Source organism: Heterocephalus glaber, unplaced genomic scaffold, assembly GCF_053883595.1.
Source record: "Heterocephalus glaber isolate CG9 unplaced genomic scaffold, H.glaber_assembly_v1.0 deba00001452, whole genome shotgun sequence".
Classification (NCBI taxonomy): Eukaryota; Metazoa; Chordata; class Mammalia; order Rodentia; family Bathyergidae; genus Heterocephalus; species Heterocephalus glaber.
Window position 1 is genome coordinate 19,821,109 of NW_028258302.1, and position 241,382 is coordinate 20,062,490.

General features: G+C 49.3%; 2 protein-coding genes, 1 long non-coding RNA gene and 2 pseudogenes across 7 annotated transcripts; 1 reads left to right on the forward strand and 4 right to left on the reverse strand.

The window, feature by feature from the left end:
- Nucleotides 1-12,189: 12,189 nt before the first annotated feature.
- Alpl (alkaline phosphatase, biomineralization associated) lies at nt 12,190-66,161 on the reverse strand. 2 transcript variants are annotated; one of them, XM_087215653.1, is made up of 13 exons: nt 66,033-66,161; nt 29,314-29,491; nt 25,275-25,394; nt 24,684-24,799; nt 24,331-24,456; nt 23,553-23,727; nt 22,597-22,772; nt 19,444-19,587; nt 17,751-17,820; nt 16,475-16,609; nt 14,326-14,517; nt 13,782-13,901; nt 12,190-13,183 (listed from the first exon to the last, which is right to left on the reverse strand). In XM_087215653.1, the coding sequence occupies exons 2-13, from the start codon at nt 29,372-29,374 to the stop codon at nt 12,918-12,920; spliced, it is 1,701 nt and encodes a 566-aa protein (XP_087071779.1). In that variant the 5' UTR covers nt 29,375-29,491; nt 66,033-66,161; the 3' UTR covers nt 12,190-12,917. The 2 variants fall into 2 exon arrangements, with proteins under 2 accessions (XP_087071779.1, XP_004850563.1); XM_004850506.4 differs by lacking the exon at nt 24,331-24,456.
- LOC147827262 (U2 spliceosomal RNA) lies at nt 50,275-50,448 on the reverse strand (annotated as a pseudogene).
- Nucleotides 66,162-116,492: 50,331 nt separating the features above from the next.
- LOC101696745 (protein FAM161A pseudogene) lies at nt 116,493-118,290 on the reverse strand (annotated as a pseudogene).
- An 8-nt stretch (nt 118,291-118,298) lies between these two features.
- Nucleotides 118,299-141,666, reverse strand: LOC147827263 (uncharacterized). Its single transcript, XR_015452812.1, has 3 exons — nt 141,559-141,666; nt 138,628-138,909; nt 118,299-131,131 (listed from the first exon to the last, which is right to left on the reverse strand). It is a non-coding gene; the product is annotated as an uncharacterized LOC147827263 (long non-coding RNA).
- A 106-nt stretch (nt 141,667-141,772) lies between these two features.
- Ece1 (endothelin converting enzyme 1) lies at nt 141,773-237,657 on the forward strand. Of its 4 annotated transcripts, none has more exons than XM_004850505.4 (19): nt 141,773-141,933; nt 188,476-188,562; nt 197,052-197,193; nt 201,745-201,957; nt 210,088-210,209; nt 211,337-211,483; nt 212,793-212,858; nt 213,952-214,143; nt 219,513-219,655; nt 221,096-221,210; nt 223,731-223,841; nt 225,067-225,165; nt 225,769-225,846; nt 227,686-227,789; nt 231,212-231,322; nt 231,928-231,995; nt 232,172-232,362; nt 234,538-234,633; nt 235,303-237,657. In XM_004850505.4, the coding sequence occupies exons 1-19, from the start codon at nt 141,931-141,933 to the stop codon at nt 235,477-235,479; spliced, it is 2,265 nt and encodes a 754-aa protein (XP_004850562.1). In that variant the 5' UTR covers nt 141,773-141,930; the 3' UTR covers nt 235,480-237,657. The 4 variants fall into 4 exon arrangements, with proteins under 4 accessions (XP_004850562.1, XP_087071781.1, XP_004850560.1 ...); XM_087215655.1 differs by lacking the exon at nt 141,773-141,933 and adding an exon at nt 186,856-186,879; XM_004850503.3 differs by lacking the exon at nt 141,773-141,933 and adding an exon at nt 188,166-188,296.
- The last annotated feature ends 3,725 nt before the right edge of the window (nt 237,658-241,382 follow it).

The following is a 241,382-nucleotide window of genomic DNA, read 5'->3' on the forward strand; positions in this document are numbered from 1 at the left end:
TCCTGGTACCATCTCCTTAGCTGGGTGGTGGTGAGAAATTTAGCTTCTCTGATCCTGTTTCCACTTCTGTAAAATAGAAGAAATAGGGCCCTTTTTGGGGTTTATGCGGGTCCCATAAACTGGTGCATACAAACTCCTAGCACATGGCCTCTGGTGCATAGTAGGTGGTCGATTAATGATGCCTCCCTTTCCTTTCTCTTGGGCAGTGTATCCCAAGAACTTCCCTTGTGTGGCCACCAGGTGGCAGCAAGGGATCGGTAACCGAATGGCAAGGGCAGTGGGGGTTGAGTGGAGCAGAGTCCCCGCCCCAGAAGCCCAAGGTAGGTAGACTGTAGGGTAAGGAGCGGCTGTCACTGTGCAGGGCAGGCCTGAGGGGCAGTGTGGGGAAGAGTGTCCTTGGGGGAGGGAGCTGCATGTGGGAATTGGGAATCGTAGAGGGCAGAGTATCCAGGTGTCAGGAACAGCAGGAAGATGAGGCCAGAGGGCCAGGTCTTTATGCCAAGGGCAGTGGGCACCATAGAGAGAAAAGTGGTTACTGCTGGAGACCAACATGTGGGGTCAATGGAGGAGCCGAGGACGAAGGAAGCTGTTGCTGGGGACAGAGGGGGACCAGGCGACAGAGGTGTTGGGAGGCGGGAATGACTGGATGGGTCAGGCCTGATGGGCTGTAGAGCTGGGTAGGGGTCATGGAAGGTGGGTGTGGGGTGGGACCACAGGGAGAGTGGGTTTTAGAGGTGAGTTGGGGGATACTGCCCTTAGCCCCAGTGGGGTCAGCCGTGTTCCCGTGTTCCCACCCCTACCCAGGGTGAGGCTGGGGCACCCTGGCGGCTCTGGGAGTGCCACTTTCCTCACAGGGCCTTCTGAGACCCTCTCTTGGATGCCTCAGGCCACCCGGGGCCATGACTCACTCTATCCCAACCCCACCCAGCTGGGTTTGGCTCCTGGCTGCCTGGGCTCAGGGTCCCTCGACCACCCACTCCCCACCAGGTCTGGCCCTCAGCACCCCGAAGGCCCTGGCTCTACAGAATCCTTGGCTCCCCAAGACTTTTGCCCTGTTCACCCCTAAAAGGGCCAGGAGCCACAGCACCCTGCTTGGAGCTCCTGGGAGTCAGCTCTGAGTTCCTTGCCCTGATCTTGCTGCTCTGGGCCTCATTTCCCATGTGTGCAGCAGGTGCTAACTCTCTGGCCCTCGAAGCTACCTGGTGTGAAGATTGAAGGTCATGGTGCAGCTGTGGTGGAGGTGGGGCGGGGTGGTAGAGATTGACCCTTAGCAAGGATCAGATCAGCAACCTTTCAGGGAAGGAGGGATCAGCACAGTGCGTGGAGACACCAAAACCAGCCAGCCCAGCACAGACATTCGGACAGAAGGCTTCAGGTGCCCCCTGGGCCTCGGCAGTGCAGGTGGGGGTGACAGTCTTCTCATGCACCTTCCCTGCTCCATCCCGGAGCCCACACTGATCAGCGGGCCCTGCTGTGGCAGAGGCAGGTGGAAGCCTGGTGAGCAGGACCTGCCCAGCCGTGCCGGGCCTGTCTGCTGAAGGGAGGGACTCTGGTCCAGTCCAGGTCCCTGCCCCTGTCCCCAAAGTGGGTCCAGGGGAGCCCAAGGATGGATCTGGCCTTGGGGATCAAAGTGTCCAGTGCTGTTTCTCTTGTACCCACGCCAGCTCTTTGCCTGCCCGGGGTTCTGAGGTGGGGAGAGCAAGCAGGGACATTGACCTAAGGCTGGAATTAGGGCCGGCGGCGGCGGGGGCGGGGCGGGGGGCATTGGCTCCGGGAAGTGCTGGGCTCTGTTAGAAATAACCCTGGTTGTGGAGAGCAGCCAGAAGTTGCTCCAGAAGGAAGGATGGACACAGCAGGGAAGAGGTCTCTTCCACGGGTGCTGGGCACCCAGCATCCCCATTCCCTCAGCCCCTGTGGGGATCTCCCCATCCCTTCAGCACCTGTGAGACAGGACAGGGCCCCTCCTGGGGCCAGGAACAGGTTGTTAGGCCTCTGAGGTGGCTTGAACAGTGCCTGGCACAGAGCCCAAGCCTCAGTGAGGGTCTTCCCCACCCCTGCAGCCGGGGTGTCCCTGGATGTTCTCGTCCAACACCACGACAACTTTGCCAATGAGGAGGCCGAAGGCCCAGGCTGTCCCAGGGCCAGAGGCTGGGACCTGGACCTTCTCCGCTGCTTAGGCCACAGGGTGGCTCAGCCACTGGCCCTGGAATGTGGAGGTCCCTCCCTCCTCCCTGCGCCTGCCCCACTGAGGGGACAGGCTGGGACAGAGCCTTCTGAAGTAACCAGATCTGGTTAGCAAAGCTAATTTTAAAAGCCACTCTGGCTGCCCCATGGGCCCTTCTGGGAAGCCATGAATGTCCGGGTGTGTGCCCCTGGGAGGGGCTCTGAATTGACTCCCACTTTGGTCCACAGTGCTGGAGACCCCGAGCTGCCGCCCCAGGGCTGCCAGCCTGGGACCCTATGGGTGGTCCCTTCTGCCCCAGTCCACACAGGCAAACCCTGGGGGGCTTTCAGGACCCTCCCTTGCTGCCCTGCTCTCCATGAGAGGTTGTGGGCAGGGTGCCTCAAGCTCTCTGTCCTGTCTTGGCTTTTGTCTCCCTGTCTTCATCTCAGTCTCTGTGTCCCTTTACCTCTGAGCCTCTGTTCCACTCTGATGCCCTGACCCCGAGTCTCAGTGGCTCTGCCCCCCGGTGTGGGCCCATCCCCTATGGAGCCAGACAATGCATGCCAGGTGTGTGGGGTCCATCTGGGAGTGAAGGCTGCAGGTAGAGGCCAGGGAGCGGGCAGCTGACAGGAGCTATACCTAGGTGAGTAGGGGCCAGGTTCAGGCACGACCCAGGCCATCTGGCCAGGCCAGGTGCCAGCAGAGGAATGAGCTCCAGGTGCAGCGTTGCCAGACTTAGCAAATAGAAACACCCGGTACCCAGTTAAATATGAATGTCAGACAAACAAGGAATAATTTTTAGTTTAAGTATACCTCATGCAATATTTGAGGCATACTTATAGTAAAAAGTTATTCCTTGTTTGCCTGACATTCAAATTGAACCGGGCATCCTGTGTTTTATCTGGCACCCTGTCCAGGGAGGCTGCAGGAACAAGGTGAGGTTTCTCAGGGACAAGAGGTCTATAGACCAGTCTGATGGGGGAGGCGCACCCGGGCCCCAGGAAACCTGGCTCCTGCCCACAGGGAGCCCTCGGTCTTCCAGGGGTGGGGACAGTCCTTGGGACCCTGGTGGGGGGCACATAACACCAAGCATAGTTACCTTCTCAGGGGAGCCACACAGCCAAAGGGAGGGACTGTGCATGCTCTGCGGAGCCAAAGTACTGCACATGTTAGGGGCTCCATATGTGTTTGTTGAATGAATAAGAATCCTTCCAACCCATCCCAGGGGGCTGGGGGCACATGTCCAGCAGGGGGCTCCAGCACCCTATCTCTCCTAAGCTCCTGGGAGCCAACTGGAGGGTACACTGTCCTTATCCTCCTGCTCACCAATGTGTGCTGTGGGGGAAGATGGAGAGGGGTGGAGGGGGTGAAGAAAGGGGGCCCCTCCTTCCCTACCTCCCCATTCTCATGTTGGAGTTCAGCTCTGGGCAAGGGTATAGGTGAGGGGCAGGACTAGGTCAGATGGCCTCCAGCTTTTGGGAGGATAGTTGGGGCTAAGGTGGAGGGCCAGGCTGAGGAGGCCCTGCTCAGTGCTCCTTGGGGGCTGTCTGGAGGAGCCAGGGGATTCCTGAAGCCCAGGAATTGGGGGTCCTTGTTTCTGGGAGGTAGGATTTGGACTTTTATACTGTGGTCCATTAATCTCACACTTCTGGTCCTCGTACCTCCCTGAGGCCAGAGTGCCTTAAACAGCCTTTTCATTCATTCATTCATTCATTCATTCATTCGTTCACTGGGTGACTTCATTCAGTCACCACTACTGAGATAAATGCTCCCTGGACTCACTGCCTGGGCCTCCTGCTAAAGGGTCTCACCAGCTCGTCCAGCTCCACTGGTCCCTGTGACCTTGGACAGCCCACACATGGTTCAGAGCCTTGGTCCCCCCATTAGTAAAGCGGTGCTGACACTGGTGTCTCCCTCCCAGGGTTCTGTGGGGACTAGTGAGACAATGTTCCCCAGAGGGGGCTGTCACCACTGCTGGTTGTTATGTCAGCTCCAGGCACCTGAGTGGCAGGCAGGGGCAGCTGCTGGCTCCATGGCCAGTGTTCCCTGAACCTCTCCGGGACAGCTGCTTCCTCTTGGGGCTGCACTGCCTCCTTTTCAGGGCAGCTTGGTTCCTTCTAGGTGCTTCTGGCTCTGGATGCAGCAATGATGCCCTTGGAGAAGGAAATTAGGCCCAGCCCTCCTTGCCTGCACTGTGACCTGGAACGTGGCCCCTCTGGCTCAAGCCTCAGTTTCCCTAGCGTGCAGTAAGGGGGCTGGGCTGGACACCCCACTGTGCCCTGGCCAGGCCTCTGTGTCATCCTGTTAGTAACGCTTTAGCTCTGAGCCTATAATCACATCTGTCCGGGGAAGGACTAACCCAGCATTTCTTTAAATTGGGCTCTAATTGTGGCTTTTAGTGGAGTCAAAGGCATCCCCATCCCCCCAGCTGGTGTGGATCAGTGAGGTCGTCCTGGCCTGCCCTGCCAAGCCCAGGAGCCCCCCCGGGCCTGTTCTGGCTCCCATGGAGCAAGTGATGGGACCGTGGCTGATGTCGGGCTGGGCACCTTCTGTCCAGGTGTCTGTGGTATCTCATCACAGCTCTGGAGGGGAGAGATATGGGAAACTTTTCTTTTCTTTTTTTCTTTTGGTACCGGAGATCAAACTTGGGACATTGTGCTTGCAAGGCAGGCGTGGCACCACTGAGCTACATCCCCAGCCCCCCGCCGGGGGGCGGGCACCTTTTTTTAAATGGAGAAACTGAAACCCAGAGAGGTGAAGTCACTTGCTCAAGCCTGCTAAGCTTGGTGTGGCAGAATCTGGATTTGAATCTAGCTTTATCTGATTCCAGGGCTTTGTTCTCAACTTGAGGTTGAGAAGTAACCCACTCAGGCACAAAGGCTCCCTCCTGGGAGTCCCTTCTCTGCCTTTTCTGCTCTGCAGCCTTCCTGCCTCCAGCTCAGGCTGTGGGCCTGCTTGCCCCTGCCCTCTCCCATCCCCCCAGAACTGGGGAGCCAAGCACCTAGAATGGGGTGTGGGCCAGAGGCAGCTGCCCTGCTCCGGTGGGCAGGGAGCCTGTGGTTCCCTGTTTGTTCTGGAGATCCCAGCCGCTTCCCAAGGAGCCAGCCAGTGGTTCCCAGGCCACAGCCCTCAGGTGGAGCCAGACCGCGGCTGGCCAGCCAGGGATCCCTGCCCGCCAGCCCTGCCGGGCTCCACCAGGCCCTGGCGCTGGGTGGTCTGGGCAGCTGCCAGAGAGGCCTCAGTCCTGCCACAGGGCAGGAGCTGTGACCAGAGCTAGGCTGGGGATGAACAGGGGTCCCAGAAGCCAGGGACATGGGGCAGAGGCATAGGGCAGAGTGTCTTGGGGTTACCTAGGAGTGGGGAACTCCAGGCCCCCATCTGAGGGCCCCAAAGAAGACAATACCTCTTCCAGGAATGTCACAGCTGGATGGTTTGACCCAGCCTCTGAATTGACTCAGACAGGGGCCAATCTTAGAGGCCATGGGAAAGTCAGGTTGACTGCCACAAGACCTAGACCCCAGCCCTGCCCCTCTGGGCCTCAGTTTCTCCATCTGTACAATGGACAGGGGATAGGACTCCATGCTTGGCCAGGGCTTCCCCAGTGGCACCCCCTGTGGATGGGGGGTGGGCAGTTGAGTTGGGAGGCTCCTCAAGTCATCCTCAGGGGCTTCTTTGCCCTACTATCTAGTGAGTTACCAAAGCCCTCTCTGTTCCCCGCTCCCATGGGCGGGATTTGGGTCTCACAGCTTGGCCACTGGCTCATGTGACTTTGGGCAGGTCACTTCCCCTTCCTACCTCTAAATACCCCGTGACCCTGTCTGTAGCCTGGACTCCGCCACTGACCCTAGACCCTTTCTTCCTGAACACTTACCCAACTACTTCACCCCCAAATCCAGTGATCCAAACCCAACTCTTGTTTTCTCCCCAAATCCTGTCCTTCATGTGTATAAATGTCACCTCCCTTCATGCTGCCACACAGGCCAAAGACTTACGGGCATCCATGACTTCGCTGTGTCCTCCAAAGCCCACATGCTGTCCACCAGCAACCCCTGCTGGCTTCAGCTCCTGAATGCATCTGGGATCTAGCTCCTTCCCACTACTACCACTTGCAGCTGGGTCCAAGCCACCACCACCTCCAACTAAGACAACAGAAGGGCCTCCAGACTGCACTGTGCTCCAGGCGTCACTCCTGGCTCTCCCGGGCTCCTGAGCACCACAGCCAGAGTGACCTTTCCAAAGCAGAAGTGGCCACATCTCTCCATGCTCCTAACCTCCAGTGGCTTCCTTGTGCAACCAAGAGGAAATCCTATTGTGCCCCCATACTGCCCACTGTCCTCAGACACAGCAAGGGTGAAGGCTCACATTCGAAACCTGCCCCAGCAACTTCCTTTCTCCCTGACCCAGCTGGCTGCCCTTGGGGCACAGCCTCCACACTGGCCATTTCTAGCAGCCAAGGGACCTGACAGGGCAGGAGGGTAATGACAGCCCTTGGCCAAGTGTCCTGGGGCCTAGTGAGTAAGTAGTACAGTACCCACCAGCCACCGTCGCCAGGACAGGGCCTTCGTCATGTTTCCAGGCCAAAGGGACAGGATCTCCAGGCACTGACTCCTACCCTGCCCCACTCCTGCCACCTGGAGCTCATGCAGTTGCATTCCTGCTGCCTCCTTTCTATCCACCCCTCCACAGGAGGCTGTGGCTTCAAGGCCAAGGAGGCCACAGAGAGCAGTGGACTCCAGCGAGTCGGTGGGCATCACCAGCCAGATCCTGGCCCTATCCACAGACACCAGGGCTCTTTTCTCCCAAGAGTCCCCATGAGGAATCCTGACTAAGGGTCAGCCCTGCCCGACATCAAAAGACACACAGTGTGACTAAACTGCTGCCCTCAGAGGCACACAGCTGGCTTCGAGTCCTGGCTCTGGCCTTGGTTAGCGGTGTGACTTCCAATAAGTTACCAGATTTTTGCTAATGAGCATGGTGGGCACTTAGGAACCATGCCCCAGGCCCAGGGGACACCATGGAAGTGTCCTTTGTTGTCATGTCCATGGCTGTCACTGCACTCAAATTCCTACCTCCATGAGGGTTCCAACAGGCAGGAGGGAGGTGGCATTGGCTGGCCCCTCTTGGCTAGCAGGAGGCCCACATGCCACCCTACCCTGAGGGTCGAACAGACTGTGAGGAGCCAGGAAAGGGGCTGGGACCACAATTGAGCAGCATCAGAGGGAGACCAGGAGGAACAACCTAGGAACTCAGAGCCCAGATCCTCTTCTGAGAACTTAATCTCCCTGCCAGCCCAGCCGGGTTCGGGGATCGTGGTGGGAGGTCTTCAGTTTAGCCACTGAGCTAACTATAAACTCAATTCTGTTCTCTTGGGGTTCCTAGGGGAACCAGGGAGCCCACGGGTCTGTGGCTGATAGGGCTGGGGTTGTTTTCTGTGAACAGGTTAGCACCTCAGAGACAAGAGGAGAGCGGGGATTGGGAGGGAGGCTGAACTGGGTCCCTTTCCATTGGTCACCTACAGGGCATGAGGCCTGGAGCAGGTTACCATGCCCTCCCTGCCAAGCATCAGTTTTTCCATCTGTCCACCTCACAGGATGCCAGGGGAGAGGTGTAAAGCATGTTATCAAGGTGATACTTTGTGGCCATGTCAGGGGAACTTAGTAGGGTATGTGGCACCCAGTAGGTATCTAACTGCTCCTGCTCTGGATCTCAGGGTATTTGGTTTGCTGATGATCTGTCCATTCACATGCCAGCCCAGCTTTCTTCTTTGTAAATAGGGACCGGGACACTCCGGGCCGTGTGTGTGTGTGTGTGTGTGTGTGTGTGTGTGTGTGTGTGTGTATGTATATATATATATATATATATTTTTTTTTTTTTTTTTTTTTTTTTTTTGGTGCTAGGTTCCAACCCAGGGCCTCTACCACTGAGCCCTTTTTGAACAGTTTGTATTTTGAGCCAGGGTCTGGCTAAGTTGCCCAGGCTGGCCTCAAACTCACCATCCTCCTGCCTCAGCCTCACCTGTCCTCATTTGTCATCTTCCTCCTGAATTCCCCTCTGTACCTGGTTCCCCAAATCCCCATCCCTATTAAGCCCAGCTCATTCATTGTCTTCTCTGCCCCTCCCCCAGTACCCACTGATCTTGGGCCCCCAGCTGATTAGGAAACCCCTTGCAACCCTCACAGCCCTGTGCCTCCTCATGCCATGAGGAAGGTCTCTGCCATGAGACAGAAGCTGGAGGACTGAGTTTGGAGCTGGTTCTCTGTTCTGTCCCCCCGGCCAGCTCAGGAGTCCCGAGCTCAGCCTCCACCATAACCAGGCAGGTCACTTACATCTGAAGGACGTAGTGTCAGGACACGGGATGTGGCGAGCAGGGGAGCTGTGCCCCTGATGGGCAGCCACCTCTCAGCTCCAACTGGCAACAGCCTGCAGGAAGGTGGGACCCGCTACCAGCCAGATCTCCCAGTTCTCCAAAACTGCAGAAATTCAGATGATATCCCATAAAATCTCTGATGTTTTAAAACATGGGAGGTGCCAGAATGTCTGGGGAGTGTGGAAGTTGGAGGGTGACCTGAGCACCATGAAGCTGTCACCCAAGCTGTCTACACTTCCCTTACTGGATAGTGAAGGTTCTCAGTAGGTGAATGGGGCAATTTTGTCCTCCAGAAATCTAGTGAGTAGAGGGTAGGGATGGCCCCAACTTCCTGTAATCCACAGGGTGACCCCACTGCAGAGAGTCACCTGGCTCCAATGTCACTAGTGCCAGGGCTGAGAACCTTGTGTTGGTGTGAAAGCAGCTATCCAACCTCAAACTACATTTCTCAGCCTCCTTTGCAAGACCTCTTCTCTTTTTCTCTTTTTTGGCAAACAGTTTCACTATGTAGTCCAGGCAGGCCTTGAATATGCTATGTAGCCCAGCTGGCCTTGAACTTGCAATTCTTTTTTTTTTTTGATACTGGGATTGAACTCAGGACCTTGGGCTTTTGAGACAGGTGCAGTGCCACTGAGCTAAATCCCCACCTTGAACTTGCAATTTTTCTCCCTCAGCCTCCTGATGACAGGTGTGTGCCACCATGCCCAGCTCACATGACTAGTTCTTACCAATGGACTCTGAGCAGAAGCTGTGTTTGTCCAGGAAGAAGTGGTTAAAAAGCAGGTCTGCTGCTCATCCCCAAAGAGGCACTGGCCAGGCAGAAAGGACATCCAGCATTTAGAGGAGGTGGCAGAGCCATAAGGCCGAAAAAGCTTGGGTCCCAGCCTCCTGTCCATGGCCAGCCACCACCTGATGTTTGAGATAGAAACAAATTCTTACTGTGTCAAGTTCCTGAGGTCCTGGATTTATCTTTAACAGAAGCCAAGACGATCTCAGTGAATAGAGGAAAATTTGCTGGCTCATTTTTGTTCTTCTCCCCTGACTTAAGCATCTGAGAGCAGGGAACCCCTGTGTCACGGGTGCTGGATGCCATCCATAGCGTCAAGTGCCATGGCCATGAGTGCTGTGAGGTAGAACTTGGACCTCTGGCTCTGATTAGGACTCAGAGCCCACAATGGTTGATCAACAGGGTGACGAATGGCTGGAGGGTTGTATTAGTCACCTTTCCATTGCTATGACAAAATACTGACACCTGCAATTTAAAGGAGGAGATGTTTATTTTGGCTCATGGTTTCGGAGGTTGCAGTCCATGGTTAGCTGGATCCAAGATAAAAACAGCATGGTGGAAGGGTGTGATGGAGTAAAGCTGCTCAGTTCATTGTGATCAGGAAGCAGAAAGACTGAGGAAGAGCCCAAGAAAAGTTATATCCTGGGCCGGGGATTTAGCTCAGTGGTTTCACCACCTGCTACGCAAGCGCAAGGACCTGAGTTTGATCTCCAGTACCAAAAAAAAAAAAAGTTATATCCTACCTCCTAGTAGCCCATGCATCTCTGAACTCATCAGTGGGGTAATCCATTGACATGGTCAGTACCCTCCCAATCAATCCTGTTGACATTCAAGATCAACCAACACATGGGGTGTGTGAGCCAGGACCCAGCTTGAGTGATAAAGGAGTTGGGAGGCTCTGGAGCTGTGGGCACCTGAGTGTCATCAGCATCTGGTTCTTGAAGGAGCCATCACATCCCACAGTATGAAGAGCTCCTCATTCCCAGTGGGGCCCTCAGTGCTCAATACGTGCCAGACACTACGCTGGGCAGGGGACATCTGAGAAGTTGAAGACCTTGCCCAGGTCCACAGGGCAAAAGAGTGATGAAGCCCAAGTGTGGACCCCAGCTCTCAGACTCAGTCTATGTTTTCCAGCCCCACCAGTGGTTCCAAAGTTTAACTGATGCTGCTGGTTTGTGTCTTCCAGCATTTGAGGAATAGTTCGAGGAAGATTAAGGATTGATTCTTCCCGGAGCAGCCCTTCACCAGTGAGGCAGGAGATTCAGAGAATAAGTACCTGCCCTGGCCCACTGTGGAGCATAACTCTGCAGTGAGGTCTCCTATCCTGTCCCCCAGGGCGTGCAGCGGGATTGAACTCTGTTGCCCATGACAGCCACCTGCCGAATAACTCGCCCGTCCTCAGCTTCCTTCCCTTTCCAGACTCCACTTCCTCACTCCCTGACTGGTGCTTTCTGGGTTCCTCTCACAAACTACCTGCGTCCAACCCTCATCTAGTGTCTGCCTTTGGGGAAGCCCAGCCCAAGAGACAAAGTCTGGTTTACACATCCCTGAGACATGTAGATTGATTCCAGGTAGACCTGGTGAGCTTTTAAAAACCACCTGCTTACGTGGGAGTTTAAAGAGCTGTTTAGGAAATAATAGGACAGAGATATGGCAAAAATTGTACAGTTCGAGATGAGATGTTTCTGTCTTGATGAGGATGTATTCATGTGGTTTTGTTTTGTTTTATTTTGTTTTGTGGTGCTGCTGGCCTTGCACATGCTAGGCAAGTGCTGTACCATTGAGCTACACCCCAGGTCCTGTGGTTTCATTTTTTTCATCTCAGCATCTGCTTGACTGTACTTCCCTTTTTGCCTGGATTACTAGGCAGCTCAGCCAGATATCTGCTCAATTTGCATTTTCAGTCCAGAAAGATGTCCACTTCAGTCATATAGCTTCTTTTTTTTTTTTTTAGTCATATAGCTTCTTGCCTTTCTTAGTCCATATTTAACTGGTATGTACTGTGAGTCATTAGTATTGGCTTGGTCTTGGTGGGCAGGAATTTAGAAATGTATTATAAATAAATAAAGGATGTATTAAGTACAGGAGCTTTGGAATGGGACAAATCTGGATGCACATCCATGCTCCACAAGTTGGGGGACCTTGACAATCATATCACCTCCCACATTCTCTATGACTCATTTATGTGTGGATGAAGGGGACCCACTTCTTACTGAGGCCAAAATGAAATGAATGTTGTAAATGACTGCTGTTCATTATTAAGATCAACAGCTGTAGAGGGCTGGTCACTCAAATGAGCTGAGAGGAGCAAAGTTGGGGATCTCTGTGTACCCCTAATGTCAGGTGCGATCTTGAGTCCAGTACCCTTGTGTGAAGAATGGAGTTAGAAAGATCACAGCCTCTATGTGAGGCAGAAGCTGCATGGGGCATGCCTGTCTCATCTGCCATTCAGTTCTTTGGACCTAGCACGTGCCTGGCACACACGTGGTGTGTGTGGAATGAAGGAACTGAATGGGTGCCTCCAACGGTCTGGGCATATGGTGCACTCTTGGGTGCTAGGCAGGAGGGACAGCAGTGGACTTGGAAGCACTTCCTACTGTGGGGCTTGGGGCATGGGCCACTGTTCTTTCATCCTCAGTGACCCAGGAGTGGGCTGCCCCCACTTCACACATGAGGACCCTGAGACTCAGGGCCATCTCCCCAGAATCATCCAGTTAGTGAGTGGCAAAGCCCCCAGGCCAGCAGGAGGCCTCCGAGTTCCTGTCCACCCGCCTTGCATCCCTGGGCCCCAAGTCCACCTCTTCCCAGAGAAATGAGCTTATTTCAGTCTCTTCCTCACTGACCACAAAAACTCAGCTCTGTCCTCAGAAATATTTGGAAAGTTTTATTTAAATGTTTTGTGTTCCCTTTTAACCAACACCAAAAAGAGAAAAAAAAAATTTTTTTTTTTTCAGTTCCAAACAGGAGAGTCGCTTCAGAGAGGAGCTGGCATGTGTGTTTGGAGCTGGGGAGTGTGTAACCTGCCAGGTCACTCTGCCCAGCCTAGCCATCCTAGTGGGCAGCCAGGTCCAGGAGGCAGCTTCCTGGGAGCCCCGGCACCCTTGAAGTGAGCAAGGGACCCCCAGGCTGAGGAGAGGCGGTCTCCCTGGCAGGCAGGGTACAGCTTGGGGACTGAGCACGGGTCCTAGTGAGTTCCAAGGGGAAAGAGAGGGGAATGGGAAGGTCAGGTCTGGAATGTTCCATGGAGGCTTCAGGGTTTTTGGGTCTGGAGAAATATATCTGCTAGAAAAATAAGATGCTTTGGGAATTTCTGCAGTCTGTGCTCTGTGTGCCCAGGATAAACCTACCCTGTTGGCCAAAGGGCAGCGGGGAGGGAGCAAGGCCTAAAGGCCAGGCACTGGGCTGGCCCGTGGAGGATTCCAGAGGGGAGTGAGACAGGCAGCAGACTTTGGTTCCTGGGTCCCCTCCTGGCAGCTGCAGAGGCTGTGGAGGCCTCAGCCTCCCTACCTTTGAGGTGGAATCTGCCTGGCGGCGGGCAGTGGTGGGAGAGAGAGCCTGGCCATCTGTCATGGGCTCCTGGGTGCCTGGACCCCAGGCCCTCAGAACAGGATGTGCAGGGGAATCAGTGCCAGCAGGAGCAGCAGGGGTGCCAGAGTGGGGCTGTCCGTCGAGCTGGCCTGGGCACAGTGGTCGAGGTTGGCTCCAATGCAGGCAGCATAGGCCATCACGTGGGGGATGTAGTTCTGCTCGTGGACGCCATGCAGCAGGTGCGCCATGGGGCCCTTGGCGAAGACGGCCACATCCTCTCCGCCATGTGTCTCGTGGCGCAGGGGCACAGCGGACTGGGCCTGGTAGTTGTTGTGAGCTGTGAGGCAGGAGAAACAGTTGCTGAGAGCCTGCCAGGGCCCTGTGTGCACAAAGGTGTCTCCCTTCCCCATCCGGGATGGCTCAAATGTCCCCACTTTACAGAAGAGGAAGCTGAGGGAGGCATTTTACCCAAGGCCACAGGATTTGACCCTGAGTCTGTTCTGACACAGAAGTCCATTCCCTTATCTCCCATAGAAAAAATTAACCCCATATAGGCTGTTTGGATAAGCAGGGAAGAGTTAGCTGGAGCCTCTTACTGCTGGACGCCCTGGGGCCACTGGAATGTCAAATGCAAATGAATATTCAGCAATATAGAACTAGATGAACTGGAAAGCTTACAGATTAGAATTTATATAACTAGTTAAAATGACAGTGGGACACACAAAGTACTCACGCCAAGCACTGTGCTAAGCTCACGGACCCATTTAATCCTTTGGGTACCTAAGGTCACAGAGCTGCTCAATTATAGGGATAAGTTCAAAAGGAGGTTGTTCTGACTCCTGGACAATTCCAAGAGTCCAGGACCCCTGACCTTGACTGCAAGCCTACACTCAGTTTCCAAGCCCACCCTGCCAGCCCTGGCCTGGCCATCTCACCGTAGTCCACCATGGAGACGTTCTCTCGCTCACCACCCACCACTTTGTAGCCAGGCCCATTGCCATACAGGATGGCAGTGAAAGGCTTCTTGTCTGTGTCGCTCACCATGGGGGCCAGACCTGCAGAGGAGCGGGTGTCAGGGTCATGTTGGAGCATGGTCAGCCCCAGACTCCATTCCTTGGTGTTAATGACTTAGTAACCCTGGGGTTCTCTTTGAGGAGCCCCAAACCACCTCCATGAAGCTACCTTCCAAGCTCTATTTACTTCCAACCAATTAGCCCCTGATTTTCACTGTTTGCACCTTTCCCAAACGTCTGTCCATCCATCCATTCATCCTCTTCTCTCCTCTTTCCTCCTCTCCCCATCCATCCATCCATCCATCCATCCTCTCTCCCACTCTTCTATCTGCCATCCATCCACCGGCCCACCCTCACTGCCCTCCCACCATCCCTCCTCCCCTTTCTTCCTACCCACCCCCAATAATTTTCCCTCTCTCACCATTCTCCCTGTGAAGCAGGCTTGCTGCTTCTTCAGTCCACCTACCAAAGATAGAGTTGCCCCGGGGCGTGTATCCACCGAAGGTAAAGACATGGGAATGGTCAGCTGTGACCACGGTCAGTGTGTCATTCAAAGAGGTCATGGCACTGGCCTGTCCGATTGCTCGGTCCATCTCTACTGCCTCGTGCAGTGCTTGCTTGGCTTTGCCCTCATGGTGTCCATGGTCGATCCTGCCTCCTTGGGACACCAAGACAAAAGTTTTGAGTGAGAGGGAAAGGGAAGCGATGCACCCGCATGCCATATGACACCGTCACCAGATTATCATTTCCTTGTCAGGGAAGAACAGCAATTTCAGCAGGGCCTACCATGTGCCAAGCACACCTTGGGCATCTCATGTTGCCATTGGACCTCTACAGAGGCCAGAAAGGGGGTCACAAGACCACAGTCCCTGTGTGGGGGATGCAAAGCCAAGGACTGAAGGCAGAACCACCGGAATGAAGAGCTGTGAGCTTCCAATTGCCCCCTCTTCCCCCAGCACTGTCTTCTGAGGCTTGACGTCATCAAGGAGGCAGAGGGGAGCACACCTGAGTCCCTACCATGTGCCAGGCATAACAAACTGATGACTAGTTTTCTCTTCACAGCAATCCTGGGCAGCCCCATTCACAGATGGAGCAACTGAGACCTAGAGCTAGGAAGCGATGTGCTAATAGTGGGATCTGCAGAGTTGAATTAAAGCCTCTTTTCCAGCCAGGCATGATGGCTCACACGTATAATCCCAGCACTCTGGGAGGCTGAGATAGACCCGGGCAATTGCCCCAACCTGGGCAATTTAACAAGACTGTGTTTCAAGATAAGAAATAAAAAGGGCTTGGAATATAGCTCAGTGGGAAGGCCTTGGGTTCAATTCTCAGTATAGCAAAAAAAAAAAAAAAAAAAAAACGGGCCTAGAAGCCCATTTTTTCATTTCTAATTTGAATACATGTCCTCTAAGCTGAAAGCATGGAGCTCCCAGCTCCCTAAGGGCAGTGGAAATCCCCAGGGGCTGGCAGTGCTATGGCGGTCTTTCCTGAGCCTGAATCCTGTGCCACCTCCTTCAGGTGCACGCAGGGGCCTGGCTACATGCTTGGCCTAGTGGCCAAGGGCTGTGCCGCCTGAGGGATGACTCTCCCCTCCCCCATCTACCCATGGGGCTCTGCCTGGGTGGACACTCCAGATTCTGAGGGTCCTGGGTCCGGGTGCCAGGCCATCCTCCCAGCTTCCAGCCTCAGCTTCACAGCGGTAGGGCAGGCTTGCAGGGTGGGCCCTCCCTTTGTTGTGGCTTTGGGAGCAGCTGGGCTAGCGGGGTGGCCTGGCCCTGCTCACAGAGAAGACCACTCCTGGGGGAGCCCATGCTGCCACCGCTGGTTCCTGACGGGTTCCTTGGCCTCAGAGGCCTGTCCAGGGCCAGGCCGAGACCGCTGGACTTGTGGGAACCCTGGGGTTTGGCAAGAGTGCAGCAGAGCTGGGCTGGTAGCCACCGGCCTTGGGAAGGTGGGGGGCCTGAGTGCGCGTGTACATGTGGTGAGTATTTGTGCACACATGTCTGCTTGTCTGCGTGGGTGTGTGTGTCCACTCAGGCCTCAGCAGGACAACCCGAGGGACCACAGAGGGCCAGGAACTCTGGAAGATTCTGGAGGCTTTATCACTTCTTTGAACTTCCCACTGTTGTTGTTTTTGCCACTGTATAGTTCAAATAATGGTAATAATAGAAATACCAGGGATTCTTCCTTGCTGGGTCCTGTTGGAAGTACTTGATGTCTCTGAGCGCTGTGGAGGACAGTCAGTCCATTAGTGGAGGGGACTATCTTGGGTCTCTATTTTCAGAAATGTACAGGCCAAGGTCCCACAGCCAGTGGGTGGCAGCACCAGGACAAGAACTTAGGTCTCACTCCACGGCCACTGACAGGAACAGCACAGGGAAAGCCATGTGGAAAGGCAGTGTGGGAAGCCAGGCCCGGCAGGATTGTCCTCTGGAGGACCGAAATGAGGGGCTAAGGGCCTTCCCGGAATGGTCTGACTCACCCTCTTCATGCCCACAGGAGAATAGCGAATGGACCGAAAGTTTCCATAGCATCCTCTCAGCCGAGCCATCCCACCCCCTGACCTCAAGTCTGAGTTTCCAGAAGCTTCTTCTCAGCAGGTCTGGCTCCCCTACCTTCCACCAGCAAGAAGAAGCCTTTAGGATTCTTCTGCAGGATCTTGATGGCCACCTCCACCATCTCGGAGAGCGATGGGTCAGTCTCATTGTTCCTGTTCAGCTCATACTGCATGTCCCCGGGCTCAAACAGACCTGGGGTGACACAAAGAGGACAGGGTGCTGAGCCCTGAGCCTGCCAAGAGGACCCAAAGGGACCTGGGGTATCTCAAAAAACACAGGCTTCCCTCACCCGCCTTGAGGGTAGTGTGGTGGAGGAGGAACCATATCCAGGTGGCTCTTGTGGGCCTGAATTATGACCACAATCCTGTCATCTTTACAGCTACCACTAGGGTAAGGGGGTGACCATGCCCATTTTAGAGGTGGAGACTGAGCCCAGAAGGCGACAACATCTTGCCCTTTCTAGACGAGCAGTGGCAGATCTGAGTCAAATCCACCAATCTACCTCAGTGCAAGGGGCCCAGGACACAGCACTGAGGCCCTGAGGCAGAGGACTCTGGCCTGGACTCCAGGGGCAACCTGAGCGTCTGCACAGTTGCAAGTGAGGCTTGAAGGGCACTGTGGCCTGTGTGGTGAAGGAGCAGAAAGTTTGGGGTCATTGTCCCTACTCTTCACCGAGCTCGTAGCATGAGGAGAGTGATTTACTCCTTGTCCATGTCACCAGGTTCCGTGCGGGCACTACACTGTTTCTGGGTCCAGATGCCCTTCTGGGACACCATGCCCCTCTGTGAGTGTGTACAGCTGAACAACAGCTCCCATCAGCAGAGTGCTCTGAGAGCCCAGGCACAAGTCAGGCTTGGGATGGCACCTGAGACTCCTGCCTCCTGGGACCCAGCCTTCGTGCAGGCCCCTCCCACACTGACCAGTGCTGGCCTTGGTGCCCACCAGAGCCTGGAGCTGCTCTGGACCCCTCGCCTGCTCCCCAGTCCCTGGGAGAAGGACAAGAGCTCAGGCCTGGCAGTGGCAACACCACTGGCACTCACCCTGGCACGAAGCAAGGCTGACTCCAGGTCTGAGTCTCCTGCCTGGTCCCCCAGCCCACAAGCTCCCAGTGGGAGTTTAGCCCTGTCCAGCCCCTATTGCCTTCAGCTGTCCAATGCCTTGCAGCACTGCATGCCAGGGGCCACGTCCTTCTCAGCGGCTGTCTCTCCTTGTGCCCACGGGGTTATACCCTGCACAACCAGCAGGTTTCAGGCCTAATTCTGAGAACTGGATCCCTTCCCACAGTTCCAGGTATGGATACTGAGGGCAGAGGCCCCTAAGTGCCCCCCCTTACCCAAGAGGTAGTCCACGGTGTGAAGGTTGAGTGCCAGGAGTTCCGTGCGGTTCCAGACAAAGTGGGAGTGCTAGGAGGAAGGGCCCAGGTCAGCAATGGTGGGGATGCACAGCCCCAGCTGGCCTCAGGGTCCAGGTCATTGTTCCCTTTCATCATTTGACATCCCTATGCCTCCCTGGGGACCTACCATCCCTGGCCTCAAGAATGACAAACAGGTAATTATAATGCATAACACAGGCGGAGGAGAATTCTGAGAAACCAGGGAACTGTGAACTAAGAAGCCAGATCAGGGAGGATTTCTTGGTGGAGGTGACTTCCTACTGGGGCCCTGGGGGACAAGCAGGAATTGATCAGCCAGAAGTCAGGGAAGAGCATTCCACCCAGAGGACTCACAGGGCAGAGACAGGTGCAGTTCAGAGGGGCCCTGAGTGTCCCCTGAAGGGAATGAGCTATGCGCCTGAGGAAGTGAAGCCCCAGCCCTGCCCTGGGGACCCCACCCAGTAGGGGTGATACAGGAGATGCCACCTTGGCCTCGGGTGCCAGCACTGTTCCCCAAGACAGCCCCTTGTTTTCAAACCTTGGGCTGCTGTGGGAGGAGGAGGGCATGGAGGTTAAGAAGTGGGGCTCTGGCACCCCATTCTCTGCTTCATTGTGGTGGCTCCCTGTGTTCTCTCTTTAAATCCCATGAGGACACTGAGGCCCAGAGATGATCCCACTACTGGGTGATCAAAGCAGAAATGACTAGAGCCCAGTCTTAAGGTCTTGTCCGGCAGTGTGTGGACACATCGGCCTTCCTGGGGCTCTAGGTCCAGAGCAAGAAGGATGAAGCCCCGGGCCCCATGCTCCATGGAGAGAAACTGAGGCCGTGAGGGGCAGGGTCTCTAGCTTGGCCAAGCCCAAACCAGCTGAGGGGAAGGGAAGGGCTTGAAGATGCCCAGTCCTATGCCTCCCAACCCCGTGGGGCCACTCTGGCCCTGCTCCCACCCGCCCTTGGCCCAGCCTCATCCCACGAAGCCTCCCTAGGGGCTATCCTGGAACCCTGAGAAACCCAACCCCAGAGTGACATCAAAGTGGCTGCCAGGCTGCTCCCCACTGTCTTCACCCCTGACCACAGTCATTTCCAGACCCCAGCTGCCCCAGGCTGGGCCACAGGACAGATTTAAAGGGCCAGAGTCTTCTCCAAGGAGCAGAGCTTGGGTCCTCCCCGAGGCCCCGTCCCTCCATTCCTCTGTTGGCTGAGGGGCAGCACCACTGAGGGCATCTCATCTCACTCCTTGGCCCACACACTCCCGGGCTACTTGTGCCGCCTGCCTCTGTCCAGCCCTCTCTCCTCCGCCCCTCCTCCCACTTGCTCTGGACCCCTCCCTGGTGGCCTGTCCCCTCTGGGTGCCTGCAGGCCCCAGGCTTCCCACCATCAGAGCACGACATTCCCTGTGTCCTTGACCATCCAATTCACTCTTTGTGCTGCCTGAATTTCCTGCTGGGACCCCTTCCTCCTCCCTGTCTGCCCTCTTCTCACTCTGTAGGCAAGCATTGGCTGGTCACCTACTATGTGCTAATCACAAGGAGCTTGTTATGCCCATGGAGGGAGGAATCATGATTCCCATTTTACAGAGGAGAACGTCGAGATGCAGAGGGTCCACCCTGACCATCACAGGCCACCTCTGTAGTCACCTCCCCTCTCTCCCGGCACCTTGTGTCTTGGTTTGAAGCTCTTCCAGATGTCGATGAGGTTCAGGCCATCCAGCCTCGTGCCCCTGGACTTCTCATCCATCTCGTACTCCACATCAGTTCTGTTCTTAGGGTACATGTACTTCCGGCCACCCCCCATGATCACCTGAAGGGGACAGGAGCCATGAGCAGTCCAGAGTCCCAAGAAAGCCCGGTGGCAGCCCCTGGGACAGAGGACTCCTGGAGTCCCTCGGAATGGGTGGCAGATTTAAAGGGCCAGAGGCTTCTCCAAGGAGCAGAGCCTGGGTCCTCCCAGAGCCCCAGCCTCCCCTCCCCTATTTCTTCCCTCTGCTGGCCAAGGAGGCAGCAATGCTGAGGGAAGGAGACTTTCCCAGCTGTGTGAGCCCTGGGTTCAGTCTCTGCTGAGACCAGGGGTCTGTCGGACAGAATGTGATTTCTTTCCCCCAAGGCCACACAACTAGTAGGTGGCAGAGCCAGGACTTGAACCCAGGGACTGTCCAACCCCAGCACCAGGGCCCTGCTGTGGCATTTGTGGCACCTGGGACAAGGCCTCCTGCCCCCAGTGTGAGGTAGCATGAGTGCAGCAAGGCCCCAGCCAGGAAGATCTTTGGGGCAGCCCAGCTGGGACTGGCCACCGCCGCCTGGGCAAACAGTGGGGCGGGCCTCATGACTGTGTAGTCACTGCCAGGATAATTTTACCCACCGCCACTGGTGTGCGCCGGCAGACGGACGAGGGACTGTTTGTTTTCCTTGGGAGTCCATGTTTGAAGTCCTGACTATTTTTAAAATGGGGGCCAAGAGCATAACAGCCGCCGCCTGTGGTGACCACCACACCGGTGTCCTCCTATCACCGTGGGTGCCAGCTCGGGCCACTGCCCCAGGCTGACAGCTTGGATCCACCATCCCCAGGCCTGGCACCTCAATGGCCGCTTCTCTACTTTCCACTGTTTCCCACCTCAGAACTCAGGTTCCTCAAGGCAGCGGGACAGCCAGGAGACCTGGACAGTGGAAGACCAGGGAAAGATGACCCAGGCCACCTGGGACCATGGGATCTGGAAAGGCTATGTATGGGCTGTGAAGTTAAACTTGGGTTTGATCCTGACTACTGTATATTGACCAAGGCCCTGCCACTATAACCCTGCTGAGCCTAAGTGTTTTTATCTATCAGATGGGCACAACACCCACCCATAGAACCCTTGTGGAAGGAGACACAGAAACACAATGTAGCTCTCAGAACTTACAGGGCAGTTTCTGAGGGGAGGCGTCTTTACTGACTGAAATAGTGATGATGGAAGTACTTCCAGAGCAGCAAGGCCTTCTTTACTCTGGGTGGCAGCAAGATGCTCAAGGGTGGGGCAGGACGGAGGGGAACAAGGAGGAGGGGACCCCAGGTCACACCCCCCACACACTGTTCCCACAGAACCTGACCCCTTGGCATTTTCAGAGTGGAAAATGAAGCCCCCAATCTTCTTGCCTGGAGCCTCATGGTTTCCATCCCCGGCAGAGACTTCACACAGGCTCATTAAACTCCTAAATAACAGACTTGCTGTTTGGCTTTGGGGTTTGGGTTTGTCTTTCTTTCTTTCTTTCTTTCTTTCTTTCTTTCTTTCCTTCTTCTAAGCAAAAGATATGTATTTTCAGGGTGGACACCAAGATTTTTGTTTCATGTACCACCTGGGGGCTGGGGGGCTTTTGGGGTGGAGGGATGGAGGGGCAGACAGGGCTGGGAGGGAACAGGAGGGGAGGGTGGGAGCACGAAGGGGGTCTCCTTTGCTTCCCTTCCACACTCACTCCCTGGCTCATCCTCCCTGGGGACCCCTGGAGACCCACCCCCCCCCATGGCCACCTCATGCCTGAAACATCTTCCCTGAGTCAGTTTTCCCTTCAGCTCCTGTCCCCTATGGCAGGCAGTTGCCGTCAAACCTCTCAGGAGAGCAGCCAGTAATTACCCCTGTGCTGTGCAATGTTGTTTCTCATGTCCATGACCTCATTTTGGCTGCCACGGGGAGGGAGGGAGCTGGAAGCTGGCAGATGGGGCTCTGTTCTCATGGACAGGTGGGGAAACTGAGGCACATGGGGGGCACCTGTCAGGAGGAGGCAAAGCCAGATGGGTGCCTCTGTCTCAGACACCTGTCTATGAATGGGTCAGGAGGGCTGTTTATCCTGGAAGGGGTGCATCATCTGCCCCCCCAGAAAAGGGAAGACATGGTTTGGGAGAAGGCTAGGGGGCACCCAAAATCAAGGGAGAGTCTTCGTGGAGGACAGAGGGCAGGTGAGTTTGGTGGTAAGGAGAAGCCAGTGTGGGGAGCCGGGGAGTTGGAGCCCGGGGCTTCCTCTGAGCCTCACTTAATCCCCACTCTAGGCTCAGGTGGGTCAAGTCCCCCCTGATTCCTGCACTAGCCCTTCATGGTAGGTAAGAAGCCTGCCAAGGATCAAGTCGGAAATTCTCATTTAAGAGCAGAGAAGGGATCTTTCCAGGCATCTGGACAGAGCTCAGGACAGGACAAGGATGATGGACAAGGACACATAAATGCCACCGTTTTCTAAACACTCAGAGGAGCCAGGCCCCATGCTATACCTGACAGCAATGACCTTATTTAGTTCTTGTGATAGGCTTAGTGGGTAGGTCCGGTTCAGAGGGGAGTTGTGAAAGAGAAGGCTCAGAGAGGTTAAGTAAGGGACCCAAGGTCATATAGCTACCAAAAGGCAGGGGAAGGATGGGAACCTAGGAAGTGGAAACACATGAGCTTGCACTAACCACTGTACACACGGGTTCTTCTCTGGGCCTGTTGGCTTTGTGTATGTATCTGTCTATGCACGTGCGAATGTGTAGGGCAGGTTCTTGCCTCAGGTGGTCACTGTGCCATCCCCACCTTCCCGTGTTGGGGGAGGGCCTGCAGTGCCAGGTTCTAATTTATGGAATAATCCTTGGGTGCTTGGTTCTTGGGGTGTGGTGCCCGCCACATGAGGGTTTGCCCCACAGCCCCACCGCAGACAAATCCTACAGTGCCTGCCTGCCCCAGCCACAAATCCCCTGATGGGCTGGGCCCTCCCAGGTGGGTGGGGAGCCGGGCCAGGCCACTCTTCCCAGCCAGCCTGGGCCCAAGCCTCTGGCCCCCCTGAGGTCCCACCTCCAGGCTTGCAACCCACTCACATCGATGTTCTTGATGTTGTGCATGAGCTGGAAGGCGATGTCCTTGCAGCCCTGGCTCAGGGCCTCTGGGGGCATCTCGTTGTCCGAGTACCAGTCCCGGTCAGCCGAGTGGGCGTAGGCAGCACTAGGGGTGGCGTGGTTCACCCGTGTGGTTGTCACGATGCCCACGGATTTCCCTGAGGTGTGGGAGAGCAGAGGTTGGCTTGGCCTGCAGATGGGGCACCCAGCTGCCTCCTCCTGCCTGTCCCCACTGAAGCTTGGCCTCCCGTCAGTTCCTCAGTCCCCATCTGTACAAAGTGGGGTGCAGCTGGGATACTCTGCCTCCAGCAGGTTCCCCATGCAGCCCAAGTGGGCTGTGAGCAGTGGGGCTGGAGTCTCCCCTCGCTCTCCAGGACCCATGGACCCTCCTCTTGTAGGAAGCCCTCAGCTGCTCCAAATGGCCCTCAGTGGGGCAGGGTTCCTTCACCTGTGTCCTTTAGCTTTGTCTCTTAACTCTAAGTCCCTGGGCCAGGGCCAGACCTCCCAGCCCCCCAGCAGGAAGAAGAAGAAGGAGGAGGAGGAGGAGGAGGAGGAGAAGAAGAAGGAGGAGGGGAGGAGGAGGAGGAAGAGGAGGAGAAAGAAGAGGAAGAAGTAGACACTTACTGACCACCACAGGGCTAGCCCTGGGCTGCGTGCTTTACCTGCCTCCTACCAAACCTTTGTGGGGAGCTCCATTCCATTCTCATGTCCAGTTTAGAGAAATGAACAGACCCAGGGAACTGGGCTGGGACCACCTCTTAGTAGCCCTGGAACCCCCAGCCTTCCCTGCTGTGGAAGGGGCTTGGGACTATGTCACAGACCCAGCACATCAGTGCTAGAGTCCAGACCGCCCCTCTTTCTACCCTCCTCCTATGTCACAGTCGGTCACACAGTGACCACCAGTTCCCAAAACCTGCCGCCCCAGGCTCATGGCTCACCAGCATCCTTGGCCCAGCGCAGGATGGAGGTGACCTCGTTGCCCTGAGTGGTGTTGCACTGGGTGCGCTCGGTGGCTGCACTCACCCCCACGGTGCCCTCATTGGCCTTCACTCCGCATAGGTAGGCAGTGGCGGTGCCCGCGCTATCAGGGACCTGTGCGTTGGTGTTGTACGTCTGCAAGTAGGAAGGAGGGTCAGGAGGAGGCCAGCCTTGGTCCCCACTGCTGCCACCCACCTCTATGCAAATGGGGCACGGAGGACTTGAGAGGTCCCCGCTGCCCACACCACCAGCAGGAGAGGCAGGAAGCCAGCCTTCCAGCATTGAGAGGGTGTAGCAGAGCTACAGGGCCAGGCAGGGTCAGCAGGGGCCTCTCCCGGTCTGGAGCTGCAGGAGCCAGCGAGGGCCAGGTGCAGGTAAGTCCTGGGAAAGGGAGAGGAAGGGGGAGTCCCTCAAGAAGGGGGGACCTGGGAAGGGTGAGTCTGAGAGGCCAGTGCTGACTCCTCTGCCTGCCCCCCTGCCAGCTGACCCCTGCCCAGAGCTGCAGGAAAAACCCTGAAGCTCTCTGCCTACCTCCCTTCCCCACCAGCCTGAGAACTTCCAGAGCCCCAGGTATCACAGTCTCTGCTCTTCCTCCAACCCAGTGTCTGGAGGGCGCTTATTACACAACACCTCTCCATGACCACAGCTGTCACTCGTGCTCTGGCACTAAACATGTTCATGTCAGTAATCTGGTTAACTCCATGACTGCCTCGGGAGAGAGGAAGGAACTAGTCAGACCCTGTGTCTATGGAGCACAGCGCAGGCAGGCTTGGTGGGGAGAGGCGAGGGGCTGGAGGCATCAAGGGGTCCTTGGCAGCAGCCACCGTCACTTGCTTGACCCGGGTGCTGGTTATACAGGTGCACCTGGTGAAAAGTCAAGCTGTACCGTGTGCCCTTTTCCCCATGTGTGTTACACTTCAATGAAAAGATTGTTTAGATCAATGAGTTCAAAGCCTCATGATCAATCTTGGGAAGTAGCTGCTTCCCTCCTTGCTTCCCAGGGGACCACAGGGCCTTGAGGCCTGATGGCCTTGAGCCCTGGTAGATGCCCTCCCCCATTCTTTCCTCCTGATGGGCCGGGGTGGGCTCACCTTGGACAGGGCCACAAAGGGGAACTTGTCCATCTCCAGCATTGTCTCCTCCCCAGGGTTGTGGTGGAGCTGACCCTTGAGGATGCGGGCGGCTGTCACCGTGGAAACGCCCATCCCTGTGGCAGGGAAGGGTGGGGAGTTCGGGATCTCTGGCTTCCAGCCTCTCCCATCAGCTTCCTTGGGCACCAGAGCTCTCTAGCTAGCTAGGCTGATGCCAAGGCAGGTTGGGCAGTCCTCTCGCTTCTCTCCTAGATGTGAAGGAGGCAGACTGGCAAGCAGCCTTTGGAGTCCACAGCCTGGTCTGTCTCCCTCCTTCTCTCTCTCTCTCTCTCTCTCTCTCTCTCTCTCTCTCTCTCTCTCTCTCGGAACTGAACCCAAGGTCTTCACACTGACCTATATCTCCAGCCCTTTTAATTTCTTAATTTTGAGACAAGGTCTCACTAATCTGCCCAGGCTAGGCTCCAACTTGCAATCTTCCTGCCTCAGCCTCCCAGAGTGCTGGATTACACTCTTCTTGTCCTAAACCACTCCCCCAGAACCCAGCCTCTTCCACATCGCCTCTGTCTCCTGCCCTGGCCCTCCAGGCCTCACCATCTCCCAGGAACATGATGACTTTCTTGGCCACGTTGGTATTGAGCTTCTGAAGCTCCAGGGCATTTTTCAGGGTCTCTTGGGCTTGTTTTCTCCAGTAATCGGGGTCTTTCTCTTTCTCTGTACAGAGAGAGGCAGAATGATTGGTGCGGGTGAGGGCAGCTTTCCTCGCCCACACTCACAGGTACCCGAGAGCCCCCCACTGGGGGTTGGAATGTCCAAGCTGGAGAAGGGAGCGGTAGCTGTCCGTGGGACAGCACATCTATGCCATCCAATCCTCCAAGTAAGCCTGTGGACCCTGATGTCTTCTCCCCACATCTCAGAAGGAATAAACCAAGGCTCAGAGACACCAAGTAACTGCCCAAGGCCACACAGCTCGGGCAGACAGACACTAGAGAGCTGGGCTTCACTCCAGAGCCTCCACTTTCCTTTCACCCAGTAGAAAGATGTGCAAAGGCAGCAATTGCTAGACAATTAGGAGGATAATGTTTAACCAATTCAACAGACAAACTATTTCCAACTGCTGGAGTTCCAGATGCACCCAGACCAATTTTCAACTCGGCTCAGCTTATTCATGACAGGAGGTCCAGCAAGAAGCTGGTGATGCCGTCAAAGCAGGACTGGGAAGCAAGACTTAGGACCTGCACAGTTGCACTCCTGTGCAGAGCGGAGGTGAGCAAGGACGACGTCTGTGGCTCCAGTCCCCTCCCTCCCTCAGCAACAGTAACTCCCAAGGAGACAGCACTTAGGGTTTTGAGATAAAATGTTTTAGGGTTTTGAGGAATGTCTGTCTGTCGTCTGTCTGTCTCTTGACCAGCAATCAGTTCTCAGTCTTAGCACCTGTCAGATCTCAGTCTGAATCCTTGCTCTGCCCCACACTAGCCATGTGACTCTGAGCAAGTCACCTCCCTGAGCCTCTGTTTCCCCCACGAAGTCAGGTTGTCTGGCCTCTTCTCTGGGGGTCTCTGGGCAGCCTGGACTAGATAAGGCAGGTGACTTGCCTGACCCTCAATAGAAGGTCCATAGCTGGCCCCCACCTCTTCCTAACCCATCTCCAGGGCTGGAAACATTTCTCCCATGCCAGCCCCCAGACCTTGGCTCTGGGAGGCCACACACTCCACCATGTTGGGGGTTTCCTGTCCTTGGGACCTAGCAGGCCTGCATGTGGACAGCCAGGTGCCTGGAGGTCCAAGGCCCCGGAGAGTCTGTCCATGGCCCCCTGCTGCAGAGAAGGGAAGGCTGAGGTCAGAGGAGGGGGGAGCACCTGTCCAAGGCCACACTGCATGTCTGTGCAGTGGGCCACTCAGGCCCAGCTTGCCTCTCCAGAGAGCTGTAGGCAAAAGGAAACCCACTCATGTCTCCCACACAAGCTCAGCTTCCCACTCAGCAGAACCTGCTTTCATCTTCCTGACAGCCTTGGGCAGGGGGTGCTGTTATTTCCTCCACATCAGGAAATGAAGGAGCTGGGTTGAAGGCTGCAGAGGAAGTGCTGGGAACCCATGTGCCCGGGGGTGAGGCCCTGCCTTGGGTGGGGAGCAGGAGGGAGCTGCGTCCCACCTCGAGCCTTGGCCTTGTACTCTTCATATTCCCCATGAAGCCTCCCCTTCTGGGCCCCTCGCCTCGATTCCTCCACTCACCGCCTTCACCCTAGAGCCCCAGCCTTATCTCTCTCCTAGAAGTGTCTGTGAGGTCCCCAATCTCCACTGAGTATCTGGGGGTCAGTCTTGCTGTCCAGCCATGGACCTTCTGGCAAGTTCTTTTCACTAGATGTTCTGCCCCAGGGAAATGCAGAGCACTAGCTACAGGCACTTGCAAGATTATGGGAGATAAAGTGACCGGGCCAAGTGACCCGGGCCACTGGTTTTGATCAGAGGTCTCGCCGGCTTGGGTTGGTTCCAATCTCCCTCCTTCCTTTCTCCATGCAGCCACCATGCCTTGGGTCCAGGAGCCTTGTTGGCCACTTGGGGGTGAGGAACTTCTACCTATCCTGCCCACCTGCCCACTGGCCCCTCAGGGTGGGGCCATCAGCCTGCCCTGCACCACAGCCCTTTCTCAACACAGGCTCTGCCAACAGTCTTCCTGGTCCTGCTGTGCTTGCTCCCTGCTAAATTCAAGTCCTGTTTTTGTCACCAGAGCCCCCTCCGGTGTGTCCTCAGGAAGCCTTTAGTTGATGTCAAACTGACTTCCTCATCAAAGATCTGGTTTAAGCAATGATCGTTTTGCACATCTGAATACCAGAAGGCCATTATTTTTGGAGAGTATGGAATGCCACATGCAAACACTCAGTACATAATGCTACATCAGCTACATCATAAGGGCACTTATCGGTACATGCTGCATGATTCCATTTATATGAATTCAACCAGGCAAAACACGGACGCCTGGTCATTTCCTCTGGCTTTGGGAAGGGGCCCACAGAAGCCTCCTGCTGTGCCCTGCCAAATATTCTAACTGGGTGGTGGTCTCATGGGTATAAATATTTGGGAAAAAATCCATCATGCTCCACATTTAAGATTTTCACCATTTACTGCAAGTTATACCTAATTTTAAAAGAAAGAGGGGTTAGGAATTTGGTTCAGTGGCAGAGCACTTGCCTAGGAAGCACAAAGTCCTGGATCCAGTCTCCATGAATACAACTTAAAAATTAAAAAAGAGAAACACAATAACATGTTTAACTTTTTTTTTTTTTCCCTATGTGGTGCTGGGGATGGAACTCAAGGCCTTGCACATGCTAGGCAATTGCTCTACCTATGAACTAACTCCCCAGCCCAAGAAAATTCAACTTAACACTGCTACACACCCACCAGAAGGGCTAGAATGAAAGAGTAGGAAAAAATTGAATTGCTGAACGTTAGAAGATTTTTTCCTCATTTTTTCCTTTTTCATTCACTAGCTCATCTTTCACCCAGGTGGATGCTGAGTGACCTTGGGTCTCCCAGTGTGCACCCTAAAAGGCCCCATAGAATCCCAGAGAGCACTGGCCGGGAACTCCCCTGCTCAGGGTCCAACCTCAGCCCTGCTACTGAAGGCTGGGTCGGTTCTCTCTCTGCAACTCCATCTCTGCATCTGTTGAAATATCATCTTCCTGAGAGGAGACCAACATTCACTGAATGACAGACTCTGTGATGGTCCCATGTAACTCACTACCAGCCCCAAGGAGGAGGAAGCCCCTCTGACGGATGGGAAACTGAGGCTCTGGTGGAACAAGTGGGGATTTCCAGTCACAGGACAGACTGAGCCCAAGAAGGCTCCCCTCTCTGATTCCAGTTATAGGAATGCCAAAAAATATAAATAACCCCAAATAGCACATAGCTTTAAAAAGGAAGAAAGAGGGGAGGGAAATCCCCAGGAGGCAGAATTTGAGAGGAAATTCAAAACCAGAAGGATAAACAGGGGCTGTTGTGGGGGAACCCTGGGGACCAATAGAGCAGATGTCGCATATGTGTTTTGCTTGGGAGTTAGGGAAGGGACAGGAAAAAGAGGGCTCCCCACAAATGTGACCTGGTGCAAGCAGGGATTTGACTTTATAGCACAACTCCAAATGGGGAAATTAACATAAGAACTTGTCTACATTATTAGAACCCTAAGACTCAGAAAGAATCAGATTCATCAGCACACACTGCAAACACTTCCATGTGAGTCTCCAACAGAAAAACAGAAGGAACTAGAAAACTCCCACTGAAGATGAGTTCACAAGCAAGAACTACAAATGCAAGGCAATGTGCTACCATGAAGGAGAGTGAGTAGACAGGGCCAAGAGGAGACTCTGCACATTAGTTCTTGAAGGAGTCTACAGAATTCATTATGTTTCAGAGATAAAAGGAGACCAGCAACCCTGGCCAAAGTACAAGAGAATGCAAAGGGGAAAAGAGCGACCTGCCCAATACTAGCACATGTAGTAGCAGAGGTGAGACTTCCTGCTCTGGACATTGGCTCCAGTTCTTAAACACTCAGGATATTCCATGACCTTGAACACAGCCCTCGTCCTACCCGACCTACACGAGGTCTTGCCACCCCTCCACCTGTGTCCCAGTCCTACCTGGCACTAAAGAGTTGGTAAGGCAGGTACCAATGGCCAGCACTAAGAATGGCAAAATCATGGTGCACCCCAAGACCTGCTTCTTCACTGAGCCCAGAGATGTGACACACGTGGGTGGAAGGAAGTGAGCGGGAGGAAGTAGGCTGGTCGTGATCAGCTGTTAATTGATGTTCCAATCCTAGAAATTAGAGAGGGAAAAAAAAAGAAAGAGAGAGACATGGAGCACATCTCTGGAGTTCATTTCTTCATTCAGGTTCTCATCCTTGATTCATTCAACAAGTATTTGTTGAACATCTATTAGAGGCCAGGCATGGGGATAGACACTGAGGTGCCAAACTAGCTGGGCCTTCTCTCTGGAAACAAAATCACACATACAGCTGTTGTAAGTATAAATGAGTTCCAGTCTATTTCCCAAGGGAGACCCACTTTCGTTCCATCGCCCCAAAGGTCAGGCTGTCTGCACAGTGCTTCTCAACTTTGGGCTGCCTGGGGATCTCCTGGGGTCAGCCTGTGCCTCTGCCTTTGCCTAAGGTTCTGGTATGCTCAAGCCAGGCTGATGAAGCCGGCTCCCAGGCCATGCCCTCAGGGGCACTGTCCTAGAGCACCAGTGTCCCACACAGCTGGGACAAAGCAAAGAGATCATTGTTTCCTGTAGGGATGCTTACCCCTCAGGACATCTATATTTGCTAAATTTTTGGTAAGAGATATAAAAACATCAAGAAGACATATAGGAAAAAAGATTGGTCTGTCAGGGTGGCTATTTCTGGGTAGTGATGTTGCAGATAACTCTGATTATTTTTGTCTTCATTTCCCAAATTTTCTTCTGTGTTGAGATATTACCTTTACTTTTTTTCCCCCAGCACTGGGGATTGAACCCAGGGCCTCACACATGCTGGGCAAGTGCTCTATCATTGAGTTATGACCCCAGCTCTACAGTTCTTTGTACCAGGGATTGAACTCAGGACCTTGTACTTGCGAGGCAGGAGGAGGAACCAGTGAGCTAAATCCCTGGCCCCAACAGCCCTACAGTTTTAACTTGCATTTCTCCAATAAATAATGATGTTGAGCATCTTTTCATATGCTTATTTGCCCTCTGCATACCTTCTTTGATGATGTCTGTTAAAATATTCTGCCTTTTTTTTCTGGTGCTGAGAATTGAATCCAGGGCCTTCTGCATACAAGGCAAATATTCTACCTTTGAACTACACCCTTAGCTCACTTTAATAACTTTCAAAAAATGTTATTTAAAAAAAATAGACCGAAAGAAACACTCCAAACATTAACTGTGGTTCTGGGTTGGTAAGATTGTGTATGATATTTCCTCTTTTAAAAGGTTTTTTTTTTCCAATTTACTTTCTAAAATGAGCAGTATTAATGGCTTAAAAATGTTTTTAAATTGTGGTCATCCTGTTGAGATCACAGGGAACAGCCTTACTGGCAGCTAGAAATGTACTAACCCTGTTGTGAATGAATGTTACCAGAAGATGTGAGATTTTAAATGGGAAGAGTCTCACTGGTAAATCAAGGTATTACTTCAACCAAAACCAAGATATAGATGATGATTCCATTTGTTACAGGAAATGATATATATTTTCCCATTAGCAAGGTGCTGTGCTATATAAGAAACCACCAGGAAAAGTGGTGATTCGACCTTAAACACAGAGCTCTGGGCTAGAGGGGTGGGTAGTGGGTTGAGAATTGTTAGAAAACACTTTATAACTAACATCTAACTGTGCTGAACCCCAAGTAGTGGGATTTTAGATGATTTTTACAGTTTTCATTCTACTATAGTTACCAAATCCTAAAATCACAAAAAAGTTATTACATTCCTATAAAATATTAATACACTAAAATGTTATCCATAATAGTTTAAATCCGAAGTCACCACTTTCAGGAAGCCTCAGCATGGTCACTCAGTAGATTAACTCTGATCTTTAGGCCATTTGAATCATTTCAGATATTTCCCCATTTTCAAAACAATTCCTTCCTGCTGCCATCAAACAGGAAGGATGGAGGGCAGGGCCTCTGCCGTGATGATCTCTATACTCCTAATGCCTGGCACACTAAACATTTTCATCAGTTGAAACCCAGTGCTCCAAGGAGGGAAGTAGGCAGAAGGGAAAAATCACCCCTGAATCTCTCCTCTGGGTATGCAGAAAAGTCCAAGTGCTGACAGGCTGTGGTGTGACAGGAGCATCCACTCAGTGGGCAGTGTTGACAGGCACAGTGCTGGGAACTGGCAGCCCCCGACAAAGCTGAGCACCGTACGGATGCCCTGTGGCCCATCTCACTGCAGAGAATGGGCCTATCAGCTCCCTTCATCTTGGCATCATAATCGTGACCATTGACAGCAGCTGGACAGATGCACTGTGCTCAGGGCAAGGACAGTGAGTGGACAGCTCTAGGCAGTACCCCAGTGGACTCTCTCAAAGGCGAGGCTGAGCTGGGGAGTGGGCACACATAGTACAACTCTTACCTTGGGTGGTAGAGGACAGGTGGATGGCTCTGGGGCAGAGTTTGAAGATAAAGGGAGACTCCAGGGATCTTCTGAGGTGTGGTGTCATTTTGTTTATTGATCAGGGAGGTTCAGTTTAAAATAGGAGGTTCAGTTTGAAAATCCAAGAAGCTGTCAATCTGTGACACGGACACTTCTCTGCACATATTTCAATAAAATAAGAACTAGTCTTTGTGAGCTTATATAAGCAATCTGTAAAGGACACAGCCAACAGGCGAACAGGGCTGTGTACCACACTTCACAGGATGGAGACTTTCACTAAGACATCTCACAAGGAGCCTCTGAGGTGCATGGAAAGAGCACTTCCCCCCTCTTACTGATGAGAAGAGCAAGGCTCAGGAAGAAGTGACCTGCCTAAGGTTACAAATAGGGCTTCTAGGGCTGGGGATTTAGCTCAGGGGCGCCACGCCTGCCTTGAAAACGCAAGATCCTAAGTTCGATCCCTGGTACCAAAAAACAAAACAAAACCAAAAAACAAATAGGGCTTCTGATGCCAGGATTAGCACCGAGATTACTGCTGGTGACCCCCACTGCACCCCGCAGTGGGGCTTCCATTTTCTCAAGTGGAAAATGAAGGTTCTGAAGTTTGATACATGAATAGAGCCATCCAAGCACCACTGTGATCAGAATCCAGAAGAATTCTATAGCGTCTTGTACTGTCTGTTCAGAATCAAGCAGTCCCCAAGCCTAAGCCTGGTTGTCCTTGATCTGTCTTATATCACCGTTTACTGAAATTGTATTAAATCTGTAAATAAGGGGTGAATTTTACATCTCTGCAGCATGAAGTCTGCCAGTCATGAACACCGCACCTCCCTCCATTCATATTCTTTAATTTGATCAGCACACTGTAATCTTCAGCATATAGATCCTGGATATGTTTTGTTAAATCCATGCCTATGTATTTCACTTTTGGGGTGTGTTATTGTAAATGGCATTGTTTCCCAACTGTTCATTGTCATATATGGAGAAGCACTGGTTTTTATGTTTTCACCTTGTATCTTGTGACCTTGCTAAATTCGGTTTCTAGTTCTAGGGATTTTATGTTTATGTGTAGGGACTCCTTGGGATTTTCTATGGAGACAATCATGTCACATATGAAGAATATGAGTTCTCCTGTTTCTTTTTCTTGCCTTATTGCACTAGTGAGAACTTCCAGTGCCATGATGAATAACAGAGGCAAGAGTGGACAACTTTGCCTTGTTCCTGAGATTAAGGGAAGAACATTTAGCCTTTTGGCAACTGGGGAGGCATTCTGAGGTGTGAGGGGGAGTCGATTTTATTATGGAAAATCAGGAACTTATTGAATTTGAGATGTCTTTTAGAAGTGGAGACATCAAGTAGGTAGCTGGATATATGAGTGGCATTTGGAACAGGAGTCTTGGATAGAGGCATCAGTTTGGGAATTATGGGCATATAGGTGGAAGTTACAGCTTTGTTGAAACTTGGCAAGATCACCAGGAGAAGGAACGGCCAGGAGTAGTGGCACATGCCTGTAATCCCAGCACTTGGGAGGCCAAGGCAGGAGTATCACAGGGAGTTCCAGGCCAGCCTGGGCTACATAGTGAGTGCAGGGCCAGCCTGAACTACCAAGGGAGACCCTGCCTCAAAAAACGGAAACAAAAAACAAACTAGGAGATGGAATGGTGACACAGACAATTGTAGATGACAACAATCCTCAGAAAACCAGGTACTAAAAACAAATTTCCTTCCTTCCTTCCTTCCTTCCTTCCTTCCTTCCTTCCTTCCTTCTTTCTTTCCTTTTTTTTGTTGGGCTGTGGGTGGAACCCAGGACCTCACACATGCTAGGCAAACTCTCTACCACTGAGTTGCATCCTCAACCTTGAAAAGAACTTATTTAATCTGATAAAGGCTTTATGCCAAAACCTACAGAAACCATCATGCTTACTAGAGAGACGTTTGGCAAATTCTCTTTAATTATAAATTATAATTATGAGGAATTGGGGATGGGGTTTCTGTCCATAATTAGGAAAATACATTAGGAAAAAGTGGTAGATGCAATGTCTATGCAGCAGTGGTATTAACACTGCATTTCAACCGCAGCATGGCTGGAGCTTAAAGGCACAGGACTGAGGGAAGGAGGTCAAGAATAAAACCCAGGGGCCTGCATGTAAGGGTAAACCTCATCCGCTGACAGAACAATCAGAGAACATATTAAATACATTAGAATGAAGATCCTGGGAGAGCTGTGGCAACGGCAGTGTGTGGGAGGATGGGCGCAGGGATGACGCAGAAAAGGGATAAATAAAGCAAGACCTGAGAGTTTGAGACAGTGCGTCGTCCGCACTCTGAAACATACTTGATTCCACTCTCTGCCCCTAGGGTCTGAGGCAAAGGAGAGAATAAGGGAGGATCAAAGTGAAGGTGGCCCCAAGAGAGCTACAGGGCCCATTCAGCCCAGCACAATGGCTCTCTCCTGGTCGTTTGTCCCTCTTCTCTGCTAGTCTGAAGCTGAGAGGAAGGACCACCTCACCCGTCTTTGTGACCGCAGCCTGGGGCAGAGGAGCCACTCTGTAAACACTGACTTAATGGAAGGCCCCACATCCCCACCTGCTCGGAAGTTTGGCCCCAGGGCCCTGCATTGAAATGGGCTTGGCCCGGAGACAGGTGCCTTCTCAGGTGGCCTCTGCCCAGGACAGAGGGGTCGGAGATCTGGGACACTTCCCGCTGATTCCCCTCCCAGAGGCAGCTGTGGGTGAGGGGCTCCGAGGGGCCCAGTCTGGGGATGTGGGGACCCTGGCTGCTTCACTACCCCTGCCAGCGCCCCACCAGCTTGGAATGAGGTGTCTGGGTGGGTGCCAGCCCCTCGCCACCCCTCCCCCTCACAGCCAGACATACTCTGCCAGGCTCCCAGCTATGTGCCCTGATTACTTATGACAAGCAGGCAGAAGCCCCAGCAGGGTGCCAGCTTGGAGAAGGAGTAGCTACAGGACTCAGCAGGTCAGGGGGGCCGAGGGACCAGGCCTGCACCAAGCACTCACTCTGCTTCCCCAGCAGAGCAGCCTTGGCCTGGGTCTGAAAAGATCCAGAGCAAACTGAGTAACAGGGCTCACTGTACACTAATGAGCACCCAGCTGTTTACATCTGTGACCCAAGTCATCCTCACAGCGACAAGCATTACTGGCCCTGTTTTACAGTGCAGGGAACTGAGTAGAGGGCTCAGCTAGTCTACCACCAAGTATGATTCAAACCTGGGATGACCCTGGGGCGCAGCTCCTCCTGAGTCCCCTACCTGAGCGGCAGGGCCAGGCGGCAGGTGAAGAAGCACAGGAGGCCAGGACCAGCAGGAAGAGGAAGAGGCTGAGGACTATGGTGAGGACCATGTACATCATGGGTGACAGAAGAGCCATCTTGGGGTGAAGAGGGCCTCAGGAGTGGCTCTCACACACTACACACACCCAGTCCCACTAGCCGTGGACGCTGGCTCCGCAGCCCTGGGTCAGTGGCTGTGACCTGGCTTGTCCTCAGGTTAATCTCCAGGATTAGCCCCAAGGGATGAAATGGGGGGGCAAGGCTTCCCTCCCCCACTCCAGCATTGTACACAGGAAGGGACACCTGATGCTTGCTCATTCACCTTTGTCCATTCATTCCTGGTTCCTCATCTTTACTTAGCACCTGCTGGATATCTGGCTGTTCTACGCTCTAAGGAAATAATGGGAACAGGACAGACACAGTCTCTACCTATGTGAGCAGATTACAGACCAGCTGGTATAGACAAAGCACCTACTGTGTGCCAGGCACCTAGTGGGATAAAAGCTCAGATGGAAAGGCAGCCCTGGCCAGGGTCACAGTGGGTTTTCCCTAACAGCAGCAGCTGCTTGAGCCCATTTACAAGCCAGTGGTATCCACTGTGTCCAAAATAAAAGCACCTGCTCCAGTTGAGCACCTACTGTGTGCCCAGCCCCATCTGAGCTACGGATTGGCATCCCCATCGGCAGATGAGGAAACAGAGGCTCAGAGGTGCAGTGGTAGGGTCAGAATTTGAACTCAAACCTGCTGGCCTCAGAATGTGACAGCACCATCCCTGCCAGACATTGCCCCAGAACTAGCTGTCACTGAAGAGTCCAAATGCAGGCTTGGGTGGTGAGCTGCTGCTGCTTCAGGGGCCCTCTCTGCTCCCCAAACTGCCTATCTAGTCTCTCTTGGGTCCCAGAAACATCCTGTGTAGCCGGACTGATTGTGGCTCCTGTCTCACAGACAGAAACTGAGGTCAGAGCAGGAGGCTATTGGAGAGCTACACATCTGCCTATTGGCTCAGGCCTCTTCTGAGCAAGTTTCTGCCTGCTGGAACAGCTCAGTCCCAGACACAAGCACCAAGGTCAGGAGGAGATGCTTTGGTCCTCCTGGTGCCACAAAGGTGCCCCCTTCCTGATGCATAAGAACCACTGTGAGCTCACCACGACAGTAGCAAAACCAGGTCCTGACTCCACTAAGCCCCAATTTCTCCACATCTAATGCAAGCTGCCTCAGATGCTCACAACAGCCTAGGGATACAGGAGGGTGGGGGACAGATAGGGAAACTGAGGCTGAGCAGTGAAGTGACTGAGTCAACTCTCATGTAGCCAGCAAGTCTGGTCCAAGCCTAGGCTCCTTCCCTTTCCAGGCATATAACATTGGGTCAGTCCCCACCCCTCTGAATCTGTTTCCTGTCTAACACCTGTCTCCCACTCACGAGAATGTCAGCAGTGTACCGGGTGCTGAGTTTGTACACTTGACCTGGTTTAATCCACATTAACAACACTGAGAGTAAGAGAGAGCTGCACCCACACAGATAAGCAAGAAGAGGCCCAGATAGCCATGGGAAGGATGGCCCAGGTCACGTGGATGGCATGAGCTAAGCCCAGCCTTCCATGAGGGACCCACCAAGGGCCACTCCTGCTTCCCCTCAGCTCCTGGACACCCTGAAGGCTCCACTGGTAAGCCGATGTGGGAACCTGTTACTGTGCTCCCAGCTTGTACTGGCGGGATTCACAGGGGCAGTGTTTCCCCTTGGGGAGCCTTCACTGCAGAGCACACAGTCCAGAAGGCTGGGCTGGGAGAGACTTCTGAGCCCCTAAAAATCACTTGGGGTGCTGCGGGAAAAGTCCTGGTCCCCAGCAGATCCCACAGGAGGGGTATCAAAGGAGAAGCCTGAGAGGGAACTTTCTGGGGTGATGACCTGGGAGGTGGTAAAAAGTATGCACATGCGCAGTCATGGTGGGGACAATCCCCATCCCGCCTGGACCTCTGAGTTGCTGTGAGCATCACTGAAGTGGGAATAAAGGGAGTGTGACAGAGACAAGGGTTTAGTGGAATTGGTATGATGTGTCCACATTTTAAAAGAGGAAAAAAGACACATAGCAACCCAAAATAAAACCCCAGTCTTCCCACTCCTCAACAGCTCAGACTCCCAGAGGAGGACCTGGGAAGCTGTGTTTGCAACAAGCCATCCTGTGAACAGATTAATTTGGGGAAATTGTCTTAGAGATCACCCATTGTTCAGATGGGAAAACTGAGCCCCACAGAAAAGGCAAGACCTGCCCCATGAGAGGCAGCCCTGGGAACAGACTCCATGTTTAGACTCTTCCTTCCCACAGACACAGAGTGGGCCATGGCAGTTAGCCTGAAGCCGGTCCCCTGGGCTGTCAGTGGAGCCAAGGCTGGACAGAAGCAGCCCCTGGTGGGCAGGGGATGAGATGGAGCTGGGGTCTTCTGCCTCACAGAGGGGCTGTGGCAGCTACCTGGGGAGGCCAGCCCATTGGCTTTTCAGCTGCAGGGCCACAGCGAAGGGACATGGACTCTGTCCCTCAACCAAGCCAGCGTCTCTGGCAAGCCTTGTTGGCCTGGATTTTATTCATTCACTGGCAGAAGTTATTTATGGCAACTGAGCAGCAGCCTCTGGGTGAAGGGCTCTGAGAGGAATGTGTGCAGTTCAGGGTGGGCTGCAGGTCACATATAAGGAGGGCCTTTCCTGGGGTGGGAGGGAGGGGCCAGACTCAGACCTCCAGCTGCTGACAGCACCCCGTTCCGGCAGGAAGCAGGCGTGGGAGGCCCGGGAGGCTTGGTGCCAAGCCAACTGCTTCTCAGGGCTCTGACGAAACACCAGCTGCCCCGGGAGCACCTCCAGCTGGGCACCTCCTCACCCTGCGCTCCTTGGTCTAGAAGCTTCCTTGCCGTCTGCCAGGGCTGCACCCCCAGCCCAGCCCTGAGCTCCCAGGACCAAGCCCTGAAGACCTTGTGGCCGTTTATTGGCACCTCAGAGAACGGCTGGTTGTCGTTGCCTCCCCACAACATGTGAGCACGCAGGGAGCAGGACGGCGCTGGTGCTGGGCAGCCCGAACAGGGCTGGCAGAGTCCAGCACGTGGACTAGCAGGGAATGCGGGTGGGTGGGGGGAAAGCTGGGTCAGTGGTGGCTGAGGAGGAGGAGTGGTGGCAGAGTAGCCAGGAGTGGGTGCTGGGTGCGGGTCCTACCTCACCCATGCCCAGCTGGGTATCCCAGAGAAAGACCCCTCCTCACTCCTCAGGTCCTCACCTGCCCAGTGGGGGCTGAGAGGCCAGGGCTGGAGAAGAGTCAGTGAGCCACAGGTGTGAGCTAATGGGGCAGTACTGTGACAGTGTGGAGGAGTACCCAGGACAACAAAGAGGAACAAGAGATAGGAAAGTGGCAGGAGAGCACAGCAGTTGGGAATGAGCGGGTCCTTTCCTGCCACTGGGCCGAGCCCACTTACCTGGGCTGCCCCACCCCCACCTGCTCACCTTGGGGCTGCTTAGCTAGGATTCCAGAAGCCAGAGCACCAGGGGCAGGGGAGAGGTGGTCAGTGGGGTGGCAGAAGCTATAGTCCTTGTTTTTTTTCTTTTTGTAGTATTGGAGATTGCACCCAGGGCCTTTGCACTGACCTACATCCCCAGTGCTTTCTTTACTTTTTATTTTGAGATAGGGCCTCACTAAGTTGCTTGGGCTGCACTCGAACTCATGATCCTTCTGCCTCAGCCTCTCAGAGTGCTAGGATTATAGGTGTGCACTCTATATCCAGCTATAGGCTCCACTTCTTATAGTCAAGAGCTCAAGTCTCTCGAGAGAACCAGATCCCCCCTACCTCACAGGCACACAAACATGGGAGAAGCCACAAACCAGGCAGTGCGAGGCCTTCTCTCCCTCCTGCAGAGTGAGGACAGCAGGATGGCTGAGGAGGAGCGGGGCTGGCGGGCGGATGACAGTGCTGGAAGCACAGCAGGGCTGAGACGCAGAAGCTGCTCTTGCAGGGGCCTGGGTGCACAGGCTGGGGTGAAGCGCCAAACAGGCAGCAGGTAGGGAGGCGGGGACAGCCCAAGGCCCCAGGCAGCTTCCTCCTGGAGCTCCCACAGAACAGGCTGAGACTCTGCCTGGCTGGCTCACCCGTGGGCCGTGTGCCACCTACCCAGGCCACACAGCAGCTGGGGTCAGAAGCTCAGGGTTGGGTCCTGGTCTTGAGCTTGCCTGATGCCACAGAGCAGCCTTGTGGGCAGAGGATGGGGCCAGTAGTCCATGTGCAGCTGTGGGGGGAGAGGGCACCAGGATGTGGTGCATATGTGTGTGTGTGTGTGTGTGCGTGCATTTGAGTGTGTGTGTGCATGTGTGTGTGTGGTACAGGGCACTGTGCCTGAGGCCTGGGGTGGCTGCTTCGAGGGCACATGGGCTTCTGCCATCCCACAGAGAGGGCACGTTCTGCCCCAGGCCACCTGGCTTTGGGCCCAGCCTGGAAACCAAGCAGGAAAGGGGTGGGGGCACATATGCCAGGTGTCCCTGAGGTGGTGGCCAACCCCCTGCTCAGGCCCTTTTCTCAGCACCTTGCAGCCAATCCCCTCTGTTACTAGGAGACCTGGCTGCCCCATCCTTCCATAGCCAATATCAAGAAAAGGCACAGAGAGGGTTCACAGCCTCCCAAAGTCACACAACATATCAGGTCCAGGTAAGGATGTGGGGGCCATTGTGGGAAGTACAGGGCAATCTTCAAGGATGCCAGTATTTTGCCCTTCTATACGTTAATGATTTGTGAAAACTAAAGAGACTGTTTCAATACTAGAAACACTAGGAAAACCCTTATTTACACACTCTGTCATTGTATTGCAAACCTCTTCATAGCCCTTACTATGTTCCAGGCATTGTTCAAAACATTTTACCTATATTAACCCATTTAACATACAACTTCCAAAGGAAGCACTATTATTATCACCATTTTACAGATGATAAAACAAAAACCCACAGAGGTCAAGTAATTTGCCCAAGGTCACACAGCGAGTAAGTGAGCCAGAATTCAGCCTTACTTGTGGATGGTTTCTGTCTTCCAGGGCCAAGTGTAAACTCCTAAAGCAGCAGGTAAGACCAGGAGGGAACCACAGTTTGCTCTATGCCTTATGTACATAAGAGGCGTGCATTATAGCATGTGTTATATATTTGTAGGTGACTAGGTTACAGCCCACTGCTGTGTGACTTACACTACACCCCCTTCTCTGGCTCTGCATTGCAGCCACAGAGAGGGAGGTTCTCCTCATCCCCATTTTGCAGAAGAGGGCTAGGGGCACTTGGCCAAAGTCACGGGAGAGTGGCTGAGTCACACCTAGGAGAGCACCTTCTGGCTGGCTCGACAGTGGATGCAGCCTGGACCGGTGAGGGGGCGGTCCCCAGCCCACGCGTCCCCCACATCTCCCCACTCCTGCTCATCCTCCAGGCAGACTGCCCCCCCTTGTAGCATCCTGGCTGTGTCCTCAGAGGCTGTAATGGCTCCCAGAAGGGCCTGGAAGGAGAGGCTGAGGAGATGCCGGGCTGTGGGGAGATGGGCCGGGCCGTGCACTTGTAACCCACCGCCACCTCCGAGTGTGTGGATTTTCTCAGAGCCTCATGGGAGCAGCTGGTGCCTTTGACATTCTTGTGACCTTGGGGTGGGGGGACAGACAGGGCCTGAGGAGGTGAGGGTCGCAGTGGCTTATGGCTGTGTGACCTCGGGCATTCCCTTCACCTTTTTGGGCCTCAGCCTGCTTGTGTGTCGATGGGGCTAATCAAAGTGAGTGGCTGGTAAGGGGACAGTAAACAGTGAGGGCAGGCCAGTGCCAGCAGGGGGTGTAACTCATCTAGTCTTGCTCCCAGTGCACACAGAAGTCAAGTGACCTGGCCAGAGTCACACAGCAAAGAACAGGATGGGGAGGAGCTCCTAACCTGCTACCTACCAAGGATGGGAGCTTTCTGCTCAGTCTTCTCCCAGGAATCCAGCAAGGTAGAAATTCCCAGCTCGGGAAGAGCACCAAGGCCCAGGAAGGGAGGGAGTTTGAGCTCACACAGAGAGCACGTGGGGAGTGGGATCCTCCAGGCCCTCGGGCTCCATGCCGTGTGTTTGCTGCCCCCACCCAGTGTCTGGCAGGGCAACCTCCCACCCACGGCAGCCCCAAGACCTGGGCGGTCCGAGAGACCTCACTGTGCCTGTGCATACTGGGCAGTGTCCTGGCAGTGACAGCTGCAGGTCACCACGCTGGCTGCTCCCTCGGCCCCAGCCCAGCCCCTCCTACCCTCCTCTATCTGCGGGACTCCTCTATCTGGACAAGCGCTGGCCCAGGAAGGGAGGACCCAGCATTCTGGGCCACAGCCTGGCCCTGGCAGCTCGTCTGGGTTTGGAACTCTGCACCAGAAGACTGGGCTGGGTGGGGGCTGCCCGGGGCCTCCAGCCAGAGTCCTGGCTGGAGTCCTGGCCAAGCCTTCTATGCCTTAGAAGGAGGAACTTCGCAGACCGTAAAGTGCAGTGCCCTCCACAGCCCCACTGGACCGGAGTTTCCTTGGGGAGAGAGCATCCCCTTTTCAGCCAGCTTGGGGTGGCACTGGCTGGAAGACACTCTCAGCCCGGGCAGCATGCAATGAGCCTGAGAATGAGCTCAGAGGGTGGAATAGAGAAACACAGGGAATCTGAGTCTCAGGTCCCTGGATGGAGCCATGCCTGACACTCACTATGGAACACCCCAGTTATAGGCGCCAACCGATTCCCTGTGTCATTTGCCTCTCCTGTTTGGTCACTTGGAATGCAGGCTCTGACCTCAGACCCCAGTTCAGCTGGGGTTTTTTTTTCAGCCCCTTTCTTTGTAAACAGTGACACCAACAATATCATTCACACTTGGCCACCAGTTTCTACAGAGAGAAAAATCGGGCAAACAACCGAAAGGAGGGTTGGCAAGTGGCAAGTATGTCATACAAGAAGGGTCCAACTCAATACAAGTCTCTTTCTGCTTGGAATCATAAGCTTGGAGAATTACAGGGGATTCTTGGGTGGGATCTGCCACCCACAGGACTCAGACCTGCACTTTCTGACTGGTCATCATCTCTCAGTGCAACGACCGAGGGACTAACAGGTCCAGGTTTCCTCTGCGTCCCTTGCTAGGGGCTGCAGGTACAAGCTCTGCCCTCCAGTCTTCCCCCAAGTAACAGTTGGTCTTAATTCACATTTCTCCTGGGCTTCACACAAAAGCCCTGAGGTGGGACCCCACCGGACACACCCTCTCCACTCAGGAGGAAGTGGAGAGTCTCAGGGTGAGGTGACTTGCCAAGGCCCCTGTGCTAAAGAGGGGCAGGGCTAGGCCTGTCCCCAGTCTGCCTGGCTCTGATCTCAGGGCTTTTCTTCTAGCTACTGTGGTGGCAGGGCTGGGACAAGGCCATCACTCTTCTGGGACAGTTTGTTCCACTTAGGAGCCATCAGGTGGCTTAAAAGGCCAAGTGTCCCAGCTGCTTGCCCAAGGGTTGAGAAACCCCAAGCCCAGCCCCATCTTGTGTCCCTGTCCTGTAGAATGTACTGCTTGCAGGCCATGCCCAGAGAGGAGCCCAAGGCCCCTGAAATCCAGATGTGTTCAACGAAGAGTCTTCGGACCATTGTTTACTGAGCAGCTACTACAGGCCAGGGCCTGTTCTAGGCAACAGCCCAGACCCCTGCCAGTGGGTGAGCAGACAAGGAATCAGCCAGTCGGTGAGACGCCAGGTGGCAGAAGAGTAGAGATTCCCAGAGGAGTGGGAGGAGGAGAAAAAGGAGGTGGTGGCTGTGGCTCTCTAGAGGTCGAAGGAAGTCTCACCCAGAACGCCTCCCTGCTGCCCTGCCATTGCCCCCGCACAGAGAATGTGATGATCCCCAGGCCATGGGTAAGGGAATGAAGCCTTTTGTCCACCTGCAGCCTATCAGGCAACCTAAGTAGCTGCCTGCCTTCCCACGCCCTCCCCCAACTCTACCAAATGGCCCCCATGGGGAAACTGAGGCTCTGAGCGGTGAGGCACAAGTCCAGCCTGCAGGGACTGGGTGGCAGGGGCTGGGGTGCAGTGCCCTGGAACTGCTTCCCCAGGACCCACCTGCAAGCCCCACCTCCACTGTCCCATGCAGCCCCAGGCTTCCTGGAGCTCCGTGCTCCCTCCTGCTGACTCCGAGCCCTGGAATCCTCCTGTCCCCTCCACCCCAGCCACAGGGATCCAGATCCCTCAGCCTCATGCGGCTTCCTCCATGACTCCCAGACGTCACTGATGCACATGAGAGCGAATCTGACTAAAGCTCAGAGAAGGGGTCCCCGCCATCCCATCTGGATATGCTCAGTGACCCCCAGCCCCACACTGATCCTCCTAAACGCGGCCACAAATGGGAGAGAAGACTGTGGACCCAGGGTTAAGTCCTGGCCCTGTAGCTTTGAAAGTGACTTTGTCTGGAGCTTCAGATTCTTTATCTATGAGATGGGGTTAATCACCCCCACCCTTCAGATCAAGCAGGGAAAGGATCTGCTGAAAGAGACGGTGTGACAGACTACCTTTGGAAAGCACTGGGCAGACAAGCCAGCAGACAAGCATCAAGGATATGTCACACTGAACAGAGAAGTCTGTGCACTGGCAGGACACAAGGACAGTCGCTGAGGTAGATACGCTCAGTATCATCCTCATTCTAGAGAAGGAAAAACCCCAGCGAGGTTAAGTAACTTGTTTAAAGTCACATAGCAGGCAAGCAGTAGAGCTGGGATTATGACTCCAAACTGTACAACTACAAAGTTTAAGCTTCTAATCATCACACTAGGGCAGTGGTGGCAAACCTATGGCACATGTGCCGCAGCTGGCTGTTTGTTATCATTGAGAGCTCTAAACAGTTCCCCACCACTGCACTAGGGTAAGGCAACTGAGACTTTGGGATCTGAAATAACTGCTTAGAGACACAATTAAGAGTAGGACCAGGAAGGGATGGTGAGCCTGTGATCTCAACCAGCACACCAAGCTGGTGGGACTCTAGAAATAATTCAGACCAACACTGTCATTTTTGCCCTGGGTGAAGCCTGAGGCCCAGAGAGGTCACATGACCTGCCCAAAGTCACACAGCCAGTTGGTTGAAAAATCAGGACAAGCACCTGGGTTTCCTGACCCTGGAGCCCTGCATCATTGCTGAGTGTCACCTTGACCACAAGACACCCAGGGAAGGAGGCTTAGGGATGTGTTGGAAGTTTCTGAGCAGAAGTGGAGAGAAGACCGGGTTAGTACGGAAAACAGCCCATGCAGAGGCCCAGGGACATGAAAGGGTTTCTGAGGTGTGTGTCAAGGTTGAAAGGGCAGGCTTTTATACTAAAGATTTCCGCTTGGTCCTTTTATTTTTAACACTTCCTCATTCTGTCTTATGTTGCTTATATACCTTTCCTTATTTCTCTGGCAAGTATCTAATGTTTATTTAAAATTCTAGGTGTGGGCAAGGGTGCAGCTCAGTGGTACAGAGCTTGCCTACCATGTGTGAGGCCCTGGGTTCCATCCCCAGTGCCACAAAAAGAAATAATAATATGAAATGAAGTGAAAGTCTAGGTCCATGGGCTCTAGGAAGAGCAAGGCGAGGAGAGCTGGCCCTCACTAGGGGGTGGATGGGCTTTCAGGGCATGCTCTTTCAGCAGCTTTGAGTTCTCCTCTCCCCTCTGTGTAACACCCCCACCCTGGGACAACCGAGACCACACCCTCACTGACACATCGGCACCCCAGGCAGGTGGCACAAGCATCTTCATGGGTCGAATCAGGGGAGCACAAAAGGGAATGAGGGGACCCATGGTCATTCCACACAGATTCCCTTCTGAACCCCAAGATGGGAGATCACAACCTGGACAGACACCCATTCCCCTCCCTGACTCTCCCTGGGGCAGGACAATAGTCCTCGTGCTATAAATTGGGGAGGGCATGAGCAAGGTCAAGCCGGGAAGAACCATGCATTCCTGATGCATGGGGTCCCTACCCTGGCCCTGTCCTCTCCATGGGTTCTCTGGGGCTGGGAGACTGGGATCAGGCTCCCACTCAAGACACCATGTGAAACAGAGGAGCTGAGCCCTGAGGAACATGCTCCCAAGTTCAAGAGCAGTCACAATGACTTCCGAAGAAAAATAAGCCCATCAGAGAAACTACTGCAATCAGCTGTGTGAGAATGGAGGCAAAAGGAATGAGGAAAGGCCAGGTGTGGTGGCTCATGTCTGTAATCCCAGCACTCAGTAGGCTGAGGCAGGAGAATTGCCGCGAGTTCGAGGCCAGCTGAGCTACATGGGGAGAACTTGTCTCAAAAAAAAACAACAAACAAAGGTGGGGATATCAGTGATGCAAAACAGTATGCAAAAATGTTAAAAGACTACTGTGGAAATATTCAATATGAAAAACTGGTTGAAATAACCAATAGGTAGAATAAATAATAGAGAGGATCCAGGTGTTGAAGAATGAAATAGGGAACCAGAATATCAGTTGGAAGGACTTCTCCAGGAGAAGTAGAGAAGGAATAAGAAACAAAAAGAGAGAAAAGCTAGAACATCAAGCCAATCTTACTCCATTAATTTGAGAGGGACCAATTATAAAAGAATCATAAACTTCTCCAAAGAAAGAAAGAAACAAACCACGCATAAAAGGTTATCATCATGATAGGCAAAGAATACTAACTCCATAAAAGAAAAAAATGCTAAGTTGGGCTTTATGAAAATTGACATCACTAAGGATTGGGGGTATGACTCAGTGGTGGAGCACTTGCCAAGCAGGTGTAATCCCCAGGGCTCAAGGGGGAAAAAAGAAAAGAAAAAAAGAAACTATATCCACCTGAAGATTCAGCCATAAATATTCAAGGATACTTTATTTATGACACCCTCAAACTGGACAGTTTAAATGTCCAGCAACAGATGAATGAACCAGCAATGGTGGTGTATTGATGTATGGAATACAACCTAGCAACACAAAGGAATGAGTGACAGTTGCAACAAATAGATGAATCACAAAATCATGATTAAGTGTTGGGACTGGGAGTGCAGCTCCGTGGTGGAGTGTGTGCTTAGCATGTACAAGGCTGGGTTTAAACCCCAGCACTGATAACATGAGAAGTAAAAATCTGGGCACAAAAGAGTACAAACCATATGACTCTATTGATATGAAAGTATAGAAAAGACTAATCTAATGTATGACAGGGAAAAGCCCAACAGAATTATGGCTGCCTTTGGGAGGCAAAACTGACTGGAAAGCTGGGTGTGGTGGCACATGCCTGTAATCCTAGCAATCGGGAGGCAGGAGGATTGCTGTGAGTTTGAGGCCACCCTGGATAGTGAATTCAGTTGAATAATGAGTTCAAGGCCCGGCTGAACTACATATTAAGACCCTGTCTCAAAAAAAACCCCCAAAACCCCAACAACAGCAACAACAAACAACTGACTGGAAAGAGGTATAAGGGAACTTGCTGGGTTGTAAAAATGATCTTTTGAGGGGCCAGGGATTTAGATCAGTGGTTCCACAGCCTGCCCAGCAAGCCCAAAGATCTGGGTTCGAGCCCTGGTACCAAAAAAACCCCCCAAAAAACAAAAATGATCTTTTGAAATCCTGCATTAAGGTCATGGTAAGGTCATGGTTACAAGGTCATGTGCATTTGCCAAAACTCACTCAATTAACACTTAAGATCTGTGTATTTTAGTGTGAAAAATTGCACTTCAACCAAAAAGAGATAAAAATGTAAATTTGAATATTGAGAAAATAGGAGATGCAGGAGAGAAAAACAAATCAATGGAGGAGATATTTGAAAAAAGAAAAGGAAGATAACCTTGGAACTAAAGAATGATGAAAGATCTCAGTTTGAAAGGACACAAAATATACCAGACAAGACATACAGGGAGGGAGGGCAGGGGAAGGGGAAAAAAATAAGAACAAGATACTCATGTAATGGTACAAGATCCCAATGATGTATGTAAATGTATTTTATATCTAAAATGTACCAATAAACTTAATGGGGGGAAAAAATTTAAATAATTATTTTTAAAAAAAACATACAGGGAAAAACCCACACTTAGACATATTTCAGTGATTATCGAAAGACAACAAGACGTTCTCAATGCCTAGAACAAAACAGATAACTTACAAAAGGAATAAATATCAAATTGAGTTAGCCAGAGTACCAAAAGGGGAAAATGAAATAAGAATTTTATATCCAGCTAAAGTGTCACTCAAATGTAAGGATAATATAAGTCATAGCATTCGAGGGCCTGGGTTTGTTCAAAAACCCTAGGGGCTGGGGATTTAGCTCAGTGGTTTTGCCGCCTGCTGTGCAAGCACAAGGACCTGAGTTCGATTCCCAGTACCAAAAAAAAGACAACCCTCTGCCTGCTCAAAAAATCCTTTTGGCAGAAACTACCCAAGTAGTAGAAATAAAGTCCACAGTAGGTACAAAAGATCTCTGCAGACTGAGCAAATAACTTAGTGAAGTTTAATTTTTAAAACACATAAGATAAAAGGAAAGAACAAGAAGAACACATAGTGTATCTTTAACAACTCAGAACAAAAACATCTGGACAAATTGAATGAGATGTCGAGGGCCTCTTGGTGAAGTGTGTGGGGTTAGAAGGAAGAAAGAGACTCAGACGATGAGAAAGTGCATTTTGTTCTGGGAGGGAAAAACCATGGAAAGTTTTAAAGTAATAAAGCATTAGAATGAAGCAGAAAAATCAGGAAAAATTGAAATGAAACTATCCATAAGGACATTCTTTTCAGGAACATGCACACATTTTAAACACTGATCACATATAAGGCCATAAAGCAAATCTCACATTCCAAAAGACAGATTTTCACATAACCCACATTCTGTAACCACAGAGCAATTAAGTTAGGAGTTAAGTTTTTAAAAGGACAAATAATTACTTTTATAAATAATGAGGAAACAGATCTTTTGCAACAGGGAAGGGGACGAAAAAAGAACAAAGATGTGTGACATGCATGCACTAACTCCCCACACGGAACACAATCTGTGTGTGCTGCAAACACGTGCTAATAAAAAATTAAAAATACACAAAAAATCCTAAATAACTCATAGATCAAAGAACAGTCATGGTAGAAATTCAAAATTATTTAGACCTGAATGATACAAGAAGCCTTACATATAAAAAATTGTGTAACACTGCAAAGAAAGGTTAAAGATTAATGAGCTAAGTATCCAGTTTAGAAAGTTAGAACAAACAGAAACAAAAGTAAGGAGATTATGAAGAGCAGGAATCAACAAAAGAGAAAAAGAAAACACTTTACAGAAAAGATCAAAGCCACAAGTTGGACCTTTAGAACTGTGGCGATGTTGAGAGAGAGAGACAGAGAGAGAAAGGAGAAAACATGATTATTATGGAAATGAGTCTAACAAGAAAATGTTATAAACAATCTTATGTCAATAAATTTTAAAATATAGATTAAATGTACATTCTTAAAAATATAATTACCACAACTGACTAAAGAAGACATAAAGAACCTAAATAAAGAAATTAAAGTAGAAGTTAAAATCTTTCCACAAAGAAAACAGGCTAAAGTATTTTTTTTTGGTATCAGGGATGGAACTCAGGTCCTTGCACTTGCAGGGCAAGCAGCAGAACCACTGAGCTAAATCCCCAACCCCTGCCTAATTTTTTTTTTTTTTTTTTTTGGTACCAGGGATCGAACTTGGGTCCTTGCACTTGCAAGGCAAGCGACGGAACCACTGAGCTAAATCCCCGGCCCTGGCTAACGTATTTTTATAGGTAAATTGTACCTTCAAGAAACAAGTTATCCCAATTTTATCCAAACTTTTGCAGATAACAGCAAAAGGAAAACTACCTCTAATTCTATGAGGCCATTGTTACAAAGCCAGGAGAGCACAAGCTGATGTAATAATTCTAAACACACTATCAGAGAATTGCCAAATATATGCATAATAAGCACATTAAATTTCTCTTAGTCATGCAAGGTACATAAAAGGTTTAATATTAGAAAATCTATTATGTAATCAGCCACATTAACAGACTTTAGGAGAAAAACCATACAATCATCTCAAGATGCTGTACATTTTAAGGCATTTAATATATTCAAACAAATTAAGAATTTTTAAAAAGCACTTAATAAATTTGAATAAAAGAGTTTCCCTAACTTAAAAAAATTTATTTAAAAACTTTAAAATTTTTGGCATATTGGGAAACATTAGAACATTCGCTCTAAAATAAAAAATGAGGTAAAGATATCTAGTACTATCATTTTCATTTAACATTGTAGTAGCAGTCCCAGACAGTGTAAAAAGAAAACAAGGTTAAAAGAATATAGGTTTAGGGGCCGGGGATTTAGCTCAGTGGTTTCACTGCCTGCTGCGCAAGCGCAAGGACCCGAGTTCAATCCCCGGTACCAAAAAAAAAAAGAATATAGGTTTAAAAAAAAACCAAAATCCCAAGGGCCAGGTATTTAGCTCAGTGGTTCTGCTGCCTGCCTTGCAAGCGCAAGGTCCCAAGTTCAATCCTCGGTACCAACAAAACAAAACAAAAACCCAAAACTACACTGTGCATGGGAGGCTGAGGCAGGATGTTCACAAATTTGAGCTCAGCTCAGGCAATTAAATGACTTAGTTGGACCCTGTCTCAGGAAGGAAGAAAAAGAGAGAGAAAGAAAGAAAGAGAAAGGGGTTGGGATGTAGCTCAGTGAAAGCCCCTTGGCCCAATCCCCCCCCCCCAAAAAAAAAGGAAAAAGGAAAAAGAAAAAAAAATTATTATTTGTAACTGATTACCCACATAGATTCTATAAAGAATCGCAAGTCCTTCAGAAAATTATCTTGAGAAGATCAAAATGTAGCCAGGCATATAGCCACACACCTGTAATCCAAGCACTCTGGGAGGCTGAGGCAAGAGTACTGCAAGTTGGAGACCAGCCTAGGCAATTTAGCAAGACCTTGTCTCAGAATAATAAGTAAATAAAGAAGACTTGGGATGTAGCTGAGCATTCTCTTGATTCAACCTCCAATACTGAAAAAAAAATTTTTTAAATCAATTGCATTTCTCATTTCTTTACTTTGTGGGACTGGGGATTGAACTCAGGACCTTGAGCTTTCGAGGTAGGTGTGGCACCACTGAACTAAATCCCCAGCCCCTCATTTCTTTACTTTAGGGTTAGTAAAAAACATAAGAAAAAATAGGTATATAAATGGGGAAAAATTGAATTGGATCCTGTTTATGCCTTACACAAAAATCAATTAAAGTCTTACATGTGAAAAAGGAAACATTTAAACATTTAATGGAAACTACAGGTGAATAGCTCTCTGGTTTTGGTGTATGGCAGATTTAGATACTACACTTGATCTTAGCCAAAAGGCTGAGAAGCAATAGGAGTATGGCAGATTTAGAAAGCACTATTACATTTAAAAATTACTAAATCACATTACATCAAATCTTAAGAGTTTTAGCTTATCCAAACCATAAGTAGACTGAAGAATATAAAGAACTATTGCAAAGCAATAAACAAAGGGTAGTTGGGCATGGTGGCACACGCCTGTAATCTCAGCACTTGGGAGGCTGAGGCAGGGGGATTTTGGTGAGTTTGAGGCCAGCCTGGGCTACACAGTGAGCTCAAGGCCACTACAAAGTGAGATCCTGTCTCAAAAACAAACAAAAAACAATAAACAAAGGATAAAAAAGGACAAATACAAAAATGGGCAAAAGTCATATCAAAAGTGGATTCTTACATACTCTCATACACTTATTCATCCTGATTGGTGATTGGGGAGTTGTACATCATGTCTACAATGAGAAATCACCTACAATGAAAAATCACTCATCATTTGATCTACTACATATTGTGAAAGATACAAAGAAACATTGCTTCTTACACATTGCTAGTGGAGATATAAACTGCTACAATGATTTGGAAAACAATTTGGCTTTATCTTGTAACACTGAACAAATTTTCACATACCTCATGACCCAACAATTCCATTTATAGGTATCAAGAGAAAATTTCTATCCCCATTCCTGAGGAAGCTGCACATGAATACTGAGATGCCTTTTCCACACTAGCAAAAATCTTAGAACCACCAAACACTATCAGTGAGAAAATGAATGCATAGGGGTTGAAGGTGCAGCTCAGTGTCAAGCACTTGCCTAGCATATACAAGGCCCTGGGTTCCACCCTCAGTACTGCAAAAGACAAACAAAACAAAACAGAAACAGAAAAATTGTAAAACAGTACTCCAGCAGAATATTACGCAGCAGAAAATAAATAACACATGCAACCATATGGATTAATCTTAGAAATGTAAAAGCAAGTAAAAAAAGCAAGTTCCAATAGATTGTCTAAGCATAAAACTCCTTTATAAATTTAAGTATATATTCTGTACATATATACTACATGTAGATTTTTTTTTTTTGTACCAGGGATTGAACTCAGGACCTTGCGCTTGCAAGGCAGGTGGCAGAACCACTGAGCTAAATCCCTGGCCCTACATATATAATACATATACAAATGATTTTCTTTTTGGTACCTGGGATCAAACTCTGATCCTTGCACTTGTGAGGCAGGCAGCGGAACTACTGAGCTAAATCCTCCGCCCCACAAGTGATTTTAAATACTACTCAAAATAGACAAAGAGAATGAGAAACACCTTATATATGATATGTATCTTCACATATAATATGACTACTAACAAAAAACAAAATTTCAAAAGTACTGATCAAAACAAAAAGGCAAGAAATGGGCCAGGGATTTAGCTCAGTGGTGCCGCTGCCTGCCTCACAAGCGCAAGGTCCTGAGTTCGATCCCCGGTACCAAAAAAAAAAGGCAAGAAATGAGTAGCCCTTGATTCAGGATGGTGGGTGTCCCATATTGAAAGGTGGGAGGGAAGGATGGAAAAACCCAGAGAAAGATGTGAATTATTGTCAGTGTTGTAGTTCTGGTATGGGCTGATGGTTCAGGGATGTTCTGAATTTATTTATTTTTATGGTACTGGGGGTTGAACCCAGGGCTTTTTTTTTTTTTTAAGGTACCAGGGATCAAACTCGGAACCTTGTGCTTGAGAGGCAGGCAGCAGAACCACTGAGCTAAATCCCCAGCCCAAACTTAGGGCTTTTTGTGCTGAGCTACATCCCTGGCTCATTTTTATTATTTTTGTGTTGAGACAGGGTTTTGACAAATCACTAAGTTACCCAGACTGGATTCAAACTGACCAGCTCCCCAGTGTGCGGGAATTACAAGCGTGCACCACCACACCGACTTGAATTTGTTTGTTTGTTTATTTATTTATTTGGGTATTTATTTATTTGTTGCAGAACCGGGGATTGAACTCAGGACCTTGCTCTTGCCAGGCAGGCACTGGTGCCACTGAGCTAATTCCGGCCCTTGAATTTATTTTTAATAAATAAAAAAAAGACGGCAGGGGCCCCAGACGGGGGTGGGGGGGGGCGGGCATTTAGCTCAGTGGTTTTGCCACCTGCTGCGCAAGCACAAGGACCCAAGTTCGATCCCCGGTACCAAAAAAAGAAAAAAAAAGATGGGGCCATTTATGAACCAGTGATGAGTGCTCAAAATGGGATCATGATGAATCCCTTGTCAGCTCCCACACCTATAAAATAACAAAAAATAAAAACATGCAGAAAATATTGAGATTGTGCCAGGCACTATAAAAAGTGCTTATGTGAATCATGGCTCCCCAAGTCCTTAACTATCTTACCATCTCAATCCATCACTGCCCCTTGTTTGAGTCAACTGTAGGGGATCAATCATGTGAAACCCACCTCTCCATGACCCCCAGCCAGGCCCCTGCCAGGCTCTAATTTCCAAGACAAACAGTAAGTGCTTAATAAGCATCCACCTTAATCTAGAGGGGGCACAGGAGATTGACTGGCTGGTGCTGAGTATGCCTAGATCTAGTAGTCATCATCCGGCCACTGCCCAGCGACTTTGGGAGCATGACTTTCCCACCCGGCTTCAATGTCCCCTGTGTACCTGGACGGGGCAACAGTAGCAACCCCCCCCCCCGCCCAGCTATTCCTGCTCAAGCAGTTTTTCAGGGCTCATCCAACCACTGGGAGGCCCCCAGCTCTGCGCTGTGCCGCTAGGCCCTGCTCCCACTCATTCCTCAGGCTCAGATTCTCCACACCCTGGTCTGGTGCACCGTGCTGCCGGCCCCACCCTGCCACACCCCGCCCCGGGCACCACATTCTCTCCCCCAGTCTTTTCCTTTGCTGGTCCCTGCCTGGAACACTCTCGCTCCAGGGCTTTGCCTGGCTCCCTCCTCTTGTGTGCCATACTCTGTCCCCAGCCTCTTCTCTCCCCAGCACTCATCAGTGTCTGAACCAAACTTCTCTTGTCTGTCTCTTCTGGGACCATAAAGCATCAGAGAGACCAGGACTTCATGTTGTTCACCCCACAACCCAACACCTGCAACCATCCCTACCTAGTGAGGAGGCTCAAGAAATACATATTTCCTTCCCTTCTCCCCTGAAATCCTTGGCAGCTAGCATGCCCCAGGTAGAGGTAGGTGGGCTCTGTGCTTTCCTTCCTCCTGTCCCACAAGCACTCTGCAGAGTTCTGTGTCCCTGACCACTACCTGACACCAAGAGCTCTTCAATGGCCAAATGGGGCCACATCTGTGAATTCCAGCACCCAGCCCCGGCCAAGGAGGCTGCTGGCCAAAGAAACGTTTGTTGAATGAATAACTGAATGAGAGGATCTCCTCTTGCATGCATCTTTCCCTCTTTCTGACTGTTTCTTCCTTTCTCTGCCCTCACAGGTGCCAAGACACTGGCACTCAGGTGAACTGCCAGGAAAGGCCACCGGGCAGGAATTTCCTGGCACAGGGGCACCTCTTCCTTCCCACTCCAGGAATGAGGGGACAAAGCCCAAGGCCAGGACTGCCTCCATCCCAGAAGTCAAGTCTGGGGCCTGCCCCAGCACAGCCAACAGAGCTGGCATTTTCACTGGAGTTTGCCCTGGACAGTCGGAGCTTGTCACAGGATGCAGAGGTTGGCAGGCTTGCCCCAGAGGGGACTTGTACAGGGAGCCCTGCCTGGCCAGGGCTGGTGGGAAACACTTGCGTACTCCAATCATGCAGCTCCCCAGGAGGAAAGGATGTGTTTCTGTAAGACTGAACAACAGTTACTCCATCTTTGTAATAGGCCCCAACTTTCTGCTTCTGTTACAGATCACCAGGTAGACATCAAGTTCCAGAGATGTGTTTGTTGTTGTGCCAGGAAGGTCTGTTGTGGGCATAGTGTTCTGTCTGCTTGCCTACTTCCCCTGCGGTCTGTTTTATCTCTCTCCTCCGCTTTTGTATTTCTGCTTGCCAACTTCCCCTGCGACCCCCTATAAAAACAGCTTCGGACTCTGAGCCAGTTGCCTCTCTAAGCTACTTTGCTTTGGGAGTGCCATCTAGCCAGACGAATAAAGGTCTGTTTTACTTTCCAACTTGTCCGGTGTGTTCCTTCCTGGGTGTTCTTCGCTGCAGTCAGCTCCTCGGAGCATTTGGTAAGGCCCTCGGTCTTACATTTCCTTCCTGAGGGGGAAGCAGGGCAGGCCATCGTTGGGCAGCAGTTGTTGAAAGAGGAAACTTGAGAGCAGTATCCTCACCCAAGCCAGCACCTGGAGATGCCCCACCCCAGGAAGACTCTGAAAGCTGAGAAACTCAAGAGGGCCAGGCCCACGGCCAGAGCCCTGGATGGAGGCTGAGCCAGTCCCCCATTGAGGTCCCTGAGGTAGCAGCAACCTCGGCCGGGCTAATTGCTGGCCTCACCCTGACCCTGGCCCTGGAGTTACCAGGACGGCTCTGCTGTGTCCCCCACTCTTCCTCCATTGCACTCCAGCTCATCAGGCAGGGCCTCAATGATTCCCCTGGAGCGTCACAGCTGATTCCTGCTGTTGGCGCAACTCCTGACTGGCCTGTGCCTCTGGTTCACACACACACCAAGTTGGCCTCTGGAAGAACCAACAGGTTCAAGAAGAGTTTACACATCTGGCCTGCAGAGATTTATCTAGTGTTTATTAAGTGATTATGGGCCCAGAGTCTGGAGCCAGACTGCCCAGGTTCAAGCCTGGAAAACCACTTGGGGCTGCATGACCTTGGACATGTCCTTTCTGGTCCCCTGTAAACCAGGGATTCCAGTGTCCGCCCTTTTCGGAAAGTTGGAGGACCATATGAGAAAGGACACGTGAAATATTCTGCAGGCCACACTGTGCATCGTGCTTCAGTGAAGAACAACACTTACCATTATCAGTAAACAGGTAAGGGCCGAGGGAGGAGCCAGGCCTGGGAGTGAGGGAGGAAGGGTCCCAGTCTCTGGATTCAAACCCCAGTCCCACCACCCACTGGCACTGAGACCTGGGCAAGTGTTGTGTTTTATATCTAGATGTCCCTTCAAAGCCCCATGCACTCACAGGTGGGGTTTGGGGAAGTGATTGGATCATGCGGGCATGAGACTCATTGGTGGATTAGTCCACTGATGAGTTTCAAGCTGAATGTGGTATTGGAAGGTGAAGCCTGGTCAGAGGAGGTAGTCACTGGGGGTGTGTCCTGGGAGGGTCTATCTCTCTCCCCCACCTCTCTTGATCTCTGTCTGTGTCCCACCACCTTGCCATGAGCTCTTCCTCCTCTGCGATGCCCCTCTGCCATGCCACCCTGCCTTGGAGCCAGGAAACCTCTACAAACTATGAGCCAAAATAGACCTTTCCTCCTTAAAGTTGTAGGTGTCAGGTGCTGTGTCTTAGGAACAAGAAGGGAACAATGACAGCAAGTTACTAACCTCATCCAGCCTCCATATAATACAGATTACACAGTCTCCGACTGGGGCTGTGCAGGCCTCCCCCATCTTGGAAGGGTGTAGTCCAGGTCCTGTTGGCCTGGGCAGGACCAGGGAATTAGGGAGCTGACACATTCTGGGGCTGTCCTAGGCAGAGGGAGGTGACAGATCATCTCTCTTCCTAGAAACCTCTCTCTGGGTGCAGCCTCAAAATGTGCTATGGCGGAGGCCCAGGGGAGACAGGGGTTGCTCCACACCCATGTGTGCCTACACACCAGCTGCCTGCCAAGGGCCAGCCCAGCACAGCCACAGGAATTCCCGGCAGAAAGCTTCCTGAGTCCTACAGGAGGTGGCTGGGGTGCACACCCAGGTCCGCTGCTTACTAACCATCCCTAGGAAAACGAGCGCATATCCGAGCCTGGTTCTTCACCCACAAGCAGGAGCTATGAGCACAGCACCTAGCTCCCGGAGCTGACAGGAGGGTTCAGTGAGTGACCGTAATGCTCATAGACAGTGACCACTGCAGCAGTGCTCAGGACCCTGTCCTTTCTTCTCTCAAGGCTCACCTGCCTTGCTCCAGCAGATGGGACTCCCTTTTGCAGCGTCTACACAGGGCACGACTGCTGCCTGCTCCTCAGGTGACAGTCACAAGACCCACCGTGTGCTCCATGCCTGATGAGGCATGCTACATTCTTGGTGACGTTTCACAGTCCGAGGCAACATGACCACTTGTCTCACTTACTCATGTCCCTGTGTGTTCTGACCCCTGGCTCGGGGGCAAGGCTCTGGGTTACAGGAAGAGGTCTTGGCAGGGGTCCCATATGATGCTACTTGGGATACTTGTATCCTGGGAGACATTAAAATATTTGCAACTGTGAAACCTAGGGGACATGTACTTAACCCCTCTGAGCCTCAGCTGCAAGGAGTAAATGAATAAATCTATGTGAAATGCTTAGAACAAAGCCAGGTCCATGACATAGCTAAAACTTAAACATATAGATACATATATCAATTATTCCTGAATACCTCTGATGGAGCTATTATTTGACACGTGGGGAAACTGAGGCACAGAAATTACACAGGTCATACAACTCTAAGAGATGTTACTTCCTGCAAGTATTCATCCATTCAATGAATATGTATGAAGCAACTGGGCATAGTTGTGCATACCTGTAATCCCAGCACTCAGGGAGGCTGAGGCAGGAAGATTGAAAGTCTGAATCCAGCCTGGGCAACATAGCTAGTGAGCTGTCTTCGTTACTTTCTTGCCTCAAAAAAAAAAAAAAAGGGCTGGGGATGTAGCTCAAGTTGAAAGCCCTGGGTTCAATCCCCAGTACCACCCAAAACAACAATAGAAATAGAACCAAATGAAAAAAAAGAAGAAATTAAAGTTGTTTGGGACTGCAGGTACTGTGAACAAAAGAGATAAAAATCCTGGTCAGAGGTCTAACACTGGAGGAATTCATACCTGCATAAAGGCCTGGGCCACCAACAGGGATACCCACCCTCTCAAGGAAACTGGCTTGTCCTGCTGCCAATCACGGACAAACCTCTTCGGAGCTGGTGACTTAGGTGGAGAGGAAGACAGCCGTGGAGGCTGGGAAGAAGGGCCAGGCCAGGTGACAGCCTTCATAGGTTGTTCCAGGTGACTGTACCCAGCTGCTGGACTGAGGAAAACCCTGCCAGGTGTGCAGTCTTCCATCAGCTCTACAGTCACTAAGTACCTGCTAAATGCGGGCATGCCACGCCGTGAGACACAGACCCACAGGTGCTCACACGCGGGCACTGCCCTCCAGGAACTTCCACTCTGTGCCAGCCACCATGTGCATGATCAGGTTACACAGGGCTCCAGATCTCAGGGCAACAGCTAGAAAAAACTGCCATGATGCCAGCTGGCTGTGCAAGCAGGGACTCAACTGCAGGGGACAGGCAGGCATTTCCCAAAGCTGGGATGCAAGAGGCTGGGGTAAATCCTTGGTGGAATCTTTTGGCCGGGGACCCTGACCCCAGTTTGAGGGCTGCTTTTGCTATCGATTTGCCTCCTGAGCCTCAGTTTCCCCCTTGCAAAGTGAGGATAGTAGTTTATTGGGTTACTTTAAGGTTCAGTGAATTCATGAATAAGAAATAGCTTTAAAAACTGAGAAGTAGCTGGGCGTGGTGGTGCACACCTGTAATCCCAGCACTGAGATCATAAATTTGAGCCCAGCCCGAGGAACTCAGCAACTTAGCAAGACCTTGTCTCAAAAGTTTTAAAAAAGAAATACATGAAAATAGAAAGGATTGGGAATGAAGATCAGTGTCAAAGCTCTGGGTTCAATCCCCAGTACTTAAAAAAAAATCCTGAAAAGTGTGACAGGAGCCTCGAATTGGAGTCTGGGTATGTTAAAGTGACTTGTCCAGGGTCTCAGGGCCTAGTAAAACAGGAAGTGGAATGGCTCTATCCAGTTTATTGGGGCGGGCCCAGCCTCACTTCAACTGAGACAACATCCCCACCCCAAACTCCCCTCGGCAATCTGTTCAGGCTCAGGAAACCGGTAGGGACTCTGTGACCCAGCCTCTCCACACTCCCTCTCTGAGTCTCAATTTTCTAACCTGCAAAAACAGAGATGCTATTTGCATTGCTGTCTCCTGTGAATAGGGGGGATGCTCTGAGCTGGGGTGCAATCAGTGGTAGAGCACATGCTTGGCATGCATGAAGCCCTGGGTTCCATCCCAGCAGAAAAACCAGGAAGGCTCTGTCAGTGGCAGAACACTTTTCATGGGCAGAGATCACAGTCATGACTGAGAAATGGTGATGGGGACTGAGGGAGAGCAAGCCAGAGCTTGGCTGTCTCCAGGCTGAGCTGGACAGATGTGAATTCAAACCTCAGCTCCTCCACTTGCCTGGTATGGAGACACAGGTGACATACTGCCGGAAAACTGGGCTGTGAGAAGGATTAGCAGATTGGCTGGCAGAGTGGCTGAGTATAAGACAAATATACAGCAAATGTTGATCTCTCTTACTGCTATTATTATAATAATAGCAGACTAGGACAGAGTCCCTCCAGCTTTCCAGACCAGGAAGACCTAGCAGTGCTGTGACACTGAGCTGAACACCCCCTGGGACTGTCCCTTCACCACCCTCCATCTGCGTAGTGACTAAATCTGATCTGGTTCTGTCAGGGCCTTTCATCCTGCATGCCAATGCTAACTAGTTGCTGATAGCGGCCTGGAGCACCATATTGTATTTGGAAGGTGCTTCAGAGTGAAACAAGCAGTGGTTGATTAGTGATGTCTAGCATGGGTGTAGGATGGGAGTGGTAGCTACATGCCACTCATGAACTAGGGAAGTACTGAGGCCTTGCCTCACTCACATAAGGAATTGGGCAGGAAAACCACAAGCCCAGAGAGGGAAGGGAACTTGCCCAAGGCCAAACAGCTTGAAACGGCAGGGCTGGGATTGAGACCCAGGCTCTCTAGGTATCTGAGAATGCTTACTTCTAAGACTGTCACTGTCTTCTGGACTAGAAGGGGCAGTGTCCAGGCTGAGACCCATTGTCTGGGAGAATAGATACCACTGCCCATGAAGAAGTGCCCGTGTTGGCCTCCTCCTCCTGAGCATCCCACTCCCTCATTGTGAACTCCAGAGACAGATGAAAACAAAGTATTAAGCCAAGATCCTGAGGCCTGTACCCAAACATGCACACTTGAGTCCAGATGCAAATCTGGGCAGGAGAGCATGAGACCTAAATTAGGGTCTCACTTGCACTTTCAGCTCTGTGACTTCGAGAAATTTACTCAATTTCTCTGAGCTTGTTTCCTGCTTTGTAAAATGGAGAGAATAACAAGTTAAGCACAATAAGATCTTTCCAAGCAATTACCTTAGTTTCTGACACAGAATAAGCCCTTTAATATTAATTATAAGGATGGGTCAAGGGGAAAACAACAACAAAACTGAATTTTATTTGTTTTTTAAATGCTCAAGTGATTAAGGCAAAGGCTTGAACATGTCATTGAGAAGAGCTTGTTTATTTTTGATATCTTGAGGGCCAGGGATTTAGCTCAGTGGCCCCGCCCCTGCCTTGTAAACACAAGGCCCTGAGTTTGACCCCCAGTTCTTGGGAGGGGAATTTTTTATTTTTGGTACCGGGGATTGAACTCCTGTCCTTGTACTTTCGAGGCAGGCGGCAGAACCACTGAGCTAAATCCCCAGCCCTTTTTTTTTTTTTTTTTTAAATCTTGATAGGTTAACTGATCTGAACTACAAATTACTGAATTAGAATATTTTGAAATAAATAAGGAACTTCGGGGAAGACAGCCGATGTCATTCATGTCACAGAGAAGGAAGCAACCTCGAGGAGGTAGATCAGCAATGGCACAGGAAAACGTGTGCTTCTCACTTCCTAGCTGGGGGAGTTTGTGCCCCAGTTTCTCCATCTGCAATGTAGGGGCTAATGGCACCTACCACGGGGCTGTCATAGGACCAAGTGAACAACCTCAGGCAAGGCCCTCAGCCCCATACCAAGCCTGTCAACGCTAGCAATTAGTCATCCTGGGTGAGGTGGGGTGAGTTCTTGGCACTCGGTGAGACAGAGGAAACACAGCAGCAGAGAAAATGCTCAGAAGGAATGGGGAGGGGGCTGGGACTCAGAATCAACGGAGATGCTTCCTTCCCAGACTGGTGACAGCTGAGGATGTGATTCACTCTAGGTAGTAAGAGACAGGCAAGTCCCAGCAGGGTCAGGCAGAGGGACAAAGAGACAGATGGTCCCTGAGAGACCAGGCCTGTGGCAGCTCAGGGACAATCACCAAAAGGCCCAGAGGTTTCTAGGACAGAGACCCGAAGCCTCACTGGGCAGTGGTGACAGTGCTCAGTGCCTCACTGCTGCTTTACCAACAGAAAGTGGTGGCCGGAAAAGGCAATAGAGTGACCTAACATACTTCATAGGGGGCTGGCAGGTATGTGGGACCCTGGGTTTGACCCCCAGCACCACCAAACAAACAAAGCCACAAGGTAGAGCATTATAAAGTCACATTTGTGGTTTTTCAAATACAAGCAATTTGCTTTGGCCACTTACACACTTCTTTAAAGCCCATGAAATGTTTGCTGAGCTCTGTCCAGCAGCTTGCAGACCTGGCTAGGTGGACTTCATTTCCTAAGTTGCAAAGTCACCAACTGAGATGTGGGAAGAGGAGGACGTGTCTCAGAAACAGGCCAGGGTGGAGAAGGGAGCACAGGATTGGGGGGCTCAGGGTCTCCCTGCAGGATCTCTGGAGTTTTATTCTCCAGAAATAACCTTCCAGCCTCCACTGTCCTCCCTTCTGTAGCCCAGGGCAGGGTGACAAAGGAGGATTGGAACCCAGCGTGTGCACCACCCTCTGAGCCTTGGTTTCTTCCATCACAGAGTAGCACAGTATGGAGGTGCTTCTGGGCCAGGACCCAGAGTCACTGGCAACACAACACCTTCCACTCAGGGCACATTTCTGAACTCCACAGGCTCACGGGGAAGGGGACCTGTGGTCACTGTCAGGGACTAAGACTCCTGTGGTTCACCTTGTGCTTCTAAGTGGTTCATTCTGGAGACAGTGTAGATGCTCACATCCCAGGCAGCTTTTCCAAAGTGCAGTATTTAGCTACCAGGCTTCATGGCCTTGCACACTGCCTTCAGGCTCAGAGGTGGAGATTCTGAGATGCACACCTCAATCACAGTGATGCCACCCCCGGGTAGGCCCTTTGCCGATTCCCTATCACCTCCCCAATCCTCGACACCTCAGGCTGGCATCCTTGTGCCCACTTTGCAACCCCAGCCTCCTACACTGCTTCATAAAAGATCTGAGGATGCTTTCGTGGACTCACAGCATCAAGCCAGAAACTGCAAACCCAGAAGGCACGTGATGCCTGTGAGGCGCAGTAGGGACTGTGGTAAAGGGGACAGAGCAGCTGCCATTCAGCCCTGGCACTGTGGCAAGGACAGAGCCTGATATGGCCACACCTCCCAATCTTTCAGCAGAAGCCAAAAACCCATGGTTTTATGTAAAATAAAACTGCCTAGTTTAACAACAGCAGCAACTAAACTGAAGTTTTTATATCACGAGAGGAGCCAACAATCCCTAGCCCTACTCACTGTAGCTCCACGAGGGCAGTGTGTGACCAACTGCCATGCCCCAGCACACAGTAGGCTGTACATGTTTGGGACCCAGTGAACTCAATTAGATTCATTCCAAGTCTTAGGGAAATGCCATCTCCCTTGACTTTTTTTTTTTCTTTTGTACTGGGGATTGAAACCAGGTCATTTGCACTGAGCTATATCCCACTCTTTATTCTGAGACAGGATCTCACTAAGTCACCAAATTGCCCAGACTGGCCTCGAACTTTCAAACCTCCTGCCTCAGCCTCTCAGAGTGCTGGGATTACATGTGTGCAGCACCATGCCCAGGTGTCTCTTGCTCTTATATATCGTGGTTTATGGATGAGGAAACTGAGGCCCAGAGAGGGAAAGTGACACAGGTAGTGTATCAACAGCTCAAGGACCTAAACTAACTCACACTACCTGCATCCTTCCTTGAACATTTAGTTCTTTGTAAAAACGAGATATGCCAAGGATGTGCTGCAGAAATGACACACACTAAACTCAGGGTGGCTACATTTGAAAGGTCACAGAGATGACTTCCTGGCCCACCCTGCCCTAAACTGGGTGCCCCTGGGCAAAACCCCTTCCCCCTCTGGGCCTCAGTCTCCCTGGTGTGCAAAGATGCCAGCTGGCAGGGCTGCAACAAAGGCCTCCCTGCCAGCTCGGAAATTCTAAGCATCTATGAGGTCTCCCCTCCAGCCAGTACTCTGTGGCCTCGGATGAACATAAAATAGTAATAATAATAATAACGGGAGGGCAACTGTGCACCAGCCAGGAAAGAACACTACAATTTTTTGTGAAACCTGACTCCTAGTTACTGGAATTCAGAGAGAGTGGTGGTAATATTCAGGGCAGTTTAACCACCATCCTACAGTTAAACAAAAACACATCTGGTTTAACTTCTTCTTCCTCTCCTCCCCCTACCCCATCCTCATCTCAAATTTTACCCCTTCATTTGAGAAGTCAAATGAAATGCAAACAATTGATTTCATGCCACAGTGGGGCTGAGTATTTCAGCATGGAAAACTTGAAGCGTGGAGTTTTTCTGGGAGCAATTATGAAATGTTGAGGAGTGGTATGGGAAGGCAGAAAAATATGGAGAGTATTCCTTGCCGTGAGCATTGTATAAGGATGCTGAGGGTCCTCAGAGGCAAAGTGACTGGCCCCAGGTCACACAGCAGGGGATTTGGATCCTTAAACAGTGTTTCCCCTGCTAGGCCTTTGGACCCTAAGCAAGGTCTTCACTTTGGCTCTCTTGGCACTCTGGAAACTGCCCAAAGGGAACGTTTACATTTCAAGAACAATCAACATAGATGAAGTCTCCCGAAGTTGGGAGACCACTTTCCATCTTTCTGGCTCCTCAGGCAAGCCTGCAAAGTATATATCATTAACCCATATTGCAGCTGAGGAACCCGAGGATCAGAGAGCAAAGTGATTTGCTCAGGGTCACACAGTAGTGTTGGGAATGAAGTTCCAATCTAGAGCTCCCAACTGTACTCTAAAAGTTAGGGCATCTTGGTGGGGGGGACATACACAAAAAACAACAAACATACCACACAGCCCAGCCCCAGTCTGCTAGTGAAGGCGACTGCGTCATGGTGGGAAGCTGAGTCAGCATTCCTGCGGCCACGTGGAGACCTCTGAGTGCTGGTTTGCAGCCCAGCTTGCTCGTGTTCCCTGCAAAGTCCCCTTGGAGCTCTAGTTTTGTATTAATAGGACCAGCCGGACCAATTTCAAGGTGAGAGCGCCAGGCTCTGCCATTGGATTCTGCCCCTTGGATTAAAAGGCCTCAAGCCCGGAGAGGGGTACAATGTGGAAATTGCTAGACTTGGAATTCTAGATCCCTGGGCTCCAGCCCCAGCTCCCAGATAGCATCTGTATCCTTGGACTAGTCGCTTCTCCGCTCCAGGCAATGTGAGGGTCACATCTAGCCTGCAGAGAATGTTGGGTATATAAGTCACAGGGCAGAACAGGTTGGAGTTTGGTCCCGAGCCGGGACACAGTGAGGTGCTAGAGGACTCACAGAGGTAACAGCTCCAGGGCTGTTCCCAGCTGGACCTCTGGGCTCCCGGCCCAGGCTGCATCTAGGATAGTAAGAGGTGGCATCTGAGTTGAGCAGGACAGCTGCGCACCATCCCATCACACAGCCCATCAGGAAGTGGGTAGGCACGGGCAAAGGTAGACGATGAGGTCACAGAGCTCAGAGGCAGTGTGACATAACCCTGCACACAGTCTCAGCATTGCACTTTCTGCTGAGAGTGGAGCCAGTGACAGCCAGCGTTTTCTTATACACAGACACCAGCTAAACCCTTTACACACCGAGATTCTAAGTGTCGGTGTAGGCATTACTCATAGTGAGACTTCACCACCAGCTTCAAGGAGGAGATTGAGGCAGAGATGGGACAGAACTTGTCCCAGGCCATACAGCTAGGCTGTCTCTTATTGAGACCCAAATATTGACAAATCAGTTTTGCACATGTATTGCATCTTCATTTTCTTCCTGGTGAATTGCTTCATTTCAATTCTACAGCGTCAATTTTGACATTCAACTTTCAAAGCCTGAAAAGTTTGCTGTACCAATGTTTGCCCCTCAAAGGGGCTTTTGTGTGTTTACTTTGCTGCAATGCTTCTAGTGCCCAGGACAGAGCTCAACACAAAGCTGATGCCTAGCTGCTAGCTGGGGTGAGTGTGTGTGTGTCTGTGTGTGTTTTACTTAGGAGGATTGCAAGTTCAAGCCCAGCCTGAGCAATTCAGTAAGACCCGGAGTCAAAATAAAATAATAAGAAATGGGCTGGAGATGTAGCTCAATGCAAAGGCCCTTGGTTCAATCTCCAGTAGCGCAAAAAAAGAAAGAAAAGGGGTCGAGGCTGTAACTTCGTGCTTCCTAGGTTCAATCCTATACTAAATAAATAAAAATGGGTAAAGTGGTTGCCTACCAAGCATGTAAGGCACTGGGTTCAAGTCCCAGAACAATACTAACAACAAAACTTGATGCCTAATAGATATGTGTGGACTGGAGGTAGTTCCCCCTCCCCCCCGTGTGTCTGTGTGTAAGAAAACGCTGGCTGTCGCAGGCTCCACTCTCAGCAGAAAGTGCAACGCTAAGACTGTGATCCTGGTCCTGCCACTTGCTTAAATTTTCTAAGCTTCAGTTTCCCTATTTGTAAAGTGAGACGATGCCTACTGGATGTTGGCACAAGCCCTGGCGCACAGTAGGCAGTTAATAAACAGGTGCTGTAATCTTCACTGATGTGGGGAGCCAAGCCACCTCCCTGCAGGATGGGCCTACCTGAGGGGTCTCTGAGTTTTCTCCACAGCCCAAGGTGCCTCTTAATCTCAAGGTTCTTCCCCTTTCAGTTCCCACAATGCCCAGAATCATTTGTGAAGGCCCCCGACCTCAACCCTATTAGGTGTTGGAAAAGGGTCCTAAGGGACCATGTGGATCAGCTTCCCCAGTCTCCGGCCCTTCCTCTGTGACCATGCCTTAACCCTTCCTTATCAGGACCAGGCAGGGCAATAGCCAGGACAGCCCACCTGCCCGGCGCACTCCCAGAGGGGTCGCAGGCTCCTTCAGCTTTGCAGGGTCCAGAGGTTTGCCCTTGGCTGCCATGCCACCTTCTCCCAGACAGACACCTGTGCTCGGATCTCCCTCCTTTGCCTCTTCTGGGCCGGGGATCCGAGCGCTGCTCCAGGCTCCGGGCCCCAACTACTTTAGCCCGGGGCAGCGCAGACCTGGAGGTTGCTGAGTGGTGGCCATGGGAGGGCGCCAGTCCCAGGCTGGGGGTCGAGGGACCCGGGCACAAGTGCCCAGCCCGAGGGAAGGAGACCCCAGAACTGCCACGCGGTCCGTTAGCTGCCGGCTTCGCGGCTCCGAGTCCAATCTCCAGCCCGCCCGAACCTCGGATGCGCGCGAAGACCAGAGAGGGACAAGTGGCTGGGGGCGGTGTGAGGGCGCGGAGGCCCTTGCTCTGCCGTTTGTCTTCAATGTCGCCTCCCGGGGCCAGGGGAGGACGCAGGGATCGATCACGCACTCTGAGGTCCCGGGGAGTCGGGGGACAGCGTCTGTCCTTACCTGAGCAGCACTTGCGGCGAGGGTCGGTCCTGGCACAAGTGGAGTGCGCTCCGTGAGCGGGGACCGAGGGCGCGGAGTGGCGGGAGCGCGACGCGGCCGGGCCACCTCCCCTGCTGGTTTATAAAGGCGGTCCCGGCGGAGCTGCCCGCCCCGCCCCGCCCCCGGCCGGAGCCCCGAGACCCGAATCCCTCTGTGGGTCGTGCGGCGCGGCCAGTGCTCCCCCTGCTGGGGAGCGGGACTCTCGGCGGGCCCTAGGGATGGCGGGCCGGCGGGGTGTCTGCGCGCCGGCCCGCGTGGCCCCGTTCCCTTCTGTGCTCGGCTGGCTGCCGGGGCTCAGCCCTCCCCCTCTCCGAGACCTTGTGCTGAGCTCTCGGGACCTCTGTGTGCGCTCCTATTTGTTTTTATCCTGCGTCTCTTTGTGGGCGTCCTTGTCCCTCTCTGCCTTGCCTTTCTGAGTGTCTTGTACCCATCTGGCTTCCTCTGGGTCTGTGACTCTCTCCATATCTAACTCTCCTCTCCTTGCCCCTCTTTCCTGCCTCGGGCCATGGCCAGAGGGAGCAAAGAGAGAACCCCCCCCCCCCAACAGGGGTAGTTTCCTCCCTCTGGTCCTCAGAGAGGGAAGCTGGGACTGTGCCCAGCCAGAGCCTCAGGACACGCCTGCCTCTGGGTGCCAGAGTGGGGGCAGGCACTTCCCAGGCAGTGAAGCCAGAAAGCCCAGGTTCAAAACTCTGCTCTGGTGACTTTGGCCAAGTCACCTGACCTCTGTGACCTCTGTGGACTGGACAGCCCCTCTTTAACTGGCCCGCATCATCTCCCCTGCCTTCTTCCTTGCCTCCTGGGGCAAGTCCAAAGAGACAGTGTTTGGAAAGGGCGCAGGAAACTAAAATGCTAGATAAATGAAGGAGGGGGAGATGCTTGGTGCTATAAGGCTGGTCCCCACTCCCAGGGGACCACCACCCACTTTCCTCTGAGGACCAGATAGTTTGAATTCTGTCAATTTCCTGCTAAGAAGTCCCCTGCTGTTTGAATGCATGGAAGCATGAGGAGCTCACTGCCTCCTATGTCTTAGGCCCTTGGGAAGAACTTGCACCTCTAACCCACGACAGCCAGAGATCTGAAGACAGAGACTTCGAGTCCCTCTGAGATCTGCCTTCCTTGGTATCTTTGTCCCACAATCACTGCAGCCTTTTCCCTGAAGGTCATAAGGAGGTGGCCCAAGCCAGAGCAGAGAAGAGAAAGTGGTAAGCCCACAGAACCAGTTCCAGCCCAGAATTCCCTCTTAGTAAACTGCATGATAAGCTCAGGGCCAGGAGTCTTGCATACATTATCTCCCAACAAGTCCATTTTACAGAGGAGAAAACTGCAGCCCAGAGGGAGTGCATGTAATTCATTATGGTAAGGTTACAGCCAGAACTGCAGCCTGGGGCCAAAACCCAAAAATGTATACATTTATTTTTATTTCTTTTTGTATGTTTATAATTGCTCATAGTTATTTATAGAAGTAATATCAAGTTTCCCTTGAGAAATAAGTTAATGTTTTTTAAAAGTCAGAGTACTAAGCAAACATTATCTGTTAATTGTGTCACAGGTTAGGTGATGACAGCAAGTCATGGGGTAGGAAGTGAATGAGGCTTAGGACATGCCATAGTCACTACGAGAAACTAAGCCCGGCACATGGAAGGCTCTCAGTGGGGGTTTCAGGATCCCTGGTGCTTTAGAGAGTGTCAACATCTGTGAGCCAGGGGCATCTCCAGGCATTGAAATCTACCTTCCAGGCCTGTTCAGAGGGAATCAGAGGCCCCCATCCACCTATCACAGGTCCCGAGCATCTGCCCTTGGCCTCTGGGCTCCCCAAGGGAGGGGTATGGGCACTTCCCGTTGGGCTCCAGAGCCAGCCTGGGCCCCCTGAGTCTCAGCAATTTGCCCTCAAACCCTCTACTTTGGGAGCCCGGGGCTTGGCTACCAGCTCTGACACCTCCCTCTCTCACACCCTCTGTACTGGAGAATTCAGCTGGGATGAGGGTCACCCAGCAGCCACTGCCTGCCTGCTCCCTGCTCTTCTCTGGCAGACTGGCTGGACAACTGAGCAAGTCACTTTCCCTATCTAGGTCCAGGTCCCCTCTGGCTGGGTGGACTGGACTGTCGAGGAATGCAGCCCTGATTCCCAGTTGGTAGAAAGCAGCTTCTTACATCAGACTTCTTGCTGTCTGTGCATATATTGTCCCTGCAGCACCATTTCCTTCCCCCAGGTGAAAGAAACAGGCAAACAGAACTCCTCAAGCCCTAATCTCCCATGGCTCCAAGAGTGATGATCCCTTTTGATTCCCACAAAGGTTTTGTAAGACAGGCAAGACAGGTGTTCACAGTCCCCAGTGGGGCTGAGGAAACTGATGGCCAGATGTTTGTTACTGAAAGGTCAAGGTCAGAGCTGGGATTGGAAGCTAGGCCTGCAGATTCCCAGTCCAGAGCTCTTTCTACTCATCCATTTATTTCATATTAATTCAGTGCACGCCCTGAGCTGCCTGCCTCAAACTAGGCCTGGGCTTCACTAGGAATTAGAAACTGAGTGAAAGGTCAGGAGCCTAGGAGCAGGGGTGGGGTGGTCAGGGCCTCAATGGACAGGGTTGGGAAGAGAGAATGGAGAGAGGTAATGAAACCCTGAGGCCTGTTTATGGGGATGGAGGAGGAGGCACCTGTGGCCTGGGGCTGGGGGGAAAGTCTGCCTAAAATTTAGGCAGAAATTTGAATGGGTGGGTATCTGGAAACTTGAGTCTATTTTGACCTTAGGCTTAAGGGGTAACTTTTCCTCAAGCCCAGGCCCAACCAAAGTTTCAACCACTTGACTTCCAGGGCCACCTCCAGGGCCACTCCCAGTCCCACCCTCTACTCAATAAGCAAAGGAGCCAGCAGGGGTGACCAGCTTCATTAGACACCAACTGTACATGAGGGCCTGTCCTAACTGCCCTGAAAGTAGCCATCCATGAAATCCTCAAAACAACCATCAGGGCAGGGACTTTTAATCCCATTTTACAGAGGAGGAAACTGAGGCACATGTCATTGGGGGCAGTTCCTTTACACCTACAAGCTGGCTGCAAAGCTGGTTATAGTAAGATCTCGTCTGCTCTTCCCTGAAATACAGAGCCAGCAACATTATAATCACCCTGAGTTTTCAAATCAGGAACCTCTCAGGACAGGCTTAGCAACTGCATTCAACCAAGATTTATTTTCTATATGTAGTGTGTGCCAGGCATTGTTCTGGGGACTGGAGACCCAAGTGAACAGAACAAAGGTGGCTACCCTCACAGAGCTGACCTCCTAGTTAGGGAGCAAACAGAAACAATAAGTGTTATACATGAGTAGATTATACAGTAACTTGAAGATGATAAGGGCTCAGACAAAGACCTAGAACAGACAAGAGGACAGGCAGACTGTGACACTAAATAGGCTCTCGAAGGATAGAAGATAAGAAGACTGCAGGAGCCTGCCTGAGAAGCCCCAGACAGTTGAGGACAAGGAGCACTGGAACCCAGGTTACAAGTATCAAATGTCTAAGCTCCAGAGCAGTGCGTGACACGCCTTCCCAGGACCAGCCCCAGCCCTCACCCCAGTCTTAGGTTCCCTTTCTAATCCTGCCACAGCCCCTCTCCTAATCTCTGCTCCAGCCAAGCCCTCACTTAGGCCTTGTCCTACCTTAGTCCTCTGTCACAGGCAGAACCAGTCCACAGCGTTGCTTCACACCTGCAGCTCCACCGTATCCCAGAAGTCAGCCTGCTCCTAGGCCTGGCCCAGAGGGTGTCCTCAGCTCCAAGTCCCCTCAAAGTGAGCCCTCCTTACAAGCCCTCAGGACCCGCCTGTAAGAAAAACTCCATCATCCCGCAAATACTGTCCCCATGTTGTCCTTATTTCTCAAGGGACTCCAAGCCCAAGAGGGAGAGTGTTGCTTTCTGTTCTCAGCCCTGAAGAGGCTGCAGGCCAAGAGAAAAGGTCAAGGCCATCTGCTAGAGGCTGGATCCCAGAGGCCAGGGCAGATCCAGGCAGGTCTGACCTGAGCAGGCCTGCCCCATTTTCCAGATGGAGATGGGAAAGAAATCATCCCTAATAAGTAGGAAAGACCTTGGCTGTGTGCAGTGCAGAGCATCTCCCCTACCCGCACATGGGGCTTTCTTCATCTCTGATGCAGTCTTCCTAAAGATTCATCTTCCTGGCTTCCGGGAGCATCTGAGAGGGGTCTTTGAGGTGCTCCTCTGGACACTGCACCATTTACTTGTTTGTTTGTTTGTTTGTTTACAGTGTTGGGGATTGAACTCAGGGCTTGTACATTGAGTTCCATCTCCAGCCATTTTTAAATTTTTAATTTAAAAATAGAGTATTACTAAGTTGCCCAGGCTGGGCTTGAACTTGTGATCTGCCTGCCTCAGCCTCCAGAGTGCTGGGATTACAGGCATGCACCATCATACTTGGATCCCAGTACCACTTTAATATTCCATGTTCTGTTAGATGTGTTTTCAGAGGCCTGAGGATGCTCTAGGGCAATGGCAGGCTGATATTGGTCAAATTGGGCCAAATATATATACACTTTATATATATATATAGTATGTAACATGCTATATACTGTACTACATAATGTATTCATGGTATAAATATATAGAGAGAGATACCTCTCCCAATAAATCCATATACCTGATATATATATTGCTGATATATACCCATGTGTGTAAATATGTATGTGCATATATGGTATATATATGTGCATATATATGTGCATATATATATATGATGTATGTCTGAATATATATATCTCAAGGTCCTTGAGTCTGTAAGGAGGACTTCCTTTGAGGGCACTTGGGGATAGAGGCACACCCTCTGGGCCAGACACTATATAATATCTGGTGCTGAAGATAGACCCCAGGGTCTTGAATGTGCTAAGCACATACTTAACCACTGAGCCACACCCCCAGTAGCAATACTTTTAGACTTTTTGCTCCTACTCAAACTCATGGAATAACCCATTCCAGTGCCCTTACCGTATCTTTGTGTCCAGAACTCAGTATGGGTCTATCTCCTGACAACTGGCCTTGGGCCCCATGAGTTCCTAGGTTTGTGTTAATGGTTGGCCTCTGGCTTAGCAGGTCAAAGACATGGCAGTGGTGGCGAGGTCCCAGTAATTGTACACATCTCTTGTGCACATCCCAGCAAGGACGGAGAGGAGTTGGGTCCCCTTGGCAAATATACTTCAGAGGATGTGCTTGGGAGGGACCAGCAATTTGACCTCTTCTCATGTCTGCTTAGATTAAACATAGTATATAGAGTAGAGAATTCAGTTTGGGGGCTGGAACCCTGAACTTGGAGCAAAGGACTCACTCAGATGTAAGGGCCTCTTGTAGTAAACTAGATCTTGCCTTTCTCCTTTCAAAGAGACCCATTTCAAGGGAAGTGTGTCTCTTTCTTGTAGGAATTTACTAGTGATTGCAAGAAGCAGACAACCATTCCCAAATCCTGAAATTTCCCACAAGTCCTCTAAAGGAGCAGCCTTGGAAGCCCAAGAGTGAATCCCAAGATTCAATAGGCTATGGTGCTGAATCAGCCAGAGCCTTGGGTCCCCTCTCTCCACCCACTCCCCACCTCCCCAGCCCTCTGCACTGGGGATATGTTGCTGGCAACGCCCCACTTCTTGTCCATTTCTTTGTCAATTAGAAAGTTGTAAGCAACAGAAAACCCAACATCTCAAACACTTTTGAAATTTAAAGAATCTGGACTGGGAAAGTAACTCAGTTAGAACCCTTGCCTAGCAAGTATGAGGTCCTGGGTTCCAGAAGCATTGAAAGAAAAAAGAACAAAAAAAGAAAAGAAAATCTATTCACTTGAACAGACACAAGTCTTGGAATTGAGGCTTATGAACCCAACCTCCCCCTGGGGCTCCCTAACCCAATCACCACAGTGACCAGATTTAAGCCAAACCCACCAGGGTTCTCCCAAATAGAACAGGGGGTAGGAGCCAGGGAGGCAACGCACACCCCACACACAACTGCTTTTGGATTTAAACTAGTTCTTCCACTCTCTCTTTTATGAAGGGCTTTATATTTGCCAAAGTGCTACAAAATAAAAAATAAAAATATTTTATATGCGTAAAGCCCAATATTTTTTAAATACCTAAATCATCTGTGTTTGGGCAAGAAAGTTAAAAGCAAAAAGAAAAAGTAAATCAATCATCACCCTTTCACACAGCCCATTTGACACCCTGATATTTATCTTTCCAAATCTAATATGAAAAACAAATTTTAAAAGAGTGGTATCATAGGATATATACTGAGGTCCCTTATCTTACATAATGTCATGATTCTCCCAGACCTGTCCAGAATTCTAGGGACTCTGGGTGCGCCATCTCAGTACTCTTCTAGGTAGCGGTTATTAGGGTCACCATTTTACAGATGATGAAGTAGAGGATTGGAGGTCATGCCAAGGTCAGCCAGTACCTGGCTCCAGCCATGGGGCAACTCCCAGGGTACAGAAAGGACATGGTGAGGCTTTTCAGAAGGTGCCAGCAAGTGCTTTTGAAAGGTGACAGTGACTGTGGCCACACTTCCAGGATGGCCCAGTCCCCTTCCCAGCTTCCTCCTAGCTGGTTGGTTCCAGAGGTCCCTGGCCACCTAGAGAAAGGAAGACCAGTAGGTTTAATGTTTACACCCCAAGCCAGGGTCACAGAAACCAGGGACTTTGGACTCTCCCCCGGCCTGCTGGGAGTGGGAGTGGTCAGCACGGGGGTCAGAGATCTCTTGTCCCTCCTCTTCAACCTCCAACCACCTCCTCCAGCTGGAGTCTTCTGTGTGGGTATAGGCCTGGAGGAGGTGAGGCCAACCCCCCAGCTCCCAGCAGCCCCAACTGAAAAGGCTGTAGTGATGGCCATGGCTCAGTCAGGCTGCCCAGGTTCAAATGTGGCTCCACTAGCTGTACAACCTTGAGCAAGTGAACCCCGCTGTGCCTCAGTGTCTGCATCTGTGAAGTGGGAGTGATAGCATCCACCACATAGACTTGTTGAGAGATTTAAATAAAATAATACCTACGCATGCTTAGGAAGAATATATGGCTCGTTTTATAAACATTCAATAAATAGCAGCTGTTATTGCTATTGTTTCATTATGTGTCAATGTTAATGAAGGTTTTAAATTGCATATAATAAAAAAAAAATCATTCCTTCTAGACTAAGAGAAGGGAGGAATTATTGTTGGTGTTAGTATTGGGGATTGAACCCAGGGCCTTCACTCTGAGCTTCATCCCCAGGTCCCCCTATTTTTTACACAGGGTTTCACTAAGTCACTCAGTTGCCCAGGCTGGCTTAAACTTGTGATCCTCCTGCCTCAGCCTCTCAGAGTACTGGGATTCCCAGTGTGCACCACTAAGCCTGTCCACAGAGAAAAGCCTTTTAAAAAGTGTTATCAACAGCCACAGCTCCAGAAGGGATTGGAAACAGGCATTTGATCAGTCAAGAGTCTGTGCAGCAAGATCTGGCCTCCCCAGAGCTCTCCAAGCAAATGTAGCATGGCCTTGGGAGAGAACTGGATTGGCCACCTGGGTCACATGCCCACTCCCAGTCCAATCAACTATGGATGGGGGCGGGACCATGCACTGCTAACATGGCCATTGGCAGAAAAGAGGGAACTGGCCTGTCAATAGGATAAGAGACTGCAGAAGATGAGATTCAATCATCCTATTTTCTTCTCTCACAAACTACTTTTCCTCTTTTGTTCTCCAATTGCGGAGACACATACTCATTGCCACTGTACCTCACAGCTGATTGTACCATGTTCAGCCAATCTCTAGACTTGTCCCCAACTCAAAAAGAGGACCTGGAAGCCAGGCATGGTGGTGCACACTCGTAACCTCAGCACTGTGGGAGGCTGAGGCTGGAGCATTGCGAATTCAAGCCCAGCCTGGGCAACTTAGTGACTTAGCAATATTATAGAGAGCTAAGTTAGATATAAATTAATTTACAGGCAGAGAAGGATTAGGCCCCCAAAGAGGTCAGCATGAAAATAAAGACATCAAGATTGTGGCTGGAGGTCTGAGATGGAGTCACAATGGCTAGGCTTCCATGCCTCCCTAAGGGATAAATAGCAATTTGGTATTATACTATAATTCGCACCACGTGGTCCAGTAAGTCCAGACACCCAGTGGGTGACCAGAGCATCTGGACCCATCCCTTCCAAAAATGCCTTTGTTCTTTCCAGGTACCTTTGCTAGGTGCCTCATTTCCCTATTGGATCAACATTAGCTAAGCAGCTACACTTGTAATCCTATAGGTTGATGGTAGCTTGACCCACCATGTACCCATGTTGTGACTTTGCTGTATAAATTACCCCTGACCAAGGGCCTCGGTGGCCACCTATTCAGGACCCCTCCTGGAAATCCGGGAGCTAGTCTTCCCCTTATTTCTAATAACAGTCTCCTAACTTCTTCCTTTGGTTTGCAACTTTATTCCTTGATGTTGTGAGACCACACACTTGGCGCATTTGACATCTAACAGGTTGGAAGTTATATTTCTCTTGTATCAGCAAGAATCTATTTTGTCTCAAAATACGAAAAGAAAGAGAGAAAGAAAGGAAGGAAGGAAGAAAGAGAAAGAAAGAAAGAAAGAAAGAAAGAAAGAAAGAAAGAAAGAAAGAAAGAAAGAAAGAAGAAAGAAAGAGAGAGAAAGAGAGAGAGAGGGCTGGGGGTATAGTTCAGTGTGAAGGCCCTGGATTTAGTCCCTAGTACAGTAAATAAGTAAATAAATAAATGGGAGCTGAACCAATCAGATTCACAATTAGAATCTAAGTTTACAAACTCTGAGGGGAGGACAGGTATTGGCCAGGAGGGATGAAAGGACAGGGTCCCCTGGGTGCTGAAGGCCAAGCTGAGCTGAGTGGAACCTTCGGAAGTAGTAGATTTCAGCTGAGAGAAGGGGTGAAGGTACCCCAATGGAAACTGAGGTAAAAGCAACCTGCAACCCCCCCACTGAGCCAGTAGCTTCAGTCTCCAACTTTCCAGTTCCCACTTTGAATACCCGAGAAGCCTGGTTAAGTTTAGCTTTTCTGGAATTTCTAGTTATCACCTCACCCTCCCCTCATGTTTGTTTCATGTCACCCAAAAGGCCCTACCTAGAAAAAAAATCCCTAAAATGAGCCACTAATAATCCAACTTCTTTATTTCCCCAGGGAGAGAAGACGCAACTGACTCACTCCATGGTTGTTCTGTGTAAGGGCCCATGGGCACGAGGGTGGACATGTGCTCACGTGTACCCTGGAGTGTACAAAGAAACATATCCATTTAAGGACACTCAGGATGTTGCTTTACCATAATACTCTCCTTGTCCCACTGTCACCTCACCTCCCCCTGGAGAGGGGACAGAAGGCAGCCTGCCCAAAGAGGTCTGAGGAAACAACTATGGCCACTAACTCCAGAGTGTGGGTGCTCTAAGTCCCTGAAGGCAAGAGTGCAAGGTTCCCAAGTGGGTGGGAAGAAGGAGTCTGCAAGCCCCAGAGCTGGGCTGGTCATGACAGGTCCAAGTAGAGCCCAGGTAGGGCTTTCAGGAAAATCTCTCCCCCATGCTCCAGTCCTGGGGCTTCTGCACTTGGTTTCATTCTGAAGCTGCCCACAGACCAGGTAGCCATTCACAGGGATGGAGGTGGGTCAGCATTGCCACAAATGTCACCTTCCACTCTTCCTTCCTATCCTGCATCTCCCCACCATGCCTAAGTAGTGAGCTCACAGAGATCCAACCTCATTTCTCCTCCAATAAATCAGCAAGGATTTCTTCTGATTCAACAAAGATTATAATTAATTAATTAGTTAGTTTGTTTTGAGACAGGGTCTTGCTATGTATTTCAGGCTGGCCTCAAACTTGCAGCAGTGCTTCTTCCTCAGCCTCCCAGGTGCTAGGATTACAGGCATATACCATCACACCTGGCTCTTCAATTTTTATTTTTATTTTATTTTTTTATTTAATTTATTTTTTTAATTTATTTTTATTTTTTTATTTTTTTCAATATTTTATTTTATTGAGACAGGGTCTTGCTATGTAGCCCAGGCTGGCGTTCAACTCACTATATAGTCCAGGCTGGCCTCGAACTCATGATGATCCTCCTGCCTCTGCTTCCCAAGTGGTGGGATTATATGTGTGTGCCACCACACTCAGCTTTTTTTTCCTCTTTTTTAAAGACCGGGGATGGAGTTTAGTGCAAAGGCCCTGGATTCAATTCCCACTACTGAAAAAAAAAAAAAAAAGAAAAAAGAAAAGATCATGCAGAAGCTGGCCCAGGAGGTCAGGGCCTGAGACAGCTATTCTCTTCCTTCCTTTCCTTTCTCCTTGTTTACTACTGTAAAAGACCCTTGCACACCTGGATGTGGAGGAATGATGATTTGAGGCAAGGAAGCCCTCTGTCTCCTCGGAACTGGCTGTGAATAAAGCCTTTTTCCTTTTGGCAAATTAAATGCTTCTCAAGTTTGTTTGGGGAGTGGTGAGATACAGACTTGAGCGAGTGGACCGGAGTGGTCAGCAGCAGTTGGATCCATCAGTAATTAAGTCCCTCACTGTCCTTTACAGTGAGCCACAGGTAGCACTGGCTTCGTTTCCTTACTTGTGACATGACCAGATTTGACATGGCAGGGCCCAGGCCTGCCCCACTCTGCTGGTCCAGGAATGTTTGTCTCTGGGGCTGTGGCCTTGACAGACAGTACAAGTAGAGCTCAGCTTTCTTATTTCCTCCCCTCCAAGGCAGACTTTCCCCACCTCTGATCCTGGTGCAGTGGCCAGTGCTTCCCCAGGACACCAGGATGGATGCTGGGGAGATAGGGCAGGGTCCCGATTAACTGGTTGAGTGGCTGACAGGGGACTGAGGCACAGTGTCGCCCTGAAGGCGACATGGGTTCATTCTGACTCTGGGGGCAGCAGCAGTACCTGGGCTGGACCATTCACACTCCACCCCACCCTTCTTTGGCAACCAGTGATTACCCTAAAATATGTGCCCTGCATTCCAGGAAAGTGGGACGGCCCCCCAAATCCAAGTGAAACCCAAGAACAAAAGCTCTTTTTACAGTCTTATCTAGAATTTCACCATCAGTAGATTTATATGGTAGGGACAAGAGATCATCAAAAAATACAATGAATGTTTAAATTATTTTGTTAAACCTTAATATAGTAAAAGACACATTGTCAAGACAATGGGATAAGTGTGTTCCAAGTATAGGGCACATTCTGAGTGTTTTGAGGGGGATTCATGGTCATATCTCTTTTACTAAAATAAAATTTTTCCCAGGCATGGTGGTGCACATCTGTAATCATAGCACTTGGGAGGCTAAGGCAATGGGATCACCTCGAGTTTGAGGTCAGTCTGGGCTACATAGTGAGTTCAAGGCCAGCCTGAACTACACAGTGAGATCCTGTCTAAAAAAAATAGATAAATACCTATAAATATAAATAAAAATAAATTTTTAATTTAAATATTCAGTGTATTTTTTTAATATCTTGCATTGATCAGCTGTTTTTTTGCAATTTCTGTCAAATAAAAACATTATGGTGTGGTGTGCCCTCTTCCACGTTCTTCATTGGATCTGGTACTGTGACTTCTGGCTCTTCTCTTCCTCCAAGTCAAAATGATCATAAAAGGTAAACATTTTGAATCAATTCAAGACATCGAGGCAGTTACAAAAGCACAACTAAAAACACTCATGAAAGAGGACTTCAGAACCGCTTCAGAAATTGGCAAGAACACTGGGATTGGTGTGTTTGAAGCAAGGGGAAGGACTTTTAGAGGGGTTTACTGGCAATGTGTCTTTAACTGTAACCCATTTTTCGGTTGTTTTGGTTTTTTGAGACGGGTTCTTGCTATGTAGTTCAGGCTGGCCTTGAACTCACTATGTAGGACAGACGGGCTTCGAACTTGCAGTGATCCTCCCTGCTCAGCCTCCTGAGTGCTAGGATTACTGGTGTGCCACCACTCCCAACTTGTAATAAAAATGTTTTAATGTAAACGTCCACCATATTCTTTCATCACACTTTCTCTGTGTTTATGATTTAATGTTATTGGTATTTTGAATCATATAAAAAGGGCTTGGTGTTATGGCTCGTGTCTAGATGTCCCCCCACAACCTCATGCAGTCATAGGTGGGCTTTTTCAGAGCTGGGAGAGTGTGTGATTGATTCATGGTGCAATGCTAGGATTAAGGGTGCTAGGATTAAGGGTGTGTGATTACTACATCAGTCCATTGATTGGTTTGGCACAGCCCTAATCTCAGTAGCCTGGATACAATATAAGGGGCAGAAAGGGGCTTGTCTTGTCCCCCTTGCTTGCTTTGCTACCTTCTGCCTTCCATAAAATGTTTCTCCTCTGTGATGCCTCTGCCAAGCCACCTTGCCTTGGAGCCAGATGACTATAAACTGAAACCTCTACAAATTGTGAGCCAAATAAACTTTTCCCCCTTCACTTTGGGTGTTGAGTATTTTGTTTCAGCAACGTTAGAAAAGTAACTAAGATAGTTGGTAAGAAGTGTCACCATACTAGGGGCATTTAAAATCTGAAGTGGACCCTGATCCTGGTAGTAGTTGAGTCCCCAGTGTTGTTACTAGTGGCCCCAGGTTGCCGCCTCTCTCTTTTGCAGGGGAAGACCTCATATGTTTTATCACTGTCCCTCAAAATATCATAAGATCTCTGTTGCAAAACAATGTTTAACTCACCCAGTGTTAATTACATCCAAATGGTTTTGTTTATGTAATTTTTTCAGGGGGGTGGGGTGGGAGAGAAAAAATTCCCCCGAAAACAATGCCCAAGTCAGTAGTTGCTCCTTTATCCCAAGCAAGTCCTCTGTCAGTTGACTCTGGGCCAAAAGAAAAGTCCTCAAATCTTCTGGGTACTTTGGAAATAGATTGGACAGGGATTTCATGGGACAATTTTGCATTCAGGACACTAGAAGGGATGCAGTGTGTTTCCTCCTCTAGAAATTCCTTTCATGTCCTAAACAGCTGCTTACTTTTGTCTCTGCTGTTGGCACAACTGCGTGTCACCACCTGTACTTCATCTTGGTAGCTTGGTGTGTTCCAGAGGATGTGCTTTTCCTTTTTAATGCCAATAGATTTATTTTAGAGTTAAATGGCCATCATAAATGGAAGGCTAATCTCATTTGCTATAAATAGAAAGTAATCATGAGCATAGATTTCAATGAATGTAACATGCGTCACTAAATTTTAGCTTAAATCTCTTGCCTGCTACAGACTTGTAGCACATCCGGGGGAAGCACTGACAATATATTTATTGGCTGGGCCTGATTGAAATAAAATTGGAACACCAAAGCCCTCTTGGCCTGGACTGGAAGCTGTTTAACACCACATCTTCTCGAGGCCAGCCTGAGCTACATAGTGAGCTACATAGCAAGACCCTGTCTCAAAACAAACTAACAAACAAAAGACCACATCCAGGTTCTACTCTGGAGGGTTTTCTCCTCTGGACAACAAGGCTGCTCTAGGCTATGAGCTCTCTGGGGGAGACATAAGTCCATGTCCTTTCTTCCCCCCAAAGCATCTTGTAGTTTGCACATTTTGAGGGCTCAGTAAATGTGGCCTGAGTGTTAGGTGTCCTGGGCCCAAGGGCAGCCACCCAAGACAATGACAGACCAACCCAGGGACCAGCAGTTCCCTAGGACCTAATGGGGCCAGGCCTGGGAAGCCTGTGAATTTGCATGTTGGGGGACAGGGCCTCACTGTCTTGACCTGCTTGGGTCCTGAGGTCCCACAAGGGTCATGGGTCCCCCAGCCTCACCTTCATCTGCCTCAGAGGGCTCTGGAGAGGGAGTGAGATGGATCTCTTCCCAAGAGAACAGCACCCTAGTACAATTGGTGGTTTGTTGATAATTGCATTTCTAAAAGAACAATAACCTGCCCTTCTCCCATGGCCCCAGCCAGCATTTGTTTTCTCTTGACTTTTAGCCTTCAGTGCCAACTACCCTCTGGGGCAGGCAGCCAAGCAGAGATGCTGTTATTTCCCCCTGCTTGGGAATTTTAGCTCTCCCCGCCCAGGTGATGAAGGAGGGGGTATTATATCATTATATCAGCATGGATGTCAAATTTTTCAGATTTCAAAACCTCCAAGAGCTTCAGAACCAGCCTTGACCTCTTTGTCCCAAACCCTAGTTCCTGTCTTGCCTCTGGGGAAAAGGCTCAGGCTGAGCAGTTGGACTGGCCAGAGTTGGAACCTCACACACTGAAATTGGCTGTGTGTCCTTGGACGAAGTAGTTCCCTCTCTGGTCCTCAACTTCCTTGACAATAAAACTGGGAATTAGCAGGATGTAGTGATACACACCTATAATCCCAGTTATTTGGTAGGCTGAGGCAGGAGGATCACAAGTTTGATCCTAGGCTAAGTAACCCAGTGAGACCCTCTCTCAAAATTAAAGATAGAAAAAGGCTGGGGACATAGCTCCATGGTAGAGTCCCCTGGGTTTAATCCTTAGTGCCTAGACAAAAAAAAAAAAAAAAAAAAAAAAAAAAAATTGCCCTTCAGTCCAGTAATTAAATCCTACAGTAAGTATAAAGCCTGACCTAGTCCCTGGCATATAGTAGGTACTCAAATAAGCTCCTCCTCCTCTTCCTTTGTTTTTTCTTCTCACCTTTACATTTTCTCTCAGCCCACTGGCTTTTGGGGAAAAGGCCAGTATTCTTTTTTTTTTTTTTTTTTTGGGTACCGGGGATCAAACTCAGGACCTTGTGCTTGCAAGGCAGGCGCCAGAACCACTGAGCTAAATCCCCAGCCCCTTAGGGCCGGTATTCTTAGTTCTGCCCCAGAATCTGATTGGGCTGAGGTGGATGGAGGAGGTGGGCACAGCAGCACGGGTGGCTGCAGCCTCAGGGCCCAGGCCAGGTCAGCAGTGTCACTGTCGACCAGTGAGTGCCAGGCCCCAGGCACTGCCATGGGTGGCTGCTGCCCAGGATATTTCTACACTTGCAGGAAAGTTGCTTGGCTCCCTTCCTGCTGGTTCTGGCTTCCATAGGAGATGTGAAGTTTTCTCTGGAATTCTCAGCTGTGGATGTTCCCAGACCTACAGCCTGGGTCCTTTCTAGCCACCACCTCACTGCCGGTGGGAGGTGGCCTGAGGGCAGCAGGTGCCAGGAAGAGCATCGTGCTTTGAGCTGTCTGGCCACCCCTTGTCCCTTTCCCTCACAGGCCATCGGCTTCTCCAACTCAGACCAAGGCTAGCAGGCCCCAGCTCCTTCCCCACCCCTCAGTCCTGTCCCCTCTGTGTCCAGAAAATCACTGACCCCGCCCTCTACTAGCGGGTCACACCTAAAGCCTGGGCATCCTTCTTGTCCCTCTCTAGCTCCAAGACCATCTCCAAGTCCTGTTGGTTTTCCTGATAAATGCCTAAACTCGTCTGAATTCTGACCCCTCGCCTCCATCTCTGTCACCGTCTCCTGGCCCAGAAACCCCTCTTCACGGAATGACTGCACTGCCTCCTGCAGTTTCAGAGGTGATACTGGTCATGTTGTGGCTGATCCCATCCCTGCTGAAAAGCCACTGCTAGGTGGACTTTGGACAACCCCCAGGCCCATGTGCTGAGGACCAGTTGCAGCTAAGGGCACCACCCACAAGGTGGTGGCCAGCGGAAGGGAGCTGACTTACTGAGGGTGCTCCCTCGAGGGGATGTTGGAACTTTCTCTTTGCTCCTGGCTGCCATGAGGTGAGCAGTTTGCTCCCCTACAGGCTCCTCCCCTGATGTTTGCCTACCACAGACCCAAAAGCAATAGCCCAAGCAGTCATTGATTGAGTCCCCCAACACTGTGAGCCAAAATAAACCTTTCCTCTTTCCAAGTTGGTTATCTTAGGTATTTGTCACCATAACAGCTGATTCACAGTCACCCATAGCTCCTCTTTGATCTTATGCTGAAGATCTGATTTCTAACCATGGCTGACCAATCCCTGCAAGGTCTGGTCCTCACCACCATCAGCCACATCTTGGCCTTGGCTGTAGCTAGCTGGGCCTTCCTGCAGTTCCTCTTACTACAGGATGCTTGCACATCCTCTCTCTTCTGCCTGGAAAGTCCCCCTTTACTCCCTAAAAACTTTGCTTCATTCTGTCCTATTTACTCCATCTCAGCTGTGGGGTCATTCCTCCTGGACGCCCTCCCTGATCAGCAGTCCTGAAAGACCCAGGGCCCCATAACTGTTTTCTGAACCTTTACCTTAGTATAGTTATTTAACATCCTTCTCCCATCTGTCCTTTTTGACAGCAGGAAATATGGCTGTTGTAACTCAGTGTTTTCCCAGAGATTACACACAGTAGATGCTCAATAAGACTTTGGTCAGTGAATAAATTAAATGAAGATCAAATAAAGAAGAGGAAGGGGGAAATGGAAAGGGAGTTCATGACTGGTAGTTCCCTACACAGTGCCAGGTGCTTCAAATAAACTATCCTAATGACTTTTTACAAGTGATCCATTTTACATTTGAGAAAACTGAGGCTCAGAACTGTTAGGTAACTTGCCCATGGTACACGGCTACTAAATGGCAAAGGTAGGTGAGGAATAGCATTTGCTTGTTGGTTTTTTGGTTTTTTGAGACAAGATCTTGCTATGTAGTTCAGAGTGTCCTTGAACTTGCTATGTAGCCCAGGCTTGCCTTGAATTCACAGTTATCCTCCTGCCTCAGCCTCCAGAGTGTGTATGCCACCATGCCTGGGTAGCAGGGTCTATTTGGCTCCAATGCTCACAATCTCCCTCTTTCCCAGTCTACCTCCATGTGAACAAAGCAAGGAGGGTGTGTTTTGCAATTCTAAAGTTGCAGATAACTATTAGTTCCTTATGCTCATCCCCAGAGCTACCTACCACAATAAGAACAGGTGTTAGAGGGTGGGATGTCACCAGAGGAAGCAGATTTCCAGGCATGGAAGTATTCTATATGTTGCCTGGGGTGGCAGCAGTGCAGGTGTATAAAGTTATGGTAATTCATTGGAATGTACAGGTAAGATCTGTAAACATTACTACCACTCAAAGCAGAAGGGCATTGTTGATATGATTAGGGAAATTTAAATATGTCTACATTAGATGATATTATTGTATCAGTGTTAAATTCTTGGGTGCTAAAGGTTAATCATAGTTGCTTTGCGATGCAGCAATTTGCTCATAGGTGTGTGTATATCCCAGAGAAATGAAAATATAGCCACACAGAAATTTGTACATGAATGCTCCTGGTGGTTTATTCCGAAGAGCCCCAAAGTAGAGACAACACAGATGACCATCAGTTGAGGGATGGATAAATAAAACATGGTAAAAAAATTTTTAAGTGTAGTCTTTTCAATAAATGGTGTTGAAACAGTTGGGTTTCCATGCAGAAAAATGAACCTAGACAGAGATCTTAGATCCTTATACCCCAAAATTAGTTCAAAATGAATTACAGACCTTAGTGTAAAATGAAAAACTAAGCCAGGTACAGTGGTGCACATCTGTAATCACAGTACTCTGGGAGGCTGATGCAGGAGGGTTACAAGTTTGAGTCCAGTCAGGGCAATTTAGCATCTTAACAAGACCTTGACTCAAAACGGAAATTTTAAAAAGGGCTGGGGATGTGAAGGCCCTGGTTTCAATCCCCAGTACCAAAAATAAATAAATAAATACAAAGCAAAATTATAGAACTCCTAGAAGATAAATAGGAGAAAGCCTAAATAACCTTGGGTTTGATCTGACCTTGGCTTTAACTGATTTTTTTTTGGTAGCGGGGATCAAACTCAGGTCCTTGCACTTGCGCAGCAGGCAGCGAAACCACTGAGCTAAATCCCCGGCCCTGATTTTTAAAACAATTTTTTAGACATCACCCCAAAAGCACAATCCATGAAAGAAAAAGTTGATAAGCTGGGCTTCATTAAAATTAATTTTTTTTTACTCTGAAAAAAAATAATCAAAAGAATGAAAAAGACAAGCCACAGGCATAGAAAATAGTTATGGTACACATATTTAATAAAAGACTGTTATTCAAAATACACAAAGAATTTAACAATCAGAAATTTTAAAACTTGATTTTAAAATGGGCCATGGGCCGGGGATCTAGCTCAGTGGTTTCGCCGCCTGCCTTGAAAGCAGAAGGACCCGAATTTGATTCCCGGTACCAAAAAAAAAAAAAAAAGGAAAATGGCCAAAGATTCTAACAATTACCTTACCACAGAAAACATAAGGTGACAAATAAGAATATGAAGAGATGTTCTTCGTGATAGTCAAATGACGAATAAAACAAGGAGGGCGTGGTGTGCCTGCCTGCAGTGCCAGCTACTGGGGGAGGTGCTGAGGTGGGAGGATCGCTTGAGTTGAGTTCAAGTTTGAGACAAGCTTGGGCAATGCAGTGAGACCCCACCAGAAAAAGAAAGAGGAGGAAGAGAAAAAAAAGTTCTCTCTTCTAGCCTGGGTCCCAGGGTTGGCGGCCTGCAGGGTACCTGACAATAGGCAGATTAACAAGAGAGAAGCTAGGTTTGCCCCGCCCGCCCCCCGCAGTGACAACTCACTGGAGAGGCGGTGAGGAGGGATTTGCACACCAAACTTCACAGAGGGAGGATGTGTCAGAGGTCGGTGGAGGAAGGTTCCTTATGCTTGCAGACCCGAGACCTGGGAGGAGGGGTTTGTAGCAGCGGACTCTGGAAACTTTCCCAGTTAGGTAATTGCATTTCAGGAAGGATGTCTTTTTGTACTTCTGTAGCTCAAATGTTTTACTTTAAAATAATCTTTATGAAAGGGGCCAGGGATTTAGCTCAGTGGTTCCACCGCCTGCCTCGCAAGCTAAGGACCCAAGTTCGATCCCCGGTACCAAAAAAAAAAAATAATAATAATAATCTTTATGCCAACTCTGGGGATCTAAGAGGGGGTGTCTCACAAACTGAAACCAATAACCTAAACTTCCACCTTAAAGAACTAGAAAAAGAGCAAACTAACCCCAAAGGAAGCATAAAGAAGGAAATAATAAAGATTAGGGTGAAGATGAAGAGAGAACAAAATAATAAAAGAGAGAATCAATGAAACCAGAAGTTTTCTTTGACAAGATCAACAAAATTGACAAAGCTTTAGCTAGACAGAGAAAAAGAGGAAAAAGACTCAAATTACTAAATCAGAAATGAAAGTGGGAACATTGCTACCAACCTTGTGAAAAAATAAAAAGGATTATAGAAGAATGCCATGAACAATTGTATCCCAACAAATTAGATGGCATAGATGAAATGAACACATTCCTAGAAAGACCCAAACTGCCAAAATTGAATTGAAAAGAACAAGAAAATCCAAATAGACCTGCAATAAGTAAAGAGATTGAATCAGTATGGTAAAAAAAAGAAAAGAAACTTTCAACAAGGCAAGCCCAGGACTAGATGGTGTTGCTAGTGGAATATTAAAGATTTATGGGAGAATTAACACCAATCCTTTTAAAACTCTTTCAAAACATAGGGGAGGAGGAAACACTTCCCAACTCCTTCCATGAGGCCAGGGTTACTCTGATTCCAAGGACAAAGGCATCATAACAAAAGAAAGCTGTAGACAAATCTCCCCCATGAATTTTCATGCAAAAATCCTTTAAAACTACCAGCTCGCAAAACCAACAGCATATTTAAAGGATTAAACAATATGACTAACTGAAAGTTATCCCAGAAATGCAAGATTGGTTTACCATAGAAAAATCAATCAGTGTAATATACCATGTTGATACAATGATCATTTTAATTTCTGCAGGAAAAGCTTTTGAGAAGGTCCAGCATTTGTCATGATTAAAAACACTCAACATAGGGCTGGGATATAGCTCAGTGGTAGAACATTTGCCTAGTGTGTGTGGTTCAGTCCCCAACACCAAACCAACCAATCTACCAAAACACTAAAAAACAAAAACAAAAAACACATTCAACGCAAGGACCCGAGTTTGATCCCCGGTACAAAAAAACCCCAAAACACTCAAGCTAGAAAGTGAAGAGAGTTGTACTCATCCTGATAAAGGGGATCTATAATAAAACCCCACAGTTAACCAGGCATGGTGGTGGAACATTGTAATCCCAGCACTCTGGGAGGCTGAGGCAGGAGGATTGCAAGTTTGAGCCCAGCCTGGGCAACTTAGTGACTTTGCAAGGCCTTGTGATTCAAAAGGCAGACAAGCAGCTGTGAAAAGATATGAAGAAACTGGGATCCTCCTGCATGGCTTGTGTGGCTTTGAAATAAATGGTGCTGTCCCTGTGAAGAACAGCTTGACAATTCCTCCAAAGGTTACACACCTAATTCCCACACGACCGAGCAACTCCACTCCTGCAGGACAACTGGACACAAGTGTTCAAGCCAAAACATTGACACCGATGTCCAGAGCAGGATTATCCACAACAGCTAAAAAGTAGGAAGGGCTCGATGTCCACCAGTTCATGAACAGATAAGTAAAATGTGGTCCATCCATGCCATGGAATGTTACTCAGAATGAAGCAGGGATGCAGGCTACCACATGGAAAAGTCTTTTAAAAATACCGAGTCAAAGAAGCCAGCTGTAAATGAAGCTACATTATGTCTAATTCCGTTTGTGTGAAATGCCTATAATAGGGGAATCCACAGGGACAGAAAGGTAGGTGGACGGCCCCCCGGGGCGGCATGAGGGGTAGGGAGGGACCAGTCTTTCCAGGGTGATGAAATTGTTGGGAACTAGAGATTGGTGAGTGTCCCGCAAATGCAAATGTTAGAGCCTAAGGCCCATATGAGAATGTTAGGGGTGATTAGGCCCTGAGGGCTGTAACCTCACAAAGGTGTCAATGCCCTGTTAACAGAGGTCTTGAGGAGCCAATCAGCTCCCTTTGCCCTCTGAGGACACAGTTCTTGTCCTTCTGCCACACGAGGTGAGAAAGTGCCATCTGAGGAACAGGCCCTCACCAGATGCCAAATCTGTCGGGCCTGATCGTAGAATTCTCAGCCTCTAGAACTGTGAGCAATAAGTCAATCTCAGTTTTCAGGGTAATTTTATTATAGCAGCAGGGATGGCCTAAAATAAATTGGGTGTAGTGGTACTTGACTATGTAATCCCAGCACGCTGGGAGGCTGAGGCAGGAGGATTGCAAGTTCATGCCTAACCTAGCCAATTTAGTGACTTAGCAAGAATTTGTCTCAAGGTAAAAAATGTAAAGGCTAAGATTCAATTATCAGCACTGGAAAAAAAGGACTGGCCTAAGATAGTCACCATCTAGAATATCCTAGAAGCCACTGAATTGGGCGCTATAAAATGATTAGGAGTGAATTTTATGTTACGTGAATTTTATCCCAAGGAAAAATGACACTGATACATGCTACCCAAAGCCAGATGCAGTGGCACACACCTGTAATCCCAGCACTTGGGAAGCTGGAGCAGGAGGATCACTACAAATTCAAGGCCAGTTAGGCTACATAGTGAGTTCAAGGCCAACCTAGAATACAAAGTGAGACCCTGTCTCAAAAAAGGGAGGGGGGGATGGATGGACCTTAAAAACACTATGCAAAGTGAAAGAAGTCAGGCACGAAGGACCACGTGTGGTATGCTGCACTTATATGAAGTGTCCGGAAGAGGCAAATCCACAGAGACAGCATGCAGATTGGTGGTTACTGGGCTGGGGCTGGAGCTGGGGCTGGTGGGACAGCAGAGCAGGACTGGAGAGAGAATGGGACCAGTGACTGCCAAAGGGCACAGGTTTCTTTTCAGGGTGATAAAAATGTTCTCAAATCGAGTGTGATGTTAGTGTCACAATTCTGTTAATATGGTAAAAACATAGAATTGTATCATTCAAGGAGGTGGACTGCATGGGATAGAAATTACATCTCAATAAATGTATCATAATCACCATTTCATCTTTGCATCATTTCTAATGCTGAAGGTATAAATTGTGTAAATACTTTTAGAAAAAATTTTTCGATTGTAGTAACAGTGTCGTGGTTATATAGGAAAATCCTTGTTCTGACACAGCAATGTTTCTGGGTAATGTGTCATGATGTCTGCAACTTCTTTTCAAGTGGTTTAGCAAAATCCACGAGTTACATAGAGCTGTGCAGTCCAACACCACAGCCACTAGTCACACATAGTTATTTATGCACACTAAATTAATTAAAAATAAATGCAATTTAAAATTCAGGTACAGGAGCCCCGATTCATGTGCTGAGTAGCCAGGTGGGGCTGGTGGCTGCAATCCGAGACAGTGCGGTATAAAACATTTCATTGTCACAGAAATTTCTAGCACCCAATGCTGACACACACAGAGAGAAAGCAGAACAATAGCAAATGGTAAATCTTGGGGAAGATATCCAAATGTACCTGTAGGTATTTATTCTGCTTTTCTTTCAAATGAGAGACAGTAACAACATGGCAAAAAAAAAAAAAATCCTAGCATGCATTTTGGGTTGCAAGAACCATGTGGAGTCTACGTTCTTTGGAAACTTCCAGATCTTTGTCCCAACAGTTTTTTCTGCTTGTTCAATACATTGTTTCGAGAGTCCTTTCCCTAATGTGAGGTCTGTGCAGATTATGTGATGCTCTTTGTACACCTGCCTGTCCACATATCTTGGCGATATCTTACAAGATAGTGATTTTAGGGCTACAGATTCAAGTTTAAGTTCTTGATCTATTAGCTGTGTAATGTTGGTCATGCTACCTCACCTCTCTGAGCCACCCACTTGTAAAACAAGGCTGAGAAGAGATCACTGCTTCTCCGTTATAGAAGGCACTTTGCACTGATCCCAGCGCAAAGTAAGTGTTTCTAACAGGTATCGAGGGTGGTCAAGGTAGGGGAGAGATGGCCTAGATGAGCCTACTGGATACGCTACTCTGGCTTCTTACCCTGGGGAGTTTCCAGTCTAAAATGGGGGTCAGCCAGCTACTAATTGAGGGCTTAATTTGTCGGCTACAACTATGCCCAAAAAAGAGCAAGTGCCGTGACTATTTAAAACTAAGTGCACCCCTGTGGGATCCTCAAAATGCCCTTACTTTCTGAAAAAGAAGGAGCAAAGCCCCAGGAGTTGGTTGCATGGTGTCCTCGAGTGGCAATTCCCCATCAGTCACACTGTGGTGACTTATCTGGAATCCCTGCAGGTTGTGAAACCCCAAGTTTGAAAACCACTGAATCCAAAGATGCCTGAAGAGAGGATGCAGCAGGCACAATGCCAAGGCCAGGCTTTCAGACATTGAGATCTGGGGCATTTGTATGTTCATAGCCATCAGCACAGATGTAGACATTTGCCTGTGCTCCTAAAAAGGGATTTGCATCCTCTTTAGCTCATTTGCCAGAGTGATGGTTTCTCTGGGGCTGGTATTTCTATCCTTTGCCTGTCTGCCCCTTATAACGCAGACCTGGAACAGGGAAGAGCAGAGTCAGGTAAGGCTCTGGATAGCAGGAGAGGTGAGGATTAACATTAGTGCAGTTCCTGGCATACAGTAGTAAGTGCTCAATAAAGGCTAGCTGATATAGGTCATTAGTTGTTATTGTCATTATTGTTATTCAATCTGAAACTCACAAACTGGAAGTGGTTTTGTAAATTTGCTCCCAAAACTCATCTGATGGCAAACCTGACCTGAAATGATGCCAAGTGTTGATCAGCTTTTTATGACTATAACAAATACCTGAGATAATCTACTTAGAAAAGGTTTATTTTGGCTCCTGGGTTTAGAGATTTCACTCCATGACTGGTTGGCTATGTTGCTTTGTGCAAAGCAGCAGATCATGGAGAGAGAGAGAGGGGCAAAGCAAAATCACCTGCCTCATGGCCAGGGAGGGAAAGAGAGGAAAAAACAAGGATCCTGCACCCTCAGTGACCAAAGGCCACCCAACAAGCCCCTCCTCTGGAAGGCTCCACCATTCCCCACTACTCCAAACTGGAACAAGCCTCTTAGCACACAGGCTTTATGGAGACAGTCCCAATCCAAACCACAACATTGCCTTACCAAGATCAGCCACTGGTTGTGAATATGCTGGTGTTGATTACTGGGTATGGTTCCAGAATTACATTAGATTTTATTTGGCTTTTTTTCAATACTGGGGATTGAACCTATGGCCTCACACATGTTAGGCAAGTGCTGTACCTCTGAGTCATAACTCCAGCCCTTTTTATTTTGTATCTTGAGACAGGATCTAAGTCCTTTGTCAAAGGTCTCATCTTTTTAAAATCTGAAGAATACTGCAGTTGAGTCCCCTGTGACCCTCGAGTTGTGGCTAAGGGACTCTGAGTGTAAAGGAGGGCAGCTATGATGGAGCCAGAACATAATAGGACCACAGTCAAAGCTGGGCTTGTGGGTTCAGGGGCTCGGGAGGTCCTTAGAAGTGAGAAAGGACCAAGGACCTATGGACAAGTCTTGGCTACAACAGAAAGCAGCTCTGACTGATTTCAGCACCAAGAGAACCTGTTAGAAGAGGGTTGGGTTAGTCTCAGGACATTGGCAGGTGATCAAACCATGCTCAGAGGCCTTGGGGCCAAGAGGTGGCCAAAATCGCTGACAGAACTGGTCCAGTGAGACATGCAAAGGCCTAAACCCACAGCCCGCACTGCTAGTCCTGACCACAACTGGCACCAGAAATGGAGGCCAATTCCAGCCCACCCAACACCACCCTCCTTGCCTGGGCACTGTCTCCCAGTCCCTGATCCAAATGCTAAGCCTGCAGTGGCAAAGTCTGATTGGCAGAACCCAGGTCACATGACCATGCCAGGATGCGAGGGAAACTGGGAAACCAAGCATTGGAGGGTTTTGCTTCTCAAGGGAAAGGTACATCTGCCTCCTGCCTCATGACTCCTGAAAGGACTCCTCTAAATAGGACAGAAGATGCAGACACTGGCAGCCAGAGCAAACAAGAGCAGGCAAAGGACTCCCAGAGGAGGGGTAGTCCTACCTGGGCCCTGGAGTATGATAAGATGTGGGTTGAAAGGTGGGAGAAAGGGTGGAGGAGGGCAAGGGCCTACGTGTCTGGCTCGAACTTGCTTAGGAGATGACAGTCCTTGAGCTAAGCACTTCATTCTCACTTAATCCTCACAGTGGGAGGCAGAGGGGAGCTGTTATTAGCAGAGGATCAAAGAGGTTAGGGAAACTTGCCCAAGACCCTACAGATGGAAGGCTATATGCCGATCACATACCTGGCCTGAGGCTGCTGGCTAGGCAGGACATAAGTTCTATGGTGAGCACCTGCTCATATCCATGGAATTCTGTTGAGAAGGGTTCCAAGGTTGTCTCTGAGATATGAGTCACAGGTTGTTTCTTCAATCAATCAGAGATGATGTTATGGTTTGAGTCTCAATGTCCCCCCAGAGCATCATGTGGTCATAGGCTTGATCTAGAGTGTGTGAAGCTGGAATTGATTCATGGTGCAATGCTAGGCTCAAGGACACTAGGATTAAGGGTGTGAGTGCTATCCACCCTAAGTAGTCTGAATAAAATAAAACAGGGAGACACTGTTAAAACTCTCTTGTTACCTTTGCTACCCGTGCGTGCTATGTTGTTTCTGCTCTTCGATGCCTGTTTGTTATCCCTACCTTGGACAAGCCAATTATGGACTGAAACTTCTATGAACTATAATCCAAATAAACGCCTTCCCCTTTAACTTTGGGTGTTAGGTATTTTGTCTCAGTAACGAGAGAAAAGAAACTAACACAGATGACTTAACCAATTTGGGTTGAGAACTCAAAAAACGTACATCTTTTCAAGTGAACATGCAGTGTTTATCAAAATCAACCACGTCACTGGGCCATAAAAAGAAAAAAATCCACGTATCTTAGAAAATCAAAACTATTCAGACTATGTTCTCTGTCTTAGTCACTTTCTTTGCTGCTGAGACAGTACCCAACACCCACAATTGCAAGGAGGAAAGGTTTATCTTGGTTCACAGTTTGTCAAGGTTTCAATCCATAGTCAGCTGGTTCCAAGGCAGTGCAGCATGGCAGAGGGGCATTGCAGAGGAAAAGCCTCTCACCTCGCCAGGGATGGTGGTGCACACTTGTAATCTCAGCACTTGGGAGGCTGAGGCAGGAGGATCACCATGAGTTTGAGGCCAGCCTGAAGTATACAGCAAGACCCTGTCTCAAAAAAAAAAAAAAAGCCACCCACCTACCTCATGGTGACCAGGAAGCAGGGAGAAGGAAGGAGCTGGGGAGGGAGACACTGGACACCTTTCCAGGTGCCCCCTCTTCTTTTTTTGCCAGTATCAGATTTATTTATTTTTAAATCTTTATCAAAACACAGATTGAGGACAGGCTTTCCACCAGCCACCAGGACAGGGTGAGGAGGAGGACCCCTCCCCACCCCAGCAGGCCCACCAGCTGATGGCTTGGCTGCACAGGCGCTTCCAACAATACCCCCCCACCCCCGGCCTCTGGCCTTTTGGTTGTGGAGCTACTTAAATACACACTGCAGAGGCTCAGGGGGACAAAAGCCATTGTCCTGAGCTCCAGAAGTGAACAACAGAGAGAGTGCCGGTCTCAGGCTCCCTAATGAAAACAAGCTCACTGGAAAAGTGAAGGGAATCTCTGCAATAAAGGCACACTAGACCACCGTGATTGGTAAATTGGAGGGATTATCAGCTCCCATCGGAAACTGGACTTTCTTCAGGGGAAAAGCAGCTGAAACCTGCAGTAGAAACTTGCAGAGTTCAACCCTGCAGGAGGACAGGGAGCTCAACTTGGGACTTCCAACCAGAAATCTGCCTGAATCTCACGAGTCTGGGACTAGCTTACTGAGACTCATTGACTTATAACTGCACACTGCTGCTCATGTTGTCTATTGTGACAGCAGAGACACATCTTGAAGGAGGCCCTTTATTTTTTAAAGGTGATAGATTAATAACTACCACAAATTGTCATTCTTTAAGAGGTATTTGATGCTATGGTGTTGCTGATTGTATGACTTGGGCTAAGGTGTCATGATTGATCTAAACAGTTTTCCTTTCTGGTATAATGAAAATGAGATAGCCTCAGAGTCATTAGAGACTCAAAACCTAAAGACCAGCTATACCTGGTAGACACCTCTGAAAAGCAATCATTCCATAAGGGTTTTAAATAGATCAACAAAGATACTTACAATAAACAACTTCATAATATCAACCCAGGAGCTAAACCAGGGACAGTACCAAAAACAAAAATGAGAAGGCATTTAAGCAAGTCACAAACCCAGACTTCCACCCCACAAAAGGCAATTTCTGGGGGAAATGAGGTGCAAAAGTCTGATAATCAACCACCTGGACACACTGAACTGATAGCACAGGAAGTAACAAAACAGATGAATGAGGCTCTAGAAAAATTCAAAGCAGAAATAATCTCCCAGATAACTACAGAGATGGTGAGCAGAGTGAAAGACATGATTAGAAGCTCTAGAACAGAAACTGATAAAAAAAAAATAGATCAGCTCAGAAACATGCTGGAAGCCAGGAATGCCCAGCATAAGAAAGAAATGGAAACCATGATTGCCCAACATAAGAAAGAAATGGAATCCATGAAACAGATTCAAACAGATATTCAGGAGATTAACAACTCCATTGAAAGCATGCAGAGCAGATTAAGAGAATTTGAAGATAGAATATCAGATATAGAAGACAGGATTGCGGTGAAGGACCATGAAAACAGAGATTTCTTAAAAATAGTAAGGGAGCATGAGAAATCAATTCAACAGCTGCTAGATGATGCAAAGAAGACTAACGTAAGACTGATAGGAGTCCACGAAAAAACAGGAGAAAGTACAATTGACATAAAAAAACTGTTCACAGAAGTAATAGTAGAAAACTTCCCAGACAGAGGAGGAGAATTGGACATACAGATAAGTAAGGCATATAGAACTCTACCCAGCCATGATCAAAAAAACTACACCTAGACATATAATAGTCAAGATCCCAGAAACCCAACAGAAGAACAAAATCCTGCAGGCCCTTACAGAAAAGAAACAAATCACTTATAAAGGAAAGCCCATCAGAATCACGGCAGACTTCTTAACACAAACCCTCAAATCAAGGAGAGCCTGGAGTGAAGTATTTCAAGCCCTAAAGGAAAATAACTTCCAACCTAGACTGTTGTATCCTGCAAAATTATCTTTCAAAATTGATGGGGAAATTAGATACTTCCATGAAAAAGAACACCTGAGAAATTTCATGAACATTAAACCAGCATTCCAAACAATTCTAAGCAATATCCTAGAAAAAGGCAATGAAGGTCACAACTCCATGAGGCTCAACAGAGGGAAGCCACCAGACAAGGTAAGAAACTAAAGGGAAAGGGGGAAAAAGAAATAAGCGTCAATATCTCTCAATTATAACTGTCAATGTTAATGGCCTCAATTCACCAATCAAAAGAAGTAGACTGACAGAATGAATTAAGAAGCAAAATCCAGCAATATACTGTATACAAGAAGCACACCTAACTCAAAAAGAAATTCATAGACTGAAAGTAAAAGGGTGGAAAATGGCTCTCCACGAGACAGGAACCCAGAAAAAAGCAGGGGTAGAAATCTTATTTGCAGACAAAGTAGATTTCAAACCAAAACTAATTAAGAGAGACAAAGATGGTCATTACATCCTTGTGAAGGGAACAATCCAAGAGGAAGAGATGACAATCCTAAATATATATGCACCAAATTCGAATGCCCCCAACTATACAAAACAAATATTAATGGACATGAAAAACCAAATAAGCACTAATACAGTTGTAGTGGGGACCTCAATACCCCACTATCACAAATAGACAGATCATCTAGACAAAAAATTAACAATGAAATTCTAGAACTGAACCAAGCTATTGAACAAGTGGACTTGATAGATATTTACAGAGTGTTCCACCCCACAAAATCACAATACACATTCTTTTCAGCTGCACACGGGTCGTTCACCAAAATAGACCACGTGCTAGCTCACAGAACATGTCTAAGTCAATGTAAAAGAATTGAAATTACTCCCTGTATATTACCAGACCACAGTGCAATAAAATTGGAGATCAATAACATGAGAAACTGCAGAACTCCCACAAACACCTGGAAATTGAATAACACTCTCCTGAACAACCAGTGGGTCACAGAGGAAATTAAAGAAGAAATTCGACAGTTTCTACAAGTGAATGATGATGCCAGTACAACATTTAGGAATCTATGGGACACAATGAAAGCAGTTCTACGTGAGAAATTCATAGCAGTAAATGCCCATATTAGGAAAACAGAGAAAGCTCAGATAAATAATCTAATGCAGAACCTCAAACTCCTAGAAAAAGAAGAGAATAACGAACCCAAAGCCCACACAAGAGAGGAAATTATAAAGATCAGAGCAGAAATCAATGCAATGGAGACAAAGAGAACGATACAAAAAATTAATGAGTCAAAGAGTTGGTTTTTTGAAAGAATAAATAAAATCAATAAACCTTTAGCCAACCTTATCAAAAAAGGGAAAGAAAAGACTCAAATCCATGCAATCAAGAATGAAAAAGGGGAAGTCACAACACATCCAACAGAAATCCAGAGGCTCATCAATACCTACTTCAAGAACCTGTACTCCAATAAAATGGAAAACACAGAAGAAATGGACAGATTCCTAGATACATATGAATTGCCAAAGTTAAATGAAGAAGATATAGAAATTCTAAACACCCCAATTACAATGAGTGAAATTGAAAATATAATAAAATACTTACCAACAAAGAAAAGCCCAGGTCCTGATGGCTTCACTGCTGAATTCTACAAGACATTTAAAGAAGAACTAATGCCATTACTCTTTAAACTCATCAAGGAAATTGAAAGGGAAGCAAGGCTTCCAAATTCATTCCTGGAAGCAAGTGTGACTTTGATTCCAAAACCAGGGAAAGACCCAACCCCAAAAGAGAACTACAGGCCAATCTCCCTAATGAACATAGATGCAAAAATCCTCAGCAAGATACTGGCAAACAGAATACAAAGAGTCATCAAGAAGATCATACACCCTGACCAAGTCGGATTTATCCCAGGGATGCAAGGATGATTCAACATACATAAGTCAATAAATGTAATACACTATATTAACAGAGTCAAGGACAAAAACCATATGATCATCTCAATAGATGCAGAAAAGGCATTCGACAAAATCCAACACCCATTCATGATAAAAAACCCTACAGAAAATTGGAATAGAAGGCCCTTATCTCAACCTGATTAAGGCTATTTATGAAAAACCAACAGCCAACATCATACTAAATGGTCAAAAACTGAAAACTTTCACTCTAAAATCAGGAACAAGACAAGGATGCCCACTATCACCACTCCTGTTCAATATAGTTCTGGAAACATTAGCCACAGCAATTAGAAAAGAGAAAGAAATAAAAGGAATAAAGATAGGAAAGGAAGAAGTTAAACTCTCATTATTTGCCAATGATATGATACTTTACATAGAAGACCCAAAAAAACTCTACCAAAAGACTTCTGGACTTAATTGACAGATTCAGTAGAGTAGCTGGATATAAGGTCAACACTCAAAAAACAATAGCCTTCTTATACACAAATAGCAGACTCATTGAGAGAGAAATTCGGGAAACAATTCCTTTTACAATAGCATCCAAAAGAAATATCTAGGAATCAATCTAACAAAGGAAGCAAAAGACCTCTACGCTGAAAACTACAGCACCCTGAAAAAGGAGATTGAGGAGGATATAAGAAAATGGAAAGACATCCCTTGTTCCTGGGTAGGAAGAATCAATATAGTGAAAATGGCTATACTTCCAAAACTGCTATATAGATTTAATGCAATGGTGATTGAAATTCCAACAATATACTTCACAGAGCTAGAGAAAACAATCCAAAAATTCATTTGGAACCAGAAGAGACCTAGAATAGCAAAAGAAATTCTGGGCAACAGAGACATGGCTGGGGATATCATAATACCCAACTTGAAGCTATACTACAAAGCTACTGTGATAAAAACAGCATGGTACTGGCAAAGAAACAGACCCGAGAATCAGTGGAATAGATTGGAAGATGCAAAAACAACTTCAGACATACTCAGCCACCTCATCTTTGACAAAGGAGCCAACCACCTTCATTGGACGAAAGATAGCCTATTTAATAAATGGTGTTGGAAAAACTGGATTTCAACCTGTCAGAGATTAAAACTAGGCCATATCTATCACCATGCACTAAACTAAGATCTAAGTGGATTAAAGATCTAAATATTAAGACAGAAACACTAAACTTGCTGGAAGATAAGTTAGGTAGAACTCTTGAAGATATTGGCATAGGAAAAGACTTTATGAACAAAACCTCAGTAGCACGGGAACTAGCAGAAAGAATCAACAACTGGGATTTCATCTTATTGAAAATCTTCTGCACTGCAAGAGAAACCACCAACAGAGCTAAGAGACAACCTACAATGTGGGAAAAAATTTTTAGCAGCTGTACCTCAGACAAAGGGCTACTATCTAGAATATATAAAGAACTGAAAAAAATCAGACCCCCCAAATTCAAAGACCCAATTCAAAAATGGGCATCTGAAATGAACAGACATTTCTCAGACAAAGAAGTAAAAGTAGCAAATAAATATATGAAAAAATGTTCAACATCACTGGTTATTTGAGAGATGCAGATGAAAACAACACTGAGATTCCACCTCACCGGGAAAGAATGGCTGCTATCAAGATATCAACCAATAACAAATGCTGGCAGCGGTGTGGGGAGAAAGGAACCTTTCTCCATTATTGTTGGGAGTGTAGACTGGTGCAACCACTATGGAAATCAGTGTGGAGATACTTCAAAGAAGTAGGGCTGGAGGTCCCATTTGACCCAGCTATTTTCCTGCTGGGTATCTTCCCAAAAGAATTAAAAGAATCTTACCACAGCGATATATGTGTACCCATGTTTATAGTGGCACAGTTTATAATAGCTAAAGCTTGGAAACAGCCCAAGTGCCCATCGACTGGAAAATGGATAAAGAAGATGTGGGGTTTTTTTATAAAATGGAGTACTACTCAGCCATAAAGAATGAGAAACTAGAGTTATTTATAGCTAAATGGATGCATATTGAGGCCATACTCTTAAGTGAAATAAATAGGACACACGTGTAAATACTGAATAGTTTCTCTAGTGTGAGAAACTGAGAGTGTAAATAAGGACTAAAAGGATTAATAACTAATTATTGATACTTTGAAATAGGAAAAGGTCCAAAGGGGTAGGGGTGGTGGGAGGGGAAGGGGAAAGGAAAGAACGGAAAGGAAAAATTATGAGAAAAGAAAAAAAATGGAAACAAAGTATGTAAATAGGGAAGGGTTTAGGGTTAAAGGGCGCACAGGTAATGGGGAAAAAATAAGAACCAAGAGACATCATGTACAGGTACAAGCACCCAAAGATAAATCTAAATGTATTGTATACCTAAAATGTACCAATAAAAGAATTTAAGAAAAAAAAACACAGATTAACAGCCAGACTAACAACCTCCCTCTCAAAAATATATATCACATAAAACAATTATAGTAAATCAAGGTATACTTTTAGATGTATTCGCCATGCTATATTACAACTTCTTTCTCTCTTTTGCCTTTTGTCTTTTATTTTGTATTTTATTTACATGTAAGCATATAAGAGAAATCATGTGATATTTAAGTGTGCTTCTGATTATTTCACTTAATATTATGGTCTCAGGGTACACCCATTTTCCTACAAATTACTCAAATTTATCCTTCTCTATGGTTGAGTAGTACTCCATTGTGTGTAAATAATACATTTTCTATTCACCTGAATATATAGGCTGCTTCCAAGATTTAGCTATTATGAATTGTGCTGCTATAAACATAGGTGTGCATACATGACTGTAGTATATGTCTTTAAATCTTCTGGGATGATACCTAGTAAGGGAATAGCTGAATCAAATGGAATTTCTATTTTTTCATGATGTTGAACATTTTTTAATGGATTTATTGGCCATTTGTATTTCTTCATCTGAAAAGTATCCATTTCAGATGACCATTTTTTGGTTGGGTACTTAAATTTGGGGGTCTAAGTTTTTTGAGTTCTTTATATATTCTAGATATTAGTCCTTTGAGAAGTAGTTGGCAAAAATTCTTTCCCATTGTGTAGGTTGTCTTTTCTTTCTGTTGGTGATTTTCTTTGCTTTACAGAAGCTTTTTAATTTGCTGTGATCCCATTTGTTGATTCTTGTATTATTTTTTGTGTAACGGGGCTTCTGTTCTGAAAGTCTTTGCTTGCACCTATGTCTTCAAGAGTTTTACCTATTTTGTCTTCTAGCAGAGTAAATGTTTCTGTTTTAATAGATTTTGGACCCATTTTTATTTTAGTTTAGTGCAGGATGAGAGATATGGGTCTAGGTTCAATCTTCTGTATGTGGAAAGCCAGTTTTCCCAGCACCATTTGTTAAAGAGTCTTTTGGCCTGGGGATTTAGCTCAGTGGCACTGTGCCTGCCTTGCAGGCACAAGGTCCTGAATTCGATCCCCAGGAAAGAAAGAAAGAAAGAAAGAAAAGAAAGAGGAAGGAAGGAAGGAAGGAAGGAAGAAGGAAGGAAGAGGCTCTTTCACTTTCTTGGCTAAGTTCATTCCTTCATATTTCATTTTTATTGATGGTATTATGAAAAGTATTATTTCCCTAATTTCTCTCTCAGTGAGTTTATTATTGGTGTACAGAAATCTTACTGATTTTTGAGTGTTGATTTTGTATCCTGCTACACTACTGAGTTTGGTTATTAATTCTAGGAGTCTTTTGGTGGAATTTTTGGAGTCTTCTATGTAGAGGATTGTGTCATTTCCAAATAATGATAATTTAACTTCTTCCTTTCCTATCCATATCCCTTTTACTTCTCTTGCCTAATTGCTCTGGTTAATATTTTTAGAACTATATTGAACAGAAGGGATGATAGTGGACATTTTTTTTCTTTTTTTGGTACTGGGGATCGAACTCGGGACCTTGGGCTTGTGAGGCAGACGCTGGAACCACTGAGCTAAATCCCCGGCCCGATAGTGGACATTTTTGTCTTGTTTCTGATTTTAGAGGGAAAGCCCTCCACTTCTCTGCATTTAATATGATGTTGACCATTGGTTTGTCATAGATGGCTTTACCAGATTGAGCTAAATACCTCCGCTCCACACACTGGTACTGAGGATCGAACTCAGGATTTTGAGTTTGCAGGGAGGGGCTATGCCACTGAGCTAAATCCTCAGCCCTGAGCTAAATACCTTTTATGCCTACTTTCTTCAGGTTTTTTTGTTTTTTTGTTTTTTTATCATGAATGGATGTTGAATTTTGTCAAACGCCTTTTCTGCACCTATTGAGATGATCACGTAATTTTTGTCCTTGCTTCTATTTATGTGATGTATTACATTTATTGATTTGCATGTGTTGAACCAGCCTGCATCTCTGGAATGAATCCTACTTGGTCAGGGTGTATGATCTTTTTGGTGATTTTCTACATTTGGCTTGCTAGTAGCTTGTTGAGGATTTTTTGCATCTGTGTTTGTTAAAGAGATGGGCCTGTAGTTCTCTTTTTTTCTTTTGGTTGGGTACTTTTCTGGGTTTGGAATCAGGGTAATTCTTGCTTCCAGGAATAATTTTGAGAGTACTGCTTTCCTTTGAATTTCATTAGGGAGTTTGAGGAGTATTGGCATTAGATCTTCTCTAAAGTTCTTGCAGAATTTGGCAGCGAATCCATCGGGACCCGGGCTTTTCTTAGTTGATACTATTTGGATGGGGGTTGTTTTTTGTTTGAGGCAGGGTCTCACTATGTAGCCCAGGTTACCCTTGAACTTGCAGCAATCCTCCTGCCTCAGCCTCCTGAGTACTGGAATTACAGGCGTGTGCCACCATGCCCAACAGTTGGTAGGTATTAAAAAAAATTTCTTCTCCAATCTTATTGACTGATGTTTGATGACTCGGGATTTTTATATTTCATTGGTTCAGTTTTGGTAGTTCATATGTATCATTTCTTCTGAATTTCCTATTTTACTAGAGTACAGGTTCTCAAAGTAGTTACCAATAATCTTCTGGATTTCAGCAGAATCCACTGTGATTTCACCTTTTTCATTTCTTTGTTTGTTTTTTTTGGTACTGGGGATCGAACTTGGGTCCTTGCACTTGCGAGGCAGACGGCAGAACCACTGAGCTAAATCCCCAGCCCTGATCTTTTTCCTTTCTAATTGCATGAATTTGGGTCTTTTCTTTCCTTATTCTGGTAAGATTGGCTAAATGTTTGTCTTTTTTTTTTCTTTCAAAGAACCAGCTCTTCGATTCATTGTATTTTGCGGGGAGATCTCAATTTCTTTAATTCCTGAAATGAATCATTTCCTTTCTCATACTAGCTTTGGACTTGGATTATTCTTATTTTTCTAGCACTTGGAGGTGCATCATTAGGTTATTTATTTGAGCTCACTCCTTTTTATGATGTGGGCATTCACAGCTATAAACTTCCCTCTTAAGATTGCTTTCATTGTGTCCCATAGGATCCAGCGTGTTGTACAGGCATTATCATTTGCTTGTAGGAACTGTCTAATTTTCTCCTTAATTTTGTCTGTGACCCATTGATCATTCAAGAGGTTATTATTTAATTTCCATGTATTTGCATAATTTCTGTGGGGGTTTTTTTGCCATTGGCTTCTAGCTTCGTTCCACTATGACTGAGTAATATGCATGACATAATTTCAATTCTTTTCTATTTATTTGAGTATGCTTCCTGGGCTAATATGTGGTCTGTTTTGGAGTAAGTCCCATGTACTGCTGAGAAGAATGTGTGTTCTATTGTTGGATGGAACACTCTGTACATATCCATTAATCCATTTGTTTGAAGGTTTGGTTCAACTCTGATATTTCTTTGTTGATTTTTCTGCCTAATTGATCTGTCTATTTGTGACAGCAGGATATTAAAGTCCCCCACAAAAATTTTATTGGTGTTTATCTGATTGTTCATGTTCATGAGTGTTTCCTTTAAGAAGGTGGGCATGCAAAAAAAAAAAAAAAAAGAAGTTGGGCATGCTAGTATTTGGTACATATATGGTTATAATTGTTATCTTTTTCTGTTGAGTTATTCCCTTAATCAATATGTAGTGACCTTCTTTGTTCTTTTGATCAGTTTTGGCTCGAGATCCACTTTGTCTGAAGTTAAGATAGCTACTCCTGTTTTTTTCAGTGTTTCCATTGGATGGAATATTGTTTTCCATCCTTTGATTTTTAATCTGTGAATTTCTTTTTTAATTGAATGTGTTTCTTATACATTGCATCCATTCTGCCAATGCATGTCTTTTGATTAGGAAATTGAGACCATTCGTGTATTAACTTATTCCTGACATTGCATTATTTTTCTGTTGCTGATTTCTTTGTGGGTTTTTAAAAAAATAAATACAGCTTTTATAACAAAATGGATCAATCTCCCAAACTTTATAAAAATGAAAAGACAAAATAATATACAAAGTATAAGTCTGTTCATATAAATTTCAAAACCAATGCTTTAAACAGTTCAGCATATAAAATACCCATCTATAGGGCTATAAAGAAAACATGACAAAATGCTAACAACTGGGAATTGCGGTGAAGAGCATGAAAAGGTTCATTTTACTTCTTTGGTACTTTCCTTCAGGTTTGAGATTTTTCAAAATAAAAGAATAGGAAAGGGTTAAAAAGCCAAAGCTAATATGTACTGTTTTGGAGTAGTTTGAGTATTAAATGATAAAAAAAATAATCATCAGAATTTGGCACAGGGCAGACTAGGGAAGAAGGGTGAACCGGTGATGACAGAGGGCCTTGCAGGGAGCTTCCGGTGCTGGTGGTTTCTTCCTCCATGTGTAAATGTTATGTATTTCCTTTATAATTACTTATTAAACTATCCATATAAATTCTATGCATTTTTGGATGTATATTTCACAAGAGGAAAAACGTTAAACCTGAGAAAAATTGCTATACATTTGATAAACATTATTTTTTTTGGTACTGGGGCTCGAACTCAGAACCTTGCGCTTGCGAGGCAGGCAGTGGAACCCCTGAGCTAAATCCCCGGTCAGATAAACATTATTTTTAAAGAATAAACTTTTTGCTTTGTAACAAGTAAACATTAAGTAAGGGGGCTTTGGCCAAGTGGATCTTTTTGTATTTGAGGATCAGTCATTAAAAGGTAATTTCCAAGGGCCGGGGATTTAGCTCAGTGGTTTTGCCACCTGCCTCGCAAGCACAAGGACCCAAGTTCGATCCCCAGTACCAAAAAAAAAAAAAAAAGGTACTTTCCATGGACTAATTTTTTTTTTTTTTTAACCTGCAGCCTCCCTGCTCCTCGGGAGGCACTCACTGCTCAGCTCAGTCAGCAGACCAGTGCACTGCGAAAGCTAACCCTCAGTGAAAGCTGCCCACTCTCCACTTACTGTCAGCCCTTGAGCCCTTTTGATCTACTTGTGAGAAAAAGAATGACTTCCTAGTCAGACTTTCTAGGCATTATGAAACAAGCAGATTTTTGTGGGGGTTTTGTAGTTAGTTGTTTTGTTTTTTTATTTTATTGGTACATTTTAGGTATACAATATAATGACATTCATTATTGGAAATTTGCACCTTTAGTCTCTCTTGGTTCTTATTTTTCCCCCTTCCCCTACCCTCCATTCAACCCCTCCATCCCTCCCTATTTACAAAGACTTTGTTTCCATTTATTCATTTTCTCATACTAATTCCACTCCCTTCTTTCCTTTCCCCTACCCCCTCCCACTTCCCCTTCCCCTTTGCCCCTTTTCTTCCTATTTCACATTATTTATTATACCTTTTAGTCCTTGTTTACACTTTCAGTTTCTCACACTAGAGAAACTATTCGGTATTTACACGTGTGTCCTGTTGATTTTACTTAAGCGTATCGCCTCAATTTGCACCCATTTAGCTATAAATGTCTCTAATTTCTCATTTTTTATGGCTGAGTAGTACTCCATTTTATTTAAAAAACCACATTTTCTTTATCCAGTCTCCAGTTGATGGACATTTGGGCTGCTTCCAAGTTTTAGCTATTACAAATTGTGCTGCTATGAACATGGGTACACATATGTCACTGTGGTATGATTCTTTTAATTCTTTGGGGAAGATCCCCAGCAGTGGAATAGCTGGGTCAAATGGGACTTCCAGTCCTAGTTCTTTGAGGTATCTCCATACTGATTTCCACAGTGGTTGGACCAGTCTACACTCCCACCAGCAGTGGAGCAGGGTTCCTCTTTCCCCACAGCCCCGCCAGCATTTGTTATTGGTTGATTTCATGATAGCAGCCATTCTTTCTGGAGTGAGGTGGAATCTCAGCGTTGTTTTCATTTGCATCTCTCAAATGACCAGTGATGTTGAACACTTTTTCATGTTTAGTTTTTTTTTTTTTTGGTACCGGGAATCGAACTCGGGACCTTGTGCTTGCGAGGCAGGCGCCAGAACCACTGAGCTAAATCCCTGGCCCAACTTTTTCATGTTTATTTGCTATTTCTACTTCTTTGTCTGAGAAATGTCTGTTCATTTCAGATACTCATTTTCGGATTGGGTCTTTAAATTTGGGAGGTCTGATTTTTTTAAAGTTCTTTATAGATTCAAGATAGTAGATCTTTGTCTGAGGAACAGCAGGTGAAGATTTTTTCCCACATTGTGGGTTGTCTCTTCACACTGTTGGTGATTTCTCTTGCTGTGCAGAAGCTTTTCAATAAGAAGAGATCCTACTTGTTGATTGTTTGTGCTAGTCCATGGACTAGCTAGTTTGTGCTAGTCTGTGGACTAATTTTTATGGCTAATTAAAATCATGTCTCTTAGTTTTACATTAGATAGTTTTGGGGTTTTTTGTTTTTTTTTTGAGACAGGGTCTTACTGTATAGTTCAGGCCTTGAACTCACTATGTAGCCCAGGCTGGCATTGAACTTGTAGCAATCCTCCTGCCTTAGCCTCCCAAGTGCTGAGATTACAGGCATGTGCCATCACACCTGGCTTAGATAGTTCTTATACAAGATGAATTCTGAATCTTATTAAATTTGATATTAGGTAATACGTACTTCTCAGTAATTCCCATGAACTGCAGCATGACACCCTGATTTTATCTGCTTTTTGGCAGGTATTCTAGTATATACAACTTACAATTTTCTTAAGACTACTCTAGATAAAAGTTTTACAATTATGTAAATATCATGCCTAATTCATATTTTTCATATGTGACTTTTGCCTATTTTCTATAGCTTTTTCTGACTTCCTCATTGGGATTTAACAGTATTTTTTCGTGTGACACTGTCGAAGGCAAAAAGTGATCAGAATTTCACATTTCTAGACTGAATTTAAATGTACATTACATTAATCCACTTGATTTTCACCCCTATCATCTAAATCATTATCAAAATCTAAGTCATCATCACTTTCTTCATTCCTTTTGCAACTTCTATGTTTGGATCTTTGATTATTTTCAGTATTTTCTGCCTTTTCTGGTTCTTTATTAAACAGAATAACAAAGTCTTCTTTCTTTCCACATTCACACAGACTTCAAGTTCATAGGCACATGGTCTACACATTATGTGGTAAGACTCCTTCACGGTCTTCTGTAAACATTTAATGCTTTTAATTCTGCTTGGATTCTGGGAGATAGCATATATGGTTCAACTCTCTTCATTCCAATAGTCTCTGCCTTCACAAATTTAATTTGAAAATAATCTGCACAGATTTAGACACTCACACCTACAGAGAGGAAAAAGCTGATAATGAAATAATGAAATATCCCTTTCTCTTGCTGTTTTTGTTTTCTCTTTGTTGTGGGTTTTTTTTTTCCTTTTACATAGTTGCTTATCCCACCAGCTATCAGCTATATTCTTTTTTTTTTTTTTTTTGCTTACTGGCATTGTTGGCTTCATTGTCTCTTTCTAGAATATCCTTGAGAATTTTTTGTTATTCTGGCTTCATGGTCATGAATTTCTGGAGGTGCTCTTTGTCATGAAAATGCTTTATTTCTCTGTCAATTTTGAAGGAAAGTTTTGCAGGATACATAAATGGGGTTGGAAGTGGTTATCTTTTAGGGCTTGAAACACTGAAGCCCTCCTGGCCTTTAAGGTTTGTATTGAGCAGTCTGTCATAATTCTATTGGATTTACCTTTATATGTGATTCATTGTCTTTATCTAACAGCTTTTAAAATGTTGTCCTTGTGATGGTCTTCTGGTACTTTGAAAGTAATGTGGCAGGGAGAAGTTTTCTTTCAGTAGTGGCTATATGGAGTTCTATATGCCTCACTTATCTGTGTGTTTATTCTTTTCCTACAGTTGGAAAGTTTTCTGCTATTATTTCTGTGAACAGGTTTTTTATGCCATTTGTGTTGTCTTCTGATTTTTCACTTATTCCAATTACTCTTAATTTTCTTTGTGTCATCCAGCAGCTGTTGGACCCATTTTTCATGTTCTCTTGTTGCTTTTAGGTGCCCATGAGTAGCTGGTCTTTGAAGGCATCATTGTCTTTTAGCTCTGAAATTCTGTCCTCACACTGGTTGCTTCTGCTTCTCATACTTTCAATATAACATTTAATCTTCTGGATTTCTGACTGAAACTTTTTCATGGACTCTAATTCTTTGCTAAATTAATCATTCATGTTTTGTATCATTTTGTTTAGTTCAGCTAGCTTTTTATTAGTGTCTTCTGAAAGCTCCTGGTTCCTTTCAGTTAAAATTTCCATTATCTATTTAGTTTTATCTTCTGCTGAGTACCTCTTTGAGCTGTTTCCTCTACTATCCTTTCAAGTAATTCTCATGTGCAGCTTATGCTATTCTCTCTTTTGAAACCTCCTCAGTTCTCTTTGGGGGAGTTGGGAGCTTTGGGAGGCATTTTGCTATCTTGTCTTCTCATTTTCTATTGTTTATTTGTTTTGTGCTGAGGTTTGTGGGTGTTTATAATGTAAAGACTTTGTTGCTAGTATAGAGATCTCCTTAATTAGTTGCTTTTCAGTGATGTACTTTGGGCATGGCTACCTACAGTCCTTTGCCTCAGCTCCAAGAATGGACCACCTCAGTTAAAATGGGAGGGGAGGATGTAGTGTAATTGGCCCAACACCAAGTTCTCTGAGAATGTATGTACTCCAGTATTGTTAGTGACACAAAGGTAACCTGGGTTTTGGCTTACAGAGAAAATGCATTAATAGACCAATGATATGACCCTGGTAATATCAAGCAAATCAGCTATAGTAGTATCATCCAAGACAAACTGGATATTAACACAGCAGAACAACCAATTGTGTATCACCCATAACCCTAGAAAAGAAATCCACAATGATGGTGTAAACATTAAGACAACCCTGGTATTAACTTACAGCTAATATATACTAAATGTGACAGCTGTATCTCTGCTAATGGTAGAAAAGTATTGAACAGTAATTTTATAGAGTTAAATACTGAGACATTAATAAAGCCTTATAGTTATACTATTACAAATATAGGAGGTTGGGAATGGGGGAATGTAGGAGAAAAAATTTGATATCGTAAACTATATGAGAAGGAGGAGAGAAAAGTGGGACAAAGGATCCTATTATGGAGTAGAAGAATGTTTATAGGATTATGTAAAAGTAACAGAAAAACTGACAAGAAATAGAAGATAAAACAAAAAGAAGAAGAAAAAAGAATTTATATGAATGGGTAAAAATAAGAAAAAAATCAAAGAGAAAAATTAAAAAAGAAGAAAAAAGAAGTAAGAAAGAGATTCTTTTGAAAAAGAGCCTGGTGTGGTGACACATGCCTGTAATCCCAGCACTTGGGAGGCTGAGGCAGGAGGATCACTGCAAGTTTGAGGCCAGCTTGGATTACATAGTGAGTTCAAGGCCAGAACTACATAGCAAGACCCTGTCTCAAAAAAAAAGAAAAATTTAAAAATTAAGAAAAGGGACAAAGGAAAATTCCCTAAACTCCAATAAACTGGTAAAGAAGAATGAAGAAAGAAAAGAAGAAAAAAAATACATATACTCACAAAAAATGAAAAAGAAAAGAAGAAAGAAATTTCTTTGTGATTTTGAATGTGGCATTTTCTTCTAGGATCTACAATTTTGGGGCAGTGTCTGAGTTAAATCATGTGTTCTTGCTCACACTGGTAGATAAAGAAAGCAGTCAGACTCCAGGTCTATGCTCCAGGATGCGGGCAGTTGGGCAGCAGGCAGAAGGATTAAGGTGAGGGCATCAATGCTGTGACTTTCAAATCCAGAGCAACTCAGGCTGGGCCTGGGCTCTGTCATCAAGGGCAGGGCCTGTGTCCTTTAGCTCAAACCCCATAAGGGGTCACTTTCTGGCCCTCTCTGACTACAGCTTTCTCCTGTGGCTGTCTCTCACGAGGTTACTGTGGGAACATATCAGTGGAAGCCCCAAAGGGAAGCTGTCGCCCAGCTGCTCTGAGTCTTGGGTTCAGACAGTCAGCCATTCCCGGGAATAGCATCTGACCAATCACTCTCTCCAGGAATGTGGCGGGCACTTGAACTGGAGTCACTCCTCAGCTGTTGCCTGATGACAGACTCACGTGGGAGCAGGATACTGCGCTCTCCCTGCAGATCATAGCACCTGCTGGTCTGTGCCACCACCATGTTTCTCCCTGAAGCCCTCTGGAGTCCCCAGCTTTCACTCTGTCTCTCCCATGAAGCATGAGCTGGGAACCAGGGAGAAAGCACGAACTGTCTCTTCTCTTCTCCGAATTATGTTTTGTCTATTCAGTTTCTCTGTAGGTTTTAATTTTACTGCCAGTTCCTTCCTGGTTCCTGGGGATCTACTTCTCTTTTTCTGTCCCTCAAGTTGTTATTTTCCAATATCTGTTTTCCAAATCTTGAAAAGGCTGAGTTGTCACTGCTCACCACTCCACCATTTTCCCGGAAGTCTGACCTGTCTCTCTGACCAGGTCCCTAACATCCCATTTAGCTACAATGCCCTCACAATGCAGGCACATCTCAAAAGCCCCACCTTTGATCCCATGAGGCTTTGGGGGTCTTCCAGATATAAACTATAACATTCTCCAATCACAAAGGAACTAGAAACTAGTGAACTAGAAAGAGATAAATAGGAATTCCTCATCTACCCAAAAATTGATCATTGAAGTAGTCAAAGAGAAACTAGAAACCAGAGTGAGAATGAAGATATGACACAGCAAAACTTGTGGGGTGCAGCTAAGGGAGTGCTTAGAGGAAAACCCACCTATTAGAAAAGGAACAAGGCTTGAAAAGTAGTGATTAAAGCTTCCCTCTCAAAAAGCTGAAATTTATGGTAATAGCAAATGTGACCAAAATGAAAAGAAAAAATGAAGAAAATCACAAAGCTAAGAGCAGAAATTAAAATCAACAATGTTTAAAAAAGTTGGTTCTTGGAAAGGATTGATAAAATTGAGTAAGTCGTATCTGCTATAGGCAGGGATTGGGGGAAGACAGAACATGTGCCAGATAATCTCTATTCTTGGACTGTTCCACCTTTTACATGGTATATGCTCATAAAAGTATTAACTGCACTGAATTCAGGCAAGGGCAGAAAGACACTGAATACTTAGAAGTAATTCAGTTCAATCTGAGTTGAAAATTACTTGAAAGGAGATAAATTAGGACTCTGTTGTGAGGGACAGAAGTCAATTCAAATTGGCTTGAGCATATGAGTTCACATAACTGAAAGTCCAAGGGGAACTCTGACATCAGGTACAGTTGGATCCAGGCATTCAAATGGTGCTGCAGGAATGGCTCTTCTTCTTCTCTCTCCTCTTCTTTCTGTCTACATTTAATTCTCCAGCAGGCTCTGCAGCCTGGCTGAAGGACCAGTGTGCTTCCTGGCTGTGTTCCCATGGTGATGGCAGAAACTCAGCTATGTAGACATTTCCATGCTTCTGTGAGTCTCACTTGCTAACACGCTTTTGTTCAAAGCAAGTCACCTGGCTAATTCAAAGTCTAGGTGTAGGGAAATTCTCTCTGTTTACCATGAGGTTATGACATAGAATGGAATGAAAAATTGGGATTATCCAATCCATACACATTTTAACTCAAAAGTGGACTATTAGGGAGGAGTACAGGGTACAAGCATGCTTAGTTCCTTTTTAAAATTTATTTTAACTGAAACATAAAAACATAGAAATTGAACACATTAATGAGGTCTTTCCTCAAATGTTCATCATTTTTTAATGTTGAAAATCCTTTTGTCTTGCTTTTTGATATGCACAGCTCATTACTATTACACAGTCACCTTACCGGGCAACAGCATACCTGAACTTCTTGCTCCTATCCCACTGTAACTTAGTACCCACTGGGCATGTGTAATTGCGCTGAAGTTTTGGTGGGTTGTTACCCATGATAGTTGAGCCGGTCTATGTTCCACCACAGCAGTTCACACCAGCAAGCACTTCCCTAAATCCTAAATCCTCACCTACATTCAGCATCATCGAATTCTCTCTTCCTCTCTCTCTGCAGCATTCTTTATTTTTTTTGGTACCAGGTACCAGGGATTGAACTCAGGACCTTGCACTTGCCAGGGAGGCACAGTGCCACTGAGCTACATCCCCGGCCCTGCAGTATCCTTGATATTCATTCTTTACCAGCTTTAGATATTGCAAATGTCTTTTGCAGATCAATTTTCCAATTTGTCTAGAGTCATTTACTGAACAGAAATCCTTGATATAGTCAAATGCATCTCTCTCTCGCTCGCTCTCGCTCTCTCTCGCCGCATGGCCTGTGCCTTTATGGGTTTAGTGCATTTTCCCTATCTCTGGATCACCAGAATATTCCACACCTTGGCCCTCATACATCTGGAATCCACTTTTGTGGCCATCAAGGGTAAGGAGGCACAATCTGTCTGTCTGTTTCTGTATAGCGAGCCAAATTTCCCTGTGCCATCTACTAAATCTGCTCCTTCCTTCTGTGATTCAGGATCCTTTTGTCATTTATCAAATCTACCTACCTACACTTCTGTGCACATCTATTCATCTGTCTCTGTATACATGTATGTCTGACAAGATGCTTTCTTCTATTATTTCTTCCTTCTCAAAGTTGATTTCTCTCTTGTGGACCTTTATTCTTCCATATACAATTTAGAACGAGCTTGCTGAGTTTCTCCAAAACAAAATCCATCTCAAATTTTGTTTGTGATTGGCCTAATTTGTAGATTAATTTGAAAACAAACACCTTTATGATGCAGAGTTGTGCTGACAGTGAGCATAGAATAGGTACCTATTTATGTCTTCTTATACAGCCTTTTGCAAATGTTCTTTAAATTTCATATCAGGAAGCTAGGCACTGTGGCACACAGCTTTAATCCTAGCCACTCCGGAGGCTGAGGCAGGAGGATCACAAATTCAAAGGCAGCCCGGGCAACTTAGTGAGATCCTGTCTTAAACTAAAAATAAAAATAGCTGAAAATGTAGCTCAGTGGTAGACCACCTCTGGGTTTGATCCTCAGTACTGAAAAAAACAATCACCTTAGGAGTTCTTTGCAATTCTTTAGTTAATTTCTAGCTAGATTGTGTGTGTGTGTGTGTGTGTGTGTGTGTGTGTATGTGTGTGTTGCTAGGGAGCAAACTCACACATGCCAGGCAAGCACTCTGTCATTGAGCTACATTCCCAGCTCCTTAAGGCATGAGACACTTTTTTTTTTGGATTTTTGAGACAGGGTCTCACTATGTAGTTCAGGCTGGCCTTAAACTTGACAATCCTCCTGCCTCAGCCTCCCAAGTGCTGGGATTACGTGTGTGTACCACCATGCCTGGCGAGAAACTTTTAATATAAACTTTAAGATTATTTTCCCCAAAATTTGAAACAATCTCAGGCACACAAAAGAGCTGCCAGAACAATACAAATAACTCTTTTCCCTGAACTATTTGAGTTTAGGTTGCCAGCCTGATGCTCCCTCCCTACACATACCTTGTCTTCCAGACAAACACGGTAAACCTCCTTTGCTTTGGAAATAAAACCCTTAGTTTTTCTTTGACATCTATAACCTTTGGAGGCTCGAGGGAGAGTTGTTTTGCAGACTGTCTCTCAGTCTAGGTTTGTCTGGCATTTCTTCCTGATTAGAATCAGGTCAACAGTCCTTGGCAGGAACACTGCCGAAGTGACCTACAGTGTTTTCACTGTGCTCCATCAGGTGGGACATTGTTTCTATTTGTCCTGCTGCTGATGTGCATACTTTGATTGCTTGATTAAGGTGGTGTCTGCCGGGTTTTGTCCCTGGGAAACTTCTCTTTTCCCCTTGACAATCAAACGTAGTTTGTGCAGCAGTTCTTTAAAATTATATAAATATTCCACTCTCATCAATCTCATGGTTTTCTATTGTATTCAACCTAAAATTGTCATTATTTGTTTTGCTTTCAAATCTTCCCATTTCTGTCCAGTGGGTGCCCTTTCAGCTTGGACACTGTACGTCCTTTTGACCTGTGACTGCCTCCTTCCTTTCTCATACAAGATGACCTATGATATCTTCTGCTTCCTCAGCTCCAATCCTGGAATCCACCTTTTGTCCACGGAGACCAGTGCCCTCCATGGAGAAGGATTTTTCCCAGCCAAATCTGAGTCCTACACATTCTCCTGGCCATCACAGCCTCTCCAAGGATAGGGCTAGGAAGGGCACAATGCTATCTCCTCCTGCTCAGGCACAGCCTCTAGTGCCGGGCTTTTCCCAGGCCAGCTACCCCCTGCACCCCACACAGGTTCCTCTCTTCACAAATGCCCACCTTAAGCCCACCACTGGGGAGGCTGAGGCAGGAGGATCAGGCCAGCTTGGGCTACATAGTTCAATGCCAACCTAAACTACACAATGAGACCCTGTCTCAAAAAAAAATGCCCACCTTTTTGGCCCCACCTGAAAGCTCTAGACCTGGAGTTTTCAGGAAGGAAATTGAAAAGGAGAAGCTAATTTCTAAATACCTTAGTGTTTTATTTTCTTTTATATTTCCAGTTAGCTATCACTGATATAGAAAAGTGCTATTAAGTTTTGTAGGTAAGTCTTTTGTCTGGTAATTGTTATGTTGGTTTTTCTATGTAACCATAGAATCTACAAGTAATGACAGTTTTACCTTTTCCCATCCTTACACTTTTTTTGTTTTTGGTAATGTCAGCAAGAACCTCAGGGCTAAGTTAACTAGTAGCTATGACATGAGGCATCCTCAAGTTGTTGCTGATCTCAGAGGTATTTAAGTTTGTACTTTAGGAATATATAGGAGGGCCAGGCATGGTGGCAAATGTCTGTAATCCTAGCACTCGGGAGGCTGAGGCAGGAGGATTGCTGCTAGTTCAAGGTCAACGTGGACTACACAGTGCGTTCAAGGACCCTATCTTAAAAAAATATATATGTTTGGGGGAACTTAGTGAGGCTCTGACCCCCAAAAATCAAAAGGGCGAGCGATGTAGCTCAGTAGTAGTAGAGCACTTGCCTAGCATTATGCCCCAGCACTGAAAAAATATATTTATTTATTTTCGGGTTACATATTTATATTTGCCCTAAATTTTGGCTTATAGTTTTTATCAGATTTTATAAGTTCTTTTTTATTCCAACTTTGCTAGAGGATTTTTAAAAAATCAAAATTGCTGAATTTATCCAAAGGTCTTTGTGTGTATTTATGCCTACAATGAGAAAAATCACATGATTTTCTCCTTTAATCTATTGATTAACATGGAAAATTTAATGGATGCAATTTCTGATGGTTAATTCTCCTTTCTTATCTGGAATAAACCTCATTTGGTCATGCTTTTGAAAAAAATAAACATAGGATTCACTTAACCAATATTTTATTTAAGATTTTCATCTTTGTATTCATCAGTGAAATAAACCTATAATTTTCCTCTCTTGTTCTCTAGTTTTGAAAGTAAGATTACACTGCTTCATTAACAGAGTTATATAATACCTGCCTTTTTTTTTTTTTTCCTGATCCCCTGCTTTAGAGTTAAGATGCTGAATTTGATAGCAATCACATGGAACGTTAGTGACATTTTTCTCGTCTTGCAGATGTCGCGCCCTGGACTACATCAGACAGGGGGGCCGTGGCCCCAGCGAGGCTCTCTGTGCCTAATGCTGCCAACCAGGGAAAAGAACACTGGAGTCTCAGGTTCAAGTGCTTGCTCTGCCATGAGACTTATCCTCTGGATTTGTGCGTGGGTCTCCTTCTTCACAAAACAGGGCCGGGGATCAGGCCGGCTCAGGGGTGCTCCAACCTGGACGGCAAGGTCTTACAGAGTCTCGGATGCCCCAGCATTTGGGGCCTGATTCAGAGGCATATGTGGAACCTGGTGACTCGGGAGTCCCTTGGAGGAGTGCTATCCCCACAGGCAGCCTGGCCGTGGGTCTGTGCCTGGGCATGTGTCTGTAACCCAGATTGGCCAAGCTCGTGGCCTGGGGCCTGTTTGCAGGTCTGGGAGGCCAGGCTCTGGGTTCAGGCCCTCTGGGACAACAGGCAGGGCTGGAAGGGACCTGGGAGAAGGAGGAGGAAAAGATTGCCTCTACCCACTGGCAAGGGAGTCAAGCCTGGTGGGTCACTGTCCCCACCCAGGGCCTCCCTGGCCTTGTCCTGGCTTGAGGCCAAGTGAGGCCAGGTGAGGCCAGCTGGGCGTGACTCTGGGCCTCTGCTAGCAGGTTGTTTCTAGAGCCTTGATCTTCCTGGAGTCCTGATTGGTCCCTCCTCCTCTTCCCCCCTCTTCCTCCAGCCCCGCTTCTCCACCCCAGCTCCCTGCTGCCCGCAGTGCCTTCTGACTCCCAGCCTGCAGCCTCACCAGCCTGTCGGGGCTCCCTCCCTACCCCCAGTCCTGCATCCAAGCCTGGACTCTGTCCCCTGCCCCAGGACAAGTCCCTCTTCCCTCCACAGTCCCACTCACCTGAGCAAGACTCATTCTTGGCGGGATCTGGTACTCCATCCCCTCCTTCCTTCCGGGAACTTCCCTGCTCACCCACAGGGTCTGCTCCGGGGCCAGGAAATGGCCTGTCTTGACCTATCTGTTTTCCTCCCGCTCCTCTGAGTGGTGCCTCCTCTGCCCCCCAGCTGTCTCCGCCTACTCCCAGACTCCATGAGCTGAACCTGGTCACCCCCATCCCACCTGAGCTGGGAGCACCCCCACACTCCTAGCCCGACTAGTGTTCCATGTTGGCCTAGGCTCTCTTCCACCACCAGCCCCACTCACGGTTACACCCACCCAAAGGCGGGTCCCAGACTTGCTCTGGATGAACATCTGCTGCCCCCTGCTGGTCCGTTGCTATAAACCTCCCACCTTCAGGGCCCAGCGCCTCCCCCTGAGAACTCCTCAGGGAAGCCTGACCAGCCAGGCCTTATCCAACACATAGAAGCTGGAGGAGGAAGATTCTGTTGTTGCTCCATTTCATAGATTGCAAACTAAGACACCAAGATGGCAAGTCACTTAACTAAGGGATAGAATTCGTTTTTGTTGTTGTTTTATTTTTTTGTTTTTGGTTCCGGGGATCGAACTTGGGAACTTGTGCTTATGAGGCAGGCGGTGGAAGCACTGAGTTAAATCCCCGACCCTAGAATTCACTCTTTTTTTTGTAATTTAAAATCTTTATTGATTCATGTTTTCTAGAAATATTGTAATTTTTTTTATTTTTTATTTTTGGTACTGGGGATCAAACTCTGGTCCTTGACAGTGGAACCACTGAGCTAAATCCCTGGCCCAGAAATATTATTTTTAAATAAATCACCAAAGGCCAAATACTTCTCTCTTGATTCCTTTTTTTCTTTTGTGAGTCTCGCTACATAGTTACGAAATTCAAGTTTACCTTAAACTCGCAGCAATCCTCTGGCCTCAGACTTTCAAGTGCTGAGATTACAGGCCTTCGCCACCGTGCCTGGCTCGCTTCTCAATTTTTTTTTGGTACCGGGGATTGAACTCTGGACCTTGGGCTTGCAAGGCAGGTGGCAGAACCACTGAGCTAAATCCCCAGCGCTTTACTTTTCAATTCTAAGCTAACAAACATAATACTTATTTCCCCATCAAATATAATACTTTTTTTTTTTTTTTTGGTACCGGGAATTGAACTCGGGTCCTTGTGCTTGTGCAGCAGGCGGCGAAACCACTGAGCTAAATCCCCGGCCCTATAATACTTATTTTTTAACTAATCAGTTTGTGATAGCTGTGATTCTCAAACCTTTTTTTTCAAACACTTTAAAAATACAAGATCATAGTAGCAAACAGACCATATGTTGCAATTTTTAAAAACCAAGGGCCAGGGATTTAGCTCAGTGGTTTCACCGCCTGCTGCACAAACGCAAGGACCCGAGTTCGATCCTTGGTACCAAAAAAAAAAAACAAAAAAAACCAGGGAAAGCGTTACTCTAACTGATCAAATCACCAATCATCTGGATTCAGCCTTCTTCAGCTGCAATATCTTTGTTCACCAGCACTGCACACACAGGAGGTGTCCCCACAGATGTCCTCACATCCCAGGTGCAGCTGCTGCAAGCAGCAGCCAGGGCACAGAGAGGAGGCCCTGCTGATGCAGTTCTATTCTTCCACGGATACCTCTCCACTCTCTGCATCATCTTCATCTTTATCCTTGCAAGAGTTTTGACTGTTGCTATCAGTAAAATAATTTTCTTCCCCATTCTCTCTCTCTTCTACTTTTTCTTCTTCATTAAAGCTTTCTTTATCTTCGGTGAAACATTTCATCTCTTGATTGCTGAAGTACTCAAATACTTTTCCACTTTTGCCTTTCTTTGAAACAAATTCATCAGATATTCCTAGTGCTTTTAGTTTGTTAGAATAATGCTTTTCTGCTGCCATTCTCACATTTTTCTGAGAAATTCTCAAACAGTAGTGGCCTCATTTTTAATTTTTCTTCCCTTTCTTCTAGTTCTTGTTGGTGTTCTCTCATCCTTTCCTTTTCGGTCTTTCTGAGATATTTTACTTTGGATTTACACATTTGAGCTAAACTTTGATGTGGGTCATAAGCCTTAGGCCAGGTTGCTAGGAGTTTCTGCAATTCTTTCATTCTTTGCTTCTGCTTAGTTAAGACCTGATTTCTTTCTTCTTCCATTTCCTTTTCCTCAAGTGATCTCCTGATGGTTTATTCTCATCCTCTGGACGACACTGTGGGCACTGCAGGTCTGCAGCCACAAGATGTGGTCTTTGCAGTTGCACTTCTTTCTGGTGACTTATGCCTTGGAGACAGACATGGGCAATGTGTTTCTTTCAAATTTTCTTCACTTGACAAAACATTCTCTCTTTCAGCAGATTTACTTGAGGATGCACAAACATTAAGCGGTCTGCGGACTGTGGAGAGTTTTGGATACTTGTGTTCTGAGAAGTGTTTCTTATACTCCTTAGGAAGGTTTTCAACATCAAGAGTCTGGGACCTCACCTTGTGTTTATTCCTTAATTTTTTAGCCTGTTCAGGACCCTTGGGGTTCCTGACATGTTTGTGACCTGGTTTATAAGGCAGAGGGGATGAGTTCTGTAAAAGCTGTTGGGCTCTCATTTGGGTCCTAATGTTTCTAAGGAGCTCTTCTTCTTTTAATTTCACACTGGTAGCTGATTTATAAACAGATCGAGGTATGGGTCTGGCTTTAAATGGATATGTTTTCCTTTTAGGCTTATACAAGTCTCTCAGTTGCTTTTCTCCGGCTGCTTGCTTCTGTTCCTCCCTTGCAATGAATATGAATGGCTTCTGTGAGGCCAAAAGAGTTTGTTTGTTTTTCTCTTTTCCTTGCTTTTGAGCAGTTTATGTACTATTTTGCCACCTGATTTAGATTTCATGACCTCTTCTTTTTTCTTCTGTTCTCTAATCATCGTTTGAAAAGGTACAGGTATTGTAATTGTGGGGACCCATTCTTCTGGTTTCTTCCTTGTTTTTTCAGCTACTTGGAAGTCAGTATCTTCACTCTGAATATAACCTTCAACACAAAAGCCTGTCCACATGTTGCTGATGAGCTCCTTAGCGTAGGTCATCATTTTGTTTTTCCTGGGATGCTCTTTTTCTAGGTTGGGCAGCTCTTCTTCTTCAGAAGAAGTATACAAGGAGGAAGACTGGCCTAAGTCTGGCTCCAAAAGTGATGTCATTAACATGACAGTGTGGCAGGAGTTATTTTCTGATACAGAACTGGAAGAGTTGCTCGGAACATCTTCCCTGATGGTTACTGGCTGAACTTCCTTTAAATTTAATTTATTCTGGTACATTTTCTCTAATTTTGCCATAGTTTCTATGTGAGCAGCCTTCAGCTCTTCTAGTTTCTTGAAATACTAATACTCTTCATTCGAGTGGCACACATCAGAAAAGCTCACAATGCCACCCACCACAGTTTATACTTCTTTCCAGCACAGAAAAGTTGGTGTTAGAATCAGCTGACGCCCGCGCGCAACACCTTCTTCTCATCCTCCTCCTGCGAGGCTGCCACTGCTGCTTCCAGGGCCACTCCCTAGAATTCATTTTTAACCCAATATGATTAGTAATAAGGATGAATGCAGCCAGCACAACAGCAGCACACACCCATATCCCCAGCAACTCTGGAGGCTGAGACTAGAGGATCACCTGAGTTCAGAGTTCAAGGCCAATAGGAGGGTGGGGGGAGAGATCACCAACCCAGATTGTCCTAGGATTCAGAAATGTACTTGGCTCTTTTTTTGTTTCTAAGATAGGGTCTCACTGTGTACCCCAGGCTGACCTGGAACCAGGTGCTCTCAGCTCTTTAAGGCATCAGGCTGGGGATTTAGCTCAGTGGTTCCGCCGCTTGCCTCGAAAGCGCAAGGTTCCGAGTTCGATCCCCGGCACCAAAAAAAAAAAAAAAGCTCATTAAGGCATTGTCTCCTTAAACTTTCTCCCCATCGTCAACAACCTGGCATCAAGCTCACCATTTGCCCCACACTCCCAGCACTCCTTGCACACATGCAGCTGCCTCCTCCTCCACCCTCAGCTGGGAACCTCAAACTGATACGGGGTGTATGAATAGGACCTCTAAATAATCTCAACCTGCTAGATATCCGAAACACCCAGTTTGTGTTCTCTAAAATCAAAGATGAATCCTAGGAACAACAGAGGTTAAGAGTAGGAAGAATTTATTGAGAGAAAGATAGCTTCTGCCTAAGAGAGACAGAAGGAGGACTGGAAGTGGGTTGCCTGATCACCCAGCTTCTCAAAGGTGGTTTTTTGGTTTTTTGTTTTTTTTTCTGGTACTGGGGATCGAACTCAGAACCTTGCACTTGCCAGGCAGGCACCGGCACCACTGAGCTAAATCCCCAGCCCAAAGGTGTTTTATTGAGCAAAGCCCCAAGGTGAGGAAGGTACAAGGTGGGACAAACTACAGTCACCTAATAAGATTACAAGTATAGTCCCTTAGGTAATATTGATCCAATGGGAAATCATGAAGTGGGACAAAACTATGATCAACCAATAAGATTACAACAAGTATAGTTGCTTAGGTAATTTTTTTTTTTTTTGGTACCGGGGATTGAACTCGGGATCTTGGACATGCGAGGCAGGTGCCAGAACCACTGAGCTAAATCCCCAGCCCATCACTTAGGTAATATTGATTAAATGGGGGTCAAATGGGGAAGGAACTCACGAAGCAAGCCTACATGGAATCAATAAGGTTTTCCAGGAAGGAATGGTTGCCCAAGGTGACTGACGCCTATTTATTAGAATATCAGTCACTGTATGTGAGTGAAGTACTTCTTCTTCTCCGTTTTATTTTTTTTTTGGTACTGGGGATCGAACTCTGGACCTTGTGCTTGCAAGGCAGGCCATGGAACCACTGAGCTAAATCCCCGGCCCTTCTGTTTCTTGAAGCCTGGCCTTAAGTGAATGAGCCTCAGGCCACAACCGTCTTCTGTGCTGAGGGCCCAGCCCTGCCTACCTGCCTTATAATATTTTCTAACTAGCTTAGCTGTCTACATTCAAATTCCCCACAAGGTATACAGAGCTCTCCAGCCTGCATCCTGCTTCTACTTCCCCTCCTGCTTCAGGCTAGTCTGTTCTCCCTGTTCTCCTATCTTCTGGGTCCTTTTCCTTCCTGACTTCAACTGATGATCTCTCTCCCTCCCACACATTCCACCCCTGTCCCCAACCAGAGCCTTTCCAGAAACACTTAAAGTGCTGAAGGCTTTCTCATTTTAAAAAAGACAACAAAAAACGTTGGGTGTGGTGGTGCACGCCAGAGTTGGCTAGTCTGAGCTACATACCAAGACTGTCTCAAAAAAACAAAAGTAAATAAATAAAAATTTAAAAATAAGGAAATGGAAAATCCTGCCCCACTCCCGCCCCCAACTCTCACCACCTTCCTGATTCTCCTCACAGTGAATGTCTCACAGGACCCGTGCTCACTCACTGTGTTCATCGGCTTCCTCCTTACTCTTCAGTCCAGCTGTTGGAGCATCCTAAGGTCCCATGCACTGCGGCTCCCTACCCCAGCGGACGTGGCTCCTTCTCAGGGCACTTGACCTCCTTCCCAGCAGCACTTGATGCTCGGACCACATCCGCCTCCTGCACACGCCCTCCACTTGGCCTCTGCTCCTCCTCCCACCCCGCCGCTCTCCCTTTTGCTTCTCCTGCGGTATCCAGTCGTCATTCACCGGCCATGAAGCGCCAGATGCTCCCTGACACTGGGCCCAGAGCCTCCACTTCCGTCCTGTTCTCTCTCCTGGTGATTTCGCCCACGCCACCTCACAGATGCTGGCGACTCCCACATGAGTGCCCCTGGCCCGGCATCTCATCTTCAGTTGTCACAAGCAGGGCGGCTTGCCCCTGGAACGGGGTGGGCAGAGGCCCGGGATGCTGCTCCACGTCTACACGGCGCAGGATCAGCCCCACGACAAAGGGTTCTGCAGCCCCAGCTGTCAACAGTGTGAGGTCAGAACCCAAGTGGGTGCACTTGACCTGCACCGCCTCGCTTGGAGCCTTAGACACACGCTCAGCCCATCCAGCCAGTTCCCAATCTGCCCCAGGCTGACCCCTACCCCAGAGCACAAGCCGCAAACCTGCAAAGCCCCTCTCTGAGCCCCTCAGCTGATGCACCCCCAGGCCCTGTCCAGTTTATCTCCTTTGCCCTCCTGCCTTCATCACAGGCCTAGGGGTCTGTACATCGTCCTATCTGATCTCCCACCATTCCCTCCCCAGATTTGCCCAATGTGTTCATCACACAGTGGCCAGAATGTCCATCTGACCATGACCTCACTTGGCTTGATGACTGCTTCCTATTGCTCTGTGGATCAAGACCCAAATCCTTAATGTACTGGCAAGGCCCGCACGCTCCAGCCCCTGGCGCCACCTGAAGTCTCAGCCCTCTCCACCACTCCCTGCACTTAGCCAGTGTGGCCCCATGTGGCAGTTCTCCAAATCTACCAGGGTCCCTCCTCCCCAGATCCCTTGCAAGGACTTCCTCCCTGCTTGGCCTGCTCCCCTTCCTCTTCCTCCCCTCGTCTAGTTCTACAACAGACTCTCTCAAAGAACCATGTTCTTTCCTCCAGCACACTCATTTCATCTTACAATCCCCCCTCGTCCACATGACGATTAACATGCTCCTGGTGTGGACTCTGCCCACCCAGCCAGGACACATCCCTCCTTTCACCCCATCGTGGAAGGTGGAGCAAACCAAATCCACCTTTTCCACTCGAGTACACAGAGAATCACACCAAGAACAGCATCTAAGTCATCCGCCTTTTCCTTCCCCCCGCAAGAGCATTTCTTCTATTCTTTCCTTATTACAGAAGGAATCAGTGCTTGTGGAAAAGTTAGAAAACACAAGCAAAAGGAAAAATATATAGTTCCGTTACACACACTATTTTGCAAACTGTTTTTACCCCGAACAATAAAACTAGAACAATATGTACAATGCACATGCAAGTCAGAAACATCGTTTCTGTAATACCGCTGTTCATGTATAACATCCTAAAATGAAAAGAGCAAAGATTTTTTTTCTCTTTAACCCAGGGTTCTCAGAGGACATACTGATTTCAAATATCCAGGAAGTATTTTAAAAGCCGGAAATTCTGATTTGAAGACTTGAGTGAGTCCCAGTTATTGCTACTTTGTTAACATCCCTGGAGATTCTGCTGGGCACAGCACAGTTCTGCTGGATATGCCATTGAACCAGTCCTCTACTTTTGACCAAAGTGACATCTAACATTTTGTAATTTCAAATTGCGCTGCAATGAGACTCCTATGGTTGTTCTCTCAAAGGTCCATAATTATCTCGGACAGGTGATTCCTAGGGTGGCTTGCACATTGCTAGGGCTGACTGGGCCATTCTGCTCCACAGTCTGTTTTCAGTCCACTGTCCCTCAGATTGCCCCTCTTCTGAGTAAGTCAGTATCAACTTGATCTGGGAGAGGTGAGGTTGTGCACAGGGGGAAGCATGATTTTTCTTTTTTAAATTTTATACCATTTTGAATTATTTGATTTTGCGATGGCCAGGATGCATTACTTTTGCAATTAAGCAAGAAAAACCAATAGGATTTTTGGAAATGTTAAATAGGCTTCCAGCCCAGCTCTTTCTTCTGCCCCATCCCTCCAGCCGTACTTAATATTCTCCCTTGGCAGCTGAACATGCATCTCAAGATCAACACGAGTGTAAGAATCAACCCAGCCAAGCTCTCAGCTTCCCCTCTCAGACCTGCTTCCGGCTCCCTGACCACCTCAGGGATCATCCCCTTTGATCACCCGCTGCTGGGGGCGGAACCAGGGGGCCCTCAGCACCTTCTCCATCACCCCAAACCCCCTCCATCCCAAGCCCTCCAGACCCCATCTGTCTGCAGAATCTGTCTGGGATGTGCCCACTTCTCTGGGCCCCATCCTGTCCCCCTAGTCTAAGCCACCTTCCTGTGTCACCTGGCTTCTCTGCTTGCCCCCCAGAGACACTGGTTTGGATCAGCCAGAGTGGTCTTTGTTTGGGGGGAGGGAGTCCTAGGGACTGAACCCAGGGCCTCGGGATGCTAAGCATGTGCTCTACCCCTTCATAAAACCTAAGTTAGATCAAGTCTCAACCTAACTCAGGAGGCTCTGATAACTTCCTCTTGTGCACAGGATGAAATCCAAATCTTCACGTTGGCCCCATATGCCCGGCCCTACCTGCCTCTCCCAGTGACCTCTCTTCTGGGCTGTGAATCTGTGTCCTCCATGGGGCTCCCCATGGACAGAGTTGCTTCTGGCTCGAATGTGCCTTCACAGGTCTCTGGAACATCCCTCTCACCGTGCCCCAGTTTCCTCTGGCTCACAGCCCCAGTGCCCTTCGCCAGGGAGTTTCTTCCCACCTTCACCCCAGCCTCCTGTCCTTCTTCATGGCCCTTGGCTTCCATTTGTACTTTAATGTTCCGGTGTGTGGTGCTTTGCTGCTGCTGGGGACCGTCAGCCGTAGCACAAAGCCACTAAGGGTGGGGATGCGAGTTCACTGTGAACTGGGCACTAGTGAAGTCCCAGCCCATGGCCGCTTCCAAATTCAGAGTCAGGAAAGGGAGGCCAGGAGCAGAGGCCATGCTGTGGTTCTGTCAGTTTAAAGGAGACTCCACAGAGGCCCTGAGTATAAAGGCATTTGCCTGATGACACCCAGCAAGTCAGCAGAACCGCTAGGTCCCACCCAGTCCTGCAGACCCCAGTGGCTGCCAGGAGCTCCTAGAATGTGCTGGGCGCTTTACCCATGTGTGATCATTCCAGCTCATCCCAACTCCAAGGGAGGAGAGATAGTCTCCCCACATCAACTTAGGCCCTCCGAGGTCACGTGATATACCCAAGGTCACTGGATCAATAGAGTGGATACTGGATTCGACCCCGGCTTCTCTCTCAGTTCTTCCTACTACAGCCAACTACATTCATGCATTTTTAGTGAGCACCTACTAAGTGCCAGGCCCTGTGCTGGGGCCTGGGGAAGTGGAGTGCAACCACAGACACATCTAGAGGAAGGGGACAGGCAACCATCGCAGTACTAAAGATTCGGACATCAGCCTCAGGCTATGCAAAGTATCCAAGGGCTCCATCCCTAGCGTTCCCCTCTCTCCTGACACCTGGAATCTTCTCCTGGCCCAGCTTTTACCGAGGCCCCCAGCCCTCATGGGTCCATGCCCAGGGCGGCTCCCGTACCAAATTCCCGTGCGCACTTTATCTGGCCACCAGGGGGCAGCCGTGCTCCGCGTCGGGAGGCTCCTTGCTCCAGCTCCGCTTGGGTGGGATTTTCCACCAGAATCTCTGGGGAGGGGAGGGGAGAGGACTGGAGAGAAGAGAGATAGGGACAGAAAGGGACCCAGTCTTCCCATTTCTTTCGGAAATCAGCTCCTCCGTCCGGTCTTAGGCAAGAGTTTCTCAGTTTTTCTTCCTCCCTTGTCTTCTTTTTACTTTACCTTCTCCTTCCTTCATTCACTCAACAGATGTAAAATTGCTTGATTTCTACACCGTAACAGTTCCCCACGGAAAGTAGACAATGTGGCGACGTGTAGTATATTCAGAGTTGTGTAAGATTGCCACAGTAGAATTTCAGAACACCCTCATCCGCAAAAGAAACTGACTACCACCCCCCAACTCCTGTCCCTCCCTCTCCAGGCCCAGGCAGCCCCGCATCTGCTTGCTGTCTCTATAGAGCCGCCTGTTCAGGACATGCCATATAAACAGCATTAAAGAATACGCAGTTCCATGTGTTCAGCGTTCATCCACGTGGTAGCATGAATCCCTATTTCATTTCTTTTTATTGCTGAATAATAGCCTATCCTAGAGATAAGCCACTTTTTTTCTTTTTGCTACCGGGGATCGAACTCAGAAGCTTTTCTATGCTTTGATCCTTTGATGGGCACTTGAGTTGTTTTTAGTTTTGCCTACTGTTAGCAATGCTGTTGCGAACATTTGTGTACAAGGCTGTTTTACAATACAGAGAATTCACATATCATCAAATTCTGGTTCTTATTACCCTCACAAGTTGTGCGACCTTCACCATTACTTAACTTCAGAGCTTTTTTTTTTTTTTGCTACCGCGGATCGAACTCAGGATCTTGCACTTTCGAGGCAGGCAGCAGAACCACTGAGCTAAATCCCCAGCCCCTTAATTCAGAGCATTTTATCACACCACCCCTCCAAATCCTAAACAGCCCAGCCTGTCCTCTCCTCTCTCCATTACCTGGCAACCTCTAAGCTACTCTCTGCCTCTATGCAGTTGCCTGTTCTGGGCGATTGTATCAATGAATCACAGCACACATGGCCTTCTGCATCTGAGTTCTCATACCTAGTATGGATGTTTCTGGGATTCGCCCAGGTCACAGCATACATCAGCACTTCATTCCTCTTTGTTGCTGAATAAAGTTACACTGCAGTGATAAACCATTCCTAATTCCTGTATTTGTCAGCTGACAGATAATCTGAGTTGTTTCTACTTTTGGACTGTTTAGAATAATGCTGCTATGAACATTCTGGAATGAGTTTTTGTGGGGACATTATCTTTTTACTTCTCTTAGGTACATGCCAGGTCTCATGGTAACTCTTTAACTTTTTGTGAAACTGACCGGCTCCGAAAGTCTGCACCATTTTACTAGCAATGTGTAAGAGCTCTAATTTCTCTGCCTCCACATCTCTTGGGTTACAGTCATCCTAGTGGGTGTGAAGTGGTACTTCATAGTTCATTCAGTAACCTTTTACTGAGCACCTACTATGTGCCAGGATCTATTCCAAGTGCTAGAGACTTAGCAGGGAATGGGACAGAGATGGCTCCTGCCCTCGTGGAGACTCAAGCTCTATATAGATTCAGATATTGAAGTAGAGTGATGGGCACATCCTTAGGATGAGCTCAGGGAATGGTAAGTGCTAGGGAGGCTTGAAATGCTGCATCATGCTGGGGCAGGGGGGAGCACAGCCAGGGGCTGGGGAAAGGGCCCCTTGGCAAGGTGACAGTTGTGATGGGACCTAATAAGTAAGGAGGGGCTGCTGTGCTCGAGCCTGGAGGAAGGGATCCCAGGGAAAGAAAGCAGCAGGAGTGAAGGCCAGGAGGCCCAGTGGGTGTGGTGTTTCCTTTGAACCTGAAAGCAGCTGGAGCCTAGGGAACAAAGGGAAAAAGGAGAAGTGGGGCAGAGGTGGGTAGAAGTAGATCCCACAGGCCTTTGAAGGCTGCCATGAGGAGCCTGAGTTTAACCAGTTGTGGTGCTGCACACCTGTAATCCCAGCACTCTTCGAGGCTGAGGCAGGAGGATTGCAAGCTCAAACCTAGCCTGGGCAATTTGGTGACTTAGCAAGACCCTGTCTCAAATATTTTTAAAAAACAACCTTAAAGGGCTGGGGATGTAGCTGAGTCTACAGGTCCTGAGTTTATTTGGCCTTCCTCGCTTCTGTTTTTTTGTATTTTTGTTTTGTTTGTTTTTGGATGGCCTCATACATGCTAGACAAAAGCTCTAGCCCAGAGATATACTCCTATTTCTGTTTTAAGGTGATCAGCATTATTATCTTTGGAAACTCCATCTCTCTCTCTCTCCCTCTCTCTCTCTCAGACAGTCTCACTATGTAGCTCAAGCTGGCTTTGAACTCATGGCGATCTTTCTACCTCAGCCTCCCAAGTACTAGGACTACAGGCATACGCCACCGAGCCCAGCTCTTCTCTTATCAAATATTTTAAAATACACTCACGCCCCATATCAAATGCATAATTTTTTGCCATAAACAAAAGGATTTATTTTTTATAACTTTGCAATTGAAATGATCTCAATTCACAGGGTGTATGTGTATATTATTTTGATGGTGGTGGTGGTTCCTTTAGAGTCATTAAAATTCTTAGCTCAGGTCTAAAACATCTTCCAGGCCCTTGGAACTCTCCCAGGCCAGAGAGCTGAGCTCTTGGGGTTGGAGAATAAACCACCCAAGCTGAGACCTGCCCTTTCCACATCAGTCCCAGACAGTTAAAGCAGGGCAGCTGGCACCACCCTGACCCTGGGTGGAGACAAACTGGGCCCTGAAATAAGATGGGCAGCCCGAGTTATGAGCCTTGGTTGTTCAAGGGGGCAGAATATGCTTCTGCTCATTGTTCTCAGATATAGAAATGAACGTCCCAAATTAGGAAAATCCTATGGAGCCAGATTCCTGGGAACATTGTATGGGCCCCACGACTTCCAGGTCAAATCACAGCTCCTTGGCCCTAGGACTCTAGTGCTGCACATTGTGCTGCCAACTCCCATCTCAGCGTTGTCTCTTCCCATCACACACACATGTGCACACACACACACACACACACACACACGCACACACATCTAGTATCCAGGTACCAGCAGCTTCTCCACTGCCAGACCCTGGCCTGTGCTGTTGTCTCTGCCAGAATGCCCTTCCTATTGTTTTTGCTTTGTTGTGTTTTGGGATGCTGTTGGATCTCAGAAGACTGCACGGGCTACACAAGTTCACTACATGAAAATTAGAAAATATTGATATGCAAAAATATTAAAATTAAGCCAGACATGGCTGTGCACTGAGAAGATCAATCAGGAGGATCAAAAGTTCAACTCCAGCCCGGGCAACTTAGTGACTTAGTGAGACTCTGTCTCAAACTTTTAAAAAGGGCTGAGGACATCTTAGCTCAGTCCAAAGGCCCTGGGTTCAATCCACAGTACGATCAATCAATCAAATCAGTAAACTCATCATTCAGAAATATTCATGGTTAGCTGGTTACTTACTCTACACTTTTCCTTCTCCTCCCCAGACTTGATCAATCTATCACAAGTCTGGGGATTATCCCTCCCCTTGAGGTATTGGATATCATTCAGCTTCAAACGATAGCACTTCCTTCTTCCTTTGCTGTTTGGGGTTGACACTGTGGACTAGAGCTGTGCTCACATTGGTCCATGTCACCCTGGTTTTTTGTTTATATTGCCATTAATAATTCTGTGGGATGAAGAGGCTGTTTTTTCACCTACCCCACTGGTGATGGACATTGAAATGGTTTCCAATATTTTGTTTTTGCAAACTGTGCTACAGAATACTCAGGCCCAAGTCTTCATGTATACAAGAACATGAATTTCTTTGGGATAAAAATTCAACATGAAAAGCTAGGTCCTGTGCCTCCAATCCACTTCCATCACTTGCTTCCATAGCTAGTCAGACTCCCAGCAGCCAAAATGGTACAGCAGATCAGATGCAAAGAGGCTTTTCAGCAAGCCTTGGCTGGTGCAGCAGATAAACTTGTAGTCACTGATTTCTTAGGCACGTGGTGTGGCCCTTGCAAAATGACCAAGCCTTTCTTTCATTCCCTGTCTGAAAAATATTCCAAAGTGATGTTCCTGGACATCGCTGCAGACTGTGAAGTCAAATCCATGCCAACCTTCCGGGTTTTTTACTTTTTTTTGAGATGAGGTCTTGCTATGTAATTCAGGCTGGGCTTGAACTCACAATGTAGCCTTGACTGGCCTCGAACTCACAGTGATCCTCCTGCCTCAGCCTCCAGAGTACTAGGATTACAGGTGTGCACCACCACACTTGGCTTTTTCTGGTGCTTTTCAAAGGGCAAAAAGGTGAGTTTTTTGGCACTGATAAGGAAAAACCTGAAGCCACCATTAATGAATTAGTCTAATTATGTCTTCTGAAGAACATAACCAGCTATCAGCTGTTTAAAACTTTTAATTTTTTTATTTAAGAAAAGTATGAAGTATAGAAACTATATGCCCAACTGCCATCCAATTATAAACGACAATAAAATATTAATTCTAACCTTTAAAAAAACTCAACATGGAATGCTGAGAATCCATTTATTGAGAATCCATTTCAATAAATATACCACACCAATGTGTTTTTCACTGCACCAAGAGTGCTTGCCAACGATTTCTTAACATTATTATGACAGGCATAACTACATTCTGGCGTTTTTTTGGTACTGGGGATCGAACTCAGGTCCTTGTGCTTGCAAGGCTGGCAGCGGAATTTTCTGGGGTTTTTTAATTACAATCTACTCTATGAAAAAGTATCTTTGTTGCTGTAGTTTTTAAGTTTTTATTTATAATAGTACGTGTTTGTTGGACCGGCGATTTAGCTCAGTGGTTTTGCCACCTGCTGCACAAGTGCAAAGACCAGAGTTCGATCCCCGGTACCAAAAAAAACCCCAACAAAAACAAAACAAAACAAAAAAATAGTACGTAATTGTAGTATGTAATGATTACATTCATCATTCATCATGGAGAATTGGCACGTGTACATAACACATCTTAATTCTTTTTACCTCCCCTTCCCCTAATCTGCCTACCCCCTCCACCTCTTGGTCCCCTCCCATTTGCAAAAGATCTAGGTCCCTGTTTCCTATTATCTTTCATTTTGCTGTTTAATTTATTTATACTTTGGTTACTTTTGTAAGAGAAACCACGTGCAAAAAAAAAAGAGAGAGAAATCATATGATATTTAAGCTTTGCATCTGATTTATTTCATGTAGGATTATGGTCTCAAAAGTACATTCATTTTCCTACAAATGACTCAAATATATCCTTCTTTATAGCAGAGTAGTACTCCATATTTTCTTTATCCATTCATCTGTTGATGGACATATAGGTCGCTTCCAAGATTTAGCTATTATGAGTTGTGTTGCTATAAAAAATGGATATGCATGTATCATTGTAATATGATGTTTTTAATTCTTGCAGGAAGATACCTAGAAGGGGAATAGCTGGGTCAAATGGAATTTCTATTTTTAATTTTTTGAGGAATCTCCATACTGATTTCCAAAGTGATTATACTACTTTATTTTTTGTTTATTTGTTTTGTGCTTTGTTTTTTGAGAAAGGGTCTTGCTATGTGGTCCAAGCTGGACTTGAACTCACTATGTAGCCCAGGATGCCCTCAAACTCACAGTGACCCTCCTCCCTCAGTCTCCCAAATGCTGGGAGTACAGGCATGTGCCATCATCCCAATGCTATTGCTCTATTAATTTACATTTCCATCAATAATGTAGAAGGGTTCCTTTCTCCTCAAAGCCTCACCAGCATTTATTATTTGATTTCTTGATGGTAGCTATTCTTTCTGGAATAAGATGGAATCTCGGTGCTGTTTTAATTTGAATTTCTCAAATGGCCAAAGGTGTTGACTGTTTTTTCATGGATTTATTGGCCATTTGTACTTCTAAGAAGCGTCTAATTGTTTAGTTGCCCAGTTTTTGATTGGGTCTTTTATTTTGGAGGTCTAATTTATTTGAGTTCTTTATATATTCTAGATATTAGTATTCTGCCAGAGGTGTAGCTGGCAAAATTTTTTCCCGTTCTGTAGGTTGTCTCTTCACTCTGTTGGTTGTTTCTTTTGCTGTGCAGAAGCCTTTTTAAGTGATATAATCCCATTTGTTGGTTCTTGATATTATTTCTTGTGCAACTGGAGTTCTGTTCAGAAAGTCCTTGCATATGCCTATGCCTTCAAGAGTTCTGCCTATTTTTATCTTTCAGGAGATTTAGTGTTTAGATTTTTTTATTCATTTTTATTTTAGTTTAGTGCATGATGAGAGATATGGGTACAGATTCAATCTTCTGCATGTGGATAGCCAAGTTGCTGTATTTGTTTGCACACTTTTAATTATTTCCTTGGGAGAAATTCCAAATGCAAAACTTTGAGTCAGATGTGTTTTTAAAACCAACTGCCTTGAGGACTCTTGAGCCAGCTGCTCCTTCTACCTGTAGGAATAAAAGCCTGGTTTCCCTGAGTCTGAACCACCTACCTCTTTACAAGCATTTGGGTTTAGTAATCTTCTCTGTCTTTATGCATTCACTACTCCCGCCCTTTCTCTTGCTCCCCTCAGCCAAACCTTGGGTTTTTAGATTGTTTTGGTTTTGATTTTGGTTTTGGTTTTTTTGAAACAGGTCTCACTGTATAGTCCACACTGGCCTTGAACTCACCATCTTCCTACCTCTGGCTCCCAAGTGCTGGATTACAGGTGTGCACCAACATAACTCAGCCAAGCTCTGGCTTGTAGACTACTCTAGCCTTTACTAACTCTCTTATAGTATTTATCACTCTCTTTTCCTTTCTAGCCATTCTTATGAGTGATTTGTCCTTTCCCTCCATATATGAATGTTTTAATATTAGGGACTCCTTTTTCTTCATTGTCATTCTTTCATAATTTATACACCACCAAGTAACATTTACATGTCCACAATACACTACATGTATACACTGTTGTAATGGTCAGAGTTCCCCTTGTTGGTACAAAACATTTAATACTTGCAACTTTAAAAAGGGGAGCTTTATTTTGGCTCATAGTTTCAGAGGGTTGAGTCCATGGTCAGCTGGCTCCAAGGCAAGAACATCATGGCCGAAAGGCCTGGCAGAGCAAAACTGCTTAGTTATGGCAGCTGGGAACAGAGCAGAGGAACAGCATCAGAGAGGAAGGTCCAGGGACCAGATATAGACACAAAGGCCACACTACCATGACCTACCCAAACACAACCAAAGGTGTGCTTTATTAATCTCTGGGTCTAGGTTGTTCCCAAGCCAATGAAGTTATAATTAAGCTTAAATTTCACATTCCACCCCTTATCAACTTGACACTCAAACACATCTCCTTAAATCATACTTAATCTCCAAATAAAGACAATAACAAATAATTCTGCCTAATATGATACACTTATCCTTTATACAACCAAAAATGCAAGAATTCTTTCTCTAAAGCCTCAACAGTTCTAACATTGTTCCAAACTTCAAGTCAAAGTCTCTGAGACTCAAGGCAAACTCTTTATCTGTGAACCCCTACAAAAACAAAAAGCAAGTTACATAATCCAAAATATAATGGCATAGGGCAAATATTTCCATTCTAAAGGGAAGAATAGGGAGATAGAAAATAATAGGACTAGGGCAAACATTAAGTCCTATAGCTCCATGTCCATGATCATGGTAGTGAGATGTAAGCTCCAGAGGGGATGGGGTGGCCTGATCCCTATTGCCTTGCCAGTTGTAGCCCACATGGCCTCTCTCTTGGGTTGGCTTTTCTCATTGCCTGAAGCTTTCCTCAATAGATATTACACATTCCTGGCATATTTGACTCTCTGAGGTCTCCACTGTACTTTTTTTTTCAGATGGGGCCTCATTATGTAGTTCAGGTCGGCCTTGAGCTCACTATGTAGCCCAGGCTGACCTCAAACTGATGGTGATCCTCCTGCCTTAGCTTCCTGAGTGCTGGGATTACGGGCTTGTGCCACCACCGCTGGCTCCACTGCATCTTTGCCTTCGTTCCTACACTTCACACATCCCCCTCCTAAATCTGCCTTTGAAATCTGGGTGGAAGCCTCCATGACCCCACAAATATTGCATTCTATATGCCTGAAAAGCTTTCATCACATGGACAACACCTAGGTCTGCTATCAGCATGAGTAGTAGCCAGGCCTCCTTAGACTATGGCTGCAGTGGCCTCTGAGTGCCTCAAAGCTGAGCATGGTGAAATGAATCCCAGGGAACTAATTCTGTAGACAACCTTTCTTGAGCAGGTAGCCCAAGAATTCTCTCCTTCAGCCTTCCATGGGTAGGGTCTTTCTAATTTCTGAGTGGCCATAAGGTATCTTTCTTCTTGCTGCTTTACAAAGTACTTTATTTTTAATGATGCCAATCTCTTTGGCAATCACAATTCCTTTGGCCCCAGTGTACACATATTTCTTTTCAGGGCAAAGTTTAAGTTTTCAGAATTTTCTGCTGTGCTTTTGGTTCCCAGTTCGTCTTATAAATCTGGCTAAAAATAGCTAGCAGTATCCATGCCATAGCCTGAACAATGGGGTGTCTTGGAATTTTCTCTGCCAGATCAATTAGTCCATATCCTAAGTCTCTGCCAAGACTTAGAATATGGACAAAATATAGGCTTTTTATTTATTTTTTAACCACCATATAATATCCATGATCTCTAGTCCAATTCCCAATAGAGTCTTTATTCCCAACTGAAACCTCATGAGCCTGGCCTTTGCTGTTTATATTCCTGTCATTCTGTTCTGAGCTCTGACCAGAATTGGTATCAGACTCTGCTTACAGCACTCTAGGACTTTTCTAGCCCACATCTCTAATCTCCAAACTCCTCCCACGTAGTTCCAAAGGATTCTGAACCACGTGGTCAGGTACAGTCACAGCAAAAACCCCACTTCTCCAGTATCAATTTTCTGTATTGGTCAGCTTTCCAGTCACTGGTACAAAATAACTGACACAGGGCCGGGGATTTAGCTCAGTGGTTCCACCACCTGCCTTGAAAGTAGAAGGACCTGAGTTCAATCCCCAGTACCAAAAAAAAAAAAAATTTATATATATATATATATATATATATATATATATATATATATGGAATTCAGGAGGCTGAGGCAGGAGGATCACCTCGAGTTCCAAGTCAGCCTGGGCTACATAATAAGTTCAGGACCAGCCTGAATTACAAAGGAAGACCCTGCCTCAAAAAAACAAAACAAAAAAAATGGAATACTGATAAATACTTTATAAGATATTCTAAACCACTGAAGTTACTGCATTTCCATTTCATTCTACCCCTTCAACATTTGTTGAGAAATCTCTCTCAGTCCCCATCTCTGTCTTCCAGGAGTTCACAGTTAATTGAATGCTGCTCTGAGTATCTTCTCAGGCAGAGCAAAAAGGGAAATGTGATATATTGTCTTTGAACTCCATCATTAAGGAATGAAGGTTATTTTGGTTTGGGCCATCCTGTACCCTGATGCTAAAGTACAAAAAGGATTTGTCACATAGGTACTGCTGTGTGGTCAATATCTTTAATAGCCTTTTACAGACAGTTCACAATTCACTATTCCACTTGGGGCTAATTTCTTCATCACCTTCCAATAGCGCCAAGGACATAATATTAAAACATCATTCATCAAGGATCCTTGGAGCAGGGTGGGGCTCCCTACCAATGGAACCTTGGTATAAATTATTCGGTTGAGTTAGAGTCAACCTCAGAGGACAGCTCCTGGGTGCCCCTGGGTGTCTACATGCAGTCTTCCAAATGCTGTCATTAGACAGTGTCAGGCCCCCAGTAGGGGCTTCACTGCACTTCTGGTCAGCTCACTTTGCTGAGCACTTACTATACCCAGACATTGAATCTAAATCCCAGAACAGTCTAGTAAATAAAAGTCACAGTACTGCCTCATACACTGCTGATGGGAATGTAAAATGATATAGCCACTTTGTAAAAAAAGTCTGATGTTTCCTAAGAAGTGAAACTCACATTTCCCACACAACCCAGAAATTCCACTCTTTGGGGTCCAGATATTGGCCCCAGTGAAATCAAAGTCTATTTCCACAGAAAGACTTCAATCAAATATGGATAGTAGCATTCTTCTACAAAAGAATATCAGAAGGAATCCACAAGGAGCAAACAAAACTCGACCTAGCCACACAGTGGAGGCGCCTCAGCAATGCAAAGACACTGCAGATACACACAGCAGCGTGGATAAGGCTGCAGAACTCTAAGCCGGGGGGGAAAGAAGCCAGACACAGATGACCACGGACTAGGAGTCCACGTATGGACATTTCTAGAAAAGACAAAATTGCACAGGTAAAAGCAAGGACAATGCCGGGCGTGGTGGCACATGCCTGTAATCCCAGCACTCAAGAGGCTGAGGCAGGAGGGTTACCATGAGTTTGAGGCCAACCTGGGCTTCATAGTGAGTTCAAGGCCAGCCTGAATTTCACGGCTAGATCCTGTCTCAAGAAAGAAAAAAAGAAAAAGCAGGGACCAACTGCAAACAGATCCCTTGGGTCTTCTGTTCTAAAACTGGACTGGGAGGATGGTTGCATAGCTCTGTGAATTTGCTAAAAATCCCTGAATTATACACTTAAAATGGGTGAATGCTGTGTCATACAAGTTATGCCTCAATAAAGAGACAAGACAAAACAAAAATGAGGCAATGTCTATATCTGTGGGCTTTGTAATCTAATTGGGGGCTGGGGTGGCTCAGGGGTACAGCATGTGCTTAATGTGCACAGGGCCCTGGGTTTCATCCCCTGCACTGCAAAAGAAAAAAAAAAAACAACTTATGATCTAGTTGGGAAGGAAAGCAATAGGTAAGAATCAGTAACTAAATGAATTAGGAGATCTAGTCAGTACAACAAAGGAAGTGGGGTAGATGTAGGGATGGAGAAAAAGGAGGGCCTCTATAGAGAAGGGCCTAGGAAGATCTTTCAGAAGGTGCCTCATGGGGAATAAGACCTAAAAGGAAAGAAGATGGAGAGGAATGAGCCAGCCCTGCATGCCAGGAGCTACCAGGCCTCCTTTTACCAATCTCTCAGAGGTGCCAGGACCTGCCCAAGACCTCAGGGCACTTGGCAATAGGGGAGGAGTTTGGAACAAGGTCTTCTTGTGCCGTGGGTTGGCATCAGCCTCCCCACCAGCATGTTGTGGCAGCCAATGCCAATGTCCCATCACACACACACTGGCCAGCTTGTCTACACCAGCCTGCCATGGCCCGGGGCTCGGGCTACGCCAGGCAGTGGAGGTGCCTGGGCACGTGCTAGGCAAGGAGGCGGCTTAAGTGCAAATGACTTCATGCTGGGCCAACAGCTGTAGCCCAAACAGTGTGAGTCACAGGGCAGGGAGGCTGTGGGATCGGCCTGCTCAGTCTGCCAGGGTCACTGCAGACTCTAATCAGACCTGCCCTCCCTCACCTCTCCAGGACCTGCTCCTCAGGCCCTGTAGTTCCTGGGGACAGACCTGGGTTCATATCCTCCAGGGCTTTTTCCTTGCTGCACCAAGCCTTGCTCTCCTAGCCACTGAATGAGTAAGGAGCAGATCCCGGCTGGAGTCTGCATCTGCTGGCCCCAGGCCTGCCCTTCTCATCCTACCAGGATGAAAAGCTTCTCAGTGGGTGGCTGGTTTAGCATCTCAGCTGCCCCCAGGCATCCAGAGTACCTGGGGCTTTCTATAAACTTTGAGTCTAGGGCTCAACTGACCTGAGGTGGCATCAGGCACCAGCACCTTTTAAAAGCTCCCCAGATAATGTGCATTTTACAGATTAAGAGACCGAGGCCCAGAAATCCTGAGTGACTTTCCCAGGGCCCAAGGCCCACACTTGTATGCAGCTGCAGTTGGAGTCTTTGAATACTCCCTCTGCAAAAATGATGCATGAAGCCATGGGAAAGGGCAGGAATTTTGAAATCAGAAGTGGGTTCAAATTCACCATCAGGCTATGCAACAAGTCCTTTCACCACTCAGATCCTCGGGATCTTCATCTGTTAAAATAGAGGTGCTGTGAGAGGTAAATGAGATAGTACATGCAGAGAGGAGTTTGATAGACATTTATGGACATCAGCTGTGGGCTAGTCTGTTTCTGGGGCTTCAGACTTGGGGTCAGGCTAGGGAGACCCACAGAGTAAACAGACTGGACAAGACAGAGTGTGGAGGGTGTACTCAAGAGCAGCAGCATAGGGGTGGTGGGAGCCCAGATGGTGTTATGGTTTGGCTCTGGGATGTTCCCCAAAGGCTCTGTGCTGAAGGCTTAGTCCCAGTGTAGCAATATTCAGAGCTGGGGCTTTGGGGAAGGGATTGGATCACAAGCACTCTGACCTCATCAATGGGTTGATCCATTGATGAGTTCCTAATTTGATGGGCTACTGGGAGGTGACAGAAACCCAGGAGGAGGGACCCAGCTGAAGGGAATAGTCCTGGGACATGACTTTGGGAATGATATCCTGTCCCCACCCCTTCCTCTCTTGGTCTCTCTTTGCTTTCTTGCTGTCATATGGTAGCAGCCTCTTCCACCATTCACTCCCACTGCCATGAAGCTCAGCCTTCCCTCAGGTCCAGAGCAATGGAACAGGCCAACTATGGACTGACACCTCTGAAACTGTGAGCCAAAATCCATTGTTTGTCCTATAAGTTGATTTTCTCAGGTATTTGTCACAATGATGGAAAAGGCTGACTAACACAGCTGGGGAAGCCCTAGTCAGATCTGGGAGATGGGGTTTCTTGGAGATGGTGATGGGCTGGGCTGAGTATTAACAAATAAGAGAGGAATTAGGTAGGTGATGAGGTGAGGGAAGGAGACAGCTTGAGCAAAGGCTCTGAGGCCAGAGACAGAAACTTGAAGAACACCTGGCCGGTCCCCACTTCCAACCTAGAATTTCAGGCTGCAGATGTGGTGGGGGTATGGGGAATAGGAGTGGCCAGATCAAAGGCCTCTTTCCTGGTGCCTTAGATTTGGAGAGCTAACATTTACTGATTATGGGGCTGTAGATTTAGCTCAGTGGTGCTGCACCTGCCTGGCAAGCACAAGGTCCTGAGTTTGATTCCCAGTACTGGAAAGAAAAAAAAAAAAGCATTTACTAATTAACTACTTCAAGCTAAATCTCTGGCATTTGTAAAATCACCTAACCATCCCCGTAGTGGAGGTGATATCACCCCCAATTTAGAGATGAATTTCAGAGAAGTGAAGAGACTGGCTGAGGCCAGCTGGAATCAAAGAGTCTGACTCTGGAGTGGTGCCTCATGCTGTGGCTCTGCTATTTCATGTCTGCTATTTCAGGTCCCCAGCCTGGGTCCAATTTTTCTGGGTCTGGCTCACCCACAGTCCTGGTCAAAGCCCTGAGTTTTCACCCTTGACTCTGACTGGCTGGGCAGCCCTAGGAGAGCCCCATACCCTGGGACCAGTGGGGCAGAACGGCCTGGTTCTGCTTCAAGGGCACCTGACTCAATGTTATTCCTGCCCTCACCTGCACCTGCCCCCAGCCCAGACTGTGGCTGCAGAGACCCCAGGAGTGGGCAAGAGCCCTGGGTCTGGGACAGCCACACCTCACCTTGCCCCTGAGGCTAGCTCCCTACCAAAGTCCAGGGAGCAGGAGTATTCGGGCTCTAGGGCAGAAGCCAGACTTTGCCCCAAACCCATGGCCTGGCCTGGCTCCATGAAACCTCCACCCAGCTCATGCGGCTGTCCTTACTGTGCCTGGTGCTGCAGCCTCTGGCATCTCCTTCCTGTCCCTTCCATGTCTGGGTTTTGGCAGAAGTGATTCTCTCTCTTTCCCCCCGCTGAGGATTGAACCCAGGCCCTCACGCATGCTGCACAAACTCTGCAGCCGCCCTGATCTCCACCATGGCAAATAGCTCCAGCACCAAGCACCTCTTCCCCACATGACTGGACACCACAGCAGAGATGGTTTTACCCTCCTCTCCCTCCTAGCTGTCCCATCTTGCCCCAGTCCTATGAGCTGACTGTCCTACTCCTCTGCCATCTGCTCTAGCCATCAGCCATCAAATTCACATTATGAAATGTTTTTGTTTGTTGCCAACATCTCCTCTATGTACAAAAGTGCAATGGGGAGACCACCAGTATTAAAGCAAATGTTATAAAATATCAATCCAAAAAGAGAGATGGAAAGAAATCTCCAGCACCTGGACTGAATTAGTTAGTGAAGAGATAACTTATCTAAGAGCTTCCTAGCAACCAAGGCAAAAGAGGAAATTCACTGGGTTATGGTAGTCTGGTTCTGGTGACTTGGTCCTTTGAGATAAACACATCCTTGGCCCTTCAACTAGCAGGGCTGTATATCAAAGAGATGCTAATGGCAGCAAAGGCATTTGAGGAAATGGCCCGTCTCCTGCTGGTCTGACTGTGCTGTCCCAGGGAACCCACAGGCATCTCTCCCACTTAGTTGTCCCCACCTGGCTTACTTTCCCAGCTATTTCCCTGGCTCTGGGCTGTCTTCACACCTTCACCAGGTGACTCCTGGGTGGTTGGGGGACTGCAGAGGAGATTCATGAACTTGAGAAAAACTAGAACTGTGCATGTCTTGTCCAGGTCATCTTGAGGGTGTGTGGGTGAGTGCGGATCCCAGATATGCAGCCCTGTTCCCCACTGCAGCCTCCCCAACACCTCACCTTAGAGCATCACGGTGAGTTCCAGTGCCTGATCAGTGACCATCTCTCCATCAACTGCTCATCACAGAGAAGGCAGGGAGCCTCCTGCAGGGAGCAGCAGGGCGGCCAACCACAGGGTGCCTTTTGTTTATGCCGACGTCTACCTGATCACAGGCAGAACAGATGTGGAGCAGCTTACAAAAAAACCGAACAACTGCTGAAAACTACATCTGGATTGGGACTGTAGCTCCATAGCAGCACGCCTGCCTAGCATGTGCAAGGCCCTGGGTTCACTGCTCATCACTGCCAGGAAAACAAAACAAAACTACATTTACCAAAATATTCAAATAGTAAGTTGTCTCGTTCCAGCTCCCCTGCTTGCTGCCTGTGTGATCTGGGACATGTTGTTTTATCTCTTTGAGCCTCAGTTTCCTCATCTGTAGAATGAGATGATAGTGGTACCCATCTGCATTGGGCTATTTGTAGAAGTAAATAAATTAATACAGAAGAGTATTTGGCCCAGTGCCTGGCGTGACTTATGCAGGCAGAACATCTCAGCAGTCATTATTATGGTGAAATCTCATTTTTTTGTTTGTAAAAATGTAATCTAGATAAAGCTGAGAAACTTCGGGCTGGCCTCAGTCCCCTATTGTATTAGAAACAGTAGTTCCTCCTCCAAAAGAAAAACAGACCGTCTAAATATTTACCTCATTCTTTTGAGAATGTTAAAACGGATTTCATCCATCAACTCAATGAAAGTGCCCAGTTCCCTCCTTGCCTCTCTCCCTCTCCCTTCTGTCTCCCTCCCTCTCTTTTTTAGGATCTCACACAATGCACCAGAACCCAGTCTGCATCTTGGTCCCCTATGACTCCCTCCGCTGACTTGGGGGGTCCCCTTTCCCACCCCTCCCCACCCCACCATTCCCCCCAGCAGCCTCCACCCTTTCTCTCATGATATGAATCTTATTCTGTCCTTGTGTCCTACAGTCGGTTTCCTCTCCCTCGGCCCATTAGCCAGGTCCTCAGGGTGAGGCCCAGATGGCCTTCTCGCTTCCTTCCTCAGGGAAGGCAGGAGGAAACAGGTTCCTGATGGGTTTCCTCCCATAAAATGATCCTACATTTGTTGATCCAACTGCAGAATCATGCTGCAGAGTCTGCAGTGGTTAAGGCCCAAGGAATGGGGCTATGGAGGCATCTACTATATTCATTTCTGTGTTGTTTATTTTATAATCAATATGTATTACATTTGTGATAGGAAAAAATAGACATCCACTTTATTTTTTTCCAAAATTAAGGAAATTAAGGCAGAGGGAGGGAAACAGTACAAATAAGGCAAATGCAGGGATAGAGTAAATGTTTTAAATCTATTCCACTGCTCCTGTGTTTGTCATGTGAAGCACCCAGACTGGGTCTGGCACAGACTCCATAATTAGCAGCTCTTGTTGGGTTTCCTCAATCTTCAACTGCCCGACTGAACCAGAGAAGTTGGAGTGGGCGGGGTGGGGGGGTGTTCAGGTGGGACATCCCGGCCCCAGGGAGCTGGAGGAAGGATCCTCTTCCTGAGGAGCTTGGAGCAATATAAAAGCCTTGGCCATCATGTTGGGAGGCCTTGGCTCTAGTCCTGCTCTGCTGCCAGCCCTGTGAGTGGCCCTGGGTCAAGCTGCCCCACACTGCATGCTCCCTGCCCCTCCCAATGTGTCCCTTTCAGAATGCAGAGAGAGACAGTACAGAAAGCTATTTCCACGGAGCCCCTCCCTGCACTTTGGGTTCCCATATGCAATGCCCAGGACCAGTGGCCTCCTCAAATCCTGACCCTGTGCCTGCAGTATTTCTGCCCCACTTGTTCTGGTTCCCTGCCAGTAGTAGGTTCTCTTTTTCCTTGAATCCACCTGGTTCTAGCCAACTCAACCCTGCTTCCCAGTGTGTCCTAGGCAAGCTTTCCTTCTGGCCTCAGAAGCTCTTAAACATCCTTCAAACCTCTACTCTTGAGCTGGGCGTGGTGGCATATGCCTGTAATCTCAACACTCTGGGAGGCTAAGGCAGAAGGACTGTAAATTCAAGCGACCCCCCCCCCCCAGCAACTGAGCAGTTTGACCAGATGCTATCTCACAAATTTAAAAAGGACTGGGAACGTAGCTCAGTGTAAAAGCCCTGGGTTCAATTCCCAGTACCAGGGAAAAACTAAAAGCCCAAATCCCAGTTCCTCCAGCATGTCTCTTTCTTTCTTTCTTTCTTTCTTTCTTTCTTTCTTTCTTTCTTTCTTTCTTTCTTTCTTTCCTTCCTTCCTTCCTTCCTTCCTTCCTTCCTTCCTTCCTTCCTTTCTTTCTTTCTTTCTTTCTTTCTTTCTTTCTTTCTTTTTTTTTTTTATACTGGGGATCAAACTTAGGACCTTGAGCTTTTGAGGCAGGCGCCAGAAACACTGAGCTAAAAAGCCTAGGCTCTTTTTCTCTTGAACATATACTCATACCTTCTACACATTAGTTTGTTTTCCTCAGTACAATACAAATTTAGATGAGTAGAAAAGTCACACAAACACACACTTTCACCACACTCAGTTTTTAATCATTCTGTCTCACAAACTGGGCCACAAAGTTGTACTAAATCATGGCCACATCTCTCTCCCCTGTACACACACACACACACACACACACACACACGCACACACACACACACACACGCAAAGCAATCCCCAAGTATAGTCAGTGTCTGTCTTTCCTTCACACATAAACACACAGGCATGCAGAATCCATCCCCCACCCCTTTTCTGTCTCCTCCTCTCCTCCCTCCTCAGCTCTTTTATATACACACATACACACACACACACACACACACACACACACACACGCAGCTGCATCAACCTGGATGGATCATACTTCAGTGCAGGCGTCAGGCAGGAGACAACGGTCGCTGAAACTCCCGGCGCCCCGCGCCCGACATAGCTAAGCCTCTCACCCGCTCTGCTTGCCCCAAAGCCGGTCTCAGCGGGATCCGGAACCTGCGCCCAAAAGCCAGAGAGGTTTGTTGTCCCCAGAACAGCCCGGGTCTGGGACCCAGGCCTACCAAGGGTTAAGGAGCCAGGGCGGGGGGGGGGGGCGGTGAGTCGGGCCTCCGTGCGTGATTGGCTGCTTCTCCCCAGACCGTCCCCCGAGGCTCGTCATTGGCCCGCGGCGAGCCCCGCCTCCTGGGCCTGGGCGCCGAGCCGCGCGCTCGCCCGCGAGGATCCAAGCGCGCCGCCGGAGCTGCAGCCGCAGTCTGAATAGTACGGCACCGCGGCGATCCGGGAGCCGGGAGCAAGGAGCTGGACCGGAGCGGAACACACAAGCTATGGTGAGTGCCGCTTCCAGCCCGCGGGCTGTGCTGGTCCAGCCTCAACTGTCCCCGGCCGCGGCGCCGCGGACGGCACCCCGACCAGCCCACATCGCGGGGGGCTGGGCGCCGGCTGCAGTGTGAAGCGTGGAGCCTCTCGGGGTCTCCGAGGCCGGACTCCGCTCCCCCTGGGCGCGGCGCTGGCTCCGTCAGGGGAGCTTGGTTCTGGGCGTCTGACCCACTGAAGGGAGTGGAGGACTCGCGGGGTGGGGTGGGGGGAGTCGTCTTGGCGACAGTTGGTGCGATCTGATTTGGGGTGTCCAGAAGTCCTTGGACCTGGCTTTACGTGGAGACCGTAGGCAGCCGAGTTGAGTGGGGTTCACGGGTGGCGGCGATCGTCGCGATCGCGAGGCGTCAGGATCCATCTGGATCTGAACGTCAGGTAAAGCGGAGGTCGGTCCGCGCTCGTCTTGGGACATCGTGGGTGGCTGTGCCGACCGATTTAGTTTAGGTCGCTCTGGGGCTGCTGATCCATCTGTAGGAGAGGGGAAGGGGTAGCTGTCAGAGACCAGGGGACATTTGGAACCCCTGTGCCCAGCGATCTAGTCTCCCATCTGCGAGTAATAAATCCTCAGAGGAAGGTGCCAAGTATTGACCTGGATCCGCACTGGACGAAAAAGGGGAGCTGGGGAGCCCCCTTCCGGAGCCCCAGGAGGGAAATCCATTAGATAAGGCTGGTCTTGTTGAGCTGATGGTAGGGGAGTTGTCTTTGGGGGTGTGAGAGGCCTCATGTTGGTCACATCTCCAGGGCCTGGTGATTTCCTCTTCATCAGGTGCCTGCTTCTCTTTGGCTACTTTTCGCAAGCACAAGCCCCTCCGGTTCTCCTAGTCAGCTTCTCTGCCCTGTGCAATGGGCACAAGGCACAGTCACGGCCCGAGAAGACCATGTGCCCATGACTGTGGGTGGCAGTTCCAGGGAGACAGGCACCTTCCGTCCTCTCTGATGCTGCTGCCAAGCCCAGGGGGGCCCACTGCTTGCAAGGTGGGGGTGGTGGGGGTGGGGGGTTGGACCCCCTGTAGAGCTGAAGAGCTGCCAGTGACTTTCCAGGACCAACCCCTGCACTACACAGAGCTAGAGTCTCCATTCATGTGCCACCTCTTGCCTCTCTAGGGAATTATGGCTTCCTTCTATGCCCAGAGGTGCCTAGCGATCATCTTGGACTCCATCTACCTACTGGGTTAAGAATCCTCCCCAAAGCTCGGTGTGTGTGTTGCATGCCTGAAATCCCAGCACTCTGGGAGGCTAATGCAGGAGGATTACAAGTTCGAGCCCAGCCTGGGTGACTTGGCTAGAACTTGAAAAAAGTCTGTAAGTATGGCGGCGGGGGTGGTGGTGCTTGGGAATGTGGCTCAGTGTGAAGGCCCTGGGTACAATTCCCAGTACCCCCCAAAAAAGAAGGATCGGGCCAGGAATTTAGTTCAGTGGTTTTGCCGCCTGCTGTGCAAGCACAAGGACCCGAGTTCAATCCCTGGTGCCAAAAAAAAAAAAAAGATCTCCCCTGGAGTGCTCTGCTAGGAGAGTTTCACCATTTAAGAGCTCATTAGCTGTGGACCAGCCTGTGGTTAAAAGTCTTAGAATGAGAGTAATCAAAGAGGAGAAAGCTGTGCCTCTGTCACTCTGCTCTACCTCTAAGCCCAACCTGACCTAAGTTACTCAGAAAGAGGGCTTTTTTTCTTTTTAAAAACCACCATAAAAAAGAGGGTCCTCACCTTGCTTTGGGGACACTTTGCAGAGCCTTATACGTCCCAGCCCATTAGGAAAAACCCACACATTGGCATCAAACAGAATTTATTCCAGTCCCACCTCCTCTCCTTCCCCCAGGACTTTGGTCAGGTTACACCCTCAGCCCAAGTTGCAATTTCCTCATCAGTGAGAGGTACCTTATCTCACCTTATCTTCTGGGGATGGCATGGGGGTTGGCTGAGTAACCCCACTGAGAGTGTTTTGCTTGAATACTGCCTAGATTCCTTTTTTTTGCAATCCTGAGCTCAAGTTGGGAAGTTCTACCTAACATCTAGCCCATTTACTGGGCTGGAAGAACGATTACTAAGAGGATAGTGATTCTCAGAGAATATTTCATTTGTCATTCAATGGACATTTATTCAGCACTTACGATTTGCCAAACTTGTTCAAAGGAAGAAAAGGCTGACATCAACAGTGTGTTAAGGGAGCATGTATCTGTCCATGAAATCCACACTGGTTCACAGGCTAGATGGCATGTCCTTAGGAGAGAAAAGGACATGATGCCAGGCGAGGGCTCCCTTCCAGCTAGAGAGATGAGAAAAAGCATCATTGAACAGGTGGCATCTGAATTGGAAAAAACTGTCCAATAGAGGGACTATGAGACATAGGAACCAGAGGTGTGAGAATATGGGAAATACTCTGAAAGACCTGAATGAAGCCAGCCTAGCCCTGGGGCATGAAGGAGCCCAGGAACAGCAGGGAACAGGCCAGGGGTCCTGCAGAAGCCAGACAACAAAGGCAGGTTGTTGACACCCGTGTGGGTGGAAGCTGACATCAGGCTTCCTTGGCCTTTGTCATTTAGGTTTCCCCTACACACGTCTGTGCACTGCTGTTCTCTGAGGCCTCCAAGCAGATTTCCCCAACCCAGGGCAGGCTGTGGAATGAGGGTTCTATGAGGCTTTTTATATCTCCTGCCGCCAGCTGTCCTCAAATTATCCAGCAGCAGGCACAGAGAGGTAAATGAGGTTAGCCAGGGTCACAGAGCAAGCCAATGCCAGAGCAGGCACAAGTGTCCTAGAAGTTGGGGGATCGGCCTAGCAGACAGGCTGGGGGGAAGGAGACCCAGCCCGGCATTCAGCCCCACTCCGCCCTAGAAGTGACTTGATAATGTGCCTTTGCATTCCACCTGGAGGCTGAGTTTAGGATACCAGGTCCAGGGCCTAAATTAGAATCTTATGTGTCACCAACTTGCTGGGGTGACCTTGGGTCAGCTGCACCCCCTCTGTGCCCCTTTGCCTACCAAGTCAGGCAGATTTTCTCTGCTTCTCAGGGAATCATTGTGAAGACACAGAGGACACAGAAACACTGAGCAGACTATTAAGACCAGGAGAGACTGTGTTGTTTGAAGGTAGGAGGCCAGCCACATGCCCAGCCACGCTCCTGCCTCCAGCCATGCACAGTGGGTTCCTGGGTGCCCTTGCCTGGGCAGCCAGCACCTATGCCAGTATCTGGGTCACTCACATTTCCTCTCGTGGCTACAGTTTTTGGTAAAAAAGGATGTTGGTGACTTTTGTTAAGGAATAAATACGCTTCCCACACAGAACTGGAGCACCCAGGCCCTGTCTGGGGAGGAACAGGAATTGAAGACTGCCAAGAGGGTGGACAGTGTAGAGCGTTTGGGGCCTTAGCCTAGACATGCCAGCCTGGCTGAAGTCCACACCTTGGTGGTTATGGTGGGGGACCCGTCAGCAAATGGTCACGACTTTCTGCACTTCTGTTCCGTTGTTTTCACCTTCTGTTGATTAGGCAAGCGCCCTGCTACTGTCAACCCTGTGGTCATCAAAGCTTTGTTCATTGATTCACCAAACAAGTCTGCCTGGCACAGTGTGAGGCCTGGGGCTGTGCTCAGTGTGAATGAGACCGGCAGGTCCCCCTTCCACAGTCTGATGTGCAGGCAGATGTGGGCAGGAAATGACAAGTGCCGTTACTGTTGCCAAGGAGACAAGGCGGGGTGCTGGGGGAGCTGATGGAGGAACCTGGCCTGGGGATCAGAAAAGGCCTGCTGAGGACGTGACATTCAAGCTGTCATGTGGAAAGAAGGAATGAGAGTTGCCAGGTGGGGTGGTGCATGCCTGTAATCCCAGCACTAGAGACCAAGCTCTCCATGAGTTTCGGGTCAGCCTGGGTTACATAGTGAGACACTGTCTCAAAAAACCAAAATAAAGAATGAGGGGGACGTGGAAGGGCATTTGTGCAGAAGGAACCACGTGTGCAAGATGGAACTGAGCTCCTCTGAGGACGCAGAGGATGATGGTTAGGCAGTGGCCAAGGCAGGTGCACTGGGAGAGAGTCATGTTAGGGATTTGAGGCTTGACCCTGAATGCAGTGGGGAGCCACTTGGGAGTTTAGAGAGAAGGGCGTAACATGGTCAGATTTGCATTTTGAGACAACCACGGGTCCAACCACAGGCCAGTTTACTCTGGAGAATGAGAGGCAGGCAGGACTGGAGGCTGGGAAACCAGTGGGAGGCCCTAGGAGAGACCATGCACTGTTGTTCACCCCATACAACTTTGTGACTTGCTGAGACCCTGTCTCAAAATAAAAAGATTTTTTATTTTTATTTATTTATTTATTTATTTTTTGATACTGGGGATCGAACTCAGGTCCTTGTGCTTGCGAGGCAAGCGGCAGAACCACTGAGCTAAATCTCTGGCCCTAAAAAGATTTTTTAAAAGGGCTGGGAATGTAGCTCAGTGTGAAGGCCCTGAGTTCAATCCCCAGTACTGAAAAAAAAATTTTTTTTAAAGAAAATAAACTTTGGGGGGCCGGGGATTTAGCTCAGTGGTTTCGGAGCCTGCCTTGCAAGCACAAGGTCCCAAGTTTGATCCCCGGTACCAAAAAAAAAAAAAAAAAGAAAAGAAACTTTGGTCTAGTGGAGGAGAAAGGAAAAGTTCTCAACTAGCCTTGGAACGAGATGGAAAACAGCAAGTGCCAATCTGGAGCTGCAGCTCTAGAGCCGTCAGGGCCATGCTGTATATCAGGAAAGGCTTCCCAGGAGAGGTGCCTGCACTTGCTGGAATGCTTCCCAGGGGAAGGAGGACATAGGTGAAGTGCTTCAGACTCATTCATCTATTCGCAGATGAAAATGAGGGTAGCCTCCTGTCCTTGAAGAGTTAGAGTCCAAGAGGCAGAGTTTAATGAACCACCAAGGCTGAGGGCACCCAACTGCCAGGTGGCACTGGGAATCTAGGGCCTGGGTTCTGCCCTTCCCCTGGGTCCTGAGGACAGGAAGTGGCTGGAATGCTGTCCTAGCGCAGTGATAAACCCAGGAATGGCTTCCTCCTCTCCACAGGGCTTAGCCGGGAAGGGTTGGCATCCACCGTGCTCCTGCCTGCCTCCCTCCAAGCCCAGGCCACAGCTTATCCCTGTTTTCTAGCTGGGAAAGCTAAGCCTTGAAGGACCCTAGGGACTGAACTAGGCAGCGGCACCCCTTGTTCCTCCAGTCTCTGGCTGTGGCCTCCAGCTGCCACTCAATGCAACAGAAACTGGGAAAGCTCCCTGGGGACAGGGATAGGCCCGCTGGGCAGCAGCCAGAGGTTATTGGAAGCTAACTGGGGCTGGGTGCTGGCCAGGGCAAAATGCTGATTATTTCTTTCACCTTTGCACGCCCGGCACTTGCATGCGAGGAAAGCTTTTTCTTGCCCATTCATGTGCCATTGCTAATTAGCTGCAGAGCTCGGACTTGAACCCAGGCCTCTGACCGCCCCCCGCACCCAGACCCCATCTCCCTGCCACAGATAGGTCTCTTTGCCTGGCACAGTGCAGGACTCCCACAGGAGGTGTCCCTTTGGCCAGGAGGAGTGGCCCTGGCCCAAAGGCCTCCTGTAGATGAGTCCTGCCCCTGCAGGAGCTCCTTTGCCTCCTTGGCTGGGAGCTGTGGGCGGAGTGGGGAGGCAGCCAGGAGGACTCGGGTTACAGTATAAACACAGTCCTGTCAATATTTACCTCTGCCTGCCACCAGAGCCTTCCGCCTGCCTCCCCAGCTGTCCATCCAGGTGCACGCTCCAAGCTCAGGTCTGGTCATTGAAAGCAAGGCCAATGGTGGAGACTTGGCTTCCAGCCCAGACTCTGCCACTGACCTTTCATGTGGCCCTGAACAAGACACTGTCTCTTCCTAGGCCTCAGTCTTTCCATCTCTACAGTGACACGGCTGGCACAGACTGAGTCAACAATGCCCAGCCCCAGCTTTTCTCGCTGTGACACTGCAGGCCCTTGTCTGTGGAATGGGATCTGATGGCACCTGTCTCGGAGGCTCCTTGGTGACAGTTAATGAGATAACACTTGTAGCCATCAGCCAAGCTCTTGGCACAGTATCATAAGAATGGGAGAAATGGCCGTGGCAGTGGTTGTTATTCCAAAGAAACATTTTATTATTCTCTGAATCCAGGCACTGGTTTTCGTCACTCAGGAACCGAAGCCAAGGGTGGGGACTCTAACCTCAAGCCTTCCTGGTGCTCTGGGGCCACCGTCCAGGCTGGGAGAGCCCAGGGGTTGAGAAAGGCACTGGATCAACACCACCTCCCACCCTGGCTGCCAAGCCTTTGGAGTTGCTTCTCATTAGGCTGAGGGCCAGGGCTTAAATGACCTCAGAGATGTGTGGCCATGAGATGGGTGAGGGACGGTGAAGGGGCAGAGGGACACATTTCCTAAGCAGCTCTTTCGAAGAAGTTCCCAGTCCAGTACACACGAGCTGTCCCCAGCCCAGGAGAGGACAGGGGCTGTGGGTGGGGGAGCAGGCTAGAGAGCAGGCCAGGGAGGGGACTAAACTACCCGAGTGGCAGCAGCAGGCCTTGGAGACCAGCAGGCTCAAGTTCAGACCTGGCCCATCACTTTTTGCTGTGTCACTTTGGATAATATGTCACCTCTGTGAGATCTCTTCCTCATTTCTGGGATAGAGCTGTCAGGGCCTGTTTTGTTAGGTGGTTGGAAGAGTTTAATCAGCTTCTGTTTAAAAGAGCCCAGGTCAATACTGGTACACACAGAGGCCCAGGCAGGATGGGCTGCTGTCATTGTCTCACCCAGGACACGGGTGACATCCTGAGGACAGAGATGGTGCACTTCTACAAATCCAGGTATACTTTACTTAACAAAGTGCTCATGGGCCAGGGATTTAGCTCAGTGGTTCTGCCGCCTGCCTGGAAAGTGCAAGGACCCGACTTCGATCTCCGGTACCAAAAAATCCAAAAAGACAAAAAAATAAGGTGCTAACATCTTAGCTTGACTTTTTTTTTTTTTTTTTTTGGCACCAGGGATCAAACTCAGGACCTTGCGCCTTCGAGGCAGGCGCTGGAACCACTGAGCTAAATCCCCGGCCCTTTAGCTTGACTTGTACAAATGGACACACCCACACACTATGTAGATCAAACATGAGACATTTTCACAGTCCCCATGTGCCCTGCCCCCAGCCTCCCTGTAACAGGCTAGCCTGCTTGCTATTCTTTCACTGGCCTGGTTGTGAACTTCATCTGCAGGAATTCTCATGTGCATACTCATCTCTGCCTGGTTTCCTTCAACTTAGGTCAACACAGAATGTTTCTGACGTTGTCTGCGTCATTCTGTATCCCAGTATCTGCTCCCTTTTAGGCTGAGCTGTGTCATATGGGGTGGACATACTCATGAATGTCCACGCATGACAACTGTGGCTGCTGTGACGTTCTCGTTTGTGTCTCTCTGCAGATATAGGTGCTCGTGACCCTTGGGTACCTGCTGAGTGTGGCCGCTGGGTCAGAGGGTCTTTGTGTGTCTGACCTTCATAGAAGCTGCCACACATTTGCTTAAGGTGGTGTCCCATCTTCGGAGCTTCTTCGTCCCCTCTGCTGGTGGCTCTCAGGGAATGTTCTTGGAAAATGGAATTCAGGGTTCCTGGTCCCAGGAGTCTCTTCGAGCCCCACCCTGGCCTTGAGTTGGCAGCCCTGGGCTGCATTTGGCCCAGCCTGGGTTTTTCTTTTACCTGGTGTTCTGCAGGGTGCGTAAGGGGTCCTGGCCCTGGAGACCCCAGGCAACAGGGTCCATCACTGATTGGCTGTGTATCCTTAGGCTAGTCCCTCCCCCTCCATGATCCTCAGTTTCCCCTTCTGCAAAAAAAAGGGTGGATTTAGGGTTTTCTCACTAACTGGTTTCTGGGGATCTCCCTCATTCTGGCTTTGCTCCCACTGATCTGTGCTTCTCCATTTCCAGGACTGTGCCAGGCCCACTCACAGCCCCCAGCAGAAGGACCAGTGGGAAAGTGGCTGTGCTCCTCATTCCTGAACCCTCCCCAAAAGCCTCATTGTGAATCAGTCTGCCCTGGGTGAGGCCCACCCTGGCTGTGGCAGCCACACCCTTGGAAGAGGGGCATAGAAAGCCTGGGAATCAGGGCAACCCAGGTCTGAACCCTGCCCCTCCCTGGCTCTGTGACTTGGGGCCATTCACCAGCAGCATCTACAGGGTTGTGAGGACCAATGTGGTCCCAACACATGGCAAGGGCAGCCAGATCCCTGCTATAATAGAGCTCTACTCTAGGGGAGGAAGCTGGGGATTGATCAGGCAAACCAACCAACCAGAAAGATCACTTTAGAGAGAAGAAAGACAATAAAACAGTTCATGGGGGGTTGTGAGAGGAGGGGATTACTGTAGATCAGTGGTGGCAAACCTATGGCATGCATGCCACAACAGACTGCTTGTTATCATTGAAAGCTCTGAAAGGTTCACCGTCACTGTCCTAGATGGTGACCAGGGCAGAACGTGGCATCTAAACTGAGAGCTACAGGTTGGGAGGTAGCCAAGCAAAGATGTCAGGGAGAAGAGTTCCCAGGGGAGGGATCAGCAAGTGAAAAGGGCCTAAGACAGGGACAAGGAACATGGCACATTATGGGTGGCAAGAAGGCTCATGTGTCTGGACAGAGGCAGCAAGGGGAAAGCAGTGGGAAGAGGTGGGCAAGAAGGAGCAGGCCATGGAGGGCTTGAAGGGGAGTGGTATTTCATTCTAAGAGAGATAGAAAGTCACTGGAGGACTCTAGGTGGGGTTATAGGAAGGCCCTGGCTGCTGCATGGAAGATGGACTGTAGGAGGCAGGAGAGAGGCAGGGTCAAGTTAGAGGGGAGATAGCTTCAGGATAGTCACCTGTCCAGAGGGCAAGGAGGCTTATGTTTCTCCAGGACCCAGGATCATAGCTAATCCAGGCACAAAGAAAGGTGGGCAGGCCTCCGTCCCAGACCCTTTGAGTCATTCCTGGCTTCAGGGCATGGTGGGCAGAAGTTGCCTTCAGAGCCAGACTTGCTTCTCATCGCCACTTAAACTCAGCCTTGGGATTTTCCCAACATGACCATGTTCCCACCACCCTGGCCCCCGGGGAGCCAGAGGGCATAGGGCTTGAGCCTGCCTCCCCAGCTTCCGTATACCCCACTGCCAAGAAGTGAGGGTGGAGGAAGTAATGGCCACAGAGGATGCCCAGCCACTCTGCCCACGGCCGGCCTTGAGGCAATCTTGTGGCTTTGCAGTTCCTGGGTATCCCAGGTTGGTCCAGGCAGAAGAGCATGCTTCATCTTTCCATGCCCTGTGTGTCTAGTGTGGTTACTTGGCCTCCTGCTGGGCTTCCGGGAGCCCTGGTCGGAGGGAGGGAAGAGGGGGCATGAGAGTTCACAGGTCTAGTGGAACTGGGACTTAGGCATTATCTACACCATCTTCCTCCCAGAGAAGCGGAGACTCAGAAAGACTCAGAAAGATTCAGCCTGAGGCCGAAGAGCAAGTTAGACACAGCGCTTAGACCCTGATCTCGGACTCCTAATCTAGTGCTCTTTTGGTTAGGATATGGGCTTGGGAGCCAGAGAGATGTAAATTCTAGTCTCTGCCCTGGCACTTAGTACTAGCCGGGTGACCTTCAGTGAGTGACCTTCTCTGAGCCTTGGTTTTCTCCTCTGTGAGATGGGGTGATGGCAACCCCTTCCTTGTAGTGGTACTGTGAAGACTTCTTAGTGATTTTGGTTATGTTGTAAACCTTATGGGGTGGTGCCCAGACCGGGTCCTTAGTAAATGGGAACAATACTGCCATGGTGACTCGGTCCTTGTAAGCTGAGTGAAGAGCTAAGAAGTGGGGCAGCAGGCAGCCCTCACCTCTACCCTTCCTGGCCTGCAGGGAGCGGGGCGGGAGGAAAGTCCCCAAGGTGGCCCATCCTGCTGCAACTTCTTCATTTCATTTCCCCATTATAGTTGGGAGATCTTTTCCCCAGACCCTTAATTACCACTTCAACACACACACACACACACACACACACACACACACACACACACGCACACATGCACGCATGCACGCGCGCGCACGTGCACACACACAGCTCTCGGGGTGGACCTTGGCCCCAAATAGGGAGCATTCAGGCACTGAAGGCCATCCCAGGGTGGAAGCTAAGTGGTTCTTGTCTCCTGCATCGGACCCCTCCTGGGCACCACCGAGACCTCTTAGCACAGTGCCCTCCCTAGTGGCCTAGAGCAGGGATTGCAGGACTGATGTGAGCTTCAACCCTGGATTCACCACTTACCTGTGGTAAAGGGACCTTGTAACAGACGAGTCCTCTCTGAGCCCCAGACTTCTGTCTGTGAAGTGGAGATAAAAACTCCTTCTCTTGACAATTGCAGGTATGAAGTGGGAAGATACACTCTGAGCACGCATGACCTGCATGGACTCAAGGAAGCAGGTGCCACTAGTGACAATCATTGGCAAATGTCCCCAGCTCTAGGTCTATTCCTTTCTCCATAGCTGTTCTCAGAAACCTTCTAGATCATCTCTCTGCACCCAAGTCACACGTTTCTGAAGCTGCTTTGCTGCCCTCCTAGGCCCCTGGCCCCAGACTGAAACCTTGTGCTCTCTCTTTTCTCCCCACACTAACAGAGAGTTCAAACCCTAACCCAAGCAGCCTGGGTTTGAACTCAGCTCTGCCATTCTTTGTGTGGCCTTAGCCAGATTTCTTAATTCTTAACCTCTGTTTCTGAATAAGTAAAATGGGAACAATGGATAACACCAAACTCAGTTGTTTAAAAGGCGATAAAATTCTTGTAAAGTGCCAGGATCAGTGCCTCTTCCCATGTAGCAAATGCCTAATAAATGTCAACTGGTGAATTGTTAGACAGAGTTCTGCTGGGCAGAGCCCTTGATTTTCATCTCTGACTCGCACACTTGGCCAGGGTGGATTTGGAAGGGACTTGAGCTCTCTAGGATTTACACTGTGGGTGACAGAGAGTGGCTGTCCCAGCCAAGCTGCTTGGGGTCATGGTCAGAGCCATACTGTGAAGAACTGGCAGATTGACAGGTGTGCTGGGCAGGAGAGAAAGTGCTGCCCTTAGTGAGCTCACAGTCCCTGGAGGAAAGTAGGGCAAAATGATGGATGCAGTTAGAAAGTGAACAGTCCAGGGCCAGGCACATTGCTTCAGAGAGGGCTTCCTGGGATTGATGACACTTGAGTCCTTGGGGGGAGGTGCGTGATACAATAAGAACTGATTAGCCTAGGGTTTATTCAGGAATCCTTTTGTTTTTTCCCACCCATGGCATTTATTAGTCTTAACAGTAATACAATATAATAATGTTGTCTCTTGAGTGTTTGCCAAGCACAGCACTAAAAATCCTGTTCTAAATTCACTTAATCTTCCCATCAACCCTAGGAAGCTATTGTTATTATTATTCGTATTTCATAGGAGGGGAAACCAAGGCACAAAGAAATAATAGATCTCTCTCTCGTTCAGTAAGCAACAGAGCAGATTTGAACCTGGGCGGTTTGGCTACAGAATCCAAGTTCTTAACCTGTGCCACATACATGCTCTGCAGCTGACTTGTCCCCACAGCCCTGATGAGGAGCTCATCTCAGAGACAGCACGCTTCCCCTCCCACAGGAAGAGGTTGGCGCTGTGTCCTTCAGAAGCCTCCTTTCAGCATCAGCTCAAGGGTGAGAAGATGTGAACCTTTCAGAAAGGGGGATCTGAAAGCTCAAACCCTAGGAAATAAAGGGCTTGTGTCAGGGAGGGGAATAGGGATTAGAACAGGCAGTTTTTAGTGGGGAAAAGAAGGGAACTTAGAAGGCATAAAAAGATGGAATTCCAACTGAACCAACATTCCCCATGCCAGGAGGTCCCAGATCTGTGGGATAGACAGACAAATCAGCAAGAAAGGTGCTGAATAGTATTTGGTGAGTGTGCAGGCAGGAACCTTTGAAGGCCCAAAGGAATGGACAGCTAGCCTGGCCCAGGGAGGTGATCTTTGAGTGAGGTCTTGAAGGTTGAGCAGGAGTTTGCCAACCAGGTATCACCCGTCGTTGCTGAGCCAGAATTTAACCTCAACAGTCTGTCTCCAGAGTCTGTGTTCTCACACACAGGGCATGTGCAGCTCTATGCCCTGCCACAGAGTCTGGCCTTAGGGGATGTGACTCTCCAGGCTCCAGGTCACTTAGTGGAAAGCCCTGATCAGATAACCAGCCCTTGTGTTCACAAACTCCACTCCTCACCTCTTCTGCAAGGGGAGTTGACCAGCCTTGCAAGGAAGGTCTCAGCCTCCAGATGGCCGGGGCTGTGGTGTCCTGCAGGCACACGGATTCACTCCCAGGGCTACGGGGAAGGCAGGGGGACAAAAAAGGCATCTCCTGCTTTGCCTTGCAATTCCCTGCTCCAGCACCTGGAATGAGCTTTGCAGACGGGCACCTCCTCCTGTAGGATGAGATCAGATCAGATCATTCCAACAGCGCCAGCAGGTCGGTGGTTTATTGCCATTTTAAATATGAGGCATCGAGGGTGAGCTGCATGACCAAGGTCACACAGCTAAGCAAGTAGGTAGAGAGACTGAAATTTTCTTTTTGGGGGCCAAGGGTGGGAACTGAAATTTTCACCTCAGTCTGCCTAACTCCAAGGCCTAGGTCTTGTCTTCAAGCTGGTAGGAAGAACACTGGCTACTCTCGGCCCATTCCACAAGAACTGTGCCTGTAACCAGGACACAAAGGAACTTGGGGTCAGGGTGACAAGCCCACAGTCACATCCGTGAGGGTGGAGGGAAACACAAGAGGCTGGCTCCAAATGCAGGCTTCTCTGCCATCTTTCCAGAGATTCTCACCCCATAAGTTTGGAGTGGGGTACAGGGCCTGCATCACCAGCAGCTCCCCAAGTTGTGATACTTGCAGGCCTCATGGCACATTTTAGAAATCCTAATTTGATACACATCTGCTCTGAGCCCAGCACTGTCCTGGGCATCTTATTTTGTGATTTCAGCCATCAGAGCACCTCTGGTGGGAATATTGACGCAAAGGGAGGGAGGTGGGGAGTCTTGAAAGAGATTTCTACCAATCATAACGGAGACATTGGTAACCAGTGTGCCTAAAATGTTAATCTAATCTGCAGATCAATCAGATGAGGAAACTGAAGCTCAGAGAGGTTAGGCAACTTGCCCACAGCCCAGCAGCTGCAGTGGCAGAACTTGGATTAGAACCCAGATCCCTTAGCTACTGAGTCCTGTGTTCTTCCCGATACCCCTGCTGCCTCTTTTGCATGCCCGCACATGGAGGTTCTTGGAGGCACAGACCCCAGCTCCGCCAACCACTGCGACAGGTAAATATAGGATAATTAATGGTGACATCCTGATACGATACTGGCTCACTAGAATCAGAATCGTAGAATCAGTGCTGGAAACGTAGGTCCTGGACCCCACTCCATGGCCATAGAGACGAGATGAGAGATTGGACTTTAGTCCTACAGCAGTGAAGACCCACATGTTGTGTGTGTGTGTGTGTGTGTTTAAATCAAATTTTACTTTATTGCCTTATGCCAAAGGCTTTATTTTCTTCTATACCAAAAGACCCCATGTAAGTCCTCTAAAGGAAGAAAAGGCAAAAATGTATAGAAAACATATAGCTTGCAGGGTGGAAGGGGCAAGGGGGAGAGCAGGACAGTGACAGGATCCCACCTGCCTTCTATTAAGCTGGGCACTGCAGAGTGGACATGGGCTTGGGGGAGGGAAAGGAACAGACCAGGGTGGGGGTAGCAAAGGAGGGGGAGGACACAGACATCAAGTGGTGATTGGTCCAGGGGAGTGGGCAGCCACTGCTTTGACAAATGGGAGCCCAGAGCCCAGAAGGGCTGTGTGAGTTGCTGATGTCGCCCAAACTGAGTAGCAGACCCCAGATGCTGAGCCTTGGCCTCCTGCCCAGAGCCGTCCAGCACAGCCCTGCTGCGGCCGACCCCTGGCAGCTGAGCTGCAGAGCCCTGCCCCCACCCCCCCCAGCCTGCAGCTTCAAGGGAGTGGGATGTTAGGAGGTTGTGAGGACAGAGATTCTGTCTTTGAAGCAGCTAACAGGGGAGGGGTGGTGCTTTGACCTCCAGATTCTTTCCATGTGACCTCTGTGACCCCAGAGAGACTAGGGCCCTCCAGACCCTGCCCTCCTGGGGTTTGATGGAGCTCCACAGAAGTGGGGGTTGGGGCTGGAGCCCTCCCTGAGGGAACAGGGAACTCCTAAGGCTCTGAGGAGATGTCCCTGGCCTGGCCTCCTTGTCCGGTGGGCTCACCTCAGAAGTCAGGAGACATGCCCTCAGCCAGACCTCTAGAGACAGCCTGCTCCCCTTTGATGATTTTTTTCTGTGTATGTGGTATTGAGGACCAAACACAGAGCCTCATACTGAGCTACGCCCCTTTTTAAATTTATTTTGAGTCAGCTTCTCACTAGATCACTTAATTGCCCACATAGGACTTGAACTTGGCAAACCTCCTGCATCAGCCTCCCAGAATGCTGGCTCAGGCATGCACTACCACACCTGGCTTGAAGATTTCCTCTTTTATCTCATTAACACTGTTTGGCCACTCAGCCCTCTGAGATGTTCGTTTAAATGACTACCACCTCCGTGCCTCCCCACACCTCCTCACCCTGGACCACACCAACCCTCCTGGTATCCCAGGCACCCACCGCTGGCAGGCACTCACGACTCCGCTGGCAGGCACTCACCCCTGTGTCCAAGCCCATTTCCTGAGGGAAGGGGTCTCTCTGTGGGGTTTAAGCTTCCCTTTTTCCCACCAGTCTGGAGGCCCCTAGCCCCCTGGCTGCTTCTCCATAGGAATTGCTCTTAGACCGTAGGCCTGGGCCTGGTCCCTCTCTGGGGACTGGACCCCTTGCTTGCTTTGAGACCAAACACCCCAACACACACCACCCCCGCAATTATCCATGGTCCTGTATCCCTTCCTCACCCTGATGCATAAGGCACTCAAGCTGTTTGCTTGCTCCTGCCACCCCTCATGGCCCCCTGAGCCTCCCGGCCTCCCCATGGTGTTTTTGCTCAGGGAGCAGCGTGCTATGTGGCACCGCGCCTGGGAAGCCGCTCTTGTTGCCTGAGGACACAAGATGGAGGAAAGACGAGGCTACAAGGGACAAGAAGATCACTGAAGGCTTCAGGCTGAACCCCCCTCCCGGTCCCCATACCCTGGAGTCCAGGGACCAGGGTGAGACCAGTTCCAGACAAGTCCCAGAAAGTGCCCTCCACAGTTGGGAACTCAGGTGTAGAAATCGTTGCACTGGGGGAACAGCCAGCCATCTTGGAACTAGATGGGCTACGAAAGAGCCCCTCACGGCTTCACAAAGCCTGGATGCCTTTGAGCCTCAGGCTGTCCTGAGGACAGGAGCTGGGGCCCCTCCTGAGGCAGAGCTCTTCATGCCTCCTTTGCCTGTACCGTGAAGCAAGAGATGAGAACACAATTTATTGAGCATTAACTTTGATCTAGGCCCTGTGCTAAGCAACAAATGCATTGCCTTATTTCCTACTCAAGTCAGCACTAAAGAGATGTCCTTTGTGGCCCCCCCCCATTTTGAGGCAAGGTCTTGCCATGTTGCCCAGGCAAGTCTTGAACTCCTGATCCCAAGTGTTCCTCCTGCCTCAACCTCCTCAGTAGCTGGGACTATGGGTGTGTGTCCTCATTTAATAGACAAGCAGGCTAAGGTGTGAGGGTGAGCGTTGTGGCCAGTGGCCCACAGCTGAGAGACAGTTGAGCCAGAACTCTCACTGATTCCAGAGTCTGTTCTTTGCAGGCCCTGGAGGAGCATCTGGCTCAGTTGAGGGTGTTTTACGCATAGCTCACTCTGGAGGGGAGCAGGTGGTAGCCATTGGGAGGCAGGGTGCAGGCAGTCAGAGCAAGTTCTCAGCTGGAGCAGGAGGTGGCACTGTTCTGCTCTGGGGTGCTCCTGTCTTTCAATTGTTTGCTTTTCTCCCCTGGAGAGTGGGGGACAGGACCCTGGCTATCTCCCCTGCCCTGGACAGATGCTTGGGGGAGGGAGAGAGAGGGAAGGAGCCCGTGGCAGACTGGAGCTAGGGGAAGGGTCAGGAGGAGGCCAAACCATCCCCAGCAGGTGGCTGGCCCTGGAGCCAGCCTGTGTCCATAGGGTCATTAGGGCGACATCGCTACATGTCCAGGGTTGGCTACTGCAGAACTGGAATTTGGTCACAGGATTGCACTCTGCAGTGATTTCCGATGCCCATCTATTTGCTTAATATGTTTCTTTGGAGAACAAATTGTATGTGAGCATTGCTTCCGGGCATCTCTGATCGAGCCACTGAGGAGATTGCCCCACTGGAGGTTTTTTCCTTCTTTGGTGATTTGTGCATTTTCATGCTGTCCCCAGATGGCCGTGAGTCAGCCCTAAAGCTCATTCAGGAAAGTCCTGAGGAATGTCTCTTCTATGCCAGGTTCTGTGTGAACGGTGCCCAGTGACACACTGAGGTTGGGTAAGGAGAGGCTGGTACCCTTCCCTAGCCACTTATCTCTGCATCTCTACCTCCCTTGGTCCCCTCAGTCCTGGGGCCCAGAGCTGTCCCAGCCAGAGTGGGGAGGTGGATTTAGCAACCTGCAGTTCCTCCAGCCTGACTCAGCCCCTCCCAGGCCCTCTCTGGAGAAAGTGAGTCATTTCTGCAACTCTGAGGACAGAGGGAGGGAAAGGGGCGGGGGTAGAGTCAGCCCTGTTTTGGTCCCCTCCATGTGCGCGCCCAGCTCTGAGAAGCACTGGAGCCACCAAGGAGGAGATTCTAGGGGACAGATGGGGCAGCCAGACCTGGTTAAGTCAGCAAACCCCAGCTTAGACAGCTATGAGGGTCACCTTGGACAGACCTGTGCCACTCTGAGGAGATGGCAGGTCCCTCTCAGTCCCTGTTCAAAGTCTCAGACCTGCTTCCCCTTCTGCCCAATGGCCCTCGGGGGGCCCTTGAACCTCTGACCCCCTGGGTGGAGAGGTAGTACAGTGCTCTCCTCTGACCTCTTCTCCCCTCTTCTCTCCAATCTTCTCACCTACCCTAGGGAGTGTGTGTCTGCCTCTATTGAGTGGTCATATTTGTTCTGAGGATGCAGAGGTCTGGCTGTAGTGAGGGAGAGAGATACGCTGCAGCACATCACTTAGTGATGTTGGGACCAGGATGCTCCTAACTGCTTCCTTGAGGAGAGCCAGGGAGCCTGGCTTCATCTGTGCCCTCCCATGAAGTCCTAGTCATTTTCTAGGTGACTTGGAGTAAATGATTTCACCTCTCAAGACTCACTTTTCTCAGCCATGAGATAGGAGAAATCATTCCCATCCACAGTTGTGGCAAACAAACGAGGAAACACCTGCCAAACAGCTGCCTCATTTCCTTTGAGTCTACTGGAATGTCACCTTTCCCCAGCCACCTATTGACAATTGTTCCTCACCTCCCACTTTCTGTCACCCTCTCATGTATTTAATTGTCCTTCTTACCACTTACACAGTTGAGCATGCTTCATATTTGACTTATTTATCTTATTTATGCCATCTCCTCCTACTAGCATATAAGCCCTGTGAAGGCAAGGGTTGTGTCTGTTTTGTCCCCTGCTGTATCCACCGAGAACAGTGCAGGCACAAAGTAAAAAGAGTAAGTGGAAAAGGAGAATGAGTGAGTGAATGAATGAGTGTGATCAGCTGCCAGCGTCAGGCCTGGTGGAGGGGCCATGTATCTTTTGATCCCCTCCCCTCCGCCTCTCCAGCTGTGTTTTTCTGGACTAATCTCAGGACTTTCTCCACCCACCCTCTCAAAGTCAGCTTATCCACTCTTGAGGTTTCACTGTTGATTTTTTTTTTTTTTTTTTTTTTGGTGCCGGGGATTGAACTTGGGTCCTTGCGCTTGCGAGGCAGGTGGTGGAACCACTGAGCTAAATTCCCGCCCCACGGTTGATTTTTATATTTGGGTTTTTTATTCCAGGACACAAGACTGCCCTGGGGAATAAAGTGGGACACTTTCATTGCAAAACCAAACCAGTACAATTTGGAACAGAATGCTGAATTGTTATGAATTTTTAAGATAAAGAAATGTGAACAGGGCATGGTGGCCCATTCCTGTCATCCTAGAACTCTAGGGAACTGAGGCAGGAGGATCACCAGTTTGAGCCCAGCCTGGGAAATTTAGTGACTTAGATCCTGTCTCAAAATAAAAAATAAGCTAGAGATGTAGCTCAGTGCAAAGGCCCTGGGTTCAATCCCCAAAACTAAAAAGAAGAAGAGAAAGAAAAAAAAAAAAAGAAGGGAAAAAAAGAACAGGAGAGAAAAGAAAAGAAAGATGACACTTTAGCAAAGGCTCAAATCTGCCAGGTACAAGTTGTGCCCTCAGGGTGCTTTGGAAGAGGGTGAGGAGCCTTGTGTCTGGAAAGGACGCCAGCCCTAGAGAGCAGAGCCTGCCTCCCTCCAAAGCCCCAGCCAGGGATTTCAGCAGACCTCCGGCTTCCCAGCCTGCAGCTCCAGGAGCATGGTCACGTGGAGCCCAGACCACTTCCCACCTGAGCTCCCTCTTTCTCAGCAGTCAGTCCAAGAAACCTACAAAATAAGCCTTTAGGAGCTGGAGTGTGGCTCAGGGGTACAGCACTTGCCTTTCCATTTCTTTTTTTTTTTTTTTGGTACCAGGGATTGAACTTGGGTCCTTGTGCTTGTGCAGCAGGCGGCGAAACCACTGAGCTAAATCCCTGGCCCAGCACTTGCCTTTCAAGCCAAAGGCCCTGGGTTTGATCTCTAGAACTGGGTGGGGCAGAGGGAACATTTAACTCTGGAATCATTTCAGCTTTACAGAAAACCTGCAAAGATGCTAGTTCCTCTAGCATCTAGCAACCTTTTAGAGACTGAATGCCCAAACTGCATCCCCAAACCTACTTATTTATCACAAAGTGCCAACACTGCAATTAAACCCCAATATTGAGGTTTTAGTTTAGGAAAAAAACTTGTTATCCGATGCTCACCTGCTGGGGCGACATGGCTCATGTGCCGATAGAGGGGGCTCTGCATGCCCAGTGCAGCACGCGTGTCATAGGTTCGCCACCACTGGTCTAGTCCCCCACCAAGCTTCCCCTGATGTGAAACATCTTTCTCTTCTGCGGTACAACAGTCAAAACTAAGAAGCCGATGCTAGTACATTTGTTACTTACACTCTACACTCTGCTTGATTTCACCTGCTTTTACACTCAAGTCTTTTTTCTGTTCCAGAATCCTGTCCAGGACACCACATGACATGTGGTTGTTGTGTCTCTTTAGCTTCCTGTGGCCTGTGACAGTCTCAGACTTATCTTGTTTTCCATACCTGGGTGGTTTGGGGAGATGCTCAGGCCATTAGTAGAATGCCCTACTTTGGGGGCTGTCCTGCAGCCTGTCTGTGCCATCTTCTTCTCTGCCAGCTGTGTGTCGTGCCTTCCTCTGCCCTGGGTTACATTTGTCCTCTCTTGTCCCTGATGCTGCTGTTCCTGATGAAGACCACCTCTGTGCCCACCTTCCTGCTACCAGGCAGGCTTTGTCTGTCCTGCACATCCTGGTCGGTGGCCTAGCTGTGTGACCTTGGACAAGTCGCTTAGTCTGCCTGAGCATCAGTTGACAAAATGGGGACAGGACCACCTACTCGGCAAAGTTGTCATGTGGACAAAATGAAATAAAGAACATGAAGCTCTTCACCCGCTGGTGTGCGTGGTTGGATGCCTGGGAAATGGCTGTTTTCCTCCCTCCCTCTGTGGCTGACCGCCAGCTGCCAAGGGTTGTGAACAAGCCCCTACTCTTGGCCGGCTCTGCGCCCTCTTCATCTCCTGCCTCACAGTCCTCCCTCTCATCCTCCCATCCCACGTGCTCAGGCTTTGTCCCTGCTGCCCACCTCTGGCCTCTGCTATCTGTCCCTCCTGATCTAGACCCACCCCTCACCCACCCTGTGCTCTAATTAGAAAAGCACTAGGATCCTGACAGCCTTCCATTCCAAGTCCCATGAGGACCCAGGAGCTACAGGAAAGCAGGCCAGTTGGCCTGGCTCGAACTGCACTAGGGTGAATGTGTCCTGGGTGTGTGTGTGTGTGTGTGTGTGTGTGTGTGTGTGTGTGTCACTGGGGGCCAACCCAGGGCCTCGCACATGCTAGGCACGAGCGTCATCCACAGTCTTTCATTTTGAGATAGGGTCTTGCTGCATTGCTCAGGCTGGGCTTGAAACTTGTGACTGTCCTGCCTCAGGCTTCCCAGTTGCTGGGATTATAGGTGAGTGCCCCTGCACAGGCTGGAAGGGCTGTTCTGATAACACAGGAGCGCCCCAGCCCTGCATCCCCATCACGTGCCCTCAGAGCACCACACATCTCTCTCTGGCTCCTCGAGGCCATTACCTTGCTTCAGCCACCAGCAGTCAGGCCAGGAGCTTCGGTGCTGGGCGGTGTCCTTCCTCTTGCTGGGCTTGGAGACCAAGGACACCAGAACAGTCTGGTTCACCGGCAGCATTTCTTCATATGCAGGCCTCATTGGCCTTTTTGTTTTCTTCTTTTGCAGGACTGTCCCACCCATTGCAGGAAGTGACCAAGTGTGGGTTAAATAAACCCTAGCAATCTCTAGTCACTTGACACCCAAAAAATGTGCCACATAATATGCCCAGAGAGGCTGAGCCCCTCCCCACACCTCTTTTCCTGCCCTTCACTCCTAACTTTGTGTCCTTGGGTTGGTCCACCACCCTACCCCAGACTCAGTATCTCTCCTCTGTCTTAGGGGTTTTGGGAAGTGCAGCAGATTGGAGGATCATATGACCAAATGCTTGGAAAGAAAGCTGTCCAAGCTCAGGAGGTGTTTACCAAACTGACCTGTCCTGCCTGACTCCCTTCTGGGGCATCCTCTCTGTCCATTTTCCTCTGACTCTCTTCTCTATCTCTAGGTTTCTTTCACCCTCTCACCTAGCCAAGTCTGTATTCCAACTTCTGACAGCTGGGTTCAAAATGACACCACCTTCCTAGCATCCCATTGGTCCTGTGCCAACAGCGGCACTGCCATTTTGTCACAAGGCCCGGGGCCACGGCATGGGGTGTAGGTGGAAGGCCCTACCACAGCCCTGACTTGTGCCTTTGCCTGCCCTTTGTCCTGCCAGGTGAGGAAGGTCACTGCCAATAGAGCATCCTTTGGAGTTTCTACGGTAACCATGTAGCCAGGATGCCTTGGCTTCTGCTGGGAAAGGACCACAACTCCCTCTATCCCCTAAGCCCACACTGTGGGAAGGGAAGTGTCTGTTAAGAGGCCACAGGTGGGGAGCACAGGCCTGCCTACATGGTTAACAAGGAAACAATGTGTAGGGCTCAGGGCCAGTGTGGGCTCCTCTGGTGTCACCCATACACACCATATCTCCAGGCCCATCTCATAGGGAAGCTGCCCTGGGACTTCTGTCTGAGCCTCTGCTTCCTTATCTCTAAGATGGGGATCTAATGCTGACCTCAGAAGTTGTCCCTGGTGCCCACATGAGTCACGGGGACCTTGCAAGGAGGAGGAGGAAGGCAGGACCGGTCCAGCTAGGGGTGGCCAGGGACAGTCTGCTTCATCAGGGCCTGGTCTCAGGCTGATCTGCTTCGTCTGAGCAGTGTGACCTGGGGGAAGTGCCCTTCCCACTCTGCGCCTCAGTTTTCCCTCTCTAAAATGAGAACGAGGACGTGGTGTGACAGCCCATTTCTGGGAAGGAAAGTGCCCCTCCTGCCCTGGGAAGTTCCCCTTGGGGCGATCATACAAAGATTGCCCAGGGAGGCCAGCCCTCTTTGTGTCTGTCCTCAGGCCCTTATCTGGCCTTCCCTGAAGGCCTTATCTCTTTCTGGTTTGTGTAAGGACTGTTTATATTGTGTCTTATCTCCCTGGAGAGAGACCCAGGCATGGCCTGGGGAGCACCAAGATTGTCTCTTCCAGGCAGAGTGATCCTTGTTGGAGTCCCCAGCTCTGCCGCTCACTGGGTGTGGGACCCAGGGCAAGTGACTTTGCCTCTCGGAGTCTCTCTGTTGCCTCCTCTGTAAATGGAGATAACAACACCTACAGGCCAGAGTGGTCATAAAGTGGAAAATGTCTGGTGGGGCTTGCCATGGGGCAGATGGAGAGTAGAGATAGCTCCTTCTGTGTGTTCTAAACCCACAGGGTCCTCCAGCCCCAGACCCCTGGGGAGTGGACCAGGTGGCCAAGTGGCTGAGTCCCAGGCTCCTGGGCAGCTCCCAGTATCTACATGGCCTAGAAGAGGCCAGAGCCCCCAGGGGGACTTGAGAAGGAAGGGAGGGTGGAAGAGAGGACCCCTGAAGGAGCTGGGGAGTATGGAAGCCAGGAGCACAGGCTGTGTAGCAGGCATGTGCTTCCTTCACCTGTCAGGGCTGTGTGACCCCATAGAAGTGACTTCACCTTTCTGCACCTCAGCGCCCTACCTATGAAGCTAGGGACAGTGATGTACCCTGTCTCCTGGGGTTGCTGCAGGGAACTGATGAGATAATATATGAAAAGTGCTTAGCAAAGTCTGGCCAAGGTTTTTTTATTTTTAGAATGTGTTTTCAGGGCCCCCTGCCTTCTTGGCCAAACTCTTTACTCATAAAACAGTAAGAAAAAATTTTCAAACTTATTTCCCCAGCTCCTTCCATGAGCCATCACAGTGTACCTTTACCACGTCACTCCTTTTCATGGTCACCATTCTCCCTGGGGTCATCCCTGCATCATCCCCACTTTACAGTGAGGGCACAGAGGCTCCACTCAGTTGGGCCCTCCCTCTTCACCCCTCCTCTGGAGGTGCTCGCAGACCTTGTTGGTATCAGATGGACACAGCAAACCTCACAGGTAAGCTGAGGACTGGGGGGAGGGAGCCCCGAGGAATGAGGTAGGCTGGGAGGTGAGCCTTGCATGGGAAGCTGGTGGCAGGAGCTGTGGGACCACATGTGTTTATTCAGCCCATCCCAGGCAGGCAGGAGGCTGTGACCAGCCAGAGTAAACATCCGGACTGCTTGTCAGCCCAGCGGGGACTGAGACAAGCCAGAAATCAGCGGCCCATGCCTCCTGGCGCCCAGCTGGGTGATGGGAGTATCCTGCTGAAGGAGGAGGAAGGTGGCACGGAGCCAGTATCTACTGGGCATCTAGCATGTGCCAGGCCATTTGCAGACAGAGTCTTATCACTTCTTTCTATAACAGCCCTGTGAGGGCTGCTTTATTGTTTCTACTTAGCTGATGAAGAAACTGAACCCTAGGAATTGTATAACCCAACTCCATTGAAGGCCCATGAAAGGTGGTTTCCTGGGAGGGTGTACCCTGGTCTGTTTTCAGTTGCTATAAAAAAAATCTGAGATCAGGTAATTTATAAAGAATGGAATTTATTTGGCTCATATTCTGGAGGTGGAGATGTCCAAGATTGCAGTGTCTATTGAGTGCATGCTTGGAGCCTCATAACATGGGACAGAAGTCTCGCTTTCTCTTCTCATAAAGCCACTAATGCCATGCTCGGGGCCCCACCATCTGACCTGATCCAATCCTAATTACCTGCAAAAGCCCTACTTTCTATTACTTTAACATATGAGTTTGGGGGCCTGGGGATTTAGCTCAGTGGTTCCGACACCTGCCTTGCAGGCACAAGGTCCCAAGTTCAATTCCCAATACCAAAAAAACCAAAAATCAAAGACATATGAGTTTGGGGTTAAGTTTCTAACACATGAACTTTTGGGGGGCACAATCAAATCGTGGCAGAGAGCGAGTTTGTGGAAGCACAGTTTAGACAATACTGCTTTGTACCTGTGGGTACCACATGTTCCAGGCAACCTGCTCTGACCCTTCCTCCCCGTGCCCCCCACCCATCCACCCTGTGCACCCACCTGATGCCTCTGGCTCTTGCTGTGGACTCTCCTGCTCTGCTCTGTGGCACATCATGGGGCTGGGGGTGGGGTGACGATCAGATCCAGCTGTCCTCCTTGGAGGGCCTGTCTGACCCAGTCAGTTTTGCCTCCTTCTGACCCAGGGAGGAGGATTTTGCTGACTGTAGCTGCCTGGATTGCAGAATGGGCCTCAAGCAGCCTTACTAATTCTGGGTCCTCAGGAGGGGGATTTTAGAAATTGCTAAGACCTTAGCTATCATCCCATCTATTTTATGGATGGAGAAGCTGAAGCCCAGTGAGGGGAAAGGTTCTGCCCTAACAAAGTCTCATGAAGAAGGGCCGAGGTGGAACTGGAGCTGGTCTCCAAGGAGGACACCTTGGGCCAAGCTGGCCTGTTGGTGGTGCAGGTTATGGTCAGGACTGGCAGGGATGAAGTAAATGTCTTCCCCAGATGCACTCTAACCTGAAACCCAGCTTCCCACTACACTTGGCTGCTCTGGGGGGCTGCATCCCAGTAATGTGCAAGGGTATGGGAAACTCAGGTAGACCCCTTGTATGTGCCACAGAGTAACTTTCATTGGATTTGGGGTCCCACCCCTGCTCTTGTCCTGTGCTCCCACACTGCGCCTTGCCCATGTTCACCTGAGTCCAACAGCTGCCCCCTAGATTGTGCCAACACTGGGAGAAACCATTTGAATATAACAGCATCCAGCTTGGGGTCCTAGATTGCACCCTGTGATCCCTAGGGGAGCACCTTGAGGTGTGGACACTGCCTCACCAAGCTTCGAGAGGGGTGGTGGCCTCAGATTAAGTTTGAGAACATCAGGGTCACACCTGAGCCAGGAGGCAGACCCCCGGACCTCACACTTTCCGCCACACTGCTAGAGCCAGGGACCTGCAAAAGTCACCCAGAGGTTTATTTGGGCCCTAGGCAGTTAAGACTCCACCTTGAGAGTGAGGAGCAGGGGCTGGGAGAAGCCAAGAGGAATGGGGAAAGGAGGGAACCAAGCTTTCCTGCCAAGCTCATCAGGAGATGCAGCTGGCTTGGTGGGGCCCAGAGGGCCAGGAGCAGAGGTCTGAGAAGTGGATGGGGGTGTTGAGGAAGTGAAACCAGCCCAGATCCCTGACTGATCTGCTGATGGAAGGATGGAGGTCACCTAGGCCACAATGCATCACCAGCTAAGAATCACTGCAGGCTGGCTTGGCCTCATGACAAGAGAATCCTTTCCACCTTCATCTCAGGCCTGCAGTCTGGCCCTTCTCCTCTGTCAGTCTGCTCAATTCGGGAGAGCCCTCAGCCCTCAGCAACCAAAACAACAATGGAGAAGCCAAGCCCCTTACAAACAGACCTTGTTAGATTCTAAGAAGAGTCTGAACAGAAATGGGGACACATCATGTAAAACAGGTGGGCTGAAGTCCAAGTCCCTCCTCCTCCAAAGCCTGTGACTTTCTTGGTGTGTAGCAAAATATTCTGCATGTGTAAAAAGTATTGAGCTCAGAAAAAATGCGCTGGTGGACAAGCTGTCTGGTTTCCGGAATAAAACATTCTGAGTCCAGCTGACTGCCTGTGGCCCTTGGTGACTCCCTGCCTCCCTCTCCCGGGGACAGCTGCTTCTCCAAATGTCTGCCTTGAAATAGGCAATAGGAAATAGGACAGCTGGGTGCCATTGCTACCATTGCCCCCTTTCCAAGTGGCACATGGTCTTGTTCTCTTCCTGCGAGGTCAAGTTGTGTCCACACTGTGCTTGGTTCTGTGTCATTTTGCCCAGGCTGGTGGCAATGGGCAGCTCTCTTATCCCTGGGTCACTGCTATAACTCATGCTCTACAGGAGCCTGGCCCCATGACTCCTGGTAAGTGCAAGAGTTTCCAAAGGAATATGTGTTATTCAGTGTATGTTAAGGTAGCAGAACTAGATAAGGCCCCTTGTATCTTACTACTGAGAGAACTGACCAGCAGTACTGGGAGTTCCAGTGAGCATGGCAACACATGCCTTTAATCCCAGCACTCTGAGAGGCTGAGGTGGAGGATTGCCAAATTCAAGCCCAGCCTGAGCAACTTAGTGACTTAGTGAGACCCTGTCTCAAAATGTAAAAAGATAAAAAAATTTAAAAAGAGTTGGGGATTGGGCCAGAAATTTAGCTCAGTGGTGCTGCCACCTGCCTCAAAAGTGCAAGGTCCTGAGTTCAATCCCCGGTACCCACCCCCAAAGGTGGGGATGTAGTTCAGTGCAAAGGCCCTGGACTCAATCCCCGGTTCCACCAAAAAAAGAGGAAGAAAAAAAAGTGAAGACTTCCTCTTCTGCCAAGTAAAAATACCCTGTTTTGTTTGCTACAATGAACAGCACCAAGAGCAGTGTCTGGCACATAGTAGGTGTAGGGTGAATATCTGCTCACTGAGTGGGCAGGTACCAAGTACAGAGTGAAGCGCTCATGGTCTTAGTCCTCTGTATGGAGGGGTCCTTCTCATTTCAGAGAAATGTTAAGTTCCCAAGGTCCTAAAGCCAGCACCCAAGTCCTCCGAGTCTTTCCTTCATTTGCTATGTAGACAGAGGGGTGGGATGGCAGAGCTCCGGAGCACAGGGAAAGCAGAGCCAGCTACTGCTCCTGGCTGCTCATAGAGAGGTGCTTAGGGCTCACCAGGTCTTCCTGGAGGCTGAGAGAGGTGGAGCCTGCTGGTACGTCACCTGTGACCTGGAATGCCACCAAGGGCCAGGGGTGAGTGACATCTTGTTTCAGGGGCCAATCATGGGGAACAGCAGAGTGCAGTGAGATGAGAGAGAGCCTGACCCAACCAAAGGATCACTTGCTTGGAGCATGAACAGACCTGGGTTTGGATTGCAATCCTGCTGTGTGAATTTTGCTGTCTTTTTAACTTCTCTGAGCCTTAGCATCTCCATCTGTTGAGGGTGGATATAGACTCTCTTCAGCATAATTGCTAGATTTAGTTAATAAGTGTAACAATCATAGTGCAGTACCTGGAGAGTAGTTATTAACTTCAGTGCAGGGAACTAGTATATCCTATTCTACTAGGGAAACACATGAGGCACTACAGGTGAACATACACAGGGCAACTTGGAACACAGAGGAGGGATTTTAAAGACAAAATGATTGGGCCGGGGATTTAGCTCAGTGGTTCCGCTGTCTGCCTCGAAAGCAGAAGGTCCTGAGTTCAATCCCTGGTACCAAAAAAAAGATGAGATGACAATCAGTCTAGGTTCTGAAGGACAAATAGGAGCTCTCCAAGCCAAGGAGCAGACCATGAGTCAAACAACTTCTATGTGTTCTGTACCAGACTTGGTACTGAGTGGGACAAGGAGAGTAGTGTGCAGCATCCCATGCATACACACACACATGAGCAAACACAAGTTGCTGAGCCTGGATCGGAGCCTGTGACAGTGGTGTGGCCTGATGCTGATAGGACATAGAATCAGTCCATCCCTGGTCGGAACCAGAGGATGGAATGAAAGTTGCAGCCCAGGCATTCAGGGCATCTTCCTGGAGGGGAGGCAGGAGGTAGAGAAGGGAAGGGGCTGCCTGACCCTTGATTTCCAGCCTGGGCTGGGTCAGGAGTGGGGCTGCCTATCCTAGCAGGGACTGGAGCACAGACCTCCTGGGCTCTGTCACAAGTCCTGTGTCCTTGTCACCAGGGCTTGGGCTGATCCTTCCCATGGAAGAAAATTTGTTCCTAATTGTAAATTGTGCAATTGCAAATTGGCTGCTGAGCTGGCCTGAGCAGAGCCAAGCCCCAGCAGGGGAGGAGGAGCCTGCAGAATGGCTATAGCCAGGATTTGGGGGGCCCAGGAGGGGGTTTAGGAATGTCGCTTACTGTGTGTGTCCCAGCAGGGATGGCCGCCTGGCCTAGCCTCACCTCCCGCCCCCTACTCTTTTCTGCAGGATCCCATCCTACCTCAGAGTTGGGCAGACCTGCATTCATACCTGATCTCATCCTCTCCCCAGCTCTGTGACTTTGGGTTGGTTATTTAACCTCTCTGAGCTTCTGCCACGTCTCTGACATGAGGTTGCTGAGTTGGTTAAATTAGAGAAACACATGTAAAGGGCCCAGAATGAAGTCATTGCTGCAGAAGTGGTCTGTGTTGCTGCCACTATTGTTCTTGTCTTTACTGTCTATCAGCAGCAGTCATTGCTGTCATTGCCACTGCATCCATAACCCAGGTCACACTGTATGGGGTCACACTGTCACTCACATTGAACAGCTAGCTGGTCCCAGATGCCCCTGAGCCGGGACATTCCTATGCTGTCACATCAGCATCCAGTGTCATGGCTGGTACCTTGGCAGTTACTGAGTTACTTGAATTCCCTGTGTGCTCTTTCCTGGATTATCTATTGTCTTCATTCCTACCGGGCTGAAGTAAACTCACATGTTCCCATTTTGTAGATGAGGACACATACTCAGAAAGGTACAGCAACTTGCCGTGGTCACACAGCAGTAAATTACAGGGAATCAAGGCAGTCTCTCTGCTCAAAGTTTTTGCTGTTCTTACTCCAGTAGTGGGGAAGCAATTTGTTCCCTTGGAATCTGAGCTTGGTGCCCAACCTCCATGTCTGCTGGGGACCCCTCAGCCAAGACTGCAGATGGGCCCCTGGGTCCTCATTCCCCACTGTCAGCAGGACTCAGCGCCCCCAGCATTTCCTCCGGGGTGACCTCCGTCCTCCCCAGGCAAGTATGACACATGTGAGAAGGTGATGCTGACCTGATGGGAAGCTGACCACAGGGTGGGTTTCCTTAGGCAGACGTTCCTAGTCACCAAGGCAATGGCAGGCAGCTCTGTAGTGTCTGGATTGGTTAAGGATCTACTCTGATTGGCTGGGACTGGACATGGGGACTGGGTTTCCCATGAGGCCTTAGCACTGTGGCATGGGGGGACAGACACTTGATGCCAAGATGGGATTTCAGTGTCTAAGAGAGATCATAATTGTGTCTCAAGGAGTGGGTTTTGAATGCAGGTCCAGCTTTTTCTGCCCATGGGGCACTGGTAGGGGTGGGAGCTATTTCCTGCTTCCTGAGGGATGGGTGACAGTCACCTTGTCAGTGTGGTTTTATTAGGATGACTTTGATGCTTGTGGGTAGAGGGCAGGGTGGTGCTGACCGAGCATACACTACATTCTCACAATGAGTGCTGGGGAGCCAAGGTGACCAGAGCCTTGGCCCTGAAGGACTGCCTAGTCTTGTTCACAAGACAGCCCCCTGTGACCAAGTGCCTGAGCCATCACTGGCAGCCCTGGAAGGTCTGCTGGAGGGCAGTGCGGGGAACTCAGAGGAAGGAGAGCTGCAGGGAGATGGTGTGGACACAAAGTGATTGTCACTCTCCCTTTCCCCCTCTTCTCTGCTGCCAGTGGACCCCTTCCTTTGGGAACTCTCTTCCTCCACTCCAGGATGGCGCCCAATCATAGTATCCAGCCCCACCTCCACTATGTCACAAAGGAGGGCACTTAACCGGGCCTGGCCAGTGAGAGGTCTGCCTTGGGATTGATAGTTCAGCCAGGAGATGTTTGTTTTCTCTAGTGCTCTAGACAGCGACAAGGTGAGACAAGTGATAGTAATGCACAAAGGAAAGGCAATTCGAATCAAGATGTTTGCTTTGTTACCGAATCAGCTGAAGCTGGGTTTCTGTCATTTACAACCCCAAGTGCCCTTCCTTATTAAGAAGGCTTCCCAGAGGAGGTGGCTTTGAACTGGAAGTTGGAGGAGAAAAGAGTAGGGGTGAGGTTGTGCCTGGTGAAGGGAGCTGGTGGAAAAGATGTGATTGAGACCCGCAGGAGGGAGTGGCTGGTGGTGATGTCAGGGCAGATCCTGAAGGGCCTCAGGTCCCATGGGGCAGAGCACAGACACATGACTCATTCATCTACTCACCTGTTCATGCAGCCAACCAGCCCAGTGCTCACTTCGTACCAGGCTCTGTTCCAAATGCTTTATGAAGAACTGATTATATCCCCCCCAACAACCCAGTTGGGTAGGTATCATTATTTCACCATGTTACAAGTGAGAAAACAGGCACAGAAGCATTGGGAGCTCACTTCAGGTCACAGAGCTGGTAAATGACAGAGCCAAGGCTGAACCCAAGCAGCCTGGCTCAGGAGTTTAGAGCATCCTCTATGTCTAGCCCAGAGGTCTTTCTTTCTGCTGGGCTAGTGGGGACAACACTGCAGTGCCCATGCCTGAGATGTGGCCTCAGAATCCTGGAGCCCCAGTGGCCTGAGTGATGAGGAAGGGAGAGACAGAGGGTCCTGAGGAGTTCCCCAGAGGGTGTGGGGTGCTGTCCTGGCTCCATTCCAGCAAGGAGCTAGCGCCAGGTTCCTGCCAGGCACCCTGCCATTCTGCAAGCTGTGATAATCCCTAGAATCAGTAAGTGATGGGCTCTGGCTGAGTCCCACTAAGCCCTCGGCGGGAGACTGGTAACTTTAAGAAGCTCTGGCCGGTCGCCCAGGTCCTGAGGAGTTTTCAGCAGCTGCCGCCCGGGGAAGCCCTGGGCAGGCAGGAAGGGGAGAGATGCCCACAAGTGTGGCCTTTGTAGATGGAGCCTGGGGGCCTTCAGCATGCCCCTCAACTCCCAGGCTTAGGTTCCTCCATGTGCCAGGGCCGTTCACCTCTAATTCAGAGGTTGGGCAGATAAGTTTTGTTTTCTTTTTCTTTCTTTCTTTTTTTTTACCCCCTTTGGTTTTTTGAGACAGGGTCTCGCTATGTAGTTCATCCTGGCTTTGAACTCACTACATAGCCCAGGCTGGTCTCAAACTCAGCGATCCTCCTCCCTCGGCCTCCCGAGTGTTGGGATTATAAGCATCCATCTCCATGCCCAGTGAGCCCTGTTTTGAAGGAGGAGGTTGTGCCTCACCCAGGGCAAGTGACTTTCCCAAAGTCACACAGCCAGTCTGCAGGGGCTGGTGTCTGAGGGTCTGGATGGCCTCACAATCCCTGCCTCTTTGGCCTTGTCTCTGATCTGAAAGCTTTCTAGATCATTTTCCTGAGCTGAGGCTTCCTAGCCCTCTCTCCTACCAAACACCCTTCCTCTTATCCCCAGTTCCAGAGAGGAGACTTTCCTCCTCGAGGGAGTGCTTTTCCATTAGTGGGGAGGATCCTGCAGCCTCTGGGAGTTCTGTGCAGGTGGCCTTGGGGCTGGGGCTGGGGACTAAAGCCTTCAGTGGTCCCCCAGTGGCCAGGCCCTGCCAGTATATATGGGAGAAGAAGCCAGCAAGTCTTGAGAGCCCTAGTAAATGCTTGTTAAATTAAACCTGTGAAAAAGGAGTCACAGGGACGATGGAAATGCTGTTCAGGCTAAGCCTCAAAGTTAGCCCTGTTCTGAGAGCACAGTCAGAGCAACAGAGGGCTCAGGTGAAGGTCTAGAGGTGAAGAAGTAGAAGTCTCTCTAGGGAAGGCTGACCTGAGCACTGTTCCAGGCCCAGAGCAAGGCAAGCAGGTTTCCAGAAGTGACCCCATTCTAGACTTCATGGGGTACCCCAGAATAGGAGTAGTAGGAAAATGGTGAGCCTCTCTTCTGTCCTGCCTGAGATTTCTACCCACAAGGATGCTCAGGGCGAGGCCTGGTCTGGGGGAGGGGGGCAGATTCCCTAAGGGGGAGGGCCTAGCTTCCCTTATGGGCAGGCCTCTCCCTGCACCTGGCTGCCTGCTGAAAAGGCCTATTTCCCACTTGGAGTCCACCACCCAGGAATGGCACCCTAGCTGCCATAGCCCAGTGGCAAGGCAGGGCATCCACCTCCAGCCCTTGGTTATTTTCCTCAGACATACTAGGAACTCCAGGCCTAGGGGGCACAGGAGACCAGAATGTGTGGCACCTTACACAGAGGATCTCATTTGAACCTCCTGTTGCCATGCAAGGAGCCTACTACTCCTTGTAGAAAGGAACCAGGAGGTGACAGGGCTCCTGCAGTGTCACACAGCTAAGTGGCTAGGCTGAACATGTCTGACCTCACAGTCTACCTTCGGGTCTATCACTGGGCGACCCTAACTTTGGCCCTCCAAGGGCCTGTGTGGAGCAGGAGCAAATGCAGGGGAGTGAGGCCACTGGGGGACACTAAAGTCGGCAGCAGGTCTCCTGGGGCCCAGACACAGAAGAAGGGGCAGAGTCTGGGTGCAGAGACACAAGGGGCCTCTGGGCTGGCCTGTTAGCCCTGAGCCACTGGCATGGTGCCAAGCCCTGAGCATTCATGGCCAGGTAGGCAGGGCTGTGGCAGGAGCACTGGTCTGGGGGTCCGGAGGCCTGGATTCTCATCCTGGCTGTGCCCTGGTTCAGCTTATACAGGGTGGGGTGGTCCTCTCTCAGGGCCTCCATTAGCACAGCTGTAGAATGGTGTAGGGCTGAGGAGGGCCAGACAAGGTCACTCCATCCAGCCACCCTGCTCTTCTTCCTGCTTCTTCTTTTTTTTTTTTTTTGTATTAAATTCTTTTATTGGTACATTGTAGGTATACAACACAATTACATTTCTCACTGGGAATTGTACCTTTATATAATGCATCTTGGTTCTAATTTTTTCCCCATTCCTAGCCCTCCCTTCACGCCCTCCACCCTTCCCTATTTACAAAGACTTTATTTCCATTTTTTCCATTTCTCATCATTTTTTCCTTTCCCTTCTTTCCTTTCCCCTGTGCCTCCCACTACCCCTACCCCTTTGGACCTTTTATTCCTATTTTACATTATCGATTATTCATTCTAATCATTGGTACATTTTAGGTATACAATATAATGACATTCATCATTGGAAATTTGCACCTTTACATAGTCTCTCTTGGTTCTTGTTTTTCACCCTTGCCCAGCCCTCTCTTCAACCCCTCCAGCCCTCCCTATTTACAAAAATTTTGTTCCTATTTTTCCATTTTCTCATATTAATCCCTTCTTCCTGCTTCTTAAACACCACTCTTGCTCCTGCCTCCAGGGCTTTGCTCTTGCTGGGGGCCTGAAGAGCCCTTCTGACTGACACCTGGTCGTTCTGGTCTCGATGTGGCACTAGCTTCCAGAGACCTTCCCTGACTCCTCCATGACTCCTGCCCTGTGCGATCCTTTCTCCATAACACTATCCACTCTGCAGGGAGGCCCGCAGTGTACTGTTAGGGTCAGGGATTCTGGGGTCAAATTGCCTGAGTTCAGACCCCAAACCTTGGACAGCCCAGCAGGGTGAAATATATGCCTCAGTGTCTCATCTATAAAAAATATGCCTCAGTGTCTCATCTACAAAACAGGTCAGTAATGCATAGTATTATTCTTATAAGGATTAACTAAGAAATTAATTAATGCTGGCATAGTGATGCTCACCTATAATCCCAGCACTCAGGAGGCTGAGGCAGAAGGGTTGCAGGTGCAAGGCCAGCCTGGGCTACATAGCAAGACACTGTCAAGGAAGGAAGGAGGGAAAGACTGGAGAAAGGAAGGAAGGAAAATAAGAAAGGAAAGGGAAGGAAGGAAAGAAGGGAGGGAAAAACACTTAGTATTTGATATTTGGCACCCAGTAAGCACTAATAAATGTTATACACAATTATTATTAGAACTTTGTTTGTGTCTCTCTCTTCCCTATTATAATTCATGCTCCTGAAAGCAAGAACTTTGTCTTGTCCCATGGTGTATTCCTGACTGGGAGCTTATTTCCCAGCACATAGCAGGTACATGATAAGTATTTGCTGAATGAACGAATGAACAAATGAATGAATTAACAGGCATGTGCTGACCTCCTTGGCTTCTAAGAGGCTCTGACAAGCTGGATGTGGAAAAGTATGAATGCTGAAAAGACAAAGCTGGCTTCTGGCCCTGGGCTGAGCCAGTCCTGTCCTCAGCAGCCCCATGGTGAGGCTCTGATGAGGGTCCTTGGGAACTGAGGTGGCATCCTGTCCCATCACCATGACCACAGCACTGTTTGTGGGTGTCTGACGCTGTTTGCCGGCTTTGGTTTCAGCCACCAGGCATGGGGGCAAATGTAGATTTTCCTCTGTGCTCAGCAGCTCTCGCTCCCAAACCCACAGCCCTGAGAGCAGCCTGGTTTATCTTTACCACTCCTGCCATTTTCAGTAGCTGCTCCCCGGTGTCACAGTTGGACTGCTGACACATCAGTTCTCCTGAGGGCCTTTTCTTGGCTCCTGGTGCTCCGAGAACATTGCCACAGGTGCCAGTCCTGAGACGGAGGAAGACCGTCATGCCATCCCCTGTACAAAGGGGACCAAGGCTCAGAGGACAATTTTGCTGGAGGCTCCACCATTGAGATTCAACTCCAGCAGGTTTTACTGTTTGCTTCTTCTACCCTCAGTCCTTCATTTGACCCATATTTCCTGGGCACCTGCTCAGTGTCAGGCCCTATGAAGCAGTAGTCCTGGTGGCTGCCCTGCCTGGGGACCCTAACTTTAACCAGACCAGAAGGGAGCCCAGCTTTGAAGACTGGGTACACCAGCATTGTCCAGTGGAACTTTCTGTGATCTCGGTGTTCTGTATCTGTGCTGTCCGGTAACCACGTGTGGCCAGCACAAATAACTGAATTTTTCACTTTATTCTGTATTAATAAATTGAAATAGCCACACGAAGTTAGTGGCTTCTGAGTTGGACACCGTGGGTCTGTGCAGTTCTTTGCTGATCAGTGAACCACTCACAGCCTTGAACGGCAGATTTCAGACTCTCGTGCAGGCTGGGGTCGAACAGGGGGGCAGCCAGTTCCCAAAGGCATCCTCAGTTCTGTCTTTGTCACAGTTGTCAGCATGTTAAACTCACAGGCATTTTCTTCACACCCAAAGGAGTCAATCTCTGTTTTCCTTGAAACATGAGACCCTCCTAACCCATCTTTGCATTCCTACGTGTTTTTTTTCTTTCCTTATGGAGGTGTAACTTAAATAGAGTAAAATACAGAGGCCGGAAGCGAATGGTTGGATGAATTTTGACAAATGCAGGCACCCATGTGACCATGGTGGAATCAAGACAGAGGATGTTTCCAGAATATTCCCATCCTCCAGAAAGTTCCCTCCTACTCCTTTCCAGTACGTCCGGCCCTCAGAGGCAACCGCTGTTCTGACACCACAAATTAATTTGGCCCATTCTGAAGCTTTATACATAAATCATTTTCCCACTTGTGACGGAGACAAGCAGGCTACAAGAAATAGGTTGCTTTTCTCTGTGTGACACAGAACAGAGCCAGCATGGTGAAAAATGGCGGCTGACCCTGGACCGCAGTGAGGAGGAGACATGATGGAGTGGGCTGGGCTGTGGTGCCCTGGGGACAAGGCCCGTCCCTGGGGTGGCTTCCCTTCAGCTGCAGTTGCCTGTTGCCACATGAAAATGTGAGCCCACTATCAGCCAGTCTTTGGGTTTTGTTTTTTAAAAAGAGTTGGAAATACTGATTTTTCGCCTAAAATCTCCACAACGTTGGAACTTTAAAACTGTTTACACATCTGTGGCCCAGATTTGGCCAGTGGAGGCCAGTTTGCAGGTTCTGCCTGAGGCCCATCCTGATAGCAGTGACAAGTCCCCGTTCCCTTTGTTCCAAGTCCTATTCCCTTGTGAAGTCTTCCAATCCTTCTAGCAGTTTACTAATAATCCATTTTACAGATGAGTAAACTGGGCCACATGCAGGAATTCAGTGGCTGGCCCAAGGTTATAGACTAAGTCTTTGGCAGAGCTGGGATTTGTACCCCATGAGTCTGGTTCCTCACCTCTGCCCAGCCTCTCCTGGGGAGGGTTCTGCCACTTAGGGTGCAGCTTTGCCAGCCACCAAGGGTGTTGCCTCCCTGAACATGCAGTGAGAGAGTGCCTCAGCCCTGCACCACCGGGACTGCCCTGGCATGGCCTCTTTTCATGTCTGGGCACCTTGGCTGGCAGCTGGTGGACCCCTGACTTTAGGTAGTACTGGGAAAGCAGCAAGTAGGGCATGGGGAGGATGGAAGACTTGTTGATGCCCAACAAGGAGCAGGGCATTAAGGGAGGCAGAAGTAGCAGGATGACACAGGAGAGGGGAGCCCAGCCCAGGAGCAGTCAGCAGAAGGGGAGAAAAGAACAGAAGAATCAGCCCAGTGCCAGGACAGGCTGCTGCCCCAGTGGTGCCAGTGGCTGGGCACCCCCACTCTCTGGGGACTTGCCCAGATGGATTTGCTACATGGTCAGGGGAAGGGAAGATAAGCAGCAGCAGGCGGAAGTTACTATGTGTGGATCATGGAGCAGGGCCCAGGGAACACACAGCTGGGTTCATGCTGGACTCCATGCCCCGCTCCAGTGCCCTGTACAGTATGTATGTGCCATTGGGCTGCATTCTCAGGACCAGGAGTTGGAGAGAGTCTGATCTCTCTAGAGCCTGATGGGAATGGCAGGGAGGGGCCAGCTGACACATCTGGACCCTGCCTTTGGCCCTTATCCTCCCATCTGCAAGTCCCTGAGCTGGTATGCAGTAAGTGCTAAATAAGTGTTGCCATAGTCACTGGGTTTTCCCAGTTTGTTCCTCACCTCTGCTTTCAAGATTTGTACTGTTACAACTACCCTTGAGAAAGCTGAGTTCAGAGAGGTAGGGAGGGACACCCCAGTCCCACAGGCAGAGAAATGTTGGTGAGGTTCAAGAAGTAATGTGTGGAGTACTTAGCAGCAACCTGGGGCAGGGCCAGAGGAGGGATGAGGTGGCAGGACCTGTCAGAGGTCTCCAAGGGAGGTGGCATGGAGCTGCAGCCAAGGTTGTGCCCCAGGTAAGACCTAATGCCAGTTGGGTCTCTTCCCTCTGAAGATGCCACCACTTGCCACAACGCCAAGTGATGTGGGCTGGTACCCCAGGGCCTTCACCCAACCTCTGGGCCTGGCTGCAGATCCTCTGCATTCTGGAGGGGCAGTCTGGCCATGAAGTGGTCATATCACCTTTCTAACCATGTTTCCTCATCTGTCAAATGGGGGCAGTGCTACCTACCAGGTGGGTTTGAGGTGAGGATTTGGCATCTAGTAAGTGTTAAGCAGACAGGCATCACAGAATCTCAGTGAAATGGTTATGGAATTGAAGTGGTCTTTTAAGGACAGTGGACAGACAGGTCCCCAGTCTGTCCCAGGGAGGCTTGGTTCACATATTAGCTCAGAATATCCCCAAGCCCACTTTTACAGGGTCAGGAGAGGACACTCCGCCTCTTCCACTCTGTCTTGGTGGACAAGGACACCAGGGAATAAATTCACCATTAGCTATTGTCCCCTCCAACCCAAGCACAGTAAATGCTTATTGAGCACCTACCATGTGCCCTATGCCATGCCACTTTCCATGGGAAGAAACAGGCCCAGTGGTGGAACTGGAGCACTGAGCTGGATGTGGTAGAGCAGGGACTTGAATCTGTGTGATCAGGAGCCAAAGTCTGCGCTCCATTTTTTTTTTTTTAAAAGTACATCCTTGCAGTATACAGTATTTACATTCCTCTTGTGGAGTTGGAACATCTGCACAATACATCTCAGTACCCTTTTTCATCCTCTTTCCCTTCTCTTCCTCCCTCTCCCTTCATCTTTTTTTTTTTGACATCAGGGATCAAACTCGGGTCCTTGCGCTTTCGAGGCAGGCGGCAGAACCACTGAGCTAAATCCCTGGCCCTCCCTTCCTCTTTTGATCCTCTTTCCATTTAAGAAAGATTTGTCTCCCTACTTATAATTTGGGTTTCTCATATAAGAGAAGCCATGCAGTATTTAAACTAGTGTGTCTATTTGACTCAGCTATTCCCCTACTAGGTATCTTCCCCAAAGAGTTAGAGGCACCATATTACAGTGACAAATGCATATACCTGTTTACAGCAGCACAATTCATAATAGATTAATCTTGGAAGCAGCCTATATGTCCATCAACAGATGAGTGGATAAGGAAAATGTGATATTTATACACAATGGAGTACTACTTTGCCATAAAGAAGGATAAACTTGAGTCATTTGTAGGAAAATGGATGCACCTTGAGACCATAATACAAAGACTGCGCCCTTAAGGAGGGAGAACAATGTTGTAGAAAGAGAGGATGATTAATTTGAGGCTCCCCTTGGCTCCAAGTCCAGTGTTCTCCCTTGCTTCTCAGCTGCCCCTTGGGGAGATAGTTGTCCAGCTTGAATGGTGGCAGCCAGTGGGCTTCAGAGTGTGACCCTGCCTGTCCCATTGCTCCCTGTGCCTGTGTATGATGGGTGAGGGCCATCCCAGGCCCAGCTGTGGCTTTCTGTACCCACCCGCCACCTCCCAGCCTTACAGCCATTCGTACTCAGAGAGAGATGTGCTTGAGTGATTTTCAAACTCTGTTTCTTGGATCCCCAGAAGGAACCAGGTTCAAGGTCAGAATATGAGGACATGGAATGGACAAGGGGCAGCTCTGCTTGTATAGTGCCATCCTATCTTTGAATTTTTAAGATGAATGGCTCTGTGGGATTAGCAGTCTATATACGCGTAACCCATTGTTCTGATCCAGCAGCTACCTTCCCGATTTCCAGATGGAAAAACCCATGGCAAAGCCCGTTCTTTTCCCACAAATGGAAATGATGTCCAGGCACTGTTGCAAGTTGTTTTACTCATTGGCTCATCATCACCGTATGAAGAGACACTGTTGTTACCTCCATCCTGCAGATGAGGACACTGAGGCTCAGATTGTGAAGTGGCCTCCCAAGGATGAGAACCCAGGGAGCCTCTCTCCCAAGGCTACTCTCTTGCCTTGCCCCGGCCTGATACACACACCCCACACCCGTTCTTTGTGCTCCAAAGGGGGAAGTCGCTTGGCCACACCCAGGGTAAGGGGGTGTCAGGAGGCCTCCTGCCTCTAATCCTTGTCCTAATCACCTGTTGCTACTCCACACTGCTGGAGAGAGACAAAGAAGCCTTTGTGAACCGTGAACCCATCATTTACTGACTATGTGACCTTAGATAAATGAATGGACCTCTCTGTGCTTAAAGAGGGGAAATAGTGCCTTCATCTTGTGAGAGTTGGACAGGATCACCCACATGAGTTGGGTAACCTGGGGTTCATGGATCATAGAGTCCCCAAAGCTTCCTGTCCCATCTACTTCCTTTTCTCAGCTGCTATCCACCCACCTGGGTAACACAAATATTAATTATACTCATTTTCATGAGCTGTTTCCTGGTTGAGCCTGATTACACTGGGCAGGCCAGTAATCAGCATTATAAATATCATTAAATGAGACAAATTAGCTTTGTCCTAAGTTTTATGTGATTAGATCAGCAAATTGTTCAGGCACACTTGATTTCTGCAGCTTGGGCCTTACACAGCCTGGAAAATCACATGGGGTGTTGGAGCAAGAGAAGTTGCAGGGGCATCTGCAGATGGCCCAAGGTCAGGGCCAGCTGTGGCTTTTGGGTCTACTTTAACTTGGTGCCCAGATATCAGAACAGATAACCATGCCTCTTTAATGGGGGCGGGGGTAATCCATGAAGTGATAGGATGCAGCCAGGTGTTTTATGCCATGCCTGGGGTTGAGTCAAGGAGCTCATGTGTGCCAACCCGCCTGCCCCAGGCCTGGTGTGCAGTAGGTCTTCTCTGGTCCTTCCTTCCCTCTTGAAGAGGGGACCCTTTTGGAAGTGCCCCCATGCACACTGACGTTTACTAAGTGCCACTTTTCTGCCAGGCATGGACTGAGGACCTCATGTATCTTCCTTAGTTTACTGCATACAAAGACCCTATGGGCTGGGTACCTTTTGCATCTCCATAGAGAGATGAGGAAACCAGAGTACAGGGAGGACATGAAGTGACTTTGTAAAGGTCGCACAGCAGCACTTAGCTTCCAGTCACTGTGGGGATGAGGTGCTACATGACTGGAATCCCAGAGGAAGATGCACCTGAGCTGAGTCGTTAGCCAGGGAGAGAAGGCAAAGGATATGTGTGCACAAAGTCCTGCTCGAGGGAGCTTGCAGTGTTTGAGAACCAACAAAGAGCACTTGGCTATGGTCACAGAGTATGAGGGGGAGTGGTGAGAGGTGAGGCTGGAGAGGAGCTGGACCCTGGGGTCAGAGAGAAGGAGGTTGGAAGTGGTGCTGGGCTCGTCATCTGTATTCTGCCAGGGAGCGACTGGGTCATAGCAGTTAGTTTGGGAAGTTCTGCCTGGAGCCTGAGGGAGCTATAATTGGAGACCCAGGGGCCAACCCCGCCTAACCCCGCGAGGCTTCCCAAGGAGGCAGAGCCGGAGGGTCTGGACAGAGGGGCAGAGGTGATGGATGGAGGCTGTCAGGCAGGTAGAGAGGGAGTGGCAGGACGAAGCGTGCCCTGTGTCAGAGAGGAACAAGAGGTGGCTGGCCAGCTGTGAGGCTGGGCATGGGGTGGCACCGAGGCAGCGGTTGGCAGCCCAGGGTAAGATTCTCAGCACTTCCCAGGCCCCCAGGCAAGTGAGTCACCCAGAGCCAAGTGGGTGCGTATTTCCCTGGCTCCCTGCGTGTGTAGGCGTCTCCCACTGCCAGCATAGGAGCCAGAGCCCGGTCCAGGACTCAGGGTGATAGACCCACGGCTGGCAGGAAGGCTGTGTCTCTCAAGGTCACTGGTAGCTTGACCTTGACCTCTCATGTATCCTCTGCACCCTCGGCCTTTGAGCATCTCCTTGAGATACCTTTACACCTCCAGCTCCATCTGACCTCTTGGTGGTATGGGGGGAGGGGGCGGGGGGGTGGGGGGGGGCGGGGGGTGTCTCCCTCCCCACCCCCGCCAGTTACAGCCCTCCCCTGGCTCCCACAGCCAGAATGGGTCAGCCAATGGCTGCCACTGGAGGTTGGCCTTGAGAGCTGGCCCAGAACAAGGCACCAGAGCAGGGAATGAGGGGGAATGGCCCTGGGAAAACCAGGAAGAGCTGGGGTCGAGTCCCAGTTCTGCTAGTTGGCATGCTCCATCTCCTTTATGGGAGCCTCAATGTCTTGCAGCCATAAAGTGTGTTTATTCCACAAGGTGATCGTCAGATATGAGTTAGAGTGTAAAAGAGCCTTGGAACTGGAGACTGTTTCCAGTTTGAGGGAATGATCAGGTTTTTTTTTTTTCCTTTTTTTTTTTTAAGGAGGAGGTGGTACTAGGGATCAAACTGAGGGCCTTGTACATGCTAAATGAGCACTCTTCCACTGAGCTACATCCCCAGCTCTTTTTATTTTATTTTGAGACAGGGTAAGTTGCTCAGGCTAGGCTCAAATTTGCAATCCTCCTGCCTCAGCTTCCCAAATAGCAGGAATTACAGGGATGTGCCTCCACACCTGGATATTTTTGAAATAAACATTTTTATTTTAGAACAGTCTTATATGATACATTTATCAAAATGAATGAGTCGATATCGATATGCTATTACTAGCTACAGTGCATACTTGATTCCGATTTTCCTAGCTGGTACTGCATGTCTGCATATCCTTTTCCATTCAGGGTCCCATCCCGGGCTCCATATTACATTTAATCATTTTGTTTCCTTAGGCTTTTCTCAGCTGTGGGTTTCTCAGGCTCTCTTTGTTTGGGGTAACCTTACAGTTTGGAGGACTACTAGTCAGGTATTTGTAGACTGTCCCTTCACTGGGATGTGTGTGATGTTTCTTCCATGACTAGACTCGGGTAATGTGCTTTCGGGAGGAGGAGCTCAGAGGTGTAGTGCCACCTGTCACCCAGGGGACAGGCCAGTGATGACTCACTCAGCCTTGACTCACTGCCATTGGCATTAACCCCGGTCACCTGGGCAGTCTGTCATTTTTCCCTGTCATACAGCAGCAGGGGTAGGATATGGCAAAATCCTGACTGCACTGAGGCTGGGCTGGAAAATCCAGACAAAGACAGAGCCTTTAGGGCAGGGGGAAAAGGGAGATAAAGGAAGCAGCAGGCATGAGGCAGGCAAGGCAGTGTGTCCCTGGGTGCCACCACTGGGGGATGGGCTGCTGTGTGCTAGGCAGATAGTGTTTCAGCTCATTCCATCTTCACAACAAGAAAATTTCCACTTTATAGACAAGAAAACTGAGTCCCGAGAGGGAAAACAACATGTCAAAGGTCACATGAGCCAGGCAACCTGTACTGGGCCCAGGTCTGCCTTTACTGCCTCAGTCTTTCCACTGTTGGGTAAATACCTTGAAACTTCATTTCCAGGGGAGTTAGGGAAAGATGGCTCCTGATACAAGTTATTTCAGATTAATTTTATTCACATAGGATTCATGATGGGCTGCGACTAAAATACATTCAACAAGATGTTATGCTATAGAAATGGAAAATTAGGATCAGAGAAAATAGAATGGAAATATAGACAAAGAAAAAGCTGAATTAAAACCAGGAAAGTGAATATCTGATTTTGGGTATGATCATACTGGCAGCCAAGGAAAAAAGGGATGCAAGCTGATTCCCATTATAAAAAGTAAAGAAGCAGTTTACTCCTTCAAGGATTGGTGGTAAATTTTATTTTATTTTTTTGTTTTGTTTTGTTTTTGTTTTTGGTACCGGGGATCGAACTCGGGTCCTTGCGCTTGCACAGCAGGCAGCAAATCCACTGAGCTAAATCCCCAGCCCTAGTGGTAAATTTAAAAGAAATGAGTCAAGGAGTGAGAGGTCCCACGAATGCGTATCGGATGCTGTGGAAGGACTTCACAGATCCCAGCCAGTCACCTGCAGTAGGAGCAGGAGCTGATAGGCCCTTGGCCACCAGGACAGCAGCCTGCAGAGGTGCAGCTTGGGAACAGCTCGGAGGGTGTGGCTGCTGAGAATGACACTCATAGGGCTGGTCTATATTGGCTCTGACAAGCTCCAAAATTCCTTGAAGATTTCCCCACCTTCAGCAACCCAACCACAAGGTGCTACCAAGCCACACAGCCTTTGTTGTCAGAAACACACGAGAGTTTAAGATTTCTCCTTTTCATTCACCCCAGCCTCAATTTCGGCAGGGTGAGGTTTCCAGAGCTGGCATACGCCCTCATCTGCTTTCTATCACTTTCCCTGTGCTGGCACTAGGGACTGCAGACAGCACTCTGCAGCGAGCTATGGTTTCTGCTTCTTCATTCTTGGTCACAGCCAAGCCTTTCTCAAGAGCACCAGGCCCAGATTCAACCCAGATTTCCTCCAAGGCGGAGGCTGCCACAAAGCGCTGCTTCTCCTTTCCCAAAGCTTGCTGTCCCGGTATGACTCCACAACCCCAAATGAGGCAATCAGGGACAACAAGCATGGCCACCCAGCACCTTGGCTTTCCCAAGGCACCTGGCTCTGAGATCCCTGCCTGAGAAGTAGCTGCCTTCTACAAAGACCTTGGGATCTGAGTCCAGGACCCGGGTTCGAGGCCCAGCTGTGTGACCTGGGCTCTGACAGCAGTGTGGTGAAGTCAGTACTGGGGGGTTTGGAGGCAGGCTGGGAGAGTCACATCCTGGCTCTCCCTCTGCAGCAAGGAACAGGAGGGGCACATCCTGCCTCCACCCACTCCTCAGTCACCTATTCCTAAAGAGGACTCTGCCAAAGTGAGGTGAGGCACTGTGAAGGAAGGAGGGACACATCTTGTCAGGTGGCACACAGTAGGTGTCAGGTCTGTCCTGCCCCCTTCCCTGCCCCTCCATCCCTGTCAAATGGAAATACCTGCTGAGACCTAGCCTAAGTGGGTATGGGGATCCTGTGTGTGGAGGGCCCTGGGCAAGGCTGCTGTTTTGTTGTGACATCACTCACCCACTGGGACCCTGGTGCTCCCCACCTGTGGCCCAGCTGAGCCTTTCCTGTGCCTGGCACAGCCTCAGGCAGGCACTTCAAGAAGGCACCCTCATCTGTGGGTTGAGAAACGGCTCTCCCTCTCACTGAGTCCCATCATTGGGAGGTATGTGTGCTTCCTGCATCCTCCAGCCTCAGACAGCTGCAGTGGGTGGACATGGGTGGGAGGCAGCTGTCCTCAGCCCCGGCCTGGGCTCCCAGCCTCCACCTCTGCTCAGACATCTGGAGGACCCGCTCTGCCCTCCTGTCTGGAGTGCTGTGTGCAGCATGGGTGGAGGGCTGGGTGGCTGAGGCACTGGGGACAGCAGGGGAGTGAACCTGAGTCTGGGGAGGGCACCTGGCGGCTCTTCCCAGAAGGGGCGATCTCTGAAGCGAGATGGAAAGAGGAGGAGCCGTTACCACACAGGCAAGTCACTTCCTTGAGCCCCAGTTTTATTTTCTATAAAAAGGGCCAATAACACCTGCTTCTGAGGACTGGCTAAGAAGCTAAGACCAAGGGATGGGTGCAGGGGGACTGAGGACACCTCACACCACCTCAGCGCCCAGGAGAGATGCATTTCAAGGGCCTTCTCCTCTGGTGACTGACACCTGATTCTGTAACCAAGTGTCCTGGTTTAGAAAGATCCCAACTGGAACCCAGAAAGAATGAAACAGCTTCAGAGTCCTTTCTTGGGGAGGGTGGATAATGGAACCTCCTCCACCCAGCAAGGCAGATTCTTCCCCAATCCAGCACTCTCTCTCTCTCTCTCTCTCTCTCTCTCTCTCACACACACACACACACACACACACACACACACACACACACACACACACACTATTCATTTAACAACTGTTTTTTTGAGAACCTATTCATTCTGTGGGAAGGATGGGGACTCTATTGGACAGGCAGTCAAGGTCCCCACCCTGGTAAAGCTTGCAATTATGGGGAAGGAGGAGGGAGGTAGACCATAAAGACATTCAATAAAAACTAACCAACTGCAATAAATACCATAAAGGAAAACAGACAGGCTGCTGTCATGGAGAATTTAGGGGGGCTACTTAGGGTGACTGGGACATTTGAGGAGGTGGCATTTAAGCTGAGACCTGAAGCAGGTGCCGGCCTAGAAGAAGCAGAAATGAGACAAGAATGTCCCAAATAGGAGGAGCAGCTACAAAGGTCTTAGGGGAAGGGGGAACTTGGGGCATCTGAAGAACTGAGTAAAAGCCAAAGAAGACATGTGGGGCCTGGGGGAGAGAGTGGGGAGCAGCCTGAGATGAGAGGAGTGGGCAGAGCCCGTGGGGCCCTGGCGATGGGACAGGATGTTATTCCAGGAACAGCCTGGGGGTGGCAAGATGGGAATTTGGTTTCTAAAGACTCACTCTGGCTGCAGAGTGATCTGTAGGAAGGCAGGTATGACAGTGCAAGAGGGTCTGGAGCCAACACTGAGGAGCCTCGCTGACCCTGAGACCTTGACCTCACCTGACCAGGTACGATTGTGAGAATCAAGTTGGGGATGATCAGAAGGGCACTTTGGGAAGCTCAAAAATAGTTATGCAAGGGTTTCAAGTTGTACTAGAAGTACTCTTTGGGAAGCTGCTGGGTAAGGCCTTTCTGGGTTTGGGGTAAAAGGGAGAGTAATGGAGCTGAGTCCCTACCTGAACACCTGACCCCCGAGGGACCCTACTCTTTCACCAAGGGTCACAGGAGAGGCCTTGGGGTTGGGCTGGCTTAAAACTGTCTAGTCCTAAGAGGGAAGGTGGGAGCCAAGGGTCACTGATGTGGTTTGTTTTTTCAATATGTTCTTAACTTTTAATTGACACATAATAAACTTACTCATTCTTTTGTTATTTATTTACTTATTTATTTAGCATTACCAGGCCTTGAACCCAGGCCTTCAGATTGTACTACATCCTCATCCCTTCTTACTTTCTTTTGAGACAGGGCCTTGCCAACTTGCCCAGGCAGGACTAGAACTTTCGATCCTCCTGCTTCAGCCTCCGGAGTAGCTGGGATTACCCACCTGTGCTACCTCACCCCTCAGGCTTACTGGTTTCTGACCTACCCCCAAAGCAGCAGAGTTTTCTTTTTTTTGTTTTTTGTTTTGTGGTGCTGGGGGTGACTTACACCCCCACCTCAGCCCAAACCAATGATTCTGTGTTGGCCTGAGGGCCACAACCTTTGAGGGACTAGCAAGCCCTGGATAACTCTTTAGTCATTCAAATGCACACAGCAGTGTTCTTGCTATGTCAAGAGAGTTCCCTGAAATTTTTGGATATTCATTTATAAACTCGCATAAAAACCCTTGAGCAAGAGGAACAGAAAGGGGGGGGCACTTGTCTTTTTTATTCTTCTGCCCATAGCCTTTGGAGACACCCCCCACCCCAACTCACCTAAGGGCTGAGGGTGGACAAACCTCTCCATTGCTAGGTTTGCTGACTTGACTTGGTATCTGCTACTGGGGACCCCACTATTGAAGTCGGACATAAGGTTTCTCAAGAGGGGTCTCTGTGAAAGCCCTTTCCTGCCTCCTGGGGTGAGCTGGGAGCCCGTCTCCCGGCTTCTGGGGTAGAAAGGGGCTCTCTGGGGCCGGGGATTTAGCTCAGTGGTTTCGCCGCCTGCTGCCCTAGCACAAGGACCCGAGTTCGATCCCCGGTACCAAAAAAAAGAAAGGGGCTCTCCATCTCCCCAGGACTCTCTTGGCCTTGTGGATTCTTCCCGGGAGGGAACTCAAGCCGCACACCGATCAGGCCCCGCCCGCGAAGGTGGTGCGTCGCACCCAGCCCGCCCCGGCCAGCCCGCGCGCGGCGATAACGGCGGCGGCAGCCGGGACCGCACGTCCTAGGGCGCAGCATGCGGGGCGTGTGTCCGCCGCGCCCGGTGGCCGCCGTGCTGTCGGCGCTGGGGGTGAGGCTGGCGTCGCGGCGGGAGGGCGGGGAGGGGCGGCCGCGGCATCCGTGGGGCCGGTCTCGGTCTCGAGTGTCCCGGCCGGGGCGGAGCGCGGCGGCGGCGCCGGGCAGCTTCCCCATTCGGGCGCGCGAGCCATGGAGGCGCTCAGAGAGTCCGTGTTGCATTTGGCCTTGCAGATGTCGACCTACAAGCGGGCCACGCTGGACGAGGAGGACCTGGTGGATTCGCTCTCCGAGGGCGACGTGTACCCCAACGGCCTGCAGGTAGGCGCCCCCGCCCGCCTGCTCTGGTCCGGCCCAGCCGCGGGCATGCGCGCCGGCGCCGCCCCGCCCCCATCCTGCCTGCCGGAGGTGGGGGGCCCGCGCCCCCTGTGGAGGATCCCTAACTCAGCGGCAGTGCCCTTGAGGCTCGAGGCTCCCCCACCCCAACCTGGACAGCCCTGCACATCCCCCAAAGCCACCGGGCCACCTGTTTCAGGACTATGGCCCAGGCCGCAGAGTTGAAGCACCTTGCAGACCTGCGCTGGTCCTTTTTACAGAAGGGGCCTTTTTACAGAAGAAGCTGTCCCGGGTGTCTAGGGCCACACAACCCACTGCTGGCAGGGCCTGAAACTGTCCCACCTTAGCATGGAAAGCCCTGCACACCATGACCGTTCACTCAGCCCTGGACACCTGGGAGAGTTGGTCACCTTGTCTGGCAGGCGTTATTCCCATCTCTCCCAACTCCTGAATTTACTCGAGTGGGACCAGCTTCTGCTTGTCACCTCCTGTCCCCTTTCAGCCCATCCAAGAAGCCCAGTTCCTTCCCTCCAGCACCACACTGAGAGACTCAACACGGGGATGGACCACCTCTCCCTTGCTGCCCTCCATAACCAGGCTGATCTCTGTCCCCTCTCTGCAAGGCTGCCCTAGGACACTTGTGCCCAGGCACTCAGCGCTGCTGGGGTTTGGCCTGGGACAGGCGGGTGCGAACGAATTGGAAATGTGGAGAAACCCAGGGTAGGGGTGGGGGTCCGTGATCTGGGAATCACCATAGAGAGAGGAGCAGGGACACCTCAGTTCTGGAGAATTTGTGCCACATGGACCAAGAGAGGTGTTCAGAGTCTTGGTGAACTGACATCTAATTCCAGCTCATCTCTGGGCCAAGTTTAGGAAGAGTGGAAACTCGGGCTGCTGGCCCCAACCCTAAATAGGCACACCTCTTAAAACTGGAATTATACTAGTAATCAACTAGGGAACCAGCATGGAGAGAGCTCCTTCTCCAGGCTAGTTAAATAGGCACAGGAGTTCCGAACTCATGACCCAAAGGGCTTTATACACTAGGAGATGGCATTCCTATCTCCATCATCCCACTCCACCTTTAGGACCACTGCCCAGGGCTGTGGGGCTATCTCCCCACTTACAAGGAAACTGAGGCTGGAGGAGAGGAGACAGCTTGCCTAAGGTCAGTCACAGAGCTAGAAATCTGGGAGCGACAAACCCCATCTGTCTAGACTCTTGCCTGTGGACTTTTCTTAAGAGACTAAATCCAGCAGGAAATTATTTTTCTGTGGCCAGCACTTTTCCTTCACAAATCAAAACAGAATATAATCAGCAATCTTTTTCAGTCTCATCTTCCACAGAAGGTTCTAAATATATTAGCACAAAAACATCTCCGAATTCACAGCAAAATAATGTGCCTTATTGTCGTAGCAGCAGCCCACTTGAATTTATAGATAGGACATCTGTCCATGTGAGACCCTCCCAGCAGAGGACAAGGTAGGAGGCACCAGGGGCCCAGTTTGAAGCCAGGGACCCAGTTTGAATGTGACTGCACTCATGACCTTGGGCAAACTGCTAAATCTCTCCCAGTCAATAATTCCCTCATCTGTAAGATAGGTTAGGGAAGGTGGATAGGAGTCATACTCTGGGGCCTGCTGGGATCACCATTGTTTTTCTTACCTAAGAGGTAAGGGCTGGGGTGCTCCTGATGAATGAAGCTGGGGCACAGAGGAAAGTTAGGGACATTCCTGTGGTCACACATCATTGTTGTGTGTGTTCAAGTTCAGTGCTGGTGTCCCCAGGCCAAGCTGCCCTATTGAGTGTATTTTTTGCTTTCCATCAAGAAAAAGCAAAAAGGTTGCCCAAGGAGCCGGGGATGTAGCTCAGTGGTATGTGCCTGCCACACAAAGTCCTGAGTTCAATCCCTGGTACTGAAAAAAAAAAAAGATTGCCCAAGGATTTGAGGCATTTCTGTGGGTACTGGGCTTGCTTGGAGCCTGCTAGCCTTCCCCGGAGCAAAGGCCACAGGCCGGTGCTTGCTATGCTGAGAATCAGGATCCAGCTTCCTCAGTTATGAGGCATTTTTCTGTTTATTTTATATTTTCAGTCGTTGGTTTTTTTATATATAAAAGCTTTATAATGTTCATTTGTGGAAGAAAAAAAAAGACAAGTATTTTTTTTAAAAGTGGCTGGACAGGGCCTGGGGATTTAGCTCAGTGGTTCTGGTGCCTGGCTTGCAAGCGCAAGGTCCCGAATTCGATCTCCAGTACCAAAAAAAAATAAAAGTGGCTGAACACAGTGGCACATTTCTATAACCCCAGCATTCTGGGAAACTGAGCCAGGATTACAAGTTTGAGCCCAGCCCTGGCATCTTAACAATTTAGCAAGATCCTGTCTCAAAATTTAAAATACAAAAAAGGACTAGGAATATAGCTCAGGTTGAAGGCCTATGGGTTCAATTCCTACTACCAAAAAAAAGAAGAAAAAAACAAGGAAGGAAGGGAGAGAAAGAGAGAGTAATCCCACCACTTAGAGATAATAGGTTCTAGTTTCTTTTGTGTGTGTGTGTGTGTGTGTGTGTGTGTGTGTGTGTGCGCTGCGTGCATATATATATATTATTTTTTTGTACTGGAGATCAAACCTAGGGCCTTATGTACCTTGTGTACAATGCTAAGTTAAGTTCTCTACCATTGAGCTATACCTCCAGCCACATATATATATAAAATTTTTAATATAATTAAGTTCACTCTAAATGCAGTATTATAACCTGCATTTTTCATCTAATGCTACTCTATAAGATTTTCTATGTTGTTAAAAATTTCTGAAATGTAACACTTTGTGCCAACATTATATGTAAAAAAAATTATTCAATCCAGTATACTTGGGCAGCTTAGGCCCAATTGCTATCACACTATGGATTACCATATTTTAGCCTTTTAGATTATTTCCTAAAGGCTGGTGGCTAGAAACACAACTGCACCCTCAAGTTTAGACTTTTTAGGATAGACACTGGACCCTAAATCTTCTTTTCTTGATTTGGCAGTTATACAAAGAAGCTATTTGATGTTTCAAGTTTTTGGAGGGTGTTTGTTTGTTTGTTTTGGGAGATAGGGTCTTGCTATGTAGCCCAGGCTGGCCCTGAACTTTTGGCAATCTTCTGCCTCGGCCTCCTGAGTGCTGGGATCACAGGCGTGTACCACCACACCAGGCATGAGTTTTCAAAATTTTTGAAGCCCACTGGCTCTAAGAAATCCAACGTTATCAGCACTGAGATGTAATAAATGGAAAGTTCCATCTCTCAGCCAAACCTGGCGTTTTTACTACTGGATGTGTTGATAGATGTTGAATTTAGCTGGAGTAAAGTACTACCTATACCATATCTCTAAGAGTTTTTCTTTTCCTTTGTCCCATTTTAGGCACAAGTGACTTGCAGTCCATAAAATGAGTCATTTTGGACCAAGGACAGAATTTAAAGTCACATGGCCATAACTTGGCGCCCTAGTTCTGTCTCTCATGGGCTGTGATACCTGAAAGCAGCTCACAGCTCTCTTTATAAAGTGGGTTACTGTCATTAATTCATCTCTCAGAGCTGCTTCAGAGATTCAGATGAGACGGTATAGTGCTCAGAAAATGGATTTGGTTGTGAGCAGAATCATTATGCAAACTCACAGTGTGTAATAGCTGTGATTCCTGTGTGGAATAGCTCTCCCTGTTTAAAGCCTCTGCTCTGCCAAAGCCAGTGCCTGCTCCCCACCACACACACCTGAGCATAGCTCCTCAGTGGCTTGAAGGGAAATAGCCAAGGTCACACCTGCCCCAAGCTGGGGAGCAGACAGCCCAGACCTTTGAGACTCATCTGGTTTCTTTGCAAAGTCTGTGTTTGTTTTAAGAAAAAAGAAAGCTGAGATATTTAAGTGCTTAGTAGTCTCCCCCTCCCCACCCCCCTTGCACAGGGCTGTCTTTGGAGACTGATTTCAGAGACAGGCCCACTTGATACTTGCCAGGTCTTTTCCACTGTGTCCACCAGTTACAGTATTATGGTCACACCTGGGACTTCGTCCTGGCTTCTTTATTTTATTTTACTTTTTTCATTTATTTATTTTTATTTTTATTTTTATTTTTGGTACTGAGGATTGAACTTGGAACCTCGCGCTTCCAAGGCAGGCGGTGGAACCACTGAGCTAAATCCCTGGCCCTGGCTTCTTTATTTCAGAGAGGAGAGACTGAGGCCCAGAGGCTGCCCAGGCACACACAGTGGAGTCGCAGCTGGCCTTTGACCTCTAGGGTTTTTTATTTTCTCCCATGAGCCATAGGGAGCTAGGTGTCCCGCTGAAGCAAAGAAACACTTACCCTAAATACCAGACTCTGATTCCACTTGAGATTCGATTCCTTTTACTTCCTATCACCTATGATGGGGAATGCTTGAAGCTGTTACCAGTCTTGTGAGGAAGGTTAGGCATGGGGGCAGGTGGTGGGTAAGGCCTCAGGCAGGGAGAGGGAACAAGAGGAGCTCATGGTTTTGCTCTGGGCTGAACTCAGTGGCCTCTGCCAGAATCCACCTCATGGAAACTTTACTGGAAGAAACTTCCCCAAGCTGACACCGTCACAGAGCTCCCACTAGGCTGAGCTGTCACGGTCTGCCTCCTCCAAAAGGCTAAACCTGAGACGGGTGGCCTGGTCCCCCTCTTCCCCTTCATGGCACTGGGCTTCTTGCCACAGGGGTGGGCTCCCCACCAAGCCCTTGGCAGAGGACTCCTGCCTGCTGCTCCATGCAGCCCCGGGTTACTGGGAGACCTGGTGGCAGCTCGGAATGAGCCTCTGCCTTCCCCTCCAGCCCAACCCTGCAAACCAGGCTTAGCCGGGTTCCTCACTCCTGCCACTGCCAGCTTGGCTCCTGGGCCCCAGGCGGGTGCCCGGTCCTCACCTGCAGAACTTGTTCTTGCTTTAAGCCTTGGTAAGCCAAGCACTCGCTTCTGTAACTGAATCTTTATCCCTCCTTAGGGCTTTGTTCCCTTGGCTGTGGAAACCCTGGGAACTCCTGGGCCAGGCAGCTTGACTCTCTCTCTGTGTCTGTGTCTGTGTGTCTGTCTGTGTATGTCTCGCTCTCTCCCTGGTTCTTCAGCTCTAGCTCCTTCTATCTTAATCTCCCCCTCCACCGCTGTCTTTGGAGGGCACCCCTTTCTCTCTGTCTCTCGTGATGAGTAGAACACTAAGACCACCAGCAGCCTTTGTCCACAGTGACTCTCAGCTCCATCTTCCAGGCATCAGCCCTGCTCCTTGGCCAATAGTCATGTCCCACTTAGCTCCCCCAAGATGGATGGCCTGCTCACTGCTGATCCTCCTGACCTCCCAGGGGCCGCAGCGGGTGTCCCGTGATCGACATGCCCTTGTTTCCTAAAGGAAAGAGAGAAACCACTCACATCGCCCCTTGCTGTGACCTCATCTCATGGGATCCTTTCCTGGTCCCATGAAGGGGAGAGCAGAGGGCTCTGAGAAAAGGGATATGCCTGAGACCAGACGGCTGAGACTGCAGGGAGCCAAGCAGTGTTTGACCCAGGCCCAGCCCCATCCATGGCACACGGAAGTGACTATCCTCTCCTAGAGCAGCTCCTTACCCAAACCCAGCACCCCCGGGTGACTTCTGCCCCCCTCCCCCCAAGAGCTGCCTCTGCGTTCTCTCCACCCTTAGAAACCGTGCTTGTCCAAAAACCAGGAGGCCCTTGGCCCGGCAGTGCAAATTGAGCAAAGAACATGGGAAAGGTTAAAAATCCTGTTTTCAAATCCCATTTGCCATTCTTGCCTGGAACTATGAATTGTTAATTCAATTCTGGCTTAATTCTAATTTAATTTGCAGCAAACGCCATCTGTTTAGATTCAACACTTTGCTTGACATGGAACAATGTGGCTCAGCTCAACTGCTCCTCTGGGGAGTGCCTAGTTGGGAGGAGGCTGTCGGCTCTCGGGCTGTCTCCCCTTTTCTGCCCCTTTTCTCCCCCCACACACTTCCTGTGTCTCTTCTGGACCCAGCCCTCCTCTTAGAGATGTGGTAAAGATAGAATTACAACATCTAGCAACAAAACAGTGCTCCTGCACAGAGTGAGCACTCCAGATACTTATTAGCTGTCATTAGTACTTTCTCTTTCCCTCCCTCCCTCCCCCTTCATTTGCCTTATGTTAGAATCTACTCTGTCTCCCTTTCACCTCCTTGGGTACCTTTGCTCCTGGCTTTTCTCCTTATTCCCTCACCGCAGCATCTCCGAGGTTTTCCTACTTTTCCTGACCGTTGGTCCTCCAACTCCCTGAAGCTAGGGCCAGGCAGAGGGGCCTCTGAAATCGCTGCCTCTGTGCACCCCACGAGCTGAGCCATGATCGTGGAGCACAAGAGGCCATGGCAGAGAGGAGCAAGGCTGAGACATGTCAGGGGCAGGACAGCCAGCCAGAGGAACACAAATGTGAGTGTCCCCGGGCGAGCCAGCATCTGCCTCATGTCCTTGGTGCCCCTCTGACTGGTGGGACCCCAGATACACTGAGATTGTTGATGTCTGAAAAAGCACTCTGTCAACCTTTGAGTGTTGAGTATGTGTGATGAGTGAGCAGCATGCTCACAAATCTTCACTTCTCTCATTTTTATAAGACTCTTTTTTTTTTTTTTTGGTACCAGGGATCGAACTCAGGACCTTGCACTTTCGAGGCAGGCAGCGGAACCACTGAGCTAAATCTCCGGTCCTTAAAAAAGATTCTTAATGGACTTTATTATCAGGTGGCCCTCCTCCCTCTACCTGACCCACTGCTGGACTTCCAGGAAATGTCACCAATTCTCAAGTTCTGTTTCTCAGTTTTAGAACCCAATTTTTCTTCCACAGAAAGTGCTTGTGTTCCCCTTTGGTGCAGCAATTCCCATCATTTCCTGCCCAGAGCCCGTACTTATTAGCTGTCATTAGTACTTTCTCTTTCCCAGTGCTAGTCATGGTGACTCTCCCTAAGGTGACCATCTCAGATCCCTGAGTGCCAGTATGGGGTCTGCTGGAGACTCTGACCTGGCTCTGGGGGGAGCCCCTCCTCAGCTTGGGGTCTTTTCAGGTCAGAGTCTGGGTCCCCTCAGGTCCCCTGGCATGCTGTGACAGCCACTTTAGGAGTCTCCCTGCTTCTGTCCCGCTCCCTACCAACCCTTGCTCCTCTCCTTGCCCTTCCCAAAGGAAAAAACTAATCATCTCCTCCCAATCCTCAGGTGGAAGTCCTAGCTTACAGCACCCCTTGGATTCCAGGCCTTGTGCCCTTCGCCAGCTCCTGTGTATTCTTTTTTTTTTTTTTTTTTTGTACCAGGGATCGAACTTGGGACCTTGCTCTTGTGAGGCTGGCACCAGAACCACTGAGCTAAATCCCCTGGCCCTCCTGTGTATTCTTAAAGACCCAGCCCAGACTTCACCTCCTCCAGAAAGCCTTCCCAGATTGACCCCCACCCTGCGCCTCCCTGCTGTTTTCATTATCTTCCTCCCTGCTGGGCTGTGAACTGTTGAAAGCAAAGGAGTCCATCCTCCTCTCAGTACTTCCATGGGGCCCTGAGTTGTGCCCAGCTGTTTGTACAGGCAGGCAGTGTCACCAAACCAAGCCATCTTCAGAAGACCCTTCCTATCCTGTGGCCCTGGCTATTATTGCAGGAAGCACTTCTTGGAACAGAGGGGAACCCCGAAGTGACTTTGGGTGTGAGGGGCCTGTGTCGTTGGCACTCCTCAAGCCCGGAGGGCCACCACACCCTCCGTTTCCTCTCATTGTTCCTCCTTTCCTGTTTAGCTAAACTGAGAGGCTGGCAACGTTTTCCCTGCCTTTGAGAACCTGCCCAAATGGAGCTATTTCTCCTGTATCTCCCCCAACATCTCCTAAGACCCACATCTCCGACCCAGCAATGTGCTCTAGAATTTCCAGACTCTGGTCTAAATCCCAGCTCTGCCCACTTAGCTGTGTGAGGAGCAGCAAGGGTCTCACCCCTCTGCACCTCAGTTTTCTCATTTGTAAAAAGAGAATGAAGAATGCATCTTGCCTGGGACTGTAAGGGCTTAGTGAGCTAGGGATGTCCCTGCCTCTGGGCAGCGTGAGCCTTGGTCCCCAGCCCTGTGGATGTGGGGGCTCTGGGGAGAGCCCAGCTGGACCCTGCTGGATGCCTCAAGTCCAAACATCCTGTGCTTTTTTGAACTGGAGAAACAAGGAAAAGCTGCCGTTTTTTTCCTCTACCGGTATCGGGTAACACAGAAAACACAAGCCCGGCTGGGTTGAGCTGCTGCTCTGATGGCTGGAAGCAAATCTCAGCTGCCGAACAGGGTGGTGGCTCCTTCCCTGGATTAGGGCTAATTCCGTAGGAACTGGACCTCCCCTGAGACAGGAGGGCAGCCCCGATGCCTCCCCAGGGCCTGGGCCTGCACCAGAGCCCCTTCCTCCTGGGGAGGGGGTGCCCTGGGCTCACGTCTCCCCCGCCTCTCCTGCCTCCCTCCCTGCAGGTGAACTTCCGAAGCCCCCGGAGCAGCCAGAGGTGCTGGGCCACACGGACCCAGGTGGAGAAGCGGCTGATAGTTCTGGTGGCACTTCTGGCAGCAGGACTGGTGGCCTGCCTGACAGCCCTGGGGATCCAGTACCAGACAAGTAGGTGTCTCCGCGTTCCATGGTGGGCTTGGTCTCCTGCCCTGCACTCTGTCCATGTGCACAGAGGGCTTCTCTGCTAGGCCTCGGGGGCTACTTCAAGGTCTAGCCTCCAAGGGCTAGAGGATCAGCATCCTGAGCTAGACTGAGCCCTGAGGGGTGCAGGCATATGAAGATTTGGGGGTGAGAAGGACATGAGTCCACATCCTGACTTGGTAACCTATAGGCAGTGTGCCACCTAATTTCCTAGAGCCTATGTCTTCTCTACTTTAAATGGGGAAACAAGTGCCTAGTTTAGGGATAACTCTGGGGATGTCTTGGTGCCTGGAATAGCTCTGGGCACTGTTGTCAGGGTGTGGGCCGGTTAGATGCAGGCTGCCACAGTCTGCCATCCTTAGCCCCAGTGGAATAGCAATGATGGCTCTAGCTTATGAACAGTTTCCAAGGACCACATGCTACCTCTCCTTTACAGATGCACCCTCATTTCCTCCTCACAGCAGCCTTGTGAGGTGTGCTTCCTCTTGGTCCTCTTCCATATGAGGAAACTGAGGCACTGAGGCTGAGTGACTTGTCTAAGAGTACATGGGTGGGAGGTTGGAGTAGGGCAGCTGAAGTTTGGCCACGGGCTGTGGGGCTGAGTGAGGGTGCCTCACTTCCCTTTGTAATCATGGTGCACGAATATTAATACCCCAGAGAAGCTGTCTGTGACCCAGCACCTTGTATCTCTGTGTCTATCCCACCTTGTATGGCAACAGGATGGGCCCCTCTCTCATCCTGCTGCCAGGAGTCTGACTCTGGTTCTGTGGGTCCAGCCCAGTAGATCTGGCCAAGCACCTCACTGAACACTTAATGGTTATAGAACTAGAAATGGTGGGTCCAAGTTAAAATCCTACAAGGGAGTTCAGCCAATCCCAGAGGCTTTCACTCTCCTGTGGCCCAGCATCCAGAATTCCGATGGTCCCTCTGATTGGGCAGCCAGAGGGGACTTTGCTCAGGGTCCCCCACAAACTTAGTCACTCACCCTATCAGAGAGATTGTGGCTGTGTTTGCCTTCCCCACAGCAAAGGTGCTGGCCTATGAGGTGGGTATGCTGGGCTGGGTTGGGGAATGGCCTTGGGGATCTGGAGAGAGGGCAGGGACTTCAGCTGGGTCTTCCCTCCTGTATGGGGCACATAGTCACTCATTCTACAAACATTTAATGAGTGCTGGCTTGCTGTCAGACACTGGGCTAAATACCTACTTGGTACTTAAGAAATAATCGCTTGATTATTTAACTATGTAATGCTTTGTGGGTGGTTTACCAGATGTGTCTGGCCCAGCAGGTGCTTAATGCATATCTGATTAAAGAAGTACTAGTTTCCAGGCCTTTAGCCACATGTACTTAGCACAGTGCCTGCACACCATAGGTGTCCAAATAGTAAGTTGAGTGAATGATTATTAAGAAGGGGGATTGAGCTGGGAACAGCCTTTCTGTACTGAAAGTGTATATGTCTGTGACTGTGCAAGTGTGTGTTGGTGTATGTTGTGTGTGCATGTGCCAACTCTGCCAGCAGGGCACAAGCTGATCATCCTCATACTGCAGCTGCCTTCCTGCCACATCCTAAATCAGCTTCTGTTTAGAGCATCCCACTTGTGCATGCGGACCCTGGCTAGCACCATCTGCCGAGCTCTTGGCCCAAGACATGAAAGGCAGGCTGGACCCCAACAGCCATTGTTGCCCTGGGACTGCCCCTAGGAGCTCCCAGGATATTTCTTCACTAGGAACCAGAAAGGAGCCCCCAGGGGACAGCTCCTTGTGATCAGACCCAAAACTTGTCTGCTGATATTGCCAAGTGGGGCCCATGAAGTGCACCTGCTTCTGCCTCTATTCCAGCCTTCAGGACCTCAGAGGGGTTTTCTCCAGCCTGGACCTGGGAGAGCTATGTCCCTCTTTCCATGTAGTAGAACTGGGCTGAGGGCAGGTAACCCCTGGGCCACCAGAGAAAGCAGTGGCCACCTCGGTTATTGAGAGTAACCTCATTACACAGCAACAGTGCTGACATTGGCCACACATTGGCCAACGTCAGGCCAGTCAAAGCAAAGCCTCCGATAATTCTGGAAGCCCCACCTCTGAGTGGTGTCTGGACATTTAAGCACATCTTTTTGGGGGGGTGGGGACCGAGGATTGAACTGGGGACCTTGTGCTTGTGAAGCAGGCGGTGGCACCACTGAGTTAAATCCCCAGCCCATTTAAGCACATCTTGATCTATCTTCCTGCTGCAACCTGCTTTCCAGAACCTTGAAGCCGCTTTGTAAATAGTAGCAGCAAAACAAACAAATTCTCCCAGGAAATATTTTGAAGCATCTTAGGTGCAAGTGCGTTGAGGTGAGGCACTGTCCAGATGAGCAAGTTAGATCTGGGACTGGCACCTGCTTCCCAACTGATTGTGCACTGCCTCAAAGGAAGAACTACTTCCTGCCCCTGCAGGTGGTGGCCAAGTGCTGGACAAAGCAGAGTAGGTGTTTAATGAAGGACTCAGACCTCTGAGACCAACTTCCGTACACTGATTCCTCATTTTGTTTTTAAACTCAAGTCCACCTTACATTACAGTCCGTCTGCTGGGTATTTCCATCAGCCAAGATTTTGTCAAGCTTGACTTCCTGTGGTTTGGTATATAAAAACAATAGGTATTCTTTCCCTTTCCCAGACATGAAGTTGTATCATAATAGTGAATAAGCTTTTTTTCAAACTGTGGAGAAATTCACCTCCCCTCCCCCCATGAAGATTCCAGCCACCCCCATGTTGGGGACTAGCATGGTGACTGATGGAGATGATCTGATCTAGAAATATTGAAAACAGCAGTGACACTGCCACCATCGAAAGGATTCTCCATGTTCACATTGCAGTAGCTCAATAATGTTTAACTGTTGCGTAATTAAAGTCACCCTGAATTTCCTGCTCTTGTGAGGTTTCCAAGCCCTTTATCCACTGAAGGACTGTGTGTGCATTAATGGCTGTTGGTAAGACCACGTGTGCACCGCTCCCGACCACCCACCCCAGTGGCAGTGTGTGGTGTGTGTCTGACTGAGGTGAGGCTGACCCAGGCCACGTTTCTTGCTCTTTAAAGCTTAGCCTGGGACCCTCTGACCCTGAGCCCCAAAGAAACTGATCCCTGTGCCCAGCCTTGAAATCATTCCATCATCACTGTGAAATTGATTCTCCTGTTCCAGTTTCTACATAGAGAAAATGAGGCTTGGAGAGGTGAGCACTTGCAGAAGGCCTCGCAGGCAGAAATAGAAAGCTGAGATTTGAACCCAGGTCTAACAGTCTCCAAGCCACCCACCTCGTGTGGTAAAGAAACTGATCTTGCCTGTCTGGCTGCACCAGCCCTTGGCATGGTGGGCAGAGAGGTGGAGAGGGAGCAAGAAAATGCAGTCTTGGAGTTGCTACATCAGGACAGGCCTGAGCTCAGCTCTCGGCTCTCCCACGTAGTGGGGTGCCATGTTCCAGTTCCTCTGTATGAGCTTCAGTTTCCTCGTCTTACACAGGGATATCACACCTGCATCTGATGAGTGTGTGTGAAACGCCTGGTGCAGGGCCATTCAGGACATGGTCCCTGCTGCCACCCAAACACCTATGTCACCTGGTTCTTCAGCTCTGCAGAGTCAGGTTCATCTTGCTGCCTCTGCTGGGCCCTGGGGAACTGCCACAGTTGTTCAAGTCTTTTGCTAGAGGCCCCCCAACCTTGTTTGTGCCTCTGGCCAACTAGTCTTTTCAGTTTAGTTCTTGTCATTTAGTTTGTCTTAGGCTCATTTAGTTTGGGAGCTTTTTTTTGGAGGATTTGTTGAGATAACGGACTCTCCTGCCTTATGCTCAGAATGTTTTTCTTGGCTCCCTTCCCCATTCCTACCAGTCTCCCCTTCCTCCAGTGCCCTGGCACCATGATGGCGGTGTCACCACTTGACACATAGTCAATACTCAGTTTATTTGTAGAATGAATGAGAGTTTCTCCTATGGTTATCTTTTGATTTTTTTTATATAATGTATTTATCCCTAACTAGATTATTAGCTCTTAAAGGAAAGGACTTTACCTTTTATATCCCCCATGCTGTGCAATCTCTCTCTCTCTCTCTCTCTCTCTCACACACACACACACATACACACACACACACACACGCGCGCGCGCGTGTGCGCGCTCGCTACTCAGTGAAGAAGACACTCAGAATTTTATTTCATGGGATAGAAGGATTCATGAATGTGTGAATATGTTTGTTGAGCATCAAGGAACAATAAGTCAGTAAGTCTTTATGGAGAGACGGATTAAGAGAAAAACACATCACCCCAGTTCCAGGTTCTTTGAAGTCACAGAAGGCATTTTAGACAGCTAAACAGCAGTCTTATTTTACAAGCCAGGAGATCATAAATATATTGAAATCATTTCTCCTTAGAGATCTAGTGACCGTTCCAAGCCTATCCAGTCAGGACTAGGTTGGGGTCTATGTCCCCTGGGCCCCAGGCCACCTGCACTGTCCTCCCACAGCCTCTTCACTGGCTTTTGTCCTCCACCCCTCCAGGGACACCCCCAGTGTGCCTGAGTGAGGCCTGTGTGTCAGTGACCAGCTCCATCTTGAGCTCCATGGACCCCACGGTGGACCCATGCCAGGACTTCTTCAGCTATGCCTGTGGGGGCTGGATCAAGGCCAACCCTGTGCCCGATGGCCACTCACGCTGGGGGACCTTCAGCAACCTCTGGGAACACAACCAAGCCATCATCAAGCACCTACTTGGTAAGCACCAAGAGGGTGACCAGGGACTGGGCCAGCGAGGGGTGCTGTTTCCTGGACCTGCTGGCCAAGCCTGGTCAGAAGAGGGGGAGGCAGGATGCCATGACTGGAGGCTTTGGAGCAGGTGAAGTGGGTTAGAGTGTCTGCCTGTCACTCACTGTGGGATCCTGCTGAGAAGGTACTTATCTCTGAGCCTCAGTCTTTCCATCTGTGAGGCAGGATAAACAATACCCAGACTGCAGAGTTTGAAGCGCTGGAAAGCACACATTTAAAATGATGGCACAGTGTGGCACATGACAGGTGCACAAGAGCTGGTGGCTGTGGTCTTTTTTTTTTTTTTTTTTTATGGCTGCAAGCTGCAGGTTGACTAGCACTGACTGAGTTTTGAAAGTTGTGAGTGAAAGGAATCAAAGCCAGACACACAGGATCAGATTTTAAGGTTGTGGTCCAGTGAAAGTTGCAGCAGCTGTTTATCAGAGAGTGAGTTATTCCATGTGGATGGGAGTCATCTGCGGCCTCCTGATAATCAGGCCTGCAGGATAAGCCAGCTGGCCAAAGTCCATTCCACCTGGGTGTTGGCTTTCTCCTAAGGTTAGAATCCCTCGTGTGTCTCACTTGCAGCCATTTTCCTGGTTAATATTTGTTGAGTTTCCATCCGCCCAGTGGAGTCGTCCTCCAGCTTTCTCCATAGCCTTAGCAGTGTCCTCGCACTTGTCTCCCTGGGGATCGGAGCAGGTGGTGGGTGGAGGTGGGATCGAAGGATCCCTGCCCCTCAAAACCGCCAGAGCCCCAGCTTGAGGTGGCTCCCCGCCTGCCTGACGCTGCCAAGGTGCCTTTGAGAGAGGACACAAGTTTTCATTCCAGAACTAGGAGCATAAATGACATAAATGTTGGTCCCTGCAGAACTGGAACTCAGGACCCTCCCTTCCCCAGTACCTTAAGACAGAGCCAGGGGCTTGGCAGGAGCCCAGCCAAGCAGAGGTATGGTCCTTAAAGTCTAATAAGATGGGCTTGCCCCTCTGCTGCAGTCACCAGGACCTGGGTTCCATGCTTACTCCACCACTTGCTGTGAGACCTTGAGTTAGTTACATAACTTCTCTGGGCTTGTTTTCCCATCAGCACAGTGGGAACTACGTCTCCTCCAAATGTGAAAATTAAATGGGGAAATCTATTTAAAGTGTTCTTCTGGTGTGTTGAACAGACTGTGGTGGTTGCTGTTTGTATTGATGTTATTCTTATTCACCTGTGACCTTTGCACACTTTACAGTTTACAGAGCTCTCCTGTAACATCATCCTGTTTGACGCTGTAGGGTGAGAGCATTGTTCACTTCATCTGCTACATGCTGGGCATTGTGCTGGACCCTTCATCTACTGCAAAGCTTAGGAATCACCATTCCCATTTTATAGTTGAAGAAACTGAGGCCCAGAGATGTTAAGTAACTTTGCCAAGTACGTACCATCAGTCCAGAGTGAACAGGGGCTCATGCTCTGGGGTCAGCACAGAGAGAATGGGGAAGAAAGGTGGACCAGCATCTAACTTCCCAGTTAGACCCAGAACCAGGCCCATGCATTGTAGCTGTGGATCCTAATCCTGCTACTTCTGCAGCCGGTTCTTATCAGGAGGACCTCGGGTCTGTGCTACAGTTCAGTCCCTCCCACCCTGAACCCCATAGATGTTGACTTTTGTGTGATGGTTCAGAGCACCCAGCACAAAGCCTGGCTCCTGGTAAGAGCTCAGCAAAGCATAGCTGTACTTCTGGGTGGTATTAAGTGGGTTCCAGCCAGACTTCTCCTAATGAGCTGTGTGACTAGAGCAGTCACTCAGCCTCTCTGGGCCTCAGCTTTTCACCTGTAAAGTGGGATCCAACTCAGATCACTTGTGAGGGTGCTTAAGGATTGATTGAGTGGTCAATGTAAAGAGCAATTATTGCTGGTTTTATTTCTCATAGAAGCACTGATGTGGACTGAGTTCTCAGGGAAGGTGGTACAGGGTGTATCTATGACAGGTCTAGAGTCTATTTGTATTGTTTTATCTAATTCTCATGGTGCACCCTTTGAAGCCTTTGTATATACCCATTTTATAGATAAAACTCACAAAGACAAAAGAAATGTATTTCCCGGGAAATGGTGGAGCTGAGATTCAGACCGGAGTGGTGGGGCCTGGGGCCTGCATTCTTTCTCTCCTGGCTCTCCCTAATTGCTTCACCATCAAAGACCCCGAGTGACATTGCTGAGAGGCCAGCTTGGGGGCCCCTTCCCAGGGGCTGCTTGGCTGAGCTCTCTGTGTCAGGCCTGATGAAATCCATAGCTGTCACACTGACCAGGGGTCTCCCCAGAAGACACATCCTGGAGTCCCCTCCCCCCAGATTCACTCCCGAGAATCTGTCTAGAAATGACCCCTCACCTGTGGGCCTCATCTCCGGCCGGCTGCAGGTGAGTAGGTGACAAGGTACAGCTGCAGCCCGTGCATTCTCCCATCCAAGTACTAACCAGGCCCGACCCAGCTTAGCTTCCGAGATCAGACGAGATCGGGCGCGTTCAGGGTGGTATGGCCATAGACTAGCCTGTGCATTCTTAGGCTGAAAGTCAGGCTGGTTTCAGCTTCCCCAAGACAAAGGGGTCAGCCAGCGGGCCTGAGAAGGAGGCAGCAGATACACACTGGAGCAGGAGGGAGCCCGGGCTCCTTCTTTTAAGTGGAGAGAGGAAGAGGGACATTCAGAGTGCCAGTGAGAATTGTGTCTGCTGGCCAGGCAGGACATCTGTCACCATCCACTTGGCATGTGACCTTGGACAAACCACACATTTCTTTGATGGGGGAATTCACCCAGGCTCCCTCAGAGGAAATCCAGACAGATCTGGAGCAAGTGGGCTGAAATAGACCAGGGGTCACGGTGGCTCATCCTTGCAGCCTGCTGGCTGGAGGCGGGTGACCTCAGCTATGTGGAACACAGGCACCTTCCCTGATTGGCCTGTGTAGGCTGTCCTCATAGGCTTTGGGGAGATAGGAGTGTAACCGCACGTCATCGGGGAAGCAGCCAGGTGCATCAGCCCTTAGACTTGGCCTGGCCTCCGGCTTTCCAGTTGCACTTAGCCCAGATTATCCCACATCTAGAGTGCCTGCCCAGGCCCTACTCCAGCCCTGCAAGAACTTCCTTGAACCTACTTTCTCTGTTCTGTCTTCTGTGGTCACCAAAGGGCCTCCTGGGCTCAAGCTCCACTGTGCCATGTGTGCCCAATGTTACTTTCCTACGTCTTGTGCTATAAAATGAATGCATGCCAGGGCTGAGGATTTAGCTCTGTGGCACCACACCTGCCTCGAAAGTGTAAGGTCATGAGTTGGATCCCTGGTACCAAAAAAAAAAAAATGCATACCAAAAAGTGTAATGCATGCTTGTCATAACAATCGAAGCAACACAGATTCCATCAGAAAAAGGTCGCTGTTTCCCTTCCTTCTATCCTGGACACCAGTCTCCCTGAGAAATACACACACAATATTGCAGTAGCATGAAGTGTGTCCACATTGATGATTTGGCAATGTGTCATCTCTTGGAGTTTTATTTTGATGTGTTTTCCCAATATTTATCATCTGGTAAAGTTTCTTCTTCCTGCCCTCTAGGGATAGGATCTGCTCCTTAAATGCTTCTGTCTGGTGTCCTGTCTGCGGCAGTGGGCATGCCTTTCATTTTGGGAAAAGCTAGATGGGTCCACTGATTCTAGGTGGGAAGAGAGTGTCCAAGGCTTCTTGGGGCAGCTGGACTATCCCAGCCCTGCCTTTGGTTTCCAAGCGAATCTGCCAGAAGGACCAGGAAAGCAGAAAGACTTGGCCTCCAGTCCTGGCCTCAGCCACTTACTCATGTGACCTTGGACGAGCTATCCAGCTTCTTGCCTATCAATTGGGCAGGATCCTAATAGCTACTGTGGGAATTGTTCTGACAAGATGCTGCCCACACATAGCCACACCCAGAGGAACCAGCCACTTTCTCAGGGAGGCTTAAGCACGCCTGGGCTCAGATCCCAGCATGCACTTGTTAGCTCTTCCTCCAAGGTGGGTTCCTTCACCTCCCTGGGCCTCATTTTTCTTCTCTCTGGAATGGGCTGATAAGTGTGCCATATCTGCCTTGGATCTCCATATGAGGCAAGACTGAAGCATAGGACTTGGCCTATAGGAGGCACCGAAAGCCGAGATGGTGGCATCTTTATTTTTTCTTCTCCTGAAGAACAAAGCGCCTCCTTTCTCAGCTCCCTCTTTTCTCCTCACAGGATGGGGCTCCTGAAGCCTGCAGGTATCTGAACTGAGTCTGTGGTTTTATCTAAAACAAACATGGGTCCTACCGTGACATGGAGTTGGGGCCAGACAGTCCTACTACAGTAAGGGAGCCCACAGAATTCCTGCTCCCACTGTCCCTGCAGCCCACCTCAGCCTGCCCAGGCATGTGTTTCCTCCCGGAGGAGGGATATTAGAAAAGTGTTCCAGTAAAAACTCCCAGAGGAAGAAATAGCCGATTAAATGGTATGCTGTCTTCTCTCTCTGGGACTTTGGGAAGTGACTGAGGAAGTTTCTGGAACTCCAGTGTCCCTGGAAGGAAGTACACAGGCAGTTAGGAGCACAGTTATCTGGCCCCCAGCTGTCAGATCATTTCTATACCACCCTGGACGTGTGCCCACCTCCAAAATGTGCCCCCCAAACAGGGCAGGGTTCCCCTGGGTGTCGAAGAGATCTTCCAGTGTCAGAAACTGAACTTCAGACTGGAACTGTCCTCGCTTCTTCTTCCTAGACCCACCCCGCCTGCCTCAGGCCTCCATGGCTCTTAGCTCCACCTAGAAACCAGGAAAGGGGGAACCGCTCTCCACAGAGCCTTCTCAATCTGTCCCAAACACTTCCTGCCCCTTCTCAGCCACCACCCCTGCCCCAGCCTTCACCCACCTGGTCTGTCCCAGTAGCCTCCCTTCCTGTGACCTGGCTTGCTTTGGCTCTCATCTCCCTGGATCCTGCAAGGTCATAGGTACCCCGAGTGAAGAGGGAGAGGAGACTGGAGAGTGTGCTGTGGGTTGTCCCCAGGGGCTGCGGGAACCACAGGAAGGAAGAGGAGCTCTGCCTGCTGCCAGGGCTGCTGTCCCGGCCAATGTCACCAGTGGGGTGCTGGCGAGATGCTCCTGGAGGGGCATGAATGCCAGCACTCAGCCAGGCCCAAATCTTGCCTGTCCCTCCCTCGTTTCCTCTCCATGCAAATCTCAGAGGACACCACCTTATTGCCCTCTCACACGATGTCCTGCCTCATCAAACCTGGACACTGCTCTCTCAGCCCATATTGCTGAGGGCCTACTATGTGCCATCCAGGACACAGGAGTGCCTAAAACACAGGATGTGAGGTGAGGCAGCCCAAGTCCAGCCCCAACTCCATCTCACATTGACCTCGCCCCTCAATCCGGGCTTCCTGGGGCAGAGCTCCCCATGTCCTCTCTCCTGGCTTCCTCACTTTCTCTTCAGCCAGCCTAGTGTGTGCCTGGGTGATCCACTGTCCCTCTCACCACCAGGCTGCAAGCCTCATGCAGGCCTGAGTGGCCCCCACACCCAGTCTGGCTGCTGCCAAACACTAAGAACTTAGTAAGCAGCAGTGGGAAAGCTACCAAGCATGACACCAGGCTGTGGGGAGAACTTTCGACTTGGTGGGGACAGCCTTGCAATGGACAGAAAGAGGCTGCATTTGAAGGAGGGTCTCCCTCCAGGTACCAGACGAGGCCAGGGGGCCTCTAGGCACAACTCAGAATTCGCCATGGTTAGCACAGCCAGGCTGGGCCTCAGAAGCCTTTCTCTGCGCCTCTTAACTAAGTGGCCTTGGGGCCTGGGGGAGGGAGATGCCAGGCCCTCCCTTGAGCCAGTGCACAGAGTGCCTCCCCATACGCTGGCCCTGGCATTTCAGGGTCATGCCCAGAGCCACATGTGGACAGTGAGATGCAACTTCCGGGGCCTGGCCAGCAATGGTGGTTCTCCGGCTCTCCCTTCTAAGAGCCCAGCTGCTGTGTTCCCATAGAAATGAGGCCCTTGGAGTGGGAACTCCCCCTTATATCCCCAGGTTCTGTTCCCTGAGTCTGAGGGGCCAGCTCTCCCTGTATCTGGTCTCACTCTGCAGAGGACCTGGGGGACACCTGATAGCCTGTGGTCATTCAGACCCTCAACCTCAGGGCGGGGTCCCTGCCTCTGGATCTCTCCTCACATCTGCCCCGTCCTGGGCTGTCTCTGGCTTCAGAGACACTGGGCTTGATGTGCTCTGACCAGGGCCACCATGGTGCTATTTATGCATAAGAACCATGGGATGGGGAGCTCTCTGGGGTGAAGACTGGGAAATCTGGTAAACACTAGATAGGAAGTGACTCGTGTCCTTGGCACCAAGTGGCAACAACAAAATGTTTCTTTTCTTCAAACGGCATGGCCTTTTACGCCCCCTTCCTTGGCCCCTTTCTGTCTTGCTCCCCCAAGCAGTACCCTCATTCCTACCTGGTGAACACCTTTTCATCTCTGAGTCACAGCTCAAACAGAACACTCTCCGGAGGCTCCCAACCTCTTCCCACTCCTGTACGGAAGCAGAGTGACTTTTCTCTATGTTGGAAGCCCTTGCATTGTCCAAAGCACTTTTGTGTCCTGTGAACTTTCCTTTGCATATCTGTGTCCACTCTTGGACTCTGAGCTCTTGAGGGCAGGGAGCAAGTTTTATTTTTGTCTGTAAAACTCAGTACCCAGCCTGGTGCCAGGCACTCAGCAGGAGTCCAGAGTGCTGAGCACCTTCTGAAACAAACATTTTAGGAGAGGCTTTATGTCACCGAAAAGGCCTAGAAGCCAAGCCAGATTTTTACAGGGTTGAATGCAGGAGCCTTATGGGAACAGGGACGCTGTCCTTCATGCAGATCCTCCAGACCTTGCAGCCTGCCTGGCACAGAGTAAGTGTCTGGGATCTGTCCAGTGGATGAATGGATGAGAAAGGAATCTGAACTGAAGAAAAGTGCTAGGAGGAGTGAGGAGTTCCCCAGGGAGGGGCTGGGAAATCTGGTGTGGTCTGAGACAGGCACAGGAGCCCCAGCACATAGTAGGTGCTTTGAGGACCACAGCAGCAGGAAATAGTTGCCTTCTCCTGGTGGAGATGGGAACTTGCCGTGCTGGGCACATACAGGAGCACAGCCTACAGCAGGTGGCATCTGGACCAGGTGCTGAGGAGAGGAGGGAGAGGAGGTGTCCTGGTCATCATGGAAGGTCTGAAAAGGACATCAGGATGAGAAACCGCTAGCCTGGCTGGGGTTGGGAGGAGGAGGGAGTGGAAAACGGCCCTTTGCATCATCTGTAAGGCTGGCTACCATGCCTGGCCCCTGCAAGGAGGAAATGGAAAGTCCATTCATAATGAATGAAGCCTTTTAAGCTTCGTCCAACTCCAGACTTTCTCACAAGAAAGGTCAGCTGGGCTCTGAAAACCAAGGCAGGCCTCCATCCCACGCACCACGCAGGGGACTGGGTGCCACATGTTGGCCAGCAGGGAGCAGACCGTCCTGCTGGGTGGGCACAGGGGGCTGCTGCCTACAGTCCCGAACAGCAGGAAGAAAGAAGCCTGGGCCCCTCTTTGGATGGGCAGTCAGCTAGGATTTGGGAGGCTTTCAGATCACCAGCCCTGCCCAGGGACATTTTACTCCCTAGGACTGAGCTTGTCCCTCCGTGACAGCAGCTGCCATGGCTTCTGTTTTATAGCTGGGGCACCAAAGTTCAAGGAATAGCCTAGGGCCCCCCAGAATCACCAACTCTGATTTGTGTGTATGTTTTACTGGGAATTGAACTTAGGACCTTATACATGCTAGGCAAGCACTCTACCATTCAGCTATGCCCCAGCCCTTTTTGTTTTGAGACCAGGTGTCACTAAGTTGTTCAGGCTGGCCTCAGACTTGTGATCTTTTTGCCTCAGACTCTGGACTAGCTGGGATTACAGCTATGCACCACCATGTCCAGCAGAGTTTTCAGAAATAGCTCTATTTGCCTATGGCTTTTTCTGTTTTCTTTTTTTTTGCAATGCTAGGGATTGAACCCAGGGCCTCTCACATGCTTGGCAAGTGCTCTACCACTGAGCTATATCCTCCTTTCCCTTATCATTCTAGAAAATTCCACAGCCAGCGTGAGCGAGGCAGAGAGGAAGGCCCAAGTATACTACCGAGCGTGTATGAATGAAACCAGGATCGAGGAGCTCAGGGCCAAGCCCCTGATGGAGCTGATTGAGAAGGTGGGTCCCTGGGGCAAACTTGGCAGCTCCTCCTACCCGGTCCCTCTGGCTCTGCCCCAGCTCACAGGCACCACTGGGGTTCAGCCACCCCATACCTCCAGCCACCACGCCCAACAGAACGAGAAGCCTGTCTGCCGTGCGTGTTGGGCTGCTCCGGCGAGTGTGCATCTGGGTGGGTGACGCTGTCTGTGTGTGTCTGTGGAGCTGGGTGTCGGCATCTGGTGGGGATGTCTGACATCGTGTTTGTCTCTCGGTGCTTCTGTGTCGGGCACAGGGACCATATTTCCGGGAATACTTCCTCTCCAATGCTATTGCCTTGTCTGCACACTGAAGGGCATGTTCATATGTGTGGAGAGGTATGTGTTGCTCCAGAAAGCCCAACAGAGTCTTAGTCCAAGTTACAGTGAAGAGGGCCCTCGAGGCCTCCCCTCATGCATGGGCAGCAGGAAGACTCCTTCTCATGGGCACATCCCTGTCAGGCCTGAGCCGGCCTGAGGAGGGCTGCCTGAGGCTGGCCAGGCTGCTTGGTTGGGCAGAGGTGGCTGTGTGAGTTTGCTGGGTGCCCTGTGCTCCCTCGAGGGCCATGCCTCCTAGCTTGTCTGCAGGAAGGTCCTGCGGCAGAATTGGTGGCCACAGGCACTGGGACTGTCTCAGTCCTTCCTGTCTGGTACAGGCTGCTTGTGCCCGTGTGTGCCAAGCCAAGGAGGATTAAAGAGGTTACACACAAAAAAGCCCCAACTTTTAGAAGGACTAAAGATGACCATAGTTGAACCTTTTTCAAAATATGGAGCCTTTTCCCCCCATAGGCACAGTTGAATTTGTGTCTGAATAATAATTACATTCACATGATTCAGTTTTCAAAAAGTAAATAGTATAAGGGGCAAAGTCTCTTCCCAGCCCCATCCCAGCCACCCCAAGAGCAATGCCACAGATTCATGGCCTCCATCCGTGAGGCTGTAGGTCGGGTTAGAAACCCGGTGAAGACCATCTCTGTCACTTACCCAGGACACTCCAAGAAGCTGGACGGCTGCTCCAGGGTCACACCTCCAGGTGGCTGCAGAGCCTGAATTTGCATACAGGTCTCCCAGCCTCCTCATCCCCTCCCTGCTTATTGTCCCTCCCCATAGCTCGGAGGCTGGAACATCACAGGTCCCTGGGCCAAGGACAACTTCCAGGACACCTTGCAGGTGGTCACTGCCCACTACCGCACCTCACCCTTCTTCTCCGTCTATGTCAGTGCCGACTCCAAGAACTCCAATAGCAACGTGATCCAGGTGAGGGGCCTGAACCCAGAGAGGACAGGGCATGACCTCTTTCTTCTCAGGTTCATTGAGCACCAGCTGGGGTGATGGTGTTGAGCACAGCACAGGCTCTGATCTCAGCCTGGCTTCCAGCAGCCCCCGGCCTTGAGGTTTTTGCAGGCAAAAGACAGAGCTGAGGCTGCTGTGCTGTCAGTGGCCTGCTGCAGGTCCCAGGAGTGATGCAAGACATCATTTCCCTGACACAGCGAAAGCCACCTCTGCTCCCCACTTCAGCCTTTGGCCTTTGTGGCTCTGTGGGCCAGGGATTTAGCTCAGTGGTTCCACTGCCTGCCTTGCAGGTGCAAGGCCCCGAATTCGATCCCTGGTACCAAAAAAAACACAAAACATAGAATAGTACTGAAGCTGGGTGAAGTGGTGCACACCTATAATCCCAGCAGTCAGGGAAGCTGAGGCAGGAGAATGGCAAATTCAAGCCCAGCCTGGGCAATTTAGCAACTTTTGTGAGATCCTGACTAAAAATAAAAGGTAAAAAAAGGGTTGAGGTTGTAGCGCAGTGCAAAGGCCACAGTACCCCCACCACCACCACACAAAAGGTGTTGAATCCGTGCCTCCCTGGCAGAGCCTACCCCAGCCTGAGGATCAGCACAGAGAGGGGAGCTCCTAAACTGCAGTCAGAAAGGCTGAGTTCCCAGTCCATCTTTGTCAGTCACTTGCTATGTGTCGTTAGGCAAGTAGCTCAACTTCTCTGAACTACAATTTCCTTATCATACAAATGATCCGTAAGAGCACTAAGATATTTCAAGGTGAGGCCAAAAGGCTCCAACAATAGCTATCAGGAATTAACCCTCCCTCACCTGCCCAGCATTCCAGGGGCCCTTTCCCAGCACTGTCTCCTTGAATCCTCAGTTTGGCTCTGAAGGTTAGATATTATTTCACTTATTTTCTGGATGAGGAATCTGTGGATCAGAAAGGTTAAGTAACTTGACCACAGTCATACAGCTTGTGGTGGCTCCTAACCACTTGGGCAGTGTTTGGCAAAATAGGTGTGCTTTGCCAAGGCCAGGAGGTGCTCAAAAGGGAAGGGGCCCTTAGAAGGGCCCAGCCTCCCTGTAGCCGACCTTGTTTACAAGCAGGAATACATCTGTCCCTTCCCTGGCTGGCCCATCAGTGACTTTAACTACCAGCTTATTCTGCTGGCATCTGAGCTGATCTTCTGGTGCCATGTGCCAGTGCCCCCCAGGCAGGCAGAGGGGACTCAGTGGGCACCCGCATGGGAACATCCAGGGGACTCCCCCTCACTCACTTGGGCCTTCCTCCCCAGGTGGACCAGTCTGGCCTGGGCTTACCCTCCAGAGACTATTACCTGAACAAAACTGAAAACGAGAAGGTGAGTGTGCTCTGAGAGGGGTAGCTTGGGCCCCAGCCAGCCTGCTGTGGTCTCCCCGGGTGTCCACCGCAGCACGCCGCAGGGAGCACTGAAGTCCCTTCCTGATGAGTGACAGGCAGTCCTGGGCAGGGGAGGCTGCCGCAAGCTGGCTGGGTCACATCCGGGTATCACGGGCACAAGGGGGAAGGGATAGGTGGGCTAGAGCAAGGCCACGGTGACAGACAGCCACCACCATTTGGAGGTACTAGACTTTTGTGTACAACACCTCAAGTCCCCCAATAACGCTGTAGCTACTGACCGTCTCTGGACTTCATTCCCCCATCTGTCATAAGGGTACTACTTTTACCTTGACTTTCACAGAGGAGTAAGTAAGGCTCAGAGATGCTGGGTGACCTGTTCAAGGTCACACAGCCAGGAAGTGATGAGACTGGCATCCTCATCCAGACTCATGCCCTCCCCTCCGCCTGGCCTGCCCCTTGTGACACCCCAAAAGCCTCTGCCCAAGCCTCGCTCACCTGTCCACTCTACTCCAGCCCCTTGTACTGAGCAAGTCCCCACTGAGTGCCTGGTGCTTGGCAGGCAGTGGCAAGAAGACCAGCCTGGTCCCTGCCCCTGGGGCTTGAGGTCCGCTAGGGAAGAAGGACACTGCTTAGCTGGCCACCGCTAGAAACACAACCACCACTGTGAGCAGGGAGGGGGTAGCAGGGTCACCAGGGAAGGTCTGAGGGCATGGTCTGAGAGCAGTTTAGCAAAGGTACATCCCAAGGACAGAAAGACGCCCAGGATGAGCACTGAATGGTGGGGCCCGGGTGGCAGTGACCAGCCTACCTGGGGACCTGAAGGAATGCAGAGGTGTTTCGGCTTTATCCTCAAGGTCATGGGCAACCAGCAAGGAGACGTAGCCCCAGAACCATTGTCAGGGCTGGCGATGTGGCTCAGTGGTAGAGCACTTGGCCCTGGGTCGCATCCCCAGCACCTTACCACAAACATCTCGAAGCTGTGTTCCAGCAGGTTCCCTGGGTGAAGTGCAGCCCCTGGCCTAGTGGGCAGCAAGTGGCAGCCACAGACCATCTCAGGGTGCTGGGTCCCACAGGTGCTGACCGGATACCTGAACTACATGGTGCAGCTGGGGAAGCTGCTGGGCGGGGGGGACGAGGACGCCATCCGGCCTCAAATGCAGCAGATCCTGGACTTTGAGACAGCGCTGGCCAACATCACCATCCCCCAGGAGAAGCGCCGGGATGAGGAGCTCATCTACCACAAAGTGACTGCTGCCGAGCTGCAGGTACCTTGAGCCCTGCTGCTGCAGAGGCTGGGCCAGCTGCAGGGCTTCAGACAGGCCCCGAGCTGGGGGTTTGTGCCCACTTGTCAGATCCGTGAAACCATCTGTGAAGGAGGGGTTGTTGTGCCCTTGTCACAGATGGCACACTGAGTCTCAGAGAGGTCGGGTTACCTGCTGGAGTCAATACTAGCCAGTCTCCTGCCCTACACCAGGCTGCTCTCTGACGACATTTGCCTGGAGACTGCATGGTCATGACAGTGATCGCTCAAACGGGCAGCACCTGGTCACCGTAAGAACTAAATAAATGTGAGTTGTGGGCTGTCCTCGCCTCTGCCTTTTCTGAGGCAGGAGGCTAAGTGACATGGTCAGGGTGCAGGTACTACCGAGTGGCGAAGGAGCTTCCTTAGAACGCAGGCTTGGCTTACCAAAGCTCAGCTCTTAACCTGTGCCCTGGGGCAGCCGGGAGGTGTAACTGAGAGGCAGATGTGCGCTTTCTGTAACAGTGGACAAGCAAGGCTGCCCCCTGGTGGTTCCTTGGGCCTTGAGGATCCGGAGGTGACTGCCTGGGGTTTCTTGTTCCCTGTGTATCTCATGCCACTGTCCAGCCCTGGGGCTTTTGGAGCCATCAGCAGGGTGGTCTCTGCTGGCACCCCTTTTCGGTCATCAAGGAGAATGCTTGGCTAGGGAAGGAAGGACGCCCCTCCTGGGCTGTGGCTCTGCTGACTGTCTTCTTGCCTCTCTCCCTTCTGCCCTGCCCAGGAAGAGCACCAGATCCTACCCTTTTCTCCTCCTCCATTTGACAGATGTCAGAGCCAGAGGCTGAATTGGGCCAGGCTAGTAAGGGAAAGTAGGAAATAATCTCAGTCTCCTGCAAGTGCTTTGGGCAAAAGCAGCAGGGCCCTGGGGCCAGAAGAGGTGAAAGCTAGAGAAGGTAATGACAGGTGTGTGTCAGCTGATGGTGTCCCAGGAGGAGATGCAGTGCCCAGAGGCCTAGAATGAGCCAAGCAAGCCTGGCTTCCTGCTGGTGCCAGCTGCCCTGTAGGTCCCCAGAGAACCAGGGTGCCAGGGCCAAGGGGGTTGTTATGGAGATCTGTACCCACTATCAGGTACCATCTGGCACTGTTTTTCTGCCCTGAGGCCAGGAGGTTGAGGGAGATGCTATTTGTGCAGTGTAATTTAGTTTGCTGCAGCTGCGTGGATCTCAGCCTGAGAGATCTCATCATGCCTTCCCAGTGGCTGTCATGCTGACGTTCATGCCCAGAGGGGTGGAGGTGGCACAGTAATGCAGAGCACAGAGCCCCCTGAGGCCACCAGGTTCTGTCCCCGGCACCCTCTCCTCATTCCTTCTGCACTCCACCTCCAGGAAGGAGGTGTCCCCTTCTACCTCTCTGTCCCCTTCTGTCTCTCTCCACAGGCCAGGGGAGGACTGAGCAGGGACAGCAGCCTGCAGGGTGCCAGCCTGGGTCCAGCGTCAGAAGACTGCCCTGGCCCCTTGTCCATCTCTCTGTGTGACCTTGGGCAAATCATGTAATTCACCCCTTTGAGCCGTGGCCACCTTCCTGGTAAAATTGGCCTTTGCTCATTCATTCACACCTGCTATGTGTCAGAACACAGAGACAGTGAGACCTAGCTACCCTCCCAAGGGACAGTGGTTCTTCACTATGTCACAGGGTCTTTTGAGAACAACTGGAAAACTCTGGAATGTCACCCAGGGAAAATAGACCTATGTGAATTTAGAAAGATATATGTCTAACAAGTAAAGAAGTCTTGGCTCCCTGAAGCCTGGCATAAGAATCTCTGCCCAGCCAGGCCTGGTGGTGCATGCCTGTAATCCTAGCAGTCTGGGAGGCTGAGGCAGAGGGATTGCAAGTTTGAGCCCAGCCTGGGAAACTTAGTGACTTCCTGAGACTTGGTCTCAAAATTTAAAAAAAAAAAAAAAAAAAAGGAATTTTTTTGACCTTTTTTTTTGGTATCGGGGATTGAACTCAGGACCTTGCACTTTCGAGGCAGGTGGTGGTACCACTGAGCTAAATCCCCAGCCCAAAAGAATTTTTTAAGGGCTTGGAATGTAGCTCAGTGCACAGGCCTTGGGATTATTGTCAGTACCACCAAAAAAAAAAAAAAAAAACCTCTGCCCAGGCACAGTGGCATATGCCTATGATCCCATCACTCCGGAAGGCTAAGAGGACAGCAAGTTCAAGCCCAGTGTGGGCAACTAGTGACTTAGCAAGACCCTGTCTCAAAGTTTAAAAAAAATTTAGAGGGCTGGGGATTTAGCTCAATGGCACCATGTGTGCCTCGAAACACAAGGTCCTGAGTTTGATCTCTGATGCCAAAAAAAAATTTAGAAACGGCTGAAGATGTAGTTCAGTGCAAAGGCCCTCAATCTTCACTACTGAAAAACAAAACAAAACAAAAAACAATCTCTGCCTTGCCTGGCCTGCTCTCAGGGCAGCAAGGTTAAGATAAGGCAAAGGATAGGGTTGCACTTTGTAAACTGACACGGGCAATAGAAGCATAACACTGTGGTCATCATTATTCCTTCGTGATCGGTGATGTGGTCCAACTTCAAAATTAATTTAATCATCACACCCTGGGAGGGAGTATATCTCATTCTCTGGTAGCCCAAGATTTAGTTTCCTTTCATACTCAGGGAGAATCAAAGAAAGGCACCAAGCCTTCACAGTGTGTTTCTAGGCTTGCCCTACTGCAGTGCAGAATGGTCCCAGGCCACGCCCAGTGGAGTCTGAATTCAGAGCCATGAACCGGACATCCTTCCAGTGCTGCTCTGGGCACCTGCCCATTCCTTTCTAGGACCTCCCACTCCAAAGGCTGTTGGCACTGACCCCTCCAATGCCCCCACTTCTCCTGCTGAGATGAAGCCCCAGAGCATCCTCCTCTTCCCTCCCATTCCTAAGCTTCTTTGGGTTGGTTGGTTGGTTGGTTGGTTGCTGCCCAGCAGTGCTCCTTGGAAAATACTACAGAGCTCCTCTGTGCCTCAGAAGATATGAGCCATAGGTGCAATGACCTAATCCATTACAACAGCCCTGTCCACCGAGATGGATCTGCATGCATGTGTTTAAGTTAAGAGTTCACTACAGCAATAGAGATTGAAAGTGTGAAAATCCTGGTATTTGACACTCATCTCAGAGTCTGTAGGGGTTTCTCACCATGCCATCCCCATTTCCTGATAAGAGATCCAGTCCCTGCAGCTTATGCAGCTCTTGTGAACTGTGCATGTAGTGACATTTTATAAATGTTTCTATTTGCAGCCAGATGACTCTCACTGTTGAGCCCCCTTTAAAGATCTCTCGGGCACACCTGGAAGTTCTGTAGCCACGGAGATGTGGAAGATCAGCCTGAGGGTTGCCACTGCTGGGAAGAAGGCAGAGAGGACCAGCTAGGGAGAAAGGAAGCTCAGGGTTAGGGGGCGAGCCAGGTTGAGAGGCAAAGAGCAGTCCACTCCAGGGTGGGGGGATTGCTGTCCCCATTGTAAAGAAAGATTAGAAAATGGCTCAACCTCCCAGAGCTGCTTCCTGCTGGGGAACCCGCTCCAGGTCTGCTCACTCCCAGCTCATGTCGCTGCTGGGCAGATGGGGAGCCCACTACCCTCCAGCCCTGCAGGTACTTAGCAGTCAGTCTGGGTGGGAATATTCAGCTACACATAATGCAGATCAGCCCCCACTCAGAGCTGGTTATGACTTCCATGAGAACTACTGCCTCTGGGAGCTGTCCCCTCCCTGCCACTCTCACCTGTCCTCTGAGGTCTTTGTACCCCAATGGCTGAGATGCCCTTTTCAGCCCAGGAAGAGTGGCTTGAGGGTGTAGCCTGACGGCAGAGCACATGCTTATTATGCGCAAAGCCCTGTTTTCCAGCTTCTGGACTACCAGAAAAATAAACCCAGAGACAAAGGATCCTGAGTTTTAGACGCACAGTCTCCAGTTAACCATAGCCTGGGGAAAGTCATTTTTCTCATCTGCAGATTGAGATGGGGGCGCTGAGGGCCTCTGGGTTTCCCCAACAGGTCATAGGTTGATCTGATGTTAGGGATTGACTTTATATTATTGTTTATCCCATAGGAAGAGTGTTTAAAATGCTTCTCTTGCTTCCTTTGTTGTTTGTACATTTTGCTTTCTTTCAGGGGATTAGAGGACACAATTTGAAGTTGGTCAGGCCCAGGGCCACTCTAGGAAGACATGACTGTAGTGGCTAACATGGATGGATTGCTTGCTAAATGACAGGCGCCCATCCAAGCAATTGATGTGTACAGGCATCTCTGCTAAAATGCGGTATATGTAGCCCCAGAAAACCTCATATTCTGTAAAGTTGCACACTAAAAATAACAGGACTCGGGGGAATGTACAGAACTGGGGAACAGAGGCTGGAGGCTTTAAGGCTCTGCCTGAGGAGGTTTGCTACGTGAAATAAGCCAGCAACCAAAGGATAGATTCTGTGTGATTTCCTTTGCGTGAGGTTCCCAGAGTAATCAAATTCATAGAGACTGAGACAGAAAATAGAATGGTGTTTGCAGGGGACCTGGGCCGAGGGTGAGAGAAGAGATTCAGTTTTGTTTTGTTTCTGTGGAGCTATATTCCAGGCCCTTTTTATTTTATTTGAGACAAGATCTCACTAAGTTGTCCAGTCTGGCCTTCAACATGTGATCCTCCTGCCTCAGCCTCCCAAGGAGCACAGCTTCAGTCATCTTAAGACAGCTGCCAGGCCTGCCATGTGTGCATGGGCTGAGCTATAGGCTTCTCCCTCTTGCTGCACGTTTTCTTTGACTTCGCTTTTCCAGCTCCCAGGCCCGGAAAGCATCACCTGCAGACCATTCAGTTTATACTTTGTGCTGCTCTCCTTCCTGAATGTACCCCCTGCTACAGAAGCCCAGGTTAAGTACAACAGACAGTGCTGGCTGCTGTGAGCCTCCCAGTGCCCCATGCGTGGGTTCTGTTCAAATGGAGCTCCTGTTTCTATATGAGATGCTGAGGCATAGAGGGGCTCCTTAATCCTACTCAAGGTTGCACAGCAGTAAGTGAGGCAGTCTGGCTTTGGATCCTTAGCTGCAAGAGATCTGCCTGAGGCTTGGCCTCTTTCTAACACATGAAACACACTGGGAGGGCCTGGTGAGTGGTGCCAGGTGCCACACGCCGATGCATCTCATACTGTCAAGTTCAAATGCTGACGTCTGTCTCCTCAGGATGGTGCCCCCGCACCCCTGGCATTCAGGCGGCCTCTGCCAGCCTCCGCCCTCCACTTTCTCCTTGTCCAAAGGCAGAAGGCACAGTGATGCCTCCTTCTGAGGAGCACCCCGAGACCCAGGTGCTGAGGACAAGCAGCCTAGCCAGCATCACCTTGTCTTCTTCCCTTGTAGACCTTGGCACCCGCCATCAACTGGCTGCCCTTTCTCAACACCATCTTCTACCCCGTGGAGATCAATGAGTCTGAGCCCATCGTGGTCTACGACAAAGAGTACCTGGAGCAGGTCTCCGTCCTCATCAACAACACCGACAAGTGGTAAGGGAACAGCAAGTGACAAACTGAACCCGGAAAATGGGCTCTGGATGGGCTTCTATGAGGGGCGGAAGGACATCCTGGTTACAGGCACAAGTTCAAGTCCTGGCTCCTCTCCTAGCAGTGTTATAGCCTGGGGCAAGTTCCTTATCCTTTCTGAGGGCCATTTCCTCATCCATAAAACAGGCTGCAAATAGCACCTAGCATTAGGGCACCTGTGAGGATTAAGTGAAATAACCCCCCCAAAGGATTTTAACACAATGCCTGACTCAGAATGGCACTCATAAATGGTAGCTATTATTTTTAGTTAATATTTATATGAAGTAAATATTTATGATATTTTTAAAAAATTTTTTCAGACATGGTCTCATTGTGTACCTCAGGCTGGTCTTGAACTCACTGTGTAGCCCAGGGTGACCTGGAACTCATGGCAATCCTCCTGCCTAAGCCTCCAAAGTGCTGGGATTTCAGGGGTGCACCACCGCACCCAACAGGATATTTTTTAAATTTTAAAGACTTATACAATTGTTGAAAATCACAGAAAAGTAGGACAAAATTTTAAATTACTCAAAACTACTCTGAATCATATGGGATGTATATTGAAGGTGAGGTGGTTTCTGACATGTGGTTCGTTCTTTTCTCCCAGCATTGTGAGTAGATGTACATGGTCTGCTTTTCCCTTGATTTTATCACAAGCATTTTCCCTATGTCCTCCCAAACCCTCTGCAAACATCATTTTTGTGGTTACATAGTATTCTAGGAAGTATACAGACAATTATTTCCTTCCCTGTTTCCAGACATTAAGGTTGGTTTCATTTGGGGCTGAGTGTTCACTGTAGTGAGCATCTTCATGCAGAAGTAATTTCTTTGTAAACTCAGCAGCAGCCACAGTTAGTTTCCCTGTGCCCTGGCCTGTGGCAAAGGGAGCTGTCATTCATAGAAACTTTGACCCAGCTGGCTAGAGCTTCCTTTCCTGCCTCCTCTTCTAGGCCGCCTCTCTGGCCTGCTGGACTGGCCATCTCTTAGCTGTGGAATGGAGCCTCCTCCCCACCCCGTTCTGTAGCACACACCAGGCAGCAGCTTCACACCCCCCAGAAATAGCATTTATTGAACACCAGTGCTATGCAAGTGACTGCACTAGACATTGAGGGTTGTCGTTTCGTGTTGTGTTGTGTGTGGTGCTGGGGACAGAACCCAGGGGCTTGAGCCTGCTAAGCAAGCACTCTACTTGCCACTGAGCAGCATCCCCAGCCGGCTCTATCTATGGTAGAAGACCGAGTCTTCACCCTTGAGGGTCTTTCCTTCCCTGTGCTTGCTTAGAGAGCAGGGACCAGCCACGCCCGGGCAGGCTGGAGCAGAGCCTGGGAGACCCCTAGTGGCTGGCAAGGGAAGGACCACGCAGGGCGTTTCCAAGCCAGTGGGTCCCTTGTCCCCTCTCCCCAGCCTGCTGAACAACTACATGATCTGGAACCTGGTGCGGAAAACAAGCTCCTTCCTTGACCAGCGCTTTCAGGATGCTGATGAGAAGTTCATGGAGGTCATGTACGGGACCAAGAAGGTGAGCCTGGTACTCTCGTGCATGTGCTGAGCACCTACTGTGTGCCAGGTGCTGGCCTGCATGTGGCCTTGGGGAATCTTTGTACCTCTCTGAGCCTTAGTTTTCTCATCTGCAATTTGGGATAGTTCCTGACTTCATCTCACAAGACCCTTGTGAATGGCCTCTGTTTGGGAAAACTGTCATACTGTGTCCAGCAGCAGAGAGTGCAGTGTTCACTGTAACGGGGACAGAGCTTGGCATACGGAAACTGCATGGAACTGGGGTCAGAGGTTCTAGTGTGAAGTACTTCTCACCACGCAACCCTGGGAAAATCACTTCAATGAGGCAGGGGCTCAGTCTTCTCATCTATGTAAGGGAGGAGTAATCCCTGCCCAAGTTACTCTCTGAGTGTCAAGTCTGTCCGAAAGGCTAAAGCTCCCTGCCCTGGCTGTCATCAGTCATTATTTATGAATTGCCAGCTCCAGCAGAGAGGAGGGGCCCCGCTCTGAAACCCTCTCCCCTGTCCTTGCTTAGTGGTCCCTGTATTACAATGGAAAGGAGGATTAAAAAATGAAAATACAGCAAGTTCAGGGAAGAGAAGACTAGCTGGTCACTCCTTATCTTCCCAGAGGTGGCTCTTCCAGGTCACTTGAGATGATGGCTTACACACACGTGCACACACACATACACACACACACTTGAGATGATGGTTTACACACACACTCCACTCCTCTCCTTTCAGAGATTTTTCTCATAGCCACTTATTCCTTGAATGACCCCTTTGGGTAAGTGATTTAACCTGTCTGTACCCCAGTTTCTTTATCTCCAAAAAAGATCAAAGAGAATGCCCAGCTGCGTGACTGTTAGGAGCACATGGTAACACTGAAATCTTCACCATGACTGCTGTTGGGACCATTATGGGTGTGGCGTGTCTGCCTCTCCTGCTGGGCGCCCTGAGCATTCCAATGGAATTCTCAAGGACAAGCCTACAATTGCTTCGGCTTTAGTTTTCCAAGACCTGGCCCTATCGCAGAACAGTGAAACTGCCCAGAGAATGAATGCAGGGAGCAGTGAACGGGTCTAGACACAGACACCCCAAAGACAGCAGATAAGATCCACACTTCAACCTGGATCCTTCACGGAGCCTCAGATTTAGAGCCCCCAGCCATGACCTCCTATGTTGCCAGATCCTGTGCAGATCTGTCCAGCTGTGGAAGGGCAGGCGGGAGCAGGAGGCGGAGGCCTGCCTAGGAACACATGGTTGGGAAAGCTGGAAAGAACTTGCAGAACTACACATGCAGCAGAATACACTGCCCACCTTTCTTCTTTCTTTTCTATAAGAAATTTTTTCAATAAGACTTAACTTACGATAAAATATACCGTATTGAACTGTGTAAGTATACAATGAGTTTGACAAATGAAGTTACCTATGTAACCACCACCCAGCCAAGATAGAGAGCATGACCTACTTACCTAACATCCTCCAAGTGGAAAGTCCTCCGCTTCCAGCCAGTCCCCTCGTCCTCTGGGATGTGACGTAGGCGGGTGTAGACAGAATCATCCACTATGCGCCTTGCTCCTCGTGCTCAGCATAAGTGTGTGAAATTTACTCATGTTGTTGCATCTGTGAGTAGTTCATTCCTTTCTGTTGCTAAGTAGAATGTTGCTGTATAAAAATACCACATTGTGTTTATCCATCTGTCTGCAAATGGCATCTGGGTTGTCTGTGCCTTAGAGCTGATACAATCCAGCTGCCCTGAGCATGGGGGGGTGCCACCCCACTTCCTGGGACTGGGAGGGCATCAGCTGTCCCTGTAGCAAGAAGGACTTACGGGAGCAGGGCCACCACCATGGTTTCTCACACTGTCCATGGAGGAATGGCACTCATCACCATGTGTGTCCCAAAGGACCGCACCCTCAGACCCATTTCCAGGTCCCACAGAAGTGTCCTGTGGACTCATGGGAACCCATGGGTGAGAGCAAGGAAGAACCAACACATGGAAACCTTTCTGGGAAAGTTTCCTGTTGCTTAGGTAACCACCCAGTGTCCTCCAGAGGGCAGGACAAGGCAAGGGCAAGGAGGGTGACTTAGTTACTTTCTCACTACTGAGATATAGTACCTGACACCCACAAGTCTGAGGTGGATTTCATCCCAGCCTCAGTGAGCATCACATTCCCATGATCCAGTCACCTCCCCAAATCCCCACATGTGAGGGCATCAGACTTTGGGGGGACATCTAGTTGTGGAGTCAGGCATGTCACAGGTCTCCCCACACAGCACTCTTTCCCTGCCGTGGGACCCTGGACCAGTGACTGCCCTTGCTGAATTTCTGTTTCCTCATCTGTCCAGTGGCCCATGATCCCTGCCTGCCAGGGGATTTGGATGGCCCAGCGGCAGGTGGCTGGGGGTGGGCCAAAAATAACTTACACTGGGTCAGGAACGCTCTGTCTTCCTGAAGTTCTGGAAAGTGCCACCTCCAAGACAGAAAGAGCTTGGGAAAAGGATAGGGACCCAGTGACCCTTTCCCTTGTGTTTTCCAGACCTGCCTTCCCCGCTGGAAGTTTTGCGTGAGTGACACGGAGAACAACTTGGGCTTCGCCCTGGGCCCCATGTTCATCAAAGCAACATTTGCCGAGGACAGCAAAAACATAGTAAGTTCTCCCACTTGGACACGGCCTGTGACATCACTCCTGCAGCGGGCCCCAAGGACCTGACTGCCCTCGCTGTGTCTGCTCCAGGCCAAGGCCCCAAGATTGGCCTTAACTCTGAGGTCTGTCTTCTCAAGGTGTGAAGAACCTGAGGTACTCATACTGGCTACTGTCATTGAGCGCCAGGCCCACTGTCCATATTACCTAATTTGACCTTTCTGGTGACCCCACAGGGTCAAGACAGCCCCCTCTACCTCCAGAGCCAAGAAAGCCCTGGTGAGAGGATGTTGGTGGAGCAGCTCTGGCCCAGAGGGTGACCTTTTTCTTGCTCTGCGGATAACTGGCTCACTCTGATGGGCAGAGGATCGTCCTGGCTAAGCACCACTGAGACAGGCCCCAGCTCCTGTCCTGTCACTGGCCCTGTCACTGCCCTGCCGGTGACCTGGGCATTGCTCTCACCTCACAGGTGACATGGAGGTGGGGCTGTCCCTCTTGCAAGGAAGTTAATTTAGATTCTACATATAATGAGCACTTGGCAAGGCATAATGAACTGTTTACTAAGTGGCAGCTGTCACAGCAATGTTAGTTTTTATTCCTGAGAGTATCGATTGCACCAATGTTACCTGTGGTCGGAGGTTAGCAGACTGTGACTCCAATCTGTTCACCACTGGCCTATGAGCAGCTGAGGAAGAATCTAGGTTGACATCCACTGGCCAGAGCCCTGCTGCTCTTGCTGCTGCATGGCCCTGCCTTGACCTTCTCTGGAATCTTCTACCTTCTGTCTCCACCACAGCATGGACATCCTCCAGAGCTGCCATTTTTTCCTGGTGTGAGCTTGGCATTTCTGAAACTGCTCCTCAGAATCGAGTCCTTAGATATTAAAACTCATTCCATCCAGAAGGAATTCTGTGGTCCGGGAAGTCTGGGAGAAGCTACGTTATCTGGCCAGAATCCCAGTCCACTTTACCACAAGAAAGGCTCTGAAAAGTCACACAGCAGAGACTTTTCCTGCTTCCCCAAGCTTATTTGACTACTGTTTATGGAAGGCCAGTCCAGTCTGGAAAGAGGTGACCCTTAAGATGTGGTTCAGCAACGTGGCCATGGCTGCCCTTTGTATCCTGAGGCCTTGAGCTAAACCTAAGTTTAGTCTGTGGCCCAGCATCATCCATTGGCAGGGGCCGCCACTGGGTTAGGTGAGGCCGATGCTCAGCCCTTGCTGTCTCCTCAGGCCAGTGAGATAATCCTAGAGATCAAGAAGGCCTTTGAAGAGAGCCTGAGCACCCTGAAGTGGATGGATGAAGACACCCGGAAATCAGCCAAGGAGAAGGTGAGGCTGCAGCCACAGGTAGAGGAAAGAAAGATGCAGGGTCGCTGTCCTGCTTTGTGATCTAGGTTTAGCAGGATGGGGACCGCCTGAAGTCCCTGGCTATGTAGTGCTTGTGTGAACATCCCACGGCAGAAAGCACGCACACGTGTACGCATGCACACATGAGAAGGGGAGGGGAGCGAGAGGCCTGAACTAATCCCTCAGGAGCTGGCTCCTGTGACAACTGCCCCACTCCCACAGAAGTGACATGAACCATGCATGAGAACGGAGCCCTCTCGGCCCAGTGCCCCCTTAAAGGCCCCTCTTGTCCACATGATTGCATTGGGGATAAAGTGTCTGACACACTGGGGACACATCAAATCATAGCAGCTTCTCTTAGGGAAGTGACATTTAATAAGAGACCTGGTAGGCAGGGGTTAGGTGAGCAGGGAATCTTCCAGAAAGAAACATGAAACCCTTCAGGAGGGAGCTGTCCTGCCTCCCTTCTCTGCCTCCCACCTCTCCTATCTCCCAGGCCTGACCCTGAACCTGGAGCTATAGCTCTGGGGCCCCTGGCCAACATTGCTTGGTGCTCATGTCCCCCTTCATGTCCCTCCTGTCCAGGCGGATGCCATCTACAACATGATAGGCTACCCCAACTTCATCATGGACCCCAAGGAGCTGGACAAAGTGTTCAACGACGTGAGTAGCTTCTACCTGCCCTTTTGCATCCCAGATATCCACTTGGGAAAGGTTGAGGTGGGGCTGGGTCCGGGTGGGTTGCTGAAGGCAGCATGGCTGGTGACATCTCGAGGTGATGGGGTTGGGCATGAGGAAGCCATCTTGCTCCTTCATCTCTGGGGTCAGCTGGAAGCCCCTGGAACTTCATCAGGCAACCAGGTGGTGCCCGTGCAGAGCCTGTGCTGTGGTGGCCACTAGACATGGTCAGCTCCCCTGAATGGGTGGAAGATAATGGAGGGTGGGCCAGGGGTGCAGCTCAGTGCATGCTTAGCATGCACTGGGCCCTGGGTTCAATCCCCAGCACTACAAGAAAGCCAGGGAGAGTGGGAAGGAGGAAGGGAGAAAGAAGGAAAGGGGAAGGAGAAGGAGGAGGGAGGGACAGGAGGGAAAGAAGGGAGGGAAAAAGGAGGCAGGGAAGGGAAAGCACAAAGAAAAGGAGGGGAGAGGAGAAGAAAGGGAGATACAGATCCTACAAGGTGCAGGAAGAATTAATGGCCCTAAAACATCACAGTGCAGTAAAAAAATAGCCCCTCACACTGCCTGCTCCTACCCGAGAGTTGCCTCCTCTCTCAGGCGTCCTCTGCCGTCCCCTCAGACAAAACTTGGACCTCTGATTTTGACTTTGAATGCTAGCAGGAAAGAGAAAGAATAAATCCCAAGTGCATTTTTAAGCTTAATTTAGGCAACAAGGATAATTGCTCCTGGTTAGAACTTAAATGGATTGTGGTTTTGCCCCAAATGATAAAGTTTTGTCTCTTCTCATGATTGAAATGTGTGAATTCAGGCATTTCTAAAATTATAATAACCTCTCATCGTGGTTACATTTAAAACCTACGACTACTCAAAATTGCTTCTGGGAATACAGGACTCATTCTGCAGCCCCATTCTATGGGAATAATTGAAGATGCTCCAGGGTCAGGATGCAAGACCAGGGCTCCTGGAGGCAGCCCAGGCAGTGCCCATGGGGTCAAGGTCCTCTGAGAGGGCCCGGTGTTTACCAGAGGCGGAAAGATGTGCAGAGGGTCTGGGCCAGAGCTCGTGGCACCTGTCAGGAGGGAAGGGTGGTGAGAGGTGTGCTGCTGCCTGTCCTGACACTTCAGAGACAGGTTCTGGCTCGATGTGTTGCATCTGTGCTGTCCAGTGTGGTAGCTGCTGGCCACAGGGGGCTATTTAATTAATTAAAATTTAAATTAAAAAGTAAAAAGGGGCCAGGGATTTAGCTCAGTGGTTTCGCCACCTGCTGCCCAAGCGCAAGGACCCAAGTTCGATCCCCAGTACCAAAAAAAAAAAGGTAAAAGGGCCAAGAATTTAGCTCAGTAGTGCCACGCCTGCCTCACAAGCACAAGGTCCTGAGGTTGATCCCTGACAATGCAAAAAAAAAAAAAAAAAAATGAAAAGGTAAAGGCCACACTAGCACATTCAAAAGGCCCAATAGCCACCTGTCACTAGATCCTACCATATTAGCCAGTGTGAGTATGCTACGGGTCTGTCCTCATGATCCTGTCAGCACTAAGATATTTCCCGTTCTTGCCTAAGGCCCAGGGGCTGCTGCAGGGACGTCCCTGTGACACTGTCGGGCACCCCAGTGAAGGTCTCAGAGTGTCTTTGAAGGGGAGACGCAATGGCAGCCCAGGCAGGGTGAAGGCTGAGGGAGGGGCCCCAGCCTGCAGTGCTGAGCCCCCCTGCTCTGCCTCTGGCCTGCAGACCAACTCCGGCCTTATGGCATCTCAGTGTCCTCTGCACTAAGAAGTGCGCCCCGCCGAGGTGTGCTCTGACCTGTGTCTCTGGTTTTTTTTCCAGTACACCGCAGTGCCAGACCTCTATTTTGAGAATGCCATGCGGTTTTTCAACTTCTCGTGGAGGGTCACCGCCGACCAGCTGAGGAAAGCCCCCAACAGAGATCAGTGAGTCCCCAGACCCCACCAGGAGTGCGCTGGCCCCCCACACATAGGGGCACCCGGTTGACAGAGCCCTGTGGAGTGGAGACTGTGGTTATCCCACTTTTCAGATGAAACCAGAGGCCAATGTGGGTCCTAGCCAGGGGCTGCTACAGGCCCGAGTCTGTGCACCCCCAGCACCCAACCTCTTGCCAGAGTAAGCCAGGCCACTGCTGCTGAGTGTACCTGACCCCATGTGCCAGCTCTGTGGCCTCGGCATTCATAGCCTTCCTTTCATTGTCGTGGAATAGGCTGGAAGTAGCTGTTCTAAGGCTATGGTGACAATCAAGTGTGAGAACTTCTAGACGAGGCTAGGCAGAAAGGAGGCCTCCCCAAAGGCTGGGGTCCCCTAACTTCTCGGGAACAGGAATGCTGGCTCTTCAGGGCCAGGTCTTCCACAGAGGCCCAGGGAAGGTTCTGTTTGGGCCCTGACAATGCTGGCTTCCAAACATCATTGGGCTCGGCACCCCTGCAGAACGTTTTCAGAAACCACAGTCACTGGCCCAGGGATTTAGCTCAGTGGTTCCGCCGTCTTCCTCACAAGCCCAAGGTCACCAGTTCAATCCCCAGTACCCAAAAACCCCCCGCAAAAACCAACACAGTCACCTGGGCCAGAGGTTGAGCTCAGTGGGGTACAGAGTGCTTGCTTGACCTATGTAAATCAGAGTAACCTGGAGTGATGCTTGGGTTTAAAAAAAAAAAAAAAAATCTCCTCAGAAAAGTCAGGTGTAGTCAGCCTAGGACTAGGCCTCATTTTGCAAATTTTTTTGTTTGTTTGTTTTGTTTTTTTGAGGCAGGGTCGCCCTTTGTAGTGCAGGCTGGCCCTGAACTCACTATGTATCCCAGGCTGGCCTCGAATTTGCAGTGATCCTCCCGCTTCAGTGCTCAGATTTCAGGAGTGCACCACCACTCCCAGTTTTTGCAAATCTTACTTAAAGGTGAAGCAACGTCTCTTTGCCTCTGGCTCCCCCTTGTGGACAACAAAACTCCTGAGAATTTATCTGGGTTTTTAAATTTTAACTTAAAATTTTTCATTTAAATTTTGCCTTCCGCTGGGCGCAGTGGTATACACCTGTAACCCTGGATACTCGAGTCTAAGAATTGCCTGGGCCTGTGAGTTTGAGATCAGGTCCAGCTACATAGTGAGACTTTACCTCAAAAAAAATTTTTTTCTTTTACCCATCGTGTATCCATGGTTATTGAAATGTGAATATGATGTCTCAAGTTTCTCAGTGTTTTTTGTTTTGTTTTGTTTTTTGGGGATGAGCTCTCACTAAGTTGTCCAGCTGGCCTTGAACTGTTGGGCTTCAGCAGTCCTGCTGCCTCAGCTCCCATATAGCTGGGACTACCAGTGTGGCCCCCACACCCAGCAAATTTCTTGATATCTTTATGTTCCTTTGGGGCATTCCTTGACACTGGAGGAGACAGGGTGACTGTCTGTGCTCGCGGAGAAAATACCATTTCTGTCTTGCTTCCTTCCTCTCTGCACCAAGAAAATAACTGAAATGCCAAATATTTCATTACATCGTGCTGTTAGTTTCAAACTTTTTGGTCCACCCGTCTATATTCTTAAAAAATTTAGATGGGCGCGGTAGCTCACACCTGTGATCCCAGCACTTTTGAGGCTGAGGCAGGGGAATCACTGCAAGTTTGAGGACAACTTGAACTATATAGCGAGACCTTGTCTCAGAACACACAAAGAAGAACCCCATAAAGCTTTTTTGTTTATGTGGACTATGTTGATTTTTATGAAAATGTTATGAAAAATATTTTCTAGACAAAATTTAATGAAGAGAGACATTGTTTTACTTTTTGCAGACTTTTTTTGTGTATTAGCTGGGGGTCAAACCCAAGGTCTTATATGTTTTAGGCAAGCAATCTACCACTGAGCTACACCCCCAGCCCAGGAAAAGTTTTTTTTTTTTTAATGGTACTGAGGATCAAAGCCATGAGTGCAGTATCACTGCACTATACCCCCAGTCCTTTAATTTTTTTAAATTTTAAGACGGTGTCTCACTAAAATGTCTAGGCTAGGCTCAAACTTGCAATCCTCGTGTCTCAGCCTCCTAAATAGGATCACAGGTGTGTGCCACGACAACTAGCTGAGAAAGGTCTTTAAGTACTGGGAAGCAGTTAGATTTGTGGTAACTAATACAGGTTTTTCAATTATTAACTTTCAACTGGGAGCAGTGGCACACACCTATAATCAGAGCCTTTGGGAGGCTGAGGCAGGAGAATCACCTTGAGTTTGAGGCCAGCCTGAGCTACATAGTGAGTCGCTGTCTCAAAAAAAAAATAACTTTCATTTGAAACCTCAGGCTTTTTTTAAACCTTACATTTTTACCATTGGCAACAAATGATTTCTGGCCTTTTCCTGGAAATGATAAGCCCACGTTATACATTTTCAAGAAAATGTCCAGTATCCAAGGCCAAAATTCCAGTTTGTCAGTCATCCCAAAAGTACATATGGAGTCCAATACAGAGAGGTGCCGTGTGGGTATTTCCCACTTGGCCACATGGAATATTAAAACGACTTGTATTCAGAGGTCCAGATTTAATGGAATTAAAAATCATGCTGCTTCTTCCAGGGTGTTCTGGGTGAAACAGTGTATTGCTTTTGTTTTGGTTTGGTTTGTTTTGTTTTGTTTGCTGTACTAGGGATTGAACCCAGGGCCTTTGCACTGAAATACATCCCCAGCCTTTTTTTTTTTGGTACCAGGGATCAAACTCGGGTCCTTGCACTTGCGCAGCAGGCGCTGAAACCACTGAGCTAAATCCTTGGCCCTCCCTAGCCCTTTTAAAAACTTTTTTTATTTTGAGACAGGCTCTCATTAAGTCACTAAGTTGCTCCGACTGGGCTCAAATTTGCACTCCTCCTGCCTCAGCCTCCCAGAGTGCTGGGATTATAGGTGGTTTTCACTGGAGTGCCTGGTGGGGACAGACTTGCAACCACTAGGCCCTGCCTGGACCCCTGGCTGGGCTCCAGAAGCTTTATGCACCGCTACATCTGCACCATCAAGTGAATGGCAGCATCTTAATGTTCTTATGGAAATAGTTTGATGTCATGGACCCACTGCAAGGGTCTTGGGGACCACAAGCTACACTTGGAGAACTGCTGGTAGACACGTTTTAACCCTCAACAGGGAGGCCTGTTCCCTATACAATGCTGTCTTGAGCCTCAATGTTGGTACCATGTGATTTAACCAGTCCCTTACTTATGCACAGTCAGGTGTTTCCTAGTTTACCCCTCCAATGCGGTCTGCTCTGGATGTCCTTGTACTTGGGTGCCCTGGGCATGGGAGAACCCACATTTTTAAGGCTTGCTATACAGGCATCCCCACAGTACCCACCCCTAGCCAGGCATGACACCTGGCCCCCCGTTGCTGCAGGTGGAGCATGACGCCCCCCATGGTGAACGCTTACTACTCGCCCACCAAGAATGAGATCGTGTTTCCAGCCGGGATCCTGCAGGCACCGTTCTACACCCGCTCCTCACCCAAGTAGGTGTCTCTGGTGCTGTGACCTTAGCTCCTTCCCCACCCTTGGTGGCCCAAGCCCTGCCCTGTGTGCATAGTCGGACACTCACCAGCCACTCTTATGGAGCCATCTGTGCCCAGTGGCCCAGTGGCCTGGCATTGAGAGAGGGTTCGGAGGAAACAGCTTCTGTCCCTCCCCTCCCCGCAGGGTCTCCTGGCTCAGAGCAGGGTGGGGTTGGTGCCCTAGTTGGGGAGACATTGCTCCTGACAGTGTTTTACACAATCAGAGCTGGGGACTTGGGAGGAGCAGGGCACCATCCCACAAATGAAATCTTCAGGGTCCTGGGTATGAACCCCACCTGGGCTGTTGGATGATCGTTTGGCACTTGGGCAAAGCAATGGCCGTTCCCAGCCTGGTTTGCTCAGCTGTTACCTCACCCAGCTATGCTGAAACCACTGAAGGGAAGCCCCATGCATGGCTCCCAGCTTGCACCAGTTTCAGGGCCACATCCCCACTGAGCCCTGGGACTCTGCTGTGTCCCAGGCTGGGAAGTGAAGGTCATATATGGGGCAAGAACTAGAGGCCCTCCTGAGGCATCATCCTCTTTTGTGCCTCTCTCTACCTCCAGGGCCTTGAACTTTGGTGGCATTGGTGTTGTCGTGGGCCACGAGCTGACACATGCTTTTGATGACCAAGGTACCAGTTCCATGAGGGCCCCTTCAGACAGAGTCCATTGGCTTCCTCATCCCCTGCGGAGGCTGTGCCTGCCTCAAGGTCCTGGAGTGGGGTGGCTGCGTGAGCCCTTTCTGGCTGGGCCCTGAGAGGCTGGTGAGGAGCAGAGGTCCCAGCACGCCTCTCCTGGTCCCACACAGGTCGGGAGTATGACAAGGATGGCAACCTCCGGCCCTGGTGGAAAAACTCCTCAGTGGAGGCCTTCAAGCAGCAGACAGAGTGCATGGTGGAGCAGTACAGCAACTACAGCGTGAACGGCGAGCCAGTGAACGGCCGCCACACACTGGGCGAGAACATTGCTGACAACGGGGGCCTCAAGGCAGCCTATCGGGTGCGTGAGCCCCCTGCACTACATAGACACCCTGGAGACCTGCAGCATCTCTATGTGCCTCGGTTTCCCCATCTGAGCTGTAGGTGTGGTAGGGTCCTATGGAGAGCAGACCAGGAAATCAGCTGGCGCAGAGCTCAGCTGGCTTCCAGCCTGCCTGGCTGAGGTGGGGAAGGGCTGGCCTGGGCTGCCTGCAGGTTCTTACTGCATTCTCTGCAGGAAAGCCACCACCATGGGGCCTGGGTTTTAGGCCAGTTCTGGGTTCGAATCCTCCTGAGCACCTGTTTTCTGGCTGTGCACACCTGACACCTGTGCCATTGTGTCACTGGGATGTCAAACCAGACAATGCAGACAAAGGCCTGGTGCCCTCAAAGATGCCAGCTGAGCTGGAACAAGAGGAAACAGGCCATGAGAAAAAAGCAGGAGTACCTGTCAGAGCAGTACCAGGGTTTCTCCTGTGACAATCAGAGCAGAAGTACCTATCCTGCATGGTAGTGCACACCTATGATCCCAGCACTTGGGAGGCCGGTCAGGAGGATTACCTGGGCCACATAGTTCAGGGGCAGCCTGAACTACATCAAGAGACCTTGTTTCAAAAAAAAAAAAAAAAGAAAGAAAGAAAGAAAAACAGGACAAAGTAGCTGGCCATAATGATACATGTCTATAATCCCAGCACTCAGGAGTCAGAGGCAGGAAGATTGACACAAGTTTGAGGCCAACCCCAACTACATAGCAAGACCCTGTCTCAAACAACAACAACAACAGAAAATAGGACAAAGTGATGAAGAGTAGTGGGAGGGGGAGGAAAGCTGGCCTCCCAAGGGTATGACATTTGACAAGAAGCAGGAGAAGCTGGGGACATAGTCTCAGCAAAGAAAGAGCAGGTGCAGAGGCCATGAGGAAGATGCGAGTCTGGCTCATTCACAGACAGGAAGAAAGGCAGGGGGCAGAGAGGAAGGAGTGTGGGGCCCAGGACTGGGGCCTTCTGGCCTTGTTGCTGAGGACAGGCCTTGGATTCCATTCCTTTTACAATGGAGAGCCCCTGCAGGGTCCCTGAGTAAAAGAATGACATGATCTAATTTATCCTTGAAAACATCAGCAAATCTGCAGGCCAAATCCAGCCCTCAACCTGTTTTCATAAAGTTTTGGGGGGATACAGCTATGCTCATTTGTTCACAAATGAGCTATGTGTGGCTCCTTTTGCACTGTAAGAACAGAGTTGTGGTGAGTGTGGTGGCACAAGCCTTTAATCCCCACACTGTGGGAGGCTGAGGCAGAAGGATTGCAAGTTGTTTTTTTTGTTTTTGGTACCTGAGATCGAACTCGGGTCCTTGCGCTTATGTAGCAGGCATCGAAACCACTGAGCTAAATCCTCAGCCCAGAAGGATTGGAAGTTTGAACCAGCCTAGGTAGTTTAGCCACTTAACAAGACCCTGTCTCAAAATAAAAAATAAAAAGGACTGGGAATGTAGCTTAGTGGAGAGACCCTGGGTTCAAATCCCAGTACTGCAAACAAAACAAGAGCAAAGTTGAATGGTTGCCACCAGGACTTAGGCCACAAAGGTGAAAGCGGTTACTCCCCTGCCCTCAGGAAGTCTGCAAGGGCCTGCTGTAAAAGGCCCACTTAGGCTGTTGTATAGGGGGGGATCAGAATCAGATCAGTCTGAGTCCAGGAGGCCAGGCAAGAGGACCAAGGGGAGTAGTGGAAAGGGGTCAGATTTGGGATGTTTGCTTTAACTGAAAAAGAAGAACTGAACAGAAATTGTGGGTTTTTTGGCTCCAGTAACTAGGTCGATAGTAGATGGTGGTTTTATATGCTGTGATGGGAAAGCTCTGTGTGTGGTTTTGTGTGTGTGTGTGTGTGTGTTGTGTGTGTGTGTATGTGTATTCTGTGTTCTATTTGTGCCACATTAAGTGTGAGATACAGCTTGGATGTCCAGCTTGGGAGCTGAATATATATAAATCAGGGAAGAGGCTAGAGCCGGAAGTGTAAACTTGAGAGCTGCCAGCACTGAGGTGGTATTTTAGGCCATGGGCCTGAACGCGCCCACTTGGGAATGAGAGCAAGGAAAGGAGAGGGCTCCCCTGAGCAGTTCTGCCCTGCTAGGGGCAGCTTCCCCCAGCCCACCCCAGCCCACTGCACTGAGCTGCAGCCCAGACTCTGCTCCCTTCCCCCAGGCATACCAGAACTGGGTGAAGAAGAACGGGGCTGAGCAGACGCTGCCCACGCTGGGCCTCACCAATAACCAGCTCTTCTTCCTGGGCTTCGCACAGGTGAGTCCTTAGGAAACAATGCCAAACTCAAGCACATTCTGCCTTCACATGTTCCAAGAGCTCCGGAGCCCAAGGCAAGCTTCCTGCCTGTCATACTGACTGAGGGACAGTCCCTGGCAGGCGGGCAAGCTTCTCACTCTCAGAGGCTCAGGGAGAGCCCAAGAGCGCTGATAAAAGCGTCCTGTGTCCAGTAGGTGATTGCCAAGGTCCCTTCTGGTTCTGGGGTTCAAGAAATTTCTTAAACTGAAGGTACATCCATCATGTTGCCCCTTGAGTTGGCATTCCGCTGATGGTCTTCTGTTGGCACCCAAAGCTACCACTCTGGTAGACAGCTTCTAGTCCTGGAAATATGAGGCTGGACCAAATCCAAGGTTTTCAAAGTGGTCTTCAGGCAGAATCTCCTGTTCAGATAAAATCCAGGGCAGATGTCTCAGACCAACAGACCCTGCTCTGGCTAGGTGGGGACACAGCTTGTTAACACCTGCATTAGGGCACAGGTATGGGGACATGCCAGCCACTGGCTCTTCCTTACCCACCTGGCAGGCCCACCTGACATGCTGAGATCTCAGGACCAGGTGAGGGGCTCATTCAGCTGGTATTATGATGGGACCGTTCTGATGGCCTCAGGACCTCAACAGTGACCCCAGCTTCTTCCTGTTACCCCCTCAGGTCTGGTGCTCAGTCCGCACGCCAGAGAGCTCCCACGAAGGCCTCATCACTGACCCTCACAGCCCTTCCCGCTTCCGGGTCATTGGCTCCCTCTCCAATTCCAAGGAGTTCTCAAAACACTTCCACTGCCCGCCTGGCTCACCCATGAACCCGCATCATAAATGTGAGGTCTGGTAAGGGGCAAAGCACAGGGAGCCAAGGCGGAGGAGGGGAAGGGGCCAAGGACAAATCCCGAAGACAGGGCTGCCGGTCTGCCCCTCCTGCTGGGCTCCAGGGCACTGCCCAGCCACCTTCCCTACATGGAGGGATTGTAGATGTCATCTTGCTGCCCGTGATAGACGCTCTCAGCATTACCTAGGATTGGTCCCCCAAAAGACCTGTCATCCCGGGCATTTGTGTGCTGACTTAGCGACTTCCAGGTGTCAGGCTGGTGTTTGCCGGGCCTGGGCCCCACACCGACAAGGGCAGTGGGACACAGCCCCTCGCCCACCTCCAGCGCCAGATATACCACAAATACCACTGTGTTGAATGCTTTAAAGATATATTTTTGGGGAAACTATTTTTTAAACATTATGGAATACACTGGAAATCTTCAGGGAAAAATGCATTTAAAACTCTTTTTTTTTTAGGAAAGGATTGGTATATTTATTATGTTCTGTTTTTCTAAATAACCTGTGGACAAAGGAAGCCCCCATTGAGGTACCCCTCACTTTGAGGCTGGGCGGAGGGAGGGACCCCCAGGCCGCTGAGCAGGTGCCCAGATAGAGCCACTTCAGCCCTTGGAGTATGCAGTGCAGCTTCTGCCATCACCTGCACGGACAGGAAAGAGACTGGGGGCCAGGCAGCAGGGGGAGCCAGCTGGGGACCCTGCTCGGAGGCACAGCCCCTGGGAACCCCAACAAGGAAGTTCTGATCCCCAGTGTCACAGTGGGGGATTAGTGGCCGCAGTAGAATGAGGCCAGGTCAGAGCCCTTGAACACAAGCTAAGAGTACCTGAAGACCCTGGTCACCCAGTGGGCTGACCCTCCCCATCAGACGTACTGCTGTCCATAGATGTCCGCTTCCCAACCTCCTGTGTTGGTTGCCCCATTTCTGTCCCAGGGACCTGTTGCCTCTTTGTAGCAATCCTCCCATCCAAGCCACTGCGGAGTCTGCCTTGCTGATCCTCTTCCCAGGGGAAGGAGAAAAGGGGCATCAGCTCTCCTTGTCTCCTGCAAGGTCTAAACCCTCCCTCTGAGCTCCACCCCCCACCCCCACCCAGCCTGGCCTGGCTCCAGGCCCGGGTCACTAGTGCCTTATTATTGAGGCTGCAGCCCCTGGCACCACCAAGGAAATAGCCCTGCCCCAGAGGCCCTTAGCCTCCTCAGTGGAGCCCCCAAGTGTCCTGACTGGAACCCCCGTTCCTGGTGCCCACCAGGCCGCCCCTCACTATCCCCAAGACAGCAGCTCTGGAAGTCAACAGCCACCCTGAACTCCCTGAAAGCTCCAGCCACTGGAGCCCCCTGGGTTGGATCAAGACAGTACCTGGAAGTGGAGCGCTTCTCTCCTTTGGGGTGCTGTTGGCAAGAAGAGGCTATAAGGGGAAGGTCCCTCAACCCCATGCAGCCCGTAGTGTCAGGAACCAGGAATGTCATCCCCTCCCTGAAGCTGCACCTTCTCCAACTGAGATTCCTGGGCTCCACCAGTGGAGCTCAATGTGGCCCCAAAGCATGCTGAGGGAAGCCAGCCCCGAGACAGGTAGGCCGCTCATCAGTGCCGCTGGCCAGGCCCCCAAAGATGCATGCCCCTAGCCTAGGAAGCTAGGCTTCTCCTTGCCCACAAAGCAGACAGCCCTGCCAGCCTTGGGTCAGCCTCAGAGCTGGAACAGGGGGTTGGAAGCAGGCTTATCCGAGGCCCCAGGCACTGCCAGCAAATTCAAGGCCTGGTAGCTCTTCAGGCGAAAAATGAGACAGGAAGCAGGAAAGGAGCTGGAGCCCAGTATCAGCCACACAGGGGTGACCCCTTCCCAGCCCTGGTCCTCTCTGCACCTCCTCTCCCTCCACCTTCTGCCTTCCCCATGGAGGAAGCAGGCTGGAAAATGTCAGCACTGCCATGGAGAAGCCAGTGTCATTGTGCCCATTGTTCAGGGTGTGTGCTGGGGATTGGGAGGTGGCAGGGCCCCAGGGGTGCTGGATGCAGAGGCAGCTCCATGAGAGCCTCGCCCCTTAGGCCTGGGAGCCTCTCTAAGCTGCCCCCTCTGCGGGTACACAGTCCTGGGGTTTGGAGCAGGGAATCTATTTTTTGTATTAGGATGTTTCGTGCTACTGTAGTTTTGTTGTGGCACTATTGTAATTAAAATAAAGTACTTATACTGGGGCCTTGAGTCTGGGTGTCTGTCCTTCTTGGGTGGGGTGGGGCTGTGGGAGAGCCCCAGGCCAGAGCCCCAGGGCAGAGGTTTTGAATGCTGATGAAGCCCACTGGTTCGCACCTGCAACCCACCCAGCCACTCCACAGAGATGCTGTGTGAGCGTTCCTGCTGGTGAGAAAGACACTTATCACTGCCCCGGCCTATGAGGCCTCTAGGAAAAAGTCAGATTTCCTTGTCTTGGAGCAGAGGAGTTTCCAGATCTGAGGCTTGGACAGGCAACAGGAGCAGGGACATTCAGAGAGGTTCAAGGAAGAGCCTTCTCTTGGGCTTGCACCTGCTCCCTGCTCTGCCTAGAGTGTTCTCCCGTGACTTCTCTGCCTAATCAACTCCTAGCCATCCTTCAGTGCCCAACTTGGCATCACCTTTAGGAAGCCCTTCCTCATGTCTCAGTCCAGATCAGATGGGCTTACACACCTGGACACCTGGATCTCCCACCAGAGTGTGAGTTTGCTAGGGCTTATGCAACACAAGAGTTTAGTCCTGTGGTTCTGGAGGCTAAAAGTCCAAGATCCAGGGGTTGGCAGGATTGGTTCCTTCTGAGGCCTGTGAGGGAGGATCTGCTCCATGTCTGTCTCCCAGCTTCTGGTGCCTTGCTGGCCCTCTGCATCCCACTGTTGCCACCTTCCCGTGGCCTTCGGCCTGTGTGTCTGTGTCCAAATTTCTCCTTTTAGCAAATCAGGGAGTATCACGATCCCTGACTTGAAATTATACTACCAAGCCACCACGATAAAAACAGCATGGTACTGGCACAAAAACAGACCAAAGGATCAATGGAACATTCTAGAAGATGCAGAAACAACTCCAAACACACTCAGCCACCTTATCTTTGACAAAGGGGCCAAACACCTTCACTGGAAGAAAGACCTCTTTAATAAACAATGCTGGAGGGCCGGGGATTTAGCTCAGTGGCACTCCAGCTCCCTGGCAAGCACAAGCTCCTGAGTTCAATTTCCGGTACTGGGAGCTGCCCACTCCTTTTCCAAGAAGGGAGACAGTTTTTTTCCTGCCAGATTCCCAGCCTGGGCCTGCAGATACCTGCCCTCCAGGTGCCCCCTTCCCACCAACAGAGCAGGTACCTTCCTCTCCCTCACCCTCCACTCCTCCCTCCTCTGTTAGTAACAAATCCTCCCCCAAAGTCAACATGTCCCCTCTCCACACAAGACTGGAAACCCCAGCCTGGCCCTGAGGGCTGTGCCCTGCAGCACCCCTCAGTACCTGGGAACAACAAAAATGTGAGCAAGCTGTAGTCAGGAACTGTGTAAGCAGAAGGACCGGAAAGAGGCTCTCAGGAAGGATGGGGCAAGTGTAGAGAGAAGAATTAGAGGCAACTCTACACTTTTATATACTTTTTTTTTTGGTACCAGGAATCAAACTTGGCCTCACGCTTGCCAGGCAGGTGCTGTGCCACTGAGCTACATCCCTGGGCGACTCTACATTTTTAAAGAACCTAGTACGATGATGAAACCAATGAGAAATGGGCAGGATTTTGACAAAGAAAACTATAAAACTATAAACTGAAGACTAAAAAAGAAGACCTGAGTAAATACAGACAAAAACCCTCCCCATGGACAGAGAAGTCCAATAGAATACATAAGGCCAGGTATCACCCAAATTAACCCATCATCTCAGGGTACTCTCAACCAAACTCCTAAGATAATTTGTTTTGGCAGTACCAAAGACAGCACAGGGCCTTCACACTGAGTTATATCCCCAGCCCTTTTTCATTTTCTCTTTCTCTTTTTGAGACAGGTTCTCACTAAGCTGCCCAAGTTGGGCTTGAATTTGTAATCTTCCTGCCTCAGCTTCCTAGGGTGCTGGGATTACAGGCATGCACCACCACATTTGACTCCAAAGATAATTTTTCTTAAAACTTGATAAGCTAATTCACATAGGTGAAAGAGGGTACAAAAAATAGGCAGGACAATTTTGGAAAAAAAAAATGGAACAATGAAGGATCCATATAACTTGTATAAATATAAATCAATAACAAATAATAGAGTATGGTGTTGGTATAGGAATAGAGATTGAATAATTAGAATACATTAGAAGCCAGACACAATCCTGTATATATGTGGGGGTTCATATAGGCTTTGGGTTTTTTGTTTGGTTGTTTTTGTTGTTTTGTTTTGTTTTGTTTTTTTGAGACAGGATCTTGCTATATAGTTCAGCCTAGACTTGAATTCACTATGTAGCCCAGGCTGGCCTCAAACTTGAAGCAATCCTCCTGCCTCAGCCTCTTGAGTGCTGAGATTACAGGTATGTGCCACCATATAGGCTTATAATGGAAACAGTTTAAATGACTGGAGACACTGGGACTGTAGCTCAGTGGTAGAGCAGTTGACTAATATGTGTGGGGCCCTGGGCTGGATCCTTACTATTGCCAAAAGGAAAAAAAAAAGAGTGGAGAAATGAACCATTTAACAATGATGTTGAGACATGCACTTGGGAAAAAATAAATTTAGATCCACTTCTCTCATACTACTTACAGTACTAAGTTCTATATGTATAGGAGACCCAAGCAGACAAAAACCACAAATGAATTAGATAAAACATAGCAATGTGTTTATAACTTTGTATTGGGAAAGCTATCTTTTAAAGGATACAAATGAAAAAGAAAAACCTAACAAAAGACTGATACATTTAGCAATATCAAAATTTAATTATAAAAAAAGTTATAAGGGGGCTGGGGCCTGGGCTGGGGCTCAATGGTCCACCACTTGCCTAGCATGCAGGTCCTCTGTTCCATCCCCAGCACCACCTTTAAATATTTTTTAAATTTTTGGGGCCGGGGATTTAGCTCAGTGGTTCCGCCACCTGCCTTGCAAACGGAAAGACCTGAGTTCGATCCCCAGTACCAAAAAAAAAAGCTTTTTAAAAAAATTTTTTTAAAGATACTATTAAATAAAATTAAAACAGAAGTAACAGATTGGGCCAATATATTTGCAACATATATAGCAAATGACTCAGAATATATACAAACAACTCCTGGAAAATAAAACCCTACCAGATGAAAAGGAAGCAGAAGATTTTTTTAAATAGACTGGAGAAGAAAAAATTTAAAAGAATTTTTGGAAAAGATGCACAGTCTCACTAATCATATGAGAAATGCAGTGAAAATCACAATGAAGTAATACTATTTCTCCCCATAATATTGACAAAAATGGTCACACTTGATATTAAGTGCAGGTGAGGATGTAAGGAAACAAGGAGTGTCACCCATTGGGGATGGAAGAGCCAGTTGTTAAACCATTTTGAGGCCAATTTGACAGGGTTTTATTAAATTTAAATGAATTTAGCTGGGCATGGTGGTGCATACCTATAATGTCAGCCCACCGGAGGCTGAGGCAGGAGGATCAGTGCAAGTGCAAGCCTGGCCTACACAGTGAGTTCAAGGCCAGCCTGAACTACATAGCAAGACCCTACCTCAAAACAAAGAAACAAAGGAATTTACCAGTGGTTCCAGGCTGGGAAGATAGTGATAGCTCCTTTGTTTCAAATCTCCCACTCACCTTTCCCCCCCAAAAAAATTAACAATGAGAGGAAATAAAACTACATATGAATCTCAGGTTATTGAAACAGAGAAATAAGCCAGATCCTAACAACTCTTGCTGCTTGCAGCTACAAGCATGGAGATGCAGAATAAGGGAGAGGAGATTTAAGAGACATCAAGAGA

Bases quoted from the DNA above. Each gene is read 5' to 3' on its own strand.
- Alpl (XM_087215653.1), bottom strand. From the start codon at position 29,374: ATGATTTTGCCATTCTTAGTGCTGGCCATTGGTACCTGCCTTACCAAC. The intron at 25,395-29,313 runs GTAGGACTGGGA...CTCTCTGTACAG, and splicing joins TACCAACTCTTTAGTGCCAG to AGAAAGAGAAAGACCCCGAT. The intron at 22,773-23,552 runs GTGAGCCATGAG...CCCACACCTCAG, and splicing joins GCGCTGGGCCAAGGATGCTG to GGAAATCCGTGGGCATCGTG.
- Ece1 (XM_004850503.3), top strand. From the start codon at position 188,243: ATGCGGGGCGTGTGTCCGCCGCGCCCGGTGGCCGCCGTGCTGTCGGCG. The intron at 223,842-225,066 runs GTAAGTTCTCCC...CTGTCTCCTCAG, and splicing joins CCGAGGACAGCAAAAACATA to GCCAGTGAGATAATCCTAGA. The intron at 232,363-234,537 runs GTGCGTGAGCCC...CCCTTCCCCCAG, and splicing joins GCCTCAAGGCAGCCTATCGG to GCATACCAGAACTGGGTGAA.